Here is a 288,358-nt window from a genome sequence, read left to right on the forward strand (position 1 = left end):
TCTGATAATTGCAGGAAATTTCAGAAGAACAGCAAGAGGAAAAAAACAAAACAAAATAAAACAAAATTTTATGCTGCAATATTTGAGACTGACTGATGATTACTAGATAATTTATGAATAGTTGGCCTCATTCAAGTATAGATCTGCCAAATGGGAAGGATATTTTAATGCCAGTTGAGAGGCAAAATGTATATAATACTTCATTATTTTCTAATATATTTTTACTTTTATTAGATCATTTGATATATAAAATAACACTATGAGACCTGGTTAAAAAAAAAGTGGTTTGTGTGTGTGTGTGTGTGTGTGTGTATGTGTGTGTGTGTGTGTAGAAAGAGAAGTTCAGGAATTATTATCCTCATCTCACACCTATGATAATTTAACTGAGTTTGAACAATGTACCCACAGTTTCATAACTAGGTTGTAGCAGAGCTGAGCCTCAGAAGCTTGGCTTCTTAGCCACAGTGATTACTAACACAATAATAAATATATTTGCCTGTCCAGTATACATTGTCTGCATCTCCCATTGTGTACCTGCCAATGGTTTGAGTGGAATTAGCCCCATCCCTTCACTGATCTAAAACAATCTTTGAAAAGGATGCCCACATCAAAGTGATGGGTTCAAGATGGACACACTCAACTAAGTTAAACCTGCAGTTTTGTTTTGAGATTGTAGGAAGACACAGGTTCTCTTTAATTCACAAAATATAAATGAGAAAAAGAGAGAGCATCTGGCCCTCAGAGCTGCTTACAGACATCTTGAAGCCACATGCATTGTCAGCTTTGAGATGAAGCTGACCCTTTCCAGGCTGGAAAGAAGCTGACATTAAGAAAAACAAGCTAAGTACATATTTAAGCTACTGGATAAAACCTTAAATGATTTTTTTTTCTTTGTATACCATATAGGTTAAAAAAGTAAATTGATTTCGTAACTTAAGCCAATTTCAGTTTACTATTCATAACTGAAAGAACCTTAAATGATACACAAAGCCACATCTGAAATCAAATTGCACACTCTTTCTTTTTTAGAGTAAGCCTTTAGACTGAGGAGGAGATACTTACATGCATCATGGGGTAACTATTTTTAGGCTATTTCAAAATATTTTGTAATCTTGATGCAGAAAAGAGAAACATACACATATGGGATTTGGGGGGATATTAGATTAAAGAAGCAGGTTTGGGGCACCTGGGTGGCTTAGTTGGTTAAGCTTACGACTCAGATTTCAGCTCAAGTCATGATCAAGCCCCACATTTGGCTCCACACTCAGCAGGGAGTCTGAGGATTCTCTCTCTCTTTCTCCCCCTCCTCCTCCTCTCTCTCTGTCTCTCAAATAAATAAATTAATTAATTAATTAAAAAAATGAAAAAGAAGCAGGTTGAAGTACATGTATCAGATTGTGTGGAACGTGGAATTAGAGAGGGAGACATCTTCCTTATTCCTTCTCATTACTCAGCACTGGTTTAGCTCCAGGGAGTAGGAGATTTGTGAGCAATGAGGAACAATGCCCTTCAGGCACAGGTACTGGATCGCTATGGGGGCATCAGCCAGGGCAAAGCTGAGGCTCCTGAAAGTGATTCTGAGAACCGTTGCCATTAACCTGGAAAGGTGGGGAGCTGACAGCTAAACAGAAACTGTAACTTAGTATGATAGGTGTAGCAGACATACTGGTTTGCAAACATCTTGTGTTTGAGACAGAGTTCTTGGTTGGAAGCTGCCAAGAACTGGGAAGGGCTGAGATTTTACCTTGCTCACAAGCTAACAAGTTAGCATAATTCAGTTTTATAAATTCTTGCATAAGGAATGAGACTCCTGGGTCATAAACATAGAAATTTCTACTCACAGTACAACAGTCAACATAAGCACCAGTTAACCTTGCCCCTGCCAAGTTCCAGAAGGGCAATGCAAAGGAACCCAGATGGATGCTGCACACCTGAGCAATCCTGAGCTGAGGGAACCCAAATCTTTTATATTAGGCAGTAAAAAATTAATAATAATATGCCCTCAACTCTGGAGAGAAACACTATCTCTATCTTGTAAAACTCTTTGCTAGCTAAGCATCTCTGAAAATGTAATCCAGAACAAAAAGGAAGTTAGTGTCTTTTCTTGAAAAGTATACAAAATTACAAGACACCCATGGGGCACTGTCTCCCAGAAGAATTTCATACCGTTGTCTGGGATTCTTATATTGAAATGTGGATGTTGAAATATTCTAATTTTCATATTAAAAAAAGAGTCCATTTTAAATATGTACAAAATAAATATTCATGACTGTGTACTGATATAAATAAACGATCAAATAAATTAATATGTGGGAGAGAAGATAATTTGCCTTCAATAAGTGAGAGCATAACTCTGTACTCTTTAGGTGTGAGCTGAGCATTGACTTCCTTCCAAAGTGTACAGTTTAGAAAGGGGGGGCTGGTTAAAAGGTTAAATTTACAGTGAAGAAACCTGACAAACACCACTGTAGTCATGTGATAAAGGCCAACATCAACAGTCATATTTTGTTACTAGCACATACATTTCATATGATACAATAAAATGGCACTTTATTTTCAAGATTTTCCTCCCAATAACCCATGACCCTGGTTTTATCATAAGAAAAATATCAGAAAAATTTCATTAGAAGGACATTCTCAAAAACATCTAGCCAGTACTCCTTAAAACTCAAAGTCATGTAAAACAAGGAAAGTCTGAGAAACTGCCACAGCAAAGAAGAACATAAGTAGACATGATAACTAAATGCAATATGGAATCCTGGATGGGGTATTGGGACAGAAAATAAAATCGGTTAAATCTAAGGAAAGCTAAGTAAATCCTGGACTTTTGTTGATAATAATGTATCAATGGTGCTTCATTAATTATAACAAATGTATCACAATAATGTGCAATGTTATCAATAGGAGAAATTGATTGTGGACTATCTTAGCAGTCTCTCTACTAACTTCTCAATTTTTCTGCAAATCTAAAACTGTTCTACAAAATAAATTCTCTTAAAAATTAATGAGCCTTCCAATGTCCCAGCAATTTTATTCCTGGGTATATAACCAACAGAAATATGTACATATATTTACTTAATATATGCAAAGCAATGTTTATAGCATTACTATTCTTAATAGTTTCAAACTGGAAAGAACTCAAAAGTCTTTCAATTGTACAATGAATATATATGCTAGGGTGTATTCATAGTGATTTTCTATGCAATGACAATGGATAAACTACAACTACCTGTAGCCATGTAGATAAACTTCACAAACTGCAAAGGAAACTATGTATAAATAGAAAACATACATAATTCTATTTATATAAAATCAATACAAGTGGGCGCCTGGGTGGCTCAGTCAGTTAAGCATCTACCTTCGGCTCAGGTCATGATCCCAGGGTCCTGGGATGGAGTTCCAATCCCTGCTCAACAGGGAGTCTGCTTCTCCCTCTACCCCTCTCCCTGCTTGTGCTCTCTCTCTCAAATAAATAAATAAAATCTTAAAAAATAAAAATAAATTCAATACAAGCAAAGCAACCCCTGTGTTATAGGTAAGAGGGTGAGCAACATTGGGGGGAAGTAACGGGGGGGGAATATGGAGCATCTGGGGTCTGAAAGCACTGGTAATTTCCTCTTTCTTGATCTGGGTTTTTGTCCCAAGAGAGTTAAGTTTATGAAAATTCATCAGGCTATATTCTCATGACTTTTGCACTTTTAAATATATATGTTATACTTTCAATACATTTTTTTCTTAGACAATTTTTGCATTATATTTATAGGCTGTTGAAGTATGGTTACATCACATTCATGAATAGATGCTCTGAAATGAGAAAATTTTAGAAAATTGAGTTCTCCAAACATGTGTTAGGTAAAAGTGCACAGATCAAGGAAGAAAAAAGGAGAAAGAGTAAGCCTTAGGAACAACATGGAGAATGGTGTCTTGTCTTTTGAGTCAAAATCCTAAATTTAGCTTTAGTTCCCTGAAATGAGGGAAAGGATATAACATCAAGCAGAGTAAGATAAAGATTAGTGATAAATAATTGTACAGGGTTGAACTAGCATAAGGAGAATGACTAAATGTATCACCTCCATTCTTCCAGGAGTTCATGGGATCCTAGCAGCACCTCCGCTCATAAATGTCAGAGGGTCCCCTTATAGCGACAACCAAATGCTGTGTCACCATCCATTCGTCCATTTGCCTTTTTTAGCATGCTATTAATAAGTGAACAAGTATCAATATAACATCTATTGTTAATGAATGTCTATTCAGAAAGGTGGTATAAAACATGAACGAACCATGAGAGACTATGGACTTTGAGAAACAAACTGAGGGTTCTAGAGGGGAGGGGGGTGGGCGAAGGATTAACCTGGTGATGAGTATTAAGGAGGGCGCGTTCTGCATGGAACACTGGGTGTTATACACAAACAATGAATCATGGAACACTGCATCAAAAACTAATGATGTAACGTATGGTGATGAACATAACATAATAAAAACAAACAAACAAAAATCATGAACTCTCAAGCCAGATTGCCTGAATTCAAATTCTGGTTCTATTGCTTATTAACTGTGTGAACTTGGGCATGTAGCATGACATCTCTGTGCCTAATTTCTTCCCCTGAAAAACTGAAGTACTACCAATAACATCTTTATAACTGTGTAGTTATAAGGATTAAATGTAAGCTCTCTTTATGCATTAAACTGTGATTATATATCATGCCCTGCAAATTCATTTACTAAATCATAGAACAAACACAAGAAAGTCACTCTTTACCCCTATCTTATAACAGAAGAAACTGAGACTTAGAGTCCTTAAATGTTTTCTCAAAGGTCACACAACTTGGAAATGGTGGAAGAGAATTTCAAATTCAGATGTGTGCCCTTCCTTCCATCCGTCCCTTTCTTGGCTCCCCAAGGTCCTAAAAAAAAAAAAAAAAAAAAAAAAAAACAGTTTAAACTCTAAAAAACTTTAAAATGGATTTTTTCATTAGGGATAGAATTTAGTCTGTTGTATATTAAAAATCTGTGTAACCACCGTTTTCGGAATACATTTCCCATTACTTTGGGAAAGTTCTACATGTTAGCTCATCTAATGCTCTATTCAGGTGAATTCAATCCACTTTTTTCATCTTCTCCCCTTTGTGTTGATGAAAACCAATGCTCATTATCTACAGTATAAAAGGCTTCTTGTTATGTGAAAAGCAGTTATTAATCTTACAGGAGATAACAACTATATCTAAAATTTCACATATTCAAGATCTAATTGAGGGGCCTTGGGCCATGCAGTCTCATTCTCCACAAATGATTTCTGACTTCTCTGCATCTCATTTTAAAATTATTTGAGATAATTAGTCACCTTAATATATTTACAATGGCAAATCTTGAAAATTAATCAATTACCTACTTATAAAATACTTTCCGACCTTTGGGTGAATTAGCTTTGACAATATGATATGTCTTTTCTTGCATTTTCCATTCTAGTCCCAGTATACATATGAAACTTTAAGAAGAAGGCTGAAATTCAGATTTCATGTTCACTTGTTAGTTTTGACCAAAAACTCTTCTACCTTTCATTCAAGGAGACAATAGAAGTTGAAACGACAAAATGCCATGATTAAAGCCAATTTCTAAATTTCCACAAATTCAGACTTTTTATTTGAATTTTATAGAAAATTTACCTGAGCATATGAGTTTGGATTATTATATTTCTGTAACAATCACTGAAACTTTGATCAGCTTCCATTATTTTCCACTTCTATAAGTAAATCCTATAAATCAATATCAATATATCAGAGGGTTTTTTGGCTAATGTATTTCATAGGATGACTCATATTGCTCTCATTACCTTGATAGCCAACACAGAACTAACCTTAGCTACTGACTTCTTATTTCAAAGTGTTTGAACTGCTATTGTTACTTACATATAAAGGCCTGAAATGTTTGTAATAAATCCTGAGTGTCTCCAGTCAGGAGGCATGCTTGGTAATGGCACATGAGAAGTAGTTCAGTACCCAGCCCATTAAAATCCCAGGCTCTCAGCTGAAACACAGGGAGAGCTAAACTTAAAAGCAGTAGAGGTGGATGCAGTCTTAAAAATGCTGCAAAATACCCCCAATCAGTTCTTTCCTTGATTAGATTAAGGTTATCTGGCCCATTCCAACTGATTGCAAGAAATAAAATGAACTATCTCTGTAGAAAGAAGACACTCTTTTAAAATTCTACAGTTTATCACATTTTATCTGCATTCAATCAAAAGTTACTAGGCATACCAAAAAAATAAGATCAAGAGAAAGAAATATAAAACAGACAGATGATCCATTATCGGAGCTATTAGACATGGGCTTTAAAGTAACTGTTATTAGTGTGCTCAGGAAAATGTGTGGCAGGATGGATATTCATTTTGAAGAAAAAGAAAAAAAAATTACTGAAATCAGTGAAAAATAATCTAATGAAATTTTTAAACTTAAAAACCGCAGTAATTGAAATTCAAAATTTAATAGATGAGGTAAATCAGAATCTGCAGAGGTGGTTAGACAAATGAAAGATGAACTGCCTGAAAATTTACAGTCTGAGGCTGGGTGAGCAAATCCTGAAAAATATAGAAGCACCTGGCTGCCTCAGTCAATAGAGCATGCCACTCGAACTCTGGATAATGAGTTGGAGCCCCACATCAGGGGAGAAATTATAAATAAGTGAATTTTAAAAAAATCATGAGAAATATAAAAAGGTCATAAGAGATAGGTGGGATTTGTGTAAAGTGTAATGTATTTGTATTTGGGGCTGAGAAGTATAGGAGAGAAAGAATGGGGCAAAAGCAATCTTTGGAAAGAAATGGGCAAGAATTTCCCCAAATTGAAGAAAGGTATTAACATATCAGTCCGAAAAGCACTTCACTGAAGTAATACTGCTGATTTCCAACATCAAAGAGAAAGTATTACAAACAGCAGGGGATGGGCATGGAGGGACATGCATGGCTTCAAATCAACAGCAATCTGACATCTGACATTTCAACAGAAACAACAAAAGCTAGAAGAGTAGAATTAATATTATTAAGGAAGACAGTGGAAATATTATTATTTTATCATGATTATTATTGCTACTACTACTCATCTTCATGATGGTACAATAAGGCAACTTTAAAGTCAGGACAAAATAAAGACATTTTTAGACATAGAAAACGTGAATGAATTTGTCACTGGTAGACCCACAGTAGAGCAGATACTAAAAGGAATTTTTTTCAGGCAGAAGAAAAATTATCGCAGATAAGAAAATAGGCATGTAGAAAGGATAAAAAGCAATGATAAAGATAAATGTGGGGGCATATGCAAACGAATAAAGTATATATTACAACAGCAATGATAAGCCTCGTAATAATTATAATAATAATATGAGGTGATAAAGGAGGATGTCTTATGAGCCATAATAGTTACAAAAAGGTGATATTTGATAAAAGACATAAGGAATGAAAGGAAAAAATAAAACTTTCATTGTTTACAAACTACATCATTATTTTTGAGGAAAATTCAAAATAATTAGAAATTTGATATTAGACTTAATTCAATTTAGTATGTTTTTTGGGTAAGTCACTATACAAAAATAAATTGTATTCTGTAAACCAGGAACTAAAAATTAGGAAATTATATCTTAAAAGGTACTATTTATAACAGTATAAAAATAGAGCAAAGAAAGGAATAACATAGGAATAAATCGAATAAAAATGTATGAGATTTTATGCATGAAATTTAAACATTTACTGAGAGAAACAAAAAAATAAATGAAGTACTTACGATTTTGAAAGTTTGGGAGATTCCATATTGTAAAGTTATTAATTCTGTACCAACTGAGCTATGGATTCAATGCAGTAATAATAAAATATTTCAGCAGGTTTTGATTTTATGCATATGTATATCTATGTATGTTTGTAGAAATTGACAAGCAGATATAAAAGCCTTATTAAAATGAAAAAGGCCAGAATAACCAAGATAACCTTACAGAATAATAAAGTTGGAAGACATAATATCAGATATTGAGACTTAATATAATGCCATAGAAATCAAGAATATGTGGTATTGAAGCAGGGTTATATAGATCAATGGAAAAAAAGTCCAGACACAGATTTATCTGTATATAATTACTGGATTTATAACAAAAGCTGCACTGAGGTGCTGCAGGGAAGAGCGTTTTTTAGTTGTTTTGTTTTGTTTTTCATACAGAGCTAAGTCGGTTGGAGAATTGGAGGTCCATATGGGATAAATATGAATCTTGGCCCATAAATTATACTAAAAGAAGAAAACCCTCAACTGCTACTTTATTCTTAAGAAAAAAAGCATAAGAGATATCTTCATAACTTTGGGGAGGCAAGCATCTCTTAAAGTGGACATTAAAAAGCACCAACCATAAAGAACTAAATAATAAAAACAGACTACCTTGGAATGAAAAACTCCTGTTTATCAAAAAACATTACTAGGATAATGAAAATCAGAACACAGAGTGGGAAAAGATGTTTATTATACATATATCCTACAAGGACTTATACCTAAAATATCTAAAGAACTTTTATCCATTAATAACAGAATAATAATTAACCCAGGAAAAAAAAAACAAAAAAAATGAGCAAAAGACATGAAAAGACACTTTACAAATGAGGATACATAAATACCAATAGGTAAATGGGAAAAAAATTCAATATTATCATAATCGAAGGGATGCAAACTAAAACCACAATGAAATAATACTACACAATCCGTGGAATGGCTTAAATGAGAAGAAATTAACCAAACCCAGTGCTCACAGAATGTGGACTGCTGGAATTCTCACATTCTGATGGTGGAAGTGTCATTTAGTACGATCACTTTGGAAAATTTTTGGAGAAAATCTACCAAAGCTAAAAATACACATATTCTCTAACCTTCCAGTTCTATTCCTAATTATGTACTCAACAAAATTACATACATATGATTAACTGAAGGCACACAGAAGAAGGTTCATAGTAGAATCATTTCTAATTTAAATATTTATGATGGGTTACTATTCAACAGTGAACTGAATAAACAAATCACTGCTACACAAGAGAAGATGCATGAATCCTACAAACACAACAATGAGAAAAGAAAGATAGAGAAGATGACATAGAGTATTATTCTACTTGTATAAAAGTCAAAATAAGTCAACTAATCTATGGAATTAGAAGTGAGGATGGTGGTTACCCCTGGAGTATAGTGACAGGGAGGAGACTCCAAGAGCACTTCTAGCCCACCAAAGAGTTATTACGGGGTCAGTTCCAGACCACTGCAATAAAGGAAATATCACAATAAAGAAAGTCAAATGAGTTTCTTGGTTTCCCAGCACATATAAAATTACGTTTATGGGGCACCTGGGTGGCTCAGTCGGTTGGGTGTCCAACTTGTGATTTTGGCTCAGGTCATGATCTCATGGGTTGTGGAATCCAGCCCTGCATCCGGCTTCCTGTTCAGTGGAGAGTCTGCTTGAGATTCTCTCACTCCCTCTCCTTCTGCCCCTCCCCCCCACTAAAATAGATAAATAAAAGGATTCCCGTGTGGCTCAGTGGGTTAAGCATCTGCCTTATGCCTAGATCATGATCCCAGGGTCCTGGGATTGCCTCCCATGCCCGGCTCCTGTCTCAGCAGGGAGCCTGCTTCTCCCTCAGTCTGCCATTCCCTCTGCTTGTGCTCTCTCACTCTCTCTGACAAATAAATAAAATATTTAAAAATAATAAATAAAATAGATAACTAAAATCTAAAAAATATTTTTACATTGTACTGTAGTCTATTAAGTGTGCAATAGTATTATGTCTAAAAAAACATCAGTATACCTTAATTAAAAATAGTTTATTGCCCAAAATGCTAAACATCATCTGACTTTTCATTTTTTTTTTTAATTTTTTTTCATCATCTGACTTTTCAGTGAGTTATAATCTCTTTTGCTGGTGGAGGGTCTTGCCTCAGTGTTGACGGCTGCTGACTGGTCAGGGTGGTGGTTGCTGAACCTTAGGGTGGTTGTGGCAATTTCTTAAAATAAGGGGACAATGAGGTTTCCCACCTTGATCAACTCTTCCTTTCTCAAATCGATGCCATTAGATAGCAGTTTACTCACAGCAGTTTACTCACAGTTTACTCTTTCAAAATTGGATTCAATCCTTTCAAGCCCTGCAGCTACTTTATCAACCAAGTTTATGGATTATTCTAGATCCTTTCTTGTCATTTTAACAGTCTTTGTAGCATCTTCACCACTTTCTTTCCTCATTCATGAGAAGCAACTCATCTGTTAAAGTTTTATCATGAGATTACAGCGATTCAAATATAATAATAATGAAAAGTTTTGGCATGTTAAGAGAATTACCAAAATGTGACATAGAAACACAAAGTGAGCAAATACTGTTGGCAAAATGGCACCAATAGACATGCTCCAGGCAAGGTTGCCAGAAACTTTTAATTTGTAAAAAAAAAAAAAAAAAAAGCAGTATCTGCAGAGCACAATAAAGCAAAGCACTATTAAACAAGGTATGCCTGCAATGTTTTCTTTTTTTGATGTGGGTGGTGGTTACATGGTTCATTAATGTGGTGTTACTACGATTTGAGAAACACTCTGTATTTTGATAAATTTCAATCAAAAGCTTATTTTAAAAATGTAGCTAATATCTGCCATTAATCCACTGCAGTACAGTTTATATTTCTGCCAAGTACTTAATCAAGGAGGAGAAAGTGTGTTTTTGGAGACTGAATAATAACAAACAAGTTTAGGAATGAGGTCTCTATGAGTGAATCCATTTGAGACAGTGGCCGGTGCTAATTGCTCCTTAGAGCCTTGGGAAGCGTAAAGGCTATAGAAAAGGCCATAATTAACGTGGCAGGAGTCCCAGTGGCGGTATTCATAGACACCAGCTAAGAGAGCTCAGAGATAGCATTCAAGCTCTCCTCCAGATGCCAGTTTCCTTCGACATTTCCAGGAAGCAGAGGAGGGAGGGGAAGGGAGGCATTTTCCTTGCCAAGGAGAATATCTCTGTGGGAATCTCAGCACAAGGGCTTTCATGCCCTTGACTGCTGACAGTAAATGAGCTTGTCCTTACAAACATGCTTTGCCACCTGGAAGGGTGCCCCAAGCACTTTTATAAGTAACAGACTCAGACAGATAGAAAGCTGAAGGTCACTTCTTTTGCCATAGATGAGCTGCTATCTTGGTTGGGAACACAGCAACAATTTAATGGATACACAGAAACAAAAATGTAATTACCGCTGTTGAAATTTGTCCTGACACATGGTTAGCATTGCATTTTGTGCAAAGTGATGGAGGAGAATGTTTCTTGCTCCAGACAGGAGAGAGAAACTGGCCCGTATTTTACAAAACCTAGCATATAGGCCTTTAACACTGAGGTAGGTAGGCTCAGACTTGGATGAATTCATCCTTTTTATTACATTGTCTTGTTTTCTCATCCTCACAGATAGAGCCATTTTTTTTTTTCCCTTGAGAAGAGGCATGATGAATTAAGATAAGTGAATAGATTAAAACAAAGAAACAAACTACCTGGATTCAACCTCTTATTACGTCCTTGATCTGAGCCTTAGTTTCTTCATCTAAAAGCAAGAATTATAGTTATATCGAATGAACTCATTATGTTTATGAGCACGAATGAGATAATAAACAGGAAAACATCTTCAAACTGAAAACAACTGTTAAAACATTATTAATTAAGAACATACAAAATGAGACTCCTTAGTTTTTAATATGAGCATCATAGCTCATATTACCTGTGTTTTAGATATCTGTATAACCATCCTATTCTCCAAAGGAAAAAATTTCCAATAAATTTCTGGTATTACTTGAGGACAATTTTTCTCAAATTTTTCTTGTACTTTACATGGTGTCTATTACATAAGTGATGCTCAGTAGACTTTAGGTGTCTCTATTTGTTCAGTGGAAATCTAAATCAAATTTTAAAACATCTTTTTTTTAAGATTTTATTTATTTATTTGAGAGAAAGAATGAGAGAGAGAGAGAGCACATGAGAGGGGGGAGGGTCAGAGGGAGAAGCAGACTCCCTGGCGAACAGGGATCCCGATGTGGGACTTGATCCCGGGACTCCAGGATCATGACCTGAGCCGAAGGCAGACGCTTAACCATCTGAGCCACCCAGGCACCCACATCTTTTTTTTTTAATAGACAGAGTTAGTTGAACTGTGATAGCGAAAAATTTAGGCAAATGAAATTAAATATCTACTTTGGAAGAAAGCGCTATGAGAAATTAGCTCATAAAAGCATTTTTACCTCTTCATCGCCTTTAATTCCTTGGTTGAGTTATGAAGATTGTGCTTCTTTTGAAGTTCCTTTTCCAAAGAAGATTATTGCATGATTATAGGTGATATTTTTGTGCTCAACTATTATGGGGAGTTTGATAAATTTAAAAATTACAGTAGTATTGTTTTATTGTGTACTAAGATGCTTGTGGCAATGGATCTACCCTCTTAACTACTTTCCTATGTTGTTGCTCTAGTAAGCATTGAGAAAAGCCTCTCCCCTCTCCCTTATGGTTGAAATACAAAGGCTTGCTAGGTAGCTACTTGGTAAAAATCTGAAGCACAAAGACAGTGGAGTGCTATGTAGTTGGAAGAGATAAAAAAAGTAAGAATTTCCAGGCTTTACAACCCCATGAACTTATCAGTCTGGACCTGAGAATTTTGTTCAGGGAAATTAAATGACACCTGACTTTAGGTTACAGTTAAAAGTTTCCAAGTCACAAGATGATCACTGAACTTTATTTTAACCAACAATCTACTATTGATTATGCTGGATAATCTCCACTTGCCCTTCCAGATTCACTATTCACCCTTCTCCATCCTATGCTGTGTTCCTGAAAACTGACTTTTACCTTCTCAACTGGATTCCTTTGTCCTGTAGCTTTCATCTGGGATGGTCAATGGAAAGCACTGGAAGGACATTAGAAAGCGGGAAGGGAGTAAGAAGTAAAGTTGGGGATATTTTCCCAAACTTACTACTTATTGGGTCATAGGTTGGCATTGGCTGTGTTTCTACCCATTGCCCAGATCATCTGTTAGGCATCCATCTTAGAGCTGTGTCCCTGTGTGTCTGGGTTCCAATGACCACTCTCTCCATTTCCCCTTCAAATCTAGGGGTGCTAACAGTTCCCAGTTCTTGTTAGCTCTGGAATGCTATGCAGGCATTTTTAATAGATCTTTTCATTATATTTTCCTTAATTATACCAAATGAGCACATCTAATCCCCATTGGGACTTTGACCTATCAGTGTGATACACAAGGTATCATGGGAGATTAATAACACACGAGAAGAATGAAACTGAAGAGACTGCCCTAGGTTACTTGCAACTCAACTATAGAATGTCAATGAACAGTGCTGTATTGTTTAATTCAAATGTATTAGGAGTTCAGAGAAAGGGGAAATTGATGAATATAAGAGTCAAGAAAAACTTCATCCTTCAGATCTCAGAATAACACTCTCTTATCAGGAAAGTCTTTCTTGACCTTTAATGGAAAATCCAACTAGTACATGTTCTTATGGTACAGAGCATCGGTTATTTGTAGCTGTGGTTGAGATTTTACATGTTTTTATTTTATTATTTAACTGGCATTGGTTTCATCCAGTGGATAATAAGCTTTATGGAGGCAGAGAGCATGTCTGCTCTGTCTTACAGTAGTAATCCCAGCACCTAACGCTATGCATGGCACATAGTAAGCCCTTGATATTTTACTTGTCGATTGACTACTAAAATGAGTTAATGGATCAGGATATTAAAGCAGGCATGGTGAACAATATTAGCAACATCAAACCAGGTTTAGAGATTATTTACCAGGTTTAGGTATCACAGTAACATTAAATATCTCTGGGGATCCTTCTTCAAAGATACAGAGAGCTATATCTTTTTGACTAAGTTCTTAGGAGTAGATCAATCAAATTCAGTGACTTTTGTCCTTATCCAAAGCATAGTCTTAAATAATAAGACCTCCAGGTCAAATGTTGTATTACATAATTGCTTTCACTGTCATGTCCTAAGGACAAGCAAAGTCCTCTGCTTCATGTGATAAGTGACGTTCTCTAGGATGGATTCAGATTTGCACACTTGTTGCCAGAGCATGAGTTCCCTGGGAATGTGGTTGTTTATGACCCAAGCAGGCAATGGTTCTCAAACTTTTGTGCATTAGAATCTCCTATCTGTTTGTTAAATGAAAATTACTTACCCCTATTCCCAGAGTTTCCTACTCCTTAGATCTGAAGTGGGTCCCAAGAATTTGCATTTCTAGGTGCTGCTGGTGCTGCTGGTCAATTCTGAGAACCATTGCACTAAAGAAGCCTTCTTTGTCAGAACTCCTAAGTATAACTCTGTACAAATCATTTCCCAACTAATATTTATTCTTTTCTCACAATTTACATATTTTATCTTAATCTGTTATATTGTTCTTAAATATTCAACTTCAGCCAACATTTATTGAGAGGCTATGATAGGGAAGCACCATTCTATTTCTTTAAATTGTATTCAGATACCTTTTGTTTGTTTTTCCATGGATATTCAGCAATGCCAGAGACAATGCTTGAAGTTTCTCTGCATCATATGAAAAAACAGTCCAAGACTGAAATTTCTCAAGCTTCTGGTATGTAATATTAACCATACTAGGAACGGAACTATGTAAACCAACATGGGGAATATGTAGCTAGAAATTCCGTAATTCGCTTTATGGAAAGCTTGGATTAAACAGCAATCACTGCAATTTGTTTCCAGAATTGTTTAAAGCTGGTGAGATCAAAAAGGCAATCTTAATACTTTTGTTCACACATTTTTGCTACTCTTATCTTCACACATAGACCAACAAATGTGTGCACCTTGCATGTATTTATAGTTTGTAGGGTTTTGTATTAAGTTCATTAGAAAATAGAATTTAAAATATTTTAAGGAGGTTAATGATCCAGATAATTAAATATCGTCATTATTTAATAATTAAAGCATACATGCATTCATTTAGATTACAGTAGAATCATACATTAGAAACATGGTAAGATATGCCTATAAATTATACTATTACTGAATGACTGATGGAGGGAATAGATAAAAAAGGTGGGTGGCTCAGTATCAGAATCAAAAGTAAGTTGGGTTCAGGACATGAGTCCTTCACATACTTTGATAAGGAGTTTGAACTCTGACATGAGAATCAGATAGCCTGAGGGCCTACCTCTGTGCCACCATTAAATATCAAGTGACCTTAGACACTTTCTGTAACCTCTCAAATGGTCAATTTCCATATCTGTAAAATGGGTTTAACAACAATTCATCAAAAGATTGCTATGAGTTAAATCAAGTAAAAGCTCTTAGCTGAGAATCTCTCACATAGTTAAATATGTAATATATGTTAGCTGTACATGTCGCAATGCATATTAATTACAAACAGCTAAATCTGTTGATGAATGAGAAACCAAAGGATGGATAAGAGTCAGAAACAGAGGCAAGCCAAATATATTGAAGTGTTTCTGATCAGTGTTTCCTCCAGAGTGTAATGGACCACTGGCTTAGAGAGATGCTCCAGGAAGTACCATTTCAGGGTCAGCTATATCTAAGAAACACTGAATCTTGTATCATCTTTCTGGATATATGTATCTGTATATCAGTATCCTTGAAAAGTTTTGCAAAACCTTTCCAGACACCTCCCAATCCTTCCAAAAGTTGCTAACTATGGCTCTGCTACAGTGCCAATTATGTCCTGTATAATTTTTGTTCTGTAAAACATGTTGGAAAATGCTGGTCCCACACTTAATACCACGTTAGTGGGGTAAGGTGCTGATAGTAGGACAAGAAAGCCAAGTTAGAGTCAAGGGAGATTTCAGAGAGCATAGACAGAAATTATATAAGCAGAAGGACCATGGCATGCAGGCATTACCTCGGTGTTAACTTCTTTTTGATTTGGACAGCAACAGCAGTTTTAAAAAAGGTAAATATGAAGAACAGAAGATTTTATAAGCAGTGGCATGTGTCTGATATGGTGGGAAATAATTGCGTCAGCACATTCCACATGGGTAATTGGTTGTCATTGTGCATATTCCCAGCAAATTGGGCCCTTTGCTGCGAACTTAAACACCCGTTTTTGCCTAATTATATTGTGTATTTACATTTCACATTATCTTTGTTAGCACGTGGAAATCCAGCTGGTGACCTAGCAGGAAGTCCCTTGAAGTCATAACTCTTAATTACCTTCCCTGGAGCCTATTGGTTTGAATTGAGAGGTAGTCAGAATGGGTTACAGGGAGGATCTTATAAACAACCTGCAGATGCACCAGCCCTGGTGTTTTCAGCTATAAGCTGAAAAGCTCAGTGCTTTATGGTAGCAGCACAGGCTTTGACTCAGAACTGTGTTCAAATATATCAACTGGCTTATGTAACTTTGACAAGTTATTTGGTCTTTCTGGGCCTCAGTTTGCTCAATATTAAAATGAAGAAATAATAATACCTAAATCCATAGGACTTGGGAAAAGTAAAAGAGGACTACATGCAAAGTACTTAACATAGCCTCGGAAATACAAGACATACTCACGAAAGAGGGACACTATTTTTATACCATTATTATTATTGTGACTATTGTTATTTTTTTGTGTATAGTAAGAGTGATTAAGTATTTGTCGCCAAAATTATGAGTGTATATAATAGACAGTATTCATTAATAATAAGCAAATCATTGTTAACATTTCCTTCTCTGAATGATTTGTCAATTTGATGTTTTCTATCTTCATTAAAAATGCATCCACTTTCTGTTTCATATTTCATGTTGAAAATGTTAAATTTCTTTTTGGTGCACTAACAGCATTTTTTAAAATGTACAGTGCTTCAGAGATTTTAAGGGATCAATAAATATTATTAAATAAACCATTGAAATGAAAACGGACATGTCATCAAGAACACAATTAAATATTTCTCAATTATTGAAGACAAACAAACTTCAACAACACCATAAAAACACATGAAGTTGCTTAGCAAATCAAAAAATAAAGGCTAAAAAAGGTGTCTGGTTTATGATGCGATTCAAATTATGTAAGTATGTCTTATCTTATGTGATAAAAGGACTGATTATACCACTGAAAATTATTTCATATGCCTCCTTTAATATGAATGTCCTAATAATAGTTACTGTTTATTGACTCTATTCCATGCTAAGGATCACATACATTATGCCATTGACATCTGACAGAAACTTTAGAATAAGTACCATTATCCCCAACTTACAGATGAGGAAGCTGAGGGGAAATAAAAGTCTAAATTGCCTCAATCCAGCATTTCTCTCTGTACCTTTCTTCTAGTGAAAGAAGATGTATCACTAGCCAAAGTAGCATTTGGGGATTTAGTTATAGCATTCCCATCATCTTGCAATTTTTCATGGATGGGCATTTTCTCCAGCTGGACCTGAGTCATCATCGTGAATTACTCTGGCTTGCGTTGGTCAGGAATATTTTTTTTCTCTGCACTTCTGGTTTAAAATTCTATGTTTGTACATCAGAGGTGATTCATGGCATATTTTTTTTTCTGCATAGAAAAGGCCTGTCTGTACTGAAAAAGAGTCTGAGACAAAGAAAGGAAAGAGTCATATGGACAGGGTGACGCCTTGGATCCAATCATTCCTCCTTTTAGCTTCACTGATGCCTTTTTGTGTTCTCATTATGTCACCAACATTTTCTTTTTTCCTTTTAAGCTAATTAAAGTCAGGTCTCTGAAACTTTCAATTAGAAGAGTTCCTCCTGTTTAAATCAAAGAGGTTAAGCCCAGAATTACATGGCTAGTTAGTTGTTAGAGGCACAAGTCAAACCCAGGTCGGTTAATGCAAAAGCCCCTTCCTTGACCACAAAAAACTGTATCAGAGTTTGACAAAAATATTCAACCATTAATGTGAGCAAGATAAAAATACCTTCTAAGGACTCTTGGACATTTTTCTAATGCATTGATAATGCAGTAACAAGTGGATACAATGAAGCCTTGAACTATCTAGATTAGTAACTACTTTCACATTAAAATCTTTTAAACCAATTAAAATAAACATATATGGCAGATTATTGCATAAGCAGCCCAATCTAGCAGCTTTTCCTAAGCAGGTCATCAGCTATGATGCCAAAACAGAGATATCACGCTCACAGAGTATTAAATTCTGTTTTTAGAAATTGTAGTTATAGAATAGTAGCATGTTCACGGATAGCAGCTAAACACTAGGCAGAAGGCAAAGGAAAAGAGACAGCTATAGTCTCTCTGAGCCATTGACATAATGTACCAACAACTCAACTCAAGATGGAACGCTAATGATGGCGATGAACTATGAAAGTGTATGGTCTATAACAGTTTCATTTTATGAAGAACATTTCTTCTAGTTTAGAGCTGATAATAAGCTATGAATATGGACATGTAAATGTATATGTTTTCCTGATATTTTGGCTCTGAATATTATTTATATTACTAAGTCTAGTATCTCACATGAACAATAGATCTGATCTTGACCACCCTGCAAGAACCTCAAATGGATGCCATTTGGTAAGTAAAATCATCATTTTTTTAGGTTGCCAAATCTGAGGGGGCTGGAGGTGACTTTATCCCTACTGGCAAATGTTATGATTCTCAACACTATTCTATTTTTTTTAAAGGATTTTATTTGTTCATTTGAGACACAGAGATACAGAGAAAGAGAAGAAAAAGCATGAGCCAGGAGAGAGGCAGAGGGAGAGGGAGAAGCAGGCTCCTTGCTGAGCCAGGAGCCAAATGTGGGGCTCGATCCCAGGACCGTGGGATCATGACCTGAGCCAAAGGCGGTTACTTAACCATCTGAGCCACCCAGGTGCCCTGATTCTCAACACTATGCTAGAAAGCCCACGGCTGCCAGACTATTTCATAGTGTGCTCTTAAACATCACCCAACATGACCTAATATTTCATTTTAACTGTAGTTTTGGGAAACACAAATGGAGATGTTGGGCTAGAAATATACTAGGTGCATTGGACACAAGGTATTTTGATTTTGAATGCAGAGTATCTCCAGAAAATATGCCCTCGTCGGAAACTGTTTCCGTATGTTTCCTGATCCACAGCTTTCACTACACAAGACATGGTGTTATCTTGATTAATGCCTTCATCGTAAATATGTGATGACCAGAATTTTGTGCCCATTCTAGCCCTTTCTCACTGTAATAAGATTAAAGTAAATATATTTGATTCTGCTATGAATGTATTTTTTCCATCTTGTGCAATGCAAAAAGATGCCCCATTTCTATAGCAGCTCCAGTTTCATACATGCCTGAAAGGAAGGAAAAAATATTTTCTAAAGCTAAGGTCTCTTTTCTTCTGTAAGAGAAGATATCTTTTTTTTCACTTAATATCACTTATTATTCACTTAATATTAAGTTTTTCACTTAATATGAAAGGGATACAAAAATCAGAAAATTCCTTTCCTTTCAGTTATTTACTGATGCCAAATTAGGAAAACCAAAGAAAATGGACATTTGTCAGTCATGTCACACAGAATCTTATCTAAATTTTGTTCTTTTGGGTTATTTGGTATTTTTTCATTCTGTATTTAATTATGATAAAATTTTCCCACATTTCTCCATTAAAAGCAGTCCTTCGGCAAACATTCTGTGTACCTGTTTACAGTAAATTCTTAACAGTAGGAATGTTGAGCCAAAGGGAGCATGTATTTTAGATTTTCTTACGTACTGATCTTGAACTAACTCTTGAAACGTTATAACAATTTATGTTTACCTGCATACTTTCAAACACTTTGACAAAGGTATAAAAAATTGTAAATGTTTGTATTTTTGGTTTTTATTGTGAGAAGGAGTTGAGCATCTTTTCATTTGCTTTGGAAAATTTGTTTCTTTGACTTTTCTGTGTTCTCTTTTTTTTCTTTACAGATTTCCTATTTATTTATTTGAGAGAGAGCAGGAGGAGGGGCAAAAGGAGAGAGAGAAGCAGGCTCCCCACTGGGCAGGGACCCCTACATGGGGCTGAATCACAGGACCCTGGGATCATGACCTGAGCCAAAGATGACAGTTAACTGACTTAGGCACCCAGGTGCCCCATCCTTTTTTTTTTTTTTTAACTATGTTTCCTTCCATATATTCCTTGGATGTTTCATTTTTTATTTGAAAACTATTTTTATATTAAGAAAATTATATTTTTATGTCTCAAATGCAACCTGAGTTTTAGAATCAATTAATTAGTTAATTAAATGACTTTGTTAATTGGTATTTTGGTATTTTGAAGGGAACTTTTTTATAAGCACACAAAAACTATAAACATTTATATAATTCAATCGGCTACATTCTTTGGGGGCATTTAGGCATTTGTTCTTGCTTAGAAAGTCTTATCTTAATGAACTATTATTAAAGAAAAAATGATCTATTCTTTCCTATTTATAGCTTCATTTTTACATGCAAATTTCTGGTTATAGAAAATTGACTACTGCATAAGAAAGGCAGAATAGGAAGCCAGTTTAATCCCCCCCCCAAAATAGATTGCCTATTTTCCCAACACCATTTATTTTATTCTTCAGGGGATAAAGGTGTTAAAATGAGGAAAGTTAGGTAAATGGAGCTTCAGTGATCTTATCAGTAAAATAATTGTGATGCTTCTTCACTGGGTGATACTAAATATCCAAGAAAATAGTCAATGTGAAAACAACAAATAACCACGAAACAAATTTTAAGCTTCATTAAATTTGAATCCATGTTTTCAACTTGTGAAGATTTTTATATTATGTGTACAAATTAAATTTCAAAGATGGAAAATTTATTTTAGTAAAAGCTATAATTTTACATAAGGCAAAAAAATCTATACACAAATTTTTACTATTGTCTAGACGAAGATAATTTCCCATGTGACAACTACTGACATACTGTTGACAGTTGTCATGAGAATATGGCAATATGCTATTGACCCATCATGTGTTGGGCATGGGCTTTCCTATGTGATGGGACAGGATTGTCTTTGAGTCACTCTCCCTTGTGACCCATACCTTGCAGTTGAAAACCGGAGCACAGTAGGTGTTCAAAGCATTTTATTTGATTGAATTTACATGGCTGGATTTGGCAATTCAATCCCTCACTGTAACAAAGGAAATTACTAAAGACTCTCCATTGTGATGCCATCCAATATCCTGGAATGAAACACCAGGTCCTGATTTTATTACAACCATACTTTAGTTAACAATACTTTGCCAGCAATCACCATTATGAACTTTGTTCAACTAGGAATAGATGGTAGTATATTTAAGTTTAAAAATGTTGAAATGGAGCAGATTTAGTGACATTCACAATTCATACATGCACCTAGTGCTAACTGCCAAAAATAAACATATTCTTTTCAATGTCCTAGGGGAAGCAGGGAGAAAAATTCTACAGAACTGAATAGGCAGGTGGCCCATAGGGACACAGTATTGAAGGGCATAAATAAAACGTGATGGAAATATAAAAGAAAAAGACTCCATATCCTTAGGGACATATAAAGTATTGTGATAATATTCGAACAACTGTTATGTAACTTGTTGTCAAAATCCATTTTAAAGTGGAAGATTAGAGTAGAATTCTGTTTTTAAAAAAATAAAGATTATGTTCCCTATCAGTCATTTTCTGATGTAATGATATATTAAAAGGTAAACACCAAAAATAAATAAATAAATAAATAAATAAATAAATAAACAAACAAATAAACAAATAAATAGTAAAAGCTAAACCCCTCTATTTTACGTGTGAAACCAGTATTTAGGATAATGAACTAAGCATGATATGGAACATAAAAAAAACAGTTTTGATCTGACAACATGAAACTGGAAAGGGTGTTATGGGCTGAATTTCCAACCCCCTCCCCCCAGAATTCATATATTGATGTCTTAACCCTCAGAATGTGACTGTATTTTCAGGCAGGGCCTTTATAAAGGTAATTAAGGTAAAATGAGGTCATGAAGATGGGCCCTAATCCAGTATGACTGGTGTCATTATAAGAAGAGGAGAGGAAGACAACCATCTACAAAACAAGGACAGTAGCCTCAGAAGAAGTTAAGCCTGCAGACACCTTAATCTCAGCCTTGGTATTTTGTTATGGAAACCTTAGCAAACTAATACAATAGAATTTACATGTAATTTTTTTTCAAAACCTTTAGTTTTGCATTCAAGGTCATATGTTTTAATAACTCTGCCTATGTTCTTATTTGATTCTTAGGACAAATCTATGCTTGATGCATTATTAATTCAAATGTATGAGGAAAATGAGATTAAGAATTCATGTAAATTCAGTTTATATGTCACCCAGCTAAAGATTGAAACTAGATATGTTTCATTCCGAAACATTTCTTTTAATCACTATGCTATGTATTCATGTATGCCTATCTTTGACAAAAGATTGCCTATGAGCTGTTCAAATAGTAAAATAACTGTCAAAGGTAAAAACAAAGTAAGGTTATTTTAGTGATTAAAATATTCAAGGGTTGCCTCCTGTCATACTTAGAATCTAATAGGTTGATGATAAACTAGGAAAAAAGAACACAAGTTCAGGACTAGAGGCTTCTTAAGGAAAGCTCTGTTAGTAAATGAATAATATAATTCATTTAACAAATTTTTATTGAGCACCTGTCTAAGGCCCTGAACTAAGAGCTGAATACATACATAGTACTGACTTCCCATAATTTAGAGCTCAATGGCAGAAAATGGGGAAAAAAAAGTCAGTTAACAAAATTACCAATGTTATGAGTGCACAGAATGATATGGGAACTTAAATGTGGTTTCTAGCTCAGACTTTGCAAAATGATTTCTACCTAGGAGGAAAAGAACTTCATAGAATGGAGGAAAGTAAGATAAGAAAGATGGATTTGTAGAGATAAATAAGGGGAAACTATGAGTGGAAATTTCTGGTTGTACCCCGTTTCTCAACAGGTTTTGAATTACATAGAAGAAATGATACCTACATGTTCTCAGTTATAAGTATCACAGTTTTTATTACTAATGTCAGGTGTAACATATATATATGTTGGAGCAATATATAGGAATTCCTAGACTTTAGCTAAGTATTATGCCTATGTTTTAGGTTTTCTCAATAAAGCCTGGTTTTCTGAAGCTATTGATCCTTGGTCAACACTGTATTAGTTTTCTGAGGCTGCTGTAACAAGTTACCACATATTGGGTAGCCTAACACAAAACAACAGAAACTTACTCTCTCCCTATTGTTCCGGGGGCAGAAGTCCGAAATCAGAGTGTTGGTAGGATTGGTCCCTACTGGAGGTTGAGGGAGACTCTTTCCCAGTCTTGTCTCCTAACTTCTGGTGGTTGTTGGCAATTCTTCCTATACCTGGTTTTATAGATGCTTCACTCAAACTCTGCCTCAGTGTTCATATGATGCTCTAACCCAGGCCTCAACTCTGCTTCCTACAAAGACAGCAGTCATATTGGAATAAGGCCCACCCTAAGGATCTCATCTTACCTTCATTACATCTGCAAAGACCCTATTTCCAAATAAAGTCACATTCACAGTTACTAGGATTAGAATTTAGATACATCTTTTTCGGTGAACACGTAATATGTGCCTTTACCGAAAGTATCTTCTTTGGCATCCATGATGCTCACACAAAGAATTGATAGCCAAAATAATGTATCAAACAGTTTTAAAACCTCATTGACATACAGTAAAAAGCATTTCTTTTCATTAACAAATATAGAGGTTGGCTGACTGTTTCTGTTGATCTGGGGTCTCACTTATATTCTGGCGGTGAGCTGCATGTGGACTAGAAGGCTTTGTTGATCATGTTTGGGTCCTCCCATATGTTGGACCACGACAGGGATATCTGAGCTGGTTTGATTCCACTGCAAGCAGGCTTGTCCGAGGAGGGAAAGAAGGTGTGGAAACACACAGTACTTATTCAGGTTTCTGCTTGTGTCAAATTTGTTATTATCTCACTCACCACAATAAGTCTTATGGCCAAGCCTAGAGTCAGAGTGGGAGGACATCACCAAAAGACATAGAGAGACAGAAAAATACTGGGGCCATTAATGCAACTAATTTGCCATAGATGTACCTTCCTCTCCTCTGACTATTGTTCATTTCCATTTTGAAAATTTCTTTTTCAGTTTTTATTTCTCTTATATAAGTGTCCCCTCCCCCAGGGCCCTCTTTCAATTCTCCTCAAAGTTGTTTTTGGATACAGGAAACGTTCTTTTTCAAAAATAGGATTTTATGTTTTTCTCCTTCCTTCATTCTTAACACATTAAATAAGCTCGTACTTGATCACCTGAACTCTCTCTTCTTCATAATCTATTGCATTAGACTACCTTAGCTCAAATATCAGTTTCACTTCGACACATCCTTTCCAGAGTAACAACAACAAAATGATTGCCCATTACTCAGCTTAATACCTAACCCCTCTGGCTGTCTACTAGTTCAGTCTCACTTGTTTACTAGTGTTTCCTATTAGAATTGGGGCTTCATAAGGGCAGGACTTTGTCTCTCTTACAAATGAGTAGTATGGTCTTGACAAGCAAGGTATAGGATTCAATATATATTTTGAAAAAAAATGGGATTAGACACTCCCTTGTTTTCCAATTAAGAAATCTTTCCCCTCACCCCTGTCTTTGATTTTTGCCTATTTTTTACACCAGACTAGAATGCCATCTTTTTCCAGTCATAAAATATCCCTCTAGTGGATACAAAGTAGAAAAAGAAAGTCCCTTTTCTCATAGTTTGTGAGGAGGAAACTGTGTTCATAAGTGATAATAAAATACAGTAATTGCCATGACATAAATATTCATTAAAAACTATGGAAATATAGAAAGGGACACCTAATCTTGTATGGAAAAGACAATCACACTTTCCTGAAGAATTCTTCAAGCAGAGAATGGAGCGAAGGTGGAGGCATGGAGCAGTATGGCCGTGAAGGAGACAAGAAAAAGAATATTATTGAAGTGTCAAGTCCAAGTCACTGAGCAATGATATATGGACTGATGGGGGAAGCGATAGGGGTGAACCATATGTTGGAGGGTCTCTATGCCATGTTAAAGAACTTGAACTTAGTAAGTTTCCAGATGCTTAAAGATTTAAGCAAAAGAGTAACAGTTCCAAATTTACCTTCCCAAATGTGGACCCAGTCATTTCACTGCATGACAATTACAACTTGCATCTCCCCAGCCTCATTCTCTGAATCTTCCTTTTAAATATAGTAGCTAATCTGAGAAACTGTTTGCTAATGTATGAATGGCTTAATGGCTGACTCAATTGACTTTGTTCTCTGTCTCTTAGTGTTTTCAAATGCTAGTCTTCTAAAGACAGAACGTTAGTGAAGAGGAGAAACAATAGCAGACCTTTCTAGTCATACCGCAAAAATGTGGAAGACATTTTCTTTTTGACAAATGCTAAATTTTGGTATCATCCAAATCCTAATGATTCAGACATTGCTGGCTAAGTGAATAAAAATTGATAAGGCCCTTTCGGGTACTTAGAGAATGAACGTGTCTCTTTGTTATTTTCAAGACCATTGATTCTAAAAAAATAATTTAAATAAATGAATATGCTTTTGCCTAAGAATAGCCCAATAGACAAAATAGATTTTTCTATCTTGGAAGAAATAGAGTAATTTTACTTTTATTTGCAGTATGTGAAAATACAGGGAAAAGGAATTTGAGCTCAACATAAAGTACAGGTCTGGGAATTAGAAAGCAGAAAAATTTATGGAACAAGTATAGATTTATTTGAAAGGCTAGATTAATTTTCACATGCTTATGCATGAAATGTTATTGCCTGTCTAACTATTCCATTATGTGTTAATAATAAAAATAACCCATATGTGCAAAATGGATGTGTCACACCAAGAGAAAATGTTTAAAATGCCAAGTAAATACCACAACAAATGTATGAAAAATGCTTTACTGATGGTTTCATTTTGCAAATTCTTTTGAAGATTTTTTTTTCATTCTTCTGGATCACAGAAAGCAAGGGCTTTCTGTTCTTTATAGAAGAATCTTGTTTTAGTACAATTTTACATCCATTCAGTTTATATTTAACCAGAAACTTAAGATATTATGCTCTATAATTTTTTTAACTAGTGTTTAAAAACATGTCGAGCTGTTAGGTTGATTTTCCAAACAGCATGGCTTTGAGAGAAGCTTAACGGATGCTGCCAAGTCCTTTCTTTCTTATACTTTGAACTTACCTTTTACAGTGTTCCATGTTTAGAATAGTTTTGGAAAACTAAATATATCACTTTCCTCCTTGGATCCAGTGCTTTTCTTTTTGGCAAAAATTTATTTATCAATTTCTCCCCTTTGGTATCTCAAAAGGACTTCAACTTGCATTAATTCAATAAAATATTTGATAGCAGTTCACATTACCCCTGGACCCTACCTTTCATCATGAAATTCCTCTTTCATTTATGTAAAGCCAACCAGGTCTCTTAATGTTAGAGAAGACTTTCATTACTTGAGTGCTCATTTGATTTGCTTAAAGTATTAGCCAGTCCAATTTTTTTCATAGTTTATTAGATATTTTTTCCACACCCATTTTACCAATATTTTGAAGATGACAAGGATTCGAGTTTGAATATTTTGTCATGATGAACATTAGCTTTAGGCCAGTCTCATTTTTTTCTCCATTGTCCTGAGCATCTTTCTATTTTAATGCCCAATTGGAAGGGTGTTGGTTAAATTGAATTTGTGTGGAATCACAATCTCCTTGTGTAACTCTCAACAATAGCAATTTGTTTCCTATCATCCATAGACACACCACAGCCATGGAACGCTAGCTTCTACAAAGCTATCACTATTCATGCCATAATGAAGTTATAGCTTGCTTTGTAGTAAAGTTATTTTTAATGTTGAATTTTAAGGAAATCTATGGGACTGCAACTTTGTTCAGTGCTCGATTACATCCCTTCACATGTTCCTGGATCCTTCACCTTTCTCCTTTAGTAGCATGGTCGAGAACACAGACTTGGGGCTCAGGAAGATCTTAGCTCTAATATTTATTCTTCCACTTATTTGCTGGATGATTTAATCAACTAATTTTTCTAAGATGGAGAAGACAGTGTGGATACTTTTATTTTTAGCAATTCTGGACTAGATTAATTCAAACAAAACTTCTGAATTAGTTCTAAGGAGAACCATTAAGATAATTAAAAATAAAACAAGTGCTTCAAGACATCAAAGAAAATCATGGTAGTGGTAACTCAGGAGGCCAAATCCTAGAGGACGAGGCTGTGTGCAGTGAGATAAGATCTGGACTGGGAACACTCCACTCATTGTGACATTCTCTGATCTTGGAGAAGTTGCCTAAAAGGCAGAAAAACTGAACAGTTCTATTGGAGGTCAAAGAGGAAGAGGCAGACAAAACTGATGCTCAGGGCCACCAAGGCTAGAAAGAGTCTGATACACTTTGGTTTGGGATCATGAAGTAGGGGTTAATGGAAGAAGCAATAGAATACCACTTGCAAGGATTGAAGTTAAGAGAATTAAGGTGATCCTTGAATGCTTGTCTCTTAGCCTGACCACCTGTCAGAAGTAAAGCTGAATTATCTCTAGGGATTATAACAACATCCAGAGCCTTGAATTATCTCTACATACTTTCAAATAGTGTGCAACATTTAACGATACTAATGAAAAAATGTAAAAGATGAAAAGCAATAACCAAAAAACAGGGTCATTCCTCAGTCAGATCTCTGTTGTATACTATTGCCACCTTTAATGGGGAGGGTGGTGTCCCTGCCCTGAGGATTTCACTGCAGGGAGGAAGACAACGTAAAGTGTGGTGGTGACCAATCGCAATGGGCAGGGAAAGTTTAAAAGAGACTCTGTTGGGCTGGTTTAGGTGTAGGTAGAGGCTCCACAGGGGGAAATGTCATTGTTGGATCACAAAAGAGAAGACTGATGAACAAGGTGTCAGGATTTGTGGGGGAACTCTTCTAGAACATGCTCCCACATCTTCACATCTTCACACACCAGGTGGGCATGGTTCGGGTCCTGGGGCCCAGATGGGACAAAGGACTGACTGGTTGGTAACCAGTGCACACACAGATCTTCCCTCTGAGGGACCTAAAGGCAGAAAGGGAATCTGCAGATGCTAGCTGCTTTCCCACCTGCCAGCAAAGTGAAAAGAACATGGAATGACCTATGCGATGTGCTATCCTGAGAAGAGAGCCACAGCCAATCCCTGTTCCCATGTTATAAGACACAGAGTTTGTAGGGGGCATATTCAACATCTCCATGGGGGAATTACTGCAGTTACGCAAGGGGGATTGTACTATATTTAATTATGCACTAATGTTTGAGACCAAATTCATGCAGATTAGCAAAGAAAGGAAGTGATCAATGTGTCCAAACTTCAACTTGCCCAAGTTCAAGTGGTGACTGCGAGCATCCACTAGCCCCAACCTGGCACTATCTGATGTCATGCTGTTGGTGTGATGAGTTACAAACTGTGAAGATTATGTCCACTGTGGTCCAGCTACCCAGGGAAGAGGCCAAACCCTACAATGGCCTTAGAACTAACTGGGATGCTTCCCTTCAAGTTTGTAGAAATCTCCATTCATGCATAATCATAAAAAGAGCTCTAATGTTTGCCACCAGCAGTTCTTTTTACCTTCAGTTGTGTCCCCTTTCCAAAGCAAAGAAGATTTTTTTCATTTATTGAAACTAAATTGTGTGCTTACTGAGTCCACCAGTGGAGGGTTACATCCCTGCAGATCATCCCAGCTGGGGTCATAATGGATATATCTGTGTTCAAGGCAAAGGATAAGAAGGCACCATGGAAGCCCTATGGAGAAAACCATCAAGATCAGGTAAGCATCAGGAGTCTTGGCACAGTTCCTGTTTGGAGCCTCTTCTTCTAGTTATGCTGGTGGAGAGGAAACCTAATACGCCTGCCACACATCCTGCATTCATGAAAGCACACTCTTTCTTAACGATGACTCCTACAGTACTTGACGAGGGGGAGGCAGGGGTAGCACGTAGTAGGCAATGTGGATGTGCCAGCAACCGAGTCTGCAGACTCAAAACAGATAAGTACAGCACTGGTAGGACAGAAGGTAGTTCCGGAATGCCAGCAGATGCTCCAGTCTCTCCGCAGAGATAGCATGCCTGTGGTGATTGCAGGAGCAGAGACTACCAGCAAGCTTGTTGCAGAAACAGCCTAGTGGTCCAGTAGTGAGACCCTTTGTCTCAAACTTGCAGGGTGAAAGCTACATAAATGAACAGGATGGAATTCAGAATCTCCCAACCTCATGCTGAAGCATAGAGGGGAAGAAGGAAAAGGAAAGAACTCTTACTAGATCAAAGACATGTTCATCACTATAGGATGGGAGGACAAGTCTACTCTGATGTCAGTTTTTGCTGGTTCTTCGCCCACCAAGGAACTATTACTATTAAGGGTGAACAAATGGAAAGGCCAAAGAAGCCCAGTGGCCAAAAGATGCAGCCCTTTCCCCCACAAAAACACCAACCATAACCCACTGCAAAGGAGTCTAAATGATTTCAAACTTTGATGAGGAACCAACCTACAACCAGTTAAGAATCCCAAAGCAACTGACTCTTTCTTTACAAACTTCAAAACCCATCTTACTGAACAAAAAAATAGTCACAGGTTTTGAAATTTACAAATAATCCAGAAGGATTGGCTAATTGTTGAAAATCAAAACCTGGCATATTACATAAACATGGCCCTAGGTCCTAAATGTAACAGATCCAGAGGGACTGAATCTTTCTTAGAGGACTTCAAAACCAGTTCTACCATGCAAATACCAGTCCCAAGTCCCACAAGATAGGATCCAGTGAATTCACTATTTATGAAAGAATTTCAAAGCCCACTGTTCTACAACTGATACAGAAGTGGGCATCATGTTTAAAACTGGAGGAGAGCAGCATGGAGGCCATCATGCAGTCAGCAAAATATGATGGGGTCTTAAGGTCACTGGTACCATGATACCAGAGACCAAGGAGACAATATGTTTTGAGGTCTACAAAACAAAAACAAAAATTAAAACAAAAAACAAAAACAAACAAAAAACTCAGAGGACAGGGACCAAGTTGTTTCCAGTTTGGCAGCTTTAAAAAAAATAAATAAATAAAACCACAGTTTCTCAGAATGAAATTTGATCTTCCTTTTGAATTTACGTGTTTCACAGGATAGTAGTGACTTTCCAGTGGAATCTGTGACATGAACTATACTGTAACCTGAGACTCTTGTCTCCCATCAGCACACCCCAATCACACACCTATGTTTAACAAAACCAGTGGGGGTGTTCACCTTGCCTTGGTCTGTCCCCCTTGGGTTTCCCAAGACTATGGCTAAAAGTCACAATCCATGGCCTAAAGACCCCACCATTTCGCTCTCCTCTTCCTCTATTTCCCCCTCAAAGTCCTTGAATGTAGATGTTAAGTTCATTCCATAAATTAAACAGGAACCAGAATTCATGTTCCCTCAGGATAGTCAAGGAAGGGAGGAGAGATAGAGCATTTGCTAATAATCAAAATAAGAAAAGTTTTCATCTATATTTGATAATTTTACTTGTAGGTATGTAGCCTGGTGAAGCTTTCACACATATATGTCCCAGGGAAACAACTATGAGAATATTTGTAGTAAAATAACTTATAAGAGCAAAACACTGGAAATAGCCTCAAATGCCCATCAGTGAGAGGACTGATAAATTATAGCATACAATACACACACACACACACACACACACACACACAATGGAATACTATACAACAGTTGTAGCTAAGAACATTGATATGGATCAGTCTAACTGAGTTAAAAAAAATCAAGTCACAGAAAAACACGTGCTATAATATAATTTACAGAACAGTTCTGCAATTAACACCAAACAAGTTATTTAGGGTACAAATTTGGCAAGATGAGAAATAAACAAGATGTCTGTGGCATAAAGTGGGGATATATCATTGGAAAAATATACATGAGATTCAATAACTTGGGGAATTATTTTATCATAAATAAGATGGCTGGTATACAGGTATTAACTTTTGGATACTTTCACATGCTAACATTTCTGAAATCAATGTGCTCTTAAGTGATATAGTTATTGTCAGTGTTTTCATAGAAAAAAATAATCATTTTGTTTTAGTAAAATTTTACATTTTATAGATTCACAAGATAGATAAGTCAAAAAGCAAAGTGTGAAATATCTGCTTTTAGAAAATATATAAAAAATGTTTGAAGTTACAAGAAAATAAAAGCATTTAAGAATCATTTGAATGAAAACCAAAAGAAAGAACAAACAACACGGATACATAGGGAGTCTACATAAAATAATTAAAGTTGGTGTTGTTTTAGTTCCCTAAAGCTGCCAAACAAAATATCACAAACTGGGTGGCTTAAACAACAGAAACTTATTTTCTCATGATCCTGTAACATAAAAGTTGGAGATAAAGGTGGTGGCGGGTTTGATTTCTTCTGAGTCTTCTCTCCTTGGGTTGTAGATGGCACAATATGGGCATAATAAAAGCCTCAAAATAATTAAAGCAAAAACTGACAGAACTAAAACAAACAAAAAGCAAAAAAAAAGGTTAAAAGAAGAGAAAAAAGACAAATCTACATCCATTGTGGAACACCTTTTGGTTATGGATAGAAAAAAAAAAAGGACAAAAGTCATTCAGAATAAAAAAAATAGTTCAATAGAATAATTAACAAATTTGACTTGATTGGCATATATATGATTGCCATATAGAGATCACAACTTAAGCAGAATATACATTCTTTTCAAAAATGAATACAACTTTTACAAAAGTTAACTACATACTGGTATCTGAGGCATGTTTTAATATATTTTACATGGTTGGAATCATACAAACTGTTTACTTATCACAGTGATCAGATAAAATCAAAAATAAAAAGAAGAATGTAAAATTCCCCTTATGTTTGGAAATGAAAAGATGCACTTCTAACTTACACATGGATCAATAAGAAATGACAATGGGAATAAGAAATTACTTGAAACTAAATGATAATGAAATATCAAAGCATATGTAAATCAGCCAGCACTGTGCTTAAAGACAAATTTATAAATTTAATTGCATAAAATAAAAAAATACAAGAAAGACATCATAACAGAAAAAACAAATGAGAAGTAACAGACATAAGAAATAATACAAATAAGAGTTGCTAAAGGATCCTTCAGAAATATTTACTGATTTTTTTAAAGATTTTATTTATTTATTTGACAGAGAGATACACAGCGATAGAGGGAACACAAGCAGGGGGAGTGCGAGAGGGAGAAGCAGACTCCCCACTGAGCAGGGAGCCCAATGCGGGGCTTGATCCCAGGACCCTGGGACTATGACCTGAGCCGAAGGCAGATGCTTAACGACTGAGCCACCCAGGTGCCCCAGGACAGGTATTTAAGACAGAATAACCTTTTTATAATTTTTTTATGTTCTTTAGTAAATAGTAAATAGTAAATTGGTCTTGCAGGTACAATTAAAGGGTGTTTTTTTTTTTTTCAGTTGATTTTGAGTTAATCAAAAGAGAGATTATTTTGAGTGAGGTTAACCTAATGAAAGGAATCCTTAAAATAGAGTGTAGGCTTTCACTCAAGAGAGATTAGAAATATAAAGTGATAATCCATGAAGAAGTAAGCTGCCATGCTGCAAGAGTGCCTGGGGAAGGTTCTATAGGTACCTAGGTAAGAAACTAAGAAACCTCTAGAAACTGATGGTACCTTCCATCTTGCAGCCAAGAACATTTCTACAGCCACAAAGAAGGGGATTTTGGCAAAAACCATGTGAGTTTGGAAGGAGATGTCAAGCACTAGAAGGGAATTGCAACCTGATTGACATACTGATTTCAGCATTATGAGACCCTAAGCAGAGAGCTCTGCTCTAATTCCTAAATATTAGTTGTATGTAGAATATGAATTGAAATATATATTTTTAAAAATATGGAATCTTAGTAAAGCTCTGATTAACTGGTTTTCACTATATCAGGAAAATAAGTATTTGGCTCTCTTTTCAACATGATGAATATAAGTATAGGATTTATTGGCACTTACCATGGACAAGGCATTATCATTTTTATTATGTTAATCACCATACATTACATCATTAGTTTTTGATGTAGTGTTCCATGATTCATTGTTTGCATATAACACCCAGTGCTCCATGCAGAACATGCCCTCTTTAATATCCATCACTAGGCTAACCCATCCCCCCGCCACCTCCCCTCTAGAACCTTCAGTTTGTTTCTCAGAGTCCATAGTCTCTCATGGTTTATCTCTCCCCCTCCAATTTCCCCCCTCATTTTTCCCTTCCTGCTATCTTCTCCTTTTTTTTAAACATATAACGTATTATTTGTTTCAGAGGTACAGGTCTGTGATTCAATAGTCTTACACAATTCACAGTGCTCACCATAGCACATAGACACCACAATGTCTATCACCCAGCCACCCCATCCCTCCCATCCCCCCACCACTCCAGCAACCCTCAGTTTGTTTCCTGAGATTAAGAATTCCTCATATCAGTGAGATCATATGATACATGTCATGTCTTTCTCTGATTGACTTATTTCGCTCCGCATAATACCCTCCAGTTCCAACCATGTCCTTGCAAAAGGCAAGATTTCATTCCTTTTGATGGCTGCATAATATTCCATTGTGTATATATACCACATCTTCTTTATCCTTTCATCTGTTGATGGACATCTTGGCTCTTTCCATAGTTTGGTTATTGTGGACATTGCTGTTATAAACATTGGGGTGCATGTACCCCTTTGGATCACTACATTTGTATCTTAGGGGTAAATACCCAGTAGTGCAATTGCTAGGTCATAGGGTAGCTCTATTTTCAACTTTTTGAGGAACCTCCATACTGTTTTCCAGAGTGGCTGCACCAGCTTGCATTCCCACAAACACTGTAGGAGGGTTCCCATTTCTCCACATCCTGGCCAACATCTGTCGTTTGCTGACTTGTTAATTTTAGCCATTCTGACTGGTGTGGGGTGGTATCTCAATGAGGTTTTCATTTGGATTTCCCTGATGCCGAGATATGCTGAGCACTTTTACATGTGTCTTTTGGCTGTTTGGATGTCTTCTTTGGAAAAATGTCTGTTCATGTCTTCTGCCCATTTCTTGATTGGATTATTTGTTCTTTGGGTGTTGAGTTTGATAAGTTCTTTATAGATTTTGGATACTAGCCCTTTATCTGATATGATATTTGCAAATATCTTCCCCCATTCTGTCTGTTGTCTTTTGGTTTTTTTACTGTTTCTTTGACTATGCAAAAGCTTCTTATCTTGATAAAGTCCCAATAGTTCATTTTTGCCCTTGCTTCCCTTGCATTTGGCGATGTTTTAGGAAGAATTTGCTGCGGCTGAGGTCGAAGAAGTTGCTGCCTGTGTTCTCCTTTAGGATTTTGATGGACTCCTGTCTCACATTTAGGTCTTTCATCCATTTTGATTCTATTTTTGTGTGCAGTGTAAGGAAATAGTCCAGTTTCCTTCTTCTGCGTGTGGCTGTCCAATTTTCCCAACACCATTTGTTGAAGAGACTGTCTTTTTTCCATTGGATATTCTTTCCTGCTTTGTCAAAGATTAGTTCGCCATAGAGTTGAGGGTCCATTTCTGGGCTCTCTATTCTGTTCCATTGATCTATGTGTCTGTTTTTGTGCCAGTACCATACTGTCTTGATGATTATAGCTTTGTAATAGAGCTTGAAGTCCGGAATTGTGATGCCACCAGCTTTGCTTTTCAACATCCCTCTGATTATTAGGGGTCTTTTCTGGTTCCATACAAATTTTAGGATTATTTGTTCCATTTCTCTGAAAAAAGTTGATAGGGATTGTATTGAATTTGTAGATTGTTCTAGGTAGTATTAACATCTTCACAATATTTGTTCTTCCAATCCATGAGCATAAAACGTTTTTCCATTTCTTTGTGTCTTCCTCAATTTCTTTCATGAGTATTTTATAATTTTCTGAGTACTGATTCTTTGCCTCTTTGGTTAGATTTATTCCTAGGTATCTTATGGTTTTAGGTGCAAATGTAAATGGGATCAAATCCTTAATTTCTGTTTCTTCTGTCTTGTTGTTTGTGTATAGGAATGCCACTGATTTCTGTGTATTGATTTTATATCCTGCCACTTTACTGAATTCCTGTAAGTGTTCTAGCAGTTTTTGGGTAGAGTCCTTTGGGTTTTCCACATAAAGTATAATATCATCTACAAAGAGTGAGAGTTTGACTTCTTCTTTGCTGATTTGGATGCCTTTTATTTCTTTTTGTTGTCTGATTGCTGTGGCTAGGACTTCTAATACTATGTTGAATAGCAGCGGTGGTAGTGGACATCCCTGCCATGTTCCTGACCTTAGGGGGAGAGCTCTCAGTTTTTCCCCATTGAGAATGATATTTGCTGTGGGTTTTTCATAGATGGCTTTTATTATATTGATGTATGTGCCCTCTATCCCTATACTCTGAAGAGTTTTGATCAAGAAAGGATGCTGTACTTTGTCAAATGCTTTTTCTGCATCTATTGAGAGGATCATATGGTTCTTGTTCCTTCCTTTATTAATGTATTGTATTACATTGATCGATTTGTGGGTGTTGAACCAACCTGGCAGCCCAGGGATAAATCCCATTTGGTCGTGGTGAATAATCCTTTTAATGTACTGTTGGATCCTATTGGCTAGTATTTTGGTTTGAATTTTTGCATCCATGTTCATGAAGGATATTGGTCTGTAATTCATTTTGATGGGGTCTTTGTCTGGTTTGAGGCTCAAGGTAATGCTGGCCTTATAAAACGAGTTTGGAAGTTTTCCTTCCATTTCTATTTTTTGGAACAGTTTCAGAAAAAACAGGTATTAATTCTTCTTTAAATGTTTGGTAGAATTCCACTGGGAAGCCATCTGGCCCTGGGCTTTTGTTTGTTGGGAGATTTTTGATGACTGCTTCAATTTCCTTTTTTTTTTTTTAAGATTTTTTATTTATTTATTGAGAGAGAGAGAGAAAGTGGTAGAGAGAGAGCATGAGAAGGAGGAAGGTCAGAGGGAGAAGCAGACTCCCTGCTGAGCAGGGAGCCTGATGCGGTACTCAATCCCAGGATTCCAGGTTCATGACCTGAGCCAAAGGCAGTCGCTTAACCAACTGAGCCACCTAGGCATCCGATGACTGCTTCAATTTCCTTAGTGGTTATAGGTCTGTTCAGGTTTTCTATTTTTTCCTGGTTCAGTTTTGGTAGTTGATACATCTCTAGGAATGCATCCATTTCTTCCAGGTTATCTAATTTGCTGGCATAGAGTTGCTCATAATATTTTCTTATAATTATTTGTATTTCTTTGGTGTTGGTTGTGATCTCTCCTCTTTCGTTCGTGATTTTGTTGATTTGGGTCATTTCTCTTTTCTTTTTGATAAGTCTGGTCAGGGGTTTATCAATCTTGTTAATTCTTTCAAAGAACCAGCTCCTAGTTTTGTTGATCTGTTCTACTGTTCTTTTGGTTTCTATTTCATTGATTTCTGCTCTGATTATTATTATTTCTTTTCTCCGGTTGAGTTTAGGCTTTATTTGCTCTTCTTTCTCCAGCTCCTTTAGGTGTACGGTTAAGTTGTGTATTTGAGACCTTTCTTGTTTCTTGAGAAAGGCTTGTATTGCTATATGTTTCCTCTCAGGACTGACTTTGCTGCATCCCAAAGATTTTGAACAGTTGTGTTTTCATTTGCATTTGTTTCTTTGATTTTTTTTAATTCTTCTTTAATTTCCTGGTTCACCCATTCATTCTTTAGTAGGATGCTCTTTAGCCTCCATGTATTTGAGTTCTTTCCAACTTTCCTCTTGTGATTGAGTTCTAGTTTCAAAGCCTTGTGGTCTGAAAATATGCAGGGAATGATCCCAATCTTTTGGTAGCAGCTGAGACCTGATTTCTGACCTAGGATGTGATCTATTCTGGAGAATGTTCCATGGGCACTAGAGAAGAATATGTATTCCGTTGCTTTGGGATGGAATATTCTGAATATATCTGTGAAGTCCATTTGGTCCAGTGTGTTATTTAAAGTCTTTATTTCCTTGTTGATCTTTTGCTTAGATGATCTGTCCATTTCAGTGAAGGGGCTGTTAAAATCCCCCACTATTATTGTATAGTTATCAATGTGTTCCTTTGCCCTTGTTATTAATTGGCTGCTCCCATGTTAGGGGCATAGATATTTACAATTGTTAGATCTGCTTGTTGGATAAACTCCTTAAGCATGATATAGTGTCCTTCCTCATCTCTTATTATAGTCTTTGGTTTAAAATCTAATTTGTCTGATATAAGGATTGCCACCCCAGCTTTCTTTTGGTGTCCATTAGCATGGTAAATTGTTTTCCACCCCCTCACTTTCAATCTGGGGGTGTCCTTGGGTCTAAAATGAGTCTTTTGCAGACAGCATATTGATGGGTCTTGTTTTTTTATTCAATCTGATACCCTGTGTCTTTTGATTGGAGCATTTAGCCCATTTACATTCAGGATAACTATTGAAAGATATGAATTTAGTGCCATTGTATTGCTTATAAGGTGACTGTTTCTGTACATTGTCTGTGATCCTTTCTGGTCTATGTTACTTTTAAGCTCTTTCTTTGCTTAGAGGCCCCCTTTCAATATTTCTTGTAGGGCTGGTTTTGTGTTTGCAATTTCCTTTAGTTTTTGTTTGTCCTGGAAGCTTTTTATCTCTCCTTCTATTTTCAAGGACAGTCTAGCTGGGTATAGTATTGTTGACTGCATATTTTTCTCATTTAGTGGTCTGAATATTTCATGCCAGTCCTTTCTGGCCTGCCAGGACTTTGTGGATAGGTCTGTTGCCAATCTAATGTTTCTACCATTGTAGGTTATAGATCTCTTCTCCAGAGCTGCTGTCAAGATTGTCTTTTTGTCTCTGAAACTCGTAAGTTTTATTATTAGATGTCAGGGTGTTGACCTATTTTTATTGATTTTGAGGGAGTTCTCTGTGCCTCCTGGATTTTGATGCCTGTTTCTTTCCCCAAATTAGGGAAGTTTTCTGTTATAATTTGCTCCAAGATACCTTCTGCCCCTCTCTCTCTCTTTCTTCTTCTTCTGGGATCCCAATTATTCTAATATTGTTTTGTCTTATGGTACCACTTATCTCTTGAATTCTGCCCTCGTGATCCAGTAGTTGTTTATCTCTCTTTTTCTCAACTTCTTTATTTTCCATAATTTGTTCTTCTATATCACTAATTATCTCTTCTGCCTCATTTATCCTAGCAGTTAGAGCCTCTATTTTATATTGTACCTCATTAATAGCCTTTTTGATTCCAACGTGGTTAGATTTTAGTTCTTTTATTTCTCCAGCAGTGGACAAGATGTTATGATAGGCACCCAAGAAAGGGAGGTGGGCAATGAGCCCCAAAATGCATTTAGGCAGAGAAAGCCATTTCCTAAAGGACTTCAGAATATAATGAAGTTACCTATGCACTGATTACAAGAGAATTAAGGAACAGCTCTGCTATTAATTGAGTATGAAAGCCTCACCTCAGGGCATGACAGTTACCTGGGCTTGGTCTCTGAATTGAACATTGGCATTCTAAACCCTGCAAAATCTTATTAAACTTTCTCAACCCTGAACAGAAAGTAATTGTACAGAACTTAACAGTTTGAAAAGAATATAAACCCCTTGAGAGACCAGATGCATTGATTCCAATATTGCATCATCCTGAAAGATTTGTTTGCATCCATTAAACGTGAATAACTGGCTCTTTTCTTAGATACCACCACTGTGGAAAAGTTCTCTCTGGAGAAGTGATATTTTCTTGTATTCCTTTCTGCTTTTATTTTTCCCCCTTGAGAGTCTTAGTCTGCTTTCCTCAGGTTATTCTGTAATCTTGGTTAGAAATATGTCTGTCATAAGGATAGTCATTACATCATTTTGGAAAGGTAATGAAATGCACATATATTCATAACTAGCTAAGAGCTGAGCATTGCATTAGACACTTAAACAGTTACAATATTACTTATTAATACCCTTATTGTTATTTTGTCATAGCAAAAGTTATTTGAGCATTTACTCTGTTTCCTAAACATCGTCTCGATTCTCATAATCATAAAAGTCAATTAGAATCTTTTCATTTCTACTGATGGTAGATACTTACTCAGAGAGAGTAAGTATCTTTTTTTATATATATTTTATTTATTTATTTGACAGAGAGAGACATAGCGAAAGCAGGAACACAAGCAGGGAAAGTGGGAGAGGGAAAAGCAGGCTTCCTGCCGAGCAGGGAGCCTGATGCAGGTCTAGATCCCAGAACCCTGGGATCATGACCTGAGCCAAAGACAGATGTATAACTGAGTGAGCCACACAGGCATCCCTGAGCTGATCATTTTAAACACAAAATCCACAGCCTGCCTTAGTGGACAATTCATTAAACTCAAAAGAAAACACTTTTTTTTTTCATGTCAACAGATAGGGAAACTGAGATTCAGAGAGAATGAGTATCCTGCCCAAGATCTTAAAACATCTTAATAGTGAGAAATCTCACCCGCCCTTTACTGAATTTAAGATCCTCAGTTGCTCAGTTAAACTTTATTATGCCTTACTTAACCTCATGAAAAAAAAAAAAAAAAAAGAAAGGGTCACAGTAAGGAAATGAGTGAAGTCTTTGTTTTTGTCTGAAAAGAAAAAAAATCCAGTACCAAGACCAACTGCCTATCAGTTCCAGCATGGAAGTGTTTAATATTCTTGTTGTTCTCTGAAAGAGGCCAATTCCCTTACAAATTTCCCAGACTCTTACTCAGTGACCACTTGCTAGTGAGGGATCTCTCTGGAGGCAATTATTTATTTTTCCAGATGTGTTATATCCTAGGGCAAAATGCTTTCTGGAGGTCTTAAAGACAAGAGACCAAGCTGAAATACAGTGGACAGTATAGATCTTTTGATTTTATGTCTGCAATATCATATTTATAGTTTGAGACTCCAGGAACTCGTCCTTCAGTCTTGTATCTCCTCTTCCTGGGAATGGAGACTCACTCACAGTGATAGCCAGACAATTTAGAGTCATCTGAGGCTCCGCAATCTTTCACATATCTTCTATTGGTTTCCCTAAAGAAGTTTTGCCTATTACCATGTCTCGCAGCGTTCTGACTGATGCCCTCAGCTAAATTGTAAAAGACACTCATAGAGAGAGGCAAGAATTGGAATGGCTGTCCGTCGGCTCACTGGGATGGCTCAGGTTGCCTGTGGAATAAAGCAGCTCTAAGGAGTGATAGGAGTTGTTTCTTTGAACTGACACTAGATATTCTTAAGGAATTGACTTTTTTTTAATCACAGCATACCCTCAATTTATAAAAACAATCATACTTTTAAGTACCATCCCTTCCAGAATGTTTTCACCTGGTGTCCTAAAAAGATTAAGGCAGGCAAGATGATATCTTGGCCCTTTTACAAACTAGCTGTGTGGTCTTGGACATATCATTAGATGTATACAAGTATTACTTTTTTCCCAGTAAAAGGAGGAAAAACCTGATGGAGAGAGAGATTTTATAAGAGGGAGGTAGCTTTCAGTGGCTAATAGCCCTGTGTTTAGATTTAGATAAACATAGGTTTGGATCTTGACTCTGCTACGTGATCTTAGGCAATTAACATGTTTCAGCTTCATTTTTCCACATTTTTAAAACAGAGATACTGTCTATCTGGAAGTTATTATAAAACTTAAAAGAGATAATACATGCAAAGTACTTAGCAAATTCCCAGGCATATAGTAAATAATAAAATAATGGTTTGTTGTTTATTAGATCACAACTGCTACTACCTACTAGTTTTACAACTAACACTACGATTTTGCTCAGGACAATCTTTCTAGGCATGAACTTCTTGTATTAAGTAGTTCCTCGGGGGTATGGGCTTTGCTATAAAAATTGAATAACTTAAACTGTTGTGAATGGTACAGAAAAAGGAAGGAGAAGTCATGGGGATAAAAGAGAGAGAAAAGTGATTGGAAGCATGAAGTTTACATGTGAAACATCAGAGAGAGAAGAAAATCCAAGAGGAAAGCTTGAATGTACTCAAGTGAGCATAAAATCAAGAACAGGGATCAGAATTCCCTGAATATTAAATGGAAATTAAATTCTAATGTTAATTAGGTACTTTTGTTCTGTTTTGTTTTTAGGGAAAATACTCAGAATATTTCTTGAGTCGCAAAGGATGAATTCAAGATAGTTGGTGCATTGATTGATGTTAACGACACAAACAAATCAAACAAAGTTGCAAAACTGGATAAGAGTCAGGGTAACAAATAGAAGTCATGGGCAGAGAAATTCCAGTTTGAAAGGAATCAGACAATGAACAGGAAAATGAGTTCATAACTTGAGGAAGAAGGAGCATCAGGAAACCTAAGAAATTAAGCTTACCAATAGAAAGGGTAGGATCAGAGAAATCAGAGTGAATTTAAAGTCCTCAGGTTACTTTATTATCAACTCTTCCTTTGACCTCTCCTTCCAGAACTGCAGCCTGAAAATGTTACACCAACATAAAGAAGTGGAATTGATGGACTGTAAAGAGAACTGGGGGCTGGCCGTGTAATCATAATTTTCTCTTGCTGTCATTTTTTCCCCTAAATTAAGTGATTTTGACCTTGGACAAACTACCTAGCCCCTCTGAATAGAAGTGTCTTTGCTCATAAAATGGGGATATTATATTTTCCATACAAGGCTTTTTTTTGAGATTTAAGTGAAATGACCAATGTAGCACTCTTCACCCAGGACCTTGTACATGATATAAGCTCAATTAATCAATATTTATTCTTAAGAAAAATAAGCTTAGATAGCCAAATTAGAGTAGGTACTAGAGGATTCCTTTTTTCCGTATATAATCTGCCTATACATGAACACTATTCTGCCAATTCTTTCCCCATTCATGTGAGTTTTTGAGTGGTCCCTAATGGCATCTTGAACTATAATAACTGCCAAATTTAGAACCAGTCAATCAAATATCACATGTTTATTGAATATGGACTATAAATTGGCACAAGTTAGGAGCTTTTCCCACAAAGACAAGCCAGGCTAAATTCTTGCTCTCAAGTGCTAAAAATGCAGCGACAAGAGCAAGTGAAACACACACACACATTAAGCACACGTGCACATACACACACACAGAGAGCCACACCCAGGATGAGCATCTTTCAATATGCTTTTGGCCTGTAAAAGGTAGTCATTATTTGAATAGTTCTTTTCCAGAAAATACATATTTGTGTGTGCGTGCATCTGTGTTAGTATCATTAGAACTTAGAGCCTTTCCACATTGGGAAAAAGGGTCAGTTACTGGAGGAAACTTTCAAAAGGTCTTGAATTTTTTAAGCATTTTATATCCCCAGTCATCTTTCATTTCCAAATGTCATAAAGCAACATTTATCAAACCTTGGATGCCCTTTCTTGTCATTTTAAAGGAAGAAAAATTTTATGTTAAGCACATTATTTAACTGTAGTGAAAGTCTTAAAATATTGGCAAATGACTGAAAATAATTTTACAATGTAACAGCTACTACATGCAATAAATGGATATATCTTCCAGCAGACTTTCAAGTTCTCAATAGATGTGTTTGTAAATTGTATAGTTATAGTTAATTAGCTACTGTATATTTAAAACGCTACCCCAGAGCTCTTGTTAAATCTTGCTTTTGTAGCATTAATTATGATTCAGTGGGACTTTCAACAAAATTAAATTCTGAATGAATCAAAGGAGAATTTTTCCCTAGAATGTTACTGTTAGGTCTACCAATGATCACAAGATGTGGTATTATTGTTATTATTTCTTGTAGATTAGCTCTTTTTCTTTTCAAATGAAATTTAGCGAGGAACTGATGTTCTTGGTAAATAAACTGCAGAGTTTCCTAGAGGTACCCCTCTACGCTGATGTGTTCCAAAGGTTATACAACAGACATCTGCAGGAAGACCCATATCAAAATCAAACAGAAAGACTATTTTTCAATTGTGTAAAATCACAGTGTTCAAATGGAAAGGGGCTTGAACTTGGGCTCTTCAGGCTGTATATTTCTGGGAATGTAGATTTATTTCTGAGGCTCTGTTTCTGCTTTTATAAAAAAAGAGATAAATATATCAGTTTTAGTTAATCCACAGGGTGTTTTTATGAATCAGCATACATATATGTGTGTATGTGTGTGTGTGTGTGTGTTTGTGTGTGTATCATTAGTAGATTTAAGATCTATCTCCATGGTTCCCTCCAAATCCAGTCTATTGTCCTGGTTCTTAAAGTTGACCTAGTGCTCTTTGGAGTTATTCTATATTCTGGATATGCCTCACTGAAGGCTATATGGCAATTATTGGTATACTTAATGAGCATACCTAGATCCTTATGTGGGCAACTATTCCTAAGTCTGCTAAATTCCTCCATAGGTATGGAATGATCTTCCATGTAAATACAACTGATGGAGTTACCCAAACTTCTCACATTTCCTAATAGGCATATGCTGATGAAGTTAACTCTGGACTGTACATCTATGTCTGAGAGTTGCACCTCAAAAAGGAAATAATGGAACTAGAAATAGCCCAGAGAAGATATCAATTGAACCAGAGGCTCTAAAACATTGGTGTGTTCTAGAATCAATAAGGACTCTTACTAAAAGCAGATTCCTAGGGCTCTTCACCAGATAATCTGATTCAGCAGAAAGTAGTTTAGGAATCTGAAATTTTTACAAGCATTTGAGATAATTCTGGTATGTGGGAAAGACTAACCAGTGCTGGTAAAACTATTTTAGACAGGCAGCTACATGCGTTTAAACAACATAGTGGACTAATGGCAGAACAGTGGAGATGGGGAAGTGGCCATGTCTAAAATCTTCATATGGCATAAGGTGGCTTTTAATGATACATTTGTTGTCATTAAGCTCTTACAAAAATTAAAAATGAACATAAAAATCTTGGGTCTTCAGCTCCCTTTAGTCTACATTTTTTCCCTGGTCTTATTTTTTCTCATTCACTTTTCTCCTTAGACATGGCGGGTGAAATGTTCCCTACAGACTGATTAAATTCACCTTCTCAAGCCCTAACATCAGAGTTTTCTCTTCAAAATTGACTCCAGATCCCCTGCTCTGACATACCGCAGCAGTTATGTGTTGCCTATTCTCACCTGCAGAAAAGGGGAAAGAATTTGTAAGGAATGGATCCTGCTCTTATTTTAATCGTCCCCTTGCTCCGCTCAGGGAGCACAAATTCAAAATGTCATAATCCAAAAACCAAACTCCATTCCAACAAGCATAATCCACTTTAGACTTACTAATTCCTAGAATATTTACATATGAACTCGAGTTTCATAATTCTGATCATTCCCTAATCGGTAGCAAGTACTCGAATTTTTTTCGAGTAATCCTTCACTGGCTTCCCCCGTCCCCAGCCAGGTGTGAAGAACAACAGATGGAAGGAGATTTTTCTATCCATATGACATAGTGAACACATGAACACAGGCTTATGTGCCAAACCCCAGCATGGTGAGATGAAGACTATTCAGTCTCAAAGTAATAAATGTAAGGGGAAGAAAGAAGTAACTGAAACGTATGTAGACTTTAGAGTCAGAAAGAATCACGTTTGAATTATACATCAGGACCTACCAATTTTACAAGCACATTCTTAACCTCACCAAGCCACAGTTTCTAAATAAGATAACACAGAGATGTTATATACTTTGCAGCATTATTACTGACATATAACATACATTCAGCTGTTTCCTTGCCTTTCCTTTTCTTCCTACTTCATCTAGAAGATAGAGAGCTTACATAACTTATACCAAGAATAGCAAGTGCTAAAATTAAGAAGAAACTTTCATAAAGATTGCTCTTCACAAATGGTCAATCCTTATTTCTTTTACTTTTGTTTCCATATTTTGCAAATGTTCTTTTTCCATACGCAGCTTAACAAGGGACTTAAATACAGTTAATTTTTCCCCACTTCTCTCTGTTTTTCTGGCCACTTCACATCCACCCCATCAACTATGAATTTCTCTTCAGACAGCCTAACAGAGCCAGTGTCTCAGTACCGCCCTGGTTGTCTCTCCTGAACCCATGCAAGGGTGTGCACGGGCCAACAAACGGCAGCCATCCCTGAAAGGCACAGGTGAGTAATGAGGTTCAATGTTACAGATCAGAGGCTGTGCTGTCAGGAGGAACAGACATTTGCTGGCAACGCAGGAGCACTCTACAATGAGTTTTAGAAATGCTATGGGTGCCATTTTCTTATGTTAAGGACTACTAACTTTTATTTCAGATTCTAGTGGTCATAAAATGCATTTTGAAGTTAAGAGTAACCCTGAAAGAAGTGTTTTTTTTCTTATATTGTACTTTGGATCACATGCCATCAGTCAATCACCCTTTAAACCCAGCAGCCTGCAAACTTCCAAGGAAAGACTTTATTGTTCACATCATTTTTCTACTACTACTGACATAGAGGTATGGATGAAGACACAAGTGGGTGCCTCTTCTGCTTATGGTGCTAAGCACTGTGAATAAACCCAGCTGTCCTCAGGGAGCTACCTGGAAAAGGAGGGAGATGGAGTAAAAACAAGGAATTACAATGCAATGTGTTTGGTGCTTCATTTAAGAATTGGAGTGTCAGGAAAAGGGTCACTCACCATACAACCTTTGAGAACCACCTTAAAGAGTGATGAGAGGTATTTCCATTTTAAGAAAATGGGTAGCATGCAGCTGAGGAAAAAGTATGTGCATGGAGGAACAAAATAGAAATAAATGGAAGATTTAGAGAAGTGTAATAAATCAGCTATCACTATGTAGAGAATAAAAATAAGTAGAATGGAGTGGGGAGGTGAGAGACAGAATGTGATGGTGGAAAGGGTTTTTAGTGAAGAACACTTTATACCCCCCTCTGGAATTTGTGTACATCCAGCAGAAAAAACAAAACAAACAAACAAACAAACAAAAACACCTGAAGCATGAGTGTCACAGGAACTTAGTTTGTAACATAAAGGATAACTTGAACAGCTATGGGGAAGATTGATGATATTAGAAGCAGGGAGATCAGACATGAAGCTTTGTTGCCATCAAAGAGCTAGATGATGCGCTAGAGACCCCTGTTTCTCAGCTGGGACAGATTTTCCCCCTTCCCCCGTACCCCCCCCCCCACAAACATACACATAGAGGACAGCTGGCTGTGTCTGGAGACATTTTCACTTGTCACCACTAGGGAGCTGACACCAGCATCTGGTGACTAGAGGCAAGTGATGCTGCTAAACCTCCTGCAACACACAAGAAAGCGCCTCATGACAAAGAGTTATCCAGTTCAAAATAGCAATACTGCTGAGGTTGAAAAACCCTGCTCCAGACAAAGGCTATGCTATGACACTAAAGACAGAGAGAAGTGTGACTTTGAGGAACAATTTTGAAGAAATTTCAGGACTGAGAGAATGTAAGGAAAAAAAAAAAAAGAATCATGGACATCTAAGAATTTCTCAATATAAGATCTTAGATGGCCTTAACAAATAAGATCACTGAATATAACAAAAGAGGATGACATTATATTTTATGGTTAGGGTTTCCAATAATCTGGTATCCAGAAGAGATTGAAGGTTGGAAATAGATTTTTTAGTCACTGGTTTTCAAGTTATAATGGAGAGCATGGAAGAAGGGAAATCATTGAAATAGAGTACGTAGGGTCGTAACCAGAGTTGCACATCAGAATCCTCTGGCCTCGGAGGGCTATTCTAACTTGGTGGATTGAAAGTAGGTCCTAAGAATATGTCTCTTAAATATGCTTTTTAAAAGCATAAGCAATACATTTTTTTGATACCTTTCTATGTGGAGGGAAGAAATACTGCAAAGAAAACAAGAATAAAAAATAGTTTGTGATGATATCTAGTTTTATGGAACTCAGTTTGGATTCATGGAAAGGTTTACATAAATGCAAAACAAGATTCAATAAAATAACATTTCTTAAAAATCTAAAGCAAAATGAAATGATATAGCTATCTATATTTTGAGTTGGTAGCATAATGGATAATCCACTCCAAGCGGCATTAGAAGTTTGGTAATGTCATGTAACCATACACTGTGGACTGAATTGTGCTTCCCTACTGACACCCATACCCCAGGAAAAAAATCATATGCTGAATCTTTAACTCCCAATATAATGGATGGTGTTGGGAGATGGTGCCTTTGGGAGATAATTAGGTTTAGATGAGGTCATGAGGGTAGGGTCCTCATGGTAAAATTAGTACCTTAAAAGAACAGGAAGGGATGACAGAGCTGTCTTTTCTCTGCCATGGAAGGACATTGAGAGAAAGTGACTGTCTTTAGCCAGAAAGAGGGCTCTCACCAGGAACTGAATTAACCTGCACCCTGATCTTGGACTTCCCAGTCCCCAGAGTTAAGAGAAAATAAATTTGTATTGTTTAAGCCACCCAGTCTTTGGTATTTTTTTATAGCAGCTTGAGCTGAATAAGACCTACATGTTCCAAATAGGGTTCCTGTTTTTAGTAATCATATCAGTGGTGACTGTGGTGATGGTGCCATTCTGAGACAGTTGTATGTGCATTTTGAGCTAATATAAATGCATAATTATTATTATTATATCTCTGAGAATGGGGATTTGGAGGATGAAAACATTAATGAGATTCAGATATATGATTCATGTGGTTCAGTAAAACTTCTATATTAGTCATAATGTATTTATCTTTGAAGAAAAATAAGTGCATTCTAACTCTGGCTGGTGAAAATGCATAAAATCCCAGCAGCAATTAGCATTACCAGCACCAGATTGTGGTGTCTCAACACCACTTCTCTGGAAAAGGAACCAAAGTCCCCTGGAGAAATGGTTAAAGCCAAGTCTGTTTCTTGGTTCCTTTTTTAAAATGATAAATACAAAACAAAACACGACACAGTTGTCATCCTAGAAGGATGCTAGCTCATGGATTCATTATTTTGGAAACTGGTAAGAGTAAGAAAAAAGACCTCTAATCTACCATTTATCCTTACCTTTTCCATATATATTGCGTCCCAGAGTAAAAGATTAATTGGATGTAGAATATTCTTTTAAATGAAGAAAAAATGTTGAAATTATAATACCATTGTTTTGCCACTCCAACCAACATAATGAATCTAGACAATCATCATTAATTGCTTCTAACATCATAAAAAGGGAGACCACCAAATATGACATGACTTCTGCCTTCCAAAATGCTCAAACCTGACACTGATAGATCATCTTAGATTTATTTTCAGAAAATACAGGAGACAGAGTAAGTAAAATATGACACCTGAGAAACCAATCAGCAAATTCCAGATGGTGAGAAACAACAGAAACAACCCAGTTTCTTCAACAAATAAATAGTAAGGAAGAGAGAGAAAGAAAAAGAGAGAACAGGAGAGGAGTGGGGAAAGAGATATTTTAAGACATTGAAGTGATGATATATATCAACCACTAACTGGGATACATAACCCTTATTCTAATTCCAATACAATCAAATAAGCTTTAAAATAATAATTTATTATTTTTAAAGATTTATTTATTTATTTGAGCAAGAGAGAGAATCCCAAGCAGACTCCCTGCTGAGCTAGGAGCTTGACATGGGACTCGATTCCAAGACCCTGAGATCATAACCTGAGTCAAAACCAAGAGTCAGATGCTTAAACGAATGAGCTAAGTTTAAGTATGATAGTAGTATGTAATCATGTTTCAAAATATTCCTTTTCTAAAATATTCACTGATATATTTTTGGATAGAAGGAAATATTTGATATTTGCTACAAATGAATTTGGGGGATTGGGGAGTCAAAGTGCCTTTAAAAGAAACAAGTTAGCTATGAACTGAAAATTATTGAAACAGATGTGTGGATGCTGATTATTCTATTCTTTATCATTGATATATGTTTGAAACTTTTTATAATAATAAAGTTTGTAAAGCTTCTCAAGTGATTATGTTTAAGCCAGGTGATTACTGGTGCAAAGTAAGAATAAAAAGAAACAAGGTAAAACTCCTAAGACTAGGAACATGGATTTGAAGAATTTGTTGAGCGAGGATTAACATCAACAACTGACTCAGGGAAAAAAAGGCAGTATGATCTTTGGTGCAAATCCAGGGGGCACTGGTGGAAGCTCTGAGAAGAGAATGCTTTGGTCTCTGCACCCATAGAATTAAAAAATGGGCTCATCCAGAGGTTTTTGTTACATATTGCTCCCATCATCAAAGAGACTGTGTGTGTATATACATGCGGACACAAACACATGTATACACACATGGACACATTGGTAATCAATTACATGGTTTTTGTTTGATTCTCTTGTAATTCTTATAAATCTACCAAAGGTTTTGTAATATAATATATATATCATATATAAATAGTATATTAATACATATATTAATAATATATAAAAAATATATTTTTTTTCAACCCTTTCCTACTTCCTCTCACTGCCTTCCCTGAATCCCACCAATGTGTACATCTTTACATACTTGAACAACTGCTCAAAAGAAACATGACGGGACTGGTCATATTGAATTGGATTGGAGATAAGTGAGGACACATATGAAAGGAAAGAACGTGGACCTGAGATCTGAGATTATAGGAAATGTGGAAAGATTCGTCTGGAGCCCAGGAAATTTTAGTAGAAGCTTGCAGAATCTTGATCCAGATTTTATGCCCCTCTTGTTTATACTGTTATTCGAGGTGCAAAAGAAATTTTATAGGCTAAACATTGTTGAACATTATCATGAAGGGTAGCCTTAATGAGAAAAGAATTCACAACAGAACAGTGTGCCAGGTGTGTGTGGAAGAGAAGGAAAGTGGGTAGACTATGTTGCTGGAGTTTTAAGTCCCAAAGGCACTGACATAAGCTTCCCTCACTACATAGGACCAGCCAGTGATACGCCTGTTTCCTCCCCAAACTCACCTCAACTCACTCTCGACCATGACCAAGACTATGTCTGGACATTTAAGATGAGCACTCTATGGCAAGACCCTTTTGTAAGCTGGGACGCCCTCATGGTCTCTGTGACTTGCTGTTTAGTGTGTCTGACACCTCCAGTTTTTAAGGACAGCATGCAGCTCAAACTTGGGTAAAAGGGTCAAAGGGCAGAAATGTAATGGTGATTTGTGACTATCTTGTGAGAAAACTCTTCCACACTAGCTTACTTTCTTTTTTAACCTCCAAGAAATGTCATTAAATTAGGACTAATTCTGCAACAAGTCCGTTTCATGTCTGAGCCTCAGTTTTCAAGTTGGTCAAATAAAAATGTAATTGCTGATGAACCCCATATGGTCGCAGAACATTTTAAGAGTTGCTTGAAGTATCTATACATCGAACAATATGGAAAGAAAAAAAAGTGAAATATTAATGCCACCAGGTGATTCTGCTTGCCTACTTTTCAGTTCCTTAGTGCAGACCTCTCTGAACTCCATTGTGTAATAAATATTTACAGCTTGGGGCTTCATTGTGCACATTATCCTATGTGTACGCCCTCAATTTAACAATTCTGAATCAGGAAGTAGCTCTATTCCCTCTGAAACAGATGACAACCTGTACATTGCATAAGCTTATACTTTTCAGGGCCCAAGAGTCTATTTAAACACACATTGAATATTGGACGCCTCAATAGAGATGTCTTGAATTACCCCCAAATAATTGCACCATTCAGAGAACTCTAGATTGTTTCACAGGGCACTGAAGCCTATGGTCTAACAGTTGCCTCATGTGATGGGGACATCATGTGACTCAGGACAAATGGCTTATAAAGCCCAGAAAGGTTAAGAGTTGTCAGAGCCTGAATGTGCCTATTGTATTTCAGTAATTGCCACTTAGTATTTGATTTAATGAAAGATTAGAAGAATGTTTCTATAGACATGGCCTGTTATGCTAATTTTTACTATACACTTCTCTGTCTTCCCAAACTACATTCAGAAACCTCTGTTTTCTATTATAGAACCACTTTCACTCCCCCTGCTTTCTGCATACATTCCCAAATCTCTCAATGGTCTCATTAAAGACAACTACTGTAAATTATAGGGTCTCTGGTTAAGTAGCTCGGCCTGTCCCAATCTAAAGATGCGAATTCCATTGCATACACTGGACAGAATTTATGCCTGTCTTCGATACATGTTAAGCAATCCAATCTTCTTTATAGAAGACTGTTTCTTGGTCAAATTGGCTAACTGTTTCCAATTATGTGTGTCTTGGTGGGAGCCTATGTATGCATACTTGAAACACCTTGTTATATTCTCTCAGGTCTGAGCTAGGAAAAGGTGCTTCATTGCTTTTATAAAACACCCATTGATAATAATAAAGTCAGAGAATCTGGAAGGAGCTAGTTTCATCACATTCTGCCCTTTAAATTATGCAAGCCTCTGCAGGTAATGGTAGTGGAAAATAATCATGAGAAACATCCTATGGGAACTGAAATTCCAAAGCAGGGGTTAATTAGCCAACATTAGGGTATTACCTATTGTTCTATTGCTAACTCTATGTTGGACAGATTCCAAAACTTGAAGATCCAGTATCCAAATTTATTCTCTTCTTAGTATTTACAATGATTTTCAGTCTATGCAACAGTTGAACATTAACTGCTTTCTTCCCTGATTATAAAGCCACATTGCCCTTCCCCCTGCCGCCCTGTGTGTGTGTACATAATTGAATGAAGGCAAAGAATAAAAGAAAAGGAAAAAACCCTGACTGTCTCTGTAATCCCATACCAAGCACTTTCTGTGTTTCTTAACACCAAATTAAATCTTCTGTTCTTTGTTTTCTTGTTCTAACTGGGACCAGCAGCCAAAGATGATGAAAATCTACAAGATAAATTATTCTGTCTTCCAATGAAGCTGTAGATACCACAAAAATTGTAAGAGAGAGGGGCTGTGCAGACAGCAAGTTTTGAACAATATCAAAGCCCCAGGGCTTTCTCAGAAAATATTCAAGTCCCTAGATTATCATTTTTAACTCTTATAAAATCATTTCAAATCCTTGGAAAGGCAATACTGAAGGAGGTTAATAATCAAGATGGAAGTATAAAGAATAGTTTCAACAAGATTGATTTAAACATTTAATAAATCAACATATGACTGAAACAAGCTCATTAGCAAAAGAAAAAAAAAACTAACAACTGAAGAAAAAAGTGAGAGTAATACTTTTTTTTTTTCCGTAGCAGTCAGGAGTGGCTTCAAAAATAGCTAAGATAGACAGCTGTCTTCAAATATAATTTAAGGGGTCCTTGGAAAGCAAGAAGCCCTTAGGATTACTCTTCCCCCGATTTGCCACTTATGCCTAAAATTGTGGTGGAAGAGAAGAATGTACCATATGACAAGCACCTCTGGAAGAAGTAGTCTGTGACATTTATTCCAAGTGACTTAATTTATTAAATAATATTCAAGGCAAATTTAATTTCAGAATGAGTGGAGATATTTTGAAAATGTAAGCAGCAATTGAAAACAAGAGAGATTGATCCAGAAGATGTGGTGACTGGCGCTAACATAAAGTAAAGAATAGGCTTGATTACAAAATTTAGAAGCCGTAAAAACTGAAAAGATTATGCCACCTCTGTCATATACTATGCAGGACAAAACTATTACATAAATCTAGTAAATTCAAAAGACCAATAATATTATATCCTATTTTGAGCTAATTCATCGATCCTACTATATTGTGTCCTCTGCGTTTGCTCTGCCTGCTTATCCAGTATTCCACAATAGGCTGAAGAGAGCTTTGATAGAAGAATTGTACTGGAAGGGGTCATAGACAAGTCCTCTATGTTTCCTGCTTTACAATTTCACCAACTGACTGACTGATTTTAGATAAAACAAAGAATGTCCTCCTATAACCTCTATCTCCTACTGGAAAGGAAAATCAAGGCTTATAGAGACATTGCAGAGGAAAACACAGACATTTTTACCTCTGTACTTGATGTGAGACACATCAGACTAAATCCTCAGCCTCAGTTTCCTTATCATTCTGTATTATGCATCTGACATTCCTTGGGCCCTGGCTCATGGGGAGGGATATTAGGTCATCATCAAAAAGTATAGATGAGGGCAAGAAGAATTTGACTAGAACAATCCTGGTAAGCTACAGATACAACGTTATACCTCTTCTGAACCAATAATGACAAAATTTACCTAGGCATCAGAATCCCCCAAGGGACTCGACTCTAGATCCATTGAATCAGAATCCCCTGGACAGGAATTCTGGTCTTGCTCTTTTTAATAAATTCCTCAGAGAATTCTCCTGCTCTTAGCCTGGCACTTTTCTGTGGCCTGACACTTGGGAACCACTGCTCTTTATTTTATTGTTGTTATGGGCCTTTTATGTTTCATGCTATAAATCATATTCCCAAGAGCACTTTCAACAACTTTTAAACTCTATTCTTCCATTTCTTTTAAATTCTCATTTCCTCAATGCCCTTTGCCTGTCGTAGGGATCTAATTCCCAACCCACATACGTTTTCTAGTGCTTTCAAGTATGTTTTACAACAGATCCTCAGTGTGTGTGAGTTGACAGAAGGAGTGGAATCTCCCCCTCCCTCCGTAACCCCATAAGGGCCTCCTTGGTTAAGCAACTCAGCCCACAGGTTTGCTGGTATCAAATTTTAAAGAGAAGGTCAAATATAATGGCAGAAAATCATAAGCTAGTCATACCCATTTGTGAGATTCATGGCAGAATCATAAAAATAAAGCACTGAGTGAGAATATCTAGGTTCCAGTTCAGGTGTTTATATTGATTTGTTGAACAACTTGGATGAGTCATTTAATCTCTCAACCTGTTTCTTCATTTGCCACTTGAGAATTTTATTATCTGCTTTATCTTCATCTAAGGGTGCCTCAAGGATCAAATTAGTAGAAAGTGCCACCAACTGGAAGGAATTACCGTGAATCTAAGAAACAACTTCAAAGATCCATTCTTATAACCTCAAAGTCAAGTGTTTTTTTCGTTTGTTTGTTTTTGTTTTTGTATATCTGAAACTTTCTAATTTTCACTGATTCTTCTCATGTGTGGAGATCCAGAAAGACCTGATGTACCTGAGAAGTATTTCTTGTCTTGAAATCTATGCAAAGGAAAGAAAATAAAGTACAATTTCATTTTTTTCCTCCTTGTATTACTTTCCTAAAGCCATTTTTTGACAAGTTACCACAAACGAGGTGTCTTTAAATAACAGAAATTTATCCTTTTGCATTTCTGGAAGCCAGAAGTTCAAAATCCAGGAGTTGGCTGGGGCAGGCTCCCCTTTGAGTCTCTGGCGTAGAATCTTTTCTTTCTTCCTCTAGCTTGTGGTCAGCAAGCAATCCTTGGTGTTCCATGGTTTTTGGAAGCCCAACCCTAAACTCTGCCTTTGTCCTCTCATGGTCATCTTGCCTCTGTGTGCATCTGTGTCCAAATGTTCCTCCTCTCATATGGACATTAGTCATTGTATCCAGGACCACTCTAATCCAGTATGACCTCATCTTAACTTGATTATGTCAGCAAAGATTCTATTTTCAAATAAGGTCACATTCATATATTTTTGAGTGGGCATATTCAGAGAGGACACTGTTCAACTCAATACACTTCTACTGATTATTTTTTCTTCTTTTTCCTGAGCTTTCTTTATGTCCAATTTTTCCAAAGCATTCCACCTCCTGTAACATCTTATTGTAAAAAAAAAAAAATATATATATATATATATATATATATATATATATATATATGTATATATTTATCTTGGGAGAATATAGGGATTAGAGGGTTTAAATTGGAGGGTTAAATTAGAGGCTTTAAATCCTCCTTGGAGGAATAAATTAGTTCAACTGCTAGTGAGAAGGCAGGACTACTGTGAGAAGCAACTCAAAGCATAGTTCATCATCTTTAGGTCCATGAAACTACAGAACATTTTCTAGTTCTGTTAAAATATTTAGAAAAGGTGATGAGCTAAAACAAAATTACAAATTTATCTGGTGAATGTCATATATGTGGACAATGGCGCTAAACCAACTCATCAGGAAATAAACCTATATCTCTATAAAAGATTTTTATAGGTACTAACATCTGGAGTATTACTTCAAGTTCAATGTATTGCTTATGAATAGATTTCTGGGAGAAAACGTGATTTCTGGGAGAAAAATCTAATGGAAAAGGAGTGGCTATGGATTTAGAACTTAATATTTAAACACCACAACATTTTATAAAGGATTATTAATTGACTTAGAATGCAAACATTTGAACTTGATCACTAAAATGAGCATGAATTTATCGTGGTTTCTTTCTTGTCTTACTCATCAGGAAGTTCAGAGCTCAGTTTAGTCATGTTAAGACCTATTACCTATCTATTATGATCTATTGTCTCTACATGTATCTATTTTAATGACAGTATAAAACAGAATCTATTCATCCACTGGAGTTCCCCTCCTTGTCCACAATTTTCATTTTCTAATCCTATAGTTCTAACAAAAGTGTGACATATGTTTTTCCTATTTTATTGGCAAATATACTATAACAAGTAGATTAAGTTGGTGGTAGAAAGTATTAGGTTGATGAACAATATGAAATGGATTATGTCCAACAATTTTTATGTATACTAAAGATAACTGCATATGTTTCAAACATAAATAAATAGATAAATAAATAAACAAATAACAACAAGGAAACGATACCCATCAGCAAAAATTTACCACAAACACGTTTGCCACATGTCCTTTTCTGATAGTGTTCCTAGAGTATTATATTGGGAAATGCATTCAACCTTAATTCATTCATTAAACAAAGGTTTTTTGAGCATTTTTGATGTGCTGAACACCATGAGATGTGCCAATAGGACAGGTAAAACAGATATATATGCCCTTGTATAACGTGCAAACCAGCTGGAGTTAAAATCATGGTAGTCAATTTTTTTAAACATTCCAACCGTATTTATTATGTGAAAGATGAAATAAAATAAAGTTGTTTATATTGAGGGGTTTTAAAATGGAGCTGGAAGGCCATTAAGGTGTTGGCTCTTATGCACATCCTCACTGGGTAGAACTATGAACTTTTGAACTGAGCCAAACCCCAAATAGTCCAAGGTCTCTGTACAAACACATGCAACTTGCTATAGTAATGGATATTTGCTTAGTGATAACCTTAGCAACCAATTATATTTGGCCAAGATTACTTTTTTGCTGCCAACACCAATCCGAAATCTTTGTAAACAACATATACAATCATTTCCTTTTTGTCTTTAAAAACCCCTGACTTTTGTTCCCTAGTGGGACACAATTTGGGTGTTACCTGAATCTGTGCTCCTTGAACTGCAATTCCAAGACTTCAAATAAATGCTTTTGTTCTATTTCAGCTCTGCCTTTTTTCTCAGTCAATAATAGGAATCTTACAATGTGGGCGCCTGGGTGGCTCAGTTGGTTAAGCAACTGCCTTCGGTTCAGGTCATGGTCCTGGAGTCCCGGAATCGAGACCCACATCAGGCTCCCTGCTCGGCAGGGAGTCTGCTTCTCCCTCTGACTCTCCTCCCTCTTGTGCTATCTCTCATTCTCTCTCTCTCAAATAAATAAATAAATAAAAATCTAAAAAAAAAAAAGAAATCTTACAATGCTGCAAGCCCTATGCTAGGCACTGAGAAGTAAAAGTGAGCAAAACATAAAAGATGATTCCTGCCCTGGCATTTTGATCATTTATCCTGAGCTTAATCACATCAATCACTTTCCCTCCAGTGATCAATACTTAAAAAAAAAAAAAAGGCAGAGTGTTAAGAGATTCAGAATAGAAGGGATCTGATCTCCTTTTATGGGCTTTATCAAGTGGAAGATTGACTAGGAATGAACTGAATGAAAAAGCAAGTAAGTGGGATATTGGGGAGGGGGAGATCCTTGTCTGGGGCCATTGCTTGCTCTGGGACCTGTAAGAATGTGGGGCTGAAGTGGGGGATGAGAATGACGGTAAAGGGATCAGCAGTTCAGGCAAAGGAGGGTTTGAAGATCTCTTTAAGATCTTCATCTTGATCTTAAAATTCTAGAGAAGCCATTAACCATTATGCAGAGGAGTTGGAAAATCCAATTTGTATTTTAAAAGGTGTCTCTGGATGCCACAAGGAAGAAGGAAAGGATGGGAAAGAAAAAAGGAAAGGATGGGAAAGAAACAGGCAAGTGCAGTCTGGAGGCTCCTGCGTGCAAATGGCACACTGCATCTTGCATACACAGATGGTGCATAGACTATTGTACCTAGACTGCATCAGTAGGAAACACGGTGATGGTGACATAGCAAGGTTACACACAGGCCACTGCTGAACCACAGAGCAGGGGCCTATCAACCAGAGCCAATGTATGTGGAGCATGGATTCAAGATCATTTCCAAGAAGAGTTTCAAAGGGCAAGTGAGTCTCTCACTGCATCTGCAAATTCTTGGGCACTACAATGTCCTATCATCTAGAGAGGCTGGAAGAAGAAGTAGAGACTAGACAAAAATTCAGGTTGCTCTCCCATCTGTGTGTATTTATAAGTCATCCTATCCTTCTGGGACTCAGTTTCCTCATATGACATATGGGAACATAATGCCTTCTCTATTCCATAGAAAGAGTGTTTTGATCCTACCACAAAATGTAAGAGAATTTTGACAAAAGAGAGAATACTGTAAAAATGTAAGTTATTATTAACTTTTTGCATAATTTTGACAGCTTATCTTCCCAAAATATGAGAGAAAATAGGACTGAATATGTTCCTATGCTCAGAGAAAAAGACATTATTGTCTCCCTTCCCATTATGTAACTTTAAAGGTTTTAATTCAGAGCATTTTGTATAGAGCTTTGCAGCCTGTGGGTGCTAAATAATTACTCGTCAACTGACCTGTTATTAAATGTTACTTTTAATCACCTTGCAGAGAGAATTTAAAGCAGGCTACATAAGGACAGCCTCGATAACCTAATGGATCTTAAAATGTCTTGGAGACTGCTGCATTGCATTTTAATTCATAAGCTATCAGAGCTTGATTTCTTTAGAGAGAAACTAGTGCTCAATGAGCTTTTTCTACAACAAAGAATTTTGAAAAAAAAATCTTTCAAGGGGACAATTATTTCTTTCACAGGATAACCTTTCCTTCAAATACCTCTAGTTGGTAAAACTTCTTAAGTTTTAGAGGAAAATGAATTCTGTAAAATTATACCTGCATTACCTTTTTTAAACAAAAGAAAAGAAAGAGATAATTTGAAAAAACTGCTCCAAGAAAAATCCAAATCCCTAGGAAAATTTACAGAGTCTCTGTCTGCACACAGAACAGTTGGTTTGACCAATCCATGGGAAGCATCCTTTCCCATTCACAGTGGCTCTCTGAATATGTGAGCCTCCAGGTAACTGGATGATGGTGCACAGGGCTGTTTGGATGAGCTGAGGTGAATCATGATATAATCTTCCTTGTGAATACACTTCAGCTTCCTCCTCAAAGGCAGAATGATGCTCTATAGTCATTGGCTAATGGGGTCTCATGCTTGGTTTTCAAAAGCCAATGATCAAGTAAAATTTTGAGTTGTTACACTTGATTTTTTTTTGCTACCAAACTCTAGATGACTTGTAAACATCTAGAGGACTGTATTTTATAGATTCTGGTATTTTTCAAACATTAAACACAGGTATCTTTGGACTTAGAGATAGATGCATTACATAGGTAACCACCTACCAGCAATGAAACATTCTTGAAACTTTCTAAGACTCTGTTTCATCATCTGAATGCTGGGGATATTAATAGTGCCAAGCCCATATGATTGTTGGCACAATTGAAAAGCAAAACTCTCTGCACATCCCTTAATCCACTGAAGTACACAATACTTACTGGTTGTTGTCCTCAGCTACTTCTGAGGTTGTAGTTAGAATGAAAATTATCTATGCAGAGTGGCTTCCAAAAAGTGCTAGTCCCCTCTCCTTAAGATTCTTTTTCTGAGGTAAGTAATGACAACCATAAACATATTTCTGTTATTGAGTATAGTTACAAAAATCACATATTCCAGTTAATTAAATTATCCCATAAACTTAAACAAAGGTTATCCATTACCATTTGCATATGTACACATTCTACTGAATGTAATTTTTATGTTTTTGTGGTATTCAAAGATGTGAAACACTCCACAATGCCTCAAGGTCAACATTATGAATATTATGTATACTCCTATACTAATATACTGAATGATGATTAAAAGAGTCTTGATTAATAGAATACTACCTGACAAAACAGCCATTATGACAAAATACCCAAGGTAGAACTTTAGAACCCAAACAATACAAACACTGTAAATCTAATGCCTCATCTTACGGATGGAAAAATGGTAATATATCCCTCATTCATGTGTATGTGTACACACACACACACACACACACACACACACACACACACACACAGTAGTTATAAGAATAGGTCCAAATCTTAATTCTAACAGCATTAGTTATTAGATGTGTGAGTTAATATCCAATCTAATTTGCTCATCTATGTCCTAGGGACTGACATTAATAAAGGCCTATTTACTTACTATGTACTACTAAACTGTAAGACCCAAGAGGTTATGGTTGTATTAGTTTTCTGTTGCTGCATAACTTATCACAAAGTTAATGACTTTAAACCACACTCTTTAATTATCTCATAGTTTCTCTAAGTTCTAAGTCTGGGCAGAGCTCAACTGGGTTTTCTACTTATGGTCTGTATTAGTTTGCCGAAATTGTCATAACAGAAGACCACAGACTGGGTAGACTAAAACGCAGAAATTTGTTTTCTCATAGTTCTGGAGGCTAGAAGTCTGTGATCAAGGTGTTGGAACCTTTGATTTCTTCTGAGGCTTCTCTTCTTGCCTTTCAGACGGCCATCTTCTCTGTATCGGCACATGGTCTTTCCTTGGGACACAGGCCTCCCTGGTGTCTCTTCCTATATCCAAATTTCTTCTGATGATGATGACACCAGTCATGTGTCCTAACAGCCTCATTTTAATGTAATTGCCTTTTTAAAGGCCCTATCTCCAAATACAGTCCCATTCCGAAGTACTACAGGTTAGAGCTTTCATACGAATTTTGGGAGAACACAATTTAGCCCATAACAAGGTCTTATATGACTAAAATTAAGGTGGTAGTTGGATCTGTACTTTATTCTGAGGTTTGAGGGTCTTCTCCAAACGCATTGGTTGTTGACCAATTCATTTTTGTTTGGGTTAATTTGTTAGAATGAAAAAAAATATTCAAAAATAAATTATATACACCCACCTCAACAGGTATCTCTGTAGAATTTTTCTTATCAAGAAGCTACCAAGATGATTTATCAGATAAGACAGAAGTCAAACTCTGGAATGAAGAGTTATGTATCCATTTACATAGATATGTATTTTAGATCGTACATTTATACACATTTTAAAAAAAGAAGCCTTCAGTGGACCTTGATACTAATCTCTGGGCTCCCCTCCCTATGAAATTGTTATATCTCTTAACTAGTCTGGCCAATACAATGACCTTCACTTTAACTTCATCATCCACTGCTCTGTTTTGAAGCCACTTTTTAAAAGACTTACTTATTAGTAAGTCCTCCTCTGAATGTATACACTTGCCCAATAACTATCAAGCATTTACCAGTTGCTATTTATGGAAGTTTTTGATTGTATTCCATTATATGATGCCAAACACTTTTTAGACTCAATAAGTACTCATTAAAGGGTATGGATACATGATGGGGTAGTGGTCTCTCTATCAATCTTTGTTCTTTTGTTATATGTGTGCTCCATGTTCCCAGTTTTGTTATATCTGGTTAGATCCTCATATGTTGAGATGAAGGGAAATATCACTTCCCGCTTGTGATCCAAACTGAAAGTGGAGGCTTAATTTATCAAGAGCAAAGAAATACTACCTCCCATTCCTTGAAATAAGTGACAAATCTTTCCCTGTCCCTCTACTCTACAACCTCTTAGTGTCTCAAGTGAAATGTGACCCTTTAGCAACTTCATTCTCTCTAAGTCTTACAGGTGGGTCAGATCCTAATTTTATATGGTAGTTGAGTATCCTAAAATCGATAAATTAAACTTTGTGTTAATGTTTAAAAAACAATATATTATAAATTTTTGTAATTCTTTAGAACTTTTCTTTTTCTTTAGTCCGCTTATTCTCTAGTCCACTCAAATCTCTTTTTCATTCCCAGCACCCCTCCCCCTGGATTTTTTCTTGATCCTTCTTAGGGTGTTCCTTTGATTAGTACAAGTTCTCATGGTTTTTGAGAAAATCTGAATGTAAGTTCATATCATTGCTAACAATTTCAGACAATATGGACTTCCTACGTGCAATTTAGACGGCAAATTTATCAGTTGTCCTCAGTTATAGGGAAAAGGGTTCTTATCAGACAATCACTAAATGGAATTAACTTTGAATCCATAGAACTAGTTAGTTCTAGGAAATTTTGCTTATTTTCATTGGTATTCATGGGTATTTTGAGAAGTAACTAGATCTTACTTGATACAACTAGTGCAATGGGATACTCTCTCTAGTAAATGCCAAATCAAGTGCTCTAACTCCATCAGTATACTAACCAAAATTCTTTATATCAGGCCCTAATAATTTCTTCTTCCTAATTTCTATTTTTTTTTAAAGATTTTATTTATTTATTTGAGAGAAAGAATAAGAGATACAGAGCACGAGAAGGAAGAGGGTCAGAGGGAGAAGCAGACTCCCCGCTGAGCGGGGAGCCCGATGCAGGACTCGATCCCGGGACTTCAGGATCATGACCTGAGCCGAAGGCAGTCGCTTAACCAACTGAGCCACCCAGGTGCCCTTTTCTTCCTAATTTCTTACATACTATGTAAGAAAACCCAAACGCAGAGACAGGAACATAAGTGGAGTTGACACTTTTTTGTTTTTGAAAAAGATTACTTTTTAATTTTTTTTATGTTTTTAATTTTATTTATTTATTTATTTACCCATAATATAAAGTTTTATAACACTGTGGATCACTTGTTTCAGAATCACCTGGGTTGATGTTTAGTTTAGTTGAGTTTTTTAACCCAGATATATATGGCCAGCCTCTGACATACTGAATCAGAACTTCTGGAAAGAGACTTTGCAGCATCTTCAAGTTTATTAATTCACTCAACCAATATCTGACTGTCTACTATGTACCTGGCAACTGTCCTAGGTACTGGTAATACAACTGTAAACTGATCCTGTCTACTCCTACCAAAGGGAGAGGGACTTAGAGATTTTTCATTTCGAATAGAATAACAAAGGAAGACATCATTGACACAAAGGCATGAAGGAGAAGTGTTCCTACAAGATATGTAGAGGCAAGGGCTTGCCAGACAGAAGGAATGGTAGTTGAGATGGGAGTTGTCTGGTATGTCTAAACAATAGCGAGAAGGCCATTGTAGCTGGAGAGGCTGACTGCTGTAGAGACAGTGTTGCTGGGTCCAAAAAGAATGCATTCTGGGGACAGAGTGCCTGTGCCTATGTCAATCTCTCATGTGCTGGGTGACCTCAGGCAAATTTCTTAATTGCTCTGTGCTTCAGTTTCTTTATCTATAAAATGGGAATAATAATTAGACCATGATTAGTTTGTTATAAAATTTAGTGAGTTAATATTTGCAACTGCTTGGCATTTTTGTATTAGTCAGGATTCTCCAGTGAAACAGAACCAGAGGACATACCTAGATATATATAAAAGGAAATATATTATAGGAATTGGTTCACATGGTTATGGAGGCCTAGGAGTCCCATGGAGTGCTGTCTGCAAGATGGAGAAACAGGAAAGCCTGCAGTATGATTCAGTCTGAGTCTGAAGATCTGGGAACCAGGGAGCCACTTGGTGTAAGTCCCAGAGTCTAAAGTCCCAGTCAGTAACTCTGATGTCCAAGGACAGGAAAAAAATGGATGTTCCACATCAAGAAGACAAAAGAGGAAAACAGTCACCATTCCTTTTGTTTTTGTTGTTCCCTCAACAGAAGATGCTTATCCACAGTAGTGAGGTTGGATCTTCTTTTAGTCTACTGAATCACATGCTGACCTCTCCTAGAAATGCCTTCACAGAGATAACCAAAAATATGTTTTACCAGCTATCTGAGCATCCCTTAACCCAGTCAAATTGACACAAAGTTAACCATCACAACACTCATAAAAATAGGGAATAACAGAAAATGAAGTCAGGGGTTAAGAAGCACCAATTTGTAAAACATTCACTTTTACTCTAATTGAGTTGGGAAACTGTTAGAGGTTTTAAGCAGAGGAATTGTGAGATAAAAATGTATATTTTAAGTAGGACAAACATTTGTATTTTGTTTCATTCTCAATTAATTAACTCTCTAGAAGGAACACTTTGAAGTATAGATTCAACTTGTCACATTTATTTTATTTTCTTGTTGTTGCTGTCAACATCTAAATTGCAGAAATCCCTTCAGTTCAAAATATCATCGGACACATCTAAGGGTTAATTTATTCTCCATCACCTGTCATGTTGTCCTACTAATCAGTAAGAAAGTACCACTCACATTTTACCCGTTGCTGCAACCAAACACAACCTATTACGTACAAAGTTCTGGACCCCCAGTTTCTTCATCCATACCACAGGACATACATATTTGTTCAGCTTAATTCCCTGTGTTACTTGAGAGTCAGAAATATATGTGAGCTCACTAAAATTAGCAAAATGCTATAGAAATAAATGTTTGATCATCCATGGCATTGTGCCAGCATTTTTAAGTGTTAAAACACTGGGCTACCTGACTTCTCTAATATATTTTTAAGTTGGTAAAACTCATTTGAACAGAAAAGTTCTGCTAATCATTCCAGACACCTAGCACAGTTATCACTAATGTATCATGAGTAGAGATAGGCTACACTCTCTGGAATATTACGGAGTCAGATTGGTCAATCACAGGGGCCTAAGGAATGCCTGTTTTGAGTCATCTCCTCAAACACTTCTACCTCTGGCAAGCTGGCTCTCTATTCTTCCAGAAAAGGAGTTTGCAGAAGTACCCATTCCTATGCTTTCTTTTATCACTTTCCTGTATCAGAGAAGAATGAGGACAGCGTCCTATTTGTTTATTTATAAATCCATCTATTCTCTACATATACTTTTGGAATTCCTATTGTGTGTCAGCCATTGTTCCAAGTTCCACTATTTTTTTTCCCCTCACTTCATAAATTACTAATTAATCTGAAGGTTGATGTTTTGGATCTTGATTACTTAAAGCAGTACCCTAAACACTAAATACCTAGAGGATTGCAAAACTAAATTTTGTCTAAAGCAAAGGCAAATGTAGCATTAAGGGATATGCATTGCAAGTCCTACAGTTGCAGACTGCTCCAAATAAAGCCATCTGACTAAGGGCTGATGCTCATTGGCACAAGTTCATTGGACGTTTGGGGTGAGGATGGGAGTGGACTAGAGAGTAGTTAAGTGTTTGGATGATATCCAAATAACATAGAAGAAAGTGATAGCCTCTTAATCTTGAGATTAAACATGAGAAATGAGAATACATTAAAATCATGTTAATTTACAATGTAGGGGAATACATATGTTATTATATACTTGTAACTAAGTATCTGGGACCTTGTTACCGTGAGTACTCATTAAGAACTGGGCTATATTCTCTCACCAAAATGGATGTCCTTTCTTTTCAGTTACTAGTTTCCCACATGCCATTCTATTTTTTTTTCTTCTTTTTGTCTCTCATCAAAAAGCAATAAATTTGGCTATAAACAGAAGTGTTCAAAATTGCCAGCTGGATGCTCTACTTCTAGGCAATGACAATGACAATAAGAAGAGGGTGATGAACAACAGATCATGTTGCTGATGAGACACAATGAAAGGGACAAATAAGGACAAGTATTCCACTTGACATGCACACACACTCACCAGACTGGTCAGATTTCACAAAGTTGTTCTATTTGTTTCAAGTGTCTAACGTTGCCAGGATTCCTGGCATGCCCAGTCGAATTTTCCCCAGATTAGTCCCATCATTCTGAAAATACCCAAGCCTAAAATAATGATGATGCCAAACACAGATATGGTTCTTCGCCCTAGGCAAAAAGGAGGTCAGCGCTACCATGGAGCTGCATGGCAGCTTGTTGGTATGCTGTCTGGAACAGCGTGATGGGGCCTGGAGTCAGTGTCTGTGGGAATTCCAGCAGCAGGCCTCAACCCTCCTAGGACATGGCATTTCCAGGTGAACTCATTAAATGACACAGAAAATACATCTGTGTTTACATGTAGTCACTCTCTTGCCGAAATAGTTACCGAAATTATACTTCCAAGGCCCATGTCTACAAACTACTCAGTATCCCACTCGATGAATGTAGGATTCTTATCTAGAATCATTCATAACCAGTTATCTTCAAGTGTTCCTAAGCAATCAGTGATCCTTTTTTTTAACATACCTCAGGTGGAAAATAATGGTATTCTCACTTACTGACTGAACCTGGAGAAGCCTGGTGTTTTACTCAGCATCCCTACCAGCAATGGGGAGGCAGTGAGTATGAGTCTTAAGATAATAATCCTGGAGTCAGTGAGATCTGGGTTCAAATTCCAACTCCCTCATTTACTGAGAGTAACTTAGCCAAGCTACTTGAACTTCTGAAACCTCAGCTTCCTCAACTATAAGAAAAGACAAAAATAATTTCTGAGAGCATTCTTATTAAGAATTAATGAGGGGGAAAAAAGCACATAAAACAATTGGTGCATAGTAAACACTCAGAAAATTTATGTGGCATTATAAATTCTTAAGCTAAAGCATTCCTAATGCACAATTAAATGTCATGTGGATTTGAATAAGATTTTTATTTAATTCATTATTAATAAATTAAAAACATAAGAAGGTAAAAATCAGGCTGAGCTTTTCTTTCTTTTGTTGGGTGTCATATTTTACTTTATAATTAAAGCATTATTCAAGACTAATTATACCCTTGATTTTTAACTCCAGTTTTGTCGATGATGAGGGTTACAGAATTCTAATCCCCAGGGTGGAGAGGGTAACATGACTTGTTACTCAGTAAAAGAAAAAGATAATAAGAAAGTTATTCAGAGTCATCAACCAACAAGTGCATGATTTTTAGTCAGAAATGATCGACTGGGAAACAACTTTTGAGTCTAATAGATAAAATAGAAGAATCTAAATTGTTAGAAGCACTCTTCCTTTGCCCTGGCTGTGGCCACCAACTCTTTTTGTCAAACATCCATCTGTGCCTCAGCCTTCTGGTTTATAAAACAATTCTACTTTCCATTATTGACAAGGCCTGGTTAAAAATCTGAAACCTACTTTAGAAGTATTGTCACTCTGAGGGTTTTGCTGAGTCAGAGAGTTTACAGCAGTAGGGAAACGAAGTAATTTCAAAACCACAGTTTCCAGTACAATGTAGATATCAACATTACACCAAATACACCCATTAACTGAAAACCCTGCTTTTGAATCAGCCTGTTCCTGCTTGTGGCTTCGTCTGCTTATGTGAATGTATTTGTGTTCACTGCCAAGTTATGCTTTCAGTTGGTGAACACAGATGCCACAATGTAGGCTGGAAATACTATGTTTTGCGGGAAAAAAAGTTACATCCTGAATTTCTGCCTGCACCCCTGTGTGTTTTATTCTCAATTGAAATGTTCATATAAAAGGAAAGATAATTATGTGATTCATTTACTGGCTGCGAGCAAAGAAATATGTGAGTTCACAGAACTGTTGCACACCTTTGTTGGGCTTCGGATTTTAGTAAGCTTACACATTTCGGACAGGAGATACTAATAAGGCTCTTTGTTTCACTAATTGCTGCCAAAAGAAGATATAGTAAAATAGGACTGCTCATTTCTGATTTGCTTGTCCCAGTCCCATCCCTGCAGACTGATCTCTGGAGGACCATTGAAACCGAGCTACTCTTTGGAAATGAGTGAGCTGACCTCTTCTCCTCCCCCACACATCCTCTCCTCAAAACATACCAGTTTTCATGAGAACAAAAGAATGCCTTTTCAAAGACTGAGTAAATAAAAGCAACTATCTTTCTTAAGTAGGGAATTCCTTGGACCCACTCTGTCAGATTCTTAGGTTTAATACAGAATATGTGAAGATTATCCACTTCGTTGTCTTCCTATAGGAGGAGACATAAAGCTTAACCACCATCACATTTATAGAAATGAGAATCAGCTTCTTAAAAACAATTTCTCACCAGCCCCCACTCTCCCACACACACAAAAGATTTTGAAGAGTATTTCAGTTTTCTATTGCTGTGTAACAAACTACTACTGAACTTAGTGGCCTAAAACAACAATTATTGTATTTGCTCATGATGCTGCAGGTCAGGAATGTGGGCAGAGGCCCAACTCAGTGGATCCTCTGCTTCATGTGGGTATCAGCTGGAGCATAAGGACTCCTGGAGTGTCCCAAGTGGCCTTATTCATACATTGAGCAGTTGGTGCTGGCTACAGCCTGGGACTTCAGGCTGAGCATCTGTTGTCTTTCACATGGCTCTTGCTATGGGCTACTTGGACATCTTCAGAGCATAGTGGCTGGGTTTCAAGAAGGAACATTCCAGGAGGGGTGAGAGTAGACACTTGAGATCACTGAAGGCTTGGCCTCAAGAGTGACCTGGCTTCAATTCTGTAGAGTCAACACCCCATTCTGTTAGTCCAAACCAATCATCATAGCAGCCCGAATTCAAGAGGAAGCCTCAGTCTTACAAAAGAATAAATAGCAAAGAATTGGCGGTCATCTTTAATCGACCACAGCCTCAAGAAGCCAAACCTAGATAAAAAGTTAGCTCTAGAAAGCAAATATTTGCTTCCCCACGTTTGATTCATAGTCTTGTTAAAAAAAAAAAAAAAAAAAAAGATTTATTCCAGGTGAAAGGAATACATTGTTCAAAAATACCCTATATCATATGGGTTCATTTCCCCAATGAGATAGACTTAAGGAATGAGCCCACATACCTTAGGCTTAGAATGTTGTCATCTTTCTGTAATGCTGAGAAAGTAAACAGTAGAGCTAAAACCAAACAAAACAAATGGGGGATGTGGGTGGGAAATTGTCTGGTCAAGTACATGGCGTCATGCCTAAAAAACAACAAAAAAAACTCTGATTTTTTCTGGCAATTTAGTACCTGTGCACCTGAGTCTAGGTGCAATCAGATAAGCCTGGGTATTTTGCTTAGTACAGGTTTGACAAGCCAAGACGCTGGTAAAGATTCTTGGTGTTGATTCTGCCATTAAATTCAAATAGCATGACTAAACCTAACAGATTCTGAGGCACACTTTTAAAATTTTCAGCTCCCCTCCTTCTTCCCCCCAAAATATGTGCATTCCATCTTTTTTTTTTTTTTTTTTAAGACCAAAGGCATCCCTGGAAGGTTATGAAGTCTCTTTTATTATTCCTATTTAACTGGTGGGGAAATAGGCTGGTGATAATTGATTTGCTCAGATTTGACAGTTAGAGACAGAACTGTTCTTAAGCTCTCATCTCCTACCTCTCTAGGAAGTGATCTTGGTCGTCCCCCACCTTCACTGGCAGACACACAGAAGAGTTATTATATGCAATTTACTAAATCCCCAAGAGAACAAAACCTTGCCTTTAATTAATTGATGATGCCAAGTTCAAGAGATGTTAATTACAAACCATTTAGTATTATTTCTTAAGTCAGGGGTAAGCGGCTTTTGGTCTTGATGATAATTACAGCAACAATCACTGAGGCTAGAAATACATTTTAAAACAATCTCTAGTCATCCATTTTGTGCCCTCTTTCTAAAATCTTCAGTCTCGGGGTACCTGGGTGGCTCAGTTGGTTAAGCATCTGCTTTCCGCTCAGGTAATGATCCCAGGGTCCTGGGTTCGAGCCCCGCATAAAACCCTACATCAAGTCCTTCATTGAGCCCTGCATCCGGGCTCCCCATTCAGTGGGGAGCCTGTTTTTCCCTCTCCTACTCACTCTACTTGTTCTCCCTTTCTCTCTGTGTCAAATAAATAAATAAAATCTTTAAAAAAGTAAAATAATGGGCTCCTGGGTGGCTCAGTTGGTTAAGCGACTGCCTTCGGCTCAGGTCATGATCCTGGAGTCCTGGGATCGAGTCCCGCATCGGGGTCCCTGCTCGGTGGGGAGTCTGCTTCTCCCTCTGATCCTCCCCCCTCTCATGTGCTCTTTCTCTCTCTCTTCTCTCTCTTTCAAATAAATAAATAAATAAATCTTTAAAAAAATAAAATAATAAAATAATAAAATAAAAATAAAATAAAATCTTCAGCCTCCATGTGAGAGGGTTAATAAAAGGAAATGCTTTCAAAGGCTGGTAAACTGGATCTCTCACCTCATTTAAAGAATCCTCATCTTCAATGAACTGTTGTCATGTGGCCATATGAGCTCAGTGTTGCTAGATCTGTCGATATTTCAAATAATTCCAGAAACTCAGATTTTTACATGTACTTTCCATATTTTTAAAATGTTAACAATAATTCAAAATAAAATGTGTGTGAGCCAGTTCTCTGGGGAGTAAAAAGAAGAAAAGGCAAAAACAAGAGCACATGCACAATTGCAGGGACATTTCAAGTACCAGGCGTGAGACTCCGGTGTGAGCTTCCTTAATGGCCTTTGTTCTTTTATATAAGTCAGTGCAAGATACTAGGAAGTTTTCCCTTGTCTCCTTTCCTTGTCTAATAAGCCCCATAAGCAAAACAAACAGAAATACACAATATATAAACATAAATGTACAACACCTATATATTCATCCAAAAAGTAAGTGTAGTTACATGGTCTTGTCGATGTCTGGTGGATTTCAAAAAATGACCATGACATCTTCCAACCATTTGCCACTTCTCCATCAATAGGTAGTCTATTTCTCTGCCCTTGAATCTGGGCTGGACCCTCAGACTTATTTGGTTATTGAGACACTAGCAAACGTGACACAAGCAGAGCCTTGAAAAGGGTTTGGGTACTGAGATTTGCCTCTCGTGCTGCTCTGTGGAACTCTCCTGCCATCATGTGAATAAGTTCAGGTTGGCCCGAAACCACATGCAGGGAGTGTCTGGCTATCCTGGCTAACCCAGTATGCCCAGTTTGCCAGCTGAACCCCAGCTATGTGCCAGTTGAGTCAATCCAGCCCCGGAGAGCCAGCTGGCTGACACAAAGAATCATAAGAAATAATAAATGTGTGCTCTTTGGACCTACTTTCTGATTCATATGATATTAAGGAAAGACAGTGGACTTTAGCGATAAGTAGTTTGTTATTTCATAGCTGTGTGACATTGGGTAAGTTAAGTCTTGAGTTTCCCTAAATTCCAGTCTCCCCAGTAAAATACCACTTAACATACGGGAATAAAATGGCATGTATCTATATTAATATCTGTATCCTCTATCATCTATCTATGTGACTGTCCATTTGTCCACCTGTCTTCTATTTCTTTTTAAGATTTTATTTATTTATTTATTTGAGAGAGAGAGAGAGAGTGCACCAGCAGGGGGAAAAGCAGAGGGGGAAGGAGGTGGAAAGAATCTCAGACTCCACGCTAAGCACAGAGCCCAATGCAGGGCTTGATCTCACAACCCCAAGAGCCGAAACCAAGAGTTGGGTGTTTAACCAACTGAGCCACCCAGGTGCCCCTCCTGTCTATCTACTTATTATTACTTAAAATAGTTCTTGGTGTTAAATATCGTAGAAGATATTGTCAAATATCAGTGACCTTTCTCCTTATGTTAAACATAATGTGGCTTATATAATAATGGGCAATGGTTTCTGATTCCAAGGCATATTCACAGGTTTGGTTTCTTTTTGTTTTTAATTTACTCTTTGTGACAACCTTGCAAGAGTAAACATTTTCCTCTAGTTCCTAAGTGAAAGAGTGACATCATTTGTATTGGATAGTTATCAGTTCAGGCCTTCAAAGAAAATATTATAGTATTTCAGAAATAGATTTAAAATATAATTTTTGAGGCTGCCTGAGGTGCATTTTCATAGATGTTTTTATATGTACACACAGAATAGAATTGTGAAAAGCAAAGTGACGATCTAAGAATCTGATGCTAATCAAAATCACAGCATCTTGTGGGAATGCTTTTTACAACACTTTTTCTCCATCTTTGAGTTGCGCGGCTAATCAAACTAAGCCAAGATATATTCAACATCTTTAAGAGAGGGAATAAAAACAATGTTAGGGTGTTAGAAAACAGATATTCCTTTGTTTCAATTTTAAAACGGCCCATGGTTATACTTCAAAGCTGTTGCTATTCTCACCCTTGATCCTTTACAAGGTTTGATCCCGCCACCTTCCAAACTCTGCTTCCATTTTATTTTCCACCTGTCTTGTCTCTTTGCAACCCTATTACTTTAAATATGTGCTTTTTTTTTTTCTCTTCTTCCTAGCTTTTCTCATGCCACTCCCTAAATTTGGAAAGAACTCATCTGTACAGATCCTTTTTTCCCCTTTCTTAGTTAAAAAAAAAAAAGCACACAACTGAACACATAAATAAATAAAATCTAAGTGTGTCATATTTTATGCAGAAGTCCAAAGCCAAGCTTACTGACAATTCTGCTTACCTGCTTAAATTATGGCTAATATCCTCTTTTTGTAAGATCTTATTCATTTATTATTTATTTTATATTTATCTATGTATTTTAGAGGGATAGAGCACACAAGCAGACTCAGCGCTGAGTATAGAGCCTGATGGGCTCTATCTCTGGACCCTGAGATCATGACCTCAGCGGGAATCGAGAGTCCTGAGCTTAACTGACTGAGCCACCTAGGCACCCCTCCTCTCATCCTTTTTATGTGTGACTCTGACTATGGGTCTTTGGGAACAAGGGCTGGGTGGATTTTCATGTTTTTAAATGATTATTTGTTGTGTGATATTCTACAGTTACAGTTTGTGATTTAAAAAAATAAATAAATGTGCTTTCAGTTGGTAAAGCATCTCCTTTCTCCTTCTTCATTCTTCCTCTCAAGTATATGTGGGAGCTTCTATTATCACCAACATCTGGTCTTTGAAACCTAAAATTCGCACTATAAACTTGCTTAAAAAAATACATGTGCACAAAAACACAGCTGTTTGTAGGTTTCTTTTGATCCCACTGTAAAAGAAGTTACATGTCATTTTCTTGATTTGAGGCTTTTGGAAGTGAGGAAACTAACAGATCCAAGGCTTCTCTCCCTCATTCTTTTCATCTTCCTCCTTAAGGCTCAGCATGTGTGGGAACTGTGGGCAAAAAGACACTCTTTCATGCATTAATGATTATGTTGCATTTTGGTGGAAAAATAATTTGGACAAACTGAGCCATCCACTCACATTTTGGGGCATCTTCTAAAAGACACCAAACATTGAGGCTCTTTCAAATTCTTTTTTCCTCCTGGGTTGTGTTTTGAGAAGGGAGGGAAGTGTTATCTGAACTTATTAGGTGATCAAACTAATTTCAGAGTCATGTTAGTGGCAGATGAAGGGCCTATAATTTTTAACTCATCAACTGGTACTAAAATAAACCTATAAAATTCTTTCAAATTTTTCATGAAATCAGTATTAATGCCATATGCCATTTTCCCTTGTTTGTGCAGAATGAAGCAAAAACTAAAGTTAGACCGGCCAAACCTTATGTATAGGGGATTATACAGTAAAATTAGGTCTGTCAAATCTCAGCATCCCAGTAGAGACACAGGAAGAGAAAAATGCCAGTAGTCTTCACACTTAGTTTAAAAGATCATTTCAATTTTTTCACATGCATTTTTTCCTAGAGATGCAAAAAGGCAGCAAAGCCAGAGTTCATTTTCAAAATTGGCTCTAGATGATTTTTTTAGCTTTATTAAGGAATAATTGACAAATAAAATTGTAATATATGGTAAGCATACAGCATGATGATTTGATATATTTATACATTGTAAAAGGATTCCCATCACTAAGTTACCTAACACATTCATCACCTCATGTACTTATCTATTTTTTTTTAATTTCTTTTGGTAGGATCATTTAAGTTCTACTTTCTTAGCAAATTTCAGTTATAATGCAGTATTATCAACTATAGTCACTATATTATGCATTTAATTCTCAGACCTTATTCATATTATAACTGAAAGTTTGTACCCTTTTACCAACCTCTCCCTATTTTCCTCACACCCCCACCCTTGGTCGCTGTCAAAAATTATTCTACTCTCTGTTTTTATGAGTTTGACTTGAAAAAAAAAGTAATACCATGCATTATTTGTCTTTCTCTGTCTGGCTTATTTCACTTAGCATAATGTCCTTTGGTTTCATCCATGTTGTAAAAAAGTGGCAGGACTTCCTTCTTTTAAGAGGCTGCATAATATTTCATTGTATGAATATATATATATATATATACATGTATGAGTAAAATATCTCTTTGAAATAATGATTTTTGTGGGGGTGCCTGGGTGACTCAGTTGGTTAAGCATCCAACACTTGATTTTGGTTCAGGGCATGATCTCATGGTTGTGAGATTGAGCCCCGCATGGGGCCCTGCATCACACTCCACAATAGTTCATTATTATGTATAGAAATATAACTGATTTTTTTATATATTGATTTTGTATCTTGCAACTTTACTGAATATGTCTATCTGTTCTAAGTTTTTAGGTGGAGTCTTTAGGACCCTCTATATAATATCATGTCATCTGCAAACAGAGACAATTTTACTTCTTCCTTACCAATTTGAATGCCTTTTATTTCTTTTTCTTGCCTAACTTCTATAGCCAGTACTTTCAGTATGATGTTGCATAAAAGTGGTGAAATTGGGCATCTTGGTCTTGTTCCTGATCTTAGAAGGAAAGATTTTAGGTTTTCACCTTACGTGTGATGATAGTTATCATCTTGCCGTGTATGGCCATTAGTATGTCAAAGTAAATTCTTTCTATATCCATTTCATTGAGAATTTTTATCAATGAAAGACTGTTAAATTTTGTCAATTTTTTTCTGCATCTATTGAGATGATCATCTCATAACTTTTTATCTTGTAATATCTTGTAGTGTCTGGTTTTGGTATCAGGATAATGTTGGCCTCATAAAATGAGATTGGGAGTGTTCCCTTCTCTTCCTTTTTTTGGAAGAGTTTGAGAAGTATTGACAATAATCCTTCTTTAAATGTTGAGTAGATGGGCGCCTGGGTGGCTCAGTCGTTAAGTGTCTGGCTTTGGCTCAGGTCATGATCCCAGGGTCCTGGGATCGAGTCCCACATCGGGCTCCCTGCTCTGCGGGAAGCCTGCTTGTCCCTCTCCCACTTCCCCTGCTTGTGTTCCCTCTCTCGCTGTGTCTCTCTCTGTCAAATAAATAAATAAAATCTTAAAAAAAAAAAAAAATGTTGAGTAGAATTTACCCATGAAGTCAACTGGTCTTGGACAGTTCCTTGTTGAGAGGTTTTTGAATACTAATTTAGTCTCCACACTTAGCAATTGTTCTGTTCAAATTTTTCTATTACTTTGTGATTCAGTCTTGGTAGGTTGATATGTTTCTTGGAATTTATCCATTCCTTCTAGGTTATTTAATTTGTTGGCATATAACTGTTTATAGCAGTTTCTTTGATTCCTAGTATTTCTATGTTACCAGTTGTTAATATTGCCTATTATTTCTGTTTTTATTTATTTGAGTCTTTTTGCTTTTTTCTCAGTTACTTTGGTGTAAGATTTGGCAATTTTATCTTTCAAAAAACAAACTCTTCATTTGATTGATCTTTTCTATTGTCTTTCTAGTCTTTATTGCAATTCCATTTTTAAATTTCATTCCATATTTTCATTCCGATATTTGTTATTTCCTTTTTTCTACTAATTCTGGGCTGTTTATTCTTCTTTTTCTAGTTCTTTGAGATATAAAGTTAGGTCGTTTTTTTGAGATGTTTCCTGTCTTTTAATTTAAGCATTCATCACTATAAACTCTCTTTTCAGAAATGTTTTTCTATATCCCATAAATTTTGGTATGTTATGTTAACTTTTTTTTTTTTTTTTTTTTTTTGTCTCAAGATACTTTTTGTTTTTCATTTAGGTCTCTTATTTACCCTGTTGGGGCATTCAGGAGCATGTTGCTTAATCTCCACATATTTGTGAATTTTCCAGTTTTCCTCTTGCAATTGGTTTCCAGTTTCATGCTATTGTCAGAAAAGATACTTGAGGGGTGCCTGGGTGGCTCAGTAGGTTAAGCAGCTGCCTTCGGCTCAGGTCATGATTCCTGGGTACTGGGATCGAGGCCCACGTCTGGCTCCCTGCTCCGTGGAGGGCCTGCTTCTCCCTCTCTCTCTGCCTGCCACTCTGCCTACTTGTGCTTTCTCTCTCTGTGTCAAATAAATAAATAAATACAATCTTAAAAAAAAAAAAAGAAAAGATACTCGATATGATTCCAGCCTTTTAAATGTATTAATATTGTTTTGTGGCCTAACATGTGATCTATCCTAGAGAATGTTCCATGTGTTTATGAGAAGAATACATACTCTGCTGCTTTAGGGTGGAATGTTCTATATATGTCTTCTAGGCCCATCTGGTTTAATATGCAGTTTGAGTCCAGTGTTTTCTCATTAGTTTTCTATTTGGATGATCTATCCATTGATGGAAGCTGGGTATTAAAGTCCCCTACTATTATTGCATTGGTGTCTATTTTTCCCTTTTGATCCGATAATATTAGTTCCATATGTGTATGTATATATATATATAGATAGATAGATAGATATAGATATATAGTCCTCAAAATAAGAAAGCAATCCTGAATTTTTTTGTTGTTTTTTTTTGTTTGTTTGTTTGTTTTATTTCCATTTGGGTGGAATATCTGTTTATCCCTTTGCTTTCAGTTTACATGCGTTCTTGAATCGGAAGTGAGTCTCTTATAAGCAGCATATAATCAGGGCTTTGTTTTGTTTTGTTTTGTTTTGTTTCTCCATTAAGCCATCTGTGTTTTTGACTGGAGAATTTAATACATTTATATTTAAAGTAATTATTGATAGATATAGGTTTATTATTGGCATTTGTTCATTGTTTTTCTGGCTGTCATTCCTTTTTCTCTTCTGTTCTTTCTTGCTCTTTCCCTTTGTGACTTGATGATTTTCTATGGTGAGATGCTTTGATTCCTTTCTCTTTATCTTTTGTGAATTGACTATATGGTTTTGTTTCGTGGTTAACTGTGAGGCTTACATAAAATATATTTTATTTATTACAGTCTATTTTAAGCTTAAAACAACTTAACTTTGAATACATAGTAAAACTCTAAATTTTTACAATCCCCTCATACATGTAATGTGTTTCATGTTATAATTATCATCTCTTTATACTGTATATCTCTTAACAAATTATTTTTATTACAGTTATTTCAATACTTTTGTCTTTTAACCTTTATTCTAGAATTATAAGTGATTTGCCCACCACTATTTCAGTATTAGAGTATTCTGAAAATGATTATTTATTTATTATTTACCAGTGATTTTCATACTTTTATATGTTTTCCTGTTACCATAACTCCCTTCAACATTACTTGTAAGGCCTGTGTTATGGTAATTAATTCCTTCAGCCTTTGTTTTCCTGGGTAACTCTTTACCTCTCCTTCAATACTAAAGGTAAGCTTTGCCAGATATGGTATCTTAATTGGCAGCTTTTTTGTTTGTTTGTTTGTTTTCTTTTAGCATGTCAAATATATGAACTCATTCCCTTTCGGCCTGGAAAATTTCTCCTGAAAAATCCACCAATAATCATAGGAGTTTTCTTGTATATTGCAAGTTGTTTTTCTCCTGTTACTGTTAAAGTTTTTTTGTCTTTAACTTGTGACAATTTAATTATACTGCAACTTGGTGTGCGTCTCTTCAGAAACACCTTATTCGGGGGGCACCTGGGTGACTCAACTGGTTAAGCATCTGCTTTCTGCTCAGGTCATGAGCTCAGGTCATGATTTCTAGTCCTGGGATCAAGCCCCATGTCCAGCTCCTGCTCAGTGGGGAGTCCGCTTCTCTCTCTCCTTCTGCCCCTCCCCCCAGCTGAGGCTCTCCCATGCTCTCTCTCTCTCTCAAATAAATAAAATATTGTTTTAGAAAGAGAGAGAGAATCACCTTATTTGGTATTTTTTGGCTTTCTGGATCTGAAAGTCTATCATTTCCCCCAGGTTAGAGAAGTCTCTAGCCATTATTCCTTTGAATAAGTTTTTTGTTTCTTTCTCTCTCTTTTTTTCTTCTTGGACCCCTATAATGCAAATATTGATCTTACTGGTGGTATTCTATAAATCTCTTAAGCTATCTTTACTCCTTTCCATTCTTTTTCCTTTTTGTTCCTCTGATTCAACGAATTCCACTGCCCTGTCTTTGAGTTCACTGATTCTTTCTTCTGCCTGATGTAGAGTAGTGTTGAACACTTTCATTGAATTTTTAGTTTAGTTATTATATTTTTCAGGTTTATGATTTCTGTTTGGTAGGGGTTTTTTTTTTATATGTATTTTTATCTCTGTTGAAATCGTACTTTATTCATGCATTTCTCTCATAACATTGGTGAGCATCTTTAAAACCATTTTGAACCCTCTTGGGTAAACCATTTATCTATTTCCATTTCATTAAGGTCAGTTTTTGGAGATTTATCTTGTCCTTTTGTTTTGAATATTTTCTTCTGTTTCTTTGGTTTTCCTTGACTCTTTGTATTGCTTTCTGAATATTAAATAAAATAGTCACCCCTTCCAGGTTTGACAAACTGGTTTTGTGTAAATGAACCTTGTAAATCAGTCTGTTCTGAACTCCTGCTTATTTCTCAAACTTTTGTGATTATCTGAGCTTCCATCTTTGTTACTAGTGGTTCCCAGTAGTTAAGGGTGTGCCTAGACTTGTCAGTTTCCCAAAGAGAAGATTGTAGTCATCACCCAGATCCTAACAGATTAGAAGCTAAACTCTCAGGCAGCAGCTGGGAAGTATGCAGTTAAAGCCCTCCCAGGGAAAAACTGGGAGATAGGCATTTTTGTTGTGCCCTCTGTCCTGAACCATGGTGAGTGTGCTATTATGCCCATTAACACCTGCTTCTTTTGTTTGCTATAATCATGTGAGACTCATGAACACAAAGTCATTTGCTTTCAGACCCAGGATTTGGTTGGAGGCTTAAAAGTTAAGATACTAGATGTGTGGTCCAAATCTTTTACTTCTCAGGGAAAAGCTGGAAGTTAGGAGTTCCTTCCCAATTGTATGTCACTATACCCAGGGTGGAGTTTATAGTGAGAGCATGTCTCAGCCTTTTCTACCCATTTCAGTGTGGATATTTTCTCAGTTGCCCAACATGTAGGAGTCTCAATTATTTTCTGGATCTCTCTCTGGGGGAATTTCTCCATATGTGGCAAAATATTTCATGCATCTGCGAGATAAGGGAAATTGAGGTGGCTTCCATGTCACCATCTTGATCCAGAGTCCTAGGAGAAATGTTAGAGTCCCCTAGATAATTTTTTAAGGCAAATATGTTAATTATTTTTAATGTATTTGCTTAAAAAAATTAAATCATGACAGACCACACACATTTTGGTAAAATAGATAGATGGACTATAGAACAGATTTTGTGAATTAATAGTGCTCCTAGATTTTTGCTATGTAAATCTTGACTCATTAATGGAATAAATCTGTTCTAAGGAAATGCATTTGTTATGTTTGAGATTGTGGTTTGCAATATTTTGGTTATCTGAGGCTGAGACAACCTTCCAAATCTTGATTGGCATAAAAAAAAGAAAAAAAAAACTATTCTTTCTAGACCTTATGCTTAAGAGTCGAGTTTGTTTTTTTCCCAAAATTTTAATACAAAAAAATGCAAACATTTAAGTATGAGTTCCTCTACAGTTTTTTTTTCTATTATTTGTTTCAAGTCCCACATTTTATTTATAGACTACAACCAAGACATTTTGGTTTGTGAATGATAAAGGATTTAGTAAATGGCAATAAATCTTGAATTTACAATTCCAAATGGTAATATTGGAATTCTTATAAGTTTTCAATTGCAGCATGGTTTCAAAGATTATTATTTCTGCTTCATTTTTCATTCTCTACCAAAAGTTTGTCATTACACTTACAGGCGTTTTGGAGTAGCAGTGAGTTACCAACATTTTTAAGGTAACAAATTAGTTTATTCTTATAAAAGAAACATCCTATTTTTTATCTATTTTTTCCTATTGTACTTCATATCCTATGTTCCGTGTTTATGTGTGTATATATCAATGTACATTTGTTATGTTATATATGGTATATATTATATATAATATATAAATAGTTTTCTTACTTTTTTGTCTAGAATAGTTCTATATAAATTAAATGTATTACTCCAGATACAATAAAGCATAATAATAGCTTAAAATATTTTTCAAAGTGCTTTTCCATAGGGTAATGTGTGATCCTAGAATATTAACAGTATATTTGAGGCGTGATCATATGCACATGAAAAAACATTTAGTGTAATAATAATACGTTGATTAAAGGCTTAATGAACTGTGTGAATAAAGGAATCAATGAGTTGATTTAGCCTGAGAAGACCTCCCAACAAAGTCATATCTTTGGTTGAATTTTGAAGGAAGTGAGAAACATGAGTTACTGGAGAGGTGAGTCTACCATGGAGTGTATAGAAATGCAAAGATAAGAATGAGGAACATGTAAGTCCTAATGTAGGTGACCAGTAAAAATTTGGGGCCACATGGAGAAAAGGGGTTTTGTCGGGATAACAATGAACCAATAAAACCACCTTTTATTGGATGAACCAGTAAAACCTCACTAAATAAAAGTATATAATGGTGAGAGGTAATGCAAATTTTCTGTGAACAGAGTGTTACTTCTATTTCCTAAAATTTTGCAATGCTGCTTTCAAGTATACACAGCAAAAGAGAGTTCTCTTGCCCACTTAAATGTCTTGGAGAACTTACTCTAGTGGATAGATAAGAATGGCATCTTACTAGGACACTAAAAGTGCATACTTTGATATTCTTAAACAGGTGCAAGGATGTGAAAAAGACATTGTCAGTAGCGAAAAGAAAACAGTTGTATACTCAAGAGAGGAAAATCTTGTTGCCTGAATCAATTTTTTACTGATTTTTAAATCCTAATCAGTTAGTGACAACTTCACATAATTAGCCATGCTTCTAAAAGCCCACTACTTAGTGATAGCCCACACTTGTAAAAGTTAGCTATCAGCAACAACTGGCTCCAGGAACCCCACTTTTGCTTCCAAAAGATCACCAACCCATCAGTTCTAATAGCCTTATACAAGATCAGTTATTTTCTTCATTAAGAAACACAATTATCTACAAGCCTCGCTCTCTCTTACATATCAAATAATACAGTTTAGCTTTACTTTTTAGGTATTGAGAAGTAGCCTCTTTCTTGACTGTATGTAGATTTTTTTCTGATAATTTTATTTATTAATTAATGATTAATAGAAAAGTATACATTATAAAATCTGAAATGGAGAAATTTATTCATTCAGGAAACTCTTACTTGGTGTTGAGAAGAATAAAGGAAAATCCGTGTTCTCACAAAGCTCAGACACTCAAGCTAATCATTATAATTCAGTGTGTTAAATATACTAATGGAGAAGGACTTGGTGTGGTAGTACACAGGAAAACCATGAAACTTAAGATGAGGAAAATCAGAGGTTTACTTCTGAGCTCACTTTTTTTTAAAGATTTGTTTCTTATTACTGTTATTATTATTATTATTATTATTATTATTAGAAAGAGACAGAGCAAGCACACATGAGCAGGGGAGGGGCAGAGGGAATAAAACTCAAGCAGACTCCATGCTGAGTGTGATCTCATAACCCTGAGATTATGACCTGGGCTGAAATCAAGAGTCGGATGCTTAACCAACTGAGCCACCCAGTTGCCTTCTGAGCTCCCTCTTAAAATAAAAAAAAAAAAAAAAAATAATAATAATAATAGTAGGCAAATAGAGAGATGGCCATCAATGATGAATAACTATACCAAATGGCTATTCAGGGAATCGAACCGAATCCAATTTTGCTATCACATAAAAGGTAAAAAGCAGAGAATTGTGAAAAAAAAAAGATTCAGAGAGGTAGGCATGGGCTAGATCTGCCATCAGTGAGGCATGAAGAGGAATGGAAAAAGGATGGTGGGAAGAATAGAGATGGTGGAGGAATTATTAGGAAGTAATATCAGGAGATAGAGGAAACTGGACATGGAGGGAAAGGATGGGAAAAGCAGTCACAGCACAGCAAGAATGGTAGAGCTGCCAAATGTAATTGAGGTGAAAGTTCATGGGCCAATAGTAGACTTCACAGTATAAGTCTTAAAAATAAAAATCAATATATACTTCTCTTTACTACTTCTTAAATTTGCTTCACTGATTGCCTACTGTTTGGGGGTAGTATCCCTTTTCACATCTTTCAACAAGCTGTATTAATTCTTTTGGAAAAGGGACATTTTCCTTGACTATAAAATGTGAAGGTAATTAGCCACACAATGAGATCTAACTTCTTGAAGGATGAAACAAACTATGCAAAATATCTGTGAAGTTGGCAAATATGTAAACTGTAAGAATGCTTGTAACAGGTCACTGGACTCAGTTTGGAACAAGATACTACCAATATTGCAGTGCCTATGTGGTCTTTGAAATACAGTCAGCCATTCTTTGGTATCAGTTTGTTCCATGTATCCTGAATGTAAGGTGGCTACTTTCCCCCCAAGCAGAGGTCTTTGAGCAGGTGATTTTATCGCTGGCATTTTTGCAGATTTAAAAGCAGACCTGCTGGAGGTCATACCAAATTAAAGTTTGCTTAGCACCAAGGACAACAGACTGCATCAGTACAGGAAAACACAGGTGTTGAAACAGAAATAGATTAGGTTACTTCTCATTCAGCAAATGTGAAAAATGTTTCTTTTGTCATATTTTCATGAGGGGAAAATAGTCACATTTTCTAGGGTCTATGATAAGTGTTAACGGGCTTTCATCTTTGTCCTGATTTGTCAGTTGGATATGAAAATAAAGGAAATTGTGAGAGCATAGGTTTTATGAGAAATGTTTACACAATTTTATTACATAAAACAGCATGTGTTTTCTATTAATAAAGCAACACACAACTGAGTGAACAAGCCCATTATTGTTAATTACTTAAATGAACATGGAGAAGAAAAAAAACAATTTACTTACCTAATGATATTTTTAAATAATAATCCCATTTGCTTCAAGTTTGGCATTTTAAAATCATGCTTTAAAATTTCAGGGAATATTCTTTATTATATATATGCAGGCATATAAATATTTGATCAATACATTTAAATATAGATGATACATGGATATATAAATTCATACATATATACATGTATTTTAAGTCTGTGATTTATCACTGGAGGTACAGAAATGTTGGTATTGGTTTTGACATAGGTTATGGTCACAAGAGTTGAAAGAAACCTGGTGTCCCTTTTCCTAACCTCGTGGAAGATGGTTTCCATGTTTGAGTACTAAAATCTAAAGCAGATGTCCCCGAAACCTTAATTTTGTAAGGTTTCACAATTTCACCAGCCTATGTTCATGCAACATAAAAGAGGTACCAATAGTATAATTGTTCTAGGACACTTTATTTTGTCAATAGCTAGGAATTCACTACCACTACTGCAAGTCTCAGTTGACAAGATCATCTGCTTTTGCCACAGCCCTTTTCTCATTGTTTGAAAAAGTCCTTTAACTTATTGTGTTTTATTAATTTGTCCAGCCTCCACCACTAACTCTGCCCATGTTCGGAACAGAATATGTTCTTAATACATGTTGGTTAGATGGGTGGCTGAAAGAATAAATGGATGGAAAGAGAAATAGGCAAGTGAACATATTCTAGGAACACCACAGAGCCTCCCATGTCATCAGCCTTGGTGGGAAGTGGTAGTGCAGAGGGGATAAAGAATGAGGGCGCCTTTACGTAACAGAAGGGCAGAATCAATCACAACAACATTTGGGTTTCTGTAAAGCCAGTTCTGTATAAATCATTTGACGACCAATCTACATTTCCCCTGAATTGCTAAGTACCACCCACTCTACTGATTTAGAACAGTTTTCCTATACATGAGATCGGCATATGCAAATTAAAATATCAATGACTAAAACGACATATGGCTTAATCTTTGCTTTAAATGAAATCTTATCGGGCGTGAAAATCTTTAACTGGAGATGGAATGCATCCTGACAGCCTGAACTTTAGTGTTTTTTTTTTTTTCTCCTAACAGCAGTTATTGGTTTATCATTAGTTTAATCAGAGGCAGACTAAAATGTGTTTTTTTGCACCTTCCTTGCAGCCAACTTGCTAAAACTAGAAGAGCATATTGGAAACATAATATGCAGTGACATTCTGAGACTGATGCCTAATTCTGTCCACCTGTTACCAGGTAAGTGCATCCAGGCAGCTTCTTGGAACATCTGAAAAGCTCTCTCAGGTACAGAGATGATAAAAGGAGCTTTTAAAATATACATATGCTAGAAATCCATTCCTTTCCTCTCTGGGAAGATTGTATCTTTTGACCCTTTTCTATCACTTCTTTTACTGTGGTGACTGACTCCATTTCCAAACTCTCTTTTATCCATATCCTCAAAATCTTATTTCTTTTTTTTTAAAGATTTTATTTATTTATTTGAGAGAGAGAAAGAGAGAGAGAGAGAGCGCGTGAGAGGGGGGAGGGTCAGAGGGAGAAGCAGACTCCCTGCTGAGCAGGGAGCCCGATGTGGGACTCGATCCCGGGACTCCAGGATCATGACCTGAGCCAAAGGCAGTCGCTTAACCAACTGAGCCCCCCAGGCGCCCACTCAAAATCTTATTTCAAGCGGTGGAAAAAATGAAGGTCCTTTTCTCTGTTTTTCTTGTTTACACTTTTTTTCTTTACATCTACACTCTGTGCCAACTTTCCCTCCAAGTATTTTTATTACCATTATCACTAGTCTGATTTCAACAGCTAATTAAAGTTGTCATTGATTCAACATGGAAAAGACACATGCTTACCTTATAGGCTTTGTCATTCTCTAATGATTGAGTCAGAGAGGTGAAGGGAGTGAGTGTAATTATAAAAAAATCATTACAGAGACCTTTACTTGGGTGTATGGTTTGCCTCTGACCTTCTGACATGTCATTCTGAGTCTTGAGTAGCTCATGTCTCCATTTAGGCATAAAATATATCAATGGGGGAATGATAATTAAGGTTATGCCACTGTTAGTTGTGACTGATCACAATTATTTAACCATAATATCAATATATCCTTTGCTGTATGAGAAAAAAATTGTCCTGTGCCTCACCAAATATGCATGGTTGAGTTAGTCATGGAGTCTGATTTATTCTTTTTGTAGTCAGCATCTTTGACCTGGAAGCATAAGATACCTGTAAGCTTACGTTATACAACCCCTGAGTTCAGAGAGGAGAGGGAAGAATACTCTCACATGGGGAAAGGAGCACAACTGAATGATACATAATGAACCAAAGAATTTGCAGCTTATAGTCTTAGTTAATGATTTACACACTTAACTTGAATTGTTTATAATAATAAATTTAGAACCGGGGCACCTGGGTGGCTCAGTCAGTTAAGCGTCTGCCTTTGGCTCAGGTCATGATTTCAGGGTGCTGGGATCGAGCCCTACATCAGGCTCCCTGCTCGGTGGGGAGCCTGCTTCTTCCTCTCCCTCCTCTTGTTCTTGTCCTCACACTCTTTCTCTCTCATGAACGAATGAAATCTTTAAAAATAATACTAATAAATTTAGAACCAAAGAAAAATTTAATCTTATTTATGACATTTTGTGTTACTCTTTATGACATGATAGCCCTTAAGTTATCTAATTTTGATAAAATTTCATCTGCTGCTATACAAGCAGTTTTTTAAAATATCATACCTGAACTTTTCATATTTGGTTCAGCTAATGGGCCATTTTAAAACAAAAGGATAGGAAATATAACATTTTTAATAGGCATGTCTTAATTTCTTAACATAAAAGTACAATATGCTCATTGTAATGGTTTTCCAAAGTAAAACTTCACGAATAGAAAATGCAAACATTCCCACAATCTCAAAGTTAGAGGTAGTCACTATTAAAAGTTTGTTTGACTCTGTTATTTTTCAAAAGAGGTTCAATTTTTATTTACAAATTTGAGATCATATTTTAAAGTAATTTTATTTTACATTTTCAGTGATAATTATCTTACCAATATGTTCCTTTTCATGAAATATTTCCTAACTTCTTGTTATTTGTTGCATCATATTCCATTATATAGATATACTCTAATTTAATTTTATTCTTTTATTGAATAGATTTGTATATGCTTTTTAACATTATAATAATATTGAATCAAATATGCTGTATAGGAGTACATGGTGGCTCAATTGGTTAAGAAACTGACCTTGATTTTGACTCAGGTCGTAATCTCAGGGTTAGGAGATCGAGCCCTGTGTCAGGCTCCACGCTCAGCAAGGTGTCTGCTTGAGATATCCTTTGCCCCTCTCCCTTAACCCCTCCCCACCCTTGTGCTTTCTCTTTATCTCTCTCTAAAATAAATAAGTAAATAAAAATCCTTAAAAAATGCTGAATACACATTTCATAAAGATCTATATTTTGAATAATTTTCTTAGAAAGTTTTCTACAAGGAAAACAATTTGGTGAAGAGTATGAAAATTTTAATTTATGTGGGTAAATACTGATAAACTATTTTCCAGAAGTTGTACCAACTTATACCTATTTCAATCATTTACGAAAGTGATTGTTTTTATAACAGTGAGTACTATTAGTCATCTGTTGGCAAAACATGATATTCCCTCCAGGTCAATTTGCATTTATTTTATCATGTATAACTTTGAACATACTTGCATGTACTTTTAGTCTATTTCATTTTTCTGATGCTTGTCAGTTCATGTTCTTTGCTGTGGGCATGTATTTGATATCCTCAACACATGGAATTAAAGATTATATGGTTTTTAAAATTTGTAAATGTTAGCACTATAAAACATGTCACAAAAAATTGTGTTTGCTGGAAATTTATTTTGAAAAATCCTTCTGATGTTTAGATTTCTAAATTTAACTTATTGTAAAAATATGCTTACATAGTGGATGATGACTTTTGAGTTAATGTTCCTCAGTTTCTTATTCCATTGTCAGTACATCTACAAGTGATTTAAAAATTTGACCCATCGTGTTTAGAATCATCTAACTGTAAGCCATCTCTAACCAAAGTGGGAGGTAATGCAATTTTGGGTCACAGACCAGTGGACACCTGAAAATTAATGGAATTTCTTCCCCTTAACCTAGGTCAGATTCATCCCCAAGCTTATGAAGGTGAAAGGCTAATGTTAACTCAATTACTATGTCATAGGATCTCCTGATTTACAGTCTATTAAGATTTGAACATTTCCAGTTAAACTGACACACTTGACATTAAATTATGAGCACTCTTCACTTTCCTTCCTTTGCTGGAAGTAGCTCTGTTTATCCTCCAAAGAGGTCAAGACCTTAAAATAAGAAACTGAATTTCTTTTATGATTTGAGTTTCTTCTTTGCTCACCAGTGATAAAATGGACTGTAGAAGAGTTCTTAATTTAGAAAAGTCAGGATTCATTTGCTTAGTTTGCAAAAGGATGGATATATAATGAATGAACAACCTCTTGGATCCATAAATCCTAATGTAAATATTTCAGGCAAATTGACCACATGGTCTCTTTTAAGAAAAATTTCATCAAATTATGTTTGGCAACCTAGGACTTTAACTCATTATAAAATAAACTATATGACTTAATGAATAGCAGTTATAGGTCCAATTAATATCTGGGTTCTAAGAGTCACTTTATATTTACCATCCTCAGAACCATTGTAGTTAAAGGGTGGGTTTTGATATTTAGTACCTATCTAATAGAGTTGCTAAGAGCATTAAATAAGTGATTAGATTTAAGTCAGTGACTGGTACATAGTGAGTGTATAATAAATAGCTTAAAATTGTTGATAATATTTCTACTTAAGCAAATAAATGCCTCTGAAATTTCATATATAACAATACTTTTCATAGCTAATGTATTATAAATTTTATTATTTAATTATATCTCTACAAATATAATAGCAAGAATATAGAAAATAATTGCATGTTTAAGAATCCTAGATTCTTTTTTTTCCCTTCCCTTTTAACCGTGTTTCACTTGGAAGCATTCAGCAGATAGTGCAGCATTTGGAAGAACAAATAATCAAGTTAAAGATCTAAAATACACCTGTTTGTGCAGTTTACCTGCCTAGAGATAAAATTCTCAACTGTTTCTTCAGAGTTTTTAAGAGAATTGGAGAATAGCCAATGGCTAAATAACGAAAAGCCTTGCCCATCAAAATACCTGACCACTCCTGTGCACCAGGCATACTATACATGATACCAGAAATACCAGATTGCCTAATGTCAGTTTGGCTTCACCAGCATACCTTGGAAGGATGGAAACTCTGTTTCCTAGAGTCACCTTTCATGTACTGTTCTGGCTTGAAAGTCACTAATGAGAGGAGCTCATGCTGAACTTGGAAGGTGGACATGAATGAGAAGCCGTTATTTTCTGAAGGTCGTCACAGCCAGACTGGCAGACAGACAAAAGCACTGAGGCTTTCAGCAAGCTATTGAGATCCACCCACCTGGGCGCTTCAAGGTGAGATATTTAGTATCAACTCATGAGCCTGTTGTTGGCTATTCCCCCATGACATTCAACAGTGATAGCTTCCCTGGCCTCTACTCTCTCAGCTGTTGGAATGATCATATAAGCACTAATTAATGTCAAAACATTTTTATCTAGGGGCACCTGGGTGGCTCAGTCAGTTAAGTGTCTGCTTTCAGCTCAGGTCATGATCCCAGGGTCCTGGGATCCCCACTGGGCTTCCTACTCAGCAGGGAGTCTGCTTCTCCTTCTACCTCTCGCAGTGCTAGTGCTCTCTCTCTCTCTCTCAAATAAATAAATAAATCTTAAAAAAAAAACTTTATATCTGGAATATAATAAGTGGCTTCTATTCTCCTGATCAAACGCTGAGCTGATAAAATGGACAAATTCTAAACACAGCTTTAAAATGATTTTGACTGGGGCACCTGGGTGGCTCAGTTGGTTAAGCGGCTGTCCTCGGCTCAGGTCATGATCCTGGGTCCTGGGATCGAGCCCCACGTCCGGCTCCCTGCTCAGCAGAGAGCCTGCTTCTCCTTCTCCCTCTGCCTACTTGTGCTCTCTATCTCTCTGTCAAATAAATAAATAAAATCTTAAAAAAATAAAATATTTTTGACTGAGGTCCCATCTGTATTTATAGACCAATTTGAATAGTTTTCCATATTTGACTGTACAATAAATTTCAAAAACTATAGTAATTCTGTTGAATTATATTGTAATTAATTACCTGATCTGCTAATACAAAAAACATGGGAGGTCAAGAGTGAATATACTGATTTACTCTGATTTTCTTTTCAATAACATTTTTTTTCATCTGTAGATAGGAAAAGAAAAAAAGCGTCATACCCATAAGATTTCATGAGCTGTGTCATGGATTGAATAGTGTCCCTTCCAAAATTTCTATTCACCTGGAACCTCAGAATATAACTTTATTTGGAAATAAGGCCTTTACAGATGTAATTAGTGAAGGTAATGCTTCACTAAAATTTAGGGTTGGCCCTAAATTCAATGATAGTGTCCTTATCAGAAGAAGAAAGGACACACAGAGCTATATACACAGGAAAGTAGATCACACAAAGACGGAGACAGAGATTGGAGTGATTCAACTGTTAACCAAAGAATGTCAAGAATTGCTGGGAGCCACCAAAAGCCAGAAAGAAGGGAAGAATTTTTCCTTAGAGCCTTCACAGTGAGCATAGCCCCACCAATACCTTGATACCAGACTTCATGCCTCCAGAACTGAAAGAATTAATAACTGTTCTTATAAGGCACCCAATTTGTATTAATTTCTTAATTTAGCCGTAGGCAACAACTACAAATAAACTTCCAAGAGATTTATCTCATGATATTTTAAAAGTTCCGGAAAAAAGTGAAAGCCTCTCAATCAATTCACCTTGTTTATCAATCTATCAACAACAAATAATAAAGCAAACAAAAACCAACCTCATGTAAATTTGATGCAAAGATGTGAAATATAATATTAGCATCCCAAATATCTAAATTAACACTTCAAATTAGGAGTCAATAAATTGTACCAAGTCCGGGACGCCTAGGTGGCTCAGTTGGTTAAGTGACTGCCTTCGGCTCAGGTCATGATCCTGAAGTCCTGGGATGGAGTCCCACATTGGGCTCCCTGCTCAGCAGGGAGTCTGCTTCTCCCTCTGACCCTCTTCCCGCTCGTGCTCTCTATCTCTCATTCTCTCTCTCAAATAAATAAATAAAATCTTTAAAAAAAATAAAAAATAAAAAATAAATTGTACCAAGTCGGGTTTATTCCAGGAATTCTAGAGTGGTTCAATGTTTATAAAAGCTAATGATAAAAAGGACCAGAAGAGAAAACATGTTATCATCTCAGTGCATGCTAAAAAGATGTCCAATTAAGTTTAAAAAACATTTTTTTCTTTTCTAAAAAAATTAATGTTGGGTGCCTGGGTGACTCAGTTGGTTAAGCGACTGCCTTCGGCTCAGGTCATGGTCCTGGAGTCCCGGGATTGAGTCCCACATCGGGCTTCCTGCTCAGCGGGAGTCTGCTTCTCCCTCTGACCCTCTTCCCTCTCGTGCTTTCTATCTCTTATTTTCTCTCTCTCTGAAATAAATGAATAAAATCTTAAAAAAATGAAAAAAATTAATGTATAAATCTGTGAAAAAAAGAAAATGCTTTTCTTCTTTTTTTAGGTTTAAATTGAATATTTTATTTTATTTATTTTTTAAATTTTATTTTATTATGTTATATTAATCACCATACATTACATCATTAGTTTTTGATGTAGTGTTTCATGATTCATTGTTTGCAGATAACACCCAGTGCTCCATTCAGTACGTGCCCTCTTTAATACCCATCACCAGGCTAACCCATCCCCCCACACCCCTCCCCTCTAGAACCCTCAGTTTGTTTCTCAGAGTCCATCGTCTCTCATGGTTCATCTCCCCCTCTGATTTCCCCCCTTCATTTTTCCCTTCCTACTATCTTCTCTCTTTTTTTTTTAACATATAATGTATTATTTGTTGCAGAGGTACATGTCTGTGATTCATCAGTCTTACACAATTCACAGCGAAAATGCCTTTCCAATGACAGAATTATCCATCTCAATCAAATAGTCAGCACCACTAGCCAAATAGCACAACACCAGATACTTTATCATTAGGGACATGAATAAATTATAGATGTCTGCTGCCACCACTTCTACAGCATTATATTCCAACTTCTAACCAATATAATAAGACAATAAAATAAATAAGAATTGGACAGAAGAAAATAAATATTTTATCACTATTTGCAAAAGTTATGCTCTATCTTAAAAAACCTGAACAAGTCAACTGAAAGGTACTACAATTAGAGATTTGAAAGTGATAGCTAGTTGTAGAATTTACAAATAAATTATTTTGCTAAGTACCGGCCATAACAAGGTAAAAATAAATAAAGAAAATAAGTTATTCATAACAACACAAATTATAAATAACCTAAATGAGAAATACATGTGGTTTTTATATAAAGTTATAATATGTTACTATTGACTGTAATAAAAGAGTTGAATAAGCATAATAATTAAGCATGTTCTTGGTTGGAAGATTAACAATCAAAATGTATCATTTTTCTCCAAATTAATGAATAAATTTAGCAATTTCTACTTTTTACTATGTTATGATAGCCAAATAATTTTCAGAAAAAATGAAAAGTAACATCAGTAAATATGCTCTTCTATATTCTTAATATAGATGAGAAAAGAAAGTCATAAACAATAATTAATTACTAATAAAATTACAAATATGATAAAGCTGATGAACTCTGATCAGTGGGGAAGGGATAGATTATTTGAAAAACTAGATCTGGAGACAAACAGATTATTATTTGTACGTAAAAATTAGAATTCTCTTTTCATCAAATACCATAATAAATTCCTAATAGAATACAAGTTTACGTGTAAGAAATGAAATCATAAAAGAGGGAGGAGAAAATTTAGCTAATATTTATTTATTCAATACTGGGAAAATCTTTTTGTATCTGGCATCAAAATTATTGAAAGATGTGTCTGTGTAATATATTATTATAAATTTTATGTGAAGGAGAAAAAATAAAGAAGCAGGCACCATTAACAAAGCAAACAAGTCATTGCAAATTGGGAGAAAATGACAACATATATGACTGGCAAATGGTAAATATTATTATTAAATAAAGAGATTTTTCAAATTTATAAATTAGAACAATATTAGGTGTTTCAGAGAGGGAAAAAACAACTAATAAATATTATAGTCTTAGTATTATACACAGAATAACTGGCCAGTACATGGAAGTTATTATCATTTTGTTCAAAGCAATATAAATAATTTAAATCAATAAAAGATAAGGAATCTATTAGAAAAAAAATGAGCAATTGTAATCCATTGGAAAACTTCAGTGGACTAATAAATATGAAGACATTTAAATAGCATAAATAATCCCACAAGTGTAATTGATAAAAGTATAACATTCTTACTTATAATATTGGTAAAATTTTTAAATGAATAACAACAATTGCAGGGTGCCTGGGTGGATCAGTCAGTTAAGCATTTGACTCTTGATTTTGGCTCAGGTCATGATCTCAGGATCATGAAACTGAGCTCCCTGTTGGGCTCTGCATTCACTGCGGAATCCCCTTGAGATTCTCTGCCTCTCCCTCTGTCCCTTCCCCCATCAAATAAATAAAATCTTTTTAGGAAAAAATAATAACAACAATTGCTGGATAAGATGTAGAAAGGGTATACTCACACATAGGTGGCAAAATTCTAAATAAAAAAAAAAGTTCCAGAGGGCAATTTCAACTATATTTGAAATAAAGAAAACAACAAAGAAGAAAAACAAAGCAAACAAATGAACAAAAAACTTCAAAAATGAATATACTCATGTAATTTCATCTTTAAAAATTTATTCTTAAAAAAAATGTCCAGAATGCAAAGATGTTTCTTTCAAAACTAGAACCGCTCTGAACATCTAAAAATCAAGGTTTGACTAAGAATAGTAACTTCTTATAATGGAGTATTATGCTCTTTAGAATGGTATTATAGAAATTAAAAACAGACTTAAGAATCTGGGTACAGTAAGTTCCTTATTTTATAATTAAAGTTAAGTCAGGAAGTACATACAGAAAAATAGAAAGATGCAAATTCATATATTGCATATGCATCTATATTTGGGCAGTGATAATTATGATTGATTTGTTCTTTATGCTTATCCTTTTTTTTCCATTTTCCCATCATGAGCATGAATTTATTGAGTAATTAAAATGTTAGTTGCTATGGCAAAGAAGTTTATACAGACTAATGTTTATTGACATTGAATTGTGTATGCCATATTAAATTTTAAAGGATTGTTATAAAAAACGTCCTTGTCTTAAGAAACTATAGAATAATTCTAAGATGAAAAAAAAAACTGGAGTAAATAAACCAAAATGTTCTCTAGTGGATGGATTTATAGCTGCATTTGTTTTCTTTTTTATTTGTATTTTCAGTGTTTCAATAATGACTAAGAAATAAAGCATGAAGTCAAGCTATTTAAAAAATATATCAAATGCCTTTGAGGCTAAACGGCCATTAAGTAATTGTTCAAATGGACCTCAATTCATATTTCCTTTTTTAATGTAACAAGTAAGAATTTTAGCGGCTACTGGGGCACCTGGGTGGCTCAGTCGTTAAGTGTCTGCCTTCGGCTCCGGTCATGATCTCAGGGTCCTGGGATCAATCCCCACATTGGGCTCCCTGCTCAGCCGGGAACCTGCTTCTCCCTCTCCCACTCCCCCTGCTTGAGTTCCCTCTCTTGCTGTGTCTCTCTCTCTCTCTGTCAAATAAATAAATAAAATCTTAAAAAAAAGAATTTTAGCTGCTGTGTTAACATTATTGCCATTTTTCATAATCTAGTTTTCTCCAATTTATAAGTCATATCCTGCTTCCCCAGGCACACAGCATGAGCATCACCCAGGGGTTTGAGAGAAAGGTGGAATTTCCAGCCCCACCCCAGACCTACTGAATCAGCATCTCCACAGTAGGCAGAGCTTCAAGAAACTCGTAGGAACATTAGTTTGTGTTGCACTCAATTATATCAGTCGAATCTATTAAACTGTCATGGCTTTATGGATGCCTGTTTTGACTAAGTAAAATAGCAAAACTCATTCTCTTGATTCTTTGTTCATCATAGCACTTACCTGTTTTTGATCTTCTAGCTTACATTTATTCGTTATTATATATTCTTTTTTAATGCTCTTTTTTCTCTGAGTTCAAGATAATTTAATGAACAGGAGCATGTAGTTGTGAAAGGTGTTAAAGAGTTCCAAATTGGAAAGCAAGACAGGGTACAGGTCAGAAGTGCAGGTAGGATGGATTATTTATATCACAAATACCTCTGGAACTTGTCCTGCCTGCCATACACACTCATTGCGCAAATCAGTCCAAAATTCTTGTCCTCCTGAAACATTAATTCTTGTCAGAATGCAAAATAAATAAGCTTGGGACATGAGATGATGAGGAGTGGCAAGGAAAAGGTAGCGGATAAGGGAAATGAGGACCGTTGGGATGTGTGATTTTAACAGCATCATTAGGAAAGGTCTCACTAAGAGGACCCCAATAATGCATGCTTATTTATTTATTTATTTAAGATTTTATTTATGTATTTGAGTGAGAAAGAGCACAAGCATAAGTCAGGGGAGGGAGAAGCAGACTACCCGCTGAGCAGGGAGCACAATGTGGGCTCCCTCCCAGCACCCTGAGGTCATGACCTAAGCTGAAGTCAGACACTTAACTGACTGAGGCACCCAGGTGCCCCAAAGCATGCTTATTTAAAATCCTCTAAATACAGGGTACTGTGTAAGAGGTACTAGAGGAAGGGGGTAACAAAGGAGAAATTAGGAATTAGAAAGGAAAAAAAAAACTTGTATTAGTTCATATGAGATGGCTTTGGATTTTATCATCATATCAGAAGGCTTCATAACCAGATAGTGGGAAATACTTGGAATAGCCCTGTGGAGTCAATTAGATATGGGGATTCTACCCTGACTCCTTCCCACTGTTCTCCCATAAGAATTGTGTGACCCTTCTCCCTTTTAATGAGGGACTTGATTAGTTTATGTTCTCTGGAACAGCATGAGAAGGGAAATGATATGGGCTCTCTGCCCTTGATGTCAGGAACCAACTGAAGTTTGGTGGTTATAGACTTAGAAGCTACCATGTCAGTGTGATGCTCACCATCCTCAATGATGCTGTGGGATCCAATTTAATGGCTTGATGAAGCCACATGACTGGCCACAAAATCACTAAATTTATTGCTTACCAAAAAAGAGCATCCTAATTATGCTTGTGTATGTGAATCCCGAGAAAACTTGTGCTCTTCCTGGTATTATAAGGCATGGGTGTAAATGCAACAGGAAAATCAAGTCCTTGAATGCATTGGCTACTATACTTTATATCTCACCTATATAGCAACTTAGCACTCCATTCCTCCATCAAACTTCTTCCTCGGTCATATTTTACTGGTTAACATTTCACACAGCCTTTTTTTTTTTTTTTTTTTTTTTTTTTTTTTAAGGCAGCAGTACGCTTGAAAAGATGTGCTTATGGATTTTCAAGTTTTCTTTCCTTTTGGTGATAAGGTTGGATGAGAATTATGAGTGAATATAATAAATCCTTTGTCTGCATAGCCATCCAAGAATTCTTACGAAATCGGGACTTTTGCAGTATAAACAGAAGCTATATGTTCTCCTGATTAGGTCTTGTTGACTGCTTGTTGACTGCTTGGGAGCCTAGGGCCAAGTCTGTTGAGTTATGGTCCCCGTTCTGTCATGAGCAAACTGTGTAACCTTGTCCAAGTTAAGTTACTTCTTAGCATTTGTTTGTAAAATGGGTGTAATCAGACCTTCCTGACAGGAATGTTATAAGGGTTAATTAATTGCTGTTTGTTAAGTGTGCTGAGATTGTCAGATTAAAGCATTAGGGAAGTGTCAAGTTTGTGTTATTATGGTATTATTTTTCTTTGTTTGGTGGGAAATGCCATTTCTGTGTAATTTACTTTAACAGTAAAATAAGCCATTTTAATCAATGCACAATCAAGCCCTTATTCATTGAGGACAAGGGTGTATACACTTAGCGAGCCGACTAGTGTCAGCTGACACAGGGCAGGAATCTGAAAATTCGGCACTGGATACAAAGAAAGCCTAGAAAATGAGATGTGGGGCAATCAGATTCTGAGTGCCCAGGAGACTCAGGTTACAGACCCAATATAGCTCGTTAATAGCAGAGAGGGAAAAAAAAGTCTGTAACCTTAGCAACCAATACCCAACCAAAAAAAAAAAAAAAAAAAAGTTACCCATGTTACCAAGAAATTGTTGAAGTGATTGTACATATGGCCCAGAAACTAAATATCACAAATATTTCATTAGACTCCAAAGGGGATTTTAAACATATGGAGTTGTTTAAGACTTTCCTAATATCTTAAAAGGGTACATGTTTGGATGTGATTTTATATGTATAAATACATGTTAGTCACAATTTAGGCTTTGACCATTAAGATAATAGCCGGTGAATCTTGATTTTACAAAGAAAACACTGACAGTTATATCTGAAAATGTTATTTAGCAACATATATGAGTTGCAGTAACTTTAAGAAGTTATTTTCTAATATGTGTATTACTAAATATAACAAATAGAGATAATAAATAAATAGGGTGATGAGCACTTTTACTAAAAATTGCAACCATTTAGCACAGATATTTAAAATGAAGGAAATTAAAGTGTGGGACACTTCATTGATTATCGATAGGTATTTTGTAAACAATGTCCTACAAATAATGACTGTCATAACTTGAATCTATAGTTTTCAGTATTAATCATCTTGTGTTATTCAGGAACCATATCTAGTTATTCAAAATTCCACAAGCTTTACAACTTAGGTTGGCCACATGGATTTAACTTTTTTATTATTTTATCCCAAATCAGACATATCTATAATCTCAATTTTGAAAAAGTACAGGAATAAGTTTTCCATTTAACCTGTTGCAAAGTCATATGGATGGAGGAGCCATGCTTGTTTCTCACTTGGGCACTGCAATAGGTCTCTAATGATCTCTCTGTTTACCCCCACTGCAATATGGAAGCCAGATAAATCTCTTTAAAATGTAAGTCAGATCATGTCACAGTTTTGTTTAAAATCCACTAGTAACTTCCCACTACAGTCAGAACAAAATGCAACAGGGCCCTACATAGAGGCTTCCAAAGCTGCTTGTCTGCCCTCATGTCCTGCAATTAAATTCTCTGTGTTTGCACAGCTTTTGGCTCATTGCTCTTCCTGATGTACATCAGAAACCTTGTATTTGGCTTTCCCTATGACATTTGTACTTAACTGTTCTTTGTGCAAGGCTTCTTCGTTCACTTTTCTCAATTATGTGCTCAACCATGGGGTTAGAACATATCCCTAGAAATCCTGTGTGTAACAAACACCACTATGCCATTTTCCTATAACCTTCTACTTTTAACACTACAACACTTTCTATCATCTGCCATATTATATATCCATCTCTCTTAGAGAACGGACACTTTGTTTTGTTCCCTTCTTCAATGCACAGAAGGCTACCCAGCAAATAGTAGTAGCCTAATAAATATTTGTTGAATACTTGAATACATACTGAGATACTGGTACTTTCCAAAATATTCCATAACATCTTAGCCATTACTATGATATTATTATTTATTGAATGTTCCCAAATGAAAGTGCCTAGTTTTGAGGTGGCTTAGCAGTTCTTAAAAACACGTCAGCATTTTATTAAGGGGTATCTGTTTTGAAATTCTCCAGAGCCATATATTTTATGGGGCAGTAAGTTGTCAGTGAGGGCCCTATATCTTCACACACGCAGCTCGAGAGGTAAAGGTTGCTCATTGGTGAAAGCAATCCTGTGGCCTGATTATAGAGTGTGTTATTGTTCTTCCTCAGACTTATTTATTTTTATTTATTTATTTATTTAGACTTACACTTTTAAATACAGAAGAAAAGTCGGGGGGAAATATGATGTGAGACATATAAGTTTCTTAGAGGCTAATTTTGCTAGATATTTTTTTTTATTTGATTAAACGGATACCATTTTATGGTTCTTGAGAAAGTAAAGGAGAGCCAATTGCTACTTACCTGAATGTTCAAAATTCTCATTAGCCTTCAAAACCAATCTTAAATGTTGAGATATCCCTTCCAGTGCTAGCTGCTTCCTTCTTGATTCTCTTTCCATGCACTTTTATGAGAACACATGATAGAAAACTTATATATACATTATTTCTATTTCCCATGTTGGGAAATAGGTATATCTATAAATAACACTGAGCTAATTCAGGTAGTTCCATGCCCTGTTTCTACTTTATCTCTGACATCTAGCTCTACATTTAGCCTGGAGTGGTTCTTAATAAGTGTTTGTAGAAAGTTTACACGTACAGACATTCTAATTGGTTGGTTTCTTACTCATCTATCTTCAATGTGTGTCTATTCAGAGTACTTTATATATCAGTTAGAAATTAAAAGCAGTTTTTAGAGCCTTTGGAAAGGTTCTGTGATATGACATCATCATTGTTGTCAACAACAGTGTATATAGTTTAATTAAACACCTACTCTAACTCTGGGTGGTCTGTGCATTGCTGAAAGTTGCACTTACAACTGATTTGTATCATCAAATAATAGTTTAGGTCCACTATTAGATCTACAGAGTGCAAACACTTTTTAGAGGAAGCCTTTGGTTCACTTCTTGTTTGCAAGAGGAATCATGTAAAACTATGAAGAAAAGTGGTATATTTTACTTATAAGAGTAAGGAATTGGAATGTTGGGGTTATAGTTTTATTTTTTCAGTGTTTCACTTTGAGCTAATATAACCTATTGGATGTTTTTAATTTGTCATTTGTAAAAGAGGTGCAGCAGATGGATGATAGCTGTGGATCAGCAGAATGAACCCCAACGGTGTGCACGGCCAACCCCCCCTGTGAATATGAGGCCTTCTCTGGCAAAAGGGGCTTTGTGGGTGTGGCTCAGGTTAAGGATTTTGACTTGGGAGATTAACCTGGATTATCCAGCTGAGCTCATCTTCATCTCATGATTTCTTAAGAGCAGAGGAACTTCCCTGCCTTTTGGCAGAGACGGAGATGTGATAGGAAGAAAAGCCCAGGAGATGCCACCATGTTGCTAGCTTTGAAGACAGAAGAAGCCTACAGCCAAGGAATGGGGTGGCCTCTGGAAGCTAGAAGAAGCAAGAAAATCAATCCTTCACTAGAACCTCCAGAAACAGCCCTGCTGAGACCTTTAGTCCAGTGAGACCCGTGCCAGACTTCTGATCTCCAAAATGTAAATTTGTGATTTCAAGCCATGAAGTTTGGGGTAACTTGTTATAGCAGCAGTAGAAACCTAATGCAATATCTTTTTGTTTTTCCTCTTGAAAGCCTTCCAAGTTCATATTTGAATATATTATATATATTTTATGTTTAAATCCTGATTATCATGTATTGGGGTTATTCAAAAGTGAAGTACATTCATACCAGAGATTTCTGTCTTCTAAATGTATGTGTTTGATATACTTCGGAAAAACCTCTCAATTCACTACTCAAACAAAGGATTTTGTAACTAACTCCTATACTCCTTTCACACAATAGAAATCAGAGCCTGTGAGAGCTTATGCCATTTACTTTAGTCAAAATCTGAATGATGCATTGCATAAGTAACAGCATAATAGGGCCCTCATATTGTGATCTGGGTAGATGTATGCTGTGCTTTGAAAATCAAATATTGTTCCCTTTGACGTTTTGACAAGTAATTTCGACAACAATATACATTTGGCTAACTCATGAATGTAGTACTTCTCGTCCTCTGGATTATGCAGGGTTTGCACTATGCTAAGAATGACAATTATAGAACTGACTTGCATCTGCCAAGTGAACAGATGGTCTTGTAGTTTAGAGGAACAATGGTGAAGAAAGAAAAGGCAAAGTGGTGGGAGGGGGAGTTGGTAGGGTGGGATAAAAATTTTGCAATCCAAAATAACACTAATACAACTAAAGAAAAATGTAGACAAAGGCATGTTACAATTTATTATTGAAAGGTATTAAAAAAAAAAAAAAAAAAAGAAGAGAAAGGTCTTGCTTATTTCATTCTTCTTTCGTACCGGTAGTGAGTCTAACTCCAGGGTACTTGAGATCTAAAAGGCTATAAAACTATAATGTTGACAATCTCATTTATGGAAATAGTTATTTTAAAGTATTACCAATTGAGTATGATATTGGATGACATTTTTGCCTTTACTGTCTATATATGTCTTTTTTTTTTCTTTTAATTTTATCTGTGGAACAAATAGAACACAAATAAGAATTAGGACTTCACTCTCATATTTATACAGATCTTCTTCATAGGAACAGTGAAGTAATTGTTTTCTTTGATCTCTTTTGAGTCATTTTACTTTAACTGAGTGAAGTGGAATATGGTGTCTTCTTGGAAAAATCTTCATTAAATCAATGGGTGGTGTATATGTGTATATCTGTGTGTGTGTGCATTTGAGTGTTAAGTAACCCACAAAGATGGTCCTACTTTCTTGCCTTCAGGAGTCTGGATTACATGTGATGTCATATCTTTGAATTTTAAAATATTTAAACCTATCAACCTGTAAGGATCCCCTTGCTTATGGAGTTTTCTGGTAGAGAAAACTGAATTGCCACTTGAATTATATTGAGGACTCTAGATGCATAGTCTTAAAAGCTATTTGGATATTTATTTTCTCTCCCTAGAATAATACTTATGGTACTTAATTACCAAACTAATTATAATAACTCCTACTGATTAAATATTTTGTTAGACACTGTGTTAAATATTTTATCATATATTATCTCATTTAAAATTCACAAAAATAGTATCCCATGCTATCGCTTTAAAACTCTGAGGTAGGTATGGGGTATTATTTTCCCCCTTTCAAAGATCAGGCAATGGAGGTCTTTGCAGTTTGAGAGACTTAACCAAAACCACACATTTAATAAATTGGGAGTGGGGATTGAAAGCTAGGTTTACTTAATCCCAAACTCTCTACTTAAACATTCAAATGTTTAAGGGAAGCTAGGGAATAACACATAGACAAGAAATGTCAATAGTTAACACAACAAATACTGTTCACGCAGATAAGAGTGATGGGCTGGTGTTCATGTCTGCAGGACAACTCTTCCCACAGGATCTCACACAGATCCGGGCTCCTTTGGCCTTGGTGCTCAGCCATCCCCTATGTAAGACCTTGCCATTGTGTGATACCGGAGGAAGGAAAAGGGCACGGTACCAGCTCCCATGGGAGGATTTGACAAAAACATGACTTCTTGTGTTCCTTTGGGGGAAATTTAGTCACATGGAGCTTCCCATCTCAAAGGAGGCTGGAAAAGTCATCTAGCCATTTGGCCAAAGAAAAAAAGGGATTTGGGTGAACATCTAGCCATCATTTTTGCACCGCTGTTTAGTATGTTTTCTTAATGGATTTGTGAATAATAAGGAAGCTTCAGAGTGGGACTTCATGACTTGTGGGGAGGGCTTGGATGGATTGTCTTAGCCATACCTAGCCCACAGTACAGACCTCCAGGGGCTTTTTGTTCTGTCCTTCGCTTCCAGAAATTGCTCAATTGACCCCAATAGTTCAGTGGGCTCCTTGGGACCTGTGTTCTTTGTGTTGAACGGGAGGAAACATTTACAGGCTGGGCAAGTGGGGAAAAGCAGGTTCTTTCCTCTCAGCATTGTCAGTTAGACTTCCTCTTAATATTTTGAAGGTCTTCATTATTCGAACTTATACTAGAACTAATAGTTAATATTTTTACCATTATTTAATTTCAATGAATTTTGTTTGAATTAAATTTAATAAAGAGTTTCAAGATTTAAGCATTTCAAAGTAATAATCTCTAGTGCTTCTTTGTTTTTCAGTTAATGCCTAAGCTAAAATTCACTGTGAAAACTGGCCATAATAGATCAGAAGCAGCTCAGCTATTTTTGACTACTTAGAATATGAGAAAGGCAATTTACAATCTTGCCATGATTATAATACTACTGCTAAATACAGTACCACCTCGTTTTTCCATCATTGTCCTCAAATTAATTATTTCTTATAGGTGAATTTTCCATAGGGACGATACAAAACTTAACAATAAAAAGAGATTTTTCCTAAATATTTTGTATAATTTCTTTATAATTTAAATTTATCATGAAATCATAAGTTTGTAAATGTAAATATCCATTATTGTATTATCTAAGATAATACGGTACTACCTTTCTGCAGCTAGAGATGTCCCTATTTTAACAAGTCCCAAACTGCTGATGTATCTTGATTTTTGTTTTTATTTTTTACATTTTTTTCTGTTTTTCCTTTGATTTGCCACATTTTACCTTCATATGTTTCAGATTTTGATATTTAATATGTATCATATTGCATATGATATCCCTACATAGTCTTATACATTGGATAAATATTTTTTTAAGATTTTGTTTATTTATTTGACAGAGAGAGACACAGTGAGAGAGAGAGAGAGAGAGAGCACAAGCAGGGGGAGTGGGAGAGGGAGAAGCAGGCTTCCCACTGAGCAGGGAGCCCGATGCGGGGCTCGATCCCAGGACCCTGGGATCATGACCTGAGCTGAAGGCAGACGCTTAACGACTGAGCCACCCCTGCGCCCCTGGATAAATAGTATATGTATTATATTTCTATATTTTTATCAACCTTGCTATAATTTCCTGCTTATCTACCTCTTATGGGATGAAACAACAGCAGATAACTCTGAATTGTGTGAGTAACAAGAATCTAAAATGAGAGCAATTTGCTCTCTGAAAGGCTTTCCTATGTGTAATGAACACAAACATAAGACACGGGCTTAGTCTTTTGTACAACTATTTTCATCTTTTAATGCAAAGCGAGACCCTATGTCTTGTTTCTTTCATTCACTGTTGTAAGGAGCATGGTGGAGGAACAAGAACTAAATGAAAGACTGTTTTTCTAGGTCTGGAATCCATGTAACCAAGTCGGCTTAGTTGACTGCCAAAAGCATTTGAGTTTATCCCCTGAAAATAATTTCAATATTATTGATCCACTTTTATCTTTTACTCTCCCCTTTACTTGAATATATCACTATTTTAAAGTAAAAACTGAGCGTTGGATTCTTGCTCTTTAGTCAGGGGAATATTTTCCTCTTCCACAGTATACCAATAAGATTATTATTTTTTTTTTACAAAATTACACTCAGGTTTGACATTTTCAGTAATGTTCCTCCCTCTCCCCCACTTGCAGAGAGCTACCCTTAGGTCTTTTTCATCTTATTTTCCATCTTTCCTTACAGGTTTTGTTGTTATGTTTTAACAGTGGCTCTTTTTTTTCAGTTGTGAATGAATGTCTCCTAATTTTTTCTCCAGTGTTTTTTGTCTCCTGAAAATTGGGTCTTGCTCATTTTCCACCAATATCTAGTCTTCTTACTGTAAAAAAAAAAAAAAAAAGCATCTTACTATTATCTGAAAATAAAATGATATGATCATTTTTGTGCTAAATTACAAATTTTGGTAGACCTGCAAATATACTCCAGGGAAAAAACTGTACTTGACAGGCCAGTTCTAACTTCCTTGACCCATTCCCCCTTGCAGCAGTTCCCCTATCCTCTGGTAGACCTCATTCTATTACTACACATTTCCCTCCAGAGAAGTCCTGATGTCAATTACAAATTATTGGGAATTTAAAATAACAATTTATAAAACATAAACTAAGTACAGGCATCCCTGTAAGCATTTCACATGCATTATTAACTTACTGAGTTTTATTATTATAAGACTTCTAGAATAGTCCTATTACTATAATCCCCATTTCACATATGAGAAAACCACATCACAGAGAGATCTATCCATTGGTCAAATATTGCTGAGTTGAGTCTTACACTCAGGCAGGCTGGATCTGACGAAATTAACTTCAATGTTATTGACCCCTTAGTCCACACCATGCTATGAATTAGTGACTGCAGTATATTAAAATTCAACTTCTTTCCTAATTATATGATGAAAACTTTTGTCCTACTTTAAAAGAATTGCAAGCATCATAGAGCTCACAAGGTGGTATCAGTGGACAAGAGCCCTTTTGATTACCTAGTGTTATATCCCATATGTGGCTACTTCTACTGTGCCAGGCTTAGATATATTTCTTAATTATTTCCTACTGCAGTCTGTGCCTCAGATAGGAAATCAGGGAGCTGTGTTTGATTTACCCATTACTCCTTCGTTCATGTGTGCATTTACCTGTTCATCTTTGCTCTTTTACTCAGAAAACACATACTGAATGTTACCTGGTCCCTAAACACTATGGTTGTTTCTTGTTTGATTAAGGGAGCTCACAGTATTTGGAAAAGCTAGACATACAAAACTAGAGTGCAATTGGTAAGTGTCACAATAGAATATGAATAGAATAGAACATGAACAGATTGCTATGGAAACATAAAAGAGAGAGGGACTTGCTCTACTAGCTGTCTTTGGGGGGGTCGAAAGAAGGCTTTACAGAGAAGGCAAGAGAACCAAATCTTGTAGAATATATAGGATTTCAGCACATGGAAAGGGGATATATATCTTTTCAAGCATGCTCATAAGCATGTAGGATCCAAGTATGTTCAAAAACTGCTGAAAATTATACAGTGGCTGAGGTACAAGAATGACTGAAGTTTAGGGTAGTTGATGTGGGATGAGGCAAGTGAGAAAAGCCGAGGACCAATTGCAAAGGGCCTTTTACCAACTTAAGAATTCTAGAATATCCCTTATATAGTAGGCATGACATGATCACCTGAGCTCCAAACTGTGTGAGAAATGGTCAGGAGATGTAGAGATCACATAGGAAGTGGATGTATTCCAGGGATCATGTAAAGGTGGTGGGAAGGAAAGGCAGGGAACACACCTAAGATCCATTTAAGGCTAGAATTAACAGGTGTGAATAGATGAGAAGCATGAGGCGGTAGTAGAAGTGTAAGGTAATAGTTCTATCAAAGGGATTAGGGAATGCAGGGAAAAAGAAGGCTTTGAAAGGAGATGATAATGTGCTTAATATTTAACATGTTTAACTTGAGGCACTTGTAAGTATCCTAGGTAGGAGAGTTCAATGCATTTGAGTGTGGAAAGAGAATTTTTAAAAAGTCAGGGGGTGGGGGTTGGAAATATACATGTGAAGGGCTGTAATCAAATTGGTGATACTTGAAGCCAATAGAAATTGATAATTGCCCAGAAAAGAGTACAGAAAGGAAAAGAAGAGAATTGATGTCACTTTGCTAGAACCGAAGTGGCAAATTGAATTTGTTTCACAAGCAACAAGTTAAGGAACACTTACCAGAATGCTTGATAGATTTAAAGAATAGAGTTTCTTTTAGTCACACACCTTGAAATTCATTTCTCTTTACTGCACTATTGGTACTAAAATTTTAAGTCAGCTCTATAATAACATCAACATTTATTTGCTTTTGTGTCAGTGTCTCCTCCACTGTATATTGTTCTTTGAAGCAGGGCTCTATGAATATAGGTTCCATATGATTTAAAGTTCTCAGTTCTCAGGATGTGTTAGAGGAGGAACTTATTTTGCAATCAGTTTTAGGCCTAAAAGGAGGCACTTTTATTGAAGCAATAGCATGTACTTTTTAAAAAGCTTCTAATATGGGAGAGAATCTTGAGCGAGGAATTAAAAGGCCTGTGATTTTATTCTGCCTGTGTCAATAACATACTTTGTGAAGCTCACAAGTCATAGCACCTCTTTGAATGGTGGCCATAGGGGCTGTAAAACAGTGTAAGCAACCACAGTGGTCTTCCAGATGTCCCCTAACTCTATACTTCTAGGACAATCTCCCCCCATACCCCAATCTTGAAATTTTGCTGTCTATTCTCAATTTTCCCTTTTCTCTAAACTCAGCCTTCATGAAGCTATCATGATATTGAGGCTCTAACAGAATAATTGAGCTCTGCCTCCTGCACTTGAGTTTTGAGACTTGACTGGTTGGTCTAGATTTTCCAAGTAAAAGGCAAGTGAAAGGCATGAATGAAGCTCGCACTGGTTACCAATGCACAAAACAAGGCACAGTCCAGTATCTGTCACTGAGGAGTTTACATTAACTGGGATAATTTCTGTTTATACTCTCATGAATGGCTCAATAATAAATAAAGGCCAGAAGCTCTTCTCTGATTATGATTTTAATCAATCATGATCTCACTTGATTTTAATCAATTTTATTACTTGCCTGTAAAATGAAGGTAGGTTAACTGGGAATAATTTTTGTCATTTGAAAAATGAGACTTAAAAATTATTGTATTGGAATTTAATAGGGAAAGAAACTAATAAGCATTTATACCACTACTCTTTTTGCTTTAAATCTCAATATCTATACCTATATTTACATTTGACAGAGCTAGACTGAGCCTGAATCTTATAAAGCCTTTAGCTTACAGAAGACAGTGGTAATAAGCAGGTGGGGTAAAGATACAGGGTTATGACATTGGGTATGATCTATAAAAGTTTACCAAAATATACAATATGAGCCAACTTATGAGCAGTAATTATTGATCTTTGCTAAAATTACATTAAAGTAAATATTTCAGGATTAACCAAATTTAAATTGATTCTAAGCTCTTTGAAATCAGATATCGTGCCTTATTTTCTTTGTATCTCTAGAATCTGGTCCAGTGGGCAAGATATTCATAAACATTCAAAAAAATTGCCAAATAATAAAATAAGTTAATGTTAAATTGGAATTGTTCATACTTGATTTTTCACAGATACTCATTCACTAAATACATAATTATGTGTACATATTGTGTGTCAGGCACTATAGATTACATATGAATGAGTTAAAACCTGGCATTCATAGTACTTTTAGGATCAGACTTTCTAAAAAACATTAAAGAGATAATTTACCACCAACTGTGACGTCAATGGCTTTATTTGTAATAGCTCAAGCCTGGAAACAACCCAAACGTTTATCAACTGATGAATGGATAAACACATAATCAGAGAACACATGCTAATTTGGAGGTCATAGCAAGGGAACCTTACCTCATACAGTTTGTTATTCAAATCTTGCCTTGTCCACAGACCTTGGACTATATTGTATTACTATATATGCTCATAGAGTCAAGAAGACATGCATACAGGTGCACCCACTCACTCTCTTAGCCTGCTTTGGCTGCTCTAACAAAATACTACAGACTGGGTATCTTATAAATAGCAGAAAATTATTTCTTACAGTTCTGGAGCCTAGAAGTCTGAAAAGAAGGTGCCGATATGATAGGATGAGGACATTTTCTAGGTTGAAAACTTCTCATTGTGTCCTCACATGGTGAAAGGAGGTAAGGAGCTCTGTGGGTCTCTTTATGGGGCACTGCGACTGTTCATGAGGGCTCCACTCTTAAGATCTAAGCACCTCCCAAAGAGGTGCTTCTAATACCTTCTAATACCATTACATTGGGCATTAGTTGAAGGGATAAACATTTAGGCCATAGCACTCACTCTTTAAATTGAATACAATGTCCCAATATACCATTATAACTGTTCAGAAATGTAACAGATCCTGAGTAAGTTACATATCCTGTGAAACAAAAGAACACAGGATTGGTTCTAGTTGTTTTACTACAACATGAAAAAAGAATCAAGATTGTAAGAAACTAATAAAAAACACACTTTGGGCATCATCCTTAGGATAGACATAACAGTAGGTACCCTGTCAGACTGTTACTTCCAAACCTAATACCCATGTTTGGTGATAATGTTGACATGCAAATCTCAGAAGTTATGCAAGGAAAATGTATATAGACAGCAATAGCAGAATAAAAGTTCATGTGAGGTACTTCAGACAAGACAGGGCTTTATGCAGACTTGGTGAACTGTTTATAAAGTAATAAACATGCTTTTATTTTTTGGTAAAGCAGAAGTAGTGACTTACCCGGTTTGTGTATGTGTGTGTGTGTGTGTGCACACGTGCACACACACACACGCACATAAGCATTTGCTTCCTGTGGGAGCTGCAGCTTTCTTGGTAGATCCTCAGAATTAATTTTCCAGCATCAGTGGTTGTGATCATCAGTCATGTCAGGTTTACAGGCTTCTCTTATTTTATTTATTGGTTCAAGTTACACTATTTTTAAGGCTTTTATTTGTATTCATAAGGAGAAGGCAGAGTGATTTAATTTAAAATGTTTTTATTTTTATAAAGTCTAAAAATTATAATGTTTTACTTCAAATATCACTTCATGTCTACAGATTAGGAAGTACTTTTTAAATATTAGAAAGCTACAATATAGCCATCACAGACCTTGAAATTTTCATACTAGAAAAATCACATACCATATATTTTATCCTCTCGAAATAGACTGAACAATCTAGGCTTTTTTTTTTTTTCAAAAGTGAAGTTTAAACTCATTTTGGTTCTAATCTGTTTTATTTTTATACATCTTAACCTAAAAATTTCTTCCTAATAATGCAAGGGAAAGAAAATAGTCATTTTGACAAATGGTGCTAAAGCCAATGGGTATCCATATGCTAAGTGGAAGCTAGATCTGAGCAGTGGAAGGAACGCCCCAAAGCAGAGTCCCAAGTCCTTGAGGTGGAAATGATAGTGACCTGAGCTGGAAGCAAGGGTAGTGATAACTAGGTTACGTGATAGAAGCCAGGGAGACAGTGGGGCACAACATCCTGACCTTGTGACATCCCAGAACATGGGGCTGGCAGATCAAGAGCCACAGGTACAGAGCATGCTCTCTCTTCATCCACCTCTGCCCCAGGGTAACCCCTAGACTCATTATAATGCATTTGCATCGAGGTTAAAGCCCCCAACCACACACCCCACAGGAGAAAGGCTGTCACTTGTTCTGGCACAAACCTTGTAAGGTCAAAAATTCTCCATCCCAACCTGTGGGAGGAGGCCCCCAAATGATTGGAAGCAGCCTCCATTAGAGACCACCCTCACTTTAATCACAGCCCCTCCCAGCCCAGAGAGACCACAACCAATAGCCAATCTTAAAACAACCTAGGGTTGATTCTACCTCCTTGAACATGCCCTATCTCCCACCTTGAGAACGTACTTTGGGTTTAATAAATGCTTTGTGCTTGCTACTTTCCTTCTGGCTGCGTTTATCCCAGCGGGGATTCTCACATATAACTTTTCATGGGGAATCCAAGATCAGAGACCTCCGTTCATGCAATGCAGACGCTCCCACTGGTAACACATGCGCAAACAAAAAGTAAAACTAAATCCATACCTCACACTGTATAAAAAAGTAATTTAATGGCTCAAAGACATAAATATAAAATTATAAAATTCTAATAAAAAACATGGGAGAAAACACTTGGGATTTTGGGTAAAGCAAAGATTTCTTAGATATTACAACAAATCAAGGTCTATAAAAAAATAGACCATCAAAATTAAAAACTTCTGTTCTTTAAGAAACACTGTTAAGTGGATAAAAAGACAAGCCATGAATTAGGAGAAAATATTTGCAAATCACATATCTGTTGTAAGAGTTGTATGCAGAATACATAACAAACTTCTAAAACATAATAAGAAAACAAATAACCCAATTCTAAAAAAATAGATAAAAGGCTTATACAGACATTCCACCAAAGAATACATGTAGATGGCAAATATGCCCATAGCAAGAGGTTCAACATAATTTGTTACTATGGAGATGCAAATTAAAACCACAATGAGCTACCAATATGTGTGTGGTATTAAAATGGCTTAAATTAAAAGGATTGACCATACCAAGTACTGGTGAGAATGTGGATGTATTAGGACTCTCATACACTGCTCATGGGAATGGAAAATGATACAGTTTTTGAAAATTATTTGGAAGTTTCTTAAAAATTTACACTCACACCTGCCATTTTAATCATCCATTCTACTCCTAGGTATTTACCCAAGAGAAAAGAAAACACATAGCCAAACAATGACATATACAAATATTTATAGTGGCTTTATTTGTAATAGCTCAAGGCTGGAAACAACCCAAATGTTTGTCAACTGATGAATGGATACAGAAACCTGCATATCCATACAATATAACACTATCTGCATTAAAAGGAATGAACTATTGATTCATACTCCAGCATAAATGAATCTCAAAATAATTATGTTGAATGAAAAAAGACAGATAAAAAGAATACTTACTATATCCTTGATTTGTGTATAATTCAAGAAAATGAAACAAATATTAACAGAAAGTAAATCAGTGGTTGTCTGAAAGATTACAAATAAACATGAGGAAACTTTTTGGAGTGATGGGTCATTATTTTGATTACAGTGATGATTTCAAACTCACAAAATCACAAAATCTAATAGATGCAATTTAGGTATGTGAATTGTACCACAATAGAGTTGCTTAGTCTCTGAGCTTCTCAGATTCTAAAAGTGGCTTTATTCTAAGAGAATAAACCCACACTATATATTTATTCATATAAATATTTGTCACATCCATGATACATATCTGTATATATGTATGTGTGTATTATATCTATTATGTATATATAGTTATATAGTTATATATATGTGTGTATTATATCTATTATATATATATAGTTATGCTATATATATATAGTTGTATATAGTTATATATATATATATATATAAACTTGATATTTTTAAAAATTCTAAAAATAGCACAGTGACTAAGGCTTCTAACCACATGTGGGCTATTTCTCTCCTTTCCTTCTTTCTCTAGGAGAAAAAAAAAGCTCTAAGGCCAGAATCATGAACTTTGGAAAAAACCCTTACCTTATCCACTATGTGTGCCACTATCAGAGAAGTTTCATACCAATATGAGGTTACTGGTGTTAGACTGGCTGCAGGATAGCCGTGAACTGGAATTCAGTTTTGCAACCCTCCCAGGTATAGCACCTAGTAGTACTATCTTGCTTCTTTGATTCTACAGTGCTGTAAATTTTATTCTGACTTTCTATGGTTAAACAAGTGTAAAATGATGGTGATGTAACAAAATCTGAAAATTAAAGATTTTGCCAATGCATACAACATAAAATTATTATGAAGGAAACTGAATGAAATTTTACTGATTTTTTTTAAACATTTACAAGAATTAGATCAATTCAGTTTCATGAATGGCTCTTAATCAGAAGTGCCCATCAAATTTATAGGCGGAGCTTTTTCAAAATGCACATGCCTGAACCACCATTTCACACCCATTGATTTGAGAAAAGGAAGACAAAACCTGGAAGAGTCCCAAAAGTCATTTTGATATGAACTGCCAGTGGCAAACATTGATTTAGAAGAAAGAAATTAAAACGAAATGTATCTCTATGAAGGTCTACAGTGATCTCATCAGCTCCCATTCTGACATTAAAATAAATAGCATAACCTTGGCCATGGGGCAGATTATACTCCAGTTGATCCAAAACTATTTAGTGTATTGACAAAGTTGTATCTCAGCCAGGTGGGAGGGAAGGTGTAAACTATAAAAATGCCTTAGATAGAAGACAATTTCACCATGACTGTGTTTTTGCAGAGTCCCAGAAGCCAGATATCATGGATTTAAGTATTTGAGTATTGCGTATTGATTTCAAGGAAATTTCAGTTCTTATACACACCAGGGAATCATTGGGTTAGGTTAATTTGAATCTGTTAAGCTCTGATATAAACACATTGCTCTCAACCCTCAATAGCCCTGGAGTTGTGGACCTGTACAATTGCATTGATTGGTCTAATGCAGAGATGTAGTAGACAATTTTAGAGCTTGAGAGTATTTAATATGTCTTCTCTGTAAAAACGATAATCTGAACACAAAGATCTATGGTAAACATTTTATTTTAAATATACTTTTCCTTATGATGTTCACAACAGCCCTGTGAGGTATTATTATCCCATTTTATACCTGAGAACACTGAAGCATAGAGAAGACCAAGATCTTGCCAAAGGGAACACACCTTTGAGGAGGCAGGGCCAGGTTTTCAGTCCACATCTGTTCAATGTCAAACCTCTACCAGTTTTGCTTGAAGTTTGAGAACTACTTGGCAGCAATCCTGAGTTTACAGCTCAGGTCTCTTGATTCCAAAATTTTGGAATCTGAAGGTGGTTCAAGGCTTTTTTCCTCTTAGGTTGGCCCTGGTCTGTTGTGCTTTGGGGAAGCCGTAGGAGAGTCCTATGGCTCTTTGAAACCTATGTATTTACTTAGCTAAAGGATGCCCAGGAATTCCAACACTCTGAATCTGAATCTTTCTTCTAGGAATTCCTGGGCTATAACAGGGCTATAAAGGGCTCTCAAGATGAAACTCAGGTGATGTTTAAAGAGGAGACAAGAATGGCTCTATCTTAACATTTGAAGGGACTTTGAGGAAGAAGAAATATAATAGGGCAACTCTTCCCCCATTGCTTCCATACAAAGTATTGTAATAAGAGTTTAACTCAGATGTAGTAATCATCACCGTCATCATCATCCTGCATTTTGAACATCTGGCAATGCCATGTTTTATTTATGAATATTTGTAATGGTTCATTTTATGTGTCAACCTGACTGGTCATGGGGTGCCCAGATTCAACACTATTTCTAGGTCTGTCTGTAAAGGTTTCTGGATGGGATTAGCATTTGAATTGATGGACTTCATAAAGTAGAATCCCCTTCCCAGTGTGGGTGTTCGTCATCCAATCCACTGAAGGACTGGAAAAAACGAAAGGCAGAGGAAGGAAAAATTCCTCACTGCTTTTTTTTTTTTTTTTTAACTTGCTTCTGAGCTAATTTCATCTCTTCTCTGATCCTTGGACAGTAACTTACACCATCAGAGTTCCTGATTCTCAGGCCTTTGGACTCAAACTGAATTACACAACCAGCTTTCCTGGGTCAGTTTGTAAACAGCAGATCTTGGGGCTTCTCAGCCTCCATAATTGTGTGGGCCAATTCTTCATAATAAATCCACAAAATATATATTTTTAGTTATTTCCTTGTGATTGCAAAACATTGCCTGATTTCCTTGAGGAAAATGTAGCTAACTCTAAAGGTCAGGAGTTAAATGATTTTGTAGATTCATGACTAATAGTCACCTCATTGCTGGTATGAGAACTCTAAGGACAAACTTGTTCTTTAAACTACAATAAAATGTGGTCTAAAGATGTCATTTATTTCTCACTGCTCTGATTAATTGCTCATATGGATAGCTGATTACTACATTGTCCGAAATATTAATCAGGAGCCAGTTAAACAATACCTCTGATTTGGTTTAGGAGCAGTTGGCCAAGAATGAGACAAAAAATGTGTCAAATACCTACTGGTAACCAAACTCCTATGATCACTGCTGAAATTTCATCAGAGTTTGTTTTGACATTGTCCCAAAAATCAGATTTCTGGAACTTAAGGAAATCAGGGTATTTAATTTAGCAAGATCTGTATTGTGTGCCAAAATAGTTGACATTCTGTATTCTATGGCAAGGAGAAGTCTCCTGTAAGGACTAGATCATTTCTAGGGGCAGATTATGTGAAAAAATTCAGGTAAAAAGGATGAGGTGAAAAATAGCAATTTTTTCAGTTGCTTCAATGACAGCAAAATCCTCCTAGGCGGACCATGGCTTGCCTCCTGTTTCAGTTATAAATCGCTATGTATAAAAACAATACAAAATGTAGTAGCATAAAACAACACATTATTTCTCAGAAGACTTTGGGTTGGCTAGGCAGTTCTTCTGCTGTCTCCACACCACCCTTCGTAGGTTACTTGTGTGTTGACTTTGAGCTAGTGGGTCTGTTGAGGACTTGACTCAGCTACAGTGACAGGATGGTTACATATCTCCCTCACTGTTGTTTCAATGTCTTTCTTTGCACATGGTCACTCACTATTCAGGAGACTAGACCAGGCATCTAACATAGTGGCTAGGTTCCAAAAGGTAGTATCCCAAAATAATTAGACCACTAGATGTTCTGCTTGCATCACACATTAAAATGTCCCATTGACCAAGGCAAGTCACATGGCCAAAGCAACAGTCAGTGTGGAAGGAAATTATACAGGGGGTGAATAATAGGAAGCATCGTTCACTGTAGCCCACCATATACCAGTCTAACATACCTCCTGAGCGGGAGTTCTCTGGACCTTAGGCCAGATACTAAATCTTTTTGGCATCAGTTTCTTCTTATGTAATATAGGTTTAAACATAGCATCTCTTTTGATGTCATAAAAAGTGGTTTAGTAGATATAGTATATGGAATAGTACCTGGCACATAGTAAGAGCTGTAAAAGGCTTTGTCATTACTATCATCATCATCATATTTATTGTTGCTGAATTTTTGTGCAATATTTTTACCCTGTTCTAATGTTATATTATACATTAGTTTATCTATAATGTTTCTAACTCCTGAGAACATGATTCTATCTTGAAGGAGATGACTCTCTAAATAAGATGGTGCACAAAAATACAGAATTCTAGTACAAACTGCTTTAAGAGAGATTGGAAAGAGGTGCTTTAGGAAGAGGCAAAGGTACATTTTCTCAACTTGTCCTATTTAAAATTTTACAACTATTATAAAATAATGCACATTTATGTTATGCAACATTTTAACGCACAATCATAGAAACCAATTCTAAATATGTCTAAACAAGCATGCCGATTTTAAGCTCATTATCAATAACTTCACCCTTTTACTTAATATGTTAAATTTTTTATGGTTCATAGTTCAACATTTCAGTGTATTGGAATGAAGTTTCTTTTTCATTCTGAGTAAAGGTCTAGAACTAAGAAAACAGAAATGACAGTGCCACTGACAACTAAACAATTCTACTGTATCAGTACCATTAAAATCTCCTTACAGTATTCCAGAGAGCAGTTCTGTTCTCCATGTTCTCCAATGTGACACAGTCTGGTCTCCATAGAAGGAAATAATAAAAATAAGAGTGCACATGTATTCAATCTTGTCATGTTCAGGCTTTATACTTTGAGCTCTACATGTGATTCTTGTTGAGAATTCTCTGCCCTGGGTTGTGGTCTTTTTTTGCAGCTGATTGTAGTACATCATGTCGGTGTTCACAAATCTTTCACTCTCCTCTCCTTATCATGGATCATGTATTCTCACCCAAGTCCATTCATGTTGGGCTCAGCCCTGTGAAATACTTTGGCCAAAAGGAATGTGAGTGAACACAGCACACACTTCATCCCAGCAGGTGTACTGTCACTGTCACCTTGTGTTTGCCCTCCTCCCTTGTTCCTTCCCTCTGCAATGAGAATGGGACTCTACCAGATCAAGGCTGCTCCTTCAGCTTTAATCTCAGAAAGAGTAGATTTGTGCCAGTTGCCTGGCACTGACTCGCAGCTTAGAATTGTATCAGCTGTTTTCCACCCTCATAATATTAGCAAGAAAATAAATAGCTGTAGTTGAATCCTTTAAAACTTAGGAGTTGTTCATTAGCACCATTATTTAAGTTGAGGTTGGAATGTTTAGCTCCCCTGAGTAGATTATTTAAAAACAAACCATGATCTGGGCTGTACCTCTTTGAACAATGGTACTGAGTTGTAGCAGTTTTGATTTTTCTCCCTCGTAACTGGAGAGAAAAGGATCTACCCTAGTCTAGCACAGTCCCTCTCTCATGAGAGCATATCCAGAATAAGGAATTTTTACAACTCACTTCTAAGAAGACAACCCATTTTTTTCTTTTTATCCAATTATTTTGTTAAATAGGCAAAAAATAATTAAACAGGAATATCACAAAAGAAGATATACACATGATGAATAACCACAAGAAAAATGCTCAATATCATTAGTAATTGTGGAAATGTAAATTAAAAGTACAATGAGATACAACTAGAAACCTATTCAAATGGCTAAAAAAATGTATAATCCCACAAATTGTCAAAGATGTGAAATAACTAAAATTCTCATACATTGCTAGTAGGATTGCAAAATGGAAATCTCTGATAGTCTCATAAAATTGAACATACGGTTACCCTATAACTCACCAGTTTTACTCCCATGTATTCACCTAAATAAATGAAAACAGATGTCTACAAAAAACATGTACAGAAATATCCATAACAGTTTTATTCATAATAGTGACAAGCTACAAACAACTCAAATGTCCATTAACAGGTGAACTGATAAATGAATTGGGTTATATTCATACAATAGAATACTATTCAGCAATACTGAGGAACAAAGTACTAAAAGATGCAACAACACAGCTATATCTCAAAACACTGTGCTGAATAAAAAAGTCAGACAAAAAAAGACTACTTACTGTATGATTCCATTTATATAAAATTCTAGAATAGGCAAAGCTAGTCTTTAGTGACAGAAAGCAGATCACTCATTTTTCTGGGGCTGATGCTGGGCCTCCTGACTACAAGGAGGCAGAAGAAATCTCTCTGGAATGATGGAAATGGTCTTAGCTGTAGTGACAGTTACACAAGTGCATAGATTTTTCCATAGGTACATTGAACTGTGTGTAAATTATATGACAAAAAGTAATTTAAACATAAAACAATGTGGTTTTCCAGAATATTGGAATACCACAAACTGAAATAGCAGTCGCTAACTCCTAAATGTTTGCTGTGTGCCATTAACTAGGATGGATTTCTCCTATGACTAAATTGGTCATGCTCTCCAATGTCTCTGAGTAAGTGAACATATCTGATTCTACAACCTCCTTCCCCTTCTAGTTTTGCCCTCTCCTTTTGACATTAACTAGGTATGACCTATGTATCTTCTATAAAAGAATTGTGTCATAATACTTGGTGAAGTTTAAGGAAGACTCATGTAGATCCCTATAGGCCAAGTCAGTTCTGGCAAACAATGTAATATCCAATATGGCAGTCCTCCTGGTGTCTAGTACTTCTTCCTACTAGCATAATATCAAATTTCCCCATTTTCATTCAATTACCAGTCTCCTCCTATTTCCTGATAGGGCCTGAAAAGTATAAATCAAGTGTGATGTCATGTCAAAGTTCTAATTTTTTTTAGTTATCAGACATCTAGTTTGATTCATATCAAATCATAAATTATTTATAAATAATTCTTAAATGCCTCTATATTTTTTTACTTTGATGGAAGTGTTTTGTGCCAAGTGATAAACAAATGAGTTTTCATATATTATTTGTTTTCAAGCTGGCATTTTAAAATTATAATTACTATATTAGGAAATATAAGCAATATGGTTAAAAATATAATTCTAAGTAGATCTCAAATTTAGGTTTAAAAAACAACCACTACATAAAATAAATTCTGAACTCTTACTGAACCATATAGAAATGGTATAAGGACTGCAATGTAAAATCCCAGATGACTGTGTTTATACACTTATACTTTATATTTATGGAGAGAACCAAGAGAACTGAGGCATTATTTTCATGGGCAACATTATTCTTGCTTTTTGACGCTCCTAGTAATAAAAACATTTTCAACCACAAGGAAATATTTCTGTTACTTAATCCATCTCTGTAATGAAAACTATTGGTTTCTCACTATTGATTGGAAGAGAGTCCATTGTTTTGGAGGGAAGGAAGTTATCAGCATTGGTTAGTAGAAAAGGAATGTGGAAATCAGTGAAAACAAAGCAATGATTAGAGGTCACAAAGACCTTGGGGAGAAACAAATTCATAAACAGTATCTTTGTGGAGACATTCTTTGATTACAAATATGAAGGAGAGTAAAATCCAGTTGGCAATGGAAAAAAATGGAATGGAGGAGTCAATTTAGGCTTTACTTATATTGTGTTCTCAGTAGTCATGGTAATTATTTTTACCATAGGGGACCCTTCCTATGGTAAAAAAATAATTCAACAATGTAAACATGCATTAGAAGTGAAGCCAGGAGGTATTTGTAGTTTGGGTAATGCCATCTTTGGGAAAGAGGGATATTAGGATAATTTTGGGAAAGGTTTATGCTATATTCCCAAACGGGTGAAACAGTGAAGGAAAAAAATATCAATATGTAATTGGCATTAATTTGAACATGTATATTAAAGAAAGCTTATAGTTACGTTGACCTGCAATTTTTTCTGTTGAATTGATTGAGTCCGTAAAAATAAGAAATTATACAACTGGATATTCACTGTAATACATTGAATAGTGACCACCCAAAAGTTATGGCCATCCAGAACCAAGGAATATGACCATATTTGAAATCATTGTCTTTGCAGGTGAGATAAAGGTAAGGATCTTGAGATGAGATCATCCTGGATTAGGTATGTACTAAATCCAATGACAAGTGTACTTATAAGAAACAGAAAAAAGGAAGACACACAGAGAGATCCAGAGGGGAAGGCCACGGGATGATGGTGGCAGAGCCTGGCATGGTAGTGCAACAACAAATGAAAGAATAACAGGGATGCTGGCAGCCACTAGAAGCCAGGAGAGAGACATGGAACAGATTCTCCCTGGAACCTCCAGAAGGAACCAACCCTGCTGACATCTTTGATTTCAGACTTCTAGCCTTCAGAACCATGACCAAAAAGGTTTCTGTTGTTTTAAGCTACTAAGTTTGTGATAATTTGTTCCTAAAATCCCAGGATACTAATATACTCTTTTTGTCATTCCTAGTCTACTGCATCAGTCTCTGTAGGGGTGTTGTAAAAACTACCTAATATTCATGTGAATATAGGTAAAGCATTTGGTCAGGGCCTGAAGATAAGAAGCTCTTGATAACTCTTAGTCACTGCTTTTTTGGTGGTAAAGGAGTGTGTATGGGATTGCTCTTATTGTGATCACTAATAATTATCTGGTCAATGTATTTAAATAGACTAGTTTTAATGAAATCACAGTACTTAAGGAGCCCATTTGAGCCTTTATGTGTAATCACAATGTTTACTAGCACATATTCTATTTTTCAGGCTTTTCCAATGAATAGTCAAGGAAGTTGTGATTCCAGGAGCTGATTCCAGAAGATGTCAGTCAAAACTATAGCAGCATAGACTTATCTGGAGAAACTGATTGCATTGATAATGGTTGCTATGACTTCCAGTTCTCCAAAAATATTCAGGGTTTCTAAAAGAATTCAATGATCTCTAACTCAGTGATTCTTTTAACTCTACATCTAACTGATTTTTAGTTGTGATGAAACACAGAACTAAATCCACCTATTAATGAAAACTGTAACCTACACTATATGCAAATTAATGAAAACAAGGAGGAAAAAAAATCATGTTTTCTCCCCCATTGCCTCTAAGGGAATGTATGGAGAAAATTAATCGGAATTATTTTGAATAGATATCTATAATAGAAGAAATAAATGGGAATAGAAAGTAAGAGCATATGATTGATGAAATAATGAACTTATAAACAGAGCAAAATTGCCTCCTCTAACCACCAATAAATGCAGAAAATATTACAGATAATTGATAATCTATTTTATAAAGCCTTTTCTTGCAAACATGATGTAGCTAATATGATGTCAACTCCCTAGTTTGATATACAGCATATTATAATTTTAAAAGCAATATTATTATAAAAAATTAATTTGCTGTAATAATCAAATAAATTTTCAAAGGAAAAACAAATATGCATTAAAAATACTTCCACAGGGCCTGCTCTTCTAATGGAAATGCTAAATACAGTACAAGAAATGTTTGCTAATTAAAAGCCATTTTTAAGCTTTCAATTTCATTGTTTTCCCTATTTAATTCAGTAGGAAGGGGAAGCAGTCAAATATTTTTAAAAGGAAGAACTTTAAAAAGATTACCACATTTAAGAGATACTACTGTTGATTTATTTAATGTTCAATTATTTATTTGTTTTTGTTTTCAAAGAGAAATTGGATTGCATAAGCATAAATATATATAATTTAAAATTAAGTTTGTTTTTGTCCTTAATTAAAGCAGGTATAACTTATATTACAAAATGGTGATTAAACTTTCTTCAGAGTCATTATGGAATTGAGAATTGACCTCAGGCTTCATGTAAGCATTTTAAAAGATCTTTAAATTTCAGGGCTCATAGTACCTCATCTTTTTTTTTTTATTAGAGCTTAGAATTCAGTTTTTCTCAATAAAGAGCGTTCTGAGACTACTGAGTACAGTACAAAGAACATGGAATTAGTGATTAGTTGGACTAAGTTCTCAAACTAATTTAACGCTAACTTGCTTTAGGTCATTCTTTTTTTTAATTTTTTTTTTTTTTTTATTTGACAGAGAGAGACACGGTGAGAGAGGGAACACAAGCAAGGGGAGTGGGAGAGGGAGAAGCAGGCTTCCCACTGAGCAGGGAGCCTGATGTGGGGCTCAATCCCAGGACCCTGGGATCATGACCTGAGGCAGACATTTAATGTTTGAGCCACCCAGGGGCCCCATCGTCAGGTCATTCTTTACAAAAATCAGAGAAATCAGGGCTCAGATAAATTATTTATGTATTGGAGATAAAGTCTATTCTATCAATTTCATAGACTCATTTTAGGATGAATTGAAGGAAAACAATGTATGGGAGTACTTTGCAAGCATGAGGTAATAACAATCCTGGTCTTTTAAAAATGAATAAATGCATTTATCAGCCAGAGTTCAAATCAGGAAAGTGGAAATCATCCTAAGTATGTTAAGAGAATGATTTAAATCAGGGTATTAGAGGGATAAGGCTTGTTGAAGGTCTTTTGAAGTGTACAGGTCAGGAAAGCTGCCAGGACCTTCAGGAAACCAGTGGGTACTGTACTCAAAGGAAACCACTGGTTCTGAGCTCAAGCACCTGCTACTACAGCAGAAGAGGTTGTTCTTCTGGAGGACACATGAAGCCATGATGTCTTCTACTTTTGTGCTGCCAGATAGCTGGGAAGTGACTCTCAGTTGAATCCAACCCAGAACCTGTTGCCAAGGATTCTGGGAAGTGTGGTTCCCAGTATCTGCATTAGAAAGGGAAGAATCGATGCAGGAAAAATAGTGTTAACAATGAATAATATGGCATAGAATGGCAAACTGAATGAAAAATTAACTATACTTTTTTTTTTTTTTAGCACACATCAGCAGATAAAGAAGGGTATATTGGGGCTTTGGTCCCCCAAATTACATTATTTGTTTAGATAAGGGACTATGCTAATTTCACTTAAGACTGATCTATTTTCTGAGCATCTGTATATCTAATGTGTTATGTTTTTGTTCCTTGTATTCGGATATGAATGACTTCATAGATAAATATTACTGCAAACATGTTTTAGCAGAAAGTTGCACCAAACTATGAATGGAGATCTAAGATCATGATAAAAGAACTTTGTCTTTGAGAACTTTCAGGATATAAGGCATGTTCTTGGTTATAAATTCATGGTCATCAATAAGTCACAACTTGAAACCTGGGCCCGTAGCTTCTGATTGCTGGCAGTCGTAAAGGCAGCTCACAAGGACTTTTGGATTACTTGATGGGCTAATATGGGCTATAAACTTAGGTTGCAAATAGGCTGTAAACTTAGAATGCCTCAGGAAAAAGTACAGTAGAATAGTGAGGGCACAGAATCTAGAGCCAGACCACCTTATTTAAAACCCAATTTCCAAAACATATTAATCATATGGCTTCAGACAAGTTTCTTAACATTTCTGTGCCTCAATTTTCCCATCCATTAAATGGAATGAAAACATTACCTAATTCACAAGATTTTGGTGGGAATGAAACAGTTATGCATGATAAGCACTTAAAGTATGATCTTAGTGATTTGTAGAATATGGTGTCATTTTGTACGTATTATGCTTAAGAGAATATTCTAGGGGTTGTAGTTACTATTGATTATACTTACCATCATAATACAGCATGATAAAATCAGTTCAGGTAGAATTTATTTTGTGTCTACCCTGTACCAGACGCCATGCTAAATCTTCACATAATAGCTCATTCATTTTTATGCCCCACACGCACCTCCCATTTGTCTACTGACCTGCTTTCACAAGAGAATGGTGGTTAATGTAAAATTTACTTAACCTCTCTGTGTCTCTTCATATATAAAATGGAGATACTATTAGCACTAGTTTCTTTGCATGAAAGTTAAAATAGAACACCTAAAGGAAGACATGAACATAGTTGGTACAGTGTTAGCTGTTACTCTTATTATTGTCTCCAAAGTGATTCATATCCCATAGACATATCAATATAGTTAGAATTCCTAGCAATTAAAAGCAGTTGGCCCAGATTTTATGTAGTTCTCTATTGACCAATATGTATTTATATCAAAGAATATGCCTACTTTCCTAGTATTTGCAAATATTCATTCTGAAAAGTTTGTAAAACACAAACAAAAAAATTAACCCACAATTACACACAAATATATTTTTTTCTAAAAGTCTATATATTTGAGCAAAACTTACATTTATTCATAGGATTTATAGTTTTGATGTCACTTCTGCCAAATATAACTGAGAATACAGTCTTTTGTTTTGTTTTATTTTGTTTTTTGTTTCCCTTTATTTAAGCCACTGTCTAGGTGAATGCATTTCCCAAACCTTTAAATGTATACAATACATACAAAATGCAATATACCTAGGAATGATTTAGATATTTCCTTGTACTGTAAGGAGTGCTGTTTCTAGTCTCTAAGCCATATTTAAATGAGCCCTGAGGGTCTATGAATAATTTCCTAGGTTCCTTTTTTTATGGATGGATGTAACCAAATACCTTGCTAGGGCCCTAAACTCTATTTTCTCAGCTTTAGTAGTTTAATTAAGCATTACATTGTTTATAGCCAGGAAGCCCCAACACAAGAGGTTTCTTTCTCAATCTGTCTCTTGAAGAGAATCACTGGATCCAATCCAATAGTAATAATAAAAAAAAACACTAGTTATACTAATTAGTATTGCTTCTGTAATGAAGATTCTAAGGCTTGGAGTGATGCCTTGTACTTGAATAAAGTAAAAATTTTTTTTTCACTGCATGTATTGTGTATTGACTCTGGAAAATTATTACAAAATCATAATCTGATTTATAGCCTTTCTTGGCTAATGAAAGAAATGGAAGAAAAAATATCTCTTCATTTTGTGGTCTTTGATAAGCATTTTCCATTTTTGTGCAGATAACCAGCTAATGTCACTGAGTCCTCCAATGAGGTTGAAAAAGCTCTGAATCACTTGAATCACTATATTTGCTGATTCATATATATATATATATGCTTGACCACAAAAACTTCCAGAATTTGTATAACTTTACTAACAGTTATAGAAATATGTTTTATTGAAAAAAATTCAACCTGGATATAAAACAATATTAAATATACAGTATATTGATTAGGTAAACCTAATTGTTACCCCAGAATATCATGAAACTTACACATATCAGTGCTAAATACTTGTCTTTGATCAACTCTCAATTCTCTCTTTTTTTCCTTAAACTGCTTCAATTCTTACACCAGTAAAATCAATCCCTTTGTCATAACATAAATTTATTGCAGATTCTTAATAGATGAGTTTTAGGAATCCCAGCTCATGAGAAATAGACTCAAATACTGTGCATTGGACACTTTGAGAAGAGCGCTTATGGTGTTCTATTCATATTGGTTTCCTCTCTTTCCTGATGAAGACACCGGGTTTTCTACATGCTGTTTTCTTTCTATGGATAGCTCCCCTCTACCTCCCCCCTGCTTTGCCAGCTCATATTTATATAGAGATACCCATGTGTGTATACACTAACACCCTATATTTTTTCTTACCAACATTTATTGCAATCATGCATTTATTTGCTTATTGTGTGTCCCCATGTCTGGACTATTAACAGTATGAAGACCTGACAAGAACTGTATCTGTCATCAACTCCTAGAACCAGGTTACTTCCTGTCTTTTGTAAGGTCAGGAAACATTTATGTAAGACAGTCTCTGGCTAGGCATGATATAATAAATGAATAAAACAGACACAGTCCTAATCCTCATGAAATGTAGTCTTAAAGTATGGATATATATTTAAAAAATCATGGGCACCTGGGGGCCCTTGATTTCTGCTCAGGCCATGATCTTAAGGTCTTAAGATCGAGCCTCATGTTGGGCTCTACACTGGGCATGAAGCCTGCTTAAGATTCTCTCTCTCCTTCTTCCTCTGCCCCTCCCACCCCACCCCTGGTTCAGGAGGGCTCTCTCTCTCAAGAAGAAAGAAAAAGAAAAGAAAGAAAGAAAGAAAGAAAGAAAGAAAGAAAGAAAGAAAGAAAGAAAGAAAGAGAAAGAAAGAAAAAAGGAAAGAGGGAAGGGAAGAAGGAAGGAAGGAAAGAAAGATGAAAGAATGAAAGAAAGAAAGGGAGAAAGAAAAAAGAAAGAGGAGAGAGAGGGAAGGAGGGAGGAAGGAAGGAAGGAAAGAAGGAATGAAGGAAGGAAGGGAAGGAGGGAAGGAAGGGAGGGAGGGAAGCGATGGGGGAAGGGAGGGAGGGAGGAAGGATGGAAGGAAGGAAGGAAGGAAGGAAGGAAGGAAGGAAGGAAAGAGAAAGAGAGAAAGATTCAGGGGCACCTGGCCAGCTCATTTGGTAGAGCATGTGGCTCTTGATCTCTGGGTTGTGAGTTCAAGCCCCACATTCAGTATAGAGTTTATTTGAAAAAAATCAAAAAATCAAACATACATAGGTGATAGATATAAATATAGATATGGATATATGCACATATAGATTTTAATCAGCTCTGGCTGCCATAACATAATAACATAAACTAGGTGGTTTAAATCACAGGATTTTATTTCTCATGATTGTGGATCCTGGGAAGTCCAAGATCAAGGTGCCAGCTGATTTAGTTCTTCAGTGAAAGCTTTCTTCCTGGCTTGCAGGTGGCCACCTCCTTGCTTAGTCCTCACCTTGCAGAAAGAAAGAAAGAGAGGAAGCAAGCTCTCTGATGTCTCTCCTCGAATGGGGACAAATTCCATCATGGGGGCCCCCACCCTCATGACCTCATCTAAACCTAATTACTCCCCAAAGACTCCATCTCCAAATACCATCACATTGGGAGTTAGAGCTTCAACCCAGGAATACTGAGGGGACACAATTCAGTCCATATCAGATATAGATGGACATTTAGATTGGGTGATAAAAAAGGCTTCCTTATGGATTATTACAAATTGGTAGCAACTTTAAGCAAGGCAGTAACGATGTTAACTTGATGTAATTTATATTTTTAAAATTTTACGTTGATGAATTAATCAGGGGCATAAAACTGGAAATGGGAAGCCAGTTAGGAAGCACTAACAGTGGTTCAAGTGGCTGCAGCTGGGAGTTGGAACTAGGGTTGTGCCTGAAGTGACAGAGAATAATCAGTGGATTTAGCTAGCTGCAAGGCTGAAGTAATGGACCTCATGATAGATCAGATGTGAACATGATGATACAACAGGAACCAAATTTGAATCCTAACCTGTGTGAACCTAGTACCTTGATAGATAGTAAGCGGTATTACTGAAATGAAGAAATCAAGAAAAGAAGTTTTAGGGAACATGTTCACAAGTTTAGTTCTGACATATAGGATTTATAGTGTTGCTCTGAGAAATATAAACAGAAGAATCAAGGAACCAGTTGTTGATACAAGGATTCGCCATAGAGGACAGGTCAGCCCTCAGGATATACATTCTGGGATCATTAAATACAGATGTTATTCAAGGTCTAGGAGATAGATACATTATTCTAGGGAGAGACACAGAAAAGGGAAGGGAGAACAGGCCTGAGACATGGGGAACTCCAAAATCTAAAGGTAAGGAGGAATAGGAATGGTCAGAGGCAAGAGAGGGTGCTGAAGTCTCAGGAAGAAGTAATAAAATTAGGAATCATTGAGGTCAAGGGAAGATGTGTTTAAGAAGAGGGAAGTTGGGGCATCTGGGTGGCTTAGTCAGTTAAGCATCTACCTTCAGCTCAGGTTATGATCCCAGGGTCCTGGGATCCAGCCCCACTTAAGGCTTCCTGCTCAGCAGGGAGTCTGCTTCTCCCTCTCCCTCTTCTGCTTCCCTTGCTTGTGCTCTATCTCTCTCTCTCTCTCTCTCTCTCTCTGTCAAATAAGTAAATAAAATCTTAAAAAGGAGAAGAAGAAGAAGGAGAAGAAGAAGGAGAAGAAGAGGAGAGTGACCAGTGTGAATGGATCTAAAATATAAGAATGATAAGAAATGAATTCAGTTGTGGCCTTGACAGGAACAGTTTCAGTGCAACCATGGGGACAGACACCAGCCTAAAGCGGACTGGAGTAAAGGGAGGTAAGGAAGTACATATGGAGCCTGACATTCATTGCACAAGTTTGTATATAAAAAGAAGTAGGAAAACAAAATAATTAATGGAGAGGGAAAATATTCAAGGCGATATTTCATAAGAAGAGATTCTAGATCAAGTTTGTGTTGTGATGGCAATAATACGGAAGAGAGGAAATGATAAATGATACAGGATACACAAGGGATTTTGCCAGAGTAAAGGTATTGAGTGTTATTCAAGGCACACATAAAAAATTCTTCTGGCCTAAAGAGAAAGACACTTCCTTTATTTTAAAAAAGGTGAAAAATTGCTATTAGGTTTGTTGATTTTACAGTTGGGAGTTGAGAGGATGCCCATTTAATGGTGTCTCTCTCCTCAAGATAGATTTATCACCCAAAGGTGAAGCAGTGGCAGGGGGGATGGGGAATGTGAGGAACAAGGAGAACTTGTGAATAATCACTGTAGAAAGGATGGAGTTGAAATGAGAAGCTGTGACAAGTGTTTCAGTGAAGTCTCTGTCACCCAATCCCCTGGATTTGTCTTCAGTAGCATTCAGCTGAGTTTGGGCTGAGAGAAAGTACACATATCAGTTCTTCTAGGGTTTAGGGCAGGTGTTAGGGCATTGGAGGTGTCTGTCTACTCTAGGAGACAGTGGAATTAAAATTTTTTCAAATTATTGTAACAATGGATTGCAAAGCCTGAGCTGGATTTGAGAAGAATAAAGTAGGAGGGAAAAGCAGGAAAGAGTGAAGGTGGTGAGTCAATACGTCCTGAGTCATGGATTGAAGGTCTTGACACTTCCTCTCCTGACTAATCAATCATAACTGCCTTGAAGTCTCAGATCAAATGTTTCCTTTTTTGGTTTAATGAACTAGTAAATAAATAACTGGAGGTGCCACGGGGCACATTGGACACAGTGGACACAATGATATGCTGCCCAGATCACATCAGGGAAGGATTTGCTACCCAGCTGTAAATAATGTAGTCATCATATGGTTTTGGCTTTCAACTGTCACCAACTTCAGGATCTGCTCAGCTGTGGACAACTGCTTTGTTCAAGGTTATGTCCTTTCCGGGCTGCCTGCATCCAGAGGTCTGGCCATTTCAACACGGTGTAGGACACTCACTCCAGAATTCCCTGGCATGTTGACTTTTCAAATTTGCATCGTGCTTCAACTTTCTCTGTCTATTCATGGTTCTTCCCTGTTATGGACTGAACTGCACACCCCTCCCTCAAATTTATATGTTGAAACCTTAACTCCCAGTGTTACTTATTTGGAGATAAGGTTATTAGAATATTAATTAAGGTTAAATAAAGTCATTAGGGTGGAGCCCTAATTCAATAGAAATGGTGTCATTATGAGGAAGAGATCTCTCTCCAACACACACAGAAGAAAGGCCACGTGAGAGAAACAGGAAAAGGTGGCCATTTGCAATATAGGAAGAGAGACTTCACCAAAAACCAACCCTGATGGCACATGATTTTATATTTCCAGATTCTGAACATTGAGAAAATTAATTTCTGTTGTTTAAGCCATCCAGTCTGTGTATTTTGGTAGCTTGAACAGACTCAGACACTCCCAACTCCTTCGTATGTTGATCCCTAATAAACCCCTTGTCCCCCAGACATTCAATATCTGCTTTTAGAGAACGAAAGCCTTCTGGACTTCCACCTCACCCCAAATAGCATCATCTGGCTAGGTCGGGAGCATTATGCTATTTCCTTTAGCACCCCTTCATAGTCCTACAGGGTGAATGATTATTAGTTGGATTGTCCCCAATTACACTGTGAACATCTTGATGGCAGGAAGTGTATCTTGATTTGATTATAGTTAGAGAGAGAGAGCATGGGTGAGAGAGAGTGAGCGAGAGTACAAGCAAGGGGAGCTGCGGGCAGAGGGTGAAGCAGGCTCCCTGCTGAGCAGGGAGCCCGAGGCGGGACTCCATCCCAGGGCACTGGAATCATGACCTGAGCCGAAGGCAGCCACCCAACCGACTGAGCCACCCAGGCGTCCCTCTTGACTTGATTTTAAAGACCTAGCACACTGATAGTCACAGAGTGTCAATAGCCAATAATTATTGAATGGTTAAATGGCCCTGTCTTCATCATGCCATTTGTTTGCAAATGATTTTCCAGTTTGCAACCATCTCTAAACTTTTGAACTTGAAAGCTGGGTTTTGTTGACCAGTGACTTCTGACCTGAGTCTTATTCCAGGCCATGGTGTCTATACACCTTAATCCAAGGTTACCTTAACTTTTTATGCTGCATATGACAGTAACATGGTCCTTATCCAACAGTCCAGCACCTGAAACTAAAGGAATTTACTTTTACTTTTTTTTTTATTTTTTAAAGATTTTATGTATTTATTTGACAGAGAGAGACACAGCGAGAGAGGGAACACAAGCAGGGGAGCGGGAGAGGGAGAAGCAGGCTTCCCGCGGAGCAGGGAACTTGATGTGGGGCTCGATCCCAGGACCCTGGGATCATGACCTGAGCCGAAGGCAGACGTTTAACGACTGAGCCACCCAGGCGCCCCAGGAATTTACTTTTCGTGTGAAACAAGGCACCCTTTCAAATGGTTGGTGAAATTTTGAATTGGGGTGCTCCAAGTTGCTCCTTTGGCCCCCCTACGGAGGATAGGCATAAAGTGGTCTTTAGGCTTAGAACAGAATAAAATCTAATAAATTAAGAGCTGTGAACTACTGGGATATATGTAAGTTTGGTAGGAAAGTCATTTTCAGATAAAAGAAGAACTTGGTAACATGGGCTTGATCAGATAATGTATGTGAGGAAAATTACACAGTAGTTTCTTAACCTATTTTTTTTTTTTTAATATATATAAAAGTCGGAAGAACAGATCACCTCCTGTCTTCTGTCTTGTTTCGATGCATGCCTAGAGAGCTGGATAAGTATACTGTGCTAACTAATGTTTAAAGGAAATGCTTAGAGCATGTTTACAAAACCTTAATCCCTTCACTGACCACAGGTCCATAAAACAGGATTAACTCCTCTGATTAACTTTTTTTCCTCTGCAAACTATCATGTAGGTCTTTCTCCATCTCCTGCAGGAATAAGCTTTATATCAATTTTGACAACATGCCACTCTTTTCTTTATATTGCTTGGTTGTTGTATAAGTGTGTTTCCACCTTGAGGGGTAAAAAAAAAATAATCAACAGCACGCTGACATTTACTTCCCATTGTTTTCTTGCCCTGCACATTAATATAAAAAATAAATATAATAAACACATCCTTGCTGCTCTTCTTACTGCTCAGGGCATGAATAACTGTACCTCAGGTTCTCCCAGTAACCCTCAATGACCTGGGGCCCTTTGCATTCATTAAGCAAAGCAATTGTCTCTCTTAGTGAAGGGGGAGCATGACAGAATACTTGTGTCAGAATAATGCCAATTACTCTGAATTTCACTGGAACACAGCATCAGAATCATTTCAAAGTTCCATTAGGATATTTGATTATTTTTTTATATATTCCAAGAGGTGTTGTGATTTACTGTTAGTGTTTTTTTTTTTTCCTTTTCAAAAGAAATTATGGTACTACCATAATTTTCTTAGATGGCAAAAGGTACTGATAACTACAAAATGCTCTTATTTAAAGTGTTCCCAGCTCTGATTTTGTTCTACAGGTGGTACTTTTTTTTTTGTCCCCCAAGATGATGCTGTATAAAAGGCAAGCTGAAAAAGAGATAAGTAGGGGGAGGGGAGGCAGGACAAAAACCCTCAAATTCTTCTTAAAACTGACCACAAACTCTTTATTAAAAATTGAGCAGATTTTGTTTTGCAGTGACCACTTGTGACCTATTAGAGAGCTTAATGTCCAATGCCAGTTCCTTTATCTAATAAAACATACACATTTTATATGTAAAATAATGTGGAATATTAAAGTATACCTAATAGTGTGTAGTGGCCTATAAGGCATGTGAAAATAAGGTTACTAAACATGCTTGCTTTCCTAAATTTATTTCAGTGCCTGCTGCAGCTAAGATGTTAAATAGATGTGCCTAACGAATGAATGAATTGAAATTGCAGGAGTTTTTATGTTTAGTGAATCTCTACGTTTTATGACCATCTTTTTTCAAAGTCAAAATTTTGCAAGCAGTATCAGCAGTGTGGTGAAGGCAAAGCACTATTAGTAATATCTCTGTTTAAAGTTGGTTAATATACTAGATAACATATTACAGAATTAGTTTTGGGGTGGGAGCCTATGCTGGTCTAAAGACAAGGGGCTGGCTAAAGTAAAGGAGACAAAGCTCACCATCCATGATGTACCCAGTCTTTAATAATGAAAAAAACTGTTAAGTATTTTTGGAACTAAATAATTTCTATTTTTCTTTTGTCCCCACAGGACAACTACTACTGGTCAAGAGCCTTGGCAGTAAGGGACAGCCATTCTTGCTAATTGAACCCAGTAGAAGAAAAATAATTTGTTTAGAATATTGTCCTGTTTTTGACTTCTGAGTCTCTGTGAATATAATATAATAAAAAACAAAACAAACATACGTTGACAAAACCCAGCCATATCTTGCTCATTGATGGTATGCTACTCAGCTAGGACCTACTCACATTTGAGATGGTGTCAGATTTTTTTTTTCTTTTTTGATCAAGGACGTATTTAAGAAGTTTCGAAATCACCTCTAAAATCACATTTTCATGATGCCACTTTGACTCTAGTCAGATGTCTCTGATCTCTTAAATATATCGTCTTTGTGCACACTTACTTTTTGAATATACACATACTTTCCTAAAACACTACAGGAGTAATAATAGGGACTGAGGTGGTCCATCTACTGCAGGCCTTGAATTATATTATTCCACTATGAGGTAATACTTTTATGATAGAGGACGAAATGAGCCCCTATTCAAGATGAGCAAATCATAAAAATAGTGTTACCATTAAAAATATTTATGATTAATTTATTAACAGTAACAAAATTTCAAAAAAGAAATTAATCTTACTAAATGAATGATTGGTTTATGTATCTCCAAATGTCTTCCCTTTACCATTCACATTTAGCTGTTAAAAAGACTGCTTTCTGCATATTCCTTTCTCTTTCTTTAGTGACTTTAAAACAAATAAAATAAATAAATCCAGGAATTGGTCTTAAAATATAGAAGTTGATCTGGGTCTTTGCAACTGAGTCATGATCAGTAAAAGCTTCCAAAAGGAAAGCCAAATACAAGCTAATACATGAAATATGAAGAAGCATCCAACTTTGTGAAGTCTATCGTGGGGTTGGAACCCAGTGGGTGATCAAAACCTATGGCATGCATGATGGCCAATTTTGCGTCAACTTGACCAAACCTTGGTACACAGATATTTGGTCAAATATAAATCTATGTTTCTCTACTTAGATGAGATTAGCATTTAAATTAATAGACTCTGACTAAAGTATATTATCCTTCATAATGTGGGTGGGCCCCACTCAGTCAGCCGAAGGCCTTAAAAGAAAAAGACCGAAATCCTTAAGAAGCTGGGATTTCTGCCTCTACACTGCCTTTGGACTCAAGCTTCAGCATCAACTCTCCTCTACATTTCTGGCCAGCTGACCTGCTCTCCATATTTTGGAATTATCAGACCGCGAAACTATATGCGCCAATTCTCTCTTTTTCTCTACATCTTGATATGCATGGACTTTCTCACATACTATTGGTCCTGTTTTCCTGGAGAACCCTGACTAATACAGCATGGTTTCTGCTTGCAAAGAACTGGCAGGCCGGCAGGAGGTACAAACAGAATGCGCACATATAAACATATATGGGCATACTCTCTCTCTCTTACCTACAATATCAGGAATATAAGTGGTATGGATACTCATCTATCATAAAAAATAATCTCACAAGATCCCTGACCCTGAGTGAGAAGATCTTTTCTAATGTAGAATGGGGCAGCACACGTGGATAAAGAGTAGGTACACATGCTATTCCAGTCATGCAAAATTTACTTGGGAGAAAGTGGCAGAAAGATCATCAGAGAATGTATTACACAGACCATGTACTTGTGTGATAGATCAGCTTGATGTGTCCTAATTTCTTGCAGAAAATATCAGTAACAGAAAAAAGCACAGTTCAAAAAGAGAGAGAAGTATGTAACCTAGACATTCCTTTTTTAAAAATGAACCCCAACTATGTACAAAATAGTGCAAAGAGTATGAAGGGAGGTTCTGACACTCAAGAATGTTAGAATATCAGGATCTAGTTAGAGAGTTAGGTGTGTATAGAATTAACTGTAATATTATGATATGTAAGACAATGTTTCTGAGGAAGAAAAGGATTCACAACCACATTCTGTCAAGGATTAAACTAACACACTATTTCATAGAATTTGGAAAACTTTATGCTCTTGCAAAAAAAAAAAAAAAAAAAAAAAGAAAGAAAAAAGACTAGGAACAGATCCTGGTACCTTCTAGCTAGCTCATGGGTTCTCTATCTCACCCTTATTTTTCAAAAGAGCTATGAAAGATTCCCGAAAGAAAAGAAACAGCCTTGCTCTAACCCCTGCCCCGGAAGACTGAAAAATTTAGAAAAAGCAGTTGTTATGCTGCATGATCTGAGAGAATAAGAGGGAAATTCGTAACATGACAGGCTGACATTGCATCAGTAGGGTTTGAGATTATTTTCTAAATTGGTAATATAACAAATTGTCAGGTTTTCACTTCAAAGTCCTTGTCCTAAGAGAATTGTCTCAATCAGGGTCAGGTTCATGGAAATAATTTGAATCCTTTCTCTTCTAAGAGATGGGTTTGTTTCTATTCCAAAGGATGTATTTAATATTTGTTTAAAAGTGATTTCTGCCTATTGGTAACCTTTAACTCTAGAATTAGGCATTTGCTTAAAGGTTTCTTAATTGGCTTATGTTTCACCTTGAGTTAGTCACCTATTCTTAGGTAAAGAATTTGAATTAGTCATTGAGTATCTGTGTTTTCATTGTTGTGTTTGTCATTGGATTACCCGTGAAAGATGTTGTAACGTATACATTAAGAAAAATGTGGAGGGGCACCTGGGTGGCTCAGTCGGTTAAGCGGCTGCCTTCGGCTCAGGTCATGATCCCAGGGTCCTGGGATCGAGCCCCACGTCTGGCTCCCTGCTAAGTAGGGAGCCTTCTTCTCCCTCTCCCTCTGCCTGCCACTCTGTCTACTTGTGCTTTCCCTCCATCTCTCTGTCAAATAAATAAATAAAAAATCTTTAAAAAAAAAAGAAAAATGTGGAATTAAATAAAATTATATTCTCAAAGCATGTTGATATGTAATAAGGGATAAGAAATTATAAGTTTGCTATTGATAATGGTTATTCTGTCAAGTTAATTCAATTCTACTCACCATTATCCTGCAATAGACAGAGAAAGACAGTGAGTAGGACTTTCACGATCCTAGCATATACATAATTTAACAGTACTCTGGGAAATACCATCAGGGTTTCCAGCATAAGTCCTTTCTGTTTTGAACACTGTATATTATATTCCCCCAGAGAACTCTGTTTTAAGATGCAAGCTTTAAAGCTTCATGATCTCACTATGTCTGGTCAACCCAGAATAAAAACAACTGGTGTAGATAAGGAAATAATACAAAAAATAAATTGGTAAAAACAAGCATTGACTATTAAGCTATAATACTGTAGTGTAGGTCCTGACAGTTGGCTTTTTCTTTTAGTAATGAAAGTGCCTGACTTAAGCTTTAATTGTGGAAATATCCACTTCAAGGATAGCTATCTCAAATAAACACATTGCCAGGCACAATACTAGATAAAGAGCCTGGCTGCTTGGGTACACCCCCTTCCCGCGCCCCAGCCCCAGCCCTTAGGCTTTGTTGTTTTGGAAATCTTGGCTGCTTTCAGTAACTGACCATTTGAGTCACTTTTATTGTTTTTGTTTTTGTTTTTGTTTCTCTTCCTGTGCTTTAAATTCCCATTCTTACGTTTTAAATTTGCCAATAAAGAGTGAGCCCTAAAACCCTAGGCCCCACCCTTCAATCGGTAAAAGCCAAACCCCAAACCTGCGTTCTTTCTCTCTCATTTTTTTTTTTCAAAGTTTCCTGATGGTTATTACTGAGGGCCTTTTGCAATTATAAGAACAAGGAAGGCTGGTCCAGCCCTAATACTGACTATCAATAAGCTGAGACTGGCACAAAACAGACACCTCTTTCTAACAGGAGAGAGCAATATGTTAATTTGGATGTGGTTATAAGATGGGAATATGGATGAAGTGATGAAAGAAGTCATCTTGTTCTTGTTCATGTTCTTCCTGTTCCTGGGTTTTTTCCTCTCCTCCTCCTCCTCTTCTTCCTTATTCTGCCATGTCTACTTCAACTGACAAGAATTTAACAATGTAATACTTTATTTTAACCTAAGGACAGATTGTATTTCTTTTTCCTAAGAATCCCTGAAACAAAAACCTTTATTTGTATGCTCACTATGAAAATATAAAGAAAAGAATCATGGCACAGTGAATAAGCTTTAGAATAAAACTGGCAAACATTTCAAGTGGACCATTTAATAGTTGAGACAAGTGACTTAAACTCATGGGGCTTCACTGTCTTATCTGTAAATTGGGAACAATATGCTCTTCTTTGTAAGTTTGTGATGAAGCCAAAGAGTGATAACTCATATTTTATAATGAATGAAGTCATATTATGAAATACATAATTTTATGTAAAAAATCATTTTTACTTTCATTGCTGCACATTATTTCATTAGGGGCTTTACATGTTTTCTTTCATATTACAAGGTGATATGAAAAATGTTTAAAATATTTAGAGAGAAATTATTTTCCTTATTTTTTTATATAAGTGCATTTAGAATATAAGGTGATAGATTATAATGTACTCTGATTAGCCCATGATTATGTTAGAATAAAAACCATAAGAGAGTAACCAAATAATTAGTTACTTAATCATCAAAGGTAAATTAAATTCATGAAATCTAAGCACCATAGACCAAATTGAGATTTATATAAATAAAGCTGAGGGTACACTGATTAAAGGATTGCCAGATGTTCCTGTAATAGGTTAATTATTTATTATTCTGCCATATATAATGACTATGAAATCAGTAAATGCTACATATTGTTAGCTGAGTGGTATTACAGTTGATTATCAAATTAAATGTTTTTCTTTTAAAGAGTTGCACTGGAAGTGTATGTGTACCACAGGATCAATTATTATTGTATAATAACCATTAATTACTTCCAAAGTACTAATTCTGAGACAACTAAGGATTAGGGACAGACTTCTCTGTCTTAAATAATCAATGTTAACATTTTCACATTTAAAGTAAAACTTCTAATTTAATGTCCCCAATCTGGATTTCCTTCAAATAGGAATCAAAAATAGAAATATTACCAATGCCTCTTAAGAGAAAAATAAAATATATTTTTTAAAGATTTTATTTATTTATTTGACAGAGAGAGGGAACACAAGCAAGGGGAGTGGGAGAGGGAGAAACAGGCTCCCACTGAGCAGGAAACCCTTTGGGGGGCTCGATCCCAGGACTCCGGGATCATGATCTGAGCCGGAGGCAGACGCTTAACCGACTGAGCCACCCAGGCACCTAGAGAAAAATAAAATATGAACCCAATAGTGTAGATAGCAGCATTTCAATATTTCAAAAACACCAGTTTTGAGTTTCCTTAGTGATTTAATTATTAGAAAAAAGTAGAACTCCCCTGCAAATTAGCGATTGTTTCCAAATTTGAGGACAAAAGGGTGCTAAGAATGACCTTTTCTGAAGAATACAGCTAATAATTGGACTGGATGTTTTCCCTAGGGCTGGTCATGGGGCCATTGTTCTCGTTCTGTGGAGAGCTTCATGCTCGAGGAGAGCATGTCCCACCATCTCCCTCACACTAAGGTGACAGAGATGGTTCTCTAAAAGAATAGTTAACAGAGATTGGGTGCCTACAAGAAAGTGAGAGGGACAGCTTTCCCAAGAGAGATGTCCTGAATGACAGAACATGTTACCCCATGCTTCCTCTGGTTCTTGCCCTGAGGCAGAGCTGAGCACCAAGGCAGGATTTTGTGGATGTTGTGAACACTGATGAGCATAAACACTGGTGCTTGCTTCTTAAACGTTCTGTTTTCCATTTCTGCTAAGACCTAGTTCAGGGCAGCTCTAAGAAACTAACCTACTTGACTATTCTGTGTTTAGAAAACATCTGAAAGAAAGCCCAGAGAGAAAAATGATTGGAACCAAACTGGACAGAGAGAGTGAGCTGCAGAACAGTATCAGTCTTATAGATGAGTAAGTAATTGGGGATTCAGGAGGACAGGAGTGGGGAGGAGGGGAAGGGTTAAAAATATTTTTAAAATAATAACTGAAGAATGCCTGGGTGGCTCAGTTGGTTAAGCATCTGCCTTTGGCTCAGGTCATGATCTCCAGGTCTTGGGATCGAGCCCCGTGTGGAGCTGCCTGCCCAGTGGAGAGTCTGCTTCTCCCTCTCCCTCTGCCCCTGCTGGTGTGCTCTCTCTCACTCACTCTTTCTCATAAATAAATAAATAAATAAATAAATAAATAAATAAATAAATAAAATATTTTAAAAATAATAACTGAAAAATTTTCAAACTTGATGAAAACCATAAATCTGAATGACTTACTCTGTTTGGGCTGCTATTACAAAATATTACAGACTAGGTAGCTTATAAACCATAGAAATTAACTTGTCACAGCTTGGAGACTAGATGTCTGAAACTAGGCAGACTGTATGTTGGGGTGAGGGTCCTCTTCCAGCTCACAGGCTTCTCATTGTGTCCTCACATGATAGAAGGAGCTAGAGAGATTTGTGGGATCTCTTTTATAAGGCACTTGTCTGATTCATGAGAGCTCCATCCTCATAACCTAAGTGCTTTCAAAGACCACATCTACTAACACCGTTATATCGGGCATTAGGATTTTAATATGTGAATTCTGGGGGGATGAGAAAATTCAGACCACAGCACTGCATTACCCACAAGCACAATAAACCCTAAGAAGAAGAAACATAAATAGTATCAAATTGTTGAAAATCGCAAAAAAGAGAACATCTTAAGATTAGCGCCGCCCCCACATACATACCTACAGAACAAAGATAAGAATGTCAGAAAATTTCTCTCTAGAAACCATGCAGGGTAGAAAACAATAAAAACGGTCGCTTTAAAGAACTTAAAGGAAAAACAAAAAATAAAACCACTTTTGTCAACCTAACATTCTATATCTATAAAATACCTTTCAAAATTAAAGACAAAATATAATAGTTGGTTTTATGTATCAACTTGACTAACTATGATACAGAGTTTTCAGTCAAGCAGTAGTGTAGATTTGATTATGAGGGTAATTTTTAGATGTGATTATCATTTAAATCAGTACACTTTGTGTAAAGTAATTTACCCTCCATCATGTTGGTGGGCCTCATTGATCAGTTGAAAGTCTTAAGTGAAAAGACTGAGGTCCCTCAAAGAAGGGACTGTGCCAATCTTTTGGATATGAAATGATATCTCATTGTTTGAATTTGCCTTTTGCAGGAATAAGAATAGATGTTTCTCATATATCATCTTTTTGAGCTCCCTCCTCTTTGAATTGTACCTTTATATAATTTTCCCATATTTTAAATGAATTGTATCTTTTGTTCTTATTGATTTGTAAAGGTGTGTCTATATATAGATAGTAATCCTTTAGGAGTCACAGAGTAATTATCTACTCTCAATTTGAAGTTTGCCTTTTAATTTTATTTACAGTGTATTTTAAATTCAGAAAAATTTAATTTTAATACAGATTAATAAAGTCCTTCCTTACCCCAGAGTTGTACATCTATGATCCTACGTTTTTATTAATGTTTAAAATATTTTAAACATGTAGATTTTTATCTACACAATGAGTGGATGTTATGAGGTTAAGTTTTTTGTTTTGTTCATATTTCTAAGCAATTTTGCTCACATTATTGTTTGATTGGCCTATGTTTGTTTCCCTGTTTCCTAAGGTCACATTTATCTCATATGAAGAGTTGGTTTCTGGGGTCTCTATACCATGGGTCAATTTATCCATCTCTGAATTACTCATATTTTTTTTTTTTTAAGATTTTATTTATTTGCCAGAGAGAGACACAGCAAGATAGGGAACACAAGCAGGGAGAGTGGGAGAGGGAGAAGCAGGCTTCCCACCGAGCAGGGAACCCAATGAGGGGCTCGATCCCAGGACCCTGGGATCATGACCTGAGCCGAAGGCAGACACTTAACCATCTGAGCCATCCAGGCGCCCCTCACATGTTTTTTTTTTTTTTTTAAAGATTTTATTTATTTATTGAGAGAGAGAGAGAGAATGGTAGAGAGCATGAGAGAGAGGAAGGTCAGAGGGAGAAGCAGACCCCCCGCTGAGCAGGGAGCCCGATGAGGGACCCGATCCTGGGACTCCAGGATCATGACCTGAGCCGAAGGCAGTCGCTTAACCAACTGAGCCACCCAGGCGCCCCCACATGTTTTTTTTTTTAAGATTTTATTTATTTATTTGACAGAGAGAGACACAGTGAGAGAGGGAACACAAGCAGGGGGAGTGGGAGAGGGAGAAGCAAGCTTCCCGCAGAGCAAGGAGCCCGATGGAGGCTCAATCCCAGGACCCTGGGATCACGACCTGAGCCGAAGGCAGACACTTAATGACTGAGCCACCCAGGCACCCTGAATTACTCACATTTTTTATAAGTCTTGCTCTTTGCTTTGACACCTACCACTTTTTCCCCACCTCAAAATAGATTTACCTGTTCAAGGCCCTTTTCTCTTTCACATAAAGATTACAATCTACTTGTCAAGTTCTATTTAAAAAATCCCTTTGGATTTGCATTGATATTTTATTGAACTCATAGCATAGTTGATTTAAAAGGAAATCTTTGCATTATTGAGTTTTTCTGTATATAAGTATGGTAAGTTTTTCCACGTACTTGAGACTTACTTTTTATGTCATTAAAATTTTGTTATTTTCCCTGAAAAATCGTTTGGTAATACTTTTCTGTCTTTATCCCTAGTTCTTTTTACAGCTTTTTGTTGTTTAAATTTTCAAAATTACATTTTCTAATTTTTGTAGCTAGTATATAAGAAAGTACTTGCTTTTTGTTTATTTAAATTTTATATAGCAATAGTGCTGAACTCTGTTCTTGTAACAGATTCATAATCTCTTATTCATAATTTTGAAATTCAAAAAGCTTTAAAAACTGAGAGCTTTTTAAAGTAAATTTGGCACTCAATCTTATTCCAACGCCAAATCTGATCTGAACAGATGTGAGGCTATTTGCAGTCTTTGTCACAATTAATGTGAATATTCATAAGTTTCATTGAAAAACATTAATATATTTGATTAAGGGATGGTGCTTCCAAGCTGCCGAGAATGTTACATAATGTATGGTTATGCACCTTTCTACTTTTACAGAACTCAAAAATTCTTAATTCTGAAACATACATGCTTAAGTATTTCAGTTAAGCAATTGCAAAGGAAATTTATAGGCTTTCTCTTACAGATCCTTTCAGATTTTCTTTAGGATATCATATTATTAATGTTTAATAACAATGTTATTTCCCCCCAAATGCTATTTTTTTTTGCTTTGTGTGAACAATTCGAATAGTTATATATTATATGTTGTATATAATTCTAGATTTAACTCACTGATATTGGTCTAAATTTTTTATATAGTGCCCTTATCTGGTTTTGTTATCAATATTATGAGAATCTCATAAAACAAATGAAGGAAATTCCTTTTTTTGTATTTGTATAAGCATTGATTTTTGAAGAATATTAATTTTAACAGTGATTTGAATTGAGGTGGCTGTTTTTTCCCCTCTCTTTTAATGGGTATATTTTTAACTATTGACTCAAAGCTTGAATAGTTGTCTCTTTGGGAATGATTAATTTTTTAAGTTAGTTTTGGTAAGTTACATCTTTCATTTCATTATGGTTTTCAATACTTGGGCATAAAGTTCAATATATTCTCATATTCTTAGTCTATATTTTATCTATAGCTGTATACTTTTTAATTCTTATAATTTTTATTTGTATTCTCAAACTTTTCTCTTTAACATTCCTGTTATTATGTTGATCATTTCAAAGACCCAGCTTCATTGATCTTCCTTTTTCTTTCTTTTCTGTTTCTGCTTTCTTCATTAATTTCTATTCTCATCCTTATCACTTCTTGATTTTCTTTGGAATTATCACTTTCTTTAAAGTTTGTATTGTTCAGTTTTTTTCTGTGGTTTCACCATTTTTCACTTAAAAAAATTTCCTTTCTGATGGTAGTAGGTCTATCAAAACTTTATTTCAGTTTTGTCAATATTTATCCTACATATTTAGAGTATGTTGTTAAATATATTCAAATTTAGAATTGATTGATTCCTGGCATATATTATGTTTATATTTATGCAATAATCTTATTTTGCCTAAGGTGTTTTTTATCTAAGTAAGTATATATATTATATTTGTTATAACAAACAAACAAATATTTGTACATTATTAATAACTCAAGCCCATATTTTTTTCAGATTTCATTAGGGTTTACCTATGTCCTTTGTTTTGTTCTAGGATTCCATCCAGGATATCACATTACATTTAGTCATCATGTCTCCTTAGACTACTCTTGACAATATGAGTTCCTGAGGCTCTTTTAGGTTTGGGTGATTTTGACAGTTTAAGGAGTACTGGTCAGTTATTTCATAGAATGTCTCCACGTGGGACTTGTCAGATTTGTTTGCCACATGATTTGACTGGGATTGTGAGTGTTTAGAAGACCACAGAAATAAAGTCATGTTCATCAATAATAGCAAGGACACATACTATCAAAATAACTTATGACTGTCAATGTTAACCTTGATCACCTAGACAGGGTAATGTTTGACACCATGTTTCTCCATTGTGAAGTTACTCTTCCTTCTTCCCCATTTCCATAGTGTACTCCTTTGAAGTGAGTCACTATGAGAAACCCATACAAAAAGAGTGAGAAATTATGCTCTACCTCTCGAGGGTGTAGTATCTGTATACATTTTTTGGACATCTTCTGCACAGCAGATTTGTTTCTTTTCTCCTCTTTATTTATGTATTACATAATTTATTTATATCAATGTAGACTCATAAATATTTATTTTATACGTTAGGTTGTAAATCCAAAACCAGTTTATTTTACTGCTCAAATTACAGTTTGGCCATTGAGAATACTTTTAGTTGGATCATTTGTCCTTTTGAGTCATTATTGTGCTTTGTTTGTTTGTTTTGAGTGCTTTCTTACTTTTCTTTCACTTTGAGATAGTCCAGGATCATCTTAAAATTAGTTTCTTGTCCCAGTCCTAGAATCAACTATTTCTCCAAAGGTCTCTCTGCTTTCTTTTTTGTACAATGAAATTAGAAACCAAAACCTGGATGCCAGATGTTCTCATTGCTACTGGAATGTTTCTTGCTGCTGTGCCCTCTCAGCTGCAGAGAAGGAAAATATATGTGTGTATACTAACCTGTTTATAGTCATGTATCTACTCATATTTTTATATATAAACATCTATATGCATATAAATCTAAACATGAGGGGCACCTGCCTGCCTCAGTCCTTAAGCGTCTGCCTTCAGCTCAGGTCATGATACCCAGGGTCCTGGTATCAAGCCCCGCATGGGGCTCCCTTCTCCATGTGAAGCCTGCTTCTCCCTCTCCTGCTCCCCCTGCTTGTGTTCTCTCTCTCGCTGTGTCTCTCTCTGTCAAATAAATAAATAAAATCTTTAAAAAAATTAAAAAAAAATCTAAATATGAGTTCATCCTGATAGTTCAGGCTCTAATTAATTACCACATGGATCATTTTAGCTTCATCCTCTTTCTTATCTGTAAACTCCTATTCTAACAATAAAAGTTCTGGCTCGCAGGGCACCTGGGTGGCTCACTCATTAAGCGTCTGCCTTCAGCTTGGGCCGTGATCCCAGGGTCCTGGAATCGAGCCCCACATAAGGCTCCCTGCTCTGTGGGAAGCCTGCTTCGCCCTCTCCTACTGCCCCTGCTTGTGTTCCCTCTCTCGCTGTCTCTCTCTCTGTCAAATAAATAAATAAATCTTAAAAAAAAAAAGATCTGGCTCCCACAATCTGCCATCCATTTATTTAATTTCCAATACCTGTATTTGTGTATAGCAATATCAGAATTGTTAACCCACATCCATGTAAGAAACAATTTTATTGACCAGAGTACGGTACTAATATACAGTTTCTTTTGCGTTTAGTCTTCTAAAGCCTTCATTTTTTTTAAGATTTAAAAAAATAAATAAAATAGTTTCACTTTTTTCCAGAATGTCTTATAATTGGAAGAGTAGACTTTCCAGACAGACTTGATTCACTCAGTAATATGTATTAGAGTTCGTTAGTGTCATTTTGGTTTATTGAGTCATTTATTTGTATTGCTGAATAATATTCCATTATGGGGATGTACATGGTCGCTTTATCCATTCATTCATTAAAGGACATCTTGGTTGCTTCTAGTTTGGGGCAATTATGAATAAAAGTGCCATAAACATTCTTATCCAGTTTTTTGTGTGAACATAAATGTTTTTAAGTCAGTTGGAGAAATACCAAGGAATATGATTGCTAAATCATACAGTAAGCAAGTCATATGCTTTGCTTTGTAAGAAACTATTAAAATGTCTTCCACAATGACTGTAGCATTTTACATTCTCACCAACAATGAATGAGAGTTCTTATTACTACACATCCAAGTCAGTAATGCATGTTATCAATTTTTGGATTTCAGCCATTTTAATAGATGTATAGTAGTATCTTATTATTGTTTTAATTTGTAATTCCCTAATGACAAATCATGTTGATCATCTTTTCATATGCTTATTTGTTACCTGTGTATTTCTTTTATGAGGCATCTATTCAAATCCTTTGCCCGTTTTTTAATTAGGTTTTTTTTTTATTGTTAACTTTTAAGCATTCTTGGTATATTTTGGATACAAGTCATTTATTAGATATGCGTTTTGCAAATATTTTGTCTCAGTCGGTAGTTTCTTTTTACTCCCTTAACAATGTATTTGCAGAGCACATTTTAATTCAAAGTTTAATTTAAAGTTTTTAATTTTAATGAATTCCAACTTAACTTTTTCTTTCATGGATTGCACTATTAATGTTGTATCAAAAACTCATCACCAAACCCAAAATCACATAGATTTTCTCCTGTTTTCCTCTTCAAATTGAGGTCTATGATCCACTTCGAGTTAATTTTTGTGAAAGTTATTAGGTCTCTGTCTAGGATCTTTTTTTTTTCTACATTTAGACATACAATTGTTCCAGCAGTATTTGTTAAAATTGCTCTCTTTTCTCCATTGGATTACCTTTGCTGCTTTGTAAAAGACCATGTGATTATTTGTGTGGGTCCATTTCTGGACTCTATTCTGTTCTATTTACCTGCATATTTGTTCTTTAACCAGAACTATAATGTCTTGACAATTGTATTTTTATAGCAAGTCTTGAAATTGGGTAGTCTGAGTCTTCCAACTTTGTTCTTCAGTATAATGTTGCCTATTCTAAGATCTTTTGCCTTTCTATATAAACTTTAGGATTTTTTTGTCAGTGTCTACAAAATATATTGCTGGGGTTTTGGTGGGATTACATTGAATCTATAGATTCATTTGGGAAGAATAGGTATCTTAATATTATGAATTCCAATTCACAAACATGGAATATGTCCTCGTTTGTTAGATCTTCTTTAATTTCATCAGAATTTTTGTAATTTTCCACATAAAGATTTTATACATATTTTATTGTATTTATACATGAATATTTCATTGGAGAGCCTATTGTAGATGGTAGTGTTCTTTTTAGTTACAAATGCCAGATGTGCTGGTATATGGAAAAGCAAATGACTTCTGGATATTAACCTTATCTCTTATGACCTTGCTATATTTATTTGTCATAGGAGTTTATATGTGTGTGTCTATTCTTTTGGACTTTCTACATAGAAAATTGTGCCATCTTTTACTAAAAATAGTTTTTTATTTCTCCTTCTTGATCTGTATACTTCTTATTCCATTCTTGTCTTATTGCATGAATCAGGACTTTTGCATAGTAATGGTAAGAGATAACATCCTTGCTTTGTTCCCAGTATTATGGGGAAATTTACTGTTTCTCACCATTGGATTATGAGCATTCTTCCTCTCTCACTGCCAGAGCCCTAGGGGCTTCTTCTTGGAATTTCACTGTGAAAGCTGAGAGAGTTCTTGAAAGTAAAACCCACAACAGTGTCTGGGTTCCTCTAAGACTGAGCTCCTGGGAATTTCTCGCTCAAGTTAGTCCATAGTCTTCCTCCAACCATTTGTCCAAATTTACACTTCAAGGGTAATTCCGACCAGTTTCTGGCACAGTGACTTCTGTTCTAAATAAGCACTTCTGGGCTGTAATTCTGTAGACTAACCTCTCCAGGTTTTGGGGTGATAGTTGTTCTGCCATCTCAGTTCTCTGATGAATCCAAGAACAGTCACTGCTATTAGGTTTGTTTGTTCGGCTTTTTCTTGTTGTTAGGACAGGAGTGATGATTCCAAGCTCTTTACATGTCAAAGTTGAAATCAGAAGTCTGTTTTTTTCTTTTTTAATTTTTTACTTATACAGGTTTCTTTGTTCACTACTCTTATTTTTTTAAGATAACATTATTTTTATTTGTAAAGTTAAAGTTTTAACATTACATTTTTTTATTTTAAATTCAATTAGCCACATTTAGTACATTATTAGTCTCAGATGTAGTGTTCAACAATTTTTTAGTTGTGTATAACTGTTCTTAATATCTCATTCTTTCATTATGGATTAACTTCTTTCTTTTGAAGTTCATGCTTTAAAGTTATTTTAATAATGGACTTTTAGTCATATTCTCTTAGTTTAACTTTGCATAACATACCTTTTTTTTATTGTCACTTTGAATGACAGTTTAGATGGGTAGAATTCTAAGTTGAAAGTTGGGTTCTTGGAGCATTTTGAAGATATTATCTGATTCTCTTCTGGTTTCTATTATTGCTATTGAGAAGTCTGCTGTTAGCCTAATTATATATTTTAAGTTAATCTGTTTTTTCTGCTCTGTATAATTTCTCAGGTTTTCTCACTTTACTTAGTATTCTATCTATTCTCTAAAATATTTTAAAATGGAAGCCAGTCTCATTTATCTTGTTTTGGGGCTCTACTTGATCTATCAGATTTACATTATTAATCAATTTTAGGAGAAAATGACCTATTATTAGTTTTAATATGGTCTAATACCAATTTAGACTCCATTATAAGGATGAAGAATCTCAGCATCTGGGGGATTAAGTAATTTGTGTAAGGTCACAAAGCTAATAAGTAAAGAATACATAACTGAAATCCATGTCTCTTTGAATGATACAACGCTATAATCTATGTAGGGTGCACGTAGTTTGTGAATCAATGTTGTTACCTGGAGAGTTCAAATAAATACATAGATAAATCATGCCCTTATATTTTGATTATGTTCTTTCTTCTATGTATACCATTATTAGTTTTCTGCATGACTAAACATTTTTCTGATTAGGTAAAAAAAAAAAAAAAAAAAAGACCAAACATTTCTTTAAGCTTTTATAGGATTCATTACAGCAATATTCTGGTAGCTGGTATTTAAAACAAATCTATCATGGTTTAATCACATAATAAAATAATAATGTATTTTATATTGATAATGAATACATACAATCTATTGATTTTGTGCTGGAATAGCAGTTTCTAGTTTTTCTTCAATTTTTAGAATTAACATTTTGTGAAAAATGAATAAGTAGTGAAAAAACCCCATAAGAGCACAGAGTGATCTTCTTAAAGAACCTCAAATGGTATCACTTAGTTTAATCAAAGATTACTTAGTTGGGCCTCTCTCAGTTCCATAAATACCAGTCTTCTGATTGATCCAATCCAAGGTTTAAAAGGTATGTGAAACTCTGAGATTTTTAGTTTCTCCAGTTGAAAAATAAAAAGTTTGAATGTGCAGAGTGAAATAATTTTCCAACTACATTTTAAAATTGTAAAACCTTATAAATAGGTGGAAAGAAGCATGTGGAGCCTGATACCAGATGACTGTTTACCTGACATCTTTTTAATGGTTGAGAGAAATGGAATAGTAAATAAAAGTTTTTATTAAGTGTGGCACTTAGGTTTTTTTATGGATGAAAATCTCTGTTTTTATAGAAGCCATATTTAGTGGTTCATGCACAATTTGCCAACCTCTATCCAATATTTGGATCCCATTTTACAGTTGAAGAATCATGAAGAGATGTAGGAAAGTTAATGAAAATGCTCAAGACCACACAGAAGACTAATGTCAAAATCTGAAATAATGTTCCTAAATTCCTGGGAATTCCATCTCTATCCTTAACCTATGTTCCTCTGTTTTCACTTAAAATGCACAAATATGGGATGCCTGGGTGGTCTCAATCTGATAAATAAATAAATAAATCTTAAATAAATGCACAAATATATGCAAATAAGTACTTGTGTGGATATAGGACAAATCATTTGTCTGACACAAAACTAAGTTTCTTACTTTCCTTCAAGTCATTTATTTTGCAAACAATGAAAAAGAAAAACTTATTAGTGCTCATCTTCTCCTACACCAATTATTGAATAATAGAAGATATATTTTCCAAATAAATAAATACATAAATGCCTGTCCGTAGGCATATATGTGTGCATGCATGTGCATACATACATTCCATAAAATTCATGTAAGTATAATTACCATAGGTCCTTTGTTGGTCTCATTGTTTAGTTAACCCCAGGGATAGCATGTGGAATAAAATCTGCCTTTTAAATGGTGATGTAAGTGACCCAAGTTCTTTGATAGGTCTCTTGACTAAAAAAGACTTCATGACAGAAGCCTCCTATTAGAATTCAATTACATTAAACTGTGAGACGTTAAAAGCACTTCATCACAGTGTATAGAGCTTTCCAGCTCTGCCTAAATGCAACCTGGTACTTGCCCCACCTTGAGTCTTTTATAAGGTGTGCCCAGAGGAACTGTATTGTGGAACAATCAAGACTCAAACATATTCTTTTCAGTTCCTTAAAAATCAAGTCCCAGTCTCTGAACAAGCAATCTGACAAGGTATAGTATATGTTGCCTGGGTAATCAGTCAAGCTCACACAGAAACCATAAAGGAGAGAGCAGGGCTGCTGGGTGAGTGCTTCTCATGAGGAGCCCTATTGTTCTCACAATGAAGGCCAAGGAGGCCCTAGTGGAAGACATCCTGAGGATGCCTGAGGACAGGGTATGGGGAGGAAAGAGACTTGGCAATGCAAACCATAGCTGTCCTTCTAAATCTGAAGAGGACCCCCCTGCAACAGGAAAGATGTTAATGTTGATACAAGCAAGACAAACAAGCACACTACCATTGCTGCTGTTAGACCATGCTGTTTCAATATGTTGCCAGTTAGGAGATTGTAAACTCATTCACTTCACCTTCTGGACTACATCCAAGCAAGCTATCACAAAACATAAACAGCTGGATTCTTTTATCTGATAGATATAATTTGAAATGAAGTGGGCTTTTAAAAACACAATTCCAAATTATGAATGGCAGGTTTTATGATTTTAACGGTGTGCTCAAGGAAAATCCGCTTTTAAGGTTTGACGTCTTCTCATTCCACGAATGGAATTTTTCATTTCTTTCTTTTTCTCAGGGCAAAATGACAGGTTCATAAATGCAAAGAGTTTAATTGAACTTAACCATGTACGTATGCTTTGTAGATATACTAAAAAATATACAACTTGACAGTAGCTAGGAAGTACCTAGGAAGGAGATAAAGGAGATAAAATCTGAGAAGGTACTTAAAGAAGATTTTGCAATTTGTAGGTTACATTTTTGCAAGGCATAAAGTCAGATGTTACCTGTGTAATTAAAGGAAAGGCAAAGCCAAAAAACATGTATATCACATAATAGTCTCTTGTATAGATAGATGCATTTTTATTGCAGTTTTATCCACTAAATTATGTCATAAAGATAATAACTGTTAAAGGTGTTACACCTTTCAAAAGAATATTATAATTGTGATTTTAATCAGTGATGAGACTCATTGTCTAAAGTAGCTTTCGTACACTTAATATAAAGTAAAGCACTTGAGATTTATTTGACCAATTAAATCATAGATTCATTCATTTCGATATTGAACGACAATTCACAACTAAGTGGGAATTAATGCAAATAATTAATGCAGTGCTTACAGACAACAACAAAATTTATTAGCCTTGATGGAAATTTTTTGAAAAAGTATTCAGACTGTTCTCTCTGTGCCCAGCATGTGATGGGATGAAATTCATAAAGTCTTGGGAGAAATAGTATTACATGTGATATTATACAAATTTAAAGACAAAAATAGGAATGCCTGAGGCAGGTTAAGATAAAGGTTAATGTGAATAAAGTTTGTATAGTCACAAAAATAAATAGAAGTTTCATTTATTTGCTCTTTAAAATGCATTTCTCAAGTTTCCAACTATGGACAAGGTATTTTGTTATGTTTTAGAGATGATAGATGAGTTAGACAGTGGTCTTTTGACAGGAAATTTACAATTTATGGGGAGGGATACACACACGTTAACAAATATATTGAAATAAATATCACAGGTACTATTAACTATTACAGACACAGGTTCAGGGCAGAGGGGTGCACACAGAAGGAAATAATTCACTTTCCCTAAGAGAATCAGTAAAGGTTTCACGACACAGCTGATACTTAAATTACATCTTGCCAGGTATGGGTTTGCTAGATAAACCATCATCACTGGGTAGTCATGAAGAGATGTCCCCTGGATACAGTCAGGTCACCATAAGGATGGAAAGAAAAAAGAACAGAAGGAAGAAATGTGTTACTAACTGTACTGTCTATGGATCAAGTAGGGTTCAAGACATTTGCTCTATGATATTTCATGTAATCAGGTTTGGGGTTAAAGCAATGAGGCATAGTATGTGAGCTTATGTTAAAATCTATATTGAATTCAAATTGCTTTCTTCACCCCCAGTGAGGAATATGATTAACAGTGTGAATAATAATAATGTGAGTTTATAGCTAAAGGTCAATTTACTATGTTAATTCAGCCTTTGTCAGCAAAAAAAAAAAAAAAAAAAAAAAACAACTAACTGGGGCACCTGGGTGCCTCAGTTGGTTAAGCGACTGCCTTTCGGCTCAGGTCATGATCCTGGAGTCCTGGGATCGAGTCCCTCATCGGGCTCCCTGCTCAACAGGGAGTCTGCTTCTCCCTCTGACCCTCCCCCCTCTCATTCCTTCTCTCAAAGAAAATAAATAAAATTAAAAAAAAAAACCTGTCATCTATCATGTGTAAACCATGCTCAAAAATTTGAATTGATGTAGAGCAAAAAATTTATAAAGTGAGTTTATATCAGGTTTATTATGAGAGCTTATTATATTATGACTACAAGAAAGCTGCCTAAGCATTAATTATATGAAATTAATTAATTAATACAATTTTATTCCACTAGGTCCTAAAGTTTTTATTTATTTATTTATTTATTTATTTGTTTGTTTGTTTGTTTGAGAGAGAGAGCCAGAGAGAAGGCATTAGCAGAGGGGAAGGGCAGAGGCAGAAGCAGACTCCCCAATAAACAGGGAGCCCTATGTAGGACTCGATCCCAGGACCCTGGGGTCATGTCATGAGCCGAAGGCAAATGCTTAACTGAGGTGTCCCGGTCCTGAAGTTTTAATTGAATTTCATATGGGTTTAGAGTTAGGGTCACAAACCTGGAGATAAAGTTTGGTAATGTATCTGTTCTTGATAGCTAGATAACAACTCAAACTTAATGGTTTAAGCAATAACAATTTATTTATTTTTTATGATCCCATTGGATGGCTGGATGTTTCCTCTGTTGGACTCACTTGGGGTCACTAGTGTGGTTGCACTTTGCTGGGAGAGGAGTGGACGAAAGTAGAGGCTGTCAAGGTCACTTTGATTCCCCTCCTTATGGTTTCTCCATGTGGCTCACTTGGCCTCTTTCATAGTATGAAATTCTCCAAGCAGTGACCTGCATTCCAAAAGCATGAAAACAGAAACTACAAGAGCTTATAAAGGTCAACTTTGGAAGCCACACACCTTTGGCTTCTTCCCAGTGGTCAAAACTAGTCAAGGGGATAGGCCAAATTTAAAGGGGAGAGATGACGATGATACCATTTTCGATTATGAGAATGGTAAAGTCTTACTGTGAAAGGCATGTGAGATGTGAACTATTGGCATGGCCATTCTTGATAACAATCTACCCCTCTTGGTAGTAGAGTTAGCTAAAAATCTTAAATGCAATTGGAATGAATTTAGGCAGTGTGTGCATTGTCCAGTTTTCCATCAGATTCTCTTGGCTTATACCAGGACTCTTCCAACTATCTGTCCTCAAAAGTTTTAGTTTTCTACCCTGAGTTTAGAGAATCCTGATTTACTTATTAGAATTCAGGAAGATGGAAATGGTGTAACAGAGTGTTCATGAACATTTATCTGTTTTTATCAAGTAGAACTTAATTAAATAGTATTTAAAATTTTTGACATAAAAAACAATGAAGCAAGAAATCATTTCCCCAAAGTGAAATTTGTCACGTTAACATCACCTTTCAAAATATAGGTCTCCATAAATATTTATAATAAGGGTGAGTAGATTTGAAAACAGAGACTAGCTGGTTGGAGAAAAATATTAAATACAGCATCAGGGGATGGATGAGGGAAGGTCAGGAGCCAGAAAAGCTTTCAATGACTGTAAAAGTTTTATCTGGCAGCTAGAAGGAGCAAGTGAGAGAATAAGAGTGATCTCATAATTAAAGTTTCATGGATGGGCCACAGAGCCCACAAAAAAGTTTGCCTAGATAAACTTATGGTCTTGAAACATGAGTTTGACTCACTTCTGTGTCTTTCTATTGGCTATGATATCATTCTATTTTGTCTGTTTGTAGGACAAGTTAAATTAAGCTTGAAATTCTATGAGAAAAATCTGGCTCAGAAGCATTTTGTAAATATTATGACAATTAAGTCTGTAGCAAAATCACTGCAGCCGTGTTTGAAAAAAAAAATGCATTATTTAAATTCTAGAAAGAGTAGGTGACTGACTCAGCGAAGATAATGACTTTAAATTTAGTATACAAGCTTTGCCATGTAAATTTGGAGCAGATTATTAATGTGCCGAGATTTCTATCAAATAAGCTTTTTGACAATACCATGACCTTGATTTTATAAAATTCTGGAGGGGCATAAGTTTGTACTTTCCAGGAGCTAATTTCCAAGACTCATATGGCATAGTATCCTATGGTTTTAATGCAGTCTATTTATTGGTTTCCAACAAAGTTGTTGTGTACACATTTTGTAACAGAAAGGCTTTAAATATAATCTCCATTGTAAATATCAATTTATAAGAAGGCAGTTATGCATTGAGATTTTGTATTTTGACAATATTAATCTCCTGGTTTCATTTTATTAAAAATGTGAAAGAAATTCAACCCTTAGGGATCCAGCATTTTACAATTTTGAAATCAAATCATCAGATGCTTCTACTAATATGACCACATAGAACCATGGCCTAAAACAGTGATGGGGAGCTTCATTCAAATCATAAAAATGAAAGTTTGAAATAAACTTAAGACCATTTTATTTAAAGAATTTATTTATTTATTTGACAGAGACAGCGAGAGAGGGAACACAGCAGGGGGAGTGGGAGAGGGAGAAGCAGGCTTGCCACTGAGCAGGGAGTCCGATGCAGGGTTTGATCCCAGGACCCCAAGATCATGACCTGAGCCGAAGGCAGACGCTTAACGATTGAGCCACTCAGGCACCCTTAAGACCATTTTTATTTTTTTATTTTTTTTTTATTTTTTTTAAAGATTTTATTTATTTATTTGAGAGAAAGAATGAGAGAGAGAGAGAGAGAGCGCATGAGAGGGGGGAAGGTCAGAGGGAGAAGCAGACTCCCCGCCGAGCAGGGAGCCCGATGCGGGACTCGATCCCGGGACTCTGGGATCATGACCTGAGCCGAAGGCAGTCGCTGAACCAACTGAGCCACCCAGGCGCCCAAGACCATTTTTAATGTGAGAACTCTGCAATGTTTCTGATTCTTAGTTTATACTCTTTTTCAATTATATCCTTGATGTTAAATGTAGTACTTTCATGCTGACTATTTACATCTCGTGTAAAGTCCAAAGACACTAGCATGAAAACATAGGCAGTCTTAAATTTTAATCGTTCTAATTTTTTTTTGCTACCCCAGGTATAGCTTCCACGACATGTGACTAGAGCAGCTTAAGGTTTGATGCTCTGAGTTGCTGTCTTCAAATGCTTATAAATTTTATCTTTAATTTGTGTTTTGTAGGTGGAGTCCAGTGGATAACGGAGCATGTGACAGGGGCATGGTTAGTGGGCTTACACATGGTCCATCCCCTCCTCCACCTCCAGAACATGTTCTCAGTCTCCCTTCCCCACACCTGCCTGGTGATCTCTGTCACCCTCAGATGACTGGGATGCAATAGTGGAGGCAGACTTGAATTTCATTGCCTTTGACTTTGGCTCAAGGAGTGTCTTGCGTGTGGTTGTGAGGAGAGTAGAGAAAGGTAGTGGTCCAACACCCTCCTGGTGGCGCTCTGGGAAAAGCAAGGCTGTAGTTGTCCCATTTGGGTAGGCAGCACCATGGGACATGAACCTTATGAGGCTGTGGCAGATGACTTGGTGGGAATCTTACCCCCCATCCAGGCACCCAGCACATGCAGTGCATTCTAGCTTAGAAGTTGTGATTCCCTGGAAGGATGGGACCACAGACCTTGTAAGGATGGGAAATTCAGTTTTCCCCATTCCCACATAAACACATTCCTTTGGCACAGGGGGTGCATTTTCATTTTGCCCTGGTGTCTGCAAATTACATAGCTGGCCCCCACTATTTTTTTAAGATTTTATTTATTTGAGAGAGATACAGAGAGAACATGGGCACGCAGAGGGGCAGAGGGAGAGGGAGAGGGACAAGCAGACTCCCCACAGAGCAAGGAGCTGAGCAAGGATGCGGGGGTGCATACCAGGACTCTAAGATCATGACCTGAGCCAAAGTCAGATGCCTAATGGAATGAACCACCCAGGTACCCCTGGCCCCCACTATTCTTATCCTCTGCCTACCCCCAGCTGCACTGAATCTCAAATATGCTATCCTTGCACATTAGCAGTATTCTTTTACCTATAACAGTTTTACCACATTTGAATACCTGGAAAATTTCTTTTTTTTTTTTTAAGATTTTATTTATTTATTTGACAGAGAGATAGCGAGAGCAGGAACAGAGGCAGGGGGAGTGGGAGAGGGAGAAACAGGCCTCCCACTGAGCAGGGAACCCGATGTGGGACTCAATCCCAGGACTCTGGGATCATGACCTGAGCCAAAGGCAGATGCTTAACGATTGAGCCACTCAGGCGCCCAAACTGGAAAATTTCTGTGTATTCTTAACATAGTATAATTATAAATTTCTCCCTGATAAATCACATTCCCCACTTATATTTCTCCAAATAGATTCAGATATTCCTTCCATGTTGCTCCAAGATGATTGGATTGGATACCACTCTCTGGCATTTAGGATATCGATTCAAGTGTCTGCCATCCCCTTTATTTGAAGGGCAGGACCTGTTTTCCTGTAGTCCCAGAGTCTAGCACATGCAACCAGATAATAAATATTTGTTGAAAACCAACATTTATCCTGAATTATAATATTATATATTATGTATAGTATTTTAGTAATACACTGAATAAGTTTTCCATAATATATGGCTCACAGTAAAAATTTTGAACAGCTATCAAGTCTACTTAACTTGAAATAACATTTTTAGAAAGTAATAGTTTTCCATTCTCATTTAAGGAACGTTTCATAAACACACAAACACGCATCTATATACACAAATAAAAACATTGGGAATGTCAAATACTTGATATTGTTAAGGGCAAGTAGAGGAAATGAGCCAATTCCTGTATTGTTTTTATTCTTTTTATTTATTTTTTAAAAGATTTTATTTATTTGACAGAGAGAGACACAGTGAGAGAGGGACCACAAGCAGGGGGAGTGGGAGAGGGAGAAGCAGGCTTCCCGTGGAGCAGGGAGCCTGACACGGGGCTCGATCCCAGGACCCTGGGATCATGACCTGAGCCAAAGGCAGACGCTTAAGGACTGAGCCACCCAGGCGCCCCTATTCTTTTTATTTTTAAATTTAAATGTTTGTTGGCTTAATCAATAACTAACCCTGAATAATGTATGTAAATTTAGAACAGTATTGTGTAAGTCATAATACTAAGAATAGACTTGAGAAATAAGTTGTGAATTCGTTTGCTGTTTTTAGGATTGTCTTTATTCCAAATGAGCTACTCTGTCTCTAATGGTTACATACAAACATCGGCTCCATTTTAAATTTATGACTAATGCATGACTTGAATTCAAGCTTTTTAGACATGAGATTTTCAAACTTTGTTATTTGAGGAATGCAAATACAATTCTTGCTATGTGTTTATACCAACTGTATGATTAGATATTAACATATATTACATATTATAATATACATAAATTATCTTATTTAATGCTTTTAAGAGAAACACGCACACTACCCAAAGTGGAAAACCTGTATTGCTTCCCAGAAATCTAAAGTAAGAGTGAGGATAATTTCAATGTAATCATTATAACATGATATATTTAAAAATAAATAATGAAATGTAAATAAGAATTTTTTTCCAAAAAAAAAAAAATACCTGAAAACAAATTCCTGAATGAGAGGAACTTTTTGTAATCAGTTGGTACTAGAGGTAATCAGTTCAATATTGTTTAGTTTAAAAAAAGATGTGGTTTGTTGCTGGAGTGGTGGAGGGTGGGAGGGATGGGGTGGCTGGGTGATAGACACTGGGGAGGGCATGTGCTTTGGTGAGCGCTGTGAATTGTGTAAGACTGATGAATCACAGACCTACCTGTACCTCTGAAATAAATAATACATTATATGTTAAAAAAAAGAAGAAGAAGAAGAAGATAGCAGGAAAGGAAGTATGAAGGGGGGGAAATTGGAGGGGGAGATGTACCATGAGAGACTACAGACTCTGAGAAACAAACTGAGGGTTCTAGGGGTGAGGTGGGGGGATGGGTTAGCCTGGTGATGGGTATTAAAAAGGGCACGTACTGCATGGAGCACTGGGTGTTATACACAAACAATGAATCAAGGAACACTACATCAAAAACTAATGATGTAATGTATGGTGATTAACATAATAATAAGAAATTTTTAAACAGATGTGGTTTTACATCAGTTAATCCACCAATATTCTTGGAGCTCCTGCTGTGTTCCAGGCCCTATTCTAATCATCAATAAGATGATTTTGCTTTTCACTTTTGAGGCTCATCAACATGCAAAATTCCAAATAATTTGTGTATGTGGATTGTATGGCAGAGACTAGGCTCTGAGTTCTCCACTTTGCCTGCCTTTCCCAAGCACACAGCCAGGTTAATTCAGCAATTTCCCATGCAGTGGGGCTGGGCCCATCTCCTGGAATTCGAGTTAATGGAATGTGGTCAAAATGATACAGACTGACTTCAGGCCTGCTCTACTTTTTTAGAAACATCTTCAATGTCCCTCCAGACCTCTCTCCAAAAAATTTAGAGCTCATCTATTCCAGAAACAGTAGCTGACACTGGAGGAGAGCTGCCCCAATGGGGGCACAAGAAATAAATCTCTGTTGTGATAAGCCAATGAGATTTTAAGGTTTATTTATTACTGCAGCCTGTCCTGGGCTATTCTAATGTAGGCGGAAAGGCGAGTAATATTTCACAGCCTTCTCTGATAAGGATAGATTCTGGCAATTAATTCACATTCAAAATTGCATAAGTAAATGCTGCTAAAAACCTTGCTTTTAGCAAAGGGGATATAGTCAATGATATTGTAATAGCATTGTATGATAACAGATGGTAGCTACACTTGTGAGCGCCTATAGAGTTGTCAAATCACCATGTTGTACACTTAAAACTAATGTAACATTATGTGTCAACTATATTTCAATTTAAAAAAAAAGAAGAAGAAAAAAGAAGCATATGAAATGATTTCTAGAATATATTTTTCTGGATGCCAAACTGTTTATCAACGCTGCTACATATGGGAAAATATTTCTTACTTGCTGAACACTTCCATAGGTTTTAGAAAATTCATGTCGAGATCATTAATGATGTTTTAAGTGTGTATTCATAGCATCTTGAAAATATCCTCATGATGAATAATGATTTTTTTCCAGGCAATAGGGGCTTTTTTTTACATTTTTTTTGTTAATTGAATAAGTGACTGAGATTAGATGACATATTCACAGGGTCCTGGGTTTATTATATCTAAAGTAATGATGGAGTAATAGTGACAACTCTAGGTTGCTAAGCCACACGCTTCTAAATCCACTAGTTTGATTCTCACAGTAATTTTATAAGGTAGGTACTATGATTCATCCCATCCCCTACAGCCAAAAATTGTAGCTAACTCTCATAATGTGGATAGGAAGTCAAGAACTCAATTCCAGGGCTGCGTTCTTGACACACTTGGTCCTTCAGACCTGATAGGTACCGCTTCTGCTTCTGAGAGAGCAGTAGTCGCTGGGTATTTGTACCAACCCTCACTATTAACATGACTCATTCAACATTTTATGATTTCATGGGTTCAGTTGTTAGGTATAGCTTCCAATTACTTGCCTTCAGTAAATTAACAAGAATTAATCCTTTGGTAAACAAAAATCACCCCATAAGAACTTTGGATTATTCTTCATTTATCATAGATGGCAGTTTTTCAACCCATTATAATTGTGTGATCTATCCAAAGTGATCTCAGAGAGACTGGCATCTGGAGCTGGCTAGCTCTGCTGTTTAAAGCCAAGTTCTTAGGAGGTCTACAGTAAGTGATCAATCTCTTTAGTTACTCAGAGGCCAAGAATGCACTCTTAAACCCAGAGAAATTTCATATTTCATAAATATGTGCCACTGACAATAGGAGTGATCAAGGCAAATCCTGGGGAGCCTAAGTGTAGAGGTAAAATTTAAGAGTGAAATATTTCATGTCTCTCCCACCATGAAAAACTGATGTAATTTTATGTAATTTTCTATCATTGAGTTTTTACATTTAAATAAATTAATAATAGAATTAATTTTTGTCTCTGTAAAAATCAAATGTATAAAAGTAAAAAAAGTGAATAATAAAACATCCCCGCAGTTACAATCCCACCACAAAAGGTAGGGAGTAACCATTGCTAACATTGCTCATGTGCAACAAATATAGTACCTTAATGCTATTATTTCATAGTATTATTTATATTGTTTTTAAATTAATTTTTTCTAGTAAAAATTTATCATGAGCACCTACGAAGGCAGTATGTATAAATTTGCTTTATCTTTTTAAAAGACTGCTTGGAATTCCATTGTATCAATACACGTTGATTTATTAACCCTACTCCCTATTGATCAACTTTTGTCTCCAGGTTTTTACTATCACCAAAAAAATGCTTCAGTGAACACATTTTTATGTACATCTTGGGGATTTCATACCAGAGTATCTGAACACTTTCAAGTGGAACTTCTTGGCAAAAGAGAATGTATCTTTTTCATTTTGACAGATACTGCCAAAACAGACCATAATTTTATATTCAGCCAAATTAATTTTACTGGTGTCTCGTGCCAGTGATTCTGCTTTCGGTGTACTAATGTAGACCACCAGCTGTGGATGGAAGAATTTGCTGATTCGCCTGATAGAAATTTACATTCAAGGCTGACTATTGATGGCTGGCATCAAATGCCCAGATGCATTATCAGGATTTAAAAGAAGGAATTTAAAGACCTCAAGAGCCATGAATGTTAGGCTTATCTATCCTACATATGCTATCCACCGACCTCTGAATTCCAATACTCACAGCATTTTCTCTTCTCCCCCATTGCTGGAAGTAATTGTCAAAGAAGCTTCTGCCACACTGGAACTGACAGTTTTGACAATTCTTTCTCAGCCAGGAATCCTAGTGGAGAAGTTGGCAGCTCAGTGGCAATCTCAGTAGGTTAGAGAAGAATCAAAAGTGTCCTGGTCCAGCCGGGACAATTAAATGGTATTTGCAAGCGGGTGATCATATACTATCAGCAGAGGAATGACTAAGTAGTTCTGACATGCAGAGATTTTTGATACTTCCATCTGGACTACCCTTTTATTTGGGGGAAAATATGCTATGTACGGCTAAATATTTTTTTTTCCTTTTCTTATTTTCAAAAGCAAGACTTGGAAATAGGTCCTCTGATTCAAACTGACTCATTGGTCATTGGATCCTATAGATTCTAAACATGAATTGATTTATCGTCCTAAAATCTTTGAGTAAAATTGTTGTAAAAGCAAGGGCCTAGAATCTTATAAGAACATCATATGAAGCTTTCTTGTAGCTTCTTTTGGTCTGACCTATAACTTTTTATCTTCGTGTCTGTTCTTTGAAGGAAGAGAAAACAAAAACAAAAACAAAAACAAACACTACTAATGCCCAGGACAATGTAATTCCTGTGTCCAGAATGCAAATGTAATCTGACTGTAAGGTTCAGTTTATACATCAAGTTCTGGTTATAAATGGGCTTTTGGTTCAAGTTTATCTGACATAGGTTATTTCTGCAGTTTTCAAGTATTATAAATTCTGACATTGGTTCTTACGAACAAAGGGTCAAATATAAAACTTGAAAGCCTGTTAACCTCCACCTTATCCCAATTAGGTCAAAGATATTCCTGAAAGAACTGAAGGTATTAGCACTACATAAGACTTGTTTCCCAAACTTGCTTTAACAAAACACTGTTGGAGTCTCGAGAATGATGCAGGATTACTGTAAGGTGACAAGGTATTGACTCCAATTGTAGATGTTTCTGAAATAATCAGTTTTATATAGAATATCAGTATATCACCATGAATTTGGAATGCAATTGTTTGTGGCATGTTTTTTAATTTTTTTGATTCTATTGTTTTCAGACTTTCAGATGCAAGTTTCTTTTACAGTTGAGGCAAACACTCATTCTTGACCTGGTTGCTAAGCCAACCTGTATTGGTACAATAAATCTCACTTGGCCTGGCTATATAAATCTTTTTCTATATGTTCCTAGATTTCGTTTGCTAGTGTTTGTTGAGGATTTCTATGCCTATAAGAGATATTTATTATAAGAGCTATTGGTCTATAGTTTCCTTTCCTTTGGCTATTTTGTCTGATTTTGTTACCAGAGTAACATTGGCCTCATAAAAATGAGTAGGGCATTTGTTCTTTTCTCCTCTTGTGAAAGGTTGGTATTAATTATTCTTTGAATGTTTAGTGGAATTAATCAGTGGAGCCATCTGGTCAGGGTTCTTCTATGTGAGATGTTTTTAATTATTAATTTGATCTTTTTTAGTTGCTATAGGTCTATTAAGATTTTCTACTTCTTGCTTGAGTCAGGATTGGTAATTTGTATCTTTCCAAGTCCTTCTCCATTTCTTCTACGTTATTTAATTTGTTGCCATACAGGTGTTCATAGTACTCCCTTAAAATTCTCTTTATTTCTGTAATGTTGGTAATGTCCCCTCTTTTGCTCTATATTTTAGTAAGTTAAGTCTTCTTCCTTTTTTTCTTTTTTCTTCAGACTAGCTGGAGATTGTCAGTTTCATAGATCATTCCAAAGACTCGACTTTTTGTTCTAGTTTTATTATTTCCTTCTTTCTGTTTGCTCTGTCCTCAGCTACCTTGTCTTTTTTCTTTTCAATAGTTAGCTTACTGATTTCCGATTTTCTTTTTAATTTAGGTGCTAGCAGCTATAAATTTCTATCTAAACACTGTTTTAGCTGCATCTTATAAGTTCTGAGGTTTTATCTTTATTCTTGTTTATCTCAAAATATTTTCTTATTTCCCTTTTAATTTACCTTTTAACCCATTGGTTATTTAGCCGTGTGTTGTTTCATTTCCACTTTTTTTGTGAAATATACAAATATCCTTCTGTTACTGATTTGTACTTTAATTCTATATGACTGAAAATATATTTTGTATGATTCCAGTACTTTTAAATTCATTGAGACTTGTTTTATGGCCTAGAATGTGGTTTATCCTAGAAAATGCTCCATGTGTTCTTAGGAAGAATGTGTATTCTGCTGTTGTTGGTTGGAGGACCTATATGTATCTGTTATGTTTAATATCGTATCAAATCTTCATTTCATTCATGACCTTCCACATAGTTCTGCCCATCCTTGAAAGTGGAGGTATTTAAATCTCTAATTATTATATCAAATTTCTGATTTCTACCTTAAATCTGTCAGTTTTGTTTTATGTATTCTGGAGCTCTGTTGTTAGAGAAAGAATTTATTATTACCTCTCTAAAACACACTTTCTGCAGATATCCACACTAATATCTTCTTTATTTCTTTCAGACTTCTACTCAGATATCACCTTACTGGAAGAGTTTTTCATGATTAGCCTTCTGTTAGGTGAAGGAGCTGTGACCCTAGCCACTAAGCACTGCTTTATCATTTATCAAATTTTATCTATAATACCCAAATCTTCCTAAGAATACATAATATTTTCTTATTGTTTGCCCACCATCCCACCCAAAAATATAACCTGAAAATCATCAAAGATTTTGTTTGGGTCCAGAACCACACTTCATTCCCAGCCACACTTAGGGTTCTTTGCTATTAAACTAAACTAAACAACATTTCTCAGCCTAAATTCTATTACCTGGGATGACCTGTACTCATAATTTTAGTCAAAAGTTCAACCCACATTGGTAGCAAGCATGTTCTGCTATTTTGTTGTTCTTCTTCATTTGTTTTTTAGCATAAGTGAAGGAAGGATTTACTTTACGTCACTTAATTCAGAAGAATAATTCCTTTCAGAGTTTTTTTCTTTTTTCTTTTTTCTTTCAGAAATGTAGGTTATTTTGTTTCCCAAAAGAGAAATTCAGAAATTAAGATGATTATTTCACAGGGGAAATTTTTTCAGTATTATTTCTATACATTAAAAGATATAAGGTGAGAAATTAGACCTCGATATCACCACACAATTTTAGGTGGTTTAGTGGTTTGGAATATTTGAGATCTATTAAAAAGGTTGGGAAGGATGGGGTGGCTGGGTGATGGATATTGGGGACGTTATGTTCTATGGTGAGTGCTGTGAATTGTATAAGACTGATGAATCACAGACTTTTACCCCTGAAACAAATAATACATTATATGTTAATAAACAAAACAAAACAAAACAAAGAAACAAAAACAAAGTTTGGAAGAAAAAAATCTAAGCAATTCATTGTTAACATTTGATAATAGCTCTTCTAATGAGAGAGAGAAGTATTAAAATGTTTAGCAATATTTCCATTACTTTCAACCAATCCCTTATGTTATTGTAAATTATTTTCTCAATTTTTTCCTACTCAGTCATTATATCTCATTCTCAGGGCTGTTTTCAGGTTTCTCAATCTCTTGCCTATCCATGGAGCCTTTCACGCAGCCCTAAAAACAAAATTTAGCACTATTTTGTGCTTGACATTACGATGATTTGTCTCTTTATATATGTGTGTACATGGGTGTTTGTGTTTGTAAATGTATGGATATTCATGTATGCCAACATATATTGAAATATAAGAGCGTCTGATAATAAGCAATTTAATATTTCCATTACCAACAAAAATATGCATTATAGGCATTGTTTTCTTAATTAATGAGTACATTTCTAAATTCCAAATACAGCAATGGGACCAGTTAAGTGAACTAGGCAAAGATTAGCAGGGAGTAAGTTAAAAGTAGTAATTTAGATCCAAATTATGTAAAGCTCTGTAAGTCATAATATGGGTTGATTTTTACTCTGAGATGGGAAAATTTTGAGCTGAGGAGTGACAGATCCTTTTAAGAGGATCACTCTGGCTGCCATGTTGAAATGGGTGGAAGGTTCAAAGGTGGAGGCTATTATAATTGTCCAGGCGTGAAATAATGGTGGTGCCCGTAGTGATGGGAGGTTTTTAGAAGCAGATCTGTAGAGGGGCGCCTGCGTGGCTCAATCAGTTAAGCTTCTGCCTTCCGCTTAGGTCATGATCCCTAGCTCCTGGGATTGAGCCTCGCATTCGGCTCCCTGCTCAGTGAGGAGTCTGCTTCTCCCTCTGCTGCTCCCCCTGCTCATTCTCTCTCTCGCTCGCTCTCTCAAATAAGTGTAAAAAAATCTTAAAAGAATATTTTTTTTTAAAAAAAGAGGTAGATCTGTAACATGTTTCAAAAACAGAACAAAGAAACTGTAAATGTGTCATGTGAGAGAAAGAAAATTTTGCTTTTTTTTTGACTTTTAATTATCCTTCCAGTGTATCTTCATGTATACACAAGTAGATATAGTTAGTTTCTCAATTTATTTTACAAAGTGTATCATGCTATATACTCCAATGTGGGCATTTATTTACTCATTTCATTTAAGGGTAAGTTTGGAGCCCTTCTCATGTCTGCATATAGGATGCACAGTCTTTAACTAGTCCCTAATAACAGACCTTGGAGCTGTTTTTAGCCCTTAGCTACTAAATCCAATGTTTTCATGATTAACCTTGCACATGAATCATTTTTGTATGTGTGCAGGTCTACCTGTTAGATAAATCCCTTGCAGTAGGATTGCTGGGTCAAAGCATTAATGCATTTATAATTTGAAGAATTAATTCTCAAATTTAATATTTGGAAAAGCTTTTTGAAAAGCTGCTGTTCTTCTCATTTTTTTTTTAATTTGTTTTTGTAAGATCTATGTCATTGAGTGGTGTGGGTTTGTTTGCTTTGTATGATTACTCTAAAGAGGTGCAAATAAAAGCATTTTGGAATTCAACTTCAGAAACATATGGACTTTGATTTTTTTATGTTTATTTTTCCTTGTCTTTATTTTTATTTCTATAATACCATCATTGTATTGAATGTTATTTGGTTAAAAGCTTGTATAACAAGATGGTTATGGACTCCAGTTGTTAGCCAAGCTAAGTGTGAATCTGAGCTCACTCATCCATAACCTTAGGGAATTTACTCAGACTCTCTGTGACCTGTTTCCTTAGTGGTAAAATGTGAATAATAACCATCCTATCTCATTGGGTTGTTACGTGGTTAAGTAATTTAAAACATGTAAAAGCACTTAGAGCAATAACACAAAATGAACACTACTAAGTGCTGGATAGTTTTAAGGTGGCTCTGTGGCGCAATGGATAGCGCATTGGACTTCTAGTGACTAAGTGCTGGATAGTTTTAGAAGTCACTTCATCAATTCTGTGAACAGATGTAGATACAATAATAATAATATTACTTTATCTATACATATTCAGCTTTCTTCTAGACAGGAAAGTACATATTAATACATTAAAATGAGTTAATCAGATTTAATTCCTTTAATTTATACATAGCTTCCTCCCTTGAAAAGTATTCTAAAAATAAGAGCGCCTGGTGGCTCAGTTGGTTAAGCGACTGCCTCCGGCTCAGGTCATGATCCTGGAGTCCCGGGATCGAGTCCCGTATCGGGCTCCCTGCTCAGCGGGGAGTCTGCTTCTCCCTCTGGCCCTCATGCTCTCTCTATATATATCTCATTCTCTCTCTCAAATAAATAAATAAAATCTTTAAAAAAAGTGCTTTTGGAAGATATCCTCCCTAACAAGACAGCAAGACAGAAACTTTTTTAAAATGCATAGGCACGACCTACTGAAAGCTTATAGAATTTAAAAAGAAGAGGGGAAAAAAGGATATGATTGCATTATATAATTATTAAAACTTTCTTAAGTGGACTTTTTATATTTTTAAATTAAATTGACATATGGATTTGATATTGCTATGGGCTAGAAGATGCCCACATCTCTAGGTATTATGATAAATACAAAGGTGATTATTGGCTATTTAAGAAAGTTGTCAGAGAATCAGTTGATTTTTTTTTAAACAACTCTGCCTCCAAAAATAATTTAAGAGATGTCCGTTACTTAAAAAATCAAAAGGACATGGTAATTAGTGATCAAGAGAGGAGACGCCATTGGGAGGGTAGAAGGAACTATGAGGGGCTTCTAGGTGCTAGTGATGTTACAATGCTTGATGAAAGTTCTCATTACAGGTGTGTCTTTAGTTTATGGAAATTCATTTAGAATACTCCCGATACGTGATAATTTAAAAATGTATTTTTGAAGATTAAAAGATTCAGCATATGTTAATTCATGCCCCCGAGAGAGCTAAATGTTCCTCCGAGGTGCCTCAGGTTTCACACTAGACAGTGGACTGGCAACTTTTCAGGCCATGATTTGTGACTTTTCATCTCAGCTTTGACCACAGCAAATTTGTTTAATATTTGTTTAATATTTCAGGGTTCTAAGTAAATTTTCTTAGAATAAAGATAACTTATCAGTTTTCTAGGACTGCCCTAACCAACTACTACCATCTGGATGCCTTATAACAGAAATCTGTTACCTCACGGTTCTAGAAGCTGGAAGTCTGAAGTCAAGGTGTGCACAGGGCCATGGGCCTTCTGAAGGCTCTAAAAGAAGGATTTTTCCTTCCAGCTCCTGATAACCCCAGGTGTTCTTTTCCTTGCAGCCCCCATGCATCAATCTTTGTCTCTCTTTTCCTGTGACATTTCCCCTTATTTATCTCTATATGCTTCTAAATTTTCCTTTTATTGTAAGACCCCAAGTCATAATGGATTAAGGGCCCCCTCTAATTCTGTATGACTTTATCTTAACTTGATTACAACTGCAAAAACTCTTGTTTCCAAACAAAGTCTCATGCACAAGTACTGGGGGTCAGAACTTCAACATATCTTTTTTGAGGACACAATTCAAACCATGATAGCATCCAATAAGCTTTCGAAAACACAGGATGAGAGAATACAAACCCCACTGAGTCCTGGGGATTTTCTATCCAGTTTGAATTAAAGAAAAAAAAATGGCCTTGGTATAACTGAATGCACTTAGCACTCCAGGGGAAATGAATAATAAGCTGCCTTAAAGTGTGTTGCACTAAGGTGCCAAATCATCTGTCCCTTTCTGTCTGATACCTTCCCCACAAAAAAAAAAAAAAAAAAAGGTTAAGCCATGCTCAGGCTCATGGGTCCTGTGATGGTGCAGCAACACACTTAAAAAGTAAGGGCAGACTGGTAGTTTCTACTTTCCTTCCACTAATCATACCTCTGCCAGACTCATCATCTGAATCCCCCTGTCCAGGAACATAAGTTGATTTGGTCTTCTAGATACTGAATTCTGCCCCTAAATTTTTAGAAATCCACACTTTACGCACAGCAAGATGAGCCAAATGCTTTGCTAGCTCCGTTGAGATCTGGTTGCACGACACACTTGTTATTTATGTATAAATCAACAACTTGTTCCCCCTCATTGCTCACTCCTTCACTGTGACTTAATGTTTCAGCACTGGACAGAGGATTATAGATTTTATTTCATCTTGAACCACATAATTCATTTTCACATATTAGATCACAAATGATTGGAAAACAGATTCTAATTGGCAGGTAGCCATTTATGTAAAATCTAGTAGCAAATGTTAAGCCCTGACACCTTCCCCTTGAAAAAGCTTTTGAAATAAAATTAAAATTCATCATTCGGAGTTGAATGTTTTATGCTGCTGGGAGCTAATTAGCACACGCATCTCAGAAGTGTGTGCTTATCTCTCTTCCAGGCCACTTGTCTTAAACTGTAGGCTCTAGGTTCCACAATTTGTACTAAATCCTCCAGTTGCCAAGTGGGATAAGGGCTGTTTGCACAAATTATATTCTCAGGAGACTCTAGTTTGATCCAGGTGAGTGGAAATGCACCTGCTCTTTGCCAGCCCTGGCAGGGTTTATTTGTACTGGAGTGGGATTAACAGCTGTCAATTCTGATATCACCTGGGACAAGAGAGTGGTGCATCACCAAAACAAATACAAAAAACAGGAAGTTATTTGGCCAAAAAGCAGGCCTGGAGAGACAAACTTGGCCCTACTGCTGGGTTAGAATCAACTTCTCACTCCATCTAGTTGGGGAATATTATGATGAGCCTGACAAACCCCAACCACCCCTCTCTCCTTTTGGTCCACCTCTTACCTCTTGGTCTAGACAGATTATGGAGTAATAATCTGTCTCATGAGCCTGCAGTAGTTTTATAACTTTAGTTATCCAAGTTCAGAAGCCACACACTATCTCTCTGGAATACTTGGTTTTGTTTTTTCATTTTCTAGGGAGAGCCCATTTTCCTGACTTCACTTCAATCATTCTCTTGAACAGCTCGTAATTTTGTGTCACACCTTTCTATTAGTAACTGATTCATCATTTGCCTTGTTTTGTGCTTACCCTTGATTTAGCCCTGCACGGTAGGTTCTGTTTTTATCTCTTGCTTTTAAGGGCGCCTGTATTGCTTTAACATCACTTCTAAAGCATTCACATTTCCATTTACCCAGCTCCATTTGACCACTGACTTCTGAGCTTTTCTCCTATTTTTCTGTTATCCACTCGCTCAAGGAAGTCAAATACTTGAGATGTGTGTGGCTATTCCCACGCCATCATGCATCATGGACTTTGCTCATCTATCTACTCCACTGTTTGTTTCTGAACTGACCTGAGCCATGGAATACATAACACACTTTTCAGACAATTGCTTCCAATTTATCAGAGTTGGCACTTGAGATAGGAGCAGTTTACTATCCCCACCTTTATCTGGGCTTGTAGCCAGGATCTGGGTCTTCATCCTAGGTTCATAAGCGCTCAACCCTGAATGAGCAAGTGCTCAATAAATATTGGTTAAATGAGTAAAATAACATATGAGTGGAAAAGTGCCAGAATTTTTGAACTGCTTATGTGTCTGCATGATAGGAATCAAAGTGCAGTTCCAGTAGTGATCACTGTGTGCCTTGAGAAAGTTTCCCACCCCTGAGAATTTATCTGTAAAATGGGCATAATGATAATAGTTCTCTCTTTAAAGGATTGTTGTGAAACCAAACCAGATGATATCTGTAAAGCTGTGAGCACAATGCCTGGCATGATATACATGCTTAATACATATTGGTCATTGTTTCCTCTATTTTTATCAAATAACTCAATTCATTAAAACCTATTTTTTGTATTTCTTTTCAATGTGAAACTGATTTATTTTTAATGTTTTCTATACAATCCCTTTAAGCACTAGAAATGATAAGTTTGCCAAGTGTACAGTTTTGTCTTCTAATAGAGGGGCCAATTTGCTGTATTTTAAATGCTTAGCAGAGAGGAGAACTCCTTAGTCAAGAAAGGCAAGTATTTCATTTCACATACACTTAGTCTGGTCCTAAGAAAGTTTTTCTCTACAGATATATTCATAGGAAAACCTTGGTTAATGCTACAGTTAACCATTTGAAACCATTTGCTGTCTGGGCTGTTTATAGAAGCATTATTTTTATTTTTTTTATTTTTTTAAAGATTTTATTTATTTATTTGACAGAGAGAGACACAGTGAGAGAGGGAGCACGAGCAGGGGGAGTGGGAGAGGGAGAAGCAGGCTTCCCACGGAGCAGGGACCCCGATGCAGGGCTCGATCCCAGGACCCTGGGATCATGACCTGAGCCGAAGGCAGACATTTAATGACCGAGCCACCCAGGCGCCCCTTTAGAAGCATTATTATGCCAGCATATACACGTATATATTTTGTGATCTATAGTTAAAAACAGTTCACTTTTTTCTTTGATTGAAATTTAACTATCTAAATGGGTATATCAGGGGATGATAGTACTTGACAGTTACATCTGGCTTTGGTATCACTTATTATTGAACTGTCCTAGGGATTGCACTCATGTACAGAGTCCTGAATCAAGTGCTACTTTGCCCAGATAATAGAGTTGTATTTATTGACCACTCAGCTAGCAGTTTTATGTGAAATACGAATGGCTATTTATACAAAGAGAGTGGATACGGTATTAGACCAAAGGAATATACAACCAAAACAAGGTAATTTGCACCCCCAGCTGTTTTACCATCAACATAAAAACTGCATCTCTTATTTTGAATATTATTGGTATGTTATGTGGTTACGTGCCAGGAGAGAGCCATTAATGATACCAAAGATGGGCTTTTGCCAGACCCAAGCTCTGATTAATTTTTTTATGATTCATTTATTCCTAAAAGTATACAAACAAAAAGTTCTTGATGTTGGTATGTATTAATGTATATATAGAAATGACTATGATTGCTACTGTGCCTAAATTCCAAATCTCAATTTCTTCTTTCCCTGCTTTTCATAGGAATCAAAAGCACTGGAAAAGGAAAAACCAAAAATGCTCTCTTATAATGTACCTTCTTGCCAAAATGGAGTTTTTTCAAGTGTTCAGTAGCTTTTTAAGATTTGCCTAATGAGTCTTTCACTATTTCCCTTGAGTGATTATTGATAATTTGAGTTTCTGATGCTATTTTTCCCCTCGAAATTAGGTCTATAGTTAGACATTTTACTTATCAATTCATTGTTCCTATTTATATTCTACCCCTTCCTGGAAACATACATAATTTACCAGATTGAATATTTCCTTTTCTTCCTTGCAGATTTCATAATACAAATATTGCATACATATTTCTGAGTCTGGGGAAACATTATTTTTGAGGGAAAATTGCTCTTTGGTACTAATTGCAAATACATGATTTGACAAAAATCTATCCAGAGAAATAAAGGAATAATTTAAATGGCCTGAAAGTTTGGGCTCAGCTATAAGCATCTATAAAATAAAAAGGAAAAATTATGTTCTACAGGGAATACAGTTTTACCATATAATTTTAGTGCTAAATATAACAGGAATTCAAATGATGAAAATAACAAAATGCTAATAGAAATATGCACGCCTCGAGGTTGCCATTATGACACCACCATCATCCTTTCAATTACTTGGGTTATAGCTCTAATGCACTGTCTGTAAACTGAATGTAACTGATTAAACATGTTTATATGAATATTTAAGTGCAGCTAAAATTCATTAAAGTAAGATTTTTCCTGCTTGACGTAAGCATATCTGAGTTCACAAGACCCAACCTATTGATAAAATCTGAATCATTTTGCAAATATCACATACTTTATTTAGGTATAAGAAACAAACAAATTTGGAAATTTCTAGAAAATCCACCAAATTTCTAGTCTTTCTCCAGGAACTGACAGAATGCGAATGCTTAGTTGGAGACCTGAGATCAATGACTTTACTTCCTAGCTGGTCACTCTATCTTAATCAATGGGAATATAGCTGGGGAATGCATTTTGATTCTGTTTGATTCAAATGGTTATGGATTTGTACACTGAAACAAAATGATCCACCTCGATGACATACAAAGATATATAGTTCCTTGGATGATTAATTTAATGAAAAACTCACTATACTTGGCTGGATAATATGGAAAAAGTTTGGTATCATCCTATAAACTATATCCCAGATGAGTTTATGTTAAAAACAAAATGATTCTGAAATTATTTAAGTGGTTATTTTACCACTGGAGATTTTGAGCAAATAGAAGACTGTAACTTAATAGAAGTTCCCTTAATCTTTCTCCATTTTACTGATTTGCAAGACTAAAGAGGCTCCCCATTCTGTTCCTAACCAATGTTCATCAAAGGAACTATATTTACAGATTATAAAATACTTCCTAGTGCATCTAGGCATTTCTGCTCTCACCATAGGTTGTATACATAGCATGAGACATTTATTATTTAATTAATATTTATTATATATACTATGTCCTAGGAACAATTCTACGTTCTGAGAATATAGCAGCTAAACAAACAAACGAACAGAAAACAGATTTCTCAAAAAATCCCTGTCCTATGATACTTACATTTTATTTGGAGGACAGAGAAGGAGATAACAATTTGCAAATATAAAAGATATGTTAATTTAGATGATGACATCAGTATTTATTGCTATGCAACAAATCATTATAGACTTAGTTGTTTCAAACAGCAGTCGTTTGATTTGCTTATGATTCTGTGGGTTAGAACTTTGGGTGGGCTCAGCTGGGTGGTTCTTATGGTCTTCCCTGAGGTCAGTCATGCAGCCACAACCACCTAATGGCCCATCTGGGACTAAAGGGTTTAAGATGGCCTCAGTCACATGCCTTGCATTTGGTGCGGAATGTTGTTACCTGGTTGAGCAAGCTTTATTTTGGAAAGTTTGTCTCATCCTCCAGTAGGCTTCTTCACATAGTGAACCCATGGCAGTGTTCTAGGAGTGAAAATGTAGACCTTTAAAGCCCTTTGAGGACTAGGCTTGGAGTTTTCACAAGATCACTTCTGCAATAGTCTTTCGGTCAAAGCAACTCATCAGGCTAACCCAGATTCAAGGAATGAAAAAAATAGACTCCTTCTTTGATGAGAAAATGTCAAAGAACCATTCAAAATGAACATGCAAACAAAGACAGGTTAGATTATTATGGCATCTTTTTATAACCAATCTACCTTAGGTAGTAATAAATATGGTGAAAATAAAGCAGGGAAAAAGTTAGGGAATACCGTAGTAATGGGAAAGAATCCCAATTATAAATACGAAGTGAAATATATGACAAACTTGAAGGAAGTAGGGGAGTGAGGCATGTGGCTGTCTGGGGAAGATATTCCACACAGAGGAAATCCCAAAGTCCTAAAGGAAGTATGTGTTTGGAATATTCAAAGAACAATGAGGTGGCCAATGTGGTATAAGTGGAGTGATCTAGGGGAAAAGCAATAGAAGAGGAGATCAAAGTTATAAATGTGGGTCACTGAAAAGATTTTTGCTTTTACTCAGAATGACATGGGAAGACCTTGGAAAGTTTTGAAGAGATAAGTGGAATAATTTACTAAAGCTCTAAAATGATCAGTCTGGCTGCTGTGTTGAAAGTAGGCTAGGGAAGGATAAAACCAGGGAGATGAATTAGGAGGCTACTCCATAAATCCAGTAAGATAGAATTGTTCCTCAGACCAGAATCATAGTAGGGGTTATATTCTGAATAGATTTTTAAGGTAGTGACAATTAGATATGATGACAAGCTGGATGTGAACTCTGACAAAGAGAAGATAAGGATAACTCCAATGTTTTTTGACCTATACCATGGAAAGGCTGGAGTTGCTATTTATTAAGACAGAGGAGACTGAGGAAGGAGGGAGTTTGAGCCATACTTGGTGTTTGTTGTTAGATATTGGCTTAGCCTGAAATTTCCAGAAATTAAAACTGGGTCAAAATCAACTGCAAGTGTGATCAGAAAGCAAGAATGAAAACGGGGGGGAGGGATAAGGAGAGATCCAGCACATTATCGGATTGGTCACTTGTAAAGATCACTTGTTCTTTGATTCAAGGGATGTTCTGAAATGCCTCTAAGGATGAGCTGGTCTGGAGGGAGAAAAGATTATGCATGTTTCCACTGGCTGCCATTTCCTTTTGGGTGGCAAGTGGGTTTCCATGGAGGTCCTGCTGTTGAATCAAGAGAAGTCATTGGGGAAGGAAGCCTCCCTTTTAACTACTTAGAGTTTTGTGTGTGTGTCTTTCTTAACTATCCTCTACATTAGAAACCCCTTAAAGATCACGATCTCTGCAAATACTTAATACAAGAGGGTTAGTGAAGAAACATCTTTCCCATGATTAATCTTCATTACCCATTTCTCCCCTTTTTAGATTTCCTTAACTCTACATCAGTACTTCATCAAATGTGGGTTGATTACCTGAAGGATTAATTCTTATCTTTAAGCTGAAGGGGTCTGAGCCCTTAGTTACCTTGCCCATTTTGGACTATGTACCCTGATACCATCCATTCACCATTGTTACTGGGAACAGAAATAAAGATACTCTGTGAATCACCTAGATTTTAGTTGCAGTCATTCTTTGCTCCATATGCAGCAACAACATTATGTCCTCTGGTAATCAGGATCAATTGCCCCATGAGTGTAGAAATATGTTTCTTTTCCTGAAAGACCCTGGAAAGAGGAACCGAAATATTCACATATAGTTTTAATTCCAAGTTCAATTGAACACATACAGTATCCCATAGAAAAAACATCTTATGGAAATGCATTCATCTAGCCCAACTGAACCCAAGGCAGATAAGAAAAGCACAAATTCTACAGCATACCACTGAAGTCGTGTTGTAAGAGTTTTGTGTTACATCCGCTCATTTCCTGGACCTGAGTGTTCTAGCTATGGGAGCTGAGCACCATTACTGGCCACTGCTTCAGTGTATATACTGCATTGTGAATAGAATGTTGCCCTTGAGCTGATGCCTTCACAGAGTCTTTCATAGGACATTTTGCTTTCTGTTTTCTCCTCTTTTTAAACTCTAAATTCAATTAACATATAATGTATTATTGGTTTCAGAGGTAGAGGTCAGTGATTCATCAGTCTTATACAATACCCAGTGCCCATTACATCACATGCACTCATTAATGTCCATCACCCAGTTACCCCATCCTTCTACCCCCTCCCCTCCAGTAACCCTCAGTTTGTTTCCTATGATTGAGTCTGTTAAATTTGTCTCCCTCTCCAGTTTCATCTTATTTTATTTTTTCTTCTCTTCTGCTATGATCTTCTGTTTTGTTTCTTAAATTCCACATATCAGGGAGATCATATAATAATTGTCTCTCACTGATTGACTTATTTCACTTACTTCTTGCTAGACACATCTCCAAAGGCAAGGCAAAAATTAATTATTGGGACCTCATCAAAACATTTCATTGTTCTATTGAGTTATTATTTTTGGATGACAGGACGGAAGATAAGACCAGTAGAACCCATGTGAGAGAGTAAAATTAGTGCATTTTATAACTTTCTAAAATTACCCGTAAATATCTAGGGTAAGTATTATAGGACAGTTATATACAATCTCCCTGGTTAAAAAATTATGATACCTGAATCCTTCTCCATTCTTTCACCAACTATCTCCATAATCTGAAGAAAGTGATGGCATCTCTACTCTAAGATTCTTCATCTATAAATTGGAGGTTGGGCTTATAATCACTAAAATCTCTTCCAGTCACTGCATCTGATGATTTTTATGTTCAGCAAACACAATCTATATAAATATTGCTGAACATCTACATTAGTCTAGAAATTATGCTAAAGGTTTATATGCATTTTCTTGCTGAATTCCAAAAGTCTTGGAGTTTTTGAGGTAGATAGTCATATTAGTGTGCTGATGAAGAACACTGAGCAGCAAATGTTCTATTACATGCCCAGGATTGCATAATTATATATTTATTGACCTAGAATTTGTGTTTGTATTTAGCTTCAGAATCTTTATCCTTAATTACAGTGCTATACTAAGTCAAGACCTCTGAACAACTTATTTATTGTTAATAATAAAATACTATTTTTGTATGTAAATAATAAGTTGCTTGATAAAGTTTGTCACTGTAGTTACCTGCAAGGGAAGAAAAGTAAAAAAATAAAATAAATATAGTTTAAAAAGAAAGCCTTTACCATTGGAATTTAACATAATACTATTTTTTTAAGATTATTTATTTATCTATTTATTTGAGAGAGAGCACTCATGAGCAGAGTGGGGGGCCAGGCAGAGGGAGAGGTTACAAGCAGACCTCCCACTGAGCAGGAAGCCCAGAGGCAGGGCTCTATCCCAGGACCCTGAGATTATGACCTGAGCCTAAGGTAGACACTTAACCGACTTAGAGAGAAGTAGTCCGTTTTACTTCCTTTACCTGTATAAGCGAACTTAGCCATTTTCCTCTCCTTTTTAGTCCTCAATTTATCATAATATGGAAATTCCTTTATGTTTCTAGCAGGCCATAATTTTTCCCTTGAGCACAAAAGATTGTTCTGAAAACTAGTATTTTCATGTTACCTGTCTGGAATGAATTTATGTATACATTTGTACAGTAAGACTCTAGAAGATAAATTTGATGCCTCCTTTTCCAGTGGCTTTCTCACTCCTTCAGTAGTTTCCAACACAAACAATAGGATTTCATGGACCCCAAAAATATTTCGCTTTCAAGGATCAATACTTGCTATACTCTATTTGGGTCATATAAAAACAGCCATGTTCATATGTCCTGTAGATAATTTGTCTTATACCCTTGGCTTCCAAGACAGTTCCAGTTATTCTTCCACTGATGTGCTCTACTTTGGTTATATTAAAGATCTATCTTATGATATATTATTCAGAATTTAGTATCCCTGGATGCCATTTTATTATTTCCTCCGTGTTCCTTACTTCCTCACAGTCATTTCTATAATAGATATTTTTCTGATCTGAATTATGTTCCTGCCTCTCCCAATTTAATGTTATCAAAAAATTTCATTAACATGCTGTCTGCACCCTCTTATAGATCATTAGCACCAAATCTGAAGGAGTCCACTCCATATTTCCCCCAGAAGGCTCTAACACCTATTAATCATTATCTTTTACTTATGGTCTTTAAGTTCATTTTTAATTCAAGCCACTGCATTATTCCCTGGGCCAATCTGAACAGAATTTATAAGGAAAGCTGCAGGAAACTTGTCCTCCCAAGGTTTTAAAAGGTATTTTAAAGAATCATTATAAATATCTTATATTGTGCATATATATTGCCTAGTAGATAAATCTTTTGCATATCATTTAAGACACTATAATTGCTCTTTTCTTTTTCTTTCTTTCTTTCTTTCTTTCTTTCTTTCTTTCTTTCTTTCTTTCTTTCTTTCTTTCTTTCTTTCTTTCTTTCTTTTTCTTTCTTTCTTTCTTTCTTTCTTTCTTTCTTTCTTTCTTTCTTTCTTTCTTTCTTTCTTTCTTTCTTTCTTTCTTTCTTTCTTTCTTTCTTTCTTTCATTGTATTTCTATTTTAAACTAAGTTTCCACAAATGTCCAAAACAGTCACTTCTTTTGGGGAATAACAGCATCTCTGACAGTCTTCTCTCACAATGTCTCACTCTGAAAATTGTTTTGGCCAATTTTCTCTCCTGGAATGCCCTCTTCCATAATTTTAGCCAGTGCCTTTTTTTTTTTTTTCCTGCCACATGTCTTTTATTTATCTGGGATTTGAGCTATTTGCTCTTTCAATTTTGCACCTGCACAAAAAAAATATATTCATTCCTTCACAGCAGTAACAATATTGGCTTCTCGCTTATCATTCTACTATCTGCGATAACGGCACACCCATACAACAAATTCTTGTACAGAGACACTCTTTCAATTACTTTTAGAAGAATCTGTATTTATAATACTTAATGTGGTTTTGTCATAACTGATCACTGCAAATGTCCCCACTGTGATGCATAGTGCTGTGGGCTTTGCAGTTCTGGATTGAAGCCTTGCTCTACAGTCTAAAAATTTTGTGATTTTGTACCATTGTTTAACTTATTTCAACCTTATTTTCATCAGCAGTAAATTCGTGACTCATAGAATAATTGTGACCATTGACTCATGGAATAATTGTGAGGATTAATTAAGATAATATCCATAAATAATCTGTTCTCCTTAATAGCATGATCAATCTTTAAAATTGCATTACGTATTTTTTCCCTCCCTTTAGGCATAGCTTACTCTTACTACCATCTTTTGTTTTCTGGATCTGCTATAAAAAACAGGCCGCCCATTTATATTCCTGTACACCATTCTAATCTTACTGATGTTTCAAATATCCATTCAGCCTGGATTTGGATTCTTACTAGGCTATTTCCTAGCCATGTGATTTGGGGCAATAACTTCTCAGATAGCAGTTTCATCTTACAAAGGGAAAGAACACTAATAATGCCCATCTCGAGGGGTTGTGTTGAGGTATGAAGGAGAAAATGGACACAAACTGGAGCACAGCGCCTGGAATAGAGTCTGGGTTCACTAATGTCAGGACAATTCGCTGGGACCATAGATAAGAACGAGGACCCTTTATAGGCCTTGGTTTTACTTCTGTCCTTGTTCCTTCCCCCTTTCCCCTGACTTTTGGTTTTCCTTAAAGTAGAGGGGCAAAGCCTAACTGGCTTGACTGCTTTTGTTCTTCTGGGCAATGACTGACATATGCTTAACTCTAGCTCCCAGTGTTTCTACACAGAAATGACACGTGCACTTGACGGGAGTGAGATTCCAACACTGTGTCAATCAACGTTGTCTTTCTATACTCTCCACCCTCCACCCCTGACCTCCCATATGCCAGCAAGGTGCTTCATGTAACTCTTTGACAAACTGAGAGTAGACAATGCTGCATATTTTAAAATCCACTCTGTCTAAAGTTCGCCTTAACTTATGGAAACACAATTGAAGATTCACATAAATTATTGTTTTATTGACAAAAAAGAAAGGCAGTTTAAAAAAGGAATGAAGTTTCTAGTTAAATATAGTGATCCTTTGGAAAAACCAGACTTAGACTTTGAAATGCCATTCTTCTAAGGACTTAAACCTGGGCTCAATTTATCTCAGTTTTCCATCCATATGGGCCTTATGTATTATTTTCTTTCTCTTTAAAGTAATTCATCTCCCTCCTCTAACTCAGACAACATTAACATAACCAGTAACAACACAATTATCTTTTTTAGTATGTGACAATTATCTTTTTTAGTATGTGACAATTATCTAAGATTGGGTTATTACCAATTGCAAACAATTCAAAACAAGAGGCACATATTTGAAAATGTTTAGGACAGCAAGGTGTTATTCTGTTTAAAGCCTTCTTAATATCAAGAACTGAATAAATGATAACTAATCATGATAACTAAGGAGCTCAGTGAAATCCCACAGTGTACAGGGGCATTAACATTTAATTTGATTTACTAACATTTAATTTGATTTACAAACATTTGCAAGTATGCAAAAGTGTGTTTAGGAATACAAATAATAATGTCTTCCAGATTTTAGTTCTGTATTCAACCACATGTAATATTTCAAATGTAGCTCATGTGAGGCCAGCAGTGTGTTGGGATAATAGATACACAGCTATTCCCTGGGCTTGAAGAATCTGCAACTTGTTTATTAGTTTATTCACTTATTTTTGTCAAAGTCAATCAATAAACATTGAGAGACTGACAGCTACAGTTCCGGAAGCATTGTTCTTGTGCTGGTGAAGAAGCACATGCTGATCCCTTAAATTTCAATATGATTGTGTAAGTGAGTGTATCGTGGGGAATGGTGTGGCAAGTGGGAAGCATTTGCTTCTAAGTCAATAACTACATCTAAAAATGAGAGCTTGAATTCTTCTCAATGAAAAATTCTTTGTTTTGCTGAGCCCTTGGATATTAACCCCTGGGTTTCATAACCACTACAGTGAAAAAGACAAGTTGCTTTGAATAATAGAATAAGAATGATGTGGATTTTCCACAGACAATCTGGGAGGAAGGGAATGGACAGTGAGCCAGAGATGGATGAACACAGAGCTAAGGGAGACATCAATACCATCAAACATAAAAACTTCTGTGTGACATGGACTCTCTTCATGGTTCTTTCAAGGTATCAAGAAAATGTATAAAACTCATAAACATGCAATAGAATTAAATGTGGTTGGAATGTGACCAAAAGCTGAGTTCATAATCTGAAATAGCACATGGTTCGCCAAAGCAGACCATAGAGAGTACATCGAAGAAGAGAGAACCTGATGGGGATTTGACCTCCTGAGACTAAGCATACGTGTGCAGGAGAGTATATGGATTTCCAGAGGCTTAATTGTTGGATTGGGGTCAAGAAAAATTTCTAGGTGTTTGAGGGTCAAGCTTTCCTCCTTCTTCTGCCTCAGTAGAATTCTCAGAGGAGATATGTGTATATATATATATATATACACACACACACATATATATACAATATATACACACATATATATTTATAAGAGTATCAAGTCATTAAAGATTTTTGTTTATATTTCCATGCTATATGAAATTCCATTCACTTTTTAAAAATAACTATTTTATATCTTTTCCATGGGATATCTTTTAAAAATATACAAGTGTCTGGTGCAAATGAAGGTTCTAAGTGAAGTATACATGCACGCACACACACACAAACACACATACACATGTGCACATATAGATACTCTCATACATACATACATTTTCATATACATTTATCTCTATGTAGTATCTATTATATGCATTCTATATATTTTATATATTCTAAACAACTCAGAACTGATTACAAGCAAATTATAGAATTCTGAAGGTGGAGTATGCTCCAGATCACCAGGAAATGCTTTGCAGATGTGGTAGCCTTCAAGAATGAATGAGATTTGGCCATGAGGAATTTATAAAATTTATAGAAAGAGCATTCCAGGTGGAAAAATTAGTGTGAGGAAAAGCTTTAGTATTCCCTTATGAGAAAGCATTATAAAATATAACTCGAGGAGGTGTATCTTGCTTCCCTGAGTGGCTTGCCTTGGTTTTAGGCAACTCTTTGCATATTAGACCTATGGATCTTTCCCACCACCCCAATTTTCTTTAATAATTTCAAGATTAAAGGAGTTTTAAGACTGGCATGTGATTGAACCATCAATCGTTTTCAGCTGCTTGGAATAAGGGAGAGTCTGGACTTAACTAAAGCATAACTCAGCGCTGTGTTGCTTGAGTAAAAAGAGTTTTATGTAATGCACGAATCTCCAGAGTTCTGTACACTCTAGCTGTTACTTTTTCCTCCCCCAGCAGGCAGGTGTAGGATAAACAGAGCTTATCAGCCCTTCATACCAAATAGGCTCCCAAATAAGTTGCATTCTTGTAAGGAGATTCATCCCACTCCAGTTAGTTCTCCGCTTTGCATTGCACCCAAATCTGATTTCATTACTATATCATTTCTTGAGTAAAGCCTTTCAATGGCTGGCCACTGCTCTTAAAATAAGAGAACAGCACTATCTGGCTCTGCCCACATCACCTGCCTCAGTTGGCACCAACCATTTCCTTCCCTCTGTTCCTTTGACAGGAGCTGTCTTTTCATTCTTCACATATGCCTCAATAATCCTGGGTTCAGAGTCTTCCCATATACTATTTCCTCTGCCCCAACTGGCACTCATCCTTCTGTTAAGTAACTTGTCATAAGATTTCCACCTTAGCTTACTTTCTTTTTCTTTTTTTAAGATTTATTTATTTATTTGAGAGAGCGAGAATGAGAGAGAGAGAGTACATGAGGGCGGGGAGGTTAGAGGGAGAAGCAGGCTCCTCGCTGAGCAGGGATCCCAATACGGGACTCGATCCAGGGACTCCAGGATCATGACCTGAGCCGAAGGCAGTCTCTTAAACAACTGAGCCACGCAGGCGACCCAGCCTTAGCTTACTTTCTCAAGGAAATTAAGTTAGGTCCCTTGATATAACACTGTTTTTGTTTGTTTGTTTGTTTGTTTCCTATCTTTTTTAAAAGATTTTATTTATTTATTTGAGAGAGATAGAATGAGAGTTAGAGAGCACAAGAGGGAAGAGGGTCAGAGGGAGAAGCAGACTCCCTGCCGAGTAGGGAGCCCGATGTGGGACTCGATCCCGGGACTCCAGGATCATGACCTGAGCCGAAGGCAGTCGCTTAACCAACTGAGCCACCCAGGCGCCCCTGTTTCCTATCTTTTATAGTACTTACCAATTTTATTTAAATAAATGTTTAGATAATTGCTTGCTGAGCTATAGTGTCCATGAGGGAATGGGCCTTCTAAATTCCATTATAATGTTATTACCTAGGCCCGGGATGCTGCCTTGCCTATGAGAGGTACTCAAATGTCATTCAACTTAATCAGCAAATGGAGTTAGGCAAATTTGGGTTAAATTCCAGCATTTCCACTTCTCAGCTGAAACATTTTAGATAACTCTTCATCAATTTCGTTTCAGTTTTCTTACATCAAAGATATTAAAAGTAATAATTCCAATTTGACAGATTTTTGAGGATTAAATGAGATGCATATACTACGGATGCTTTGTAAACCATAAAGAGATATACGTATGATTTATTTTTCAAATCGGACATTTATTTTCAGGATTGTATTTAAAATGGGGCTTAATTAATGAACAGATTACAGTTTGGTGTTTCATATGTCTGTGTGATGAGTATCTTCAAACCCATTATTTTTATTTGTGGCATATAGGGTTTAGACTAAGAAGATATTGGAATCAGCTTTTTGCAAGTTGTGATTCTAACTATTTGGTTTGGGTCCTTGACTGCTTTTCTAATCATTTGTATTCTGCAGGCTCTGGGTAATAATCATTTTATAGATTTAGGATAACAGTTTCATATTACCCATTTTTAACTGATTGCTCACTTCAGCAGAATAATCATTTTAGAATCTGTTAATGATCCCCTATGATGGCTTTTATAGACACAGCACCACATATCATGTATCAGCAATGCGTAAATATCAGCGATTGTTTTTAATTGTGAGAAGAGATTTGTCCAAAAGAATCAAGGAAAGCACAAAACCACAATCAGTGTCATATAAAAGGTACAAATTAACATCAAGAAACATAATTACCTTGCAATTTCAGTCCATCATATGTATGTAGATAATATGCTTCTCTAATGTGAGTACAGAGTTATTTCTGAATGCAGATGCTTCTTCCTGCCATGTGGGATACATCTGAGTGGCCCAGGCCTTCCTTCTTCGTGGCAGCCAAGATAAATAAAGCAAGACCGTCTCCTGAAAAGAACAGGCCGAATATCTGCAGACTGTTAATCTTCCTCCATCCTCATTTTGTAGGCAGTATATGCCACTTTGTACATTTACTTAGGGATTTTCTTTCCAACTTTTTTCCTCATTCTCCTTCCCATCCAGCATAACTTTGATTCTGACTTGAATCATTCTATTTGACACTATCTTTCCACACAACAGTTCAAAGCTGTCGATATCAGTTACTATCTCACCGTATTGGGCATGTGACTATATATTATCAACGCACCGTGCCCTCATGACTTGCTGTCCTAGCCGTGATTTCACATCCCTCTTTTTTTTCACTTGACTCTCTAGATCACTTCCTTTTTCAGACTCTCATCTTAAGTTGTGTATTTCTTTCTTAGTTCTCAACTTCACGACTTCGTTGCTTTGTCTGATATGCCCATCCCGTCGTTTTAACTTTCCCCTCCCTACTTTTATGCATTATTTGCCTGTTCAATGATGAAAGAATTGGAGGAGTAAAATTTAGTTTGACTGATTTTACCTGCCTATCTACAAAGAAAATCGATTATTCACTTTTCAACAAGTGGTTTTAAAACCACAGAAATACATTTGTTTCTCCCTTGGGGATGGGGGCAAGGGAAATAGCATGTGACTTGGACCCCCCCCCCCAACTGTTTTACATAATAAACTTTTTGCTTTGGCTTAAAGTTCTTTTGCACTTTTTTTTTTTCCCCTACTCATTAGCCTACTGAAGGTATGACGACTTTCCCTAAATTTGCTGGTTCAGAAACCTAAGTTCAATACTGGATATATTGCAGATTTTCAGAATCTGTTTAGAAGTTGCTAAGAGTAACTCTCTCGGATTTTCTGACAAATTGCAGAACAACTAGGTACTCCTCTGTCATGATCCTTTGGAACTCATCCACCCATGCTGTAAGGGCCATAAAAGAGGACAGTGTTAAGGCAATCAAAACTGTAAATTGTAGAATTAAGAGACATTTTAGATCCTCCCAGTCCCCCAGAGAATGATGTTAGTTTTTTGATTGCATCTTGAAAGGGCAATAAGATGTGTGAAAATAACTTTTGACATTAGAAATACAGAATGGGAGGCATGTTGAGGATACTTTTCCCTTTATTCTTTCTTGAGCTATTTTGTAGTTCAGAAATGTCTCTATTGGGTTCTAATTTTGTAGTGTGTTGCTCCAGTAATGTTTTATTTTAGAACACTATGGAGGCTCTCAAATGTAGACTTCTAAAGTTTCCACTTCAATTAATTAATTAGGGACAAAATTCTCAGCTATTTGACAAAATAGGCTTTACTCTAAATGAATTCATTCAAAATTGTAAAAATAAAAGCCAGATTACTTAGGGTGTCGATCTTAGTTTTAGTGAAGTAAATTGGGAAAGTTCTAGAAATACTGAAATAGCAAGTTGGAAGTGGGAAGTATTAATGTTTAGGAAAATATGTGTGGGTTTTTAAATTTTTACTTGATAGGGGAATACTGACTTTGAATGTCTATAACAATCTCGCACTCAGAATTTTCACCCTCTTAAATTATTTTATCTTGGTCTCTAATCTGTCTACCCTCCTTAATTATCCACTCATATTTGTTCATCCATATACAATTTGTTTTTCATTTACTACATGAGTGAGACATAAAAAAAAGGTCTTTGTTTCCCACGCGTTTTTTGGTAGTTCTACCAATGTACCTCCAGTCTCAGTAACTGTGATTATATTTTACTTTCTCTCTCCTTCCCATTCATGGTGTTTAAACTCAAGTTTGGATAAAAGAAAGAAAGAAAGAAAGAAAGAAAGAAAGAAAGAAAGAAAGAAAGAAAGAAAGAAAGAAAGAGAGAGAGAGAGAGAGAGAAAGAAAGAAAGAAAGAAAGAAAGAAAGAAAGAAAGAAAGAAAGAAAGAAAGAAAGAAAGAAAGAGAAAGAAGGAAAGAAGGAAAGAAAGAAAGAAATTGTATCTATTTCTTCTCCTCCATTCCTATAGTGCCACCCTAGTCAAGAGGCTCATCTCATCTCATCAAGGCATGCGGATAATGAATAAAGTTTTCCCAGGCAGAAAAGCCAGCACAACAGAGTACCTGAGCCATGTACAGAGAAGTGCAGATTGAAGCTTATGCTCTAAAAGCAATAGCTAACGTGATGTTGAGAGTCATGCAATACATTAAAGAGACAGAAAATTTTGGGACTTTAAGAAACTGAATGTTTGCTATCTCTTTATTACCACAGCTTAGTTTAGCCTATGTGTCTTCCTCACAGTCTAGAAGAACGATGATTGGTGTGTATGAGAGCTCATAAATGGTTGCTTCCATTATTATTATTTTGGCAAGACCAAATTTTACCCATTCTTCATAGTTCAGTAAACACTATTTTCATTATTCAGTCCTCCTGATTGCTCCGTAGAAGAAAATAATATTCCCATTCTAGAATTGCAATTCTTCATCTGTCTTTAACAGAGCTTTTATTTTAAATGTATATTACACACATTTTTGCCCATATATATATATACATACATATATATATATATATATATATATATATATATATATATATATATATCATTAGAGCCTAATTTCCATGCAGGAAGATATTATGTCTTATTGTCTTATATCATTCATAATTTCCACAATAATAATTATTATACATTAGACAATAAATATTTGAATAAAAATAGTGATGGATTTCCTTGAAAACGTCATAGGATATGAAGGGATACTTCTGCCATTTTGGCCATGTCCCAGGCTGTGGATCTGTGGCCTGCAACTGAAGGAATGCGATATTTTCTGCTTCATGGGAGTGGGGAAAGGAAGTCCTGTTGAGATGTTGAACTCCAAGGGAGATAGACTCACTCATAAGCTAAGTGACTCGCAAATGCTCAGCAACTCAGAGGGCTGTCATTTCAAATTCATACCCCAAAGTATGCAAAATCTATATAAGCTATGGACTTTTGTTTTACATGGTTTTGGTTGAACCATAGATATGAAGTCTGAGCATGCCAATGATCTATCGTGACTGTTTTTACTTTTTTGTCAGGCCGGGCCTCCCCTTTAGACTCTGCGCAAAGTCTGGGGAGCAAGGCACTTAGTTTTTGGATAAATATACTCGATTATATTCCCTTGATATTTACTTTATGCCTTGCCAAGAGCCCATTATTCCAATCTTCAGCTTATGCTTGGACTAGAAATCCAAATCTGATTCTTCAAAAACATCTGTTCAGCCAGATGTTTGCTACTCTCATAGTGAGTATTCTTCCAAAGTGGAGCTGAAATATCTCCTTGCACTTATGATTTCAAGTTTGCTGCCTAAGGCTTCAGAGTCCCCTGTGATGCTTCCAAATTTATCCATCTATTCATTCATTCAGTATTCATTGATTCACTTGTGAATTATTAATTGAATTCATTATTTATTGAGCCCCCAAGGTATGCTGGCATTGTGCTAAGAACCAGATAAGACTGGTGAATAAAATTGGCCTTGGTTCCTTGCCTAGCAGGGAAGTTAGCCTCAGGTAGAGTTATTGGTTCCCATCTGCGCTTGTGGATGTCCATGGCAGACAGCAAGTTTGATAAACTTCCATCTCCCTCTTTTAATGGGCACTTAGAATGAGTGAATAGTCCATCTTATCTTGGTAACTTAGCATCAAGATTTTACTAAGCCTTCAACATAATGTAGCTGACCTTAGATTCATCCTCATTTTATGGTTGGTAGCCAGTTTCTTCACATTGTGGGGCATGCACTTCCTCAGCCTTCTGGATTTCTTCTTCATGACTGACAATTCACTAGCTATGGAAAAGCTACTTTGTAGCATTGTGACTTTATAGAAGTGCCCAGTCCACTAATGCAGAATTTCTGCATCTCTTATTTGTATCACTCACTTTGTGTCATTCAGTCACACCCCATCCTTATAGTTATGCTTAATATTGATCTCAGCTACCTCATTTTTTTAATGGGTGCCACTGCATACCAGTTGTGCAGCTTAACAGAGCAGATATGCTGCATCCAATGCCCTCAACCAGTGTACCTATTCCAGAGAGTTCTAGAGTGACAGATCTGGATGCAATACTTGTAGCGTAAAATCGGCTGCCTTGAGTTCTGCCACATGTGTGGCAACAGGGTCACAGACACCTGTTATCCACTAAGTTGTGATTCCGGTAACCTGGGACTCCAAATCTACTTCAACGTTTATTACCCAGATGCAGATATTATGCACAATTTAGCACTATGTAGAGCTGGCTGATTATTTTTTCCCTATTTATTTATTTATTTATTTATTTATTTATTTATTGATGTGGTGTTCCGTGATTCATTGTTTGCATATAACACCCAGTGCTCCATGCAATATGTGCCGTCTTTAATACCCATCAGCAGGCTAACCCATCCCCTCACCCCTCTCCCCTCTAGAACCCTCAGTTTGTTTCTCAGTCCATAGTCTCTCATGGTTTGTCTCCCCCTCCAATTTCCCCCCCTTCATTTTTCCCTTCCTACTATCTTCTTTTTTTCTTTTAACATATACTGTATTATTTATTTCAGAGGTACAGGTCTGTGATTCAACAGTCTTACACAATTCACAACACTCACCATAGCACATACCCTCCCCAATGTCTATCACGCAGCCACCCCATCCCTCCCAATCCCCACCACTCCAGCAACCCTCAGTTTGTTTCCTGAGATGTAGAATTCTTCATATGAGTGAGATCATATGATACGTGTCTTTCTCTGATTGACTTATTTCGCTCAGCATAATACCCTCCAGTTCCATCCACGTTGTTGCAAATGGCAAGATTTCATTCCTTTTGATGGCTGCATAATATTCCATAGTATATATATACAACATCTTCTTTATCCATTCATCTGTTGATGCACATCTTTCATAGTTTGGCTCTTGTGGACATTGCTGCTATAAACATCAGGGTGCACATACCCCTTTGGATCACTACATTTGTATCTTTGTGGTAAATACCCAGTAGTATAATTGCTGGGTCATATGGTAGCTCTATTTTCAACTTTTTGAGGAACCTCCGTACTGTTTTCCAGAGTGGCTGCACCAGCTTGCAGTCCCACCACCAGTGTAGGAGGGTTCCACTTTCTCCACATCCTTACCACCATCTGTCGTTTCCTGACATGTTAATTTTAGCCATTCTGACTGGTGTGAGGTGGTATCTCATCGAGGTTTTGATTTGGATTTCCCTGATGCTGGGCAATGTTGAGCACTTTTTCATGTGTCTGTGGGCCATTTGGATGTCTTCTTTGGAAAAATATCTGTTCATGTCTTCTGCCCATTTCTTGATTGGATCATTTGTTCTTTGGATGTTGAGTTTGATAAGTTCTTTATAGATTTTGGATACTAGCCCTTTATCTGATATGTCATTTGCAAATATCTTCTCCCATTCTGTCCATTGTCTTTTGGTTTTGTTGACTGTGTCCTTTGTTATGTAAAAGCTTTTTAACTTGATGAAGTCCCAATAATTCACTTTTGCCCTTGCTTCCCTTGCCTTTGGTGATGTTTCTAGGAAGAAGTTGCTGAGGCTGAGGTTGAAGAAGTTGCTGCCTCTGTTCTCCTCTAGGATTTTGATAGACTTCTGTCTCACATTTAGGTCTTTCATCCATTTTGAATCTATTTTTGTGTGTGGTGTAAGGAAATGTTCCAGTTTCATTCTTCTGCATGTGGCTGTCCAATTTTCCTAACACCATTTGTTGAAGAGACTGTCTTTTGCCATTGGATATTCTTTCCTGCTTTGTTGGAGATTAGTTGACCATAGAGTCGAGGGTCCATTTCTGGGCTCTCTATTCTGTTCCATTGAACTATGTGTCTGTTTTTGTGGAGCTGGCTGATTATTTAACTTGTTTTATATCTTTTTTTTTAAGATTTTATTTTTATTATTATTTTTTTTTTACAGAGAGAGACAGCAAGAGTGGGAACACAAGCATGGGGAATGGGAGAGGGAGAAGCAGGCTTCCTGCTGAGCAGGGAGCCCGAAGGGGGGCTTGATCCCAGGACTCTGGGATCACGACCTGAGCCAAAGGCAGATGCTTAATGACTGAGCCACCCAGGTGCCCTAACTTGTTTTATATTTTAATGCTAATGAAGAAGATCTTTTCATTTTGCTCTCAATGTTTAAGTCCCTAATCTTTTCCCATTATAAACATATAAAATATTCATACATAAAAGGTGGGAATAAAGTGAATGATTAAAATCTGCATGAGAGGATAAAGAAAAATATATCTCTACAAAAATAAGTAAAAATACTTTAAGTAAAATTTGATTTTTTTAAACTAAAAACAATGTATTATATTGCTCTACATGAAGGTATAAGAAATTTAATTCATTTATTATTGAGCTGTGAAATGGCATGGCATCTATTTAGCAATTTGGACTTAAATTTTAGCAATAATTTCGGGATTTTATTCTATTTGTTGGTGCTTTATCCCAGTCATGGCTATATTTTGCATTCTATGATGCCAAAAATTGTTTTCTTATTGCCTTTGATTACTTATTTTCTTTTTCTCATGATATTTTATTGAATTGAGCTTAGATTCTTGTCATGATGGAAGTCAGAGCCAAATTTACATGAAACATCAAGATGCTTCTACAAATTTCAATACCAAGTATGTAAAACACTTCTCTTGAAGTATCTTACATGCTTCTTCTTGAAGTTTAATCATTTTTTACCTTACTGGCTTGAGAAAAACTTACCATTGTTAACCTGAAATTAATATATTCTTGGCTGATTATACCAAATGAAGGGAAACAATGGTAAAGGCAGGTTTGTTGGTCAAAAGATCATGGAAAACAACTTCCATCTTGACTATAAACCAGTGATTCCTGAGCTAGTTTATTATTGGAATCACCTGTAAATCTTCCTAAGCATATAGATAGATGCATTTGTGTAAAGTATCAGAACCTCCAATGGTGGTTTTTGGAATTTTGCTAAAGTTCTTGTAGTGGATTTTTTTAACACCCTCAATTTTTATTCTCCTTGAAATAGCACCACTTTTCTTCAGAATTTTTCCACATACACAATCTTATCCAACCAATCAATGACCTTCTGTTTGGTTCCAGCTCTTTAGCCACAGGTGACTTGTCCAGGAAGATACCACTAGCCCAAAATATAATCTGCCTCCCTCTCCAAATTAATTCAAGAATCATTAACTGACTCAAATTTGGCCAATTCAAGCCTTTTTTCAGGACAATTAAAACCAAAATGTGACAGAGTGTGTTCTGCACTGACAGTAGAAGCTGTGAATGAAGATGTGAAGCTCAGCAGGGATTGTAGCTCTGTTTCTGTATTTGTTTACTACAGCTTCTACAACAAAGTACCATAGACTGGGTGATTTAAACTACAAAAATTTATTATCTCATAGTTCCAGAAGGTACAAGTCCAAGATCAAGGTGTCATCAGGATTGGTTTCTTCTGAGGCCTCTCTGGCTTGCAGACAGTCTTCTCCTTGTGTCCTTACATGGTCTTCCCTCTGTACATTGGTGTCCAAATTTCCTCTTATAAGAACATCAGTCATATATTGGATTTTGGCCCCCCGAATGACTTACTTTTAACTTAATTACCTCTTTAAAGTCTCTATCTCCAAATACAATCACACTCTGTGGTACTGGTGGTTAAAACATTAATATATATATTTGTGGGGGATGCAATTCAGCACACAACAGCAACATCCTGCATTATTTTCCAAATCAGTCCAAGAGTTAACTTACTCAAATTTGGTCTTTTCTAGGATTTTTCAAACCAGAACATGACAAAGTATGTTCTCCCCTAAGAGCAGAAGCTATGGATGGGCAAATGAAACTCCAGGGAGAGATGGGTTGTGGCTTTGTTTTCTCCTTATGAAGTGGAAACCTAACTACACTGACAGAGATGTCATCTGATAGCTAGAGGAGACCACAGATTAAAGATGGAGGGATGAATAGAGTCTCAGAGGTGTTAAAGTCATTCTTCTTGAGTACTGACTGGATATATATCACCTTTTATAATTCTGTTTTCATATTTTGTCTGGATATATTGAGCCAGTAAATTCCAATCTACCCAAACTATTTTGAGTTCAATTAAAATAATTTACAGATGATTCAGATGTTCTTCAGGATTTTAGTATCACTGCTTTAAACTACCCCAGTTTCTGTCACTAAAGAAAATGTCAGAGGCACTTGGGTATCTTAGTCAGTTGGGCATCAACCTTCAACTCAGGTCATGATCCCAGGGTCCTGGTATTCACTCAGGCATTGGCCCCTCTGTTCAGTGGGGAGTATGCTTCTCTCTCTCCCTCTGCCTCCACCCCCATCTTGTGCTCTCCCTTGCTCACTCTCTCTCTCCCTCTCAAATAAATAAATAAAATCTCTAAAAAAAAAAAAATATGTCAGGTGCCATCTTCAACTTAATTCTAAATAATTATTTCTCCTTTATATTCCTCTTCCACCTCTTTTTACAGCTCACATCTTATATACCTGAAAGTTCCATCCTGGCCATCAAGATCTTGAAGAAATTACAACATGGGGTGGAAGATTTTTAACCAGCTTCCTCTACTTCCCACCCCTATCCTATCCCTAGTATGTAAGTAAATTACTCTTGCTATTTTTCTGAACATAACCAGTTTAATTCTCTATGATCATCTTATATTGTAACTCAACTTTTTAAGTAACTTGAATCCTTCTTTGATTTCTGATTCTGAGTTATTATTCTATTGGATTGTCTAATGCCCATTTTTATCTTAACCCATTCTTAAGATTATTTTCTCCCTCCAGGCCATAAAGATGAGGTGTGGGCTTTTTTTTTGTTTGTTTTATTTTGTTTTTCTTCTTGGGGTACCTGCCCAAGGTGATTGGTGTGGTATACTGTTTTACCTCTTTTCCTTTTTGAGAATAACAGATTATACATTTTTCAGATTCTTAGATGTGACTGTCTTGAAGTAATAAAAGGAGACAAAATTTCACAGATGGAGAAAATAGGCAGATATTGTCCTTGAATTCATTCAACTAGAAGCAAAAAGTATCTTCATGAATTTATCTATGAAGGTGCTAAAAATATACATAATGTTTTTTGTGATTTTCTTACATTCCATTGTTGAGAACATCAAATTTATAAGATCTTATGTTGTTTAGCCAATACAAAGTTGGACATAGAAATATGATGACGATTAATTTTTTAAAGAGAGCAAGAATTAAAAAAAAGCAACAGTGAGGTTTTGTGGTCTGTGAAAGATGTGGTCTGTGGGTAGCCTAGCAATGAAGCTTTCATCCCACTTTAAGAAGTAGTCCTTCCCTAGCTCCATGCTTAAGGAATCAGTTTCTCTGGAGTCTCTTAGTCCTCTCATTACAGGGAGACTTGCCTCTAGGATCTAAAGATCTGCTAGGGAAATTACAGTCAGGGTTTTACAGCAGGGTGCCTCCTTTGACCTCTGCCAGCTCTGAACCTTTTAGAGGAAAGACTAGACATTTTGTTGCCTATTCTCATTTTTCTTATGGGCCCATTAAAATAATTATAGGCACCCATGTGTGTAGATCCATAGTCCCTTGACTCTAGATGCTCACAAATTTGCAGGGATGAGAACATTTAAATAAATATTTATAGTACAAGGTGGTAAATGCAGCAAAAGGAGTACATGCTGGGTGCAGATACTGCTCTGAACACAAATGTATCATTCAGTGTTGATGGGTTACAGGGGAAGGGTTATGGCTGCCAGAGTGTTATAGGCTTCTCAGAGCAAGTGAAGCCTAACAGCATGGTTTTAAAGGATGATAAGTAAAGGACCTTGGGTGAGAGGAAGTATTATAAGTAAAAGAAATGACATGGTTAAATGCCAATTCCTGATTCAGGATAGTTTGTTCAAGAAACCATGAGTAGCTCATCACTACTAAGGATACAGTATGAGACATGGTGCTCTGAGGTAGGTTGGGGTGAAGTTACAACTTATGACGTTGAAGATAAAACTTGCAAAGGAAAAACAAAACAAAACAAAACAAAACAAAACAAAACAAAAAACAAGGTAACAGCACAGAGAATTTTGTTGGAACTTAGAATTTACTCAGAAAGCATTTATGTGCTAGTGAAAGAACTTAAGCAACTTAAGAACTTAAGGAGTGACCTGTTAGGTTTCTCTTAGAGAAAGCACTGAAAAGCTCACTAAGTATGATAAGTTTCTTTCAGCTGATGATAGTTAGCCAGAGAAAATAGTTAATTCAAGTTAACCTGCTAAAAGTGCAAATTAAATGTTTCTTAAAAAATGGAACAAAACTTTCAGAGTGGTTTTATCTTAAAAAACAAAAGTAACATTGGGAAAATAAGCTTATTTTGTATTATATTAAACTGCATTCAGATTCTATTTTCAAGTTTTGCAGTAATTCTTATAATTAACAAAAATATATATATTAATACTTTCTGGAAATATTTTCCTATTATGTGATCATACATTTTGAGTTCTGAAATTTACATTTGACTTGAATGTTGGTAACATCAAGAGAGTCACAATGGTAGGGACATTTGAGAATTTTATTATTTTTTTCCCAATGAGTCTTAATTTCTTGCAATTCACAGCATTTCTATCCTTCTTAATTATAGCTTCTAAAATGGTTAACTGGCTTATGCCCGCCCAATTCTCATTTGAAATGGAGTTGTGTATGATTTGCAGCCCTACTGCTTGGCCATACAGGAAATTGTATTGAACTAGAAAAAAAAGGAAAAAAGAAAATAACCCCTTTCTAAAGACAAAATTTTCATAATAAACGTACAACTATGATGTTTACACAGAGAATGCCATCCCAACAATTGTGCAGTACACAATGTGCCTAACTCTGTGATTGACTTGATATTTGAGATCTTCTCCAACAACATTTCATCTACTCTATTGAATCCCTTGTCTTTTGCAGGTAAGCAAGATAACTTTGTAACCAATTTACCAGTATACTACACTTACATAGTATAGGCAGATGCTTGCCAGTATTGCAAACATGGGAAAATGAACTCTTCAACCAATATAATATAGAGAAAAAGACACCAGTTTTAAGCTGGTAACAATATTGAGGAGAAGTACAATTTTTAAATGATTGGCTGATCGATTCATATCTTCTGATGACAACTTCTGCTTCTCTACACGACCTCTTGAGGAGTTGGTCAGTGTCGACTCATACTGAAGATGATCTGAAATAAGAGAAATAGAGATAAAGGTGGCATCCTGAAAAACAAAAACAAAAACAAAAACCAGAAAACAAAATACATAGATCACACAACATTATGGTTATTTGGTTAGTGTGCTAGGAGCGGAAAGGAAGATCACATGGGAATCTCAGACATTAGGACCTCTGACATGGGAACACAACGTGGATGAATTGGCTCTTCACCACGTAAGGGGATATAAATGGAAGAGGAAAGTTAGAGAGGAAAACAGAACCAGCTCATTCTGGGCCATAGATTTCTAGAAGACTGTTCCCTATCCAGACACAAATATTTATTAAGGACTAAGATAACCGGTTTTAGAATTTTAGGAAATGTCAAAGCTGGGGATAGAAATTTGAGAATCATCAGCATATGGTTGGTATTGGGACACATGGGAGCAATAAAGGGTTTTAAAGAGAGGAAGTAGAATGATAAAACACCGAAGGAAGGATCCTGGGAGATAGAGTCTTTATAGAATGAATGGAGGGAAAGTGCTGGCTAAAGATGAGAAGGCACACTCAGAAAAGGAAAAGAAGAACAAAGATACCGTATAATTTGAAATCTAGATCCTGGAGAGTATGTCATCTACCCTCAGGGAGCTCATCAGAGCCCAACAGTGTCAAAGTCATAGGAAGGTCAAGTCAAGAAGAGATCAAGGAAAGTCTCATGTATTTTAGGATTATCTAAGAGGATCCAATAAATAGCTTCACTTTTCCTTGGCCAACTTTAAGTGAATTGTGAAAAAAGGAAAAGGAAATACAATGACCAAACAAATAATGATGCAATTACCAAGAAAGGCTAAGATAAAGGATACAGAGTTGTGTGAAAGCTAACAGAACCATTAGAATGGCAAACTGGCCTTCCCAGGCACAGACAACACTGGGCCAGATGGGGTCTTCCTGCATATGTGCCACGGAGTAGCAGAGGGGAACACTTGCCCCTTATGGATGTCCTGCTCTCATGAGGCCACAGGGAGTTCATAATTCACTGTGAAAGAGTGAGCAAGAGCAGGAGAGAATTCAAGCAGTTGAAGATCAAATCAAAATGTCACCTTTGTTCATTATACAACCGCTAGGTATACGGGAACAGGCACTTGAAAACACTGTTCTGCATGACTAACATTGCTCAAACTGTCAAAGCAAATCTGCATACCCTTACTCTAACTGTCCCAGAGGGCCTGAGTCAGTCTTGCTGAGTTTGGTCAAGAGAATGGAGAACCGAATAAGGCCCATTGCAAGGGATGTGACCCATGTGTTTACATAGGGCAAATACACTCAGAAGGGTCCTGGTTGGATTTTAGTGATCTGTGGTCAGTGCCTTGAAATTAATGATTTAATTTGAGATAATGCACTCGGCTCACTCACGGCGTATCTCTGTCTTTCTTCTCACCTCTTTGAGGAAAGCCTTTTGCTTCTTGGGTCCATGGCATCCCAGGTCATCTGGCCTTCCCCTCCTCGCCCCTGCCCACTACTCCTTCCCTCTGCCTCCCCAAACTCACCCGGTGTGGGCCTGGACTTAGACATAGGGAGGGAAGTTCTGGGTCAGACACAAATATCCTGCCACATTTTGGGATCGGGCATGGCAGTGGCCATCCTGGTTCAGGGCTGGAAGTATTTAACCAGTGGCTGGGAGTGAGGATCAGTCCTCTTACTCACTTCTGATTTGGGCACAGAATATGTCCCAATGTGGAGGTTGCAAACACTTGGTGGTCGCCCCTTGATATTGGTCGGAAAGGTGGGTGGCAGCTTCGGGAAGGGGAGATCATCATTCCCTCCCCACTCAGGGCATCAGTCCTGCAGCTGTGGAAAGGGGAAACTTGTAAGCAGTGCGTTGCTGTGTGTATCACAGAATCATTGAGCAGGGCCGAACCCTGGGAGTCTATGAGTATCTACACTGGCCTCATGACTACCACAGTACCTGAGGGAGTGTGACATTAATTAGCAGATAAAAGACATCATGACAGGTTGAGAGAAAGACCACAGAAGAAAGAAACAAGTTTTACATTTTAGTAGCTTTAATGCTACATTTTTCCTTTCCTTTGGACAAGGGGCTCCGCTGGTCCATTTTAAAGTAGGCCCTGCAAATAATGTAACAGACACCTGAAATAACCAGGATGGGCCGAGCCACATATTCTCTGTTCCTTCCGTGTAAGTCACCAATTGGGGCAGTCACTGAGTGAGGGCTGAGGGAGTCAAGTGAGGCCCAGAAAATTATTCGAGGGGCATTCTGTTCCCATGTGCTCAGAGTGACGGGGATTTGTTCCTCCTCATGAGTCATAATTAACCTGCATGCGCTATTTCAGGTGGAGCAAATCAGAGCTCTGATAGTGACACAAACTCAAATGACTGAGGCCGAGCTATAGGACTTCATTTGTTTCCATTTAGTAGGGGAGTTTCAACAGCACTCTCTACGTAATTGCTCTTGTGCATGGGCTTGCTCTGGGAAACTGACTGCAAAGGCTGGAATAGGGGTCATTGCCATAATGCAACCCATCAAGATGCCTCTCAGCCTTGGGGAATTGGAAAGGTCTTATCCAGAAGCACTTCCACAAAACCTTTTGTAAAGTTAAGCCTCATCTCAGTGGTGGAGTCTGTTTCCCACTTAAGGCAGAAAGGCAATGCTGAAGGACGAGCTCCCTCGTATCCAGATCAGCCTGGCCAAAGTGCTGTTTGCCCAGCAGGTCACCAGCACCAGCACGAAGACAATCAGTTCATCAGCTAACATGCTACCTCCCCAGGTGGGTCCTTCCACTTCCTGCGGACTGGTCAGAGACCCATGACAACCTGAAGGCTGGAGCTTTAGAAACCATTCCCTTTTCATTGTCCACTGTGTAATTCTGGAAGAGCATTTGGAGCCGCCTGACTTCCCTGGGGGAAACAGGCAGGACTGAGCTGACAGAGCCTGGCCTCGATGAGCACGTCAGAATCTCTGCTTTAGCTGTAGTGGAGTGACTACAAGGACTGAATCAAGCACTGCTGGGGAACTTGGGAACTATCTGGAAAACAAAAACTATGGTGGAGAGAAGGAGGGCCAACAGTATAACACATGGGGTCTGGAGCCACAGCAGTTTGGAGATTTAGAAAAAAGGTAACCCAAGGGTAATCAGGCCTGCAGCATACCCATTATTCATTCCTTCATAGTAAACCTGGAATTCAGCACTCTCCAGCTCTCTGGGCTTCTTCCTCTTCTATTCCAAGATATCGACCATATTTCTTCTTTCCTGATTTAACTAGCAGGTCAGCCTTTGGGAAAATGGTGTTAAAGGGAGAAATCTGTAAAATGACATATCACTTGGTGTGATTTTATGTCTTTTAAGAGGTTTTGGAAACAGCAGCCTCTCTGTCCCCTCATGTTTAACTCAATTCCCCCAGCAACAAAGTTTTGGACACAAACTACTAACACTCTTCAAATGGTTCATTCTCAAAAGAGCATTAGGATTTTTATTCCTTGGACCAACTGAGGAGAGAAGAATGCCACAGCACTCAGCAGGGCAATTCAACTTTCACCAGCTGAGACAGAGTTAAGCCTTTAGAATTGTTGCCCCCTAAAGGAAAATAAAACACAGGGAGAGGGAATTAAGATGATCTTGCATCATTAAGCAGTCATGTGCATTACTGAAAGATGTTGCTTTCTTATTGGGGCTATTAAGTATCACTTTGAATAATGGCTTCAGAGAGCTAAATGCCAGAACAAAGGCAAAAGGAAATGTGAAAATATCATGAATTAAAAAATCAGAGCTGGGAAGAATAGATGTTTCCTGCATAAACTTTAGAGTCATAATCATGCTCACATATATGTACATAAAACATTTAAAGCAGGGGAGAGAATCATTTCTCTTATAAAATCATTTCTATAATCTAATGAGTCTCTCTAGCTTTTATGAACCCTTCTTGTGTTCTACAATAATTTATATCAGTGTGTTCAACTTTTATTTTAATCAAATGTAGAGGTTTGTACTCACTTATAATGAAACACACTCTGAAGGATTAGTCTCGGAAATTTTTGCACTTAGCTGGGAGTAGATGTTTCCTTTTCATATTGAGGGGATAGGGTTGATATATTAAGATTTTTGTAGCATAGCAAAAATGAGAATGGGGCTGACAAACAGTATACTTTGTCAAATATCTCATGTTTTCATTAGATGAGGATTGGCTCACAGGTTAGAACCAACTGGTGGGTGTGGCTGTGAATTATATATTTTGCTTATGACAAAAGCTTATTATTTTATGATAGCCTATGTCTTGGATTAAGAGCTAGTTCATGTTCTTTAGTTTAGAGAATGTGCTAATTAGATAACATTTTAATTAAGTGGAATGTGGTGTACAAGATTATTTTTTAGCTCTCCCTGAAGTCTTTGGAGAGCAGAACACAAGGCATATGCTAATGCAGACATAAAAGGTGGGCTGCCCAGGGGCATTCTATGTAGTACCAACTTTTTGCCCAAGTCATAAGTTAATGACAGTGTTCTAAATAGGATAGACGTTTTGAGAAAAAAAAAGTACTTCGAAGTAACACTGAAGATCCTTTGGTGCCATCAATCAGATAATTTGGTTACCCAAGTAGTACTAATAAGAGGGGTACGCAAGAAAAACATGTGAGGAGCCCAGATCTAATACCTGTACTAAAAACAGCCTGTCTTCTGAGGAAGTTGAGAAGGAAAACAAAACAAAACAAAATAAAATGTTTAGAGGTCATTTTGGAAATCTCAATGTTAATTGCAGCGATTAAAGGCCCGAAAACGCAAGTGTGCTACCTAGAATCACACCTATGGTGAAATCTTTTGTCTTAAGGTGCATTAGGTAAACTTGGAGTTAATTATTGTTGGTGCCAGACGTTGGGAGTTTCCCAAGTGAAATCTGAAACTTGCCCCCTTACTCGATGTCAAGGAGAAATGGAAGAAACAGGCAGGGCACTTTGTTTAATAAGCAAAGGAAATTACATATGAAGTTTGTCGTGGGCAGCTGAAAGATGAGTAGATCTCCATACCTAGCAGCCAGAATGTTAAAAGTTTATACTGAGGCCTTACCTGGGTTCAGTCACCCCATCTACTGTCCAGGTAGCCTCAACAACACATTGATCTCTCAAAGCTGCATCCTTGAATGTAGCTGCACTATGGGAATGGTGGGCAGAGCATACATTCCAAGGACAGGGGAGATGATAAGGGGCTGGGTCCATCTCATAAGTCAATCAGCAGTCATGTTCTCTCAATAACCTACTACAACAGTTACCTATTTACCTGTCATTTCCTAAACACTTCTGAAATTTTCTCCTTTCTATAATGGGTTAACCAGCTGATAAAAACTATAGCTTTAATGGGGGAAAAAAAAAAAAAGATTTACCATAGGTCATGGTTTCTCCTGATTTAAGGAGGGTCTGAAGTCATATTTATACTGGATCATAGATTCTTTAAATCTGGTAACTTTCAAAGGTACACTTCTATTTTTCTACCTCATGGCTATACCACTACTATTATTACTACTACTGCAAGGAAAAAGAGAGAGAGAGGGAGAGAAAGAGTGATGGAGAGAGAGAAGAAACAAGAAAATTGTTCTTTACCCTAGGAGAATCAGAATGATAGAGATAGCCTAAAAAACAAATTGTTCTAGAAAGTAATGCTTAATTACAAATGCAAATAAGCAGAAATTGTTACCTACCCAAAATCTTCTAAAAAAATTGGAGAATTCAAAAAATATATTTCTCCCTGTAGAGTTATTCTGCTTAGCTGAAGTGTGGAAAATTCCTAACATAAAAGAGGGTTCACAAAATGCAAAATGTGTTGACATTATGGGGTCTCACTAGAGGAATCATTTTGTTTATTAGCATATTATATTCCTAAAAATTCAAAATTGAGAGACCAGAGAAATTTCATACATCTGAGAAATTTTAAGACACAGTTTTAAACATTCTCTTCAGGGCAAACAGTGCCTGAACCAATCTTTCTGAGGAATTGTCTAATATTTCATGTATTTGGGTCAGTTTCATAAATAACGGATTGAAAATGACACTTCTGCTACTGCAGAAGTTCAAATTGTATTATTATGTAAGTTTTTTTGTTTGTTTGTTTTTTTATTTTAAAATCTGTGTTATACAATCATGATTTACTTGGATCAGAAGCGTTTAGTCCCTTTCGTGCAATATAGTCAAATTTAACATCATTGAAGAAATTAAAACAGAATTCCTGCCTCATTGCACAAATCAAAATATCAGGTCTTAGATCCAAACTCAGTCTTCTTAATGTTCTATTTGAATTAATAGATTAATGCTTTGTTAACTTTGATAAAGCTCTTTGACATAGAATTATTTCTATACACTCAGATAATTGACATAACGGCTTAAGCAAATCTCTTTACCTGAGAGTGTTACATAATTGCATCAAATATCTGGCCTCATCTCTTCTGTTGCAGGAGGCTGATTGAATTCAGTGTGGCTTTCTGGCTTCTCTGTATTGTTTGTGTGTTTTTTTTTCTGTAACAACCAATTGTATAGTGAGGAAGGCACCTAGCTGTGAGCGCTCACAACCACACCTTGAAAAACATTCCCTTCCAGTTTTGGGTGCAAGTTGAGTTGATTCTGAGCCATCTCAGAACTCAGGTCAGGTATCTAACTCCCGTTCTTGGCCTGTCCTGCATTCCCCAGGGACAGATCAAGTCCCTCATGCACCTGGCAAACCATGCAACGTTAGAGCTTAGCAGGGAGGGAAAAAGGTAATTTTTTTCTTTGAACCCAGCTGGCATTCAACATACTCTGAAACAAGAGGATTGATAGCCCATGTAATTTTAATCTGGGTTAATATGCATTTTTAATAAAACTGCAGATGCTATTCTTCATGCATTCCCATCTCTATTGTATCCCTGCTCAAGTTTTGTTGCTCATATTCGTTGTGGGAAATAACTATGTTATAAAGTGTGTAGTTCCCTTGGTCTTTGGAACTTTTTCTCTGTCCTGGCATGAATCAAATCCTAAAATTATTAATTCTCTCTGCAGACTATACAACCCAGTTTGTTATATGAGTCTCGAAAGTCTTCCTTGTTTGAACTGTAGCCAGTTGATTAAAAGTTTTAATCTTGAGGGATTTAGAACAGACAGGAATTTTACCTTATGGGGATAGCTGTGAGTCCTTAACGATTGTCAGATGTGGCACCATAGCCACGTGGCTTCCTAGGGCAAAGCCCCAAGAATGTGTTATAGTTTGAACAATTCCTATAGCAGAAAAAGTAAAAGAAGCTTTCCATTGAAGTCAGCTTGTCCTGGATTTCCACATCTGCCCATCTCCACAGAGTGATGGCCGCTTTCATACCTTTAAATAGTTTCCTGGTTCAGTGTCTTCTGGGAGGTGGTGACACTCAGCTGCTACACCTTTCCTAGGATGGCTTTATCAGCCTCTCATGCTTGCTCTTGATCTCTGACTTCTAAGGCACCTCCCTTTAACCCACTCTCTCCACACCACTGACTGTTATCTCAGCCTTAGCCTTAGCTCACTGGATAATCACCATAAATTCCATTTTCCCCAGTTCAGCACTTCTGAGGGAGGAATGAGATAGTGACAATGTTCTCAGTAAACCTTCTCACAGCGGCTTCTACTTACTTTGAACCCCACTCCCTTAGAGGGTTCATATATATATATATATATGATATATATATATGTGAATATATATATCATATATGTATATTAGATTTTATTTATTTGAGAGACAGTGAGTGAGAGAGAGCATGAGCAGGGGGAGGAGCTGAGGGGGAGAGGAAGAAAGAGACTCCCTGCTGAGCAGGGAGCCCAACATGGGGCTCCATTCCAGGACCCTGGGATCATGATCTGAGCCAAAGGCAGATGCTTAACCCACTGAGCCAACCAGGCACCCAACGGTTAATATTTGTATTATTAGCTTGCTCATATAAGTAGTGAGATTAAACATGTCATTTGACAACATTCAGTGCTTATCCCTGAGGATCATGACATTGAAAATTTAGAGAAGAGGAAACTGAGATCATTTGTCTTCAAATAGTTTGTGGTCACCTTCATCTTTGTGTATATTTTCTGCACCACGTCGACTTGACAAAACATCTAGAAGATTCTTGGCCTTTCCCACTGGAGTGCCACCAACCAGGGAGGTAGATTTCTTGGTCCCCACCTCATTTTGGGAAATCCTTTTCACATCAAGCAGAACACTGTAATCCATGTCATTCTTTTTAGACCAACTAATCAGACTGACAACTATCTTGTAGCAAGAGCCATAGTCAGCCTTAGCACTCCAGCCACTTTCTAGTTTTGAGTTATTTCTAGACTTTTTGGATACGATTTGAAAGAAAATGGCACCCAACAAAGATGTTAGTGCTTTTGGACATAGATGAATTATTTAAAAAGGTAAGTGGCTTGATCACGCTCAGGTAATGAGAAACAAATACCATCTTTCTTGTTTTGCTTACACAAATATTTTGTGTGGGACCAACTCACAAGCCTGTGCTATATGACAGGTACCATGGAAGTCGGCTGAGTATTTAGACATAAGGAAGAAAAAATTAGTTTGTGTAACTCTTCATTGGAACTATTTGCTGCTTTTTTTTTTTTTTTTAAGCCAAAAATACATCCTGACACCAACAAAGAGGCCAGAATTTGGCTATTTCATTGGGAAGGGGAGAGAAGAAGAGGGGAGGGGTGGCTAGAGGAGGGGAAAAAAGAAAAGAAAAAAGAAAAAAGAAGAGAAAAAAAGAAAAGAAAAGAAAAGAAAATGGAGCATGGAGGCTGGAAGCCTGTTGGAGCCTCGGCCCTGGCACTTACTTAAGGGTGTTACCTGGATATCCCACCAACCATACAACCAGATCATTAATAGCTCCTGGATTTGGGACCGTTGTAATTATAACCATTAACATAACAAAGCCTTCCAAATGACAACAGTACCCAATATTAATTGCTAATATACACACACTTGCCGGTCACTTGGTTAAAAAAGACCTAGGTCAACACCAGCTGAGTTGCTAGCACATTCCAACTAGAAGGGGCCGTCCTACAGCAGACAGCACGCGCCACTGACAGAGGGAGAGACAGAAGGAAAACCAGAAGGACTGCTTGGGGCCCTCGAAGAAGTGTGAAACCTCGCGAGAGTTTGGAAAGCTGGTGGAACCTCGGGCGGGAGGGGAGGATTCACAGGCCCCTGGAGGTGGCAGGGACCACCGAGGAGTGTTGCAGGTACAGGAGGCAGCCGCAGAGAGAGAAAAGGAAGTAAGCTTTGGGAAGCCGTGGTCGTGGGCAGCCTGCGCCATGCCTGGTGGTCCTGCGAGACCAGGTCACCTGACAACCCAGGTCGATCTGACTGGTCCACTAATACTAACTGCGTGCCTTACAGAGCTTTATTTTTGCTTCAAGGACTACCTGAAACCTAGTTTATTTGACCAAGAAAGTACCCTCCTAAGCAAATGAGCCTGCATCTCAGGATCATAGGTTAGTTACCCATCTGGGCAAAAAGGTCACTTATGAGACAACGACTTTCTAAGGCTTCTGACAAGATCCTCCCCTCTCCGTGTCCACCAATCATGAAGTATATCACAAACCTTATTCCATCTCAGTTGGTCCCCAGACTTGAAAGGTCGACCTTAAACTACTTGTACCTAGATTCCGAGACCTCATAAATACCTGTTGCTGACGTCTTCCTTCTGAGACCCAAGTTAAGGCATTAAAAGGTATGTTCTCCCTTATTGCAATGCACTAACCTTGGCTTTGCTTGGTCAACAGGTGACCCTGGTGGTCTTTTTGAGGGAGAGAGCAGGCAACAGAAGAATCTGGGCAATTTTCTGAAAGTGTGATGAGTGCTACAATGCTGATAAAGAAAAGCATGCTCCTGAAGGACTTAAAAGGGGACCCTGATACAGCCTTGTAAACAGAATAGGAAGAGGGCTGGAGGAAGTGATGCTGTTCAAGCCAGCCAGGGGAGAAAGACAATAGGGTAGGGAAGGGTGTTTAAGGAACAAAGAATGAGAAAAGCAATGATTCAGGGGCAGGAGGGAGCAAAGTGGGTTTCTGGGGTGGTAGTGGTTTCCTGTGGCGGGAGCACAGAGTGGGAAGTGGCAAATGGCAGGAAATGAGCAGGAGAATATAGCAGGGCGCTGCTGGGTTGGTGGACTGTTGGTTATAACACTTGGAAATACTGAGGTTGAAATGAGACTTAATTGGGCAACTGTGTGGCTCAGTCTGTTAAGTGCTGACTCATTATTTATGCTCAGATCATGTTCTTAGGGTGCTGAGATCAAGGTCCATGTTGGGCTCTATGCTCAGTAGGGTGTCTGCTTAAGGATTCTTTCTCTCTCTTCCTCTCCCCACCCCCACATACTGCACCATCTCTCCTTTTCTCCCTCTCAAATAAATAAATGCATCTTTAAAAAAATAAATAACACTTAATTACCAAACAGTTTTGGTTTATAACAGATAAAACCCCCAAATTTGGGGCAGGTGTTGGTAATGACTAAAGAGAAACTAGAGAATGGTTCCAGGAGTGCTGATAATGTACCCATTCTTCATCTGTATTCTCATCATATAGCATTGTTCAGTTTATGGAAATTCATTCAGCGGTTAACGTTATAACCTGTGCAATACATTTTAACAAAAACATAAGTGAAGAGAGAGAAAGAATTATTTCTATCCACAAATAACCTACTAGTGATAGGATGATCTAATGTTTTAAATTTCAAGGGGAAAATAAATCCAAGTAGCGTAAGTTCACATTATTGAAATGAACATCTGAGAGCACATGTTTGGCTATGTTTACATTTATAAGAACTGGGAGTTTTGCTACATGTTTGCAAAGTTTGATATTCAAGTACATTCACCTTCGGCAAAACATGCTTTCTCTAAATTGTGAAGCATGTTCACAAAGAAACCTTAAAAAGTGCTGGCCATTCATTAACTTTGAGTAAAAAAACAAAACAACAACAACAACAAAAACTGTGTTAAAAATGTGTTGCAGTAAGTATAATTGTACAAAAAATAGGGGAGAACTATATACAATGTTATGGAAACTAGAAGTGAAGTCCAAATATTATTGTCAAAAAACAAGTTTCCTAGGATTGCCATAACAGATTACCCCGACTAGGTGGCTTAAAACAACAGAAATTTATTTTCTCACAGTTCTGAAGGCTGGAAATCCAAAATCTATATATTGTCAGGGCCATGCTTCCTCCAAAGCCTCGAGGGGAGGATCCTTCCTTGCCTCTTCCTAGCTTATGGTAGCACCAGCAATCCCTGGCATTTTCTGGCTTGCTGGTCATCACTTGGCATTCTCTCTGTGTGTCTTGATATCTTTGTTTCTTCACCACTCACACTGAATTAATGCTCACCTTAATGACCTCATTTGAACTTGATTACATTTACAAAGACCCTATTTCTGCATAAACTAACATTCACAGTCACTGGAGGTTAGGACTTTAGCATATCTTTCTGGGGACACAATGCAACCCATATAAACAAGTTACAGAAAAATCTGTAGTTTGAGCTCATTTAGGTAAAAATATGTATATATGAACATATACATGTTTATGCAAAAGCATGGGAATGACTATAAAGAACACTAACTCAACAGTGTTTTCATCTAAGGGGAATAAAGGGAAGTTTTCATGTTTTTCTCTAAGTATTTCCAAAGTATGTGAATATTTTACAATGATAATTTATTACCAGTGTATTATTTATTCTTTCAGTGTATGTTGATCAGGTGCCTACTATGAGGCTAGCATAAAAACTGAATCTGTCTTAAAATACATGTAGAAGAAACATTACATACCTTTAAAAAACTGAAAGCATTCGGAGGTGTAAGGGGTAGATCAGTTAGTATCATTAATTTAAGATTTAGATCCAAAATCAAAACAGGGAAAATAGACATGCAAATCATATTTGGATCATATTTGACCTATTTAATTTTCATGTTCACTAATGAACTAAATTTTATAATGTCTTCTGTGGGCCATATGGATTCAAGGTCAGGTGACTTCATTTATTTTGATCAATAGCGGTAGTAAAATAAGTTATCTGGTTTGGTTATTCTGTATATACATAACCCCTAATCTGGTCAGGATACTTCTTGTCTAAAGAAACATATATATGCAAACTCTCTATTCCAGTATGGTATTATATGGGTACAATCTGAATAATTATATCAAAAATAATACTTCACTGTAGTTAGACAGCCAAGATCTGTAGCATTAAATTTTCTTAAGAAATTTAAACTATGATATGTTAATTAAGACTTAACCATCTTTTACTTTAACCTGATAATATAATGTTTGTGCTGAGAGTATTTCAGCCCATTTTTCTCCCCATGTCCATTAGTTTTGAAATTTCTGTGCCATTCTTGGTGATGCTTGCACAAAGCTGGGAGCTTGAGGCCTGGGATTAGCACCATGAAGCCACTCTTGTCTGAGGCTTTGGAAAGCTCCCTGTGACCAGCGGTTGTAGTACTTGGGAACATATCTACCCAGTGTAGACCACCAGGCATCCTGTACCCTGCATATGCCAGGAGGAAATCTTCCTCTTTTTCTCCTATTTCTAAAAACATTTTCTTCTGTTAACCTCTCCTTCTGAGACAGTGCCTTCCTCTTTTCAATGAATTTAGTTATCTATAGGGGGGAAAAAAAAAAAAAAACTATAAGTAGTTTCTGCTGTTTTCCTACAGAAAGTTCTATGGCAAGGAAGTACTAAGAATTTCGCTTTCTGGTTGTAATGGATGAGAAAAATGCAAGGTTTAACACAGATAAACAGTTCAAATAAGATCTTGCCACTGCATTATTCAGGAATGTTATGATAAAAAGTTCAACATTTGCCAACAAAGCATTTGTAAACACAGGAAAGAGCAAACAATTCCTAGTTTGGAAATATCTGTGTTTGCTGTAGAGACCGTTTCTCATTCCAATTGTGAGAAGTAAGCAAAATAAAATATGTTTCAAAACTATGCTTTTAACTAAACCATTAAAGATGGATTGAATAAATGTTAGTAAGTAATTCCTCTATAATTAAGCCAACAGACCAATTTTCTTTCTCAGAATCTGAGCCCTGAAAAATTATTCATACATTTGAACACATTCTGTTTAGAATTGAGGTAGAACATTGTCAAATTCTATTTTACCTGATTTACATGAACAAGGAAATGTGGAGAAAACATGTAAAGAATATGTTTGCTTAATATATAACTTCAAGACCACCAGGGAAAATATATATTGAAGTGCTTTTAGGGTTTTACTTAAGTTGCTAAAGCTTATATTGAAAGAACAGAAATGAGAAGTGTTTCCTTCCTGTTTCTTAGCCAAATAATGGACTTCATTTGAATATGGCCACACATTGATAAGCATGAGCCACCAGAGTGACAGAGCACTTACAAACAGCTTCCAGCACCTTCTCCCTCCAGAATTCAGTTATATTCTGCTGACATACCTGACCATATCTTCACTAGAGTTTTATCAATAAAAATGAATATTAACCATTTTTAAGTTGGTTTCTGTTTTGTTTGTTGACTGTTAAAATTGTGATCAGTGATCTTGTTCTTCTTTGTTTTAATCTGTTCTCTCACCTTGTTCTCCTTCATCTGTCATACCATAGTTCCTTACCTGTCAGGAGGGAATGGGATACAGATATAATACATACATGTGAATACAGTACATAATGGGGAGAAAATAGTTGTTTTGTAACATTTTCCAGAAGTCCCATATATAATATAGGTTTCTAACTAGTGTGCCACTAAACATTTCATTTTCTCCAGTGATTTTTACTATATCACATGATGATATTTATTCATTCATTCAGTTATTTACTTGCTAATTCATTCAATGGCCATTTTTGAGTGTTTACTATAGGGTAGATATGATGCAAAAAACCAAGTATATCACTGTGAATGAAATAGAAGCAGTCTAGTTTTTTTTTTTTTCCCCATGTAATTGACCATGTTGTTTATAGCAGTGGGGGAGGGGATTGGCGCACAGAGGGATGTAGGGGAAACAGAAGTTCTATTTAAGTCAGTGGTCCCTAACTCAAATTCATGTCATGGAGAGGCAGATGAAGCGGCACTTTGCAAGACAATAGGTATTTGGCTGTTTTTTTTATTGTCATTTACCTTGTTTCAAGACTCTGTCAGAGACTGTTCCATTATCACAACACACTGTATGTTCTAAGTCCTGTAGTTTGCTGGCCAAGAGTTTGAGCCCCGCCATGTAAGCCAGTGCCAAAGATTTTCTTTTAACTTTATTATGAGCTATGTTCCAAGTTGATTAAAGACAAGGTGGCAATTGGGTCACATTTGAAAGATTTATTTATTTATTTATTTACATTAAGTGTATTTGAGAGGAGCCTGAATGACGTTTTTATTCAACCATTTCTTGACTTCTACTAAACAATATTGCTTCAAAGAATTTTTCTTTTTCCCCTTATGATACATAAAGATTTCTTTCTATAATTGTTCCTTTCGGTGACTCACATTGATATGCAAATACGAACTTTCTTCCCAATTTCTATAGGATATCATGAAAGCGAGAGATTTATATCCTTTTTGTATCCTAATAATGTATGCTATAATAGCCATGAACATATTTTTGATCTTTGAATTTTAATTATGTAAACGATATTTACTTTGATGTGAATGTGTTTTTCTCAAAAAGATCAAGGTGTAGAATATGTAGTCAATTTAGTAAAATAGCCTTTTCATCATTTTTTATTACTTACTGAGTTTCTACAGTATTCAAGGGACTTCAACTACTGCTTAAAATTCAGTTGGTGTGCAGTGATTAAACAGTATTTTGGAAGCACCATTATACGTTTGATTTTGCTCATGGTTTTCTGCTTAGACAGTCATATGATGTTACTGAAATAGCACTAGCATGCTGATGTCTTTAACATCATCCATTCATTAGTTCATTAAACCCATATTTATTGAGAATCTACAATGGTCAGAGTACTGTGTGAGTCTCTGGGGATATACAAATGAAGACCACATGGCCTTTTCAAGGAAAGGAGTCATATTTTGAGATAACCATTATAGTCCAGTGTGATGTACATATTATTAAGCCCAGTGGGAACACAGAGTTGGAAGTGTTTAATTTAGTTTGGGTTAGGGTTGGAAAGAGACAATTTGCTTGGGAAGGGGTAGGTTGAATCTTCAAATGTAAGTAAAATGTTCTCAGGCAGTGGGCTAGAAAAAGAATTTAGACAAAAGAAGCAGTTATTCTGTGATGATTAACTGGACTAGAGAATACAAAGGCATCCAAACAAGAGGACAACATATAATTATTTACATTACATAAAAATTGGAGAATACATGCCAGTTTGCATATCATCAACATCAGTACAATTAAGCATTTATTGGTGTTTATTTTTGTAGGTGACTGAGTTAGTTTGATGTGACATAAAGTTCTATGGCATGGACTATATACTTAGGGATTTTATAGGATGCGTAAAGCTAGCATTTCACTTTAGAAAGATAAATATTGATGTCAGTGTATTATAATGGTCTTATGAGGCCCCTCCCCCATCTCATGCTCTGTCTCTCCCCCCCAAATAAATAAATAAAATCTTTAAAAAAAATAGAGACATAATATAATAGGCTGATTATATTACTTTTATGCAAATTTAGATATGTATTTACCTTTGAAAAATACTGTTTTGTATTAAAATAGAGGAGTTGGGAATTTTCTACACTTTTTGATTTAAGATTTGTTAAAAATAGTATATTTGCAAACATTGATATCTTTGATATATACTTTCCATTTGTGATAAATTGGCTGGTTTGGTCTCAAGTATATACATGTTACTTAATGAGACTTTATTCTATGGGGCCTATTATATGTTAGGTACTGGAAATGCAAAGATTAGTGAAGTGTTTATCTAATTTAGAGGCTTACAATCTAGTGAAAAGAGAGACAATCTTGACTTTTCCATGTCATAGGAAGTATAGCGGAGGGAGCATGTGGTATTGTGTGGTGAGGGGCAGCAACTAATGCCCGAAAAAGCCGGGGTGGGCTTCAGAAAATGGAGTCATTTGATCTGAGATTGAAATATGAATAGGAAGTTACTAAGAAAATTCCAGGCACAGCAGGTGTAAAGATGGAGATAAGGATACCAATTTTGGTATCTGCCTATGGTTTGGTGTAGATAAAATGCAGGCTGTGCTGTATAATTATAGTAGAAATGTAACGTAGGGCTCAAAACATGATGGAGGAGACCTTTGTACCACGTAAATTTTTATTATTAACATCTATAAGGTGTTATTATGGAAAAGATAATATAACCTTTCAATTCTGTGCTTCTTTAGTTTTATTTTTGTCCTTTAATTATGTAAATTTCAAAGGCCATTGACAAAGTAAATTTGAGAATAAAATAAATATTTGAGAATAAGATAAGACTGAGAAATTTTCCACTTTAAATAACAATGCTGATTGTAATATGCTTATTTATTTACATTTGAAGAAACCTTTTACACATATTTGTGATTCTTCACCTTCTCCCCTAATTTTATGCTCCTTGAGATGTATGTAGTATGGGGACCACATATAAGGTCACCTTGGCTTTATACTGTCTTTTAATATTTTTATTCTCCAAGAAATATTGAATGTAACACAAACAGTTGCACCCTGAGACCTCCTGGCTTGCTTGGTCATGGCTAGTGTAGCAGTGAACCTGGGAATGCATTTCAGGAAGAGACGCTTTTCATAACCCCAAACCTAGTGAAATGGAACCACTAGGTGTTATGATTACATTTGGCAAAAGCCAATAACATGTAATCAATAAATTCCCACATTAGAACGAAATGCTATCTTTGTACTACTACTTTCTTTTTTTTTTAAAAGATTTTATTTATTCATTCATGAGAGACAGAGGGAGAGAGAGAGAGGGAGAGAGAAGCAGAGGGAGAAGCAGGCTCCCGCGGAGCAGGGAGCCCGATGCGGGACTTGATCCCAGGACCCCGTGATCATGACCTGAGCTGAAGGCAGACGCCTAACCATCTGAGCCACCCAGGTGCCCTGTACTACTTTCTTACACATATTCCTTTCAGTGAATTTTAACATATGGAGCCCTCAGAGACAACAGGCATCAAAATTATTAAAAACTGCTTCCAAAATTATATGCATATTAAGAATTGTCTGCTTGTCCTTACCTTGTACACACACACACAAACACATACGCTATTTTTGCAAATGTATACGCATGCATTTTCATGATGCAGTAGTTAATAAAATTACACATTTATTTTAAAGAATTGTTGATTTCAGGATGTTTTACTATCATCCATTTTTTATTTAACATACACATTATGATTGCTTTATGTGAGATGGCCCCTGGCATAGTTTTGACATGAAAAAACCTACTTAATCTCACAACTTTAAAAATGACAATTTTAAATTATTTTTGTTCTTATTTGTTGAAATGATTAGTGAGACTCATTTAAATCCTTTCCTCTGTTTAAAAATGTCATTCTGATGTTTCGGGACTAGGACAAATTTGATTTTTGTAAGAAACACTGTAAATAAAATAACAAACACTAAAAAGTGTTTTTCTTTTTTCTTTTTAATATCTCTTTGAACTTAATGAAATACTGTTAAAGAATGAAGTAAAATGCTTTTATGTGATGGAGAATAGGGTGATTTTGCTCCCCATACCTTGTCCCCTATTCTGAAATGCTTTGCAAAGCAAAATAGAAGGCCAGCATGTTTAACTTTTTTACCTTTCCACCACAAACTCGAGGTCAAATTCAAGGCTTGCCTCCTTTCTTGTGTCTGCGTCTTCACAAGGACCATAACTACCCAGATATTGTAAAACCTAGAACAAAACTTGTTCCAACATTACACAATTAAGAATGTGCTGTAAATACAGGTTTCTCATGACTTAGAAATTAAAATGACTTATTAAAGTCTTTCTTTAAAACAATAGGTCTTAAAAATTAATCTTGGTACAGATATCAATTTCAAAATAAAGCTACTTTGTCCATTTTTACCTTCTAAAGCAGTACACGCTTTTTGGTTATTCGATTTCCTTCATCATCAGGATCCACTATATATAGAAAGCAAATGATATTCATATTTTTTTTTCTTTTTACAAGATGCCATCTTTTTGTATAGGAATATACTGTTAGCTTTGGGATAAGCTTCCTCCAGTCTTGGAGATAGTGTAGACAGCTCAGCCTTAAGTAAGAATTTGCCAAGAGTAAGGATAGGTACACCCAGCTGCGTAAGCTGGAGCCCTTGACCTAGAAGAGCCCAGGCTTCTGTGAGTAAATAAACAGTGACATCAGGATGCAATCTAGTAAGTGCTGTTCCAGAAATGTGACAAATTAGGCCAAAACAATCAAGGTGGGTGTTGCACTCCCACAGCCATTCTTAGAATAATGTAGAGAGCCTCTGAATGAGCCAAATGAAAAGATGAAATTCTGCACCGGTTCCTAGTTCGTGAAAAGAACTTCCTATTGCATAGTATCTCCATTTAGTTAGAAAGCACAGAAATCCTCTTCTCCATTACCTCTGACTTCTGATTCTAATGGGCCATATGGTTCCCGATTCTTCTGAAAGTAACTTAATGCTTTGTGTAATTAAGAGGGCATATGCTTCCTGTACAAAATCACTGTTAGATATCCATTGCCTGGCAGAAACCAACATGGACCAGCTTATGATATCAGCTTTTATCTGCTGCCAGTAAACTTTAAATTTGCTTAATAAAATTCAGAGAAAATGATGATACGTCTTACAGTTTTAAAGATAACCACATGCATTATTCTAGTTTATTCTGAGACTCCATGCTCAAGAGAACTTAGCACCTTGTCACTCCCCATAACCCTCTCCCCACCAGCAGGCTTTTATGATGACAATTTGACCAGATATCAGGCAAAGTTAAAATTCTCTTTAGATTCTTTTTATTCTTTCTGAAATTTATGTACTCTATAGCATCATTCCAGCTCACTGATTTTTAAACATCTCACAGAGAACCTTTTTTTTTTTTTTTTTTTTTTTTTTTTTTCTGTTAACCTCATCTCTGCAAAGTAAGAACTGCAGGTGTATGGTCAAACAAATGTGAGTCATCTGTATAATTTTATACATGAAAGGGACAAAAAGGCATATCACTTTTTGTTTCACATTCTGAGGATTGACTCTCTTTGATCTTGACTCAAAATAGCTATAGAATTAAGTCCTTTATCTTGAGTCCTTACTCTGCTTCAAGTTGCTTGTAGGATGGTCTAATTCCTTTTCTTTGTTCTGCTGAAACACTTTTTAGAACTATCAAAAACTACCGATTTTTACTAAAGTAATAATTGTCAGAGACCCTGGTTAGGAGTCATGCTGGTGGGGCTCTGCACATCTCAGAATCCACCGGGGGCAGTAGGAATTTTGAAACTTAAAAACTAGTATGAAAACAAAGGGATGTATACTCATGTGAGTTAAAAATGATCTGTTCGGTAGGGACATGTGTTAGATTGCAGTAATGACTAACCCATGCTCATATCCATGGCTTGGGGTGTTACTTTGTAATAACCCCCCACCATGACTACGGAGAACCTCCCTACCTTTTGACTCTGGCCTTAGCCACGTGACTTGCTTTGTTCCAACGAAGAAGGTGGAAGTAACAGTGTGCCATTCTTAGCATAGGTTTCAAGACACCTTGCATTTTTCTTATTGAGTTTTTGTGCTTCTGCCATAGTCAGAGAAGGACGTTCTTGGAGGTCTGTTATTCTTGGAGAAAGAGAATTGTAGAGCAGAGCCGACCCACAGATAAATGAAGAACTCACCTGAGATGAGCTGACTCTATAGATTCATAACAAATACTAGTTTATAGTTGTATGCTGCTGAGTTTTAGGGTGACTTGTTTTACAGCAAAAGAACTCAATCTGCATTTGATATGTGCTAAACAGAAATCCTCTGCCAGAGGGGGCTATTGTTTTCCAAAGATTCTTATAGAAATCTATAACAAATTAGTATATGGTTTTCTACAAATAACTTTCTAATGGATGAAATGAATAATGTTTAAGATATGTCATTGGCTCTGCCACTGTAATTATTTGGGTCATACCACTCAGATAATCCAGCTAGCTCAGCACATAAATACCTTTAGATCAGGTCTAGAGATTCATTGGTTCTGTGTTCTCCCTACTTCATGCAGGAATATATTTTCTGACCTGACTGTAGAACTGACTGAATTAAAAAAAAAAGTTAAACATAAAAAATTATTACATGACTCATTTTGTGCCTGATTGCTAATAACTTTTGCCTATTTGGCAAATTTTTCTAAGATTTAATTTCATTGTGAAATATGAAGGCAATCACTACTGTTTTGCACTGAATGCTTCTGCCTCTTCATCTTCCATAGGACTTTGCATCCGGATGTTCATGGTTAGTAAGTTGTGAGAGTCACTTCTTGACTGAGCATTCAGTTGCTGCTACAAGACCTTCTAGAATTCTTTCTCTTTGCTCTCTGCATGGCCTCTGGCAATGTTCCTTTTAGTTGCTGTCTGTCAGTCTAGGTCTCCAAGTGCGAATGACAAGGACAAGGTCAGAGCTCTTAGTCAACCTCCAAGGGACATAAGCCTTTGTTATTTTAGCCTCTGAGATTTGGGTTTTTCCTATTCTTTTTCTTTTCCTTTTTCTCTTTCTTACTCAAGTATAGCCTAGGCTCATGTCCCATTTGATAATGAGGCTATTGAGAAAAAGGGATATAGTGCTTACCTGCCTCTAATCACCTCATGAGAATGACAGTAATGAAACTTGACAGTTATTGAATGGATAATTTGGCAAAAGTAAGGTTGATATATTTCTATACCAGTGACTCAAATATAACTCCCTCTGCCCAGTTGAAAATATGTATTGAATCTTTTCTGCCCTGAGAATTAGCTGATAGGGCTCTAATTCTTTCTCAGTCAATATGTAGATTGCTTTAGAACAGAATCTTGGTTTCTCATGATTAAGTTCTGCTTTGGGGGAAGGGGTGGTGGAGATATCTGGTTTAGAGGACTCCTAATGGTTTAGGACTAAGTTATATATGACATGGAAAAATACATATTTTGGAAAGTTAAGATAATTAAATAAACCTAGGATATTTTCATCTTAATTTTCTCTGAGCAAATACTCAGGTCCAATCCTGGCAAGAGTCTTTACAGCCCAGCTGGAAACCTTCACCAGCTCCCAGGAAATGGTGTCTCAGGGCTGCTGAGACAGAAGATTGGAGGGTGTGCTGAAGAGGTGAATTACACATTTCAGTATGTGTTTTGAGTGAATGATCTTATTTTGTCTTCCCACAGTGCTCTGCTTTAAGTATGATTCTTCCTATGTAGGATTCTTCATAAGCAGTTGAAGTTTAGTTTAGGTCAATTGGCCAAGACCACACGCACATTGAGAGAAAATAGCAGCACTTTGACTTCAACTCATTCCTTTTCCTCCAAGTGTCCTGCCTTCTGCTATAAGCTGCCTTGTGTTCCATCCCCACCAGGGCTCCCCCTTAAAACACACTGGGCACATATTCTTAGTTCTCTTTCAGTATCCCTGGCACCTCTACCTGGGTGACACAGCACAGGTTACCCGCAGCATGCAGTCACCCTGCAGTTAGTTATGTCTCCCTGAAGACATGTAGTGCCTTTTCTCACCTCTCCCACTGGTCTCCTTTTCTTATTCTTCAATTTCTTTTCTTGCCACCTTTCCCCTTTTTAATCCTTTTCCCTTTTCTCTATACTTCCTCAATTTAGTACTTTTTTAAGATTTTATTAATTTGTCAGAGAGATAGAGAGCAAGAGAGAGAAAGAGAGCACACAAGCAGGGGGAGCAGCAGGCAGAGCAGGAGACGGAGAAGCAGGCTCCCTGCTGAGCCAGGAGCCCAATGTGGGACTCGATCCCAGGACCCTGGGTTCATGACCTGAGCTGAAGGCAGATGCTTAACCGACTGAGCCACCCAGTCATCCCAATTTAGTACTATTTCTTTAGGGATTTGGTGAGAGGAAAAGGAGTTAGGACTAGATGATTGGGTAAGTAAGTGAGGGAAGAAAGCTGAAATATTTTAGTTTTTCTTCTTCTGACCAACCAAAATGAATATGATCAATGGTAGTTTTGCAATATTTCTGAAAGCCAAGTGGTTAAAATCTGATAAATGTAGTTTCTTAAAATGTTATTTAAAAAGAGTAAGGCTTATGTCTTCTTTCTTTAAATGAATCTCCCAATTGTAAGTGAAGGAAGTGAACAAAAAGAGGTGGATTAGCCTAGTCTCACATACCAAGAAACCAAGTAGAATTAAACAATATTTCTCAGTCTGAATATGCATGAAATACAAACATTTCAAGCTATGGCTATCTGGGGGAATTTTATGTATACATGAGCATTATATTAAACTTTGGTCTTCAACAAGTATGGTCAGAAGATATGTTTATATCCTGTTAGTATATCTTTCAAAGGAAAGAAAATCACAATATGCTTCAACTGATTTAAATGTGTGTCATGAAGTTATGGTAAGAAGTTCTAGATTTGGTTTGACTGGGGCCTCAACAATATCAGCAAGGGCCAAAGTGAGGCTTTTTTTTTTGGTTTGTTTTCCTCTTTCTGCTTTGTCGTCTGTCCTGTATTCAAGATGCTGCCAGGCCATCAAAAGGAATGAGATCTTGCCATTTGCAATGACGTGGATGGAACTGGAGGGTGTTATGCTGAGTGCAATAAGTCAATCAGAGAAAGACATGTATCATATGACCTCACTGATATGAGGAATTCTTAATCTGAGGAACAAACTGAGGGTTTGTGGAGTGGTCGGGGGTGGGAGGGATGGGGTGGCTGGGTGATGGACATTGGGGAAGATATGTGCTACGGTGAGCACTGTGAAGTGTGTAAGACTGTTAAATCACAGATCTGTACTTCTGAAACAAATAACGCAACATATTTTAAGAAAGAAGAAAAAGAAGATAGCAGGAGAGGAAGAATGAAGGGGAGTAAGTCAGAGGGGGAGACGAACCAGGAGAGATGATGGACTCTGAAAAACAAACTGAGGTTTCTGGAGGGGAGGAGGGTGGGGGGATGGGTTAGCCTGGTGATGGGTATTGAGGAGGGCACATTCTGCATGGAGCACTGGGTGTTATGAACAAACAATGAATCATGGAACAGTACACCAAAACAAATTATGTAATATATAGTGATTAACATAACAATAAAAAAGTAAAAAAAAAAAAAAAGATGCTGCCAGGGTTCCAGGCACTGCACAGACGTAGCAACATGCTGCAGCAAAAGACACTAGTTTCTTGGACTTACTTTTTATAGGGAGGGAACCTTTTCCAGGAGCAGTGTCTGCAGAAACCGTAAGAACTTATTGGCCTGTATCACATTCCACGCTCACAATGTAATAAAATAGATTGAATCTTGAGGTTGGGATAAGACCACACTCCCTGAGAGACACATGTAAACTACATCAATTTCAGTAAACAGGGAAGAAGGACAAATATCCATAGTATAAGAAAGTAGCAATGACTACTAGAGCATTTGCATTTGTTTCCATATTACAGCTTGTTTTTTTCCTGTTGTCATTCCTGCTGAAACTCTGAGTGTGTATATATGTATATTTGTTTGCATGAGAAAGAGAAAAAAAGAAAAATGATTCTTATATTGTTAGATTCAGCAGGCTCATGGAAAGTAGCTTCTTGAACATTAGGAATGAATTTGGGAAAACGCATTTTGTTTCAAGTGGTGAAGAAAATAGTGAATTACTTATATTTCATTCCTGCTAATCCTTCTTGGTTAACCACATCTTGTTTGTTTCTTCTCTCAGTATCTATAATGTTTCCATCTTTAATTTAGAGATTATACCTTGTTCTATTTTGCAGCCCACACATAGAAATACCGTCATCATTATATGTTTAACTTGTTCCCAGATTGATTAGTCACGGGTATGTATTGCCAAGTACAGTACAGTATATTATATAGAGAAAAATCACTCTGGGCATATGTGTCTATTGTAGTGGGGGATAGTTGTTGGTGAAGACTCAATTGCCTTCAGCTGAAGAACAACATTCAGAAGACGCTCAAGTTGCTGCAGGAAACAATGAAAGAAAGGAAACGTTAGTCAAGGGTGAAAGGCACCATATGTCCTCCAGTACCTAGGCACAACAGGGAGTCAGCCTAATAGCTGTCTTAATGCACCCCGTTGTGTAGGTATCGAGGACATATGGTATATTTCACCCTGAACTGTGAATTTCCTGAAACAGCTGTAATGTTCTTTTAATGTAGTTTGTGTGGGTCATTATATATAAGCAGAGATGTTTAAAGCATCCCCCCTTTCTCTCACTCACAGTAATCAAAGGAAATTTATATCTGTTTAATGTACACTTCTAACTATTGAACTTTTCCAATTTTGAAATGTTACCTGCCCAGCCCCCACCCTTTACCTCTCTCCTTTTCTCCACCAATCTATTTTTCTCTCTCCATTTCTTCATCCTGTTCCCCTTTCTTCTTTTCTGTAGTTAGCAAAGGGCCACTGTTGAGGGAAAGGAGTGAAATTTTTTTCAAGTTGTTTTTAAAGTGACAGCTTGCATATCAAAACTGTTTATGTGCATTTTTATTTTTAAAAAATGTTGAATAAAATTTAGATCTCAATTTCAAGTTTGGGATTTCAAATGTGTTAGTAAAAGTAGGAAGCTGTGTTCATTATTTTCTGAAGAGACAGTTTTTTCCTTAGGGACATTTTATGCTTGTTCTGAATTCACACAGCCAGTTCTTATTTGCAACATGTGACTTAGAAACAGTTTAATAGGATTCTTAGATTCAAACAGTAAAACATAACCTGATTGTGAAATGAGAAAAACAAAATCTTATAAGGGTCAAATAAAGAGTAAGTTATGACAAAAATCATGTAAACCTTTAATCAAGGATAAGGATGAAAGATACCATTTCAGGGAAACATGCTTGATGTAAAATTAATTTGACATAGGTGTAACTGTTAGAAAGGAAGTTCATCTAAAATCATTGAAGGTGATTAATAATAGTTCAAGTAAGACACTATCTTAGAGAACAATTGTTTTTCAAGGTTCATTGGAGGAAAAAAAATGAAAATTCACAGCACTCATTTAGGACCCAAATAATTGCTTGTTAAATTAATAATGATTCAAAATTTAAGAAGAAAATACTGATATGTAATAGACTGTAACACTTTGCCTTCATATGAAGACATTTTATTATAGTTTTGAATTATGATAAAAGACAGAACTATTTCATTTTAAATGTATTTACCTAACTTAAATATATATAGTTCTGTACTCTGAAAATAGATTTTTCACATTTTTCTTGGTTGTGGTAGTAGGTGAGATGTAGCCATCATTCCCCCTTAAAAATTAAGGAACTGAAATGCACAGAGAAAAAGTGTTATAGCCAAGTTGGTATTAACAAAGCCACTTGCTCAAAGATCTTTGCTTCTGGTAATAAACGGAGCTGGATAGGGACAGATTAGGCTAAGAATTCTTCCAGGCATTTCTTTGGTGAATAAAGGTTTTGATAACACACTGTATGCCCTAACTACATACAAATGTTTTAACATCAGTCACATAGTTTCCCAGAAGAGTAAAATAGCATTAAAGCCAGCTCTATTACCTTGGAATTTATGATACTTAATAGCTACAAAAATGTTTATCTTTGTTCAATTTCTGATAAAAAGATTAACCAAGTAAAACTAAGCAAAAGAAATAGGATATAGGAGTCTACTTGAGAAAACTTGATTAGCATAAGTATTTCTAAAGGTTTGTACAAGATCTTTAAAACAAGCAAATTTCTGTATATTTTTTTCGACTAGAATCAAATTATCAGTATTAATTGCCCAGGGTCTTTTGATATATAAAGTGGTATTTATTTTAAAATATTTCATAATTCTTATTTAATAGTAATATACATTCTTCTTAATTAGTTCATGCAGAGATTTTCTTTTTTCCATTTGCATCAAGGTTCCAGTCACAAAACTGACAGTCCTTTGTGATAAAAAACATATGTGGCAAAGTGAAACCCAGCTTTCTCCTAGTTAGCTATACCAACTGTAGGCAAATTACTTTTCTATACTTCTAATAACCTAATCTCCAGAATGGAAGAGTATATCTAGAGCAGTGCTTTTTAAACTTTAATATGCATACAAATCACCAGGATCTTGTTAAAAATGCAGATTCTGACTCAATAGGTCTTAGATGGTGCCCACTTTTCTGTTTTTTCCAAAACGTTCCCAGGTTATGATGGCTTGCTGGTTTACTTTGAGCAAGAGGCTCATTCCAGTTTCTCATATTCCTTGGCTGCAAATGGAAGCATCTAGGGGGATTTTTAAAGTAACTAATACCTATTCCCACACAGACAGTTGAATGAAACTCTTGATGTGGGGTCCAGGCATCAGTATTTTTAAAGTTACCAGTTGATGTGAAAATGAAGTCACAATTGAGAACAGCTGTTTGAGATGATACCTGTTTCTGTTCAAGCTTTATGATGACTCTTGTAGACAAGATGTAGTTTGTAAAATCATGTGTTCTACTGGAAAATGGGACAGCCCCCCAACTACAGGAGATTGGGTAAGAAAATGGATAATTTTTCGGATAGTGAATTCACATTAGTGCTACATGTCTCTCACCAAAAGGAGCAAAACAAGAGGATTGAAAAATGTAATTGAATACTACTAAGAGTACCAAGGGGAGATTAAGAATCCATTTAAAAAAAAAATGGTTTGGCTTGGTGGAAAGATTGTAACATGAAGCAAAGAAAAGACAAAGGTCAAGGCCATATTTAATTAATTATGGGAAAAGCCACATGTAATTAACAGCTGTGTGGGATAAATATCCATGTCTGTGTACTTCTAAAGATGAAATGGATCTGCTCAAGTGTGGGCCTATGACCACAGAAGAACGTTTAGTTACTCTTAGCTGGCTAACCAACAATCCCTTTGGTCCAATGAAACAAAGAGTGTCCTTAGACCACTAATTATAATTATAGCCAACTCACTCTTCTGCACCTCCTGTCCAAATTCTTGGTTTGGTTTTTTGGCACTTACCAGCTTCTGACATACCACAGTATAAATTTCCTTTGTTTACATTAAAATGTAGTGACAAACTTTTGTCTTATTTTCCTTCTTATATCCAGGTGCCTAAACATTGTGGAGTACAAAGTATGTGTCTTGGGCAGATATTTGTTGAACAAGTACATGAAGTGAAACAAAGATATTTAGAAAAGGATAACAAAATAGCAAAAGAAAAAGGGAAGATGAAGAATGTAATCTTAACACCTGAAAGTAATGTAACATTGTGTATCAACTACAATAAAAGATAAAGTTGAAATAACAGATGCTTGATATCTAAAAAAAAAAAAATGTAATCTTAGAAGGTCTAAGAATCCATTCTGACTCCTCCTACCAGCTGGAGGAATTTTGTATTGCTTTTATACGAAAAGTTGGCCTTATAAACTATTGTGTCTTGAATATTTTAAGATGTCTGCCCATAATGCTGTCAAGTAACAAAATATAATTTATTTTTAATTTTTTTAAAGATTTTATTTATTTATTTGACAGAGAGACACAGTGAGAGAGGGAACACAAGCGGGGGCAGGCGGGAGAGGGAGAAGCATGCTTCCCGCTGAGCAGGGAGCCTGATGCGGGGCTCGATCCCGGGACCCCAGGATCATGATCTGAGCCGAAGGCAGATGCTCAATGACTGAGCCACCCAGGCACCCCACAAAATGTAATTTAAAATTCCACAAAAACTCTCAAATTTTATGACTAAAATATTTCAGATATCATATTAGGTATTATTAAAGTCCTTAACTTAATTCAATTGCAGAAAATTATTCTTACATAATTTCAAGATAACTGAAAACTTACAAACTATGTTTTTTTGTTTTGTTTTGTTTTTTCCCTTGTTCAGAGAAGTGAATAATTTTCAGATTAAATTTTCTCTTTTGGGGACACAGTCGATTCTACTATAAAATAAATGCAGACTCCTCTAAATTCTGAAAAGTATTTATTCTAAATTCTTAGAATTTAAGGTAGCAATGAGAATCCAACAATGGGACCAAAAGAGTGACACTTTTTCCATGTTCTTACTTTTGAGTAAATACAATGGGAATTTTTATTTGTGTGTGATCTGGGTATGAAGGGAAACTTGTTTGTTCACTTTACATATCTAAGAAGTGTATGGTTTAGTACATTCTATGGTCTTTTAATGTCATGTGTAACTGAAAACAAAGGAGAGCAAAAGAAGATACTGGCAGCCGTGGTGTGGTTTATGTCTGTTTTCTGGTTCAATGGGACCTTGTTAGCCTAAAGTCTTGATAAACAATTTTGAGGGCCAGCTTCATTATCCAAATATATTCATTGATAATTTCTTGATATTGTTTATGGATATTCTACTTTATTGGTTTTGTTTTTCTTTCAATTTCTTATTCTTTAAACTGTGTACAGGAGGGGAAATGTTTGATCACAGCTCTTCTCTGTAAAGACTGTAAACAATTATATTTTATGGTGTCTGTAATGATAATTTAGAACTTGATTTTGCCACAGTGTTTAGATAATTATAGCTTTCTTTCTGCTGGGTTGTACCTTTATTCTGGTTTTTTTCCACCCTATTTCATATTAACATATTTTGGTTTTAAAAATCTAAATCAACAACTGTTATCTTTTAATTCTCTAAATATTGCTGAAAACAGACAGCTGAGTTAATTTGGGTTAACCTGAGTTAACAGACACGTGAATCAAATTGTGAATTTTAGGGAAAAATATATTCTTATTTGTGTTTAATAACATGGTTGAATCAGTAGGGAAAGAAAGGGGACAATTGCTTATAAAGAGAGGCCTATTTCCCCTCCATTAAGTTTAATTGCAAACATTTTAGGCATAATGAATGCCTGCTGACCATAGGCCACTTCATCATCATTCTGTGGTCATTGTGGGTGCTTGTGAGGACAAGTTTTGTATTTCAAATTAGTAGTGGGAAGAAATTGTAAGCATATTTGTAATATTGTAGGAGACTTTTGTAAGTTGCACATGAAACTGGAAGAAAAATAATTCCTTAGAACCCTTTGGCCTACTAACACCTAAAACTTTTACATCATGGAAGTTAAAAAATGATCGCTTTCTTTCTGGTTCTCTGTATTACTCAGGTGGAACAATCTGAGAAACTATTTATGAGAAACGTTAAAATATGCTTTGAGAAAACCACCGTAAGTGTATTTTAAAATTGTTTTGCAAAGCCTGGGGCAGTTTAAAGAGCCAAGCAAACAAAAGATGTGAAATTACTTTAGTTCTCAAGCCTGCAACCATCAGAATAAAACAAAACTGGCTGCTTTGGGTTGATTGTAGAAATAACGCAGATGGGGACTCCAATACAAGGCAGAATTTACTAGTTATTAGAAAAGAGAAAATCATGGCAAGTGGGGTCATGAAGTCATATCACATGAAGCATCATCAACATGCAAATATTTTCTGATGGGAAATATTTTTATAGATATTTAGTACCTAGAGTCAGAAGGCAAGATGAGCGGTGGAGGATCACAATGGAAGATCACAATGTGCCCCAAATAGTTTTTCATTGGTATACGTAATTAGGAATTCAATTTTAGTACCTATTTAAACTAACTATGGTAAATTCAGTATTTAAACAAACAAGATAGAAATAATAGGGGTTGAGCAGTAGGATTTATTTTTCTTACTTGACTGTGAACAGAAATGACTGCTAATTCTACGGTATACATAGCTTCAGGGATCTGACATAGAATCTTAGATATTAAAAAATAAGGCAAATACACACACACACACACATACGCACAGAAACCCTCCAAATATATTGCTGTGTGTACAGGTGTGCATATAAATGCAAGGGAAAAATAATGATTAGTAACAAAGTATGGAAAGTAGATAAAGTGTTTACTTAAAAAATGGGAGATGAAATAGGCCCGGAACAAAGGGGAACTTTGTTACATGATTTTAATTTTTACCGGAAGTCATGTAGTGATTTCGTTAATTATTTTTGGCAAATTTTTAAAAGGAAAAAGGAAGATAAAATTTAGGACTTTGAGACAGAAATCATAAAACTAGAAGATGATTAATGTTTCCAAGTTTCAAAGTAGTCAAGGTGCCCAGAGGCAGCAAGTGGAAAAGTCCAAAGTTTGAACTTCAAAAATGCGTGTCTCCTTCAGGCCTTTGCACCTTGCATGTTTCTTTCCCTCCTCCCACACAGTCCCGTGGCGTCAGCTCTTCTCACAGACGGTCACAAGATGGATTCCTTCACTATGTTTTTATCTCTGACAAAATGACATGTCTTTGAGTGGTCCAGACTCCCCTTTCTAAAACATTGCCTGCTACCTTGAATTAGTTTCCTTCACGGCATTTTTCACAATCCAACATATCTTCAAGTATCATTATGTTAATATGTGTTTTGAGCACTGGAATATAGGCTCCATGAGGGCAGGGCCTTTGGCTTTTTCTCTTTCCCAGCACCTACAGCAGTACTCAGCACATAGTAGTTGCTAAAAACATACGTATTGAAAAGGAGAAAAGCTCTTATAGATCCTTCAAAGATGCTGTTAGGAGCAAAAGCCGATAAGGTGGAATCTAAAATAGGATGCCAAACAGATTATAACCAACTCTTATGAAAGTTAATTTGTTCCACTTACAAATAATCTTTATATTATGTCTTATATTTCATTACTCTTAGATATTTGGATGTGTCTCTTGATAAATGAATAATTTAAGTTAAAATTCAATGTAGAGAAAATTATAGCTTAATATTAAGTCTGGGCCATTTCTTCCTAACGGATTTTTTTTTTTTTAACTTGTCCTCTGGTTCCTAATTTCTCATCACTTCTGCATATGGCTACCATAGTGGATCTGAAGGAAGAAACAATGGCCTGGGGTTGTTGTCTTGGCTCAAAAGCAACCGATTCCAGAAATACATATATTAAAAGTACTTCTCAGTCATAATGTTGAACTTATATTTTTCTTTTCCTCATATTTTCTATTTAATTATCTACTGACTATTCCTATAAGCATATAACACACTCAGATGTGTAGGTATATAATTAAAAAGCTTTTTAGTCATAGTGTCTATATCTTGTTGGGAGAATATTTTGTCTGAGTTTTTTTTTTTATTATTTTTTATTTATTTGAGAGAGAGAGAATGAGTGGGGTTGGGGGAGAGGGGAGGAAGGACAAAGGGAGAGGGAAAAGCAGACTGTCCTCTGAGCAGGGAGCCAGACACCAGGCTCCATCCCACGACCCTGAGATCATGACCTGAGCTGAAGGCAGACACTTAACCAACTGAGCCACTCAGGCGCCCCTTGTCAGAGTTTTATACTGGATTTATATGCCAAATAGAAATCATTATGAAATTCTGTTCAAAGTTGTTCAAAATTGTAGGCTTTACAAATCCCCTCTCCCTTAAACATACTTTGTAGTTCAGAATTTTAGAGCAAGCAAGCCTTGCCTTGAATATAATGGTGAAGGCAGAACTTAACCAAAACTTCAACTAAAATGCAAATATTGGGGAGGATACTTTATTTTTTACCTATGATGAAAGAAACTTGCAAGATAATGATTTCTTTCATTGATTTCTCCTTGCATATTTTATCAAAACATAAAAATTAATTTCATTTTGTTGTTGCCTGAGTGACTAGATTTATCTATGAAAGATGTTTAATGTCACTAAAAGTGCAAGTAAAATAGTGAATTTAAATTGTAAAGTGCTTCAGGGGCGCCTGGGTGGCTCAGTCAGTTAAGCGGCTGCCTTCGGCTCAGATCATGATCCTGGGGTCCTGGAATTGAGCCCAACGTCCAGCTCCCTGCTCAGTGGAGAGCCTGCTTCTCCCTCTCCCTCTGCCTGCCACTCTGCCTACTTGTGCTCTCTCTCTATCTCTCTGTCAAATAAATAAATAAAATCTTTAAAAAAAATAAAAATAAATTGTAAAGTGCTTCAGATAAGCATGTGAGATGTTACTATTAATGTTATAAATGCTAGACACCAAAAATAGAATTTAAAATAACCAAATATGGTAAAGAAAGAGAATGCATATTCAGATAAATATGAATTTCTGACACTGAGGATTACCTAGGAAAAAAGTTTGTTTTGATTTGAACAACTAAAAGGATTTCTCATCTAAATGGTGTGTATGTGCATGTGTGTGTTAATCACCATAATAATTATGATAATTTAGAATTTTATAACCCCTCAAGGCATTTTATGACCCCCAGTCATCACAGTGTTGGAAGTGGGTCTAAAAATGAGTTATTTGTAAGAATGCAAATCCCAGGACCCTAAAGCCCCCATTCTGAGTTTTAAAAGCTTATCTATAATAGTTCTTATGTACCCTAAATTTTAAGAACTACCCTTTGGCAATATTATGAAAGAGGTAATAATACAATAAGTGTAATAATTATAACAATATTATTACTAATAACTGATATTTCAAATGTACTGATTATTACCACCGTTCTAATCATGTTGCATGCATTAATTCCTTTCCTAATTGCAGTGACCCTATATGGTAGATACTACTGCAAACTCCATTTTACAGTTGAAGAAAACGTGGCATAGAGAAGTTAAGTAATTTGACTAAGTAACACAGTATGTAAGTGGGGGAGTCTGGAGCCAACAATGGAGTCTGCTTCCTGAGTTTGCCTTATCAGCCCTTTCAGAATTCCCATGTGTCTGATCGATCCCACACACTGCCCTCAGTAGTGACAACTTTATAGATGAAGGTAGTACAGCCCACTCTCAAAGGCCTTAATGTCCAGAGGGGAGACAGGCAAACACTGAGACAAATGCAAATTTGATTTACGCATAAGATGATCAGGAGAGGAAAGACGATTATTCTCTGCAGAGAAATCTTCAGAGAGGAGACAAGCCAAACTTAAAGACTAAGTGGAAATGGCAGATGAGATGATGGCAGCATTCCATACAGTTCCAGCCATGCTGTACTGCGAAGTCACAGAACATTAAAGCATGACACATCTAGAAGTACTTTAGTGTGGCACAAATATAGTGTGTAGGGTGAGGACAAGCTGAAGGAGGTGGAGCTGGAGAGGTAAATCAGGACAGCTTATGAGAAAAAAAAAATGAAGAAAATGGCTTTACTGGCCATGTCAAGAACATAGGCAAAGGTACATCGATTTTTTTTTTTTTCTATGACTACAGTGCCCTCTTGAGTTGTGCAGGGCAAAACCCTCACTGATACATGTACTGGAGGAGTGGTCATGGGACAGTGTTAAAGAGTGGAAATAGTAAGATGAGGTTTGCTACACATTTAAGCCAGTGCTTCATAAAGCATGCATAGGAAGACCATAACCTGCCTAAAATATGACTGAATTTGGGTAGATCTAGTCTCAAAAGACCTTGAAGACTGCCCTTTTTTATGGAGGTCAAAGTTCACCTGTATGCTTCCTTCAGGATTCTTAAAAATGTAAATATCTTTATAAAGTTGTCACTCCTGGGGGCAAGGACTCTATCAAAGAAATGTTACAGACTCAAGAAAAATAATAATTGACTTAAGGCAGAGTGGCCACATAGTACACTGTTTGGGTTTTGCTCTATGTACTGTATTTTGTTCCATCATTCAAGGAACTGATGGAGGTCTCTAATAAGCTCACGTAAAAGCACTTCTTAATAGCTTAACTTGCTGGGCAGGGTGGCTTTGTCACTGGGGCATCATGGAAGGAAGAGGACCAGCCACCTCTGTTGCTTGCTGGGGCAAGCATCTCAGAGCAGTTGCCAAAGAAGCAGCTTTCAAGTGATACAGCAAAGCAGACAGGAGCAGAGTGCAAGCTTCTTAAGAAACCTTAAAGAGTTTGTGAAAGAGGGAATAAGTTAAACATTTCCAACAAATTAAAGAGTGGAGAAAAATCTATATAAATTAAAGAATGGAGAAAACTCTGTGCACTCAAACAGGAAGGCAACTTTAGAAACCACTGAGAGGATGATTATAGGTGAATTGTTAAAAATAAAGTAGTAAAAGTAAGCAGACTAGGGTAAAAAAAAAAAACTTGTAGGAATAGAAAAAGTTAATAAAAAAGAAGAGAAATATTTTAAGATGTGATAGATCTGATAATGTTAATGTGGCTATGAGAATGATCAAGGATGTTCCTGACTTTCTGAAATAGTCATCTGATAAGTCCCTAGCCAAGATTCGATCTCATTCAGATTTGATGCCAGCAACTACCTTCTCTCAGTCATAGCAATCTAACAAATTCTGTGAACCCTATTTTAATTATGATTTATTAACTCGTTAAATGGAAGGTCACATTGTTTCCTCAAGAGAAGGCTCTGTCCCTAACCCACTTTGCAGGATTGTGGGGGAGAGGTGTCTGTGCATAAATAAAGATGGATTGGGGTATACCATCTGCTATACTTATAAAAATATGCTATAATGCTTTTCCTTCAAGGTAAATTTTAAAAATTGAATATTTGTGAAATGGGGCAGCTTTTGTTTGTGGATGTTTTATGGAGACAAATGATTTAGATAAAGGATAGCAATAATACTATATTTGTATAGAGGATTGTAAACTCTGAGGATAATTATTAATAAATGTCTTTTAAAGTACCTTATGTATAGGCTGAAAAAGTAGTGAAATCTCTGAGTTTATACTTGACCTTGTCCAATTTTTAGAAATGCAGAATCAGTCTTGTAAGAATAGATTATAAGAATATCCTAAGTATCTGGGTGAGTGAGCAGAAAAGTACCTGATGAGTTTTAGTGTCAGCTACTGCAGTGTAAAGTGGTGAAGAATAAAACACTTAAACTGTATGCACAAAAAAAAGGCCTCTGAGGTATTGATTCCTATTCTTGGCTCATAGTTCACACATAACATTTGCCTTGACTCTGCTGTCTTTATTATCCCCCGTGTTGTCCTGATCTGTCATTGCATAACTTGGCCCAGCACAATGCTTGAATGGATCAAGACATGTCTTTTAAATCTAGCAAATTTCCCCCCCAGTCATTTCAGCTCTACCCATGACTTTGTAAGTACGGCAACAAAATAATGGGATGTTATCAGGAAGGACACTGGAAACAGTGTTATCCTGCTGGCAAGGGATAGATTACACATACACACCTGTAATGGTGTGTACAGTTATAGTTTCTGCATTTCCAGAAGATAAAAAAAAAATGAAAAGACATGCAAAGCAGTAAGTAAGAAATTATGCTCCACAATAAAATTATAAAGAATCTGTGGAGGTCACAGTTGAAAATATATCATAAATTATTGAGGTTTTAATGAAAAAATAATTATCATAATATTCATAGTTATTCTATGTGTACTTTTAAATAAGGCATTTACTTCTTCATTTACATCTCCCAGTAAGCATGTAAGACAGAATATAATTATTTTTCTTCCTAGGCGAAGGAATTGAGCCTCAGAGTAATGACAAACCTGACCATAAATCAGGGCAAGAGTACGTTCTTGAACCTTAGGTCCACCAAATTCACAGAGTTTTAAAAATCAAAATTTTTAGAAGGTTTTTATTTGAAATGGGAGTGTGTGACTTTAAGAGCAAATACTAGGAAATACTGTTCCCCAGGGTGAAGAATATACGCTTTTAAATTAAGAGGTAATGTGAATGGGTTTGAAAAGGATTTGAGAACTTTCCTCAATCTCCTAAATATAATTTGGTGCTGGCTTTATCTTTAAAGTTGAATGAGGAAGATGTCCTGTTTTTTCCTATGGAGTTCTCCCTGAGATCCTTTTGGGGAGCATTGCAATGCCAAAGCTTCTGGAACAACCTGCAAAACATTTGACTTTGAAAACTGAGAATTTTAAGCTGTAGTTGAAGTTCTCTTTGTGGTTAAGATTTACCAAATGAGCTACTAAATATTGCCAGAAAGGGGGAAAACAAAACAGGCAAAGTGGTAGACGTATAATATATGTTAGAAAGTCCATTAGCTTCTGTAACAATTTTTCTAGGAATAGAAGATACTAATCACAATGGAAGTATTCCTGAAGTACATCATATTCCAAATCCAACTGTTATGATGCTACATTTATTCAGAGACAGAATGTCTGGCTTTATAGTACATGGGCAGAGTAGAATGAAAGACCTTGAAGAATTTAAACAGATATCACAGTTTTTTATTACTATAATTTTTAAATTTTCTAATCTGTATTTCTCCATTACAGAAAATATTGCTGTGTACATATGAATGATTTTCAATGTGCACAGCTATAGAGAATAATACATTGGGGAAGCTTATATTTATTTCTTTATTTATTTTGGTCGGGCTTTGCTGGTTTGCGGTCTGTACTTGCTGAGAGTGATGAAGAATGAAAACACTGAGAAAACACATTATATGACTATAATGTATGCATTCACAAAGCTATATTTGTGAAATTAGTAATAAATCATAACAGGAAATGACATACTTAAAAATTATTTTAAATATTTAACAAAATGAAAGAGTCCATCGACATCCTTCAGTCTTCATGTGATCTCCAGGAGTTTACTCAAGCTTTTCAATGTCAGAGCAAATTGAGAGATGGAAGGTGACACATTTGGATGCATATTATGCCAAGGCACTCAGGTCAGACATTTCTGTAACAAGAATTATAGCTTACATTTAATAAACACCTGCTATGTGAAAAACACTATGTTAAGTGCTTTATATGCAATGCATTATTCAGTTTTCATAATGATTCCATGAGGTGATACTCTCATTATTTCTGTTTTTAACGGACAAGGAATTTAGCATATTATTAATTAGAAAATTAATAGTTAATATTAATTAACTAAGTAAAGCCAAATGGGGGTGCAAAGTTTTCAGTTGTCTGATTACAGATCCATGGTCTGAAACACTAAACTATAATACCGATATATCATAAATTAATTAAAAGAAGAAATATGGTTTCTGGACTAAACATAATCTAAATCATAATCAGTCTGCAAACCAACCAAATAAATATATGTATATGATGGGGCAGGCAACAATGAGAAGGTTTGGTCATTCATATTCAGTAAGGTATTTTACTTTATGTAAGCAGGTGATTATTTTTTTATGAAAGGTAGTGGAAAGTTTCTACCATATAAACAGGTTGGAAAAGCTTTTTAAAGCTTCAAGTACAAAGATAAACTCTTAATAGATACAGAGAAACTTATGGTTGAAGAATAAATATTTCCAGATGATCCCATATAACTGGTGTTCTAGTGGAAGAGGAATAATTGGTGTTAGAGAGCAATTTGCATCATTTCAGGAAGACCAAAAAAAAAAAAAAAGAATAAAATTTCCGTAGAAAAAGACTAGCTAGTAAAAATGAGTCTTTGCTTTGTATTTGTGGGGATAATAATGAAATTTATAGCTTGGTGTTGAAAATATCTATAGCATATATACATATGTGTGTATATATTATATATTATATATAAAACAGTCATGTATTTGGAGATATTTTTCAAGTGATATAAATAAAAATTAGTATATAGTAAAGTCAATTAGAACTTGAGCCAATTCATGTAACACAGAGTAGCTCTATAGTGATGCTAAAACCACTTTGAAATACAATGATCTGATATGCCCAGAGAAGATTTATTAGAAACAGAAGATATGTTATTGTAACCACTGGTACTTTGGTAGCTCGTAATATGGTATAGATAGAAAGAATAGAATTAATTCAGAAACTGTGGCTTTTCTTGGGTATCAGGTGCAGCTGACTGCTCAGGTGCTAAATACTCCACATCTGTTTCTCTAGCAGGTTTTTTAAGCCAGCATACGTGTGGCTGGACCTGGACACAGGCAACCATTAATTCAAGTGATCCAGATCTTTTCTTTTTTTTTTTTAAGATTTTATTTATTTATTTGAGAGAGAGAGAGCACATGAGAGAGGGGAGGGTCAGAGGGAGAAGCAGACTCCCCGCTGAGCAGGGAGCCCGATGCGGGACTCGATCCAGGGACTCGATCCAGGGACTCCATCCAGGGACTCCATCCAGGGACTCCAGGATCATGACCTGAGCCGAAGGCAGTCGCTTAACCAACTGAGCCACCCAGGCACCCAGATCCAGATCTTTGCTAAACTAGTGTTGTTCAGACTGCTGATCACCATCTAGGAGAGGGTTATGCAATCAATTTAGGAGGTCTTATGCATATTTTCTGTGACATAGAAATGAAAGAACTGGCAATGTCCAAATGGCTTTTATGGTCTAAGGATGGCAGTTTTATGAAATATTTTGTTTGAAACTTAGATGTGTGTGGAGGAGGTGGAGGTTGAGCAATGGAGCGTTAAAGAGACTTAATGTATGGTTGATAAAGTAAAATGTGTTTTTGACTGTGAATGGAGACTAAAAAAAAAAAAAAAAAAATTAACATTTCTCTGGGACATCATCATGGAAAAATTGATAAAAACTCCCAGTGTGGACACCCAGTAATGTTGGGGTCTCCCTAGTCCAACTTTTGGGACTTTTATTTAGGAACATGATTTGTTCCACTTTCTGTGCCTGTGGAGTCTGTCCTATCCGCCTACGATGTAAACTGTATTTGGTGCTCAGGCAGGGGAGCTTTCTAAATTATTTCTTTTTTGATCAATTCATCTTCTCTGCTTTTCCAAATGAATTTTTCCTAACCACACCCCTTCCTAGAACTGTTTAATTGTTCTCCATATGGCCAGGGTTAATTTTAAACTCTTTAATCTGGCATAAAAAATATTATTTAGCCATTAGCCCTTGCCAGTGTGTTGAGCCTTATTTCCTATCATTACTGTACAAAGACCCAGGATACAGTAAATTCAAACACTTGATGGACCAGGTTGATGAGGGCATTTCAGATGTTTATGTTTAGGCTCAGTTCTGTCCTTGTTTATTGTTTATTTCTCTCTTTGTAAACCAGAGAGATTTGTTCTTTAAGTCTCTACGGTCTTTATGTTTCACCTCTTAAGTGAAACCTTCACTGATACTCCCCATCCGAGCAACAGTAAGATGTTTCATCTTTTCTGCCTTCTGTTCTTTTTCCCATTATGTCTTGTATAGCTTCTTATTCCAAGTGTATAATATAGCACTTAGAAAATAGTAAGAGATTATTAATATATATTTGTCGAATGAATAAATGTCAGTAATCATGGAGATACTACATAAAGGTATTAATATTTGCTGGACACATTTATTTAATTGTTGTGCTCCTTTTTCCCAAAACTAAATAAATATTAATTAATATGCCAACACTGCAAAATTGAAAATGAATTTCTACATGATATAATGAAATCATCATCATTTAGTAGACATGATGCTTTGAGCCCTGCAAATAACTGCTTGTCTAAGCTGTTCTTGATGAGTTATTATTTTAGTCTGCAGAACAGTGAAGGGAAATGATTTGTTTGTGTATATATATAACTAGTTTCTGTGTCATGTGTGTTTGTGGGTTTTTGTGGGGAGAAGAGTGAGAAGCATTGCTATAGGAAATATAATAGAGAGAATGGGAGAGAAAGACTCTATGAAAAGAAAACAAGTGTTCATGTTTTTCACCAGTGATTTTGGTTCAGAGAGCATTTGATGTCTACCAAGAAGTGTAAAACAGGACTTAAGGTACAAAGATGTATTGAATCAGTCATTCATCTTAAAGTAATAGGGATGTAGATACAAACTCAAATTGTTGTTTTTAATTTTTATAAACAAGCAAAACTTAATTAAAACGATAATATGCTTGCATTTTTAAATATAAAAAGAATGCTTACCTAAGATAAATTAAAATTTTGACCTTTATCATTTTGTAAAATTGTACTCATCTTCCTATGAAGAATTTTCCTTTAGCCTTTGAGCACCCCATAAATTAGATAATTTTTCTTTGCATGTAGTTTTTCAGTCACACTACTGCTGTAATAGATAATCAAAGGGAGATTGAATCCGTATCTTACAAATGTAATCATAAATAGATATTTCACACTAATGTTGGCAAGTGTGATCTGAAATATTGGACAGATGTGTAATATAAGGAGATTAAGCTGACATCTATGTTTCTGATAGTGAGGTGTGGATTCCAGAGACACAGAGAGTTAGGGAATGATAGAGCTAGACATCCGAGTGTAGTGTTAAAGAACAGGTTTGGGAAGTGAATGCAATGACTCAATTTTGTAAAATCTTTTGTGATTCCTATTCAGCTTGACACTGTATAAAGTATGTATTATTTTTAAAGGGAGGAATGTAATATGTATTAGGTCTTGCTATGGATCTTTTTTAGAATAACCTGTGAAGTAAATACTTTTATTTATAACCTTTTTATATCCCATGTAATATCTTTTTATGGGTCAAGAAATATGTGCATATTCCTGAACAAGCATTTTCTATCATGTGTTTAAAATACTGTTCCCTCAGCCAGACTTGAGGGAAATACTTGTAGGCAGGGACTGCACCCTTAGACTAGTAATAAGGTTCACTTTCTTAGACTTTGTGCTATAGAGGACCCTACTCTAGTCCTGTTCTAGCTCTGCCTGTTCCCATGGGGCATAAAATCCATAGGTCCAGTTGGATGCACTCACCTATGGCCCATATCCTACCCTCCTGACTATGCCTCTAGTAACTGAAAATGAGCATAAACTCCTAAATCCAGGATTCAAGGCCTGGGCATGATCAAGCAACCTATCTCATTCCTGGTACCCTTTACCTTGCTCATACAGTACTGGCCAAACACTTGTCTCATTTTATTCTTTGAAAAGTCAAGTTCATCCTTGCGTTAGGATCTTGTATTGGATGTTTTCTCTGCTTCCTAACTAGGATCTCAATTTTGAAGGATAAATACTTTCCTGTGGTTAGCTTTCAGATTAAATGTCACCTCCTCAAAGAACTTTTCCACTGACCATCTATGTCAAATAAATTATTTTGTTTCTACTTCTTTTTAAAATATTTTCTAGTATATGTATATATATGTGTGTGTTGGTCTATTTGGAATACAAATTATATGAGAGCAGAACTTTGTCTTCTCTATCATTGTCTTGGCTTCTGTCAAATCTCTAGTGCCCAGACAGCCCTAGAACATAAGAAACACTTAATAAACATTTGATGAATCAATGATTATTGAATGAATTGTCTGGGATAATCTGCATATTCAATAAATGTATAAAGTTTCAATAAATGAATGAATGAATGAATGAATGAATACATGAATACATGAAAGGTTATATCATTTTTCTGACTCCAAAGCTTATGGTCATTCATTATTACACAATGCTTATACCACATTCTGTGAACCCAACTGAACCCCTATACTCTCACAAAGTTTGAGACAACAGGATGATTATACACTGTAAAAATTGTTGCAGATTCATTTTTTTCATACCCTTGCGTTTCACATGACAGATCCTCCCATCAATAAGTGGAGCCTGTCTCTCCTCCTTGCATATGGGTCAGCCATGTCAGATGCTTTGAATGATGAGTCATTCTAAACATGATGGCAAGCAGAGTAACTTTCCTTCTCTTACTGCTGTGGAAAACCTTAGGGGAGCCATTTGAAAAAGCTCATGCTATTTTACTAGATGATGAGAAACATGTGGCACAGTCCCCTCAGTTGCCCCAAGAGACCAGCTGTCAACTGCCAAATGTGTATGGGTGATATCATCCTGGATCACCCATCCTTCAGCTGACCTTTCAAATAACCGCAGCCACATGACTGAGTTCAGCAGATATCGACTGAGCTGGTTCAGTCCAGAAGAATTACCCAGCTAACCCAAGGAATTTTGAGTGGTCATTGTTTTTACCACTAAGTTTGAGTGCAATTTGTTACACAGCAAAGGCTAACTGATACTGAGGCTATATGGAAAAAATAAAAATAGGTCCTGCTACAACTATGTTCTTGTAAGTTCAGGTAGCTTCTTAAAATGTAAATATTAAACTGAGATACAGAATAATCATTTTGTAGTGGCCATTCCTAAAGACTCTGTCAGTGAAATGCTTCATTCATTTGACAGAAGAAGAAAGATTAGGATTTGCCTTGATATAATTGAATTTGATATGAGTCATTTTTTACGTATATCATAGGTGATATTTAAGTGACACAATTTAAATATTACAGAGGTACAATTAGAATAGATAAAAGCCAGGGTTTCTCCTAGATGCTGACATCACAGGATTGCTGTGAGTGTGTTAAAGTTGGAATAATAATAGTGGGACCACAATTTTAGAACACCCTATTTGATCCACAGCTTAAATAAATTTTGATATTGTAAATGATAATGAAGTTATAGTTGAACATCAAGTCAATTTAATATCACCAAATGGCATATTTTGATACACACACTGAGAAACACCATATTATTTTGCTTAAAAAAGGAAGTTTTGCTGAGAAAAGTTGTGGCCTCCAAACATATTCCAATGAATGATTACAATATCACACTAATCTGATACTTGAATTTGAATTGCTAATATTATAAAAATTTTCTGCTTATGTTGCCACAGTTTATACTTACTCTTGCTAAGCCAGATGTCTAATATCCATCCTGCACCTACACATTAAACTGCTCATCTTGGGAAAGAAAAAAATGAAATAGCTTATTTTTGTTTTTGTAGCTGTTACAGTTCATCTTTAAGATGTAAGTGTAAGATGGATTTTTATCATAATATAATTTATTATATTGGTATATGTTCCCTTTTCTTCTAATGTTTTTGCAGACCATTTGGTACTTCATACTGTCCTGCCAAATGGCAATATGGTTCAATCTGTACCATTATGGCTTCCTGGTCAGAAAATCATGTATGTAATTTCTATGTCTTGTATAAGTGGTCTGTCCAGGCCACTCCAAAGTTCCATCTGCCAGTATAGACACTATATTGTAATGAAAGAATGAAATGAAGTTTCTCATCATTTACTAGAAAATAAATTCTGGACATACTAACAATCAAAAGGAACAAGGGAATGAGAATGGAGTCTGTCTCTATTTCAGTCAAGTAAAGACCTTGAAATAGACTAAAACCTTGTATACACTTCCAAATACATCCAGTATCTATTTTGCATTAAGATATTTTCCTCTTTCTCTCTACGTACAGTATCTTAGGGAGAATCTCCAATGACTGGGGTGCCTGGGTGGCTCAGATGGTTAAGCGTCTGCTTTTGGCTCAGGTCATGATCCCAGGGTCCTGGGATCGAGTTCCGCATCGGGCTCCCTGCTCCTTGGGAGCCTGCTTCTCCCTCTGCCTCTCTCTCTTTCTCTCTCTCTCTCTCTCTGTCTCTCATGAATAAATAAATAAAATCTTTAAAAAAAAAAAGAAATTTCATAAAAAAAAAAAAGAATCTCCAATGATGGAAGCCTGGATTTATCCAATCTTGGCCATATTTTTTTTTTTTTTTTCTGAGTGAGCCCTTGTCAAATACATATTCCTCCTATAGTGTTGTAATATATCCAATGGTCTTTGATAATCCTCTTCTCAAAAGGCACAGCTTAAATCTTACCCTCTAACCACATGTGAGCTAGACTTAGAAACTATCTTCTAATTAAAGAGAATGTGGCAGAAGTGATAGCATATGACTTTTGAGACAAGGTCCTAAAATGCATTGCGGTTTCTTTCTTGCTATCTCCCGGAGAAGCCAGCTGCCATGTTTTGAGGATGCTGGGGCAGTCCTTTAGAGAGTTCCATGTAGCAAAAACAGGAGACCTCCTTTCAACAACCATTTTGGAGGCATCTGGACCATCTTAGAAACATATCTTCCAGCCCCAGTCATGTCTTTAGATCTCTTTACCAAAATCTTGACTATGATTTCATGAAAGAACCAAAGCCACAACCACTCAGCTAAACTGAATTTCTGACCCACAGAAATAGTCCAATAATAAATATTTATTGTTGTATTTTATTTTTTAAGTTTTTATTTAAATTCCAATTAGTTAACTTACAGTGTAATATTAGAGGTGTAAAATATAGTGATTCAATACTTCCATATAAGTGATCATCATAAGTTCATCCCTTAATCCCCATCGCCTATTTAACCTATACCCCCACCCACCTCCCCTCTGGTAACCCATCAGTTTTTTTCTCTATAGTTACTATTTATTGTTTTAAATAATTATGTGTTGAGGTTATTTGTTACACAGCAATAGCTAACTAATACATCCACTAAATCAATCAATGAGTTCAATAAAGCTGTCAAATAAACATGTTTCTCAAATGTTGATTGTCAATACCTTTCCTCTCTTGAAAATGAGTAGTTTGTCTGAAATGCCTTCTTCTTCCTTCCATGATATTCTGTGAGTGTATTTTCAGGAAATTGTAAGTTTTATGATATGGACAATTAGGAGAAGGGCTTCATGTATAATTATAAAAAGTATAGAGTTGTAAAACTATAAATACATGTAAAATTACATATAAGTATTCATGTATGGAGTTACCTGATCCATTAATGCAAACTTGCTGGCACATGAGCATCTTTTCCCCTGTGTCTCTATACATCAACTGGCATGTGAGGACATTTTTTCTTTGAAAATTTGTAAGAGGAAAGAGTATGGGATCGGGAATGATGCTAATAGTGGGAGATTGAGTAAGATGTAAGAAAGTGTGTGTTTCATGGCCAGCTCCTCGGGTTAGGTTTGATTTCCTATAGTAGAGAGGGAAGGGCCATCAGCTGGCTTAACCATTCAAGAAAGAGTATGTGACCTAGGCTGACAATCACCTATGCTTGTGCATAGAGTCATAAAATATGAAACTTGATTATGAAAGAGATCATTTTCCTGTTCTTTCAGACAAACCATCAATATCGTATGTTTCAACATATCTTGGAATACCTTGAGATACATGGAAGATGCCTTGTACAACACGATTTAACATCCTTAGGAAAGAAAATTGGAAGTAACATAATGGGCAGTGGCAGGAAGGTTTTAGCATTTGGCTTGACAGGCATTGCAGCGGCAAGTACATATAAAAGCAAGAGGGGAGGGATGGGGCAGATTCTGTGTCATGATTTGGAGTGGACAAGTTGTTTGCTTACATGAGACACTCCTTTGAGGATGCCCAGAAAAACTGGGATATTCTAAAGGGGACATATCTCTTGGTAGTTAGAAATCTTATGGGTCAGGAAAGTGCAATTACTTAGAGCCACAATCTGGGAGGTCTTAGACATACATTCGAGTTGATAAATATGCTTCAAATTTCCAAATGTTTCTTTCCTTTCTTTCTCCTTCCCTCTTTCCTCTCAATTCTTCCTCCTTTCTTTTCTCCCTCTCTTCATGCTTCCTTCCTTCCCTCCCACCATCCCTCCTTTCATTTTTGTTTGTTTCCCTCCATTCTTCCTTCTGTTTAACTTCCCTCCTTTCTTTCTCTCTGTCTTTCCTTTTTATGTTACATACTTTGATTAGTTATCCCCTAGAATCTGGATGCACTGGCTGAGTTAGATCTCTGATTCTAATTGGCTTTATTAATATGGGCTTTTTGACACACATGCATACACACACACACACACACACACACACACATCCTGCTTCATTTTAGACAATGCATTCTATATTCTAACTGTACTAAGGGTGTTTTTGACCTTACTCTATGGCCTGTCACACATCTTTGGAATTTAGAAAATCATCTTATGTCATTCCAGATTTCTATTAGTGGGGACTGAGTATTACCTCAAAGACTTTCTATTATAGCAGGTTGAAACTTGGCATAAATGTTGACACCCAGATGCAATATTTCTTCCTGATTGTATGGCTCATAGTCACTTAATAATGCATTGTTTTCCCAAATAAAACTCAGTGGAGGTACAACATCTGGTTTCTAGTAAAAAAAACTAACTTAAATTTACTCAAATCCCTGGTGTGATTTACAAAGCACCAGAGAAGGTGGAACACTTTGACACATTGTAGAATACTAACTGTGTCTACATTGGCAAGGGTTTTCTAAATGGTTCATTTAAAGCAATCAAGGAATCTTTTATTTGGTACCTCCCTGACAGCCAAAATGTTTACATTTCTAAATGAAAACCTTTTTCTTTGGGTGAAAACATTTCCAAAAAAAGTAAGTGCTTTGGTCATTACAAGCAAAGACAATGTTTTCCTTTGAACAGTGGTGATTGTAAAATGTTTTCCAAATATCCCCCAAACATTATGAGGCAAATGTAAGTATTTGATAAATTCTTGGCTCTGAGTACCATTATTAGTAAAATTTCAAGCGATTTCAGATTTTTAAATAGGCTATCAATTCTTGCAGTAGAATAGTTGGGTATTTGAAAATGCATCCAAACTATAACAATGGCAAATTGAATGCTGATGTGAAGAAAATCATCAGGGTAATTGAGATCAGCCCTCACATATATGTATGATTTTTATAAATCACTAACAAAACTGGTTTCAGGCTCTTTTTTTTTTTATTTGCTTCTTTGAGATGGTGAACTCATGGTAGGTAATTCATGAGTGAATTCACATTTATTTAGCACCCTTTGCATAATGTGGCAGGTACTATCAAAGAGAAAGTCAAAATTTGGCATTGGGTGAAAAAAATGTCTTTGCCATAGTCAGTTTTTTAAACTTATGTGATAATTGTTACATGGAGGTAAACAGGTGGTAAATCACTAGGTTTTATGCTTGTTGAGTTCATCATAACACAATCAGCAAAGTCATAGTGAGTTAAATAAATAAAACTAAATTTTCTACAACAAATATAGATGAATAAATATAATTTCCTACAAAAATAAACAGGAACTATTGGTTATGGGCTTAAATGATTGATGTATAACCGTAAGTCATTGTAGTAAAGGCAGAAGGTCACATGAGAATTTCTTATAAAATTTATAATTTTAGGATAGACTAAGAATAAAATTCATTTGAAGTAACACTGTTGTGGCTAATTATATTCTTAGAGACATCAAGGTACCTACTAGTTAATATTTTTCACATTTTGCCCCTATTTATATATCAGTTCACAAGGTCAGTGTATGTTTCATTCCACATAGTCTTGTGTCAACAAGTATATTTAATATTGGCATCTTTGGTTGGCTTTTAAAGCCAACAATGAATTTGAAGAATTCAAACTTTATAACTTTCAAATTCCACATCTGTTAATAAATTATGATAGGATCTCTCATATAAATTATCTCATGTAACTCTTTACAACCTCCTCCTCCCATAATATTATTGTTCCTTTGTAGCAAGATGAAGCAAGGCAGAATACACTCAACTGCATTGGAAATTTAATAAAAAATGAGAATATCTGTTCCTTCTGATTATTTACAATTACTCTATTAATAAAGTTTATGTTTTAACCTGATTCTCTTATTAAATGTAATATTCCACTCAGCCCTATGACAAAATAATGTTTTATGCTGATTACCAATTTGAACCTTAGTTTTCTTTTTTGTCTTTTAAATACAATTACCTTTTAAGATGTTTTATGTGTATTAAGTATAATACATGTGAAAATTCCTGGCACTTATTAAATATATGGGGAAAGACTGTAGGGTTAAATAAGAAGTTACACAAGATGATATTGCTGATTAATTTTACACTTTGCATATGGACATCTACAGACCATTTTCTACAAATACTTGTGAAAATCACATAACAGGTACAATGGTGACTTACGAAAGGAAATGCTATTTGTTTTTCTGTTTTGTTATTATTTTACTTTTTTTAAGATTTTATTTATTTACTTGAGATAGACAGCAGGAGCATGGGGAGGGAGGAGGAGCAGAGGGAGAGGGAGAAACAGGCTCCTTGCTGAGCAGGGAGCCTGATGTGGGGCTTGATCCCAGAACCCTGAGATCATGACCTGAACCTAAGCAGATGCTTAACTGACTGAGTCACCCAGGTGCCCTGTTGTTATTTTGCTTTAATTATCCTGATTTAAGTTGGTCACAAAATAATATTTATTCATTCAACACACATTTTGTGAGGTCCTGTTATATTGCTGGTGCATTTCTAAAAGGTGATATGTAATAGTGCATCAAAGAAAAAAAATTGTCTCACAAATTTATATCCTATTGATGCAGGGAGAAAAAATACGCAAAGGAACAGATAATACAGTAGGTGGCAATAGGTAGTTGTATCAGTTAAGGTTCTCCAGAAAAACAGAACCAATAGGGGTGTGTGTGTGTGTGTGTATGTGTGTGTGTGTGTGTGAGAGAGAGAGAGAGAGAGAGAGAGAGAGAATAAAGAGATTTTAAGGAATTGGCTGATGTAATTGTGGGGATTGACAAGACCAAAATTTGTAGGGCAGGAAAGTCAGACAAGAGTTGATACTGCAGGCCTGTACTGAAGGTCTGTAGGGCAGGTTGCAGGCTGAAAGTTCAGGAAGGATTTCTATATTGCAGTCTTGAAGCAGAATTTTTTCTTCTCCAGGAAACCTCAGTTTTTGCTTTCAAGGCCTTCAGCTAATTGGATGAAGTTCACCCATATTATCAACAGTAATCTTTACTTAAAATCAGCTAACCATAGATGTTAATCATGTCTACAAAATGCCTTACAGCAACATCTAGACTAGTGTTTGACCAAGCAACTGGGCATAGTATCCAAGCCAAGCTGACATATAAATTAATGATCACAGTAATTTGGAAAAAAAAAAAGTAAAGCATGATAAAGAGATGAAGTGATGGTGAAATATAAGTATTATTTCAGATAGGCCAGTCAAAGAAGACCTCTCTGATAAGTCAGGGTTCCAATAGAAGCCTGAACTAAGTTAGATGTAAGCTGTGGAGGGATTGTTGAATAAAACATTTTACATAGAGGAACTAATTCCAAAGGCCTTAAGGTAGGAACATGGTTAGTATAAGTTTAGAATAGCAACGAGAATATCTCAATTAAAGAGTAAAAAAAGAGGGAGTAGTAGGAACATGAAGTAAGAGATGTAGCCTAGGACAAATTGTGTAAGAACTTTTAGGTCATAGTAAAATTTGGCTTCCATTTTTGAGTGAGATAAGGAGCCAATGGTTGATGTAGAGCAGAGGAAGGGTATGGCTTGCAGTAGTTAAAAGATGTAAATTAGTAGCCTCAGCAGAAATGAATATGCCTTTGACTACAATGGTAATTGGTGAATAGGATGTGCACCATAAGAAAAGAAGAGGAAAATCAAGAATGACCTCAAATGTTTCTTTGGCCTAAATTACTGGAAAACTAGAGTTACCTTTCACTAAAATGGAAAGCAAAGACAGAGTTGGTTGGGATGGGGCAAATAAAGAGTGAATTTGGAGATACTCTTGAATATCCAAGTGGAGATGTTCAGTAGGTGATGAGGAGTAGCTCTTAGATATAGACATGAGACTTTTTAATTTATGACAACATTTAAACCAATGGGAGTGAAATATTCACCTGTAGAGATTAGAAAAAATAATTTAAAGAACTAAGTCTTGGGAAATTCCATTGTTTAGAGTTTGGGAAAGTGAAAAGATCCAACAATGATAGCCAAAACAACACAGTTGAAGTGGGGTAAGAATCTAAAATTTGGAAGTGTAAACAAACATGTCTGAAAGTTTTATTCAAGGCTATATTTCTTAAACTAGTGTAGAATTCTCCTCAAATAAATATATTTTATGTTCAAATATATTTTCAATACCCTTTGTATTATATTGCCCTCCGTGAATTCTTGATGAATATTTCTGTATCAAATGTTCTGTAGAAACTCAGTAACAAATGAACATATTTAAACTGTTCAACCCAGTATTAAAATTTTTTAATCATGGAAGGCTTTTGTTTTTAATAGAAGCTGATTAATTCCATGGCCCTAAAACTACTCGTTTCTCTGCTACATGCTAGTCCAGTACCTATTCTGATGTGATTTGCCTATTTCTCTAAAACTAATAGTTAATAGCATTGTCTCCAATTTTTTTTTTGGCACCTATAATAATGGAGATGGGGAGAAGTGTTTAGATTTGGGATATATTTTTAATTTCGAAATGAGTAGAACTAGGTCATAGACTGAAGGATGAAGGCAAGGATAAGAGACAATTAAGGATAACTACAAGATGTTGGCCATAGTGGCTGGTTAAATTATTATCTGTACCTGAGACTGGAAAGACTTTAAAGGTAAATATAACACCGGGATTGCTTTCTAGGGTAGGGACTAAGTTAAACTTCACCCAAATGAAGATGTCTAAAAGGCAACTGGACATTTGAGCACACTCAGAGAAAATTTATAACTAGATAAATTTGGGAGTGATGAACATAAGATATTATTTCCGTTCCGAACTGAATGAGATGACTGAAGTGGAGTATAAAGAATAGCAAAGGCATTGCAGGCTGCACCTCTCCCCAACACATAGAGATGTTATAAATGGAGCAGGAAATGACAGTGATCTTCCAGTGGATGTTTTGATGTCCTCTTTATAACAGTAGAAGACCAAAGTCAGTAGTAGAGGAGAAAATATTACAACATGAGAGTCTCCTTCTATGGTCACTTATAATCTTGTGATGGATGGTTCAAAGCAAATAACTTCAAGTTCCATCTTTTCTACCACTTTCTAATCTAGTCCTGACAGCCCTCTCTCCCCCCTCCCTCCCTCTTTCTCTCTCTCTGTCCTAACCAGTTTATCTAATATGTCATTGAAAAAGTGTCTTACATGCAATATGTGGCAAGTTGAAATGCACACTCAGAACATTTGATTTGACTTTAAAATTTCTGCTAATCAAATAATTTAAAATAATGAGATTCTGAACAATTCATTTATTGAAGAATTATATTCAGTAGATAATTTTTCCCAGTGCATTTTCTTGTTAACCAATTAGAGAAGTTGGATTACTTTGTAGATACAGTCATTTTTGTCAGATCTTACTTGGAATGCTTTTGCATTTTTGTCTTTGTTTTTTCTGCATTGATTGCTGTTTGGCTTCATCAAATTAATGGTTTTGGAATCATTACACAGTCATAGATTTGGGACAGAGTCATCAAACATGAAGGGAAGACTGATAACACTTGTTAAAAGACTTGGATAATTGTGTTTATTTTTAAATGCAAAGTTAAGCAGAGGAAAGTCAAAGTCAGATTTCATTAATATTAGGCGACTATTCTCATCTTCACAGTTGCAGGAAAAAAGCAAGAAATCAGCTTCATATTTCTTCACTGCACAATGATAGTGTTGCACTTGTGGGGACTGCTTGCTTCTGCATGGGAAATGAAGTTGTCCAGTGCTTGAGCATGCAGTGGTAGGTCCGAAATCGTGCATGTGATATAGACAATATTTCCCCCACACTACACAAAGAAAGCAGACTTAGCGAGGTTAAGTGGTATTCTGGCTGAATAATAGAATAAAGTTTAAGCCCCCATATCTAAGCTGCACAATCACAAGCTCTTTCTATGGCATCACCTCTCAGTATACCTAGCTCTAATTATGACTGGCTGATTCTCCTGCTGCATGGCCATGGTCTTCCTCTTGTCACATGCATTAAAAGAAGTCATGCCTGCGTGGCTCAGTTGGTTAGGCAAGTGCCTTCGGCTCAGGTCATGGTTCTGGAATCCTGGGATCGAGTCCCGCATTGGGCTCCCTGCTCATCAGGGAGTCTGCTTCTCCCTCTGACCCTCTCCCCCCTCATGTTCTCTCTCTCTCATTCTCTCTCTCAAATAAATAAATAAAATCTTAAAAAAAAGAAGTCATGCAATTAGTACAGATCCATGAAAAAGTCACTATAAGAAAATAGAGTCAAGCCATTGATGCTGATCAGGCTCTGACAAAGCTAACTGCAACCTACATTTGCTCTTTGTATGTGAAATTAACATAATGAAAAGTCTGAAGCACAAGATGTTTTCTAAGGAATTAAAATTTTGCCAGGGCATGTAAGGGTATATGGTGTGCTTGACTTTGGTGATGCGTCAGTTAATTTAAATGGACCAGGTCCAGGGTGCCTGGGTGGCACAGTCCTTAAGGGTCTGACTCTTGGTTCTGTCTCAGGTCCTGATCTCAGTGTCATGAGATCGGGCCCCAAGTTGGACTTGGGCTCTGGGCTCACGCTCTGTGCTCAGCTTAGAGTTGGCTTGAGATTCTCTCTTTCCCTCTCCCTCTACCCCTCCCACTCATGCTCTCTCTCTCTAAAATAAATAAATCTTTTTTTTATTATGCTATGTTAGTCACCATACAGTACGTCATTAGTTCCATGATTCATTATTTGTGTATAACACCCAGTGCTCCATGCAGTATGTGCCCTCCTTAATACCCATCACTGGGCTAACCCATCCCCCCACCCCCTTCCCCTCTAAAACCCTCAGTTTGTTTCCTGGAGTCCGTAGTCTCTCATTGTTCATCTCCCCCTCTGATTCCCCCCCCTTCATTTTTCCCTTCCTTCTCCTAGCGTCCTCCATGCTATTCTTTATGTTCCACAAATAAGTGAAACCATATGATAATAGTTTCTTTGCTTGACTTTAAAATAAATAAATCTTTAAGAATGAATGAATGGACCAGGCCCAAGAGCACAGATAGAAGAGCTATCAATAGAAAGATAAATTTTTCTGATTTTGTAAGTATTTCATTTAAAGAGACACCATTAAAGACATTTTTGGTATACTTTCAGTGCATTTATTCTACCACTGATCCCATATTTGTTTAGCGTTTCTTGCCACATTTTATGTTTATTGCCACATTTTATTATAAGTGTATTACTGACTTATTAAAATTTATTAGTTAATAACACAAAATAATGATGTAGTATTATCACATGGTACATAAATGCTCTGTAATGTATTTATTTGTGGCCCTTCTTTTGATATTTAGTATGTTCCACATTTTTGTGAACAAAGTTGTGGTGAACATATTGATAAGTGTTACAGTTAGAGCACTTAAGACTTAAATACGGAAGATATTTTTTAAATTGTGTGGTAGTTTTTCATATTTATCATTTAAGTTGACACAATCAGGAATAAAGGGAATGCCATTTTTATAAGCCCATTCTTTGGACCAGTTGTTGGGAAATTGCCAATACTATGAAATAATTCACTGAATTAAAATAAAAGCTGATGGGTTTTGTATAGATGAAATGGCAAGTGTGCTTTGAATCCAGCATTTTGAAATATTCAATCCTAGGCCTGGAAAAATGGTCCAATGCTGATTACAAATACTTTAGTATAATTAAGTCTGATCTCTTCAGAAATAACCTCTGCTTTCTAGTTAAAACATGACTGAACCGAATCCTTTCATGGATTTTTTTCTGAAAGTCTTGCTTTTCCCTTTAGGCGTGATGTTAGTCATTATGTTGTAATTTTGATTATGTGTAGAATGTGCATATTTATGTAGCTGCTGACACCTCTTCCTGTCATGATTCAAAAACACATGAGTGAGTAGATAATGATGGTGATTTATTATAATAAAAGTAAACAAATGCCTTAAATTCTTCTAAAGGAGAAGTTTTACTCTGAATACAGGTGGTTTAATTAGAGCCACTTATAAGTTTTATAGTTTTTTTCTCATATATAGAGAAATTTTCTCTATATATGAGAAAATTTTCTCATATATAGAAATGTTAACCCTAATATATATGGAAAAATTAAATAAAGACTGATGAAATTTGGAAGTTTTGGGGTTCATGAGCAAATGACCAAGAAAGAATTCTTTTTTTAAAAACATTTTATTTATTTATTTGAGAGAGAGAATGAAATAGAGAGAGAGAGCATGAGAGGGGGGAGGGTCCGAGGGAGAAGCAGACTCACTGCTGAGCAGGGAGCCCAACGCGGGACTCGATCCCGGGACTCCAGGATCATGACCTGAGCCGAAGGCAGTCACCCAACCAACTGAGCCACCCAGGTGCCCGACCAAGAAAGAATTCTTGAGATGTTTTTTGTGCAAAAGGTGATATTATAGCATGGGGACAGGACCTGTGGGCAGAAAGGACTGCACTGGGATTGTGAGGAGTCATTGGTTATGTTCTTCTTAATTAGTGTGAGTTAGGGATAGCATAAGTCTCTAAGGAATTTGGAAGCAAGGCTTTTAGGACCTTGAGAGGCTAGCTGCTATTAAGATTAGGTTACTTTTAGTCTTTAATAAAATATAAACATTAAGACATTAAGGTGGCCATGAGTTCCTTGAGGAAGGTAATTCTCTGCATGTTTCAGGTATCCATCAGTAGGCTGCAAGCTGTAAGATTTAATTTAAGCTACAATTCTCTTGCCTTTGTTTCCCTCATCAGAGACAATCTTATTAATTCATTCTCTTAAAAACTAATGGAAGTAGAAAGGAACATTTGTCATTTATTGACACATAATATATTGATTAGTTGGCATGTGTAACTTATCATGACTCAAAACTGTATCAGAAATTTAAATATTTCAAATCTAGGTATTAATAAATTATATGACACATTCATTGATCCACTAGTGGAGATATGGATATCTAGATTCCTAATTATCTCTAGTATATGGAGGGCAGATCAGAGTGACAATTGTATGGATGGTGATGGTGAATTGATGTCACAATGAAAATTATATTATGCAAATGTATTCTTTATTATTAGAATGAACCTCTACAGTAATTTTTTAACTAAAATATATCCTAACTTGTAGAGTATTTATAGGCATTATATACTGAATTCAATAGGTTCAAATTCCCAGTATGTCAACAAATTGTTGCTTACAGAGGAGAGGTTGGTGGGAGTATGGGCTAAATGAGTGATGGGTATTAAGAAGTACACTTGTAATGAGCACTGGATGTTTTATGTAAGTGATGAGTCACTAAATTATACACCTGAAACTAATACTACACTATGTTAACTAACTGCAATTTAAGTAAAAACTTAAAAAATAAATTCCCAATATATCAGGTAAAATAAAGTCATAGTTTGTACTTAATATTATAGAATGACTTTTTTTTTTTTTTCCAGACTCTGCAATCTCTCTCATTCTTTGTACACTTAATTTATATCATCTCCATTCTCTTTTAGGTCATGGAGTTACATAGATTCACTTTTCTCATGTCCCTCAATTCAAAACTTCACACATTTACTGGGCACTGTAGTATCTAGTTTCCCAAGAAATATTTGCAAATACACTACAAAGAATTCTGTTGTATATTGAACAAGCAATGTGATGGTAGAGTATTTCTTATCTAAGCTCTAAATGATTAACTAAAATTTTCTTTGTAGATGCATGGCTTCCAGAAAAAAAAACATAAAATTCCCACAGATGGAAGCCTGTTAATTATTCTTAGTGGGGGGGCGCCTGGGTGGCTCAGTTGGTTAAGCAGCTGCCTTCGGCTCAGGTCGTGATCCCAGGGTCCTGGGGTCGAGCCCCACATCGGGCTCCCTGCTCAGCGGGGAGCCTGCTTCTCCCTCTCCCACTCCCCCTGCTTGTGTTCCCTCTCTCGCTGTGTCTCTCGCTGTCAAATAAATAAATAAAATCTTTAAAAAAAAATTATTCTTAGTGGGGTGATTCTTAAGTGAACAAGTAAGCTATTAATTTGCCATTTGGGAAGTGTTATTGATTTTTTTATGGCAAGACAGTTCTGTAGTAATGACTTAATTCTATGTTTTAACCCTGGACAATGGAATCAGAGGGCCTGGTTTCTGGTCCTGTCAACAGCGCTCTCTGGACATGTAGTTTTGTATAAATCACTCAACTTATCTGACTTTCCCCTCATTTATGGAATGGACAAAAAATACTTTCTATCCTGGCTTCAGTAGGTTATTGGGAATAATAAGGAATGCCATGTTTTATAGGCTGCAGTACACTGGAAATATATAGTGGTATTAATATTATAATTGTTGATATTATATTATCATTAACTGTATCTTAATTAACTTCTCCTAACACATACCTTCATTAAAATAGCAAATTTCTGAAAACATGCAGTATGTGATTTTATCATATATATATATATATATATATATATATCAGTTTCTTAAGGCTACCGTAACAAAGTACCATAGATTGGGTGGCTTAAACAACAGAAATTTATTCTTCAAAGCTCTGGAGGCTAGAAGTCTAAAATAAAGGTATTTTCAGGGTTCATTTCATTTTGAGGGCTCTTTCCTTTCTTTGGAGATGGCTGTCTTCTCCTTTTGCCTTCATATGGTCTTGTCTGTGTCCTAATCTCCTTTTTCTTTTTTTTTTTTTTTTTTTTTTTTAAAGATTTTATTTATTTATTTGACAGAGAGAGACATAGCGAGAGCAGGAACACAAGCAGGGCGAGTGGGAGAGGGAAAAGCAGGCTTCCCGCTGAGCAAGGAGCCCGATGTGGGACTCGATCCCAGGACCCTGGAATCATGACCTGAGCCGAAGGCAGACGCTTAACGACTGAGCCACCCAGGCGCCCCTAATCTCCTTTTTCTTATAAGGACACCAGTCATATTGGATTAGGGGCCATTCTGATGACATCATTTAATCTTAATTACCACTCAAAAGACCCTATATCCAAATACAGTTATATTTTGAGATACTTGAAGTTAGAACCTCAACATATTTGGGGGAAACAACTGAGCCATAACACTGTATAATGACATTTTCCAAACGGTGTTCTGCTGAACACTAGTATTCAGATATACTTCAATAAAAGGTTAAAATAGTGAAGTATATAAGGAGAATGCTAAGTAATATACAAAGAAGTGTGTGTTTATTTGGTTTTGAGATTTTTGTGCATCTTTTTGCAAATGGTAATTTCCAAGACAGGGTTAAAAGAGGCAGGCTCTCCCAAATTTATCTGACCAAAGAATATGACTTTATGGTTTGGAAAAGGCTATTGCATACACATTTTAATGCTTGCCATTTTTAAAAAAGACAATAACAAATATCTGCTACATCTGATATATATATATATATATATATATCTTAGGATAGGCTTAATTATGAATGTGGTAGGTCATCAACCTTAGCGTATCTGTGGGGGGAAAAAAAAAACTTGGTTAAATACTGAATATAATATTTTTCTGATACAAGCAATTACCACTAATTGTCATTATATTTTGCTAATACCATTGTTTATTTATTTATTTATTTTTAAAGATTTATTTATTTATTTCAGAGAGAAAGAGCGTATGCGTGGGAGTGGGGGAGTGGCAGAGAGAGGGAGATCAGCAGACTCCTTGCTGAGCATGGAGCCCACATACGCTTGATCCCAGGACCCCTAGATCATGATCTGAGCTGAAACCAAGAGTCAGAGAGGCTCAGCCAACTGATCCACCCAGGCAATCCCTAATATAAATGTTTATATCTATGTTTTTTTTCTAAGAATAGATAGTATTTTTATGTAATATCAATTATTAACACTTAAGAATAGTTTAATGAAACATTAATTTCTCTTTTTCCTAATAAGACCAAGAGGGAATGGGGCAAAGAAAAGTAAGATTAAATGGAAGGAAAAATAAGGAAAGGCTTAAACCAGTTGTTCTCAGACCGCAGGATGCATATAAGTCACCTGATCAGACTTTTAAACATGAGAATGTCCTGGCCCAACCCCTAGCAATTTTGATTCAAATGGTCTAGTGTAAGGCTGAGCTTTAAAATTAAAGCCCTCATCATGATTCTAATGTGCAGTCAGGAATAAAACTATGAATCAGAAGGAGAGATGGTGTCCAAGAGGTGTACTATATCTATTAGGGAAAATTCCAGAAGTTTTAGGCACTGGAATAATATTTTTAAAAAAAATGGCAGGTTTTTTTTTTTTTTTTTTTTTTTTACTATAGAAGGTGAAATACAAAGATCTAGTTGATCATATTTCCTGAATTAATATATGAAAGGGAAGTGATCAGTATTCCTTCAGAGAAGCCAGAACAATTTTCATCTTACAAAAATGAAACTTTATACCCATTAAACAACACCCCATTTCCCTCTATCTCCAACCTCTGACAACCACCATTCTATTTTCTGTTTCTGATTTTGACTACTCCAGATATTTCACATAAGTAGAATCATACAGGGTTTGTCTTGTTATGACTTAGCATCTTGGCATAATGTCCTCATTGTTCGTCCATGTCATAACGTTTGTAACGCACTGCCAAACCCACTCCCAGACTCCCAGGATGCTCAAAGTTCACATATTTTTTCATATAGAGCTTATTTTTAAACAAGGGTTGTCCACTTACTTCTCATACAGAGAAGGCTCTGAAGAAATTTGTTCCATGGTGCTCATTTCTTTTGTTAGGGATTATCCAAGAAATGTAGTGCAACATCTAGTAGGTGATATAGCCATTTCCTATCACATTCAGCAAGAAAATTAGATATAAGTTGAATTTATCTCAACCTTTAATTTAAAAATGAAATGTAGTGAGAAGAATATATAAAGAAAATTTTGAACCAAAGCCCTGACCTGTCATCTGTGCTTGCTATTATTTTGATTCTCCAGTGTCTTACAGGAAAGTATATGCCTTAGTTCCTTTTCTGTTTTAGTTCTGTGTGCTTAAATAACCCCAAAGAATCTGAAAATTCTAAATAAACAGATCCAGCTCAGGTGTGCACTTCAAAATGAAGAAGAAAGTCTTACGACACTACTCAGTATTTCTGACCTCAACAACTCACTGTGGAAAGAAAAGGAGACTCATAGTAGCCTACAGAAAGGCACTTTTTTGGTTCTGTGTCCATATGCCCAGGAGGAGAAACCGACCGAACTTAAAAGTAACTGCAAACTGCATTTAGGTATTTGACATCTATCTATCTGTAGGTTACTGATTATATTAAAGTGGTCAGTGTTGCATCAGTTGAGATTCTTGAGTAAAAGTGAAACAAAACAACTAAATTTGTAATACAGAAACTTTCTCAAAATCATCTAATAAATGGATACATACAAATGAAAATTTTAATTTAAATTTGATTTAATTTAATGTTTTCTGGGAGGATATGATGGTGGTTCTCTCTGGCATTTTTGTTTTGATGTTTATGGAAATTACTGTATCTATCTCAAAAATCAGAATTAGACCAGCTGATTTTATGTAATGACTTATTTTTAAATATATGTTACTAGTTCTTGAGCTCAAAGTAAAGATGATGACAGTTCTTTTTTTTTTTCCTTCACATTCCTGCTTGACCAACTCTTCTCAGGAGACTGTAAGAGAAGCAACTAGGTTAAAAATAAAGGCAAAATATTAATAATTTTTAAAAGTATGTAATCTTATCACTACTTTAGATTAATATATGTGGAGAAATTAATTTCACTTAGGTAGCTAACTTTTATTTCAGTGGTAACTAATACTCTTTTCCTTAGCACTTTTTATAATTAACTCATTTTGTTCCAGTGCTAACTGAATTGTGCTTATTTCCCAGAGAAGAAATCTGAAGCTAAATAGTTTCAGTAGATTGTGAATCAAAGCCAGACCTTGTTTGAAGACCAAGATAATTTCTGTTGTAGCACTTTGCTTCAAAAAGCAATAAGCCCTAAGAGTTACTGACATATATGTATTTTTAGTTTGTTTCAGAAATTGAACTTCAATATCACATAAAATGCATCTCTTGTATCTACCTCAGCATGATTATATTTAAAAAAAAAGCATAGTCCAAATTGGATTTAAAAAAAAATCTATAAAGATGTTGCAAACTTCACACATATTCATGTACTGATAACTCAGTAATCATGTTATTTCTTATTTTCCTAAAGAAAAGAAGGAAGAAAAGAATAATAGGAGAAAAAAATGAAGATTAACTGATAACCTACCATTTCTGTGCTGGGCACTTTCATGTATGTCATCCAATTTATAGTCCAAGCACAATTTTAAGTTGGAGTATCCCCATTTAGAGATGAAGAAGCTGAAGGTCAGAAAATTTAGTGCAGTTCCAAAGCTTGGATTTAAAATCAATTCTGATTTCAAAACTTTTGCTTTATCTAAATCTTGAAATATGAGTGAATTTGCATGAATATTTAGTGTTGGAGGAAATCACAGAGAAATCTCATCCAAAGATATTTATTACATTTACACCTTTTATAAAGTTTCAAGCCAAATGATTCTCAAAAGGAGAAAATGTACTTCAGATGATGATTAAGAACTCACTTTTTGGCAAAACACTGAAGTTTTCTTCTGAAATGTTCTGTTGTATCGTGCTTCAAAATATACACTTCTTCAAATGCTCCATTCACATTTTAAAAGTAGGTCTGTAAGTTCTTAATTTTTGTTCTGCTCCTCAGAAAGATGCTTTGCCATGCATTATATCAAGACTGTGGATTTCTAGATTCATTTTATGGTTAAACAATAAAGAAAACATTACATCCCAATTTTCAGAGTCTTCCAAAATTACTGCTTTGATCAAGATATCCTTTCAACCTCTAGTTCAAGGGGAGTAAATCAGGGCAGCCTTCCTTCGGTTTCTCTGCCATTACAATTTAGCCTTGACCTTGGATGACCCATTTTTAGGGCATAAGGACAACTAAGCAGGGGTCTCATTTAATGAAAGGCAGAAGACTGTGATAAAGTCCACATGGGATAAAAATGGGAGGAGAGTTGACATTTTTACAGAATAATGATGATTAGTAAAAACAGACTCTCTCCCCTTCCCCGTGTTTCATTTTGTGCACGGATTCAAGGCTAGGACCCATGATCTTATTCTTAAATTTATTATCTATAGACAGAAATATAGCAAAAACTTTCATCACAAATGTATCTCATTACGGGAAAATTCTGCCCTTTTGAAATGCTACATTATCAAAGAAAAAAGCTGAAATAACAGATAACCTGGACTTACGGTGCAGCCTCAGGCTAAGGTTGTTGGAATTAGCAAAATGTTAAGGGTTGAGCTGAGAATCAGCTTTCACAGATGCATCAAGGACAGTGCAAGAGGCATATTTAGAGAGGTTTGGATTGTGCATTCCTCATATGTTTAAACACACCCAATTAAAACATCATTATAAATATGGCGGTGTGTGTGGAAGATGGTGGTATGGGTATTTTTCTGCTTTCACTGTAGCATCTCAGACCTGGTGAGAGATTCCTCGTGTTGTTGAAACAGTGCTTATCTCCATCTCTGCTACCAGGGCCACTCTCTTTCTCTCTTTCCCTCTATTTTTTTAAGCCACTTTATTGAGGTGTGATTGATATAAAAACAAACCTGTTCATATTTAATGTATACCATTTGATGAGTTTAGAAATAAGTATACATCTATGAAACCATCACTATACTATGCCATCTATAACCTCTAAAAGTTTTTTCCCCTTCTTATTTATTATTATTATTCTTTGTGTATGCATGTGTATGTGTGTATGTCTGCGTATGTATGTGATGAGAACACTTTACTTCATACCTACCTCCTTAACAATGGCTACTCTTTGTAAATTTCATTGTGTGGCCAATAGTTAGCCAAGTTAAAAAGTTGTCTCATTCTTTTCACTTGGTTTAGTACCATTTCTGCAGTGGGTCTTCTCTGTTGGGCATTGATGTTCAGTGCAATGAAACTCATCCTTTGTGCCCACATGCATCTTTCCCAGATCTGTGGCTGACTTCTCCAATATTGCTCTTCCAGCCAGGTCACTGGCCAATCAGCCAAGCCAATGAGACCATGCCAACAGTGTGTTACATATAACACAGGACCCTTGCTAGTGGCCATATATCAATTAACTCTCCCTTATCAGGCATTAATATACTGTTACCTCCACTTGCTTTGAAACAGCATCCTCAGAATCTACTCCTGGATTCCTTGGCATACATGCTGGCCAGTCCTACTGCTCCTTGGCAAGTAACTTCTTCCTTCCTGTAATAGGCCCTGCAAGTCCTCAGTTGATTTCTGAGATGTGACTCTGATTATGAATATGCTGTCCAGGAGGTGAGATGGTAACAGATCCCTAGGAGAGTAAATGTTGTCCTGAAAGGCACTGGCATATTTGAGCCTTTTGTGTAATCATCAAGCAAAAGGGAGGACTATTTCTTCCAGTAAGGGGCATGGGCTACTTCAACAGGCCCAGAGGGTTTGGGAGAAACTGGAGATTCAAGGTCATTGAGTATAAAAAGTTCTCCTTCCCAGATATCTCTGTATCTAGTCTCAAAGTCCTCTCTTTTCCTATCAGAGCCCCAAATTTGGCATGGTAGACTTGCCCTGGCTGAGAATTTAGCATCTCTGATCTTTAGTTGTGCCTGATCTTCAGCTATGTGTGGTCTCTTCCTGCAGGAGATGGATTCTCACTCAGTGAGTCTAAGGAGTCTTGACTCTCACACTATGTTTTCGGTTGTTGATTAATAGATCTTGTTGTTCTTATTGTTTTTTTTTTTCTTTTCATGGAGTCAGTGATTCATAGAGATAGCCACCCAGTTCCATATATGGTTGCTCTTCCTGCTTCATCTCCCATTAGACACAAAATACTGCACCAGCCAATGCATCGTTTTCCACCTGTTCCCATCCCAGCACACATGGGAAAGTTCTAGCCTAGAAATCACACAGCGGCAACATGTAAGGGATGAAAAGACTATTGAAATTCCTCTCACAGCCAGTAAGGGGACCATGATTGCTATCTATCCAGCAAGAAATCAATTCCAGAATCCCATCCTTAATGTCTGCCATCTACTTCAGTCACTAACTGTCTTAGGTCAGGGTTCCTAAAAGTAGGATTTGGATCAGTGAATCTTATTTAAATGATTTATTCAAGGAGTGTTCTCAGGAAAGGAATGAAGGAAGCAGAATAGGATGGGGGGGAAAGCTAAAGAGTAATGTGGTCTTGGCTGGAGCTTGGCTTTAGTATGATCCTATGAGAAACTAACTCTGGAGCATGTATTACAACACAATCTTCCCACGTTTTGTATGCCCTAGGGATCATCAAAAGTTTTTGGTAAAAATATAAGTAATGGTTTAGGCTTTTGGGGCCATTTAGTATCTGTTGCAGCTACTCTGCCATTGTAGTGTGAAAAAACAGTGTGTAAACAAATGAGCTTGGCTATGTTCCAGTTATTCACAGAAACGGGTGATGGCTTGGATTTCAGCTACAGGCTAGCTGCAGGTTGCTGTATCTTGCTGTAGGGAAAAATGGCTCTCATTTGGCTGAAGAAAATTTTCCAAAGTAGAGTGCAAATGTGAGTCGTGATGGTCCAACATGCCAGCAGAGGACAGTTGCCAGTATACTGGCAATAAAGGGCATTTGGGTAGGACACCATCAATATCCACTGTAGGTGGAATATCAAGGAAGACTTACAGGAGACAGTGGCAACTGACCTGATTCTTTAAGGAGAGCTTAATGAAGTAACAATATGAGTAAAAATGCAAAGGCAGGTTGCAGTGTCATGCATTCAGAGAACTAAAATCATTTTGGAATTAAATGTGAACAGTGAAAGATGAAGCTGGAGAGATAGATAAGAAATAGGTTGTGGCAAGCATTATATATTATACTAAGAACATTGTACTTTGTAGGAAATGAGGAGCCATTGGTGAATTTCAAGTAGAGGTAGGATGGTCTCTGCAGTGAACATGCAGGAGCCACAATCTTTTGTTGCTAAGCCCATCTATCTATATAGAGATTTTTAATCATATAATATCTGTAGCACTTCATGAAACTTGCTTACTTTAATTCCCTTTTAGACCCACTGTGTGATGACTTAGATCCGGCCTTGATGCTGCCTGCTGATGGTGGCATATATCCTCAAAGTGACTTTCCAACAGGGAAGTAGGATTTGCATCTTTGATCAGTATGCTTTTTTTTCTCCCTGGCTTCCTGTGGAATACAGCAGATGTTTGAAAGGTGTTTCTCTAGATGTCAGGGTAAAGTTTATGACCATGAGATGTAGGCTTTTGCTATTGCTCAGTGAAGCCAACTGGCCTACATTTTAAATTACACCTTGGTCTACTTAGTTCCATGTTTGCAAATAACCAAATTCATTTTGTACCAAATTATCAGAGAACTACCTGTTCAAATCAGAGATTGTCATAATGTATACAGCCTCTTATGATCTTTTTGGAAAACAAAATACCAACAAAGACACCCCTCCATATTTTTTTGTGATTTTCTTGCCTAAACCCTTCATTTTTCACTATTTCATCCAAGACCAAAGGAGGGAACTAGCCACTAACATCCTTTTAGAAATGCTCTTTTGTGTATATGTAGGCTGGTTTAGAATGGCAATACCCCCAGAAGGGAGAGCAAATAAGAGCTGTGTTGATATCTTAAGCTTAAGGTGACGATTTGAACCAGCATAGTCTCAGTGAGAGAATGTCTAAAAATGTCAACTCTCTAGAAAATGGATCATATAGGTAACAGGTGGGGCCTTTGAAAAGTAGATCAAAGACTGATTTTTTTAGTATTTTCCAAATATCTACAAAAAATTATTACCATTCACAATAAGAAACAATAAACTTCACTTTAATAAAGAAATTGCATTTTTGAGTCTGAATCTGTTCACTGGTTAAAAAAAAAGTCTATATGCACAAGCATGTGGCAGGCATGTGCACTAAAAAGTTATTAACATGGTTCTAATATTTATGTAATAATTTTACTCCAAAAAGATGACTTCAGGTTGTTTATATTGTATGTTAGAAAGGGAAAATTTTTATTAGCTGTTCTTTAGGAGCCTAGAGGTCCTATAAAATTCTGACCTATAACAACAATATGTTGCTCAGGCATTAGTCCCCCAGTCACTAAACTGTTGTTTCTGGAATAAACAATGAAGTTTTCTCCTTCACTAGGGCAGTGCAGTACTAGAATCATGTATATTGATAGAGAAGAGGGTTTTTAGTGACCAAAATCAGGCATTTTCTGGGAGTTATAGATTACATTTATAAATTTGCATGGAATGGCAAGGTTGTGAGGAGCAAAGTAGGGCATTTTTAGAGAATATATAATAGGTTAAAAAATTACAAAACGTAACTAAAATTATACATCACTTTTCCTGATGGCCATATAAAATAATAAATGCTACTTAATGCTCACAATAGGGGAAAATATTTTTACTTTCATGTCTCCATTCAGCATCCATAGCTCTGTAGAAGTAAGGTAACTTGAACCCTACTGTAGATTGAAGATTGAGGCAACTTTATTAGTACCAAAATAGTCAAAATGAGAAAATCTGCATTCACGTGAAGCAGCAACCTCAATTCCTCTCCCAGTCCTCAGGCCTATTCCAGTGTAGCACCAAACATGGCAGCTGGCTACTAACTTACAGGGAAGCATAGTGAATTTATGGCATATAGATCACTACACAGTTCTCTTTAATAAGCAGTGTTCCTTCCCCCAGTGACCTATCCAAGTTCTTGCTCTTAAACCCCTTCCATGGACATCTTATTCTCCGCCCCCACCACCCTCCGTCAATCAGGGGATTAACTTCCAAAGCCCAGTGTGCTTGGGTTTGAAATTTTTTTTTTTTGACCTATTGCAGTAGAATCAACTACACATCTCCTTTTCATCTATTTCTATTTCCATCTCCATAGAGAATCCCCTGGATATGATTTTATGTATGTATATAGCTAAATTAACCATTAGTCTTCGCCCATTCTTTTATGGAAAAAGTACATTTTCAGTATAAACCCAAGTAAGTGAGCCAAAATAGTTATAGAACTATGTCTAGCAACATAGTCTAGTGGGCCACCTGTCATTATAATTACTGATATCTGAAAAAGAGAGGGGCTAGTCTGAATCATGAGTTACTTGGCTGTAAGCTGTGTCAAGTTTAAGAGAAAAGATGGAGGCAGGAAAGAAAGAATCGTTGCTCCATTTCTGCTCAAGAACCACATAAACCACAGTTTAGTCAATTAACATTTTCAAACTTTTGCTGGCTTATATGACATTCATATTTTTCTTTTACTGTGGACATTTCTAAAGCTGAGATCCTAATCCTTAATTACTGAAAAGCAAAACAGGATTTTATCATTGCAGTCATCATTGGAATGACACCTAAAGAGACCATTTTGAAGCCCAAGTTTTGCCACTGGAGCTAGAAAAGAAGTAAAACTACCTCTCACCAAATATAACAGAAAAAAATAGTAAGAACCAAGCGTCAAGGGCATGAAAAATGTGAAGAGACAGGTTCCCACCTGCAGTATTCTAGCTCTGGATTGAAAAGTACATCATTCCCTACCTTTTCTAATAGGACCAAGGTCAACGGAAATGTGGCATGTGATTATTAGCTAGGAAGAGACTAGGATTTAGTGTCTAACTTTGGAAGAGATGATAAAGTATTAATGTCCCTCCCTGCCCCCCAGGTATCCATCTGGACAATATGATATGCATGAGAGATTGATTGATTGGTGTTTTCTGATGAGAAAATAAATCTGTCTTTGTGTTTTGGGAGGGGACCGGAAGATGATACGAGAATAGCATGAGAGCTTTTAGTCTGAAGGGTTGGTTTTATGCTCTTTGGAGAGAGGGCTTTTGGAGTTGTACCTCTGACTAAATTTGTAGCACTGAAGATGACAGGGTATAAGAGACAGCTTTTTAGGGGCAACTGGGTGGCCCAGTCGGTTAAACATCTGCCTTTGGCTCAGGTCATGATCCTGGGGACCTGGGATCAAGCCCTGAGTCAAGCGCAAGCTCTCTGCTCAGCAGGGAGTCTGCTTCTCCCTCTCCCTCTGCCCTTCCTTCCTGCTCATGCTCTCTCTCTCTCTCAAATAAAACTTAAAAAAAAAAAAAACTATTTTTAAACCTCATCCCCGCTTAGAACTTAGGAATGGCACCCCGAATGTTCTAGATCTGCCACTAATCTTATTTTTATAGAGGACACTGTTGGTGGAAGCAGCAAATAGTTTCCTAAGTAGACTTAGATGTGAGGATTGGGACAGGCCATGTCAGGGCAAAGAGCCATCTAAGGTAAGCCTTCATATGAATGTGGCATATGTATACCTATAGGCTGGTAAAACCTGGGGAGATATGGGTTACAAACATTATAATAGAGATATTTTTTTCCCCCAAGTGAGGGGCGGGGGAGGGAGAGAAAGAGAGAGAGAAAGGGAGAGAGGAAGAGAGGGAAAGAGAAAGTGTAGGAGGAGGTGCAGAGGGAGAAGTAGAATCTTAAGCAGATTCCATGCCTAGCATGGAGCTTGACGCCAGGCTCGATCTCATGACCCTGAGATAATGATGTGAGCCAAAATCAGGAGTTGGATGCTTAACTGACTGAGCCACCCAGGTGCCTCAGGTTACTGACATTATAATAACATATTTACAGAACAAGGGGATTTATGAAGAAATTTCCTCAATTTAAATTCCCCTATTTATGAACTGTTTTTACTTACTTTTATTTTTTCTTTTTAATTTTTTTTTTTTTTTTTTTTTTTTTTTTGACAGAGACAGACACAGCAAGAGAGGGAACACAAGCAGGGAGAGTGGGAGAGGGAGAAGCAGGCTCCCTGCCGAGCAGGGAGCCCGATGTGGGGCTCGATCCCAGGACTCTGGGATCATGACCTGAGCTGAAGGCAGATGCTTAATGACTGAGCCACCCCTGCGCCCCGTGTTTTTACTTTCTTGATTAGCAGGATATTTCTCTCTTCCTTGTCATGAACCGCTTCCAGCAACTCCTTTGTTTCTGACAATTTTTCCCGAAATTCAGCCCACTTCCCTTTTTAATGTTTTTTTTTTTTTGAAGAAATAAGGGAAAACCAAAAATGAGACATAGATAAAACAGATTTCAAAACAAGAGCATCAGCTTTTGTGATTCTCACCAACTTTCTTCATTACTGTCCCTACATATTTAGTCTCCACTGTTGGATCTCCTGGTTTTGACATTTAGTTCTACTCATTGCCTTCCATTCCACTGCTTCTTAAGATCCAGATTGACAAGGAAAAGGAGAGACAAAATATTTGACTTCTCCTACAACTTAGTCTATCATCTCAGAAAAATCTCTCAAGGATAAACATTTTTCAACTGGTAAAAGCCACATTTTAATTTAATTCTAACTAAGTCACTTAAACACTTTAAAAGTAGCCTTCACATGAAACTATATATACAAAGAGAAACCACCTAAATATGAAATATATGTGACTGATATTCAGACATTAAATTAGGATGAATAATTGAGGCTATAGCATGTTTCTTCTGAAAAGTTGCCAGTGGTAGGTCTGGTAGTGTCTTCTCATCAAAATATTGATGGAATACTGTGTCTATTTATGGATTTCATGACTTAAGGCAATAATAAAAACGTATGGTTTTCTGAATTTAGCTCACAACATTGAGTCTGTTTAGTCTTAATCAGAAAGGGTGAGACATAATTTAATAGTCATTCTTAAATATAATTTCTTTTTTGTTTCTTCTAATAGAACAAACTAATATTTTTTTCCTTTGCAAACTTAACAATTTCCTTTGTAAACTTAAGAAAACCACTATCAACATGATGAACTTCTTCATAATGAACACTCTTGGATAATGGCTGAGGATTTTTTAATTGCCTCAGCTGGAGATTTTCAAGACATATATGAATGCTTTAAATTGTCTTTCCAGATGAACCAAATGGTCTTTCTCATTCCCTTCCAGTATCCATGATTGAATTATTTTGTAAATTTATATTTTATATAGTATTTATAGTGTATATATAAAATATATACTATAGTATATATTTTATATAGTATTTATATATTTTATATAGTATTTATATATATATTTTTTATGTATGTATATGTAGCATTTGAGTAGTGGTCTTCAAAAGAACTTTTTGTGAAGATGGAAATATCCTATGTATGTGCTATCCAATGGTAGCCACTAGCTACATCTGGTTGTGGATTTCTTGAAATGTAGCTAGTTTGAGTGGAGAACCGAAATTTATTAATTTTAATAATTTATTAAATTTATTAATTTTAATTTAAATAGCTTACATATGACTAGTGGCTACCAAATTGGAAAGTACAGTTCTACAGATTGAATTTAGATTTTGGTTACATTTGGTCTTAGTTGATATAATTGGCTTTATGGAAATGATAATTTAAGCTTTAACACTGGAACAGAAGGAGAGTTAGCCTCTAGCGTTAGAGTCTGCATTCTCCTGTGACCTACATCAATTGATACATTTTGTTAATAAGGAATATTTACGGTTTTCTTTTCTCTTTCTAGATTTTGAGTGAAGAACTTAACTATCTATGGAAAATGTTGAATCTCCTTCCCGAGACAGATTCATAATATGTCCTGAAGATAATCTAAGGGAGTAGGATTGATAGGCATTGTTTAAACTGAAAAAATAAAGTTAATGTAAATCTTTGCCAGATAGTTTGGAATATGGGATGGTGATGTTTATGGATAAACTCTCCCCTTCAGCTTTAGTGATGATACTATTTCACCAGCTATTAGAAAAAATTTTCCTCTCTCCACTTACCTTATAAGCAAAATCCACTAACTGGGCCCAATTCACTTCTCTTGGGATATAGAATGATCCAAAAGGTCTTCCTTTATTATTTTTCGTGCTGTCTCTGCAAAAGTTATACTCAGAGAACCAGAGACATTGATTTGGTATAGAAACTACTGGAGAGTGGGATCAAATTGCATTCTTCTCCATGCTCCAGTTGGGGAATGTGTTCCTCCCCTTTCTCTCCTCTTCTACACATACATCTCCCATATGGTATTCAGTATTCACTTTTGAAATATTGCACCCTTTATACCAGCAGCTTATTATCTTTTTTACTTTAGAAAGTTCTGAAATTTTACCCTGTGGTGCTCAGAAGTTCAGAAGTTATGATTAGAATTTTTGTTTTTCTTTCTGTCACTCTGGGCTTAGAGCAAAGTACCTTGGATAAATGTTGACTCAGATATAGCTACTTCTTAAAGTGCTTTACTTTCTGTGTCCCAACTTTTTAAAGCAAATATAGGAAACAACACAAGTGAAACAACTTCTTCATGATGTGCCATGGTTTCAAAATCAATAGCACTTCAATTGCCAAACAGATTTTTTAAACTTTAATGAAGAATGGATTAGTTGGTGGAATGGGTGAAATTCAAGCCTCTATCATTAGTTCTATTCCAAGGTCCTTACAATATTTCTTGAAATCTATTAAGTCACTGTTTCTGGTGCCTGGTGTTTCAGTATCCCACATTTTTAAGTGAGAAGTATCTACATTGTTTCAAAGTAAAAGGCTATCTTTTCATGATCACATATTCTTACTCATTTCATCAGAAATCCAGACATTGCTGCAGTCACTTCTGTTCAATAAAGATTGTTTGCAAGAGAATTAGATTGAATTTTGAGTGAGTAGGAGGTCAGTGACACTTTGTCTCTCCGATTTGATCTTCTGTTGTGCTAAAACTACTTAAACTAGCTCCAGACACCAATGAAAGTTAACATTTATACGATAAACAGTGAATTTTGTAAGGAAGCTGGCCTTCTGCCTATGCAATCTTGAAATGAGTTTAGTTACATAAACAAGAATAGCCTAAAAACCAGGTATGAGTTCAATGTTCTATTGTTTTAATTTGGATCTAGTTGAACGTTATCACTTTTATCGCCAAAAGACCAACAAACTACATTTTAATATATAATAATCACATAATTTTTTCATGTGTTTGCTTAATGAAAGGGTAGTAGTTGAAATCAACAGTTCTAAATTCCCTACAGCTGATTTTTTATCACCTGTGAGTCATCTGATCCAGCCAAGAGGATTTCTATAAGTGGGATCCTCACAAGAAATAAAGAAAGAGTTGTCATTTCTGGCTCTCTTTGTGTGATTTTCATCTATTCATTCATGGAAGAGGTATTTAAAGAAAACATTCTATAGCATAAGACTCTAACACTGTGAAAAGAGATAAAAACATTTTTGTCTTCATCGGTATTTCATTGTAAGAGAAGATGATATAAACAATACACACACACATAGAGATAGATAGAGTTAGATGATAGATAGATAGACAGATGATAGATAGATAGATAGATATAAAATACAATATATAACATCAGTTTGCAATAGTGCTATGAAGAAAAAATAAAGCAAGGAAGAAGATAGACTGTATGTACCCTGAAGGTGGTGAGGGCATGGTGACTAGGAAATTCTTCTTTGTGAAAGTGACACAGACATGAATGAGGAGGGGATGGCAGGCCTATAGACACCCAGAAGGAGACTGTTCCAGGCAGCAAATAGCAATTGCAAAGGTCCCAAATGGAAGCATGCCTGGCATTGATACAGCAAGGAGGCCGATGTGGCTGAAGCTTGACTGAACAATGCAGATAGTATTAGGTGATGAGGTCAGAGAGATGAATAGGGGAGAAGTGGTCGGAAGGTTATGAGGAGTCTTGTTAATGCTTATAGGGACTTTGGCCTTTACTCTGAGTAAGATGGGGAGATTTCGGAAATTTTGAGCAGAATAAAGCCATGATCTGACTTCTGATCTAATAAGCTAATTCTGTATGCTGTGTTCATAATAAACTGTCACAGAACCATTGCAGAAATTATTACAGTAAAATTTTGGCAAAAGATAATAATTGTTCGGACGCAGGCTATAGTGTTTAAATGCATTGAGATTCCAAATATATTGAGAAAATAGAGGAAAATTTAAATAGCTGATACAGGGGCGCCTGGGTGGCTCAGTCGTTAAGCGTCTGCCTTCGGCTCAGGTCATGGTTCCAGGGTCCTGGGATCGAGCCCCGCATCGGGCTCCCTGCTCGGCAGGAAGCCTGCTTCTCCCTCTCCCACTCCCCCTGCTTGTGTTCCCTCTTTTGCTGTCTCTCTCTCTGTCAAATAAATAAATAAAATCTTTGAAAAAAAATAGCTGATACATTTTAAGTGTGGTGTTAGCCAAGGGGCTGATCCAAGGATATATATATATATTTTTTTTTTGACCTGTTATCTATGCAGTGCTTCGCAGACAGCCAACTATGGATGTTTCTGGTAGGACAGATATATGAATCTGTAGTCAAGAGGAGAAGTCCAGGCTAGAGAGTTAAAAGTGAGAATCCTCTACTTTTTTTAAATTTGTGAGACCAGGTGAGAGCTTTCTGAGCTAGTAAGTATAGGAGCAAAGAGGAGAGGCCCACAATCACTCCCTGGGTCACTCCAACCTTTAACAGTTCAGAAAATCAGGAGACATAAGCAAAAAAAAAAACAAAAAAAAAAACAAAAAAAAAAACAAAAAAAACAGGGAAGGAATGATCAGCACAGGGTGGGGGTCTGTTGACCTGGAAGGCAAGTGAAGAGAGTGAAGAGGAGGGAATGAGCCAACTGTATCGAATGCTGCTGATAGATCAAGTACTGAGGATTGAGAACTGACCTTTGGAATTAGCAGCTCCTTAGAGGCCTGACAGCCGCGTCCTGGTGAAGTCTGGTAGTGAAAGGTTGGTTGGAATGTTAAGGGGGGCACAGAAATGGGATGGTAGCTAGAGTGGTCTGAGGGATCAAGAGAGGTGTTTTGTTTGTTTCTAACAGAGAAAAGGAGTAGAATTGCTGGAGGGAAGTTTTGAAAATATGAAAGGCTTATTACTAGTGCATAAATGGAGGCACTGAGCTTAGACCAAAGAAGGTACAGCCCTCCATAATCGTAGGAGGGAAAGCCAATACATGGGAAACACAAGGAAGTAGATAGAGAAATGGAAGAAATAGATGAACATTTTCTCCTGGGTGCTTCTCTTTTATCTGGAGTCCCAGATGATTCATATTTATGTTAAAGTTTGAGAGGCCCTGAACTAGGGAGATGCAGTGGGATTGCTAGCAGCTCTGATAGTCTAGTTTGCATGCATTCCAGATGTACATTGCGGAACTGTAGTCAGAAGCAAATTTATCAGATAATGGAAATAATAGGAGGAGGAACCAGAAATTTGAAAGAAAATAACCATTTATGACAGCAGTCTTTATTATTTGGATTTTCCCTGTAAATAAGTTCTGAGAAATACTATTGATTCCTCTTAAACATTTTAAAACTAATCTCTACAATTTTTCACTCTAATTTTAAGTACTACAAAAGGTAGTTTCTGATGTAATTGTTGTCATTTATAAATTAAATTTTTGCATCATTTAAAAAATGCATTCAATGGAATCTAACTATTCCAAACCCACCATCATCCATTTAAAAATGTTATATGCACAAGCTTTTCTCTATTGGAAATGTTAACATTATCTCGTTTTCTCCTTGAAATGGAACTCCAGAATTTAAACCTAAGAAGACATATCAATGCTTGAAAATCTTTTATTACTCACCCTCTAATACTTCTCTGTAAGAAAACTAAGTACGCAAACAGACTTTTTAAAAATTTTACTGTGTGATAAGCCAAGAGTTTAAAAATTTCTTCAGGAGTGAAACAACTTTAAAAGTATTTGTGCTCAGTTGACAAATATAACAATATATTAATGGTTACAAATTATAGATTATAAAACTATCGAACATTGTGTTAGATCGTTCTGGAAGCACACACTGTGAGTTAGAACTGCAAGAGGTTTGCTAAGAGAGAAGTGGGGATCAGGAAATGGAGAATACCTGAGAAAAGTAATAGACAGAGGAAGGATTGTGTGGGAGAACCTCGGATCACAATGTATGTCTGACACAGTCTTGCCAACTCACCAGAGACTGCAGAGCAAAAATCACCCATTAGAGAAATCTTGCACAGAGCCACAATGGCCAAGCCCAATAACCACCACTTACTCAATCCTTGGCTGAGGGTTGTCCAGGGAGAGCATGGCCTTTACTGGAGAGCTGACACATCAGGTCTCAAAGGCACTAAAAACTGAGTTTTCAGGTAGCTACAAGCCCTGCAGCTCAGCAGAAGAGAGATCCAAGCAGTGTTTTTCCATTTCTGCAGCAGACATACAAACTGTTATTGAAAATGCACTTAATGAGATGGATGGACTTTTTGTATCAAAGTTCACATATCTGTGTGAATAGATATTGCTTTATTATTATAATGATTCAGGGTTCAGCATCAATTACATTTTGTATGCCCGTAAGCCCTAAGAAACTATATTCACTTAAACAAACATATTTTTTACTTCCTTCCAAATATATAGCAACTATCAAATAATTTTAAATCATTGAGAATCGTTTCTAATACTCTATCAGCTAACAACTCAATTAGGCCCTCTAAGTTTCATGCAATTAAAAAATCATAAAAAATCTACTTGCAAAATTTTCGCTCCATTCAATTTCTCAGTGCCTAGGAACTTTCTTTAAAAGTTTCACCAAGACTTATTAAGTCACAATTTATTATGCATATTACTTTTTCATCTAGAGATCCTGTGTTTAACCTGTATAATCAGAAAGTATTACAAAATTCCAAATGTTTTAGCATATATATGTATATATCTTTGCTAAGCATAATAACTTTTGATACAATGTTTTTATTTTAACATGCATTTTAAATATATTTTCATCACATCTTTTTATCTATAGCTCATTCAGTTTACAAAATGTATCTGTCAAAGAATCTAATTGGAAAAACAACTCCTCCTTTTCTAACCATTTGTCCAACTCAGATGTATTTTTTCAGAAAATTTTTACTTTATTTTTCAATTCAACTACTGTTAATTCATATCTCTGTGATATCTGTCTCACTCTAAATTCTAATTCCATGATAAATAGATATAAGGCATAGACTCTTGCCATAAGTTTGTTCTTTTGATGAACTGCCACTTTTGATTTTTTACAGTATTGTCTGCTTTGGTCTCACAAGACACTTCTTTAGGATTGATTCTTTCTTTGACAATAGCAAGGGTTAGGAATAAGTGAGGTAGTTAAGTAAAAATAGCCAGTATTTCTGCTGCATCACTTTACAATATATTACAATATATCTGATTTCAGAATATATTGCCATTAGCCAAAGTGCATTGTTTCTAAACACTGTATTTTGTCCTTAACAGAATGTTGTAAGAAATATAAATACACGGATCCCAACAAGGTGCCTTGATTACAGGAGGCTCCTTGTTACCAAGGCTTCAAGTTCTGAAATCATTCTTAGTTTGGTGTCCCACAGTTTTTTATATAGGTGCAATTCACCATAGTAAGATTTAGGATGGCTGTGAGATGGACCTTTTATGAAGTTTTTGAGGATGACTGTGAAGAGGGAACTGGAAGGAAGAAATTGCCTGATGCCTACACTGCAGGCATGTTTTTAGATCAATTTAAGGAAAAGTACATATGGAACTTCTCCATCTGGATATTGATTTCCTTAGAACTATTTATGTTATGGAAGAGTTTTGTGTACTCCCTGGGATACAAATACTCCCAAAGAGAAGCCCCTGGTCAGGAAGAACAGGTGAATGAGGATTCTAGAGCAGTGGTTCTGAACTTGCAATGATTTTTACTTCTCAGGATACATTTGGCAATGCCTAGAGACATTTTCAGTTGGCTCAAGCCAGAGATCCTGCTAAAACATCCTATAATGCATGGGACAGTCCCCACAACAGTTACGGAGTGAAAGTACCAAGAGTGCCAAGTAAGAGAAAACTATTCTAAGCCTCACTGCTGAACATTATATCCAAAGGCCAGCCTGTCAGCATCACCTGTAAGTCTGTTAGAAAATGCAAAATCTGGGGGGGGGCGATGGAGCAAGATGGCGGAGGATTAGGAGACCTGGATTTCGTCTGGTCTCAGGAATTCAGCTGAATAGGGATCAAACCATTCTGAACACCTACGAACTCACAGGAGAGCGAAGAAAAGAATAGCAACAACTCTCTGAACAGAGAAGCAACCACTTTCTGGAAGGTAGGACTGTGCGGAGATGTGAATCCGAGGCGATATTCGGGAAGCTAGATGGCGGGGGAGGGGGCTCCGTTGGCCGCTTCTGGCAAGTGATAGAGCCGCGGAGCACAAAATCGGAACTTTTAGAAGTCGGCTCCGCTGAGGGACGTCGCTCCAGTGGCCAAGTGGGGGTGAGGGGGGGGTGGAACCCTCGTGGGACAGTGTGGTCTCAGGACCCTTGGGGTCACAGAAAGACCGGGGGTGCCAGAGTGCAGCAGAGCTCCCAGGTATTGGAGCGGGGAAGCCGGCTGCAGAGACGGAGCCAAGGCGCGGGCTCTCAGCTCAGGGTTGCCATAAACTGTGATCGATGACAGTTGGGCCACTGCTCCTCCAGCAGGGACCCAATAAGCGGCAGATCCGGGGAGACCCAATTTCCTCCCCGAGAGGAGCGGCGCGGGAGCACACCACAGGAATCTGCTGGGTTTGGGGACTCCACACGGGGTCGGGTGCCAGAGATAGAAATGCTTGGTCAAAGGCCGGGTGTACATGGAGTGTGGCCAGAGACCGGGGAGACAGGAGTGACTGACTGCTTTTCTCTGGGGCGCACTGAGGAGCAGGGCTCCAAGTTCTCGGCTCCTCCGGGCGGAGATTGGGAGGCCACCATTTTCACCCTGGTCCTCAAACACTGTACAGTAAAGCTTGCAGGGAACAAAAGCTCCCGAGAGGAAACCCGAGCAGATTGCTTAGCTCGGCCCAGCAAGGGCGGGGCAATTCCGCCTCCGGTAAAGATATTTGGGAAGCATGGCAACAGGCCCCTCCCCCAGAAGATCAGCATGAACAGCCAGCCAGGACCAAGTTTACTGATCAATGAGAACGGCAGAACTCCAGAGCTAGCGGAATACTGCACATAGAATTCATGGCTTTTTTTACCATGATTCATTAGTCTTTCAAAGTTAATTTTTTTAACTGTTTTTTTTTTTGAATTTTTCTTTTCCCTTTTTCAACCAACATCTTATCAATCCCTTTTTTTAAAAAAAACATTTTTATTTTTCATTTTTAGAGTCATATTCCATCCCTTCATAGTAGTTACCCTTATTTTTGGCATATATATATGTTGTTCTCTCTTTAAAATTTTGAGATACACTTTCTTCTAACATATCAAAGTATACCCTATATCTCTAGTGTACGGCTTTGTTCTAGTCTCCTGCCTGATCACATTCTCTCCCCCTTTTTTTTTCTTTGTTTCCTTCCTTTTTTTTAATCCTCGTCTTTCTTTTTTCAAACATCTTCTTATCAATTTCTTTTTTAAAATTTTTTATAATTTTCATCTTTAGAGTCATATTCCATCCCTTCATCATATCAACCCTTATTTTTACATATATAAGTATTTCTTTCTTTAAAATTTTAGGAGGCACTTTCTTCTAACAGACCAAAATAGACCCAAAATCTAGTGTGTGGCACTGATCTATGCAACAACCTGATCATATTTGATCATATTCTGTTTGTTTTGTTTTGTTCTGTTTTTGTTTCTTTTTATCTTTTTCATTTTTCTTTCTCTTTTTTCTTTCTTTCCCTTTCTTTTCCCCTGGTTCCAGGTCTTTTCTGATTTGATTAGAGTTTATTTTCTGGGGATGTTGTTAACCTGTTAGCATTTTGTTTTCTCATTCATCTATTCTCCTCTGGACAAAATGGCAAGATGAAAAAATATCACCTCAACAAAAAGACAGGAGGTAATACCGTCTGCTAGGAACCTACTCAATACGGACATTAGTGCAATGTTGGACCTAGAGTTCAGAATCATGACTTTAAGATACTAGCTGGGCTTGAAAAAAGCATGGAAGTTAAGAGAGAAACCCTTTCTGGAGAAATAAAAGAACTAAAATCTAACAAAGTCGAAATCAAAAAGGCTATTAATGAGGTGCAATCAAAAATGGGGGCACTAACTGCTAGGATAAATGAGGCAGAAGAGAGAATTAGTGATATAGAAGACGAAATGATGGAAAATAAAGAAGCTGAGAAAAAGAGAGATAAACAACTACTGGATCACGAGGGCAGAATTCGAGAGATAAGCAATGCAATAAGATGAAACAACATTAGAATAATTGGGATCCCAGAAGAAGAAGAAAGAGAGAGAGGGGCAGAAGGTATATTGGAGCAAATTACACCAGAGAACTTCCCTAATGTGGGGACAGAAACAGGCATCAAAATCAAGGAGGCACAGAGAATCCCCCTCAAAATCAATAAAAATAGGTCAACACCCCAACATCTAATAGTAAAACTTAAGAGGCTCAGAGACAAAGAGAAAATCCTGAAAGCAGCTCAGGAGAAGAGATATGTAACCTATAATGGTAGAAATATTAGATTGGCAACAGACCTATCCACAGAGACCTGGCAGGCCAGAAAGGACTGGCATGATATATTCAGAGGAGTAAAGGAGAAAAATGTGCAGCCAAGAATACTATATCCAGCTAGGCTGTCATTGAAAATAAAAGGAGAGATACAAAGCTTCCAGCACAAACAAAACCTAAAGGAATTGCAAACACGAGACCAGCACTACAAGAAATATTGAAAGAGGTTCTCTAAGCAAAGAGAGAGACTAAAAGCAGCATAGACCAGAAAGGAACACAGACAATATACAGAAACAGTCACCTTACAGGTAATACAATGGCACTAAATTCATACTTTCAATAGTTACCCTGAATGTAAATGGGCTAAATGCCCCAATCAAAAGACACAGACTATCAGATTGGATTAAAAAACAAGACCCATCAATATGCTGCCTACAAGAGACTAATTTTAGACCCAAAGATACCCCACATTGAAAGTGAAGGGGTGGAAAACATTTTACCATGCTAATGGACACCAAAAGAAAGCTGGGGTGGCATTCCTTATATCAGACAATTTTAATTTAAAAAAAAAAAGACTGTAATAAGAGATGAGGAAGGACACTATATCCTACTTAAAGGGTCTATCCAACAAGAAGATCTAACAATTGTAAATATCTATGCCCCTAACGTGGGAGCAGCAATTATAAAGGCAATTAATAACAAAAGCAAAGAAACACATTGACAACAATACAATAATAGTGGGGGACTTTAACACCCCCGTCTGAAATGGACAGATCAACAATGAAATCAAAACTTTAAATGACACACTGGACCAAATGGACTTCAGAGACAAATTCAGAACATTCCATCCCAAAGCAACGGAATACACATTCTTTTCTAGTGCCCATGGAACATTCTCCAGAATAGATCACATCCTAGGTCAGAAATCAGGTCTCAGCTGCTACCAAAACATTGGGATCATTCCCTGCATATTTTCAGACCACACTGCTTTGAAACTAGAACTCAATCACAAGAGGAAAGTTGGAAAGAACTCAAATACATGGAGGCTAAAGAGCATCCTACTAAAGAATGAATGGGTCAACCAGGAAATTAAAGAAGAATTTTAAAAATTCATGGAAACCAATGAAAATGAAAACACAACTGTTCAAAATCTTTGGGATGCAGCAAAGGCAGTCCTGAGAGGAAAGTATATAGCAATACAAGCCTTTCGCAAGAAACAAGAAAGGTCTCAAATACACAACCTAACCCTACACCTAAATGAGCGAGAGAAAAAACAGCAAATAAAGCCTAAACCCAGCAGGAGAAGAGAAATAATAAAGATCAGAGCAGAAATCAATGAAATAGAAACCAAAAGAACAGTAGAACAGATCAACAAAACTAGGAGCTGGTTCTTTGAAAGAATTAAAAAGATTGATAAACCCCTGGTCAGACTTACCAAAAAGAAAAGAGAAATGACCCAAATCAACAAAATCCTGAATGAAAGAGGAGAGATCACAACCAACACCAAAGAAATCTAAACAATTATAAGAACATATTGTGAGCAACTCTATGCCAGCAAATTAGATAACCTGGAAGAAATGGATGCATTCCTAGAGATGTATCAACTACCAAAATTGAAGCAGGAAGAAATAGAAAACCTGAACAGACCTATAACCACTAAGGAAATTGAAGCAGTCATCAGAAATCTCCCAACAAACAAAAGCTCAGGGCCAGATGGCTTCCCAGGGGAATTCTACCAAACATTTAAAGAATTAATACCTATTCTCCTGAAACTGTTCCAAAAAATAGAAATGGAAGGAAAACTTCCAAACTCATTTTATGAGGCCACCATTACCTTGATCCCAAAACCAGACAAAGACCCCATCAAAAAGGAGAATTAGAGACCAATATTCTTGATGAACATGGATGCAAAATTCTCACCAAAATACTAGCCAATAGGATCCAACAGTACATTAAAAGGATTATTCACCACGACCAAGTGGGATTTATCCCTGGCTGCAAGGTTGGTTCAACATCTGCAAATCAATCAACGTGATACAATACATTAACAAAAGAAAGAACAAGAATCATATGATCCTCTCAATAGATGCAGAAAAAGCATTTGACAAAGTACAGCATCCTTTCTTGATCCAAACTCTTCAGAGTATAGGGAGGGATAGAGGGTACATACCTCAATGTCATAAAAGCCATCTATGAAAAACCTACAGTGAATATCATTCTCAATTGGGAAAAGCTGAGAGCTGTCCCCCTAAGGTCAGGAATGTGGCAGGGATGTCCACTATCACCACTGCTATTCAACATAGTATTAGAAATCCTAGCCACAGCAATCAGACAACAAAAAGAAATAAAAGGCATCCAAAACAGCAAGGAGGAAGGCAAACTCTCACTCTTTGCAGATGATATGATACTGTATGTGGAAAACCCAAAAGACTCCACCCCAAAACTTCTAGAACTCATACAGGAATTCAGTAAAGTGGCAGGATATAAAATCAATGCACAGAAATCAGTGGCATTCCTATACACCAACAACAAGACAGAAGAGAGACAAATCAAGGAGTTGATCCCATTTACAATTGCACCCAAAACCATAAGATACCTAGGAATAAATCTAACCAAAGAGACAAAGGATCTGTACTCAGAAAACTATAAAATACTCATGAAAAAAATTGAGGAAGACACAAAGAAATGGAAAAACGTTCCACGCTCATGGATTGGAAGAACAAACATTGTGAAGTATCAATTCTACCTAGAGCAATCTACACATTCAATGCAATCCCCATCAAAATACCATCTAGTTTTTTCAGAGAAATGGAACAAATAATCCTAAAATTTGTATGGAACCAGAAAAGACCCCGAATAGCAGGAGGAATGTTGAAAAAGAAAAGCAAAACTGGTGGCATCACAATTCCGGACTTCTGGCTCTATTACAATGCTGTCATCATCAAGACAGTATGGTACTGGCACAAAAACAGACACATAGATCAATGGAACAGAATAGAGAGCCTGGAAATGGACCCTCAACTCTATGGTCAACTAATCTTTGACAAAGCAGGAAAGAATGTCCAATGGAAAAAGACAGTCTCTTCAACAAATGGTGTTGGAAAAATTGGACAGCCACAGGCAGAACAATGAAACTGGACCATTTCCTTACACCACACACAAAAATAGACTCCAAATGGTTGAAAGAACTAAATGGGAGACAGGAGTCCATCAAAATCCTAAAGGAGAACACAGGCAGCAACTTCTTTGACCTCAGCCGCAGCAACTTCTTCCTAGGAACATTGCCAAAGTCAAGGGAAGCAAGGGCAAAAGTGAACTATTGGGATTTCATCAAGATAAAAAGCTTTTTCACAGCAAAGGAAACAGTCAACAAAACCAAAAGACAACCGACAGAATGGGAGAAAATATTTGCAAATGACATATCACATAAAGGGCTCTTATCCAAAATCTATAAAGAACTTATCAAACTCGACACCCAAAGAACAAATAATCCAATCAAGAAATGGGCAGAAGACATGAACAGACATTTTTCCAAAGAAGATATCCAAATGTCCAACAGACACATGAAAAATTGCTCAACATCGCTTGGCATCAGGGAAATCCAAATCAAAACCTCAATGAGATACCACCTCACACCAGTCAGAACAGCTAAAATTAACGAGTCAGGAAATGACAGATGTTGGCGGGAATGTGGAGAAATGGGAACCCTCCTACACTGTTGGTGGGAATGCAAGCTGGTGCATCCACTCTGGAAAACAGTATGGAGGTTCCTCAAAAGGTTGAAAATAGAGCTACCGTATGATCCAGCAATTGCACTACGGGGTATTTACCCCAAAGATACAAATGTAGGGAATCGAAGGGGTATGTGCACCCCAATGTTTATAGCAGCAATGTCCACAATAGCCAAACTGTGGAAAGGGCCAAGATACCCATTGACAGATGAATGGATAAAGAAGAGGTGGTATATATACACAATGGAATATTAAGCAGCCATCAAAAGGAATGAGATCTTGCCATTTGCAACGATGTGGTTGGAACTGGAGGGTGTTATCCTGAGTGAATAAGTCAATCAGAGAAAGACATGTATCATATGACCTCACTGATATGAGGAATTCTTAATCTCAGGAAACAAACTGAGGGTTGCTGGAGTGGTCAGCATTGGGAGGGATGGGGTGGCTGGGTGATAGGCATTGGGGAGAGTATGTGGTATGGTGAGCGCTGTGAATTGTGCAATAGTGTTGAATCACAGATCTGTCCCTCTGAAACAATTAATGCAGTATATGTTAAGGAAAAAAAAAATAGAAGATAGCAGGAGGGGAAGAATGAAGGGGGGGAATTTGGATGGGGAGATGAACCATGATTGATGATGGACTCTGAAAAACAAACTGAGGGTTCCAGAGGGGAGTGGGGTGGGGTGATAGGTTAGCCTGGTGATGGGTATTAAAGAGGGCACATTCTGTATGGAGCACTGGGTATTATGCACAAACAACGAATCATGGAACACTACATCAAAAACTAATGATGTAATATATCGTGATTAACATAACAATAAAAATTTTAAAGAAAAAATGAGAATATTGAAAATGCAAAATCTGGAGTCCCAGATGATTGATATTTATGTTAACGTTTGAGAGGCCCTGAATTAGGGAGATGCAGTGGGATTGCTAGCAGCTCTGTTAGTCTAGTCTGCATGCATTCCAGATTTACAGTGGGAAACTGTTTTATACACTTTGAAAGTTTTATTTCCTTCCTTGAGATTTGTGCGATATGTGATGAAAATACTTTTGGATTAACTAAGTACAAGATAAACATTGTCTTTATGCATCTTTAAACAATGACAATGAATTGGATATAAACTAAAGCCTTTGTGAAAAAGACAATATTACATTTGAATTCAGGACATCCATTATAACAGATAGTAACCTTTTTGTTGTCTTTTCATTTCCAAAATTTAATTTAAACTTTGAGGCTATTCAAAAGACAAAACACATCTGCTAACACATCTGCCTCACATGCAATTTACATGTAAACATTGCTCCTGTCCCCATTTTGTTTTGGGTGATTTATATTCCCACAATTCATCACAACTGCTCAAGCCATAATAGTTATTTTCCTTTGCCTTTCAACTTAGAATTGTTTTCAACTAAGACGAGTGGAGAGAGATAAAATGTATAACAATTATTAAGCTAAAATATTGTACATATCACAAGATAATATGCCAATTAGAGCCAAATTCATAATACTAACTCATTTTCATCCTCTTTCAAACTATGCCCTGGTGGTAAAGGTCATTAACTATTTCAGGATGATGAAATGGCAATTGAAAAATTCCAATTTTTACTGTTCATTAAATGAGCTCTCAATTCTGTCAAGGTACTTGTATCTGAACTTTTTCAGAAACATCTAATATTCTCAAGGGACCCTTACTCCTTAAGAAAATCTGGTATAGCAGAGAATATTAAATTTGAATGAAAGCTATAGGTACTTGAAAAAAGTTAAGTCTGTTCATATTACTGAAAGTTTTCTTTCTTACTAGTATATCTACCAGCATTTAAGCTTAATCTCTTTAACAGAATTCCATGGGGACAAAGTAAATGTTCAATCCATTTACAAATCTGATAAAAGTCTTCTGAAGTGTAGAGATTTAAAAAATTCATTTAAAATCATCTTTATTATTTACCTCACTGTATTGTTATTGGAGACCCTAATCACTATGCCTTAGCCGCTGTAGTAAATTATTAACTGCTTTCTCTAACTTGGGCCCCTTCTCCTACTGATCCTTTTGTGTGTCTTTGCATGACTCTCTACTTGCCATGACTCTTCTCAGAACTCATAGGCCTGAAGTTCTTTCCTTAAGTTGGCCTAAAAATGTGCCTATAGTATAGGCTTCTCTCTGGCCTTCAAGGCTCTCCACTTTGTAGCTACAACCTCTTCACCTGTCTTCATTCACATTGACTATTTCCACCCTTGCTTGGAACATGCCATCTTCTTCTCTGCTCCTTATATACTATATCAATTCTGCATCTATAACCTTTCTCATTGTTTGCTTTTTCCCAGTCTAGTGTATCCTGACTTCTGCCCCCTTCTGATCTAAATCATAGCCATCAGTGAAAGGCTGGTTCATTGCCCTCTTTCTTAATGATTCCCTCCCTGACGGATCTACCTCTGGCTCATAATAATATCCTTTTTTAAAAAAAAATTTCCCCAGCAGTCAACATATTACTAAGTGTATTGTATAATGGGAAAAAAGTCTTTTATTATTTCTTCTTGCTACTCAGTATAATATAGTTGTGGTTCAATGCATGGTCTTCCAGTTATACCTAGTGTGGAATATTATTTTAACAAATCATTCATTAGCCAAATTGATGCCAAAGTTACTTAATTTTTATGTGCCTCAGTTCTACATTTGTGTGTCTTTACCTAACTGGTAGGCTCATTGTGAATAACTACTTAATATATGAACATGAGTAATTACTTATCCTATGAAATGTACTTGTCAGAGCAGTAAGCATTCAATCCAGATGAGATCCATATTGTCATCATTATCATTGTCATCATCTCTTTGATAGAATATAAGCTCATACAACACGGAGGTCAACTTTTATACTTGCCCTGCAACCCTATGCACATAATTAGCTCTGAACACATTGCAGTGCCAATAAATATTCAATGATCAATTCATTTTAATCAAATTTGGCTCCAGCTTCTACTCCCCAGGGTGTGCTGAAATTGTTCCTCTCTTACTGTCTCATTTTAGAGGATATTATTATGTACTGTTAATTCCCCAATCTTTATTTTTCCCCACACTGAGCTTCCTTATCAAAAAATATGGTAAGCTGGACATTTGACATGCGTTCTCATTAGATCAGGTCTTCTGCAGACAGACATGAATAGTGAGTTTTATTTTAAACATTATACAATGAAACTTGCTTATAACAAGCCTCAGAGCACTGTAAAACTTCATCTGGGCATATTTTCATTTTGCTTTTTGCATATGTCTTTTTCTTTCAGTGCCTCTAGAATTCCCTTTACATTGTTTATGTTCTCCTCATGGAAAGTCATACGGTCACCTCTATTAATTTACCACACTATCTCATCTGTCCCTCCCCACTTCTAAATAATCCCATATATTTTGTTAAAGGCAGTTTATTTGTAAAAAAGAAAAAAAAGTGCCCTACCAAAAATGGTAGTTCTTGTGAGTGAGGGGTGGGGATTAGAGAGATGTTTGGTGGTAGAGAGCCTTGTCAAGAAATCCAGACTGAAAAACAGGCACGCACATACAAATATACACATTTATCCTTTAGAAGGATAGGTCTGCTTATGAATCTCACAGGTCTTAGGTCTTAGAATATGTTCATAGAAATATGGAGATTCATAGCTATATTGTCTTCTGTGTTGAGGAGATCCATGTGGAACAGTACACACAATCATTGTAAACATAGATATTGAGACCTAGGTATATATGAAAGGCAATGTTATTGTGTGCCATAGTGGATACAAAAGTGATTATAATCCAAATACTCCTGGAAAAATTTTGTATAATCAAGACTATTATTTGAATCATGGCTACAGTTTTGATCTCTACACTTAGGGGAGGTTATAAATCATATTATATTAGTATGATGAAATGAGAAGACATTTATTTGTAAAAGGATTGTTTGAAGTATATGAAAATATTAAGCCAAGAGAGAAGAATGAACAACATATATGATAGTTACTTTCAAGTATTCTATCAATTGTATCTGGAAGAAATCTCTCCTATGGACTAGTCTAGAGAACATAAATAGGACCAAGAAGAAAGGGACATAAATTTCAATTATGAAAAAGAATCTAATGATTAGAGTTATCTATCCTATAAAAGCAGTTGCTTGGCAAGGGAAAGACCTCCTGGGACTGAATAGCAATGACAAAACAGTTCTAAATATTGAGTATTAGGAATGCTGTAGAGGGAAATCTTGAATGTGATGAAAGATTAAATTATAGTTTCTCTGTGGACACCCTTTAAATTTAGGAGTTAATATTTCATGAAAGTTTGGACAAACTGGAAACAAATTGATTTTCTTTTCCTATTAGGTCCTTTTGACTTTTAAAATTAACTATTTTGAATAGTTAATATTTTAATTTTTCAAATATGAAATATAAAACATTTATTCTTCTAAAAATGTAATAAAAATTGAGTATTATTGGTAAAGTTTATCTTAATGCATAATTTTCCTTGGGTTGGCTTGAATGGTGGTTTTCAAATTTTCACAATTGCACAACAATAAGCAATAACAGAAACAACCACAAAAGCAAAAACAAAACAAAGATTGAACTCCCAAGTATGAATTGTGTTTATTTGTTTTACATGTACACACACACACACACACACACACACAAACACACACACACAGTGGAACAAATATTTTATATATATTATAAAACATTCTCAAACAGAAATTTCATAAGGATAAATTAAATAATATTTAAAAATAATTTAAGTAAGTTTACATTTACTAATAGTATAAAATTATTTTATTTTTTAAGGGCACCAAATATTTTGGTTGTCACTTAAATTACATTTAATAATGCTCATTGTGATGACTTCATACCATTATTAATGACATAGAAAAATACAGAAAGGTAATGTATTTTTTCTACAATAAAGAATATAGATCTTTTTCAAATATCCATCTTAATTTTGAAATTTTTTGGCCACCTTCTTTTCAGATGTATACATAAATTGCACATTGTAATTATATTGAAGAGTTTTTTCTAGACGGAGAACTGATGGTTCTGCTGTTTTATTATTCTTTCCTTTTATATGCATGTGAATGTTTCTGTATGTCTATTGGGAATATGCATAATAGTTGTCCAGCTATGCAGTTAATTGTCTAAGAATTCCAACTGATGTATGTAAATATCTTTCATGGGCTCTTTTTCCTTTTTACAATTAACCCATTTCATGGAGCCAATGTTTAAAACATCTAGAGTATGTTACAGACAGAAAAAAATGAGTAGTATTGTTTTAGTGGTCAGGCTACAGTTTTTTGTAGAACTATGTTTAAGATACTTGTCTTTTTTCAGTTAGCTTAAAGTTAGATATTATAATCTTTTACTGAAGAAGAATAAAAGAATGAGGAAGCTTCTTGTTAACTTATCCCTGTTATGGAACCACACCTGTTCCTTCTAACCCTTTGATACCACAGATGACACTTTTAACAGTTTGACAATTGATCAAAGGCTGTGGGAGATGCCAGTGATTTGAGTGTCAGTATGTGTGTGTGTGTGTGTGTGTGTGTGTGTGTGTGTGTGTGTGTACGTGTGTATGAGAAAGAGTGAGTGGGAGGACTGTGTACAAAGATCAACTATCTTCCCTCTTCTTTGTAAGTCTTGGGATGTGTGCTTCATTTTTTTACACTGCACACGATTTTATATTACATTGAATACAAATGTTAGATTTGAGTATCTTCTTTCTTGTAAATATGTATATGTATTGACTTGAAAGACAATACACATAATTTCATTTGACAAGCTTTTCTCCCTTTTAACCTTCTATTTCTAGTGGAATTCAAATTCTGTCTTTATGTAAGCTACTTTATGTGATAATTGTATAACAGTGAACATAATACGTGCTTTAACCTATATTTTCAAAACAACAGGTAAAACATGATAATCCTAAGTACTACTAGTCAGTTTTCTAGTTTTTTTCCAACTAAGGATTTTATAGAAATTAATTACCAATATTTTCCTTGATTGATGTTTAGTTCTATAAAATGGATAGAATACCACCATGTTTTAGACTCAGAAGAATCTTCTAGAGCTTACCTTCCCCCACTGTATCTCTTCAAAATGTGGAACAAATGTAGAAACTGATAATATCATGCATTTTCCTAAGCCTTCAAATCTCCCAATTGCTTTAGACTCAAGAATATATATTTTTTCAGGTGTGTCTTTGGTTAATAGCAAAATAATTTAACCTAACCACTAAAATCTAAGTTTCTTTGACCACATATTATCTTCTGGGTTTGATCAGGTATCCACAGTTACCCCTATTGTCATAGCTCCTTGGAGCTTATATATATATATATATATATATATATATATATATATATATATATATATATATATATGGCTTATATATAAATGCCTAAGATGCTTGATGAATTAACTGGTATTGGAAGATATGAATATAAAAAATTTTATATGGTAGAACAATAATAGCCATCATAGAAACCGAATTGATTAAACACTCACAGTAATTCCCCAGATGGGAAAGAATAGCTCTGCTCCCCTACACACAACACACACACACACACACACACACACACACACACACACACACACACACTAAAGAGGTGGAACATTTATTGCTTTAGAAAAAAGTGAAGATGAATATTCTAATTAGGTTATTTTCATAGTGGGGAGCGAAGTTATATCTCAAGTAAAACAGTGGAGGAAAGTTATTGAATGTTTATGTGAGGAAACTGTTATTAGAAACAGGAATCTGATAGAGCTGACCATGATGGAGGCTTGACTGTACTTTGGGGAAGGGAGTGAACCAGTGTAATTCTAAGATCAGCATCAAAAGAAATTATGGATATTTACTTTAAGGTTCATCGACAATTGATTCATTCCTTCTGAATGTTTACTTGTGATTCCTACCCGTGCTTCTTGGGCATATTCTTTTCTTTCAGTCGTTTGTTGTTGTGTTGTACAACTTCTCATCAGGGCCATCTTAATTAGAATTAGAGAAAAAATGTAATCTCTTAGTAAATGAATTGGATAATTTACCCCCAATGGGTAGGGCAAACTTTTAAAAGAAATGTCCTATTGATCCAGGTCCACATCAAGTCTAAATATTTGACCAGTGGAAATCTGCCTGGATCTCAGTTCCCTGAGCCCCATAGCATGACTCCACAACCTCATGTTCTCATTTCTCCATTGTTTATGATTCCTTATAACTTGGGCTTACCCTACAATCTCATGGTTGTGAACCCACCTATGCCTGCTATCTTTTTAGTTTCAATTTCCTCTACTACTTTTTTCATTATCTTTGTATTTTTAGGCCAAGTTCCTGAGAGAGAATTCAGGTTTTTTTTTTTTTTTTTTCTTTTCTGAGCAAGAATATGAATTTGGTGCTTCAGTGGTCAACTGTGGTCAAGCTAGGAGTGGGGTAACTTGTTTTTTTTTTTTTTTTGAGGAAGATATTTGGATTTATGATTAAATGCCCCGTAACAAAAATACTATCCCTTGTGAAATGAATGAAGCCTCTTTGGGACTGCTTTAGAGAAAAAAAGAAATAAAAATCCTTGTTACTTGCTTGAGGAACTTCCTTAAACCTGATCTAGAAGACTTTCTTAATAACCCAGATACCATACCATTTAGAAAGCAAGTCAAATACATACATTTTAATGAGTAAAAATTCTGAGTCTGAGGTTAACTTCAGATCCTCCTTAAAGGACAACTGTTTCCTCACAGCAGTATGAAACTAAATGTGTTCTCCAACTGAGGGGAGCAAGTCTCCAATTCCCTGCAGATGTGAAGTGGGAGTCCTAGAATTTAATTCAATTATGACAGTAACTACACAGACTTAGTGGGGACACCACAAGTTAAGGCTCGGTCCCACAAGGCTGTCCCCAGTACAGACACCAATCACAAATACTAGGCCCTTAGGTTATGCATATTTCTGTCCAGCTTGACTACAAATTAGGGATTCCCACAACCCCCTCCTGAGGTTTGACAATTTGCAGTAATGGCTAACAGAATCCAGGGAACTACTTTACTAATTATTACTGGTTTATTATGAAGGGTATTATAAAGGATAAAAATGAAAAATGAGCTACATAGGGTGAGGTGTGGAAGTGTCCTCAGTGCAAGAGCTTCTGTCTGCATGGACCTTGGAGTGTGTCAGGCCCTTACCATGTGGAGATGTTCATACTGAAAGGTCTCTGAACTCCTTCATTTAGGGTTTTGAGGGAAGTTCCATTACATAGGCATGGCTGATCATATCATTCATCACCAGTGATTAACTAAATCCCCATTCCTGCTCCCCTCCCCAGAGGTTGTGGGGGTTGGGCTGAAAGTCCCAACCCTCTAATCATTTAGTTCATTCCTATGGTAACCAGCCCCCATCCTGAAGCTATCTAGGGGATCATCAAGAGTCACTTCATTAGCATAAATTTAGGTAGAGTTGAAAGGGCCTCATCATGAATAACAAAAAAATACTCCTCTTGCTCTATCACTCAAGAAATTATAAGGGTTTTTGGTGCTCTGAGCCAGGTTATGAGAACAAATACCAAATATATTTATTATTATATATCATTTTCACCCTTTAAAAAAGTGTTGATTATTTATTAAAATGTTTATTATTTATTTGAGAGAGAGAGAGAGTGAGGGTACATGTGTGCCGAGTGCATCAGCAGGGGAGAGGAACAGAGGGTGAGGGAGAAGCCAGCTGAGCAGGGAGTCCAATGTGGGCTGGATCCCAGGACCTGGAGATCAGGACCTGAGCCTAAAGCAGACACCTAATGGACTGAGCTACCCAGGAGTCCTCAAACGTTTTTTATAAGGAAATTTTGCTGTGAAATACAGTGATTTACGAACCAGACTTTTTTTTTTTTTTTTCTGAACCAGACATTTTTAATTCCATAGTAGTCCATAGAAGATTGTCATTTTAGTGGGGTTATGCTCAGGAGAATCCCTAAAATGGCTGGGAACTGGCAGTAACTGTGAATAACTTCCCTAGTGAAACAAAGAAAATGTATTCACTGAGTCATCAAGAAGAAATGGTAGTTTTAATGAATTCTGAATAGCTCAGCATCAGTTACAAGTAAGTTAGATGACACAAGCTTGTTTAGGACTAAATAAAGCACTATTAAGGGGATTTTTGATAATATAATTACACCTTCCTTTTTCTGAAGTTTTTCTTTTTGATATTATCCTTTTTTTTACATATTATTTTTTTCCCTATGTTCCAGCTGGATAGTAAACAATAACATGCCACTATCATTTCACTCTTTCTAATCCTCAGAACTACCTTGAAATATTGGACTTATTCTCATTTTATAGAAAAAGGAATTGCCAGTCTGATAATTAACTTCCCCACAACGTGGGATCAACCATATTTAGACCTCAATCTAACTCCAAACAGGTTCTTTCACTATATCATGTTGTCCCCTCTTTACATGTATTTAGAATTAAAAAAAAAGGAAAAAAAAACTTTTTGGCCACTTGACACTAGTTGTATCAGAGAGAGAGCATCAGTAGTAGATTAATCATATGATTTCTCTCCCCATTTTTCAGTTTCCCTTGCAGCTAAGAAGAGAATATATCTTTTTACTCTCATACATTTATCAGGTAGTTCCAGCCTAAAAGACTATGCTTAACATGCATTTGCTGAATAAAACATCTGATCGCATATCCTCTATACAGAAAGACCATGAAGAAAGTGATTTGGTGGAAAATGCCCCAAATGAATTCAGGAATTTCAATATGAATGAAAGATGTGAATAAGGAAAGAAGCGAAAAATATGCTCTTAAAGGCTTTTTAAGACTGACTAGGCTTTTCCATTTGTGTACTATATAAGATTTTACTAGAATGTTCAAAATTAAACCACATTAAAGTAATCAAAGCACTCTTAGAAATCATTCCATAATAATGATTGGGACTTGAAGATACAGCTGTTTTTGGTTAAGAACTGGCTCTTGAAAATTATTTGAAGTAAAATGAAAAGTAAGAAAAAAAATTCCTTTTTAATTGTCCATATTTTAGAACATTAATATAGAGTGTGATCAAGTGGGAAATATGCCACTCTGATAAATTGCTGTAGTTTTTAAATTCAGTGTCTTTTTGAAACATATGTATTGAAAGGCCTAACAATTTGGCAAAGCTGTTTATATCAATCAAATATTGCCAGACTTTGCTGTCTACATGCCAGGAAATTTCTCCCTCATCTTGCTTTTCGTGACTCAGGCAACCAAATTAGATAATAGTGAGCTTCACCACTAGCCCCATTCCCACCTAGACCCCCTCATTCATTCAGAGGGTTTTCTTTACCAATTTCCTGTTCTCGTATGAAAGAAGTTTAGACACATTACATCAAGAATGGGCTGGTTTTGAAGTCAAGCCCTGGGCTGAATTGGCTCCTGACCCTTCTTCCTGAAGAATCTACCTATAAACTGTTCTGAGATTTGCTAGGCTGAAGATGTTAGCTGGTTATAAAGGAAATACAATGCAGTGAACCAAAAATTTTAACTTCACTTAAATATGCTGCTAATATCAGATTAGTTAATGCATTTCATTATAGGTATAGCATGATTCAGAAACCATTTTAAAACAGTAGAAACTCAATGTAATTATATTCATGATGATGGTGATTATTAATATTAAAAATAACATAAATTACAATTTGCAGGTACCGTCAGATTCTCAGGAACAAGGATTGAGGAAACAGAATATTACACCTATTCTATCTTATCTTTTTGGATTAATTGCAAAAGGAGGTGTACTCTCCCCAAAGCATTTTATCCTTTTTTTTTTTTTTTTTTTTAGTATTTGCATTGTCTTAATCCCTCTATCTCAGCTCTTGTGTCCTCACATTCTGCATTCTTTATGTGGAAGCCTATGATTAGTTATCGAGATCCGTCTCAAAACAGTTTTGTTCTAACCTCTTTTCTGGATGGCCCTTCAAGTATTCCCGATCTCTTGGTGGAAATATTCTGTCCTTAATTTTCCCTTGCTCATGTTCACCCTAATCTCTGCCCCTTTACCCTTCTCCCATGTCTTCTGCAACGTGAGGCTCTTGACTTAGGAACTTTCATCCTCTAGTTATGATATGTCTCTTGTCTGGGAAGGTCAGATTATTTGACTAGCTGGTCAAATGTGTTGAGTGAAACTCGCAGCAATAGTTTCCTTCCTTTCTCTGGTATTGAGACTGTGGAAAGCTTGCTGAAAATAGAAATTCTGTTTTGTTTTTTTCTGATCTGTTCAAATCTGCAATTTGCTACATGATCTTCAAAAGTCCCAAGAAGAGAACCAATAAATTTTTTTTTATGTATTTACTCTCAAAGACAGGAATTCTTGTTCAGATTAGCAACAAAATATGTGCCCCAAGGGCACCTGAGTGGCTCAGTTGGTTAAGCATCTGCCTTCAGCTCAAGTCATGATCCCCGGGTCCTGGGATGGAGCCCAGAATTGGGTTCCCTGCTCAGCAGGGAGTCTGCTTCTCCCTCTCCCTTTTTGCCCCTGCTCATGCTCTCCCTCCCAAATAAATAAATAAAATCATTAAAAAAAATATGTGCCCTAACGTAAAGAAAATTGGCATGATCTCAGTTGAGTTCCCTGCTTACAATTCCTTTCCTGATACTCTCTCACCATGCTCAAGCATGCTAAAAATAGGTAACAAGTGGGGATGCTTATTACTTTTTCAGAATTGCCGGTTTGATAGCATTCAAATATTTTAGTGCTTCAGTTTATGCTATGGAATTTGCTTAACTCTTAAATAATGTAGGGTATATGACCTCTTCTTCCCCCTCTTCCTCCCCACTCCTCCTTTCCCTTCCTCCTCCTCCTCCTGCTGCTCTTCTTCTTCTTCTTCTTCTTCTTCTTCTTCTTCTTCTTCTTCTTCTTCTTCTTTTTAAGAATGGTGTTTTTTGGTACTCATTTCTTTCTTTTTTTTAAGATTTTTATTTATTTATTGAGAGAGAGCGAGAGAGAGAATGGTAGAGAGAGAGCATGAGAGGGAAGAAGGTCAGAGGGAGAAGCAGACTCCCCGCTGAGCAGGGAGCCCGATGCGGGACTCCATCCCGGGAATCCAGGATCATGACCTGAGCCGAAGGCAGTAGCTCAACCGACTGAGTCACCCAGGTGCCCCCTCTTCCTCTTCTTCTTCCTCTTCTTCTTCTTCTTCCTCTTCTTCTTCTTCCTCCTCTTCTTCCTCTTCTTCTTCTTCTTCCTCTTCTTCTTCTTCTTCCTCTTCTTCTTCTTCTTCTTCTTCCTCTTCCTCTTCTTCTTCTTCCTTTTCTTCTTCTTCTTTCCTTTCTTTCTTTTCTCTCCCCCCTTCCCTGTCTTTATGGATTATATGCATAATTCTGTTGAGATGTTTGTGGAATAACACCCTACTTGCAAAAACATTTCTTATATTTTAAAAAAATCCTATAAGAAATGAATGTTTTTGTCTAACAAACCGTTAAATACCCTAAATGAAAAGTGGAACATTAAGTCACTTCTTGAAATAATTCTGAATATCTAGCCATACAAAACACAGAGACTTGGAGTGTTGACCAAATTTTTCATATCATTTCTGAAGGTTTTGTTATCAGGTAGAGTAGAATTTTCTGTCTCAATAAAACACCCTCCAGGGGCGCCTGGGTGGCTCAGTCATTAAGCATCTGCCTTTGGCTCAGGTCATGATTGCAGGGTCCTGGGATCAAGCCCCACATCAGGCTCCCTGCTCTGTGGGAGTCAGCTTCTCCCTCTGCCTGCCGCTCCCCCTTGCTTGTGTTCCCTATCTTGCTGTCTCTCTCTCTGTCAAATAAATAAATAAAATCTTTGAAAAAAAACCCTCCATATATATTTACTCAGCTCTCTTATATTTTTGGTGTTTTTCCTATGCCTTTATAGTGGTGTGAAACCAAGAAGGAAGTATGAATAGTGGGTAGAGGAGACAAAGAGTGATGATATAGAATCATGCTAAGTGAAAGGATTTTTATGTTTTGGATTTTAAAGATAAAGACATTATATTCTTAGGAGAATAGGTTAATATGTAAAATATTAATAACATTTCTTAATAGCAATGAGGAACTAGAGGCTTCTTTTTACATTTCAGTTTTAAAACCATTTTATGTGTAATTTTACACCTAAAATAAAAATCATAAATTTCCTACTATCACTAATACCATAAAACAGGAATGTTAATTACATTTGTACTTTCAATTCTATTAAACAGTAATTCCTTTCACTCTGAAGATATGCCAAGACCACAAGAATTTGAATGCCACAGAACACCTGCAAACCAGTCAAAAAGGAAACGAAGAATTCCAAAGGTCAGAATTTTCTTTATTTGGCTTTTTTGCTGTGAAGTATGTATGAGTAGTGTTTGTTATTTCCTTAAATGGCAACATTTTTAAATTATAGGCATTAAGAACATGTAAAGCTACACATTATAATTACAAAAAGACCAGAATTAAGCCTAATATTAAATGTCAGTAAATATTGAATAAAACACAGCATTATATGTGTATATTGGGTTCTCTTTAAATTGCTGAGATTAAAAAAAAGTTTCTTTAATTCACGCATTGTGACAGAAAAGAGTTCAGTGATTTTTCTGGACAATTCTAGAAAGGCAGAATATAATGTAAAGATCACAGCTACAAAGCTAATAGCAGGGGAAAGAATAGGAGCTAAATATTAATGCGTGCACATGTGTGCATGTGACCATGCACATACATGCACACTAACCCAGAAAATGGGAGAGGAGAAGAGGATTTTTTTTTCCTTTTAAGAACCATCTCCATGGATACATTTTACCCCCTCTTTCACTCCCAAAGCGTTGGTGAAAGATAGCTTCAAGTTGGATAATTGAACAAAGTAGGAACAGAGGAAGGTGAGGGATTCTGACTATAAATCACAAAGAACCAGCAGCCAATTAAATCAAAGTGATCCACAGGACCTCAGAAGAAAGCAATAATGATAAAATGCATTTTTAGAATTCTACACTGTTTACAAGTAACTTTACCAATGCAGTTCACATTATTCTCTGTAAAATGGAAATAATGAAACTATAATCAATGTATGGGAAATCACCTAACCCAATATCTGTTATGCAGTAGATGCCCAGTAACTGATCACTACAAGACAATAATTATATTTAGTAGCAATAGTAATAATAATATACTATAAAATATATTTAGGTTTCTATCTCTTTTATTCTTCCAGAGAAACCTTTGAAATACATATTTTTCATTTAGTATTTAAGACAGTAAAAGTGACTTGGATGAAAATCATACATTTATAATTTTTTTTTATAAATTATATTCATTTACCAATTTAGATAATAAAATAGAGGTCTCCTGACCCCATATTCCATCTCTTTTTACCCTTCCCCCTTCCCAGCTGGGTCAGAGAGGTTATTGCCTATATGGTCATGAACCCAAATTTGAGTCCCTTAGATTATTGCTATTTAGAGTGTCTCGCCATTCCAGCAGCTTCAGAATCATTGGGAACAGATCAAGAAAATAATCTCAGGCCCACCTCAGACCTACTGAATCAGAGTCTGCATTTTAACTAAATCTATAGGTAATCCATATGTACATTATAGTTTAAGAAGTACTGCCTTAGAACACTAGTGCTCAAACCAGGCTCCACCCAAGAAACTTTAAAAAAAAATCTGATGTCCAGAATCTGCTTGGACTAACTATATCAGAATTTATGGAGGTGGGCCAAAGGATTAGTTTTTTTGTTTGTTTTGTTTTGTTTTTAACCTCTCCAACTCCCAAGTGATTCTGATGTGTAGTCTGTGGTCTTTGCAAGTGGGTAGCTTAAAAGAAATTACAAATGTGGAAAGGATGCCGAGCACTTACAAAATAGTTGCCTGTTTAGTCAACTTCAATAATTCAAAGGGAAAAAAAATAATTCAAAGGGAACAGGAAAGAATCAAACAGAACTGATAATTTCAGTGCACAAAGAACCTTAAAGTATAATCACAAGGCTTTGTGTAGAGCTGAGTCCCACTTCCCGCTTCATTTTCTGACATTCTCTGTAGGTGTAGTGTGCTCCAGGTATCCATGTTCCTCTAGCCTATGACCTTCTTGATAAGGTTTTCAGCCTTCTTGGTCAGAGAAGATGACCCTTTCTCTCTTCCCTGAATCCCCACGGATCCCAGCCTCACAGAGCTAATTTCTATTGCTGTCTCAGCCTAAATGGCCATCTCTGACCCGTTGCACCTGTTGAAATCAGGTTCCCCAGCTTTTTAAAATGCTTTACTTTCCTTTAGAATGTCTACCAACATTTTAATTATGAATTCATTCATGTGGCTATTTACTTCTCATTAAACCAAAATTCCCACAAGGCACAGGCAGTGATGTCTGTGTTTGGAGTATAAATACAAGCAAGAATTTGACTGTCTTACTGAAATATCAGCATGATTGGGCTAAGGTACAGGTACAAGAACATTCACTGACACATTAATACAATTAAAAAATATAAAATACTCAAATTTTTATCAATAAAAGAAGAGTTAACTTATAGTGCTAAACCTATAGGAACCCAAGCCAATCATTAAAATGGAGGAAGTAGATATATATGAATGGTTGTGAAAGATATCTGTGCTTATATCTTTAAAAAAGCAAGTTGCAGACAAATTTATAAAATGTGATTCTATTTTATGTTTATAATGTGTTATGTTTTTCATAAATGCACGTGTGCATGTGCACACAGGTACGCATGTAGACATTTTCCCTCAGGCACACTGGTTTACTTTCTGTCCCTTGTATCTGCCAGTACTCTCTGTACCTTGGGGGCTATTGTTTGTTACCTAAAGCATAATATTCTTTCCTTTCCTTAGTTGGTGAACAGCTGCTTATCGCCCAGATCTTAGCTCATTGCAAAAGTCAGTGTCTTTCTTGACATTTCTAATTAACCGACACTCACCTCATAATATGTCCCCATGAGTACCTTTCCTTTGTTGCACGTATCCTGTCATTTTACTATCATCCTTGTGACTCTGGAGGGGGCACATTTGTCTGCCTCGCTGAGTGGAAACTCTGGAAGGTGCTGTGTGTGGTCAGTGTACATCCTTGTATCTTCAGAGCACAGCACAATGTCTGGCATTACATAGAATCAAAAATTATTATTTAGGGCGCCTGGGTGGCTCAGTTGGTTAGGTGACTGCCTTTGGCTCAGGTCATGATCCTGGAGTCCCGGGATCGAGTCTCACATTGGGCTCCCTGCTCAGCAGGGAGTCTGCTTCTCCCTCTGACCCTCTTCCCTCTCATGCTATCTCTCATTCCCTCTCTCTCAAATAAATAAATAAATAAAATATTATTTAAATTAAATTTATGAATTAATGAATTCTCATTATCCACCTTATACATTAGGAAACCTCATCTCTGAATAGTTAGGCAACTTTCTCAGAGTATTTAGCTAATAAGTAGCAAGCCAGAATTTAAAGCACACTTGACATCATTCTAAAACTTGTGCTCTCAACAAGTAATAAATTACCAAGTTCAA

The sequence above is a fragment of the Zalophus californianus genome, chromosome 6 (genome assembly GCF_009762305.2).
Source record: "Zalophus californianus isolate mZalCal1 chromosome 6, mZalCal1.pri.v2, whole genome shotgun sequence".
NCBI lineage: Eukaryota > Metazoa > Chordata > Mammalia > Carnivora > Otariidae > Zalophus > Zalophus californianus.